This window comes from Lycorma delicatula, chromosome 1 (genome assembly GCF_047948215.1).
Source record: "Lycorma delicatula isolate Av1 chromosome 1, ASM4794821v1, whole genome shotgun sequence".
In the NCBI taxonomy this organism is placed as follows: Eukaryota; Metazoa; Arthropoda; class Insecta; order Hemiptera; family Fulgoridae; genus Lycorma; species Lycorma delicatula.
In genome coordinates, this window is record NC_134455.1 from 307,322,722 (window position 1) to 307,611,079 (window position 288,358).

A 288,358-nucleotide genomic window follows, 5' to 3' on the forward strand; every position below is an offset into this window, starting at 1 on the left:
TTCATATTCCGCTGACAATCTCTCGCCATACCTCACGGTCATCAGCCATTCGAATCAACTTGCCTAATGTTTCTCCAGTCGCCTCTTCTATTTGGTCCAGCAATCTTTTCGGCAGTCTTCCGCGTGATCTACTGATCTCAATTTTTCTCTGACTAGCTTCTCAAGATCTTCGATTTTAGTCCTACGGACTATATGTCCGAAAAAGCGGAGGATGCGCTGGAAGCATATAGCGGACAACCTCCTATGTATACCCAGCTCGTTTATAATCTAGCTGTTCGTCTTTTTTCCGACCATGCAACGTGGAGCATTCTTCTTTAGGCCTACATTTCCAATGCATTAATTTTCTTGCCTTTCACCTTGATGGTTCAGGTCTCAACGCCGTACATGACTACTGGGAAGACTAATACTTGAAGCAGTCTCAGCTTTGTATTCTTCGTGATTGTCATATCCTTCCAAATAGCAGTCAACTTCGTAAGCGCCTCCTTCTCCAAGATAATTCTTCTTCGCATTTGAGCCGAAGAGCCCCCATCTTTATCTATTATAGATTCTAAATATACGAAACGGTCCACCTTTTCGAAATCACAAAGCTTATCTCTGACTGGAAAATCATTGGCTCTTTCTCTGATCATAACTTTTGTTTTTAATGTTTAATTTCAGTTCTAGTGCTTCACTTTCTTGCAGAACTCAGTCGAAAATTTCCTTCATTTAACTTCAGAGCCTGCGAATAGGGTCGTATCGTCAGCAAACCTTAATTTGGTTATACGCTGTCCTCCTATTCGAACACCGCCATGCCGGTTTTTCAGGCTATTCCTCATGATATATTCGCTGTAAAAATTGAATAAGATCGGAGATATAATACATTCCTGTCGTACTTCTCTCGGCGAATAAAAGGACTCCGTTGTGCTATTTTTCAGTCTAACCACCGCGCTGTTGTTTACATATAAATTTTGAATGAGGGTAACAAGATGGCCCATATCCTTCAATTCTCGCCTCAGATCTTTCAACCTGACTGAGTCGAAGGTCTTGGCGTAATCTAGGAAGCATGTTACAAGAGGAGTGTTAAACTCTCTGGCTTTTTCTAACAGGTGCCTAATATTAGAATTTGCTTGCCTGTACAATTTTTTTTGATGAATCCGACTTGCTCTGCAGGAATTTCTTTGTCCAGATACTATCGTAGACGTTCATGGAGTAAATACAACAAACTTTTATTCTCATGTGAAATCAGAGAAATAGTTCTATAATTTTTGCAGCGCTGTGTGTAGCCTTTTTATGTACGGGTATGAACACCGAGGTTGCTCACTCATCAGGCCATTTGCTGGTTAACCATATGAACTGGAAGATGTGGTGCATAGCGTAACACCCAATTAATCCGTTGCTTTCATCATTTTCGCTGTATCGCTAACTGGGTCTGGTGACTGACTTGTCTCTCAATTTCTTTATTGCTTTCCGATCCTCCTCTTTGAAAATTTCTGTTTCTCTCTCGGACATTAAATCTACCTTTATGAACTTTGCTTGATCGACACAATATAGGTTGCTGTAGTACTCTTTCCATCTTCCTCCAATCTCCCGATAGTCGGTAAGAAGTTTATCGAGATTTTGGTTTGAAGATGTTCGTAAGTTACCTTATTTCTTTGAGCGCGGATCGTATTTCATTATTCCCGAGCAGTTCCTCAATTTCTTTTAGGTTTCTTTGATCTATGAATTTTTATCACTACGCCTATCATGGATTTCAGCTGATAATCTCTGGTAATGTACTGAGGATTGATCGGTGGTACCTTTCACTCTTCTTCTTTCCTCTACAAGTTGGACATTTTCATAGGACAATCAGTTTCGTTTGCTTCTAGACTGCCGTACTTCTTTATCTATCTTCCCTGTGGCTTCCAGGAGTGTGTTTTTATATTCTTTCCATGTGGAACCACTTCTCTACTTTCGAACCACCGTCACTAAGGACGACGGTTCTGTTGCTGAAATTGCTCGAGAGAGTCTCAATCTCATTTTGCGTGCAACCACGCTGTTACAATTGAAACAAGACAGAGGGCTATCACAAGTTATTCAAGGCCCCGGATATGTCCAAAAAGACGCCGAGTCCATATTTGCAAATACAAAGGTACAGCCATAATTCTAAATAATCAGAGAAGGGGTTAACAATTTTTGGCTAATTTTTTTCCAAGAAATACGAGTACTAAAAAGTAAGGACTACCGAAAAATTAAATTTTTACATTTCAAATGCAACGGGTGACTTACAATTTGAATTTAAATCTAAAACAATTTAAAAAAATATATTTTTTGTTACCACAGACCACTGGAGTGGGACGAACAAAAAGGTTTTGTAAAGTGGTTTGAAGGCCTATCGATGTAGAAAATGTAGATACAAAAAACTCTCATTAACTCATTTTCTGAAGCAAGTTATAGCTAAAAAAAAATAATATAAAGTCAGTTTTTGGAGAATTTATTAATTAAATAAATTGTTTTGTAATTTGTGATCTCGATAAAAACCTCACCTTTTCTAAGAAAAACTTCATGCTGAAGTACCATAGTAAAGATTTGAGATATTATTTCGACTATAACACCTTCATCCTTTTTTCTACTTTTGGCAAAAATTTTAAATATTCTGCCTAAAATATTTTTCCTGCCAAGTTAGTTTGTCTACTAAGTTTGAAGAAAATCAATCATAGGGGTTCAGAGTTATAAGACCAAACACTACGCACAATCTCCGTATTTACTAATGCTCATGTAAATAAAACATTTTTATTGATTATTTTATGAGTTGAATACCGGGGAGCCTGTGCCCTGTGATTTCATCTTTTGAATAATTAGATCATATTAAATTGAATTGAGAAGTTTGGAATCTTGATTATTTAAATAGGATGCATTGAAAGTTTACTTGTTGAGTGAATATATTTGATTAAACAATCAGTATAGAACAATATGTTAACTGAAGAAAAAGAAATTACAGGGTCGCAAAAGCTCTTACAAAATAAAGACGTTGATTTGATTTCATAACTTTAACTTAACAGAAGCATTGGAATAAAAAAAATTCGCAGATTATTTACAATTTATTTAAATATATATTTTTAAACATTTTTTAAGAAACAGAATTTAAAAAAACTCATTTTTAAATTTTTTTTATCGATTTATACGGAGTGAACACAGGGATGTATTCGCCAAACTTCAAGAACTGATTCAGGACACCAAAATGTATAAAAAATTCATAATAAAATAAGTTCTAGTTTGCTTTGTTTTCCTTGTGGACGCCATTTTGTGATTTTCAGCAAAAAAACTTATTTCTCATGAACGGGTAAATCTACTTTAATTAAATTTGACAAATATAAGACTAGTTCCTTATTCTAAAAAAAATAAAAAATTTGAAAACGTCACCTTCAAAAATTTCAAAATGGCTGCCATCTTAATTTTTTAATTTTCAATATCTCTTTAATTATTTGTTTAATCAAATTTTTACATCTACAAAATTTATTAAGTAATTTATTTTGAACTAAATGACACCTCATGTGTAAAAAAAATCCATTGACAAACAATCGAGTTATTGCAAACAATTAACCCGGCAGTACGCTTCCGCACTGTATTGCTGATAATTTTTTGCCTGTATTTATTTTCTCCACTAAATGTAATAAAAATTATTAATAATAAATAATAATAGTAAATTAATAAAAATTATCACCTTGCATTACGGTACGCAAGCGTACTGTCAGGTTAGCTGTCTGTGGCACGCGGAGAAGTTAGATAAGATCAAGCAGCAGGTGCAGGGCAAGTTGGCAGGTGTGAATGTTACCCCCGTAGTAAGGGGTAAACCAGCATATGTCCTTATTAAGGATACAGAGAAGCATACGACGGAGACTGAAATTGTTGCTGCGGTTAAGAAGGAGATAGAAGACCTGATGTAGAGCCGAAGTAACATCATGTTTGTAAAATGCTTGCGACTGTAGGTAATAGTCGCAAACATCTTACAAACATAACGCTACTGTCTTATTGATGTACGAATTAATTTTATTCTTTACGACCGACTGTTATGATCATAACGGTTTAATTAAAACCCACGATTATTGATTTAAATTTAAATTAACATCTTTTAGAAAATCCCTGAAGATGGAGTAACAGCTCCGAAAATACTAGAATTTACACTTTTTAAATTATTGGTAAGTGGAAATTTAATTTATACAATTGTATTAATACCAACGGTGCCAAACGCTTAATAAATTAAATCTAAATAATTATAACTCACCCTGAATTCTTGAAAAGAATTTATAAATATTCTGCGCGCGTGTGCATGAGTTTCCCGTGTGTATAGGCTTACCTTACGCCTGGGATTAGCCCAGACAGTCTTGGTTTTTTAGAGCTGATCGGGGTTGCAAAAAAGTCCGGGGTTTGAGAATTTTATGACTGGCGAAGATTTTTTTTTAATTTTAGACCTATATGTTCGACATCGCGTTTCTAAACATTCTCTTACGGCCGTGCATCTCTCAGCCGACCTTGGAGCATGGGCTGACGTCGATTTTCATGGAGACGTGGCTACCGGTCTCGCCACAACTTTTTACTTAATCATTTGGCAACACAACAGGAGCAATGTGTTTATGTTGTTTTCGTGTTTGAAATAACTCGTCTACACGTTTTTGATCATTTTATCTCTATTCGTGTTTTGTCTCATCGTTTAGCAATGGATGAAAGAAAATGTTTGTTTAATGTTAACCTGCAACAGAAATACAAATTTTTGAAGTTGTGTAATGACAGTAACAATGAACGTGTTTATGCACACTATGTACTGGAACAGAACAGCAACAGAAGCATTTCAGACATATTCTGAATTAATTTGTAAACTTCAAAAAACAAATTTACACCAAATTTATACCATCTTAAGCCAAAGAATTTCTATGCACTCTAAAAGAAAATAATGATGTGCAGGAACAAAAATTCTTCTCAAGTGTAGACAATTTTTTTAATTCTCGTATCCAATACTTAGAATTGTGGAGAACCAGTTTTGATCAAGTTAGTAAGTTTCAGTGGATAAATTTACTTATGAAATTGCCTGGTCTGATTTAGAAGACAGTGCACAAGTTGTTAATGAAATTATAAAATATTTCATAAATATTGATGACCTATTTGATGAACGTACATTGTTGAACCAGGTAATTCAGAACCAAAGGGTAGGTTGTGGTTCAAGTACTGAAAAAGTACCAGATACTATTGAAGAGAAGCGAAAAGCAATTTTTAAGGTGTTTCAAAAGACTGATATTTCATGTTAAAATATTTCTAAAATGATTCAGTTTGCGTTGTCTTTGACTGGGACATCTGCTTCAGTTGAGAAAGTTTTTTCAATTACAGAGAAATTTGGTCTGCAGAAAGGGGTAGACTTTAAGTATTTACTGTTAGACATCTGCTAAATGTTAAAATTAATTAAAACTTTCTTGTTGTGAATTTTATGATGTAATTAAAACAAACAAACCGTTTCTGAAAAAAGTTATGTCTAGTGAAAAATACAACTGAATAAATAAAGTTTAATGTTTCAGTAAACTATTAAGACTTTAAGGTAATTTCAAAAATATGTCCTGGGTTGGATCTCAAAAAATATGGTAAGCCTACCTGTGTACCATTATTGAAATGTTTATCAGAATTTACACCAATAATTTACCTAAAATAAAATAATTACCCAAATAATTGAATGATTTATACCAGTAATATAATAAAAGGTTCTAGTGATAATAGGATAACAGATTTGCTGTGCGAATGGTAGGCTGTTCACTAATTAATTTGACTGGAAGACAAAATGCCTGCATTAACAAGTGTGAATAAGGATTTGATTGTAAGGCTTCATTATTATTTCTGTTTTATTACTATTGTAACCTTTGTTTATTATTATGCCATTTTATTGTTGTTTTTTTTTAATATTGTATTTGTTAAGGTTTAAATTAAAGTACAGTTAATATAGATAATGATTTTGAGTAACATTTATCATGTAATTAATTAATGTATAAAATTTATGTAGTGTAGAGTAATAATTATAATTGTGTATTTAGATAATGTATGTTTTTCTAGCTTCTTCTTCCTTATAATTCTTTTTATACAGTTTTTGAAGATGTTTGTTTCTACTTGGGAAATTGGTTTTGACACATTATTTATGGGTATGTCCTATTTTTTTGTGGTTGGAGTTTTATGTTACTATTACCATTTGTTTTGATGATGTACGAACAATTTACATATATGATCTATGCGGTAATCTTTTTTCTGCAATTCCAAAAAATTTCTACTTTTCAGCTCAACAGAATTTAACCAAAAAGCTCAGTAGGAAAACACTTTCTACTTTGTGTATTTTTTTTTTTATTCACTTATAATTTTTTTATTCACATAATTTACAAATGAGAAGTTTATAGTCTGCTGTTAGAATGTTTATTATAAACCATTTTATTATACGCCTTTTAAAAGAGATAGAATTTGGCAGCTTTTGTAGCAGAACGTCGTGGTACGATGTATAGTACAATGACCGATCGAGGTGGCAGTTTGAAATACACTTCTCCCTAACCATTTCGTGTACTTTTCGGAATCCATCGAGTCCTGTGATAATCTCCTTTCTTATTTGACTCATACATAAGTAAAGCATTGTTAAAGAATCAATCGTTCATTACAGCCTGCATGAACAATTATTAATAGTGAACCCTTGAATTCTGGTGTTTTAAGTCCCTGATGGAGGTTTGTTGTATCTGCTTACGATTTTGGAGTCGCATGACTACTATGAATGTAGGTTTCATCTGTGTAAACAATCGGTCTTCATTCTTCATGAAACAAGGAAATTTGTCGTAGAAATTTCATTCTTTATATTTTAATGTCATGCCGTTCTATCGGTATTTTCCGGTTCTGCCATGAAAATCCAATTTTACGTAATATTATCCTCAAAGATCTTTCACTCCCTATGAAATTAATTTAACTTTCGTGGGCTTTTTGCATAATTCTCTTCTCACTAGGAACGCATTTTCAGTTACATAAAATTTCTTTATTAAACGCCTCAAAGCATCCGTGTCAAACGAATCTAAATTGCACACAGTATTGGGGCGATTTACATGTTTTCTCGGCGAAACGGATGGCTTCTCAGTTTCATTTGATTTTCTTTCTGCTATAATTATTTCCACCGTTCGTTTTGATACTTTTGTCGCTTTAACAACCATACTCAGCACTTAAATTTTTCTCACTATTCCGGTTCCGGCATTATTTTATAAAAAAAAAAACTGTAAACATTGAATACAATGTCCCATGCCCGACTATGAATTACTGTAACTTTTCCTCCTAACTTGGGCATTTTAAAATAAAACAAGTGTATTGAAATATTAAAAATTTAAATGACTGAAATTATGACAGTATTAAATGAAAACAACACAACAAATAGTAAAAATAAACCACTAACAACTACTCACTTCATTAAGTAAATGTTTCTATGATAAACACTTAAAGAAAATAATTACAAGCGATGTGTGGCATTATTCTTCACAGCGTAATGATTAAAAATAAGTAAATGACATTCTTAGAATTGCGTGCTGTGTTTACCACAATTCATAAATAGCACATAGTCATGCATGTATGATTCGCGAATGATTCTACTATTATTAGTTGCTATACAATAAGAAGTAGACCTAGATCACATCAATATGTAATTTAGAATAAAACTCAACAATTATATACGCTACTGCAAGTTTATGAAACCTGTTTTTTATGTGTTACCATATCACAAAAGACATAGAAAATGACAATGTTTTTAGTTTGCTTATAACAGAGGCCAATGTATGCAAAATACTTTTACATATGATTTCAGTCACAGTTACATATGCAGTGGAAACACCCTGAATTGCCTGTCCGTAAGAAATTCAAAACGCGACCATCGGCTGGTAAAGTCATGTTAACCATCTTTTGGAGTGCCCATGGTCTGATTTTCTGTGATTATTTGGAGGAGCAACCCCCACCATCAACAGAATACACTCTACTCATCCATAATTAAGAACAAAGTCAAGCTCGCGTTGAAAAGGAAATTTCCGGGATGGCAGAGGAAAGGCATGCTTCTTCTTCAAGACAACGCTCGACCTCATACAGCATTACTGACGCTGGAAACTATTGGCAAAGTGAGTTGGGAGCTCCTACATCATCCTCCTTACACCACTGAACGTGCCCCTTCGAATTTTTTTATCATTTTATTTCGATGAAAGAAGCTTTACCTGGCATCAAGTACAATGACAACGAAGAGGTAAAGAAAAAAGTACAAAAGTGGCTTCGAGATCAAGGTAAAGAATTCTTAAGACTCGTAAAAAGATGGGACAAGTGTAGAAACGTTGGTGGGGGTTACGTGGAAAAATAGACAAAAATACTGTATTTATTTAATAAACCATTTTTGTTGTGTAGCTATATGTCTGTTTAATTACTGAACGACCCTCGTATATCACACTTATCAGCTAATTAACGTTTATTGCATAATTAAGTATATTGACCATGTAGTTAATAAATCAATTCGATTATTGGGCTGTCCTTTGATAATTTGCTCAGTGTCTAAGGATGAGGAAATTCTGCTTTATTTATTTCTTTGGGAACTTTATACTTAAAATGCACAAATACGTGTGATCTTTTGATTCCCTTTCGTAGGAGATCAAAGTGTTTTACGTATGCGCTGATACGTAATTTTATCCCAAAATTACGTATCTTCCAGGCAAACGTCAACTGAAGGGTAAAATCATAAATTTGTAGTCTTTTTGTAACGTGTTTGTAGCAACTGAATAACTTCGTTGAAGAAATAAAAAGTTTTGTTGTAAGAAGTTTTTTCATTTGTTATTTTTAGTTCTGGAATATTTACTTTAAAACATTAATGAAAAATGACTGCTTTGTAGCATAAATAGGTTCTCATATTTTGTCGATAAATATGCGAATTTTATTATTTTTTTAAATATAATTTTCCTAAGTAGTATTCATATGTATGCTTGACACTTGTTAAATATAGCAAAAACAAAATTTGTACTTCATATTATTTAAACTACTTGAAAAATAATAGAGAAAAACCGATGTTTAAAATGTAAAAACTTAAGCAATTTCTAGATTAGGATTAATTCTATACAATAGTACTTGTAAAAAGTATCACATGTCCAAAATAATCTCTGCTAAGAATTATAACATTACATCGGTGATGAAAACTTATTTATCAAAGTGTTATTTTATGTCATTTCAAATTATTGTTTTAACTTAAGTAAAATTACTGATAATTTTACTCAATTACTTTAGTCTGTAACACTCATCTATCAGGGTTAAAACACGTGTAAAAATATATTCACTCTTAATTTTTCAATTGCACGATAATTGTTAAACGTTTGTGCTTATTGAAATCGACCTCATGCATAAACTTAAATATTTATGATACAACTGTTGGCAACAAAAGAAGAATTACTTTTTTTCATTTTAAATTTTATTTATTTTTTAATAACTTTCCACAATTCTAAGAATGAAACGCAAGGATAGCGGGAGTTTGTTTTCTCCCTACTAATTGCAGAACCTTGTTGCTGTGTCTTTCTATTATATCTGGCGGATTATTATTTGTTTAGTGGCGGTTATAGATTTTATTTGTTTTATTTCATTAATGGACGGATATGGTATTTGCGTTCCGGTCCTTTAAACCAATGAGAAATAATTGACTAGGGCTGATACGAGGAGACTAAGCGTGTATATGCTTTGTGCTTCCGGCAATATTCCCCTTCAGTACGTTCTCTAAAGTCCTTTCGGTCTAACAGGAATTTGCCTTCCGCGGAGGCCCTAGTGTTTGGTGAAAGCTTCCAGACACGTGTGTCCGGGAAGGTTTGGAGGGATCGCGTGGCCACCGTCTTTGTGTTGATTCACCTAAAACAGACATAAAAAGGAGGCTTGTTCTATATTGCAAGAAAGATATCATACACCTCGTTAAGGACAATATGACAAACCTCTCATGTTTTATTGAACATTATAAATAAAAATTCTATAAATTTTTATAGAATTTATTTATTTTTTTTTTTAGGAAGTGTGGAAAAATCGCTCTTAACGTTCCCGCTCGCGCGCGCGCGCAAAAAAACCCTAATAATATTGAAAAATATTAATTAGGATAGTATGGGCTTAGATCCAGATGTTTTCAATAAAAGTTGAAAGTTAACAATTTATTTAATTCGTCATTTAGAAAAATTAAGTGGTTGGCTATTAGTAGTTAACCTTAGTCAGGTAAGATATATTTCCGTTAGTAATACTGAATATTAAATTAGGGTGGGGTCAACATAATACCAAGTCAATGGATAAGGATAAAAGGTTTAAAATACATTTTTATTTTCTTTCTTTAACCGAAGACTTCACTAACTTGACCGTAGACAATAAAAAGAGTCCGGCCAGGTAGCAGCGTCTTTTCTATGTCCTGTTGAGGACGCCTGCTGAGGAGCATAATAAAACAAAAACATATGTTCAGTTATTATTAAGCACTCCTTAGGACATTAGATTTTATCTATATCTATACTATTGTAGGATATTATAATAGGGTAGATTAAATTAACATTGGTTCAAGTACGTATTTATTTTATTTTATGTTTAATTTGAACACGATACAACACAAATAAATGTTCAATTCATTGTTAAGCACTAGTTAAGGTGTTATATTATATTTTCTATTCCTGTAGTATTATATAGTACTGAAATGGGATAAATAAAATTGATTTAATTTTGGCGAAAAAAAAACAACTGTATGAACTGTAACAACTTTACGCGCACATCTCTTATCAATGATGTTTTTTTAAAGGCCCGCAATCATTTCTGGGAGTTCCTATTGGCTCACCCTATGTATGGCAAGCTCGATTAAGCACTGGGTATAGGGAAGCCCTGGCGGCCTTTGCCCTGTAAGTCACATATTTTACATGTTCCCTTGAGGTAAGCCGTTTATTCAGGACCACTCCCAGATACTTAACTTTTGTCTCAAAGGGTTTTTTCCCCTGAGATTTCCAGCTGTCTGGTCGGAGCGCGTCGCTTGCATGTGAATAGCACGGCCACACACTTTTCCACGTTGACCCTGATCCACATATCAAGTCACGGCTCCACTAAATCCAGCTGCCGTTGGAGTCTCTCGACTGCGTAATCCATATTTCGGGATGTGCAGTAATATCATCGGCGTATAAAGCGGTGTTGACGCCTTCTGACAACGGCACATCATTTGTTCGTGCAGTGTACAAAATCGGCGAGGGACTGTTCCCTGGGAAACCCCGGCGGTTGTCGCCTGGTAGTTGATAAGGTTTCCCCAACGCGTATTGCGAATTGTCTTCCCAGTAGGTAAGAGCTTATTAGCTCGATATGGCGGCCAGTGACCGTCTGTGAGCGAGTTTATATAGTAGACCGTCATGCCAAACTTTATAGAAGGTTTTAGCCACATCCAAGAAAACGGCCGCGGTCACCGCTTTTCTGTTCTAGCCTCTGACAAGGCAATCCACCAATCGAACTAGTTCGAGGGTCGTCGAGTGGCCCTTTCTGAAACTGAACTGCTCAGGCCGATTTCTGGCCCCAAAAATCGCCGAAGTCGCTCGAGGAAAATTCTTTCGAACAACTTTGACAATGCAGGCAGTAAGGAGATCGGTCTGTAATTCCAGGGGGAATATAGATTTTTTCCCCGGTTTGAGCAGGCATACCTCTTTCGAAGTTTCACATCATTCCGGAAAATACCCTTCGTACAAATTGCACGTGAATAGGGTGGCCATGGTCGCTATAAGAGCAGGGAGAACGTTCCGGTGTGCTCGGGTTTTGATCCCGTCCATCCCTGGGAACTTATCGGGGCTTGTGGCCTTGATAGCCACGGTCACTTCTGCTTCAGTGACGCGGTCTATCCTCGGGCAGAATACCGCCCGCGGATAGACCAGGAAAAACTGGCCTTGTAAAATAATAATTTCTTTGTGCAGATCATTACACAGAATTAAAGGCTTTAATTTTAAAATATAACTTCTATTATTATTTTTTTGTTTTCTTTTTTTATTTTGTTTCATTTTTGGAGTTACTTTATTTTCACTTTATTTATATATCTGCTTCTTATATTCTTAAACATGAAATTCACTCACCACACAATTCTCTATACTTTGTTTGATTAAACATTTTGTATTACAAACTTGAAAAACTTACTAACAGGACAAAGAATATTTCAACAATATCAATAAAAATATGTTCTCTAACATTTGTCAAATGTAACAAAAATTGATTTAAACAAGCAATTACTACTTAGAATTATAATGACATTTCAACTACGAAAAATCATAGTGCATTCAAAGAATGATAACCACATCTACACATACGCAACCATCTATCCATTCGCAACCTATAGTAATACTCATTACTTAAACATTAAAAAGAAAATTTCCAACTACAATATTGATAATATATTGAAAACTCTGTTTTTAAAAAATAAAATTAACTTATACTATTCAGTATCAACAAAATCAAACCTAAATAACTTATTTTTAACAATAATCTTAAATCTAACGGTTTACTATTCTAGATGAAGGGAGTGGTTCTGTTAAAAATCTTTCTAAAAATTAAAATGAGTTTCTATTCAAAAGTTGCAGAGACAAGGGGTCGGTCCTGATTGTTCAAGTAACTAGTTAGAGCTCTATTATAATCTATGTTAACAATATGCTCTTGATTTTCATTCATTATGAAAAAAATGATAAGCACTTTAAAGACTAAGAAGTATGCAAGACTAACATATAATGCAAGTATTTTAAGATGCTTAAAAACCGAAACGGTGGTTCAAATACTGATCTTAATTAAACGAATTCCTTTTGAATAGTAATCAAAGGCTTAACATGATAATCATAGGTACTACCTCAGTATTTAATCCCACAGTTCAGCATTGAGTAAGGAAATGGTTAATATAAGCCCCTAAGTATTTTGGCAAAAACTTTAGATGATAAAATATCCACAAACATTTCTGAAAATAATTTTTTAATAAGTTACAAGATTTTTACATAGCAACCTGTCATCAATAATTAAACCCAGATATTTGATGTAGTTTGACTGCTCAATCACAGCCATCTTTGTTGCAGTCAATGGTGTGCAACTTCAGGTCAGAGTTAGGAAAAATTCAAATAATTGATTTCAGAAGTATTTAAAGCCACCTTATTATGACTGAATCATAAATTCATAATAAATCAGCCTGAATATAATTACACAAGTTAGATACATTTGAAACTCCATATGCCAAGGTAGAATCATCAGCAAATGCTACAATAGAACCATAAAGACAGTCAGAGTATAAATCATTAATAAAAATAAGCATCAAAATGGAACCTAAAACCAATTTTGTGGGACACCATGATTAATTAATGTAGTATCACTATTCATGCCATCTAAATAAAAAATTGCTTATCATCACACATATGTGACTTAAGCCAATTCAAAGAAAATCCTCTGATCCCAGCTGATTCAAAAATTTTTATTAATATATTATAATCTAGTGTCAAAGGCTTTTTTAAAATAAAGAACAGCCCCGATATTTTATTATGAAAAAGTGTCGATTCTGAGTCATATAAACAATTCAGAAGTGTGAAAATTATAATGCAAATATGATGTATCGATATAATCATATTTCAGTTGAACATACATTAGGAAAAACATATTGAATAGTGTAAAATAACCTATTACATTCTAAATCCAAAAAAATTTGGATTTTGGACTTTTCTTAACTGCAGTAATAAGACTTCACTGAGAGGTTTTCAATAATGTATCATAAGTAGTACTTATTTTCATTGGTTCCAGAGTTATAGTCAAATAAAATTTTAATTAATGAAATATTTGGATCTTACAAGGGAAGGCACATCAGTTGGAATCTGACTTCATTTCCTTTTTTTAACTTTTTTTTTAATTTAAATATATTAATTTACTAATAATTAGTAAATTAATATATTAACCTCTGATTGAAAAAAAAATTACAATAAATAATAATTCAATAATAACAATAAGCAAAAACATATATGAAAAAAATCACAAGTTATTAGTGAAATAAAATTTTATATACTTTTAAAAATGTGTTTATGTAATTTAATAGGAATAAAAGGAAGTCATGTAGTGTCCACATCAAATTTTTTCATTGTCTACTCTACATTCAGAATTCACTTGTTTCTTACAAGATGCACCTATAATTTGGTTTACAATTTTCCACTGCGCCTATGTATTACCAAAGCTGTCTCTAAAAAGCTGAGAATAATATCTAACACTCTTTACCATATTTTTCCCATTTAATAATTTTTTTTAACTTATCTTTAAACTCATATTACTGAGATTTTTTTTGCATAATTTACCATGCAATTTCATTGAATTAATTAATCCAGAAGATAACCAAAAATGAATCATCCCCTCTCTGAATTACTCCGACTTATCTAGATAGCATAAAACAATTTGATAATTCAGAAATAATAACTCACATAAGTTATTTACATCACTTTCTTCATAAAAAACTTCCAGTCCATCACAATTTTTTTTTTGTTAAATCTTCATAATCTATCATAACCTTTTTAACATTTTCTGATTTTTTACTTATATTAGTATCTCTTAATATCACACATGATGCACCATAATCAGTAAAGCTATTTTAATAATAAATAATCCTCTAAATAATCCTCCTCTATGAATCATGAGACCTTGCCGTTGGTGAGGGGGCTTGAGTGCTCAGGGATACAGAGTAGCTGGACCGAAGGTGCAACCATATCGGAGAGGTATCTGTTGAGAGCCAGACTAAGGAATGATTCCTGAAAGAGGGCAGCAGCTCTTTCAGTAGTTGTTAGGGGCGTGAGTCAGAATGACTTAAACGGCCATATCAACATCACTCAGTCCTCTGAGTACTGCGCAGCTGAAAGCAATGGAAAACTACAGCTGCTTTTTTTTCCAAGAAAATGTAGCTCTCTGCATTTTCAAATAGCAATGATGGAGGCGCCTTACTTGGTAAAATATTCCGGAGGTAAACTAGTCCCCTGTTCGGATCTCCGGGGGAGGACTACTAAGGAAGGGGTCACCAGAAAATTAAAAAATAGCATTCTACGAGTCGGAGCGTGGAATGTTAGAAGTTTAAAAAAGGTTGGTAGGCTAGAAAATTTAAAAAGGGAAATGGATAGGATAAATGTGGATGTAGTAGGAATTAGTGAGGTTCGGTGGGAAGAGGAAGGCGACTTTTGGTCAGATAATTATAGAATAATTAACTCAGCTTCAAATAATGGGCAGGCAGGAGTAGGTTTCATAATGAACAAGAAGATAGGGAAGAGAGTAGAGTATTTCAAAACGCATAGCGATAGAATCATTGTAATAAGGATAAAATCAAAACCTAAACCGACAACGATTGTTAACGTCTATATGCATACAAGCGCCCATGATGATGATGAGGTAGAGTATGTATACGAAGAGATTGATGAAGCAATTAAACACGTAAAAGGAGATGAAAATTTAATAATAGTTGGAGATTGGAATGCAAGCATTGGAAAACGCAAGGAAGGAAATAAAGTGGGTGAATACAGGCTGGGCAAAAGGAATGAAAGAGGGGACCGACTTATAGAGTTTTGCACGAAGTATAATTTAGTAATTGCCAACACCCAATTTAAAAATCATAATAGAAGAATATACACTTGGAAAAAGCCAGGCGATACTGCAAGGTATCAGATAGATTATATCATGGTTAAGCAAAGATTTAGAAATCAACTCGTTGACTGCAAAACTTACCCTGGAGCAGACATTGATAGCGACCATAATTTGGTGTTAATGAAATGTAGACTGGGGTTTAAAAACCTGAAGAAAAGGTGTCAGATGAATCGGTGGAATTTAGAGAAGCTTGAGGAAGAGGAGGTAAAGAAGATTTTTGAGGAGGACATCGCAAGAGGTCTGAGTAAAAAAGATAAGGTAGAAAATGTAGAAGAAGAATGGGAGAATGTTAAAAAGGAAATTCTTAAATCAGCAGAAGCAAACTTAGGCGGAGTAAAGAGAACTTGTAGAAAACCTTGGGTTTCAGACGATATATTGCAGCTGATGGATGAACGTAGGAAATATAAGAATGCTAGTGATGAAGAAAGTAAAAGGAACTATCGGCAATTAAGAAATGCTATAAACAGGAAGTGCAAACTGGCGAAAGAAGAGTGGATTAAAGAAAAGTGTTCAGAAGTGGAAAGAGAAATGAACATTGGTAAAATAGACGGAGCATACAGGAAAGTTAAGGAAAATTTTGGGGTACATAAATTAAAATCTAATAATGTATTAAACAAAGATGGTACACCAATATATAATACGAAAGGTAGAGTCGATAGATGGGTGGAATATATTGAAGAGTTATACGGAGGAAATGAATTAGAAAATGGTGTTATAGAGGAAGAAGAGGAAGTTGAGGAGGATGAAATGGGAGAAACAATACTGAGATCTGAATTTAAGACAGCATTAAAAGATTTAAATGGCAGAAAGGCTCCTGGAATAGACAGAATACCTGTAGAATTACTGCGCAATGTAGGTGAGGAAGCGATTGATAGATTATACAAACTGGTGTGTAATATTTATGAAAAAGAGGAATTTCCGTCAGACTTCAAAAAAAGTGTTATAGTCATGATACCAAAGAAAGCAGGGGCAGATAAATGTGAAGAATACAGAACAATTAGTTTAACTAGTCATGCATCAAAAATCTTAACTAGAATTCTATACAGAAGAATTAAGAGGAGAGTGGAAAAAGTGTTAGGACCAATTTGGTTTCAGGAAAAGTATAGGGACAAGGGAAGCAACTTTAGGCCTCAGATTAATAGTAGAAGGAAGATTAAAGAAAAACAAACCAACATACTTGGCGTTTATAGACCTAGAAAAGGCATTCGATAACGTAGACTGGAATAAAATGTACAGCATTTTAAAAAAATTAGGGCTCAAATACAGAGATAGAAGAACAATTGCTAACACGTACAGGAACCAAACAGCAACAGTAATAATTGAAGAACATAAGAAAGAAGCCGTAATAAGAAAGGGAGTCCGACAAGGATGTTCCCTATCTCAGTTACTTTTTAATCTTTACATGGAACTGGCGGTTGATGATGTTAAGGAACAATTTAGATTCGGAGTAACAGTACAAGGTGAAAAGATAAAGATGCTACGATTTGCTGATGATATAGTAATTCTAGCCGAGAGTAAAAAGGATTTAGAAGAATCAATGAACGGCATAGATGAAGTCCTACGCAAGAACTATCGCATGAAAATAAACAAGAACAAAACAAAAGTAATGAAATGTAGTAGAAATAACAAAGATGGACCGCTGAATGTGAAAATAGGAGGAGAAAAGATTATGGAGGTAGAAGAATTTTGTTATTTGGGAAGTAGAATTACTAAAGATGGATGAAGCAGGAAAACGCCAAATAGCACAAGCTAAACGAGCCTTCAGCAAGAAATATAATTTGTTTACATCAATAATTAATTTAAATGTCAGGAAAAGATTTTTGAAAGTATATGTTTGGAGTGTCGCTTTATATGGAAGTGAAACTTGGACAATCGGAGTATCTGAGAAGAAAAGATTAGAAGCTTTTGAAATGTGGTGCTATAGGAGAATGTTAAAAATCAGATGGGTGGATAAAGTGACAAATGAAGAGGTATTGCGGCAAATAGATGAAGAAAGAAGCATTTGGAAAAATATAGTTAAAAGAAGAGACAGACTTATAGGCCACATACTAAGGCATCCTGGAATAGTCGCTTTAATATTGGAAGGACAGGTAGAAGGAAAAAATTGTGTAGGCAGGCCACGTTTGGAATATGTAAAACAAATTGTTAGGGATGTTGGATGTAGAGGGTATACTGAAATGAAACGACTAGCACTAGAAAGGGGAATCTTGGAGAGCTGCATCAAACCAGTCAAATGACTGAAGACAAAAAAAAAAAATTATTTATTACAACCCCAACAGTATCCTTCCTTCTCCTGTAAAGAATATCAGTACAAGTGTTTGAACTATCAGTTAATCTAGTGTATTTGTCTATCAAATTCTCCTACCCCAACTCAGATATCCAATCAATATTTGCATTAGTTAACTTAATATCCTCACTTATATTAATATGAAAATGCCTACACAAAAAACAGTGCAAGATTTGATTTTATCAAGCAAATCCCATAATGATCCAATTAATACATTTACATAATGCAATGAATCCTACCTGTAGATTCCCAACAGAACAAAAGTTACATTCTTAACCTCATACATAACTAATGAAAAATCTGCTCCCTCCACAAATCCAGGGAATTTTATTACAGCTAATTTTGTATTCTATTATCCAGATTGATTGACAATACAAGAAACTTGGATTCAATAACCATCAATTTAATAAAAATTGACATTTTCACAATCACAAATCCGTGCTTCACTAAGAGTTAATCTAACTTAATGTATAAATGATTCACATACGGCAAAAAATAGTCAAAATGAATATTTACTAGTCTTGTAGTTTGTTTAATGTATTTTTTCCTTCTCAGTATCATTTTATTTATAAATCAGTACTTCTAAGAACTAGTGGATGAAAAAATTAAGTATTAAAACAATTACTTATAAGAAAATCACTACTTAGTATAAATATAAAAAATAAAAAAAAATAATGTGAAACAAAATCTAGTGGAAAAATTATAAAAAGAAATGTAACTACTTTCTCAGAAATAGAGAATAACATGACTGTGCCATTCTCAGTCACTAAAAATAAACATAATGTAAGAGAAATTGCATTAAAACTTTATCATTGTTTAACGTGAATATCTCCTTTGATAGAAGATATCAAATACTGTACATTTATACCAATCATTAAGCTATATAAATGTGTTGAGTTATGGATAAATGGATTATCAAGTGTCAATGAACCAAACATCACCTATTATCTATAACTGAATTTAAAGAATTTATGGAAAAAGGGAGATTTTTTATAAAATGTAGAAGTAGTTGATAGTGAGTCATCAACATTTACATAATAATTAAATTATTCATTGTGAAAACTATTTTCTAAATATTTCTAATATATGTCAGAAAAAAACTATTAAGTAAGCAGTACATGTGCACACACACACACCAAATACATAAATTGACACATTTATTTATTTTATAATATTAATTTACATACATATGAATATGTATTGATAGTATAAATTACGCAGATAACAACAAAGTGAAACACAGAAAAAATATGTAGTAGTGTATAATAAAGAAAAGTGTATCTCAAGAAAACATATTTCACAAAATGGGGGGAAACATTATAAATAATTAACTAGAACTTGAAAAAGTTTCAGAGCTTCATAGAACTTAATTACAGAAACTTTTCCAACAACAACTTTTCAAATTTTCATTCTTCCTATGTGATTGCACCAAGAAAATTTTACATTTTCTTCCCTGAATTTGGTTGCACTCCCTAATAACCTATAAAGTGTGTTGGTTAGATTGGTTGATGTAGATTCTGTCACTACCTCCTATATATTGCTTGCAGTTAAATTATTTGCTTCCATAGCATGGTTGGAAAAAATGATCCTTGTCAGTCCTTCTCAAAAATTGAACAGTTATACCTGAAGTTTTCTAACCTAGTAGCTTCTTCAGTTAATGTGAACAGTCAATGATATCGCTTTTTAAATCTGAGGATAACTTCACAATATTAGTGATAATGTTTGAAATATCTTCAAGTTCTAATAATAATTTATATAAATTATTATAATTATAATATTTTGTATAAATAATAATTTATTATTATAATTCATAAGTTCTCTTTATTATTCTAATAATCTTAGATTTTCTTCTATTTTTTTTTTCAAAAACTGGATCTGGTGAATATTTTATTTTAGTTGAAATATCATTTTTTCAAATTATCAAGGAGATTTTTTACGGCATACAAATTTATTTACATTTTGTTTTTGCCAGAATCAATTCTTTTATCTTTCAAGTAACATGAATAACTCCAAGTTTATCTGCTTGATTTCAGATTGGTAATTTTATTTGACAATTAAAGAAGTAATTTTATTTTTTAGTTTTATAACTGAATATTTCTCACAAATATTATGATTACAGGTTAACAACCTAATATGCCACATAAATACAGTTTATGATATTAATGACAAGTGTACTTAAAAAGTAAATAAATTGTTTAAATTATTTTACAAGTTCACTATAAATTTAAAACATAAATACCTGAAATCTTATAAAAAAAACAGAGATAAAGCATTCATTAAAATCCACTCGCCATGACAGGTGACATATAATTGAAATAAATGTGTTGGCTTTGTGTAGCAAATCAAAGGTATTATTTCATTTTGTCAATTATCAAAACATTATTCTTTTGATTGATCTATTAACTTGATAGATTCCCCCTTGATTGATTCAACTGGATTCCCCCTCCATGAATCATGAGACCATGCTGATAGTGAGGAGGCTTGAGTGCTCAGTGGTACAGAGTAGCTGGACCAAAGCTGCAGCCATATCAGAGTGGTATCTATTGAGAGCCAGACTAACGAATGATTCCTGAAAGAGGGCAGTAGCTCTTTCAGCAGCTGTTAAGGGCATAGGTCAAAAAGGCTTAAATGGCCGTATCAACATCACTCACAGCTGAAGGTAATGGAAAACTACAGCTGTTTTTTTTCCAAGAAAATGTAGCTCTCTGCATTTTTATTTAACAAAGATGGAGGCCCCTTCCTTGGAAAAATATTCTAGAGTAAACTAGTACTATGTTTGGATCTCCAGGTGGGAACTGCTAAGGAAGGGGTCACCAGAAAATTAAAAAATAACATTCTATGAGTTGGAGTGTGGAATGTTAAAAGTTTAAAAAAGGCTGGTAGGTTAGAAAATTTAAAGAGGGAAATGGGTAGGTTAAATGTAGATGTAGTAGGAATTAGCGTGGTTCAGTGGGAAGAGGAAAATTACTTTTGGTCAGGTGATTTTAACATTAACACAGCATCAATTAAAGGGAAGATAGGAGTAGGTTTCGTAATGAACAAGAGGGAAGAGAGTAGAGTATTTCAAAAAGTTTAGCGATATAATCATTGTAATCAGGATAAAATCAAAACCTATGCCAACAATGATAGTTAATGTCAACAATTATGCCTACAAGTGCCCATGATGACAATGAGGTAGTGTGAATATGAAGAAATTGACAAAACAATTAAACACATAAAAGGTGATTAAAATTTAATAATAGTTAGAGATTGGAATGCAAGCATCGGAAAAGGCAAGGAAGGAAATATTGTGGGTGAATATGGGCTGGGTAAAAGAATGATAGGACCGACTTATTGAGTTTTCATGATGAGTTTTCATGAATGAGTTTTCATTTAGTAATTGCCAACACCCAGTTTAAAAATCATAATAGTAGAATATACAAATGAAAAAAGCCAGGCAATACTGCAAGGTATAGACATATCATGGTTAAGGAAAGATTTAGAAATCAACTCATCTACTGCAAAGCATATCCAGGAGAAGACATCGATAGCGACCATAATTTAGTGATAATGAAATGTAGATTGGGGTTTAAAAACCTAAAGAAAAAGTGTCAGTGAATCAGTGAAATTTACAGAAGTTTGAGAAAGAGGAGGTAAAAAAGATTTTTGAGAAGGACATTGCAAGAGATCTGAGTAAAAAAAATAAGGTAGAAAATATAGAAGAAGAATGGAAGAACATTAAAAAGGAAATTCTTAAAACAGTAGGTGGAACAAAGAGAACAGGTAGAAAACCTTGGATATCAGAGGATATATTGCAGCTGCTGGATGAACGTACAAAGTATAAGAGTGCTAGTGATGAAGAAGGTAAAAAGAACTATTGACAATTAAGAAATATTCTAAACAAGAAGTGCAAATTAGCGAAAGAAGTGTAGATTAAAGAAAAGTGTTTAGAAGTGGAAAGATCATTGGTAAAATAGACAGGTCATACAGGAAAGTTAAGAAGAATTTTGCGGTACATAAGTTAAAATCTAATAATGTATTAAATAAAGACGGTACACCCATTTATAATACGAAAAAAAGGTTGACACGTTGATGGAATATATTGAGGAGTTATACAAAGGAAATGGATTAGAAGTTGGTGTTATAGAGTAAGTTGAAGAGGATGAAAAGAGAAATACAGTACTGAGATCTGAATTTAATATCGCATTAAAGGATTTGAATGGGAGAAAGGCTCCTCTAATCAAATGGAGAAGATCCATTTGATTTCAGGAAAAGTATAGGGATAAGGAAAGCAATTTTAGTGCTGAGATTAGTAGTAGAAGGAAGACTAAAGAAGAACAAACCAAAATGTATGGTATTATATGGAATAAAATGTTCAGGATTTTAAAATATTTAGGGTTCAAGTATAGAGATAGAAGAATAACTGCTAACATTTACAGGAACCAAACTGCAACAGTAGTAATCAAAGAGCATACGAAAGAAGCAGTAATAAAAAAGGTAGTTCAACAAGGATGTTCCCTATCCTCATTACTTTTTAATCTTTACATAAAACTAGCAGTTAATGATGTTAAAGAACAATTTAGATCCAGAGTAACAGTGCAAGGTGAAAAGATGTAGATACTATAGTTTGCTGATGATACTGTAATTCTACCTGAGAGTAAAAAAGATTTAGAAGAAATAATGAATAGCATAGATGAAGTCCTACCCAAGAACTACTGCATGAAATAAGAACAAAACAAAAGAAATGAAATGTAGTAGAAATAAAGTAGATGAACCACTGAATATAAAAATAGTATGAGAAAAGAGTATGGAGGTAGAAAGAAGAATTTTGTTATTTGGGAAGTAGAATTATTAAAAATAGAACGATATAAAACACCAAATAGGCACAGGCGAAATGAGCTTTCAGTCAGAAATACAATTTGGACATCAATAATTAATTTAAACATCAGGAAATCATTTTTGAAAGTATATGTTTGGAGTGTAGCTTTATATGGTAGTAAAATTTTAATAATTGGAGTACCTGAGAAGAAAAGATTAAAAGCCTTTGAAATATGGTGTTAGAGGAGAATGTTAAAAATCAGATGGGTGGATAAAGTGACAAAAGGAAGAGGTGTTCTGGCAAATTGATGAAGAAAGAAGCATTTAAAAAAATATACTAAATGAAGAGACAGACTTACAGGCCATTATAGGACACATCTTAAAGCATCCTGGAATAGTTGCTTTGATGTTGGAGGGACAGGTAGATTGGAAAAATTGTGTAGACAGGCAATGTTTGCTATATGGAAAACAAATTTTTTGGGATGTAGGATGCAGGGGGTATATTGAAATGAAATGACTGGTACTAAATAGGGAATTTTGGAGAACTGCATCAAACCAGTTAAATGACTGAAAACAAAAAAAAAGAAACATACATTTACATATATATATATGTGTGTAAGTCTTCAGTATATATATATTTATACTGAAGAATATATTGTTAATTTTGATACACTCTACTGTTGTTATAATGTTATGTCATTGAACAGTATTGCACATTTATATACAAATATTACATTCTGTTTCATGGATATCCAATTAATTCATATTTTCTTATTATATAAGAATTATAATGTGATGAGTTTTATTTCTATGTTCATGTTTATGCTATTACTGTGAAAGAATTATTAATTCTTGTTATTTTGATTTATTAATAAGTAAAATATCTTATAAGAATCATCATTAGTATGAAAAATGATAGCCGACTCAGTAAATAATACTATCATCTCTAAGTTTCATCTAGTAGGTTCTGGTTTGATTCTTGGTCAAACTTAGAATTTTGAAAAACTAGGCACAAAAATTTAATATGGTAGTTACTTAAAACTTCAAGAGAAACCTTAATTAAAACTTATGCAGAGAATTACATCATATTAGATTATAGAGGTGCTTCATTATAATTTACTACAATTAAAAGTAAAATAATAATAAATAATCAGTTATTTAATTGTATTGTATTGTTGCTCAACTGTGTTGAGACATGTTGAATGAACAGAAAATAATTATATTTTGTTATATCATTTTTCCACAAGTTTAACTAAATTACCAAATATTTGTAAAACCTTAGTTTCAAATGAAGTGTATCTTAATGAAAAACTGTAAGAATAAAAAATACAATAAAGAATAATAAAATTAAGTATCAATAAACCGAGTTCGTCGTAATTGCTTAACTCGCGCCATTTACTGAGTTATTGCATGTCCGACTACAGCGCTACAGTGGCGCAGGCGCAGAATTCTTTTCTACTGCTTTCCATAGCTCTATAAAGTCTTTTAGCAATAGCAATTTGGCTCAGTCTTTAGTAGTCCATCGTTGGGGTAGATGTATTTTTCGGGGTAGCTCTCTGCGGTTTGATGATGGCTGAAACGGAAATCAGTAATAATTCTCAGTACTTCGAAGGTGTAGAAAAGTTACTAGAGATCTGGTTTACTCGATCAGACGGAAACGTAAAACAGTGTGATCTTCGTAAAATCCCCAGGTAAGAATTATGTTTTCTTTTTTAAAAATAAGTTATCGAATATGGAATTATAGCGGTTCCCAATTTAACAGGTGCACTTAAAGAAATGATTGAACATTGAATGCTACCTTTTCCAAAATTTTATTTTAATCTTTATCTTTGATTGCAAATTTGTAAGCAGAAGCTTGTATTTTGCCGGCTTTGGCCAAGTCCATGGTCAGTACTGAATACTTTCAAGGTTACGCCTTGGCTTTGGTTTATGTTGTTGAAATATACAGAAGTTTTGCAGTAATTTAACTCCTGGTTTAATTAAATCTTTTGCCTGTTATCCGGAATTATCTACTTATAGTTCTGACACGTGTGTTTATTTACATTTTGTTGTATATAGTGTTATTTTGAAGTTCAGCTACGTTGTTCGTAATGATCTTTGCTTTTAAAATTATTTGAATCTGACTGGTTACAATAGGATTTTAGTATTGTTGACAGTTTTAAAATATTGATTTTTGTAATTAAAATATAATACTAACGGATGGGTTTCTTTTGTATGTATTTTTTTAATACAACATTTGAGGTTAAAAAGTGTGTATCTTAATGTCGATTTTCAGCTCGTTACTTAATTGTTTCAAATTGTTGTACAGTGTTTTCTAAACATTTATTGCTTTGAATCGACTTTTTGTCTGGCCTCTATATATATATATATATATATATATATATGTGTGTGTGTGTGTGTGTGTGTGTATGTGCGCGCGAGGTTTTTTATGAGTATGAATTGCATTCAAATTTGTAATTTGTAAATTCGCTGTTAATAAATTACAGTATTTCTTAATTGATTATTTTAACTGTCCCTTTTAATCTTGTTAGATAACTAAAGTAGTAGTTTAAATAACATAAATGCTAGAATCTGTTGTATTTAAAAACTTAGATTTAGCTATCAACAGCTTAGGTAAGACAGTTAGATACAAAACATGTTAATCAATCCAATTAGGTCACTGAGATAGAGTTTTAAGTAAAAATTTTCCAGTACTATAGATTTGTTGCACTTGCTGCAGTGAAGCTTATTTTGTGGGGTTACTTGTTTTATTTCTGGATTATTCAGTGCGTTGATTAATTTTTTTTGTTGAATTTTTCAATTGTATTCATTGAACGTACTGAATACATAATTATTCTTCTTAAATAAAGATCTTTGAATCATCTATTTTATTTTATTATCTGTAATCTGATGTTGGAAAAAATAAGCAAGTAATGAAGAGTATATTATAAAAACCTAATGGTGTGGAAAAAATTTTGTGAGTTGTGACTAAAGTTATTATGAAGGTCCACCAGCTGATTCAGAATTTGTTTTTATTTTATATGTTCATGTTTTCTTAATTTATTTAGTTTTTATCCTTCATCAAAACATTTTTAAACTGACTTGTGTGAGAAAAGCACAAATGACTGGTTCATTTTTATCTTAATGCAAATATTTTTGCTGGGATGAGCTAGATGATTTACACACAGTTTATGATATTGTTTATATTATTAACTGAATTTAAGACCTTTGCAAGCCATTATACTTACCAGGGACTATTAGCGTGAGTAAATTTGTCTGTTTTTTGTTTTATACTATTCTATTTTTTTGAAGAGGCTAAATAAAAGCATTAGCTTGAGAATGTAATCTTTGTGTCATTATTTAAAAATAATTTTTCATATGTGCTGTACATAGTTTTCTAAGTAAGATATTAGTGTTAGATATCAGATTACACATCTGAAAAATATGAATACTTCTTAACACATTTTTATTAAAAAATAATTTTTTTGAGTAAATCTGTTTAAAGAATAATGTAAATTATAGACTGACAAACAATTGCATTATTTCTTCTTGTTAGTTTGTTGTACAGATACTTGTATTTTGTATTATTTGTGCAGCCTAATGATAGTTAAATATAACTAGTATATTTATACTGATTATAAATTATGGTAATTAAAAATCTGTGTTTGTATTTGATTAACTTTATTTATTAAATTAAATAAATTAGCTAAATGAACTTGTATTTGTTAAGATAAACAGGTTGGTTGAAGTTAATATTGTTCAAATTCACTGATGTTATTTGTTGTGTAAATACTGTATGTAATAAGATTAACTACCAGGTTTAAAAACCATTAAGAACATTTACCAGCATAACATATTACTTGTTATATATTGTGTATCCATCAGTTTGTAAAAGGCAGCTTGTTTTTTGAAAATCTGATGGAAAGATTGTATTGTTTGTTGGAAGAAGAGGTATATCAGAAAGAGGTATTTTACACTATGCTTTGGTCTTTCCTTTAGCTGTGAAGTATGAGCAGGAGGTGCTTTACAGCAGGAGGAGGTAGTTTTTGTTACTTTGTAGGGACAAGAGGGGAAAATGGTACAGCTGAAATGTTGATAATTTATGTTGCTTTCATGAATTTTGAAAGGCTTGGCATACTGATATGTAGGAATTCATTCAGTTAATTGTGTAAGATGTTATGAATCAAGGAGTCTTATTTGTTAAATATTTTAACAATATAGTGTAATGTGTTTTTTTAGTTTACAAGGTAAGGATGTTACACTTTGGAGCAATATTTTATAAATTTAAAAAAATCTAATTTAAGACCTTAGTTAAATGCTTGTTAGGCATTTGCCTACTATGCATTTAACTAAGGTTACATCAGATAGGTTCTGATACCATCATTTATCTAGCTGTATGTATGACGATTTCATGATGGAAAGGATTTTAATTATACTTATTATTTGTTTTGACTTATCTTCAAATTAAAAAAAAATTATACAACTATTTATTGTCATACTTTTCTAATAAGCTAAAATTTATGTAAATGTTTCAAAAAATTCTTCATTAATAACATGTTTTGATTTTTATTTTTTTAAATATCGAGTCATAGTGATTGCAGTTTTGGGATTATAAGTAGTTATTTTATAATTTTAGTAATTTAATACTTAGGTTGAAAAGGTCATTTCAATTATAAATTGAGTTTGTGATATTGTTAACTGCATTTTCTCATCAAATTTAGTTAAAATGAGTCAGAGAAATATTTAAGTATTCAGCTAATGATAAATTATTCATTCTTGTAAAACTTTTGCCACACATTAAAATGTCACTATATAAGTAAGTAATTACTGAAGGAGTTACTGAGAATATTATTATTAATTAGAAAAATTAGAAGTGAAGTAATTTTTCTTAGTTATATTTTTTATTTTACTGAATACATCTTATCAGAACTCAAAATCTAATCTCAGATCACATTGGTATTGGCTGTGTAATGTACATAATTATCTTCGGTGAAAGTAGTGCTACTAGTGCACATGTGTACCACATGTGCTTAACATACACTATAATCAAAAGGTAAAAAAATCAAATAGTATGAAGAACAGATTAATGTTCCTCTTTTGTATGGGGAAATACTGCCTCCACGTAGTAGAACAGAATCTTTTTCTACCATATAAATGATAGTAAAATTTTGGTATATTATAGTATAGCAGTTATAAAGTTTTTAACTTTCAGCAGTTTTCAATGTTTTGGCTAACAGGATACATTGTTACAGATTATATCACTAGCAAGAGTTAAGTCCAACCCATCTGACTTTCATGTTACCATTGTTCACAGATGCTGTAAGTGTTATTTCCTGAAAAAATTTGTAAGACCAAGTAGATACAAAATGTATATTTTTTAACTTTTATTACTTGAGACAGGGTCATTTGAAAATTATTAGGAAAGAGGCTTTGTATAACAATTTCATCTTACAAAATATACTTCTGTTATGTTTTATGATATTTTTAATGCAGATTTTATTTAACACTATTGCTGTTATTTTTTTTTTTTTTTTTTTTTGTCTTCAGTCATTTGACTGGTTTGATGCAGCTCTCCAAGATTCCCTATCTAGTGCTAGTCGTTTCATTTCAGTATACCCTCTACATCCTACATCCCCAACAATTTGTTTTACATACTCCAAACGTGGCCTGCCTACACAATTTTTCCCTTCTACCTGTCCTTCCAATATTAAAGCGACTATTCCAGGATGCCTTAGTATGTGGCCTATAAGTCTGTCTCTTCTTTTAACTATATTCTTCCAAATGCTTCTTTCTTCATCTATTTGCCGCAATACCTCTTCATTTGTCACTTTATCCACCCATCTGATTTTTAACATTCTCCTATAGCACCACATTTCAAAAGCTTCTAATCTTTTCTTCTCAGATACTCCGATTGTCCAAGTTTCACTTCCATATAAAGCGACACTCCAAACATACACTTTCAAAAATCTTTTCCTGACATTTAAATTAATTTTTGATGTAAACAAATTATATTTCTTACTGAAGGCTCGTTTAGCTTGTGCTATTCGGCATTTTATATCGCTCCTGCTTCGTCCATCTTTAGTAATTTTACTTCCCAAATAACAAAATTCTTCTACCTCCATAATCTTTTCTCCTCCTATTTTCACATTCAGTGGTCCATCTTTGTTATTTCTACTACATTTCATTACTTTTGTTTTGTTCTTGTTTATTTTCATGCGATAGTTCTTGCGTAGGACTTCATCTATGCCGTTCATTGTTTCTTCTAAATCCTTTTTACTCTCGGCTAGAATTACTATATCATCAGCAAATCGTAGCATCTTTATCTTTTCACCTTGTACTGTTACTCCGAATCTAAATTGTTCTTTAACATCATTAACTGCTAGTTCCATGTAAAGATTAAAAAGTAACGGAGATAGGGAACATCCTTGTCGGACTCCCTTTCTTATTACGGCTTCTTTCTTATGTTCTTCAATTGTTATTGTTGCTGTTTGGTTCCTGTACATGTTAGCAATTGTTCTTCTATCTCTGTATTTGAACCCTAATTTTTTTAAAATGCTGAACATTTTATTCCAATCTACGTTATCGAAAGCCTTTTCTAGGTCTATAAACGCCAAGTATGTTGGTTTGTTTTTCTTTAATCTTCCTTCTACTATTAATCTGAGGCCTAAAATTGCTTCCCTTGTCCCTATACTTTTCCTGAAACCAAATTGATCTTCTCCTAACACTTCTTCCACTCTCCTCTCAATTCTTCTGTATAAAATTCTAGTTAAGATTTTTGATGCATGACTAGTTAAACTAATTGTTCTGTATTCTTCACATTTATCTGCCCCTGCTTTCTTTGGTATCATAACTATAACACTTTTTTTGAAGTCTGACGGAAATTCCCCTTTCTCATAAATATTACACACCAGTTTGTATAATCTATCAATCGCTTCCTCACCTGCACTGCGCAGTAATTCTACAGGTATTCCGTCTATTCCAGGAGCCTTTCTGCCATTTAAATCTTTTAATGCTCTCTTAAATTCAGATCTCAGTATTGTTTCTCCCATTTCATCCTCCTCAACTTCTTCTTCTTCCTCTATAACACCATTTTCTAATTCATTTCCTCCGTATAACTCTTCAATATATTCCACCCATCTATCGACTTTACCTTTCGTATTATATATTGGTATACCATCTTTGTTTAACACATTATTAGATTTTAATTTATGTACCCCAAAATTTTCCTTAACTTTCCTGTATGCTCCGTCAATTTTACCAATGTTCATTTCTCTTTCCACTTCTGAACACTTTTCTTTAATCCACTCTTCTTTCGCCAGTTTGCATTTCCTATTTATAGCATTTCTTAATTGCTGATAGTTCTTTTTACTTTCTTCATCATTAGCATTCTTATATTTTCTACGTTCATCCATCAGCTGCAATATATCGTCTGAAACCCAAGGTTTTCTACCAGTTCTCTTTATTCCGCCTAAGTTTGCTTCTGCTGATTTAAGAATTTCCTTTTTAACATTCTCCCATTCTTCTTCTACATTTTCTACCATATCTTTTTTACTCAGACCTCTTGCGATGTCCTCCTCAAAAATCTTCTTTACCTCCTCTTCCTCAAGCTTCTCTAAATTCCACCGATTCATCTGACAACTTTTCTTCAGGTTTTTAAACCCCAATCTACATTTCATTATCACCAAATTATGGTCGCTATCAATGTCTGCTCCAGGGTAAGTTTTGCAGTCAACGAGTTGATTTCTAAATCTTTGCTTAACCATGATATAATCTATCTGATACCTTCCAGTATCGCCTGGCTTTTTCCAAGTGTATATTCTTCTATTATGATTTTTAAATTGGGTGTTGGCAATTACTAAATTATACTTCGTGCAAAACTCTATAAGTCGGTCCCCTCTTTCATTCCTTTTGCCCAGCCCGTATTCACCCACTATATTTCCTTCCTTGCCTTTTCCAATGCTTGCATTCCAATCTCCAACTATTATTAAATTTTCATCTCCTTTTACGTGTTTAATTGCTTCATCAATCTCTTCGTATACACACTCTACCTCATCATCATCATGGGCGCTTGTAGGCATATAAACGTTAACAATCGTTGTCGGTTTAGGTTTTGATTTTATCCTTATTACAATGATTCTATCGCTATGCGTTTTGAAATACTCCACTCTCCTCCCTATCTTCTTGTTCATCACGAAACCTACTCCTGCCTGCCCATTATTTGACGCTGAGTTAATTACTCTAAAATCACCTGACCAAAAGTCGCCTTCCTCTTCCCACCGAACCTCACTAATTCCTACTATATCCACATTCACCCTATCCATTTCCCTTTTTAAATTTTCTAGCCTACCAACCTTTTTTAAGCTTCTAACATTCCACGCTCCGACTCGTAGAATGTTATTTTTTAATTTTCTGGTGACCCCTTCCTTAGTAGTCCCCACCCGGAGATCCGAACGGGGGACTATTTTACCTCCGGAATATTTTACCAAGGAAGGCGCCTCCATTGTTGCTATGTGAAAATGCAGAGAGCCACATTTTCTTGGAAAAAAAAGCAGCTGTAGTTTTCCATTGCTTTCAGCTGCGCAGTACTCAGAGGACTGAGTGATGTTGATACGGCCGTTTAAGTCATTGTGACTCACGCCCCTAACAACTACTGAAAGAGCTGCTGCCCTCTTTCAGGAATCATTCCTTAGTCTGGCTCTCAACAGATACCTCTCCGATATGGTTGCACCTTCGGTCCAGCTACTCTGTATCCCTGAGCACTCAAGCCCCCTCACCAACGGCAAGGTCTCATGATTCATAGAGGAGGATTGCTGTTATATAATAATAATAAAAAATTAATTGCATGAATGGTAGAAAATGAGGTTTTCTACAATATTATTTATCAATTTTCTTCTTTTTTTTTAACAGTAAGACAAGAAAAGTCATATTGATAGAACACAAAAATCTAAATTTATATGTATATATTTATCAGCAATTAATTTTCCAAATTATTAATCTTATAGCAATAGCAAAACTCATTATGTAAGGGTTAGAGGCAGGAAGGGTTTGTTGTCCTGATTGAATTTTTTTGAGAATTTTTACTTTTTCCAAAAGTAGGATTTTCAAAAAAGAATCGATTGAAGATCAATCTATTCTTTATTTCATAATTTAACAGGGAGAAATAATTAATTAAAGTTTTTATTATTCAGGACATTTCTAAATTAGTTTCACAAAAGCAACATTAATAATGAAAAAAAGTAAATAACTTATAGAAATATTTGATACAACATTGAATACAATAGCAGTTGGCAAGTTTCATTTACAAATGTTCAATATGGCTACCTTTTGTAACATGACAGATGTCCCATCTTTTATCAGTTTATTTAGTTTGTGTTATCCAGTGTTGCAGCTCATCAACATTTCCTGGAACCAGAGGAACAAACACTGTTTCTTTAACTTTACTTCCATACAGAGACGTCCATTGATGTTATATCAAGCAGTCGTGCTCCATCACTTATAATCCAAGTCTGCACTTTGTTATTGAGATACGTGACAACTGTGTGATGACAATGTGGTGGTGTGCCATCTTGCTGGAAAATGAATTCTGTGCTTATATCCTGTTGTGGTAGTAGATAATGTTCTAGCATGTCCAGGTACAATATGCCAGTTACAGTTCACTCATCAAAAAAGAAAGAACTGTAAATTTTCTGACAGCTTATATCATAAAAAACATTACCTCTGGCAAGTCCCATGCATGTTCGATTGTGTGACGTGTGGATTCCACTCACTCCATATCTGCACATTATATCGACTCACTTTACTGCCGGTAATGGAAGGTTGCTTCATCACTGAACATAATTTTAGTAAGATAATTAATTATCTTTAGTCTCAATTTTGTTAACATGTTTACACAAAACTCTGTTCGTTTATTACATTCACCGAAGCTTGTATCGGTTTTAATTTGTAGGGTTTAAATGACAGTTGATTATGCAATAACCCTCCATACTGTAACCCTAGGATTATACAATTCTAAGCTGACACGTTCTGTTGATTTATCTGGACTACAGATGAATGTCTACCACACTTGTTTGATTGCTGCTTTGGAAACAGATGGATGTCTACCACACTTGTTTGATTGCTGCTTCAGAAACAGATGGTCAATCCTGACCAGGCGTTCTATGTGATAGACAATCTGTTTCAGTGAAAGTTTCGTATAGTTTCGTATACTGTGCAGTAACAGGTCTTTGAGGTGGTTGCTTGCAATATTTAGCCGTGAATTGTCTTTGAACAGTAGTGGTCGATATGGATTTATGAAATCATAAACAACGCTGAGCACGCTCTGCACCGGTATACGATGACTGATGGAATTACTCATTTGTGCGTGCTATCTTGTAAAAATGTTGGGAGCTTAACAGTGTTTGTTGACGGGAATGAAACTTGAAGAGATACTGTGTTGAGTGCTGTATTAAAAATTTCTGTAAGTTATTTACTTTTTTCATTTTAAAGGTTACTTTTGTATATCTAATTTAGAAATATCCTTCTTAAAAGGTCCTCAATATCTTTGATATAATTGTGATTTTTATGTGTTTTATGAGCGCTTAAAATAAAAAGGTCTGAGTATCATTTGCTGGAAGTTTTGTTAATCAAGGGGGCCAGGAAGGCATCGACTTCTTGTTTTCTTATATTAATGTTAATTCTTATTTTTTGAAGGGATATATTTTGAAAAAGAAGAGTTTAAATATTGCAATACTTTTGTTTTTATCGGTTTCAGAGGGCTGGGGTTCATGTGTATAGGGAAGCATGAACAATTCTAAAGTTCTGTGGACATTAATTAATGGGTCTTGCACTGATACTTTTTTACATTTGTATTATTAATTTTTATTACCATAAATGTTAATACTACACACCAAATAATCAGAATTGGGATTATATGGGGAGGTTATAACATTACTGCATATGCTATAACACTAGGTTAAGGAGTAAGTTTCAAGACAGTGTAGGAATTAATATTTTTATCCTAAATATTGATTTACCCGGGATATATAAACTTTTTTATATATAAACTATATAAGTATAGTATAACTATAAGTATATATAGGTATATATATATATATATATATATATATAAGTATATAGTATAACTATATAAGTAACCTATATATAAACTTACAAACTCTACATCATTTAATAGTGTTGATACATTTAATCCTGATTACAAAACAGAACTATGTATAACTCATTTGCACAAGTTGATTGTCACATTATTCCTGATGTATAATAATGTATGTGTTTATTTATATTTAATAAATTACTAATTTGGATTTGTTCAAAAGCTAATCTCTTATGAGGATGTTGTTTTATTTTGTAGTTTATTGCTTTTATTCTCATTATAGCTATGTGAATTTTTTTTAAAGCAATGCTGTTTGTAAAATGTTAATTCATTTACTAGCTACAGTAAATAACTGCACATTTTTTTTTTTTTTTGTTAATAATAACTATTTTATGTATATGTATTAAAAGGTTTTCAGTTTGAAAGAAATAACCTACTTTATACTCGTATACTCTCAAATGCGTTATTTTTTTATAAAAAGAGTAATCAGTTCGTTGCTTTACACTAGTTGCACGCAAGCCACTTTATTCACAAAAAGATTTCTTTTAATAGTTTTCTTTGTTAGTAGTTCACGACTCATCCAGCAACTACATTATTTACTTTTTGAAGTTCACGTCTATATGTCCACCAACTATTATGTTAAGTCTATTCTTGAGTGAATTTTGATGATGAGCAATAATTATAAAAAAATCACTTCACTATAATATCTTTCTATTATATGACATGGAATGCTTATTATGAAAAATTTATGTACAGTTTTCAAAATTGATTGTTTAACATCAAGATGCCCAAAAATATTAAAAATTGTTGCACTTTATAGACAGGCAAGTTCAAAGTAACGCACTGAATTACTTGGAAATATTCAGAATTTTGTAATTAATTTAAGTCTACTGCTGATAACTAGGCACCGTATTTTATATTAAATTTTTCATAAATTATATTTTTTACATCATTGAAATAAAAAAAAATTAAATTGGGATGATTGAACGTTTTGTTATGCAGTAACAGCCATCTTTTCAATTAAATTAACATTTATCATAATCATTGACACACTTTGAATGTAAATAAAAATGTATTTTTGTTTTCTTATAATTTGATTGGCTACTTTAGATTGATGAGCTTGCGTTGTTTGTGTAAGGAGGCCTTTTCTTATGATTGTTTTCTTTGTACTTTTGTTTAGCGATTGAAAATGAAATTTTATAAATAAAAAGATATAGTTATCGTATGAGTTGGTATAAATTGAAATATACTAACAGAATCTTTTTGCAGCTCTTGTACTGTTCCTTGTTAGTAGTGTTAAAACACCAGGAAAGTTATGTCGTATTTGGAAAGCGAGTTGTTTTTTCAATGAATGGCCACTGTATGATCATTTTAGGCTTGTCTTAATCACATCTATCTTTGTTTTGCCATTAGTCCCAACATAGATATTTTTTCCCTTGAGAAAGTGCCTTCATTTTACAAGAAAAAGTTTTAATGGAATACAGAAAATTTATTCTGCCTGATCATTACAGCTTTTTATGCATAAACAAAATAAGGCAATCATTTTGTTACATCAATAAAAAGTCCAATAATAAAAACAAGTTCATTAATTAAAATTATTGTAAAGTTTTATGAATCTAAAACGTGAAAAAAAATGTTTGTTTCTGGAACTAAATTATTTTTTTATGCTCAATAAACGGGGACTAATAATTAAATTTGAACAATTCATTAAATTAAAAGTATTTTATGTATCGTGCAGACAATAAAGTACTGATTTCATTATTTAATTACTTTTTTTACGCGCGTGATTTTTTACGCGCTTTTGAATAAAGATAAATAAATTCAAAATATTAAAACTGATTAACTTTTTAAATTATAAGAAAAATTCTAGTAACTTTTGTTATAAAATTTAGAATCTGTATTTCATTAAAGGAATTACAATCTAATTTCTGATTCTTCTCTGAGGTGTTGAAATTTAATAAAAATACTAATTAAAGCTAAAGAAATTTCTACTTTAGAAAGTTGAAATGTAATAGTAAATTTAATACAACAGACAGTTGAGGCCTAAAATTACAGTAAGATAATAAAATATGCAAAAAAAGTAATAAATGAAGCTTTGTTGAACTATTATTAAGTTGATTTTAATCATTTTAATTATAAATGACAGTTATCACGTTTTAATACTAAAATAATTATAATTACTAATAATAATCCCGGTCAGGCATGGCATTTTTCACACACGTTACAAATCATTCATCTCATCATCCTCTGTGCAGTAATGCTTAACTGCGGACCCGGAGGTTAAACAGAAAAAAAAATACTAAAATAATTACAACTTGAAGTCTACTTGCTGCATATTCGAGATAAGTTACTGGTCAAAACCACTCTAAAAATAAGAAAATTCTTTATCAAAAATTGTTTAAGATTTTTTTTTTAATTTTACAGATGCATTACTCTTTTAAGATATAATTTGACATAAACGTCATGTATGAGAAAATTCGTTGACTGCCGTCTCACTAGTAAAAGCTTGGTTTTCGGCCCAGGGGTGCATTTTATCAAAATATTAAAAATTAATACAAAAAAACTCTTAACTTTATTATTTATTTTTCTCATATTTTAAACAGTTTACAAGAAAATTGTAATGGAACGTTTTGACTAAAACACGCCCTTATCTAGTAAAAAATGGTGATTGCAATTTTCAGATCAGGAGAGAATAAAAAAAAAACAAATGTGTGTATAATAATCCCAATTCCCAATTCTGAATATAATAAATACGTAAATTTATGTTACGAAATTACTACCTTATGATTTTGAACCCGGGCCATTCTACTACATTGTTTTAAAGAAGCAGTCGTACTATGTTTGTCATAAGTGTAAAGTTCTACATATAATTTTAAAGTTTATATCAAACTATTATGTTACTTTAAAAATACAGTTGTGCTATGGTTACACTATAGCGTGTATCTGAGGAGTTTTTTTTTTATATGCCCCTACTATTATTAATAACCATGTCTCATTCAAGTGTTTCGGATGCATCTTTTGACTCATTGCTTAGTTTTTGTTTTAGAATTTGATTCCATGCTCTATTGAAAAAGTTAAAAATATAGACTACATTTAGAAAGAGGAACCAGTAGTACAAGGTATCTTAATTCATTTGCTGATATCAAATTTCTAATGATTAATTCATTGGCTTTTTTTTGTCTTCAGTCATTTGACTGGTTTGATGCAGCTCTCCAAGATTCCCTTTCTAGTGCTAGTCGTTTCATTTCAGTATACCCTCTACATCCCTAACAATTTGTTTTACATATTCCAAACGTGGCCTGCCTACACAATTTTTTCCTTCTACCTGTCCTTCCAATATTAAAGCGACTATTCCAGGATGCCTTATTATGTGGCCTATAAGTCTGTCTCTTCTTTTAACTATATTTTTCCAAATGCTTCTTTCTTCATCTATTTGCCGCAATACCTCTTCATTTGTCACTTTATCCACCCATCTGATTTTTAACATTCTTCTATAGGACCACATTTCAAAAGCTTCTAATCATTTCTTCTCAGATACTCCGATCGTCCAAGTTTCACTTCCATATAAAGCTACACTCCAAACATACACTTTCAAAAATCTGTTCCTGACATTTAAATTAATTTTTGATGTAAACAAATTATATTTCTTACTGAAGGCTCGTTTAGCTTGTGCTATTCGGCATTTTATATCGCTCCTGCTTCGTCCATCTTTAGTAATTTTACTTCCCAAATAACAAAATTCTTCTACCTCCATAATCTTTTCTCCTCCTATTTTCACATTCAGCGGTCCATCTTTGTTATTTCTACTACATTTCATTACTTTTGTTTTGTTCTTGTTTATTTTCATGCGATAGTTCTTGCGTAGGACTTCATCTATGTCGTTCATTGTTTCTTCTAAATCCTTTTTACTCTCGGCTAGAATTACTATATCATCAGCAAATCGTAGCATCTTTATCTTTTCACCTTGTACTGTTACTCCGAATCTAAATTGTTTTTAACATCATTAACTAGTTCCATGTAAAGATTAAAAAGTAACGGAGATAGGGGACATCCTTGTCGGACTCCCTTTCTTATTACGGCTTCTTTCTGTTCTTCAATTGTTACTGTTGCTGTTTGGTTTCTGTAAATGTTAGCAAATGTTCTTCTATCTCTGTATTTGAACCCTAATTTTTTTAAAATGCTGAACATTTTATTCCAGTCCAGGATATTCCCCTTTTTCATAAATATTACACACCAGTTTGTATAATCTATCAATCGCTTCCTCAGCTGCACTGCGCAGTAATTCTACAGGTATTCCGTCTATTCCAGGAGCCTTTCTGCCATTTAAATCTTTTAATGCTCTCTTAAATTCAGATCTCAAATCGGTGTATCGTCTTTATTTAACACATTATTAAATTTTAACTTATGTATCACAAAATTCTGCATAATGATCCTATATGCTCCGTCTATTTTCAATGATCATTTCTCTTTTCACTTCTGGACACTTTTCTGTAATCCACTTTTCTTTCGCTAATTTGCACTCTCTGTATATAGTATTTCTTAATTTTCGATAGTTTCTTTTACCTTCTTCATCACTAGCATTCTTATACTTTCTATGTTCATCCAGCATCTGCAATATATCCTCTGATATACAAGGTTTTCTATCAGTTCTCTTTGTTCCGCCTAAGTTCACTTCTACTGTTTTAAGAATTTCCTTTTAGCATTCTCCCAATTTTCTTTTATATTTTCTACCTTAGCTTTTTTACTCACACCTCTTGCAATGTCCTCCTCAGAAATCTTTACCTCCCCATCCCCAAGCGTCCCTGAATTGCACTGATTAATCTCACACCTTTTCTTTAAGTTTTTACACCCATCTACATTTCATTATCACTAAATTATGGTTTCTGTCAATGTGTGCTGCTGGATATGCTTTGCAGTCGACAAGTTAATTTCTTAATCTTTGCTTAACCAGATATAATCTATCTGATACATTGCAGTATCGCCCAGCTTTTGCCACATTATATTCTTCTATTATGATTTTTAAACTGGATGTTTGCGGTTAGTAAATTAATCTTTGTGCAAAACTCAATAAGTTGGTCCCCTCTTTCATTCGATTTGCCCAGCTCGTATTCACCCACAATATTCCTTCCTTGCCTTTTCCAATGATTGCATTGCAATCTCCAAATATTGTTAAATTATAATCCCCTTTTATGTGTTTTATTGCTTCATCAGTTTTTTCGTATACCTACCTCATCATCATCATCATGCGCACTTTTAGGCACACAGACGTTAACAATCGCTGGCCTCCGTGGCACAAGTGGTAGCGTCTTGGCCTTTCATCCAGAGGTCCCGGGTTCGGATCCCGGTCAGGCATGGCATTTTCACACACGCTACAAATCATTAATCTCATCCTCTGAAGCAATACCTAACGATAGACCCGGAGGTTAAAAAAAAAGAAAAAAGATGTTAACAATCGTTGTCGGGTTAGGTTTTGATCTTTTCTTTATAAACATGATTCTATCGCTAAGCTTTTTGAAATACTCTACTCTCTTTTCTATATTCTTGTTCATTACGAAAACTACTCCCGCTTGCCCTTTATTTGACGCAGAGTTTCTAAAATCACCTGACCAAAAGTTGTTTTCCTCTTCCCACCAAATCTCGCTAACTTCTACTATATCTATATTTCACCTACCCATTTCTCTCTTTAAATTTTCTAACCTACCAACCTTTTTTAGACTTCTAACATTCATTCCATGCTTCGACTCTTGAATGTTATTTTTTAATTTTCTGGTGATAGTAGTCACCATTTTTTTCTTCTTTAGTAGTCCCCACCCGGAGATCCGAATGGGGGACTAGTTTATCTGTGGAATATTTTATCACGGAAGAAAAATCAATTTTGGAATACAAAGAATTGATGAAAATGTAGCAGAACATCTATGAAACACAACACACAGTACAGACAAGTGAAGAATGAATAAGATTATAGGCAACTATAGGTGTCTATATGATGTCGGGATGCAAAAATAGCGGGAGGTTGTTTTCTCCGTGCAAATGCAAAACCTGGACAAATGTCCCTTGCTGCTGTGTCTTTCTATTTATCTGGCAGATTATTATTTGTTTAGTGGCGGTTATAGATTTGTTTTATTTTATTTATGGACGGATTTGGTATTTGGGTTCCGGTCCTTTATACCAATGAGAAATAATTGACTAGGGCTGATATGGGAAAGCAGCATATATGTGCTTTGTATTCCCCTTCAGTTCGTCTTCTGAGTCCGAAAGGACTCTCGTTATGTAATCGAGCTAACCGTTTTAAGTTGATTTTTAAATATGTATAATGCTATATAAAGTAATGTTTACAGATGTCGCTGTGATTGCATCATGGTATTTGTACTAGGTGTGGGCTGAGGGATTGTTTGCCGATTAATCAACGTGTTAATATCTCCATATTAATAACTGTCCTCTTCAGATTAAGCTTAAACTGATAAGATATATTTTCTCTTTTAGTTATTAGCTGTTTGTTGTTTTGAGGCGTTTGCTTATTTATTTTTTTAAATACAAAAGATTCATTTATCTTGTTAATTTTTTTTTTAATTGCACTTTTATTTTATTGCTAATTATGTAAAAAAAAATGAATGATTTTATGGTAAAATATTTTGAATAAGTTTTTCCGTCTTTATTAATGATCATTTTTCCTAATTTATGGACGAGTTAGAAAAACCCAAATAAAATATGTACGTTTAACCTTTTCCCATCACAATGCTCCGCGCTTCTTAGCGCTCCGCAAAAATAGTTGGTATCTGATTGCCTCTCTTCATAGTCTTATGCTACCCTCTTGTGAAAAATTTTCAAAAAATTACAGTATATTAACGAGATTTAACAGATTCTGACAAAAAAAAAACCTTACGATTGGATATTTTTTATGCCTGTAACAACAAAAAAATTGAAACCGTACAAAAATTACGATAATTTAATTGCAGAATTTTTTTTGCGCATTTCTACCGCGTTTTTTATTAGCGAAATTTTTTTTTTTTTGATTTGTGTTTATGAAACATAGTTTGCTGATTAAAAAAAAAATACTTTCAAGCAAATCGGTTGAAAGTTGGGCAAAATATGATGAAAAACCCGTGTCATAAATTACAGATTAATTAGCATATCAGTTTCGAGAAATTTTTATAGTTATTTATTTTTTCTTAGCGTTACATATAATGTAAAATTTATTTTAAAAATTATAAGACTTCCTTAGAGCATTTATTACGTAAAAAAACTTTTTTTACAACAGAGTATTGCTGTTACACGCCCCGGGGGGGGGGGGCAATAGAGTTCATGAAACGCATAATAATTACCCCAGTAATTACAAGCTATTCGGTACAAACAACAGTTATTTTTTATGTTACTATGTATATAAAATCGTAATATATATTATATATATATATAATATATAAAATAAGAAATTACGAGCGCGCACTAGTTTTTACACCAACATATAAATCGCAATATGGGAGATTCCCCAAAAAAACAAAAGAATGAAATAGATGAAAAATAATAAATAAACTAAACAAATAAAATGAAGTAATAAATTTATAAATAAAAAGCTCTTACCCCTAGTTGGTGATATTTTGGCGTGTGTGATACACGAGAAAGCATCCATCTAAACAGAGTGGTACCTCACAAGCCACACACCTCCAGACTGATCTTACGCGAATGCCGTTTGCCGAGCACACAACGCATTGTCTAAAACTGTTTGTTCCCTCACGTTTAGGAAAATGTCTTGCTTCACAACTTTCAAGACGTAAAAATTCACGATTTCTTACATAAGATCCTCGTGCAGAAAATCTCGTAGGAGATGATGAAACAAGCCCTTTCAAAACCTCATTTCGAAACCATCAGAAGGATTGGTTCTTCTCCATCTTATTGCCGTATTATTTATTATTTATTGTAAGCCGTATAAGCATTGACAAGAAGCATATCAAAAATGTGGAAAAAGAGCATGTCAAAAATGTGGAAAAAAAGTTTTTTCGTCCATTTTGTCATGCGCCTATGTAAGTAATAGCTTGAAGACAGAAGATAAGATTGATCAACAGCCCCCATATAATTATTGTAATCTACAATCATTACAGGTCTCACGACATTTTCTGTACCGTGAATTGTTACACTGTATTTACCCTCTTCAGCAGGCCCATGAATAGAAGACAGAAGTGTTACCATTCGCTTGTCATTGAATAGAATACAAGATATTCCATCCAGTGTCGTACAACAGGCTAACCGGTGTCTGGTCAAACCTAATTGTTTACGTCTGTTTCGTGTGAATTCAGCTGGCATTCCAGCACGATTGGATCGAGCTGTTCCACAAGCTAGAATTCCCACATCTTTCAGTCGTCGATATAATTGCAGGGATGAAAAAAATTTTCCATATACAAATGATATCCACAATTTTCATAACCTGCAATTAGATCGATAACTGTACGTTCAGTAATTTTTTCGTTTACATTTTGTTCCTCTCGTTGTCTCCCGAGATATACATTCATATCGAATGTGTACCCAGAATTATCGAAAAGTCTGTAAACCTTTATCCCAAAGCGCTTTCGTTTACTAGGTATATACTGCCGAAACAAGACTCTACCCTTGTAGGCGCATAAAACCTCATCAACTACAATTTGTTGTCGTGGATTACAGAGTTCACGAGATTTCTGACGAGCAATTTAAAATATTTCGCGTACTCTCCAGAGACGGTCATAGTTACCAGTTTGCATTTCTGATTCTATCGGTGGATCCTGGTTAGTGAAGTGTAAATACTTCAAAATATGAAGAAAGACAGTTCTCGGTAATGTATTCCCAAACCAAGCGAAATGGGAAACCTCGTCAGTCGACCAGTATTCTTGTAAAGTGTGTCTTACAGTATGACCCATTTCCAGGATGATTGCAAAGAAACGTTTCATCTGGGCAAGACTAACGTCACCTTGAATTCTGTCCTTAGGTAATGGCTTATCAGGTCTACGGCTTTGAAAATACAAATTAGTTTGTGTTGTTACTTTTTCAAGGATAGCCCCAAAAAACAACATAGATACGGCAAACGGCGTCTGCCCATGAATAAGGGGATCAGGAATATATTCAGGCACATTGTGTAAATTCCTACGACGCTTCTTAGGCCGACCTCTCTTATGAGGAGCGGATTTAGCCAAAAGGTCGGGATTCTTTACAAATGCACCTGGTTCCGGACCCGTAAAAGACAAACTGTTTAGTGTATCATATTTACACCTATCAGTACAAACTAACCAGGGATTTCCAAGAACTGGCAGACGACCTTCCAACTCGTAACCTTCGTCATCTGTAACTGTTTCGTCATTTTGGGCCCGGTCAGTTGGATTTTCTTGTAACTCCACCGTGTCAAGTTCCTCATCTTGGAGAGGAAATTCAACAGCTGGTTGCATTTCAACATCCAACTGCACTGGAGAACGATAATGGATTTCATGAAATATATTACCGTTTCCTTCAGCATGTGGATGTAGAACTGAACCGGCTACATTTATTTTCTGTTCCGTGTCAGTATCACTAATCGAATGACCTGGATCATCATCGTCGCTACTAAAATTCAGGAGATGCGGTTCCGAAAAATCGTTACTCCTAATTTCAGTATTTTTGATGTCATCCAAGCCCTCAAGGTCGTCACTGTCATTTTCGTCATAATCTGAAAGTTCTTCGTCAAGAGCAAACCTAATCTGTTCGTCATTCATTGTCTCGATAAAAAAAAAATTACGGCAAATAAAAGAAAATCACAAATTTAAAAAAACGCTCAATATGTGAAAAAAATCGCACTGAATAAAAAAAAACCGATGTAATTTTGAAAAAAATAATGAAATAATATATTACCAACGGAACGCCGGTTTGCGATAGTAAGTTACTTACTGCAGTTCACTCGTACTCACTCACACAATAAAGTAACATATGTTAGTATAAAGAAAGAGATTCAGTAAAAACTACGTTTTATAAAAATCCCCTCCACTTAAAAGGCTATTCGGATTGACAAAAAACTATTTTTACTGTATACTGTTATTCATTACGAATCGGTATGCGTTTCATTGATGCCGATATCTTTTGTCAGAAAAGATTTATTAGGCCTCAAATAAAAGTGACACATTTATGACCACAAATTCCTTTTTTTTTTGTGTGTGCCGTATAACATAACTTATTATGTGTTTCAATACATCGTTATGTTGCTGATATAATAAGCTAGTTTTGTAAATAATAAATAAATCCGTAACCCTCATAGCAATTATAATACACCAGTCACACACACACACACAAGCACATTTCTGAGAAAAAAATGGTCATATTCTTTCTTGTCCAAATAAAACATTTTAATTCGTATAACTATAGTTCAAATTGTATAATAAAACTGATTTCTTTGTGAATATAAAAAAATATAACCGACTTAGATCCCGTATAAAATGTTTTTGTAACAGCGTTTTAAAACTGTCACCGCACAGAGCCACTTTACTGGCTTCCTGATCTGAAAAGGTTAAATTACATTGAATAAGTAGGCTGTAATCATCGTAGAAGTATAACATTTTTGTTAAATAGATGATTCATCACACCGTATTCATTGTAGTGTAAAATTTTCTATACGAATTTCTTGTCAAAATCAGTTTGAGTTCAGTAGTTGTATTCATGTTGAACACAGTTCACTACAGAAAAATATGATAATCCTGTTATTTTTATTGAAAACCTGTATTCCTGACGTTTTCATAGTGCTGCAGCTTTCACCCCTGAAATTATATGTTGTATGTTGAAAATATCAGTGAGTCAGTAGGTTAAACGATCAAGAATCGACTTCTGCCGTTGAAGGCTAATTATGAGAGTATTAATATTTTGTAAGAGTTTTTTTAATCGCCTTCTTGTAATCTTATGCACATTGGGTTACATTTATCAACTTATAACTGAAAATTAATTATTCTTGTGAATAATAATCGGTTATTAAAATAATTAGTTTAATTAATCACTTTAAAGCAGTTGATTTTAGTTGATGTAATCTCTAAACTATTTATATCAGAAGCAAAGTTCTAGAATATTATTCTTTTTTGTGGGTACATGAGAACGACTAAATGTTGATAAATTTGGTTAATTTAATTTTGCGAATTGAGTCTCGATTATAATTAATAGCAGATTACAATTCCTTCAGAGGCTGTTCACGAGTCATTGACGTTAACTGAAGTTCAGCAATTTATGTAAACCAGTAATACGACAAATTAAAAGTAAATTTCTTTAACTGGATTAACACTGCAGTCTGCAGGTAGATATATTATTAAATCGGTTCTTTATTTGTAGCAACATCAAACAGATGATCGGCGACGAAGCTAACCATTGGTAACGGTTTGTTATTAAGTATTTGCTGAGTATTGGAAAATTAATTTTTTTGTTAAACTAACGTGCTTCTGTATATTAATGTTGACTCTGAATATGGGAAATTTAAAAAATACTTAAACACCACAGACAAATTTGGTCTGTGGTGTTAAAATAACTAACTGTTATGGGTTGTTAAATCCGGTTTTGCGAATTGAAAATAAAATATTAATAACCAATAATACAAGCAGATACTATCTTATATATTGTATCGATTGTGGTCATCGATGAGCAAATGCTTTCTATAATTTGTCCCACGAAAGCGTGTAGCAAACCAAAACATAACAGTATGATGATTCTAATTAAATTTAATTTAGCACAATCCATACGAGAAAACACTTCTCTTTTCTTTTAACATATAAATGAAGTAAAAATTAAAAATAGCTTGTAATAAAAAAAAGTGATAAAATTGTATGATTATCTTAAAAATAACAATTTTAAGAAAGTACGTTACCTCTATATTAAAATTTCATTAAGTAAATCCGAAAAAAAATATTTGTTACCTCAATATATTTCTTCAGGACCGGATAAACTACTGTGTGTTGAACTATTGTCATCGTTTCCCAAATTTATCACTATATCTTCAATAACATTTTCACACAAACTGTCTGCTCGCTTCCCATATTCTTTTTCTTCTTCAATTCCAAGCATTTACATCTACTTTATTATCACCTATCGATAAATTATTTACATTGTTGGGTAAAGTTAACAAAAAACACACAGCTAGTATTTGCCAAAAGAAATTGGACTTTAATTGAAAATAAAACAAATGAACGTATGTTAGAATCATAATCTTAAAACATAAAAAGGAATTATGAAATTAACATAACTTAATGATACTTAAAATATCAGCTGAATCAACATATGAACAATAATATTAAATGAAAAAATACATGAATATACATTTTTTAAATACACAATATAACAAAGGCCTGAAAACAAGAGAACATAAAACACCTTATTTTCAAATTAGATACTTAAAACATAACATCGATAGAAAGTGGAACTGGAAAACAGTTGCACTACTAACATATACTGTAATATGAAAATTAGCAATGAACAGATGTCATTAACTTAGAAAAATAAATTACAATAATTTCAGTTTAAAAAGGCGTTTATTACAATATAATCACATTAAAATAAGTAATAATATAAATAGAGTTCATTTTAGTAAATAAGCATTCTTGAAAATAGAAAAATTACAAAGTCCTAAAACGTACCTGCACATAAGGAGTAATTTGCTTTAGGTTAATTTATGAGAAGTATTATGAATACAGTGCATAAGTAGCAAAGAATTAATCTCGGCGATTAACAAGTTACAAAAATAAATTATAGAGTTAATTACAATAACAAATCGTAATAATTGAACATGTAAAATAGGTAAGCCACCTATATCATGATTGCACTTAAGTGAATAAATGGTTTTTTAAACTAAACTTGAAATCGAAAGGCATAAGGTATGATGAACTGAATGTTCCACAAATTTTAATGATAAAATAACTGTTTAACGTAATAAATGATGAAAATTGAACTTGCCTGTAGCACACAAATATTAGCAAGAGACGAACGCGTGAATGAAGGTAAATGAATACATACAGTAATCCTGGGCGTAGTCCGCACTGGTGTATCAGGAATACAGGGGTGTGACGTGGTTTAGTGATAGAATAATACATAGCATCTCAGATATGTAGCGACGAGTTTGGAGATTCTGTATTGATGAAAATAATCCGCAGCTCGAGAAGATTCGGCGTCGATAGAATGGGCAGCTTGTAGTGATTGAAACACTTTCCACAGAGACGTAATGTAGAATTTGAAGAATAACTCAACGAAGAAACGAGGCAAAACAAAACATTGAGATCGGTGAAATTACGAGACACTGCCGAGTAGAGCTAGAAAATATTTCGACAGAGAAATACCGCAACGTTTATGCGGGTATGAATGCGATGAAAATATTATCACAAAGTTTGAGAGAGAATGGCCATAGGCGACTGTACGGGAGGAATGTTGGATCTACTCTGCCGAAAAGATGGCGTGAAAGAAAAGAGGGGGAAACTAAACCCAGGTAATGGACAGGAGAGGGTGTATGTAAAAAACAAGAGATGTGTGCATGCATTAGTATGGGAACGAATGAATAACGGGTGTGTGCAAAGGGTAGCCATAAATAATTCGAGAAATGAATACACGCGGTCACTAAGGATGACAGAGAAGCATACAGTCTGGCCGGCGCTAGAAGTGTCGAGCACGAGAACAAATAATCAGACAGGTACAAATGACAAGCCCAAAATACGAGACATTGTAAAATTTACCATGCCTGTAACAAACAATAGGACCCAACCTTAGCTTTGAATTCATTGAAAATAACGGAACTTTTCGCATGGCGTAAACATACGTCATTTAACTTAATGTTCTGTTATTACTCCCAATCTAGCCGTTGAGTTGTGCCCGTATTCATGTCTCTCTGGTTAAATTGCATTATTATGGAGGAAGAAACACGACACAATTTTTTTATTTATTTTGGACTTCATGTACTTGATAATGAATTTATTCTTGTTTAACTGATTTTACCGTTTTTAAAAGTCCTACTTTTAACGTGTTGTCGCTGTACGCAATTTTAATCATTCGGCAATTTCCAATTTTCGGGTCGACGCGTTTGGAACTTATTCGATTTAAGGCAATGGTACGGCGCATTACTGTAACGGATCCTTCAACAACAATTTCGTCGACTTTTTTAAACCGCTGCAAAAAACTGCCCCCATTCATTTCATCGTGATACTTTTGGAAAGATCTGAATTCAAATACTCATAAACACCTTTCAAAAACCTATTTTCAAGTCGTACATGTGTTATTATTATTCGTTTACCTTTTCCAGCCGGGGTTGTCATCCCAGTTGACAAACCTTTCATAAAAGCGTCTTTTGTGCTCTTTATTTCTTTATCCACCCATACCTTTTCTTGTACATGTCCCGCATTAACTCGGGTTTCATTTAAGCAATAAATTATCTTATCCTCTCCACGAAATCGCTTAAGTTTTCTTAAATAATTCTCTATCATTAAACAATATGTTCGCGTTCAATCGGTAAAGAATTATTTTTTCTGGATATGGAAAGAAAATTCATTGATTTGTATTAATTATTCTCATTAATTCATTAATGTATTAATATTAATTTTCATTAATTGTATCTATTCATCAACACGATGTAATTTACTTCTAGAAAAATTCGGCAGTTCGGAATCTGTATTCACGGAATTTAATATTTTGTTCAAATTAGGAAGTTCGTTATTGAAATAAAACGAATGAACTTTTTTTCGGATAGGGTTTTAGGTAAAATCGTTCAACTTTTCAATTGTTTTCACACGCTTTCTAGTCTTGAGGGCTAACATGTTTATCCTTAATTTTGTTTTTGTTTATTATATTAAAAATTGCCCTTTCGCTAACGACTGCTGCACTATTTGCTTTTCGAGTGGTTACTGACTGCATTTTCAGGTTATATTGTTTTAAGATTATATATAACGTTGCTGATAATTTTTTTTCGTTACTTAAGGATTTTCGCGATTTATGTTTCACTCATTATTAAAACCCGATTGGCCCTTAAACACAGGGTAAATTAAAATGAATGAAAATAACTGAATAAAAATGAAGTATAAAACTATCGTACCGTACAGAGTAACACGGTTATACAGACTGAAATATTTTCTTTCACTGAACTGAATAATGGTGTGAAGCATTACAAATGATGTTATCGTTATTAAACATACAAAAAAGACAAAAAAATGTTTAATTGCTTATCATCGGCATGCCACGCCGCCAGGCAAGTGATAACTTAACAGTTCATTATTATAAGAATAAAACAATTTCACTTGCACGTGTGACTGATAGAATGATTCAGCTTAAATTATTGAGTTATTTCTGATACGCGCTGAATTCCTGTTTATATCTGTTCCACAGTTTCACGAGACAATATAGATATCCAAGGAACGGCGAAGTCAGTTGCCGGAGGAGTATTCTAATCCTTTTTGAGCAAATTAAAATTTTATTCATATTTAAACAAGATGTTATAATTAACTTATAACCTATATACATTTTTGTAAATGTTATTACTTTCTTTTATGTAGTATTAATTTTATAAATACTTACTATTTTAAAAAGCTTTAGTGTGAGGTTACGATTCATTTTACGTGTTCACAAAAATATAAAAAAATCAAAAAAATTAAAAATTCAGTAATTATAAAGCGTGTACAGGCTAAACTGTTTATCATTTTTATTATTATTTAATGAGATACAGAATACTAAAATTGTTATAAAACCTTGTTAAATAATAAATGGTTAAGATTAGAATTAAAGCTTGTTTAATTTAATTTTTTTTCAGTTTTTTTGTTTTTGTATTTATAAGGTAGACATTTAGTGCATGTTTATAAAAGTGCTACGAGTGAGTTAGATAAGGCCATCGTAATGTACATTTTTTAATAATGGGAGTAACTTTAAGCTCGCAGAAAATGAATTAACCCATTCTCTCAGCAAGTGATATTTTTTTATCGTAGTTATATGTTATATTTCCGTATGGTATCAGTCATCTACGCCGATTATTTCGATCGAAGTTGATAAATGAACTTCTTAATTTTTAATGTATTACAGACCATTTTTTGTGTTTGAATTTGGTACTCTAACAATTCTCTTATCAATTGTGTGTATTATATTTTGGATTCTACGAGCATTTTTGAAATTCATTAGATGAAAGATCAGAGGCAATTTGCAGGTGGACCAAAGTCAGATTACCTTTCATGTGGATATAAATTTTGTTACATTGTTATATATGGAAATTTTTTGTTTTATAGTCATAGTAGTCAACCGATATAATAATTGTTTAACTTTTGTTTAGTTTGTTTCGTTGTTTGTTAAAAAAGCCGACAATAAAGTTGTAAATACTTTACTGGAATATCTTATTTATTCTTTTGTAGTGGAAAAAATCGTACATGAAAGTAAGCCAAAAAAGCTTTAAAAATCGATATTTTTAAATTTCGGCTCCCCTACTTTCAGTATTGCCCCCAAAGTATTTTTTTTTTGGGTCACTTGGACTACTACTGTGCCTATGATGACATATTACGTTAAAAAATAATGGAGTAAATAAAAAGATAGATTTTTCCTATTTTTGGGGTAAAATTATTTTTAAAGTGGTAAGATAAGCATGCACGCCTATACTCAGCTTAATATAAAGTGGGGTAACGTTCCCAAAATTTTGAGAAACTGGACCCAAAAAAACTATACTCCACCCCCTGGAAATATTAACTCCAAAACCTTACCAACGAATTGCCGCATGTACACGAATCTGTTACATCAAAATCGGTTTATCCAGTTAAAAGTTATTAAGTTTCAAATACGCCAACATACATACATTCTTTCTTTTTTTCCTGTTTAGCCTCCGGTAATTACCTTTCAGATAATACTTCAGAGGATGATATGTTTGAGTGCAAATGAAGTATAGTCTTGTACAATCTCAGTTCGACCAGAGATGTGTAGTTAATTGAAACCCAACCACCAAAGAACACCGGTATCTAGAATTCAAATCCGTGTAAAAGTAACTGACTTTATTTGGACTTGAACGCTGAAACTCTCGACTTCCAAATTAGCTGATTTGGGAAGACGCGTTCACCACCAGACCAACCCGGTGGGTTAACTCACGTACCTACGTACGTACGAACATAACCCCTACTTTTTATTTTATTTTTGGGGTTCCTGGATCATGAAACATCGATAAATGCAAAAAAACCTCATACCCCAGTTTTTATTTGATTGCCATACTTTTTCTTACAGCATAGCTCTCTAGAGCTGTAATGCCAGGAAAGTAAAAATAATGAGATTACTGCTTAACGTCTGCATTAGTTGAACAGGAAATTTTAAAATAATGGAGTTGTTTCACGATCAGCTAGGCGTAACAAGTCGCACTACGGAAAGCAACCGTCCTGTTGGAATGACTTTAATAAAATTTACAACCAGAACATCAACCAGAAAAGCTTCCGTTATACTGGAAATAACAGAAAAAGTTTACGTACTTCTAGAAAGTTAACTTTCTTAGTTTAATTGCTTGTAAACCAATTTTATTGGCCAAGATCACTTCGTGAAGATGATTTTGACAGACTGATGGAATCTTGTATATTATTTATTGTAAAATAGAGCCTCATTTCTCTAGCTTAGTTATACGGTCAGTTGAACCTTGCTTCAAATTTAATGGTCTAATACTGTTTATTGGTTTGATGAAAATACCCGCGTAGTTATGGAGAAGGAACTTAAGTACTCTGAGTTCACGTTCGATGTGGGGGTTAAAAAAAAATTTGGCACCTTATTTCTTCGAAGAAAGTGTAACAAGCGATTCATATCTTGAAACGTCAGGAGTTAGTTTTTCTAGAGCTATTAAACAACTCTACACGTTTGACTTAGGCTACTTCTTTATTTACAAGCAGTGGTTGCTACATTATACTCTTAAAATTAAAAAAAATATTTCATTGAAACTTTCTCGAATGGAGGGGACATCGACGAATAACCGAATGGCCACTAAGTTTACCTGATTGTCGCCTTGCGATGTTTCTTTCCGGGGAATCCTCAATTTTATGGTACCTTCAATCTCCAATGAATCGCTTCGAGCTAATCCATTGAAAACTTGATTGATTTTATAATTGGGAAACGTTTTATTGAAAAAAAATGTATAGTTTAATGATTAGACGCTGCGGCAAATGCTTAAGCGGCAGAAGGACGACCCTTGGAGCAGTTTTCTCATGCGCATTAAACCTGTTTATGTTTAATAATGGAAATTTTTTTTCTATTTTTATACTTTGTTAAATTTCAGTTTTGGTTGTTTTGTATGTGTATTAATACTAGGGATTTAAACTTGCTTTTTTCAATAAACAAAACAGGAATATCAAAACATAACAAACGAAACGCTTAACATTATAAAAACAAATAGAATCAAATTATGCGTATAAGTTTGTACCGTGAATTATCACAGAAAATCAATTTTAGTGCGACTATATGATTTAGATTCGAATTGTAATAACCTGATGCAATCAGCATGCGTAATAAATTTAAAACAAACTAATAGAAAAAAAGGCTATAATATTGGCTAATATTAAGGCTATAATATTGTTTCGGATAAGTAACTTGTCAAATAGAATTGTTATAAAAGCGGTTGTGTTTTTTTTTAGTTTGGCATTCGGTAATGATTACATACGAGTTGTTGGTTAATAACGGTTACTTTCCTTATAATAATTATTTTTTATTGCCGACTCATTACACTAAGTGACCTGAAGGGTTTGCCTCTGCCTTTGTCAACCAAACCGTCGGCTGGCTTTGGTGGGACGGGCGAGCAGAGTTTGTTGTACTACCAACCAGATGACATCATCCGATTACTTAATGACATATTTGTATATAAAATGCGAAACACAACTGAATGTACAAAACAATAACTAATATATTAGACAGCAGTTGGTGAGGGGCAAAACTTTCAGCTCACGTATTGTAATTATGATGGATCTCATTTAAATATCATGAGCTCTTTCGCATCGTATCAAAAAAATGATTTAGATACAGCGGTAAAATGATACGGTTTTGATGTTTACAAAAACTGTAGATGCGCTCTATCACAATGTAAGGAGTTAATCGGCTTTTATTTTATATGTGTGGTAGGACTCGCATTATTTGATTATATTTGTAATGCTTCAGCTTAATTGTTCCGTTTGGCGTGTAAAGCTGCTTATTTAAATTATCCTTTTTGTCCAACAGAAAGTATGTAGACTAATTTAATTCGTCCCAGAAATAAAATAAAAGCTGCAACGAAGTAATTGAGTCCTGATTTAATTAGTTTGTCTTTTTTGTGGCATAATTTTATACATAGTTTTCTCTGATCTTTCATTTTTGTAACTTTGATATGTGTATAAGAATTTAAATGTCTTCTACTTTCAGTAGTTTGTAAATTCTTAATCTAGTAATTAAGGCTATTTGTGGATCTAAGTTTTGATTTTTGATTTTACTTTTGACAGATATGATTGATTTATTTTTCATTTTATTACAGATTTAAATTCGAAGTACGCTTTTGAAGTTTATTACCGGTGATAAAAAAAGTTTTGTCGGTAGGAATAAACTTAAAGCTATAAAATATAATGTTTAGAGTCTCTCTGTAATGGTATTGCTGTGAAATAAATTCGTTTCACAGATAATTGTAAATATACGAACATATTGATGAACAGTACTATATTAGGTACTTCATAACATAACCCACCGGGTTGATCTAGTGGTGAACGCGTCTTCCTAAATCAGCTGATTAGGAAGTCGAGAGTTTCAGCGTTCAAGTCCTAGTAAAGTCCCTTTTTTACGCGGATTTGAATACTAGATCGCGGATACCGGTGTTCTTTGCCGGTTGGGTTTCAATTAACCACACATCTCAGGAATGGTCGAACTGAGACTGTACAAGACTATACTTCATTTACACTCACACATATCATCCTCTAAAGTATTATTTGAAAGGTAATTACCGGAGTCTAAACAGGAAAAAAGCTTTAGCCTAGCTAGATTTAAGGTGTTAATTTTTAAAGGGCGCTGATTAAAAGTAAAATAATAACCGAACGATGTGTCATTCTAAACATTCAAATGAAACATTAAATCTCTAATTATTCAAACCGTTTCTAATTCATTCAGAGACTAACTTGTTTTTGTAAATGATTCTGCTCTAAGTTATACTGTATTTACAGTTAAAAATTGTTCAATTAATTGCGTGTGTCCAAAAAGTATAAGGTTATCGTCCGATTATAGCGTTCTTGAGTTTCAATTTTTGAAAGTAGTTGAAGTGAAATTTTAAAAGTAATTTATTCGCGTTAAATTAGTAAATCTTTGTCAGCTCAATTCTTATGGTAGTGAATTGATTTTGTTATTTTGTATATTATGTCTAATTTACGTCGAAAAAACATTCACCGCCAAGGAAAGAAACTATACACAACGTTTTTTAATTACATGGCCGGAGAAGCTGCAGTTGGAATGTTTGTTAGCGACACCAAAAAAGTTGTAGAACGTGTTGCGTCTGCCACAGTAGGTTCAAAAAGAAAAGTTCAACGAATTACTGGTGAAATTGCTTGGGAAAAAATTCAGTTCTCCTCGCAAAGGACTAAAACGCAAAAAGGAAGTAACAAACCCAGACAGTTTTGATCGGAATGCCATACGACGTAAAGTGTTAAAATTTTACTTAAACGAGGGCTGCTTGGCTTCTCTAAGGAAACTTACCGCAAAACTAACGTGGTATTTAGCGGGCAAAAGTGTAGCTTATGGTCATTTTTGTTAAGCATGGACTTCAAATGGAAGAGATTCAGATATAACAGGGCAATTCTTATTGAAAAACATGATATTCGGTAGAAACGGTTTGTGTATTTGAATAAAGTTGAAGAGGATCAAGAAGACGTAGATCGAGTTAAAGGAAGACCAATCGTCTACGTTGATGAGACTTATATTAAGTTTTTATTGCCAACAGAAATGTTGACAGCCTTCAAATGCGCCTGAGTGTTTTGCTGTGCCAATTTCAAAAGGAGAAAGGATAATAATTTTCTTCGCCGGTAGTGAAATGGGATTCGTTTCCAACTGCTTAACGGTATTTCAATAGCGATAAAAAAATATCCGTTGATAAAACATCGAAAGAACTAGAAAGTAGTTAGTTCTTCAAATTATAATATTACCAAGGAATCAGGTTACAATAATTGAAAAAAAAAAAAATGACAGCAAAAAGACACAAACACCACTAGTAATAAAACATGTTACCAAAGAAAATTCAACATCTGCTCTGACAGTAGCAATTTAAAAGAGAAACAAATCACTGTCTATATAATACAGAAAATTTTAATTGATAATTATAAACTTTGTAAAGAAAATGATAAATCTTCAACAATTTATGATAATGTCGTAACAACGGATCAAAAAGTTAATAGTTTTGGGAAAATACTTTTAGTACTTTTTAACCGGATCCGAATTTTCTGATGAAAATCGGAAATATCTCGAAAACTGTAGGTTCTAGCGCTCTGAAAAATCTTTTCGAGCCCCCCGACGATTCCCCATCCGCTTGCAGTTGTACCCGTCGGATGATAGTATTTTCAAGTGCCCCCTGGCGCCGTTCGGAAATTGGTGAGGTGGTGCTATGGGGCGCCACCGTAATATCTCTGCAACCGCTCGTCCGATTTTCACGATTCAAACGGCTTGCCACCGTAATATCTCTGCAACCGCTCGTCCGATTTTCACGATTCAAACGGCTTATGTGCTAGCAGGTAGAGCGCTAACTGTTTAACGCATCGGGTACACCTTTGATCGACCGGATCTTAGTTAATCCGGAAATTAAATTGTTTAGCCTTATGTTTTGATTGCACTCACCCCCACCGTAAAACGTACAGATTCGATTTTTCGCTAAGTTCGCTCAAAACTGTGCGTCAGCGCAGTTGTAAAGTATAAACTTATGAAAACTAAAAAGTAGAAAAATAGTATTAAAAAACCTTTTTAAAAACCACTTTAATTAAACGCACTAAAAGGTAAAAAATTATTTTAGGACGGTTTCTCAGAATGAATTTGACAACAAGCTTTGATGTTGATATGTAAGATTATGTGAAAATTATAGCTTCAAATTAAACGTTTGATGTTTTTGCCATTTTTTTCATATGCGTGATGAATGGTCTAATGAGGGGTCCTCGTGTTTGCACCCTACTCTAATTGCCATAGTCCTTCAAATTATTTTATTCTTATAAATTTTATTGGCCGAATTCTTGAAGGATTTCACCGAGCGAGTAAATCTCGCGATGGGGATTTTTTTGAACAAAAATTTCTTTGATGTTCGCAGTTTTTTTTGGAGCAGAAGTTTTTGTGGAAACGAGGGAAACTCCCTTTGTTTGTTACGCATATTATACGCTTCCTGCCAGTTTTAATTTTAACTTTTTCGTATCTTTATTGGTTGTTTTATGTGATCTCCTATGAACGTTTTTCTGTTGCTGGTCTTTTAGTGTAGTTTACGATCAGCGATCGTTATTACTGTTAGCCTCTACTTATTAACAACTTAATCGTGTTGAGTAATATACGGTGTTTTTTACTGGAGAGAAATGATTTGTTGCTGTATACTAGTACATTTGGACAAATCAATGCAAAAATCATTAGTTCTATAAATGTACTGTTTTTATCATGAATAAAGATTCTCTGGTTTTTTATCGAGAGATTGTAGGTAACATTCCCTCTCAAAGACTTCTTCACGGCCTCTTCTTTTATTCTCTAGAGGGGGAGGAGGAGAAGGTTTTAAACTTGAGTCACTTCTGTAAGAGTTTGTGTTCATAAAAAAAGTCTTGATTTAACCGAGATGACATTTTTTATTTCGTTCTAAATCTTTTGAAGTTTACCGCGAAATTTTTTACGTTAGTTACGAAATTAATTTGGTCCTTATTGCAACTCTTTGTAACCTTTAACCGTTAATCGGTTGAAGGACTGATAATGATTTTACTGAACATTAGCTTATCATTCTCTCTCTCTCTCTCTCTCTCTCTCTCTCTCTCTCTCTCTCTCTCTCTCTATAGTTATAGTTATTAGTTTGATGAACTCTGTTCTGGGGAACTATATATATTTTTTAAAACCTCGTGACATTGGGTGTATTCTACTATTTAAAAGTTCTTTGCCCGGTCAGAAATTTAATAATTTTTTGTGGCATTAATTAGCGCAATGTCAATTTCTAATAAGCTCATTTATTATTACAGTTCTTAAAAATTGTATTATGTAATAAACATTTATTTTATATCTGTTGTATTCTAACCAAGCGTATCGATTGATAAACGTTATACGGTGTTATTTTTTGTTATTACATTAATTGTTTTGAAATAAAATCTTTGTGTTGGAAATGTTTGAAAGGCCAGGGCACTTCCGCTTCATATTTCACTGTCTGATGTCAACTGATCTTTTTTCTTCTATTTTAAGGCATCTAGTTTATATTTGCTAATGACATTGTTGGGTTTTGCATGTAGAATAGTGTTATCTTTGATGTGGCTCTAAGATAATTACTATTGATCGATTAGAAATAACTGTGATCGTTATTTTAATTTGGTTTTCAATTGCAAACTGCCATAATTTTATTTTTATTTTCAATATTTGCATGTAATTTTATTCCTCCGTACAATCCATTATTATGAGTCATTTTTTAAACTGTAATTGGGAACTACACTTGCAATTAGGAAATTATACGTGCACGATAAATTGTCTTGTAATCGTGTCTAATTATAAAGTTTGTGACAATCTTAGTTTTACAAGTTAGCGGTTTTCGAGAACTACAAGCATGAAGTTTATTTTTATTATCATTATAATAATAAAAATAGCCCTTTTGATGGCTTTCTTTTCTGACAATAAGTTCTATTCATCTTTTGTGTGACTGTACTTGCGACATTTTCTCGTTGTACTCGACGTAAGATTTTGATTCTTTTATTTCCTTTGTTCGTATTTATAGATCTAAGCTCGTCAGAAAGTATTGTAATACTGAAGAAAGGGTTGAAGTCTATAAAACATGCTGCATTTGATAACTTCAGTTAAAAATATTTAGTTAATATTTTGTGTTTATATGCATCATGAAATGTTAAGAAAATATAAAATAAATATAATCTAAACAAATTATATACTTGCTTATGTACGGAATCTTTCAGATAAAAAAAAAAAACCTTTCGGCACGCCGGAAGGCAGAGGTAGATTTCACCGATGCTACGTATAAATAATATTTCCACTTTAAGAAAAACTTCAAATTTACTCAATACGGCAATGGTTGCATGTAAAAAAGTTACCCATGTTTAGCATACGACAAGCCCCGTCTTCTTACAATTCCAGTAGTATTTTGGTCATCCCTTGCCGTAAGGGTTGGTCATATAAAAAATTGTTTCAGACAAAAGTTTTAGGTAATATTTACAGGACTAACGACCAGTTTAAACCGATTCGATACTGTGCCTATTAAGGGAGGTATGGTTTTTTTGTGCTCGAAACCCCATTTTTTCCACCCCCTGGGCCAATGGTTGGAGATATCAAAAAACTTTACTAGATAAGTTTTAGGCCCTTATGCAAAAAATGAACTGTAAATGAATTCGATATTTTACTTAATAAGAAAGTTATAGCGATATTTTGTTTTTTCGAAAAAGGCTTCTCCCATTTCCACCCTCAAGGTCCGATTTTGGCCGTTAACGAACTCTACTGAGATTTTGGGACGAGTTATTTTTAACGATTAATTTGTAAGTGATGGAGCAAAATTACGGCAGATATCGTGTCCACAAGAAAGTGAAATATATATTTTTTTTTTGTCTTCAGTCATTTGACTGGTTTGATGCAGCTCTCCAAGATTCCCTTTCTAGTGCTAGTCGTTTCATTTCAGTATACCCTCTACATCCTACATCCCTAACAATTTGTTTTACATATTCCAAACGTGGCCTGCCTACACAATTTTTTCCTTCTGCCTGTCCTTTCAATATTAAAGCGACTATTCCAGGATGCCTTAGTATGTGGCCTATAAGTCTGTCTCTTCTTTTAACTATATTTTTCCAAATGCTTCTTTCTTCATCTATTTGCCGCAATACCTCTTCATTTGCCACTTTATCCACCCATCTGATTTTTAACATTCTCCTATAGCACCACATTTCAAAAGCTTCTAATCTTTTCTTCTCAGATACTCCGATTGTCCAAGTTTCACTTCCATAAAAAGCTACACTCCAAACATACACTTTCAAAAATCTGTTCCTGACATTTAAATTAATTTTTGATGTAAACAAATTATATTTCTTACTGAAGGCTCGTTTAGCTTGTGCTATTCAGCATTTTATATCGCTCCTGCTTCGTCCATCTTTAGTAATTCTACTTCCCAAATAACAAAATTCTTCTACCTCCATAATCTTTTCTCCTCCTATTTTCACATTCAGTGGTCCATCTTTGTTAGTTCTACTACATTTCATTACTTTTGTTTTGTTCTTGTTTATTTTCATGCGATAGTTCTTGCGTAGGACTTCATTTATGCCGTTCATTGTTTCTTCTAAATCCTTTTTACTCTCGGCTAGAATTACTATATCATCAGCAAATCGTAGCATCTTTATCTTTTCACCTTGTACTGTTACTCCGAATCTAAATTGTTTTTAACATCATTAACTAGTTCCATGTAAAGATTAAAAAGTAACGGAGATAGGGGACATCCTTGTCGGACTCCCTTTCTTATTACGGCTTCTTTCTTATGTTCTTAAATTGTTACTGTTGCTGTTTGGTTCCTGTACATGTTAGCAATTGTTCTTCTATCTCTGTATTTGAACCCTAATTTTTTTAAAATGCTGAACATTTTATTCCAGTCTATGTTATCGAATGCCTTTTCTAGGTCTATAAACGCCAAGTATGTTGGTTTGTTTTTCTTTAATCTTCTTTCTACTATTAATCTGAGGCCTAAAATTGCTTCCCTTGTCCCTATACTTTTCCTGAAACCAAATTGGTCTTCTCCTAACACTTCCTCCACTCTCCTCTCAATTCTTCTGTATAGAATTCTAGTTAAGATTTTTGATGCATGACTAGTTAAACTAATTGTTCTGTATTCTTCACATTTATCTGCCCCTGCTTTCTTTGGTATCATTACTATAACACTTTTTTTGAAGTCTGACGGAAATTCCCCTTTTTCATAAATATTACACACCAGTTTGTATAATCTATCAATCGCTTCCTCACCTGCACTGCGCAGTAAATATATAATATATACATACAATATATATACTTTTGAACTGACGCTGGTTTTGGGGTCTGGGGGATGTGAAATACAAAGCTACAGTCGAAATTTTCCGGAAGTCGGTTGGTTTGTCTAAAAGTTGGTTGAATTATCGTTAAGTAAAAGTATGCACGCTTAAAATCGAAAACGAGTCAATTCTATATGTTTTAGCTATTACGGTCCGTCAAACCTCATCTTGCGGACTAAAAAAACTACGCAAAACGGATTTAAAAATATTGTATTTGCAATTGAAAAAAAAAAAAAAAAAAAATATATATATATATATATTGAGTGTATTCGCCTAATTTATTTACACTATACTAGAAGTTATTTGGCTAAAATGAATTATTTTATTTTTCTTGAATAGGCTTTATACTTCATTTTCACTAGTAGTAATTTTTTGTTATTATTAATTTCTTTCAGTTTATTTGCATCTGTGTCGTTATTGCATAACATTAGGTAATAATTGTATTATATATGTGTACATAATGTAATATTGTTTTAGTCATATTCTTAAGCAGTTTTAGATTTTTACATAATATGTAGTAAGCAATTTATTCATTTTACTCGCATAGAAATTACATCATCGAGTCATTACGAAAAAAATTGATTTTTACTATTTATCTGCATTTATTTATGAGTTGTTTTTTCAGAATTGAAAGATGTTTTTTTTTTATAAACATAAATAAATATTTAACGTTTACTATGCACATATCCTATAAAGTAACAACTTGTAAAACTGATAATTTAAAATTAAGAGCGGGTTTGAATATAGACGCCACAAATTAAAAACATATTTGGCTTTTATTTTAATAAAGGTTTTTTTCATTAGAAAATTTGTTTAATGCTTTGAGCAGTTAAAATAAAATTTGCAATATTCTCAGCAACGTTTTTTTTAGATCATTTGTTTAATTTTTAATGAATATCAGATTAATCTAAGCTAGGAATACCAGTAGTAGTAACCAAGGTTTTTAGTGTCGTGTAACAAAAAGGCCATTTATTTCACAGCGTTTGCTTAGCGATGTTGTACAGGGTGAGCAACTTAAAACCGGCCCGCTGCAGAAAACCCGCCTGAACACCCAATCATAATTTTATGAATAAATTAAACGAAAACGCAAAATAAAACTTATATACTTATATTTAATATTGGAAGTTAACATATATGTTTTTACAGAACATGTTTTATGCGGCCGCCCTGGTCAGCGATGCGTTTTTTTACTCTGGTAAAATGCGTCGGTATCTTGAAAGACACGACGCAAAATGTTACTGTTAATGGATTCGAAACGCGTTAATATTTGCATTAGGTTTATTTTTGGAGAATAAATTTTATCTTTCGAGTAGCTTGCAGATGAAATCACAAGTAGACAAATCTGGGTTAAGATGTCTGCTTGTTGAGATGTCCACGTACCTGTTGGTTCTTCGGTAAAGTCATCTGAACGGGCCAGTGAAGCGCTAGCCGTGTGACTTGTTATTCAGTCTTGAAAGAAGCAGCAGTCGAGTTCACCAGCAGTCAGCTGAGCATAATTCTTCGAAAATTGTGAGGTGCAGAGGTGCACTTCTGTATTGATTGTCGTATCAAAAGATATTTGATGTAGATCCATGCGATTGCCAAATCGTACACCGATTTTATCATCGCGAAGTTCTTTTTCAGATAGTTGGAAAGTGTTATTTGTTGAATAATTGCTGGTGTTTTGTAAATTGATATACCGAGAAAATTGAACCGTGCTTCATTAATCACAAAATATAGCGTTGGGTCTAATTCATCATTAGCAATTTTATAGAGAAGCTAGTTAAAGTAATTAAGATGTTTCGGTTTGTCTATTTCCTTAAGTTGCTGAATGTTATGTGATATCTAAATTAAAAAAAAAAATTGGGTCCTTTTTGATTTTCCTCCACAATGTTTTTTTTTACGTTACGTATTATGTAGCATATTTTCATGTTAAAAATTTTTAAATCTCATCGAATTTATTCAAACACGGGTCTTTCAAATGTACCTGAGAGGTTCAATATAAGCATTATGTTTATAATTATAAATATAATCTAACCAAATTTAACTCACGTTCGCTTCGCTCCCTAACCAACCTTGACTAGCGAGCGTAGTTTGGTTAGATTATATTTTTAATTTCTCTGCAAATACCACTAAATACCCACTGATTTGGAAGAAAAAATATAAAATGTAATACGTAACTTAAAAAAAAACCATTGTGGGGAAAACAGAAATGACCAAAACATTTAGCACGGTATATTTTATTTTATACCAAATTTGATGTAATAATTTTCATACAGACTTTTTAGAACTTGTGGAAATTCTTCATTAATTTCGGTTACAGTTCTATTGTCATAAAAAAGCCTATTTTAGCCTATTGTCATAAGATAGCTTATCTTCCGTTATTGTCATAAGGGAAGATAGCCTATTTCGTTAACATTTGTGACCGGTCCTGTTGTACGCCATTTTTCTTTTTAACCAAGTCTTGTTTTCTACTCTTTTCTGGGATGCCGGCATTAGGAAACGTTTCAATAAATATTTCTACGCAAGTAAGCTTCGATTATAATAATACTCCTTCCTGCACAGGTTAAGGCGTCTTGGAGAAAAATTAACTTCGAGACATAAACATATTGTACTTATGCATGACAGTGTTCTACTGACAGCAATAGGAGATTTTAGTAACTGAATCAACTGTTAGTAACGCCTGTAGTCGCGATATTGTAGTATCCTGCCTGCAGGCGGCAGTCACCTGAGTAACAGTTGGGCCAGTTTTATGAAGCTTGCTTTGTGAAAGTAGTTTATATAAATATACCCTTTTTCGTTAGCTTTTTTTAAATAACGTTGTTCGTATATTTATTTGCCTGAGGTTTTTGCCACTGAAATATCAGTAATAAAAACATAATTAAAAAAAAAAAAAACAAAATAGATACGTTTGAAAACTTAAGTTATAATAAAATTTATCTAAATCTGAAATATTTGGGAAACGATAACTTTTTTTTTATATTGGTGATAACTTATTTTTATCGAGTACCAGTAGTGTTTCGGTGGGTGGTATGCACCCGAAACTTCAGATCTTGGCTGATATTTGTTCAAAAGATTTTTGTCAGTATAGATTTTGTTAAACAATAAGCGAAAGTAATTTCGAAGCGAAAGTTTGAAATGATTTCGGATGAAATATATCGAATAAATGTTAAAAAAAAAAGGCTAATTGGATATTATGTATCTTTTTTACCTGTTGTAAAATTATAATACCTCAAATTCAGGAATTAACTTTCTTTGAAAATATTATTGTTAATATTAACGAAGATTATCATACCAAGACATTATCTACGTCTTGGGCAGACATTTGTGTCATGAACGCCCCCCCACACAAACACACACACACACATGTGTGTGTAAATCCTACTTTGATTTATTTTAAATTATTAATTTATGGAACCTAAGTTTCAACCGAATATTGATTCGTTTCGATATTTTGTTAGTAATTATTTGCTAATAGTTCTCACCAGTATGTGTTCTTCAAATTTGCAAGTATCTTATACCAGTTTTACGTTGGAAAGTGAGAAGTAAAGTGGTTTCCCGTTGCCCTTTTTCACCGTTCTAAATGTACTGCTTTACACATCAGCTTGCCGAGAACCCCGAATGCAGGCAAGTTCAACCGTACACTTAAAATTCTGTTCGCAAACGAAAATTTTATTATTATACCGCCATTATATCATTATATTTTTATTATAATTGACAAATATCCGGTAAACTACATTTTTATCCTGGTACAAATATTAGAATAAGTTATTTTTAGCCGTTATGAAGAGCTGAACGAGCCTACACAAACATAGCGCACTGTAAACTAATGAACGTACTCATACTGAAACTTAACTCATTAAATCTGACTAATGAATCTGTATTATGGTGTTATTTGCAAGGTCGGAATTATTTGCAATTCAAAACTGAAAATACTGATATTATTTAATTTTTGTTAAGTTTGTTTTTTATAACCTGGTCTCTTCGACTTGTATTTTATATTTGTTCTGTGATTTGCCTCATCGCAACAGTTAATTTCAACTATTAAATTTTTTTATAATTACCACTGCATTTTGACATAATAACGATAACTTTTAATTATTGAAATTCATAGTTTTTTATTCAGCTGATTATAAAACGAAAAATACTTGTTTTATCTCAAAATGATTTCCTGACTAAAATATCTGTTACCTATCTAACTGGAAAAAAGTTCCATCAAAGGACATCCAAATTAAGCAAGTACAATTACTCTTAAAAAAGTAACCAAACGGCTATTTAACTGTATTTTTTGCGCGTTTTCCAGTTGCTTAAAGTAGGGTTATGTAACAGTATAACAGTATTTAAAAAGGTTTTTTTTTATCCTTTAGTTTTATTTTTTCCATTAGAGATTAGTTCTGATAATCAAAGAAATGTTATATATGAAAGAAGCATGAGTGCTTTTTTTAGTGGTTAGCATATACCGACTTGATAAGCTTGTTTCTTGTTCTACTCTAGACCAGATGTAGAATTTTATCATTTCTTTATCTTTATAAAGCACGTCTGAGAAGTAACAAAAACGATAAAGTTTTGCTTTATATTAACATTTTTCTTTTTTTATATGCCAGAGAAAATTGTAAAATCAGCTTAATTTCATTGTGTTTATTTCAAAATTTTTAATTAGTATTTTTATTCACGAAAACCGGGGGGAAATTTGAGACACTCCAAGTCATCGATTTGGTATACACACCCATAGCGTCTACCGTAATAAACAAATTATTATACACTATATTGAATACATTTTTTCTCGACCGGTGTAATTCAAGTAATAGTATTTCATATTTCATCATATTGAATTTTATATAGTGTAAATAAAAATAAATGTTTATGTTTAAAAAGTAATAAGCTTTATCTGTAATGTATTTAAATAATTATTGGGTCTATACGTTTTGCGGTTTTCTTCATACGACGTTTTTCCATACCGCAGTTTTGTGAAATGTTGTATCTAGTGGTAAAATCTAAGTATGCATGATTAGCTTGGATTACTGGTTGTTGGGTTATTACTTCATAAATATAATTTATTCTAAAATAAAATTAAATTTTTTCTGATGAATATTTTGTATATATTTCTGATCTCGAATGAATTCGATGTCGATGGGTTGATGATAGAACGAATTTGTTTTCTGTTTTGAATTTTGGTTTTTGATTATTTATTTATTTTATTGTTAATCTTGAGTTTAATCCAAGTAGTGTGTAATTTTCGAACCGGAATATTACGTATAAGACAACGTAAATAATTAATTGTTTGCGTTACAGTTCATAATAATTTGTAGAGTATCAGTATTGCTCTAAAGAAGTATTGAAAATTTTTGTCCTAAATTTACCGTTCAATTTAGCTTCGATGGTTTTTATGATAATGGCTGTAATTTATTTTCGTAAGCATTGCCTTGCAGCCATCGATGCGGTAACCGGTTCTATTGAATCTGTTATTAATATTGAACTCGCGATAACATATTACCGGTTACTCCAGTTCGAGAAGATATGTGTGTAAATTACGTTTGTTATGACTGGACTTGCTACATGTTAACGGTATGCTTCTAATTGTTAAATGCGAATTGTTACGTTATAGCACGTAATAATGATAGAACTGCAGTTATAGATAAGCTTCACTTTAAACGTATTTTTTTTTCACAAATATTATTATTATATATGGAATTATCTGTATTGCACATGTTTTTATGGGGTACGCATAATTTTTAATTAATGAAATGTTGTCAGTATCTCATCTGCTCCGTGCTTTGAAGCGAGTCATGTTCCAAATAAGTAGCAACAACTTAAAAACATAGTCTTTATTTCCGTCCCCGAGACTTATTTGAAGTAATTCAATTATTCCTGTTGACTTGTGTTAGTAAGGGTTTAAAAAGAATGAAATCTTTGGGCTGCGAGTATAATAAATCGAGAGAAATACACAAATAGGCGGTAAGACTTCGGGTAGTTTGGTTTCGGATTGTGTTAACTTAGGTCAAGTTAGAACGGTTCAGATATGGCAAAGTTGACCCACCGGGTTGGTCTAGTGGTTAACGCGTCTTCCCAAATCAGCTGATTTGGAAGTCGAGAGTTACAGCGTTCAAGTCCTAGGAAAGCCAGTTATTTTTACATGGATTTTAATACTAGATCGTGGATACCGGTGTTCTTTGGTGGTTGGGTTGCAATTAATCACACATTTCAGGAATAGTCGAACTGAGATCGTACAAGACTACACTTCATTTACACTCATACATATCATCCTCATTCATCCTCTGAAGAATTATCTAAACGGTAGTTAACGGAGGCTAAACAGGAAAAAGAAAGAAAGAAAGATATGGCAAAGTTGTTACGCAGTAGTAATAGCCTTTCTTTCTTTTTCCTGTTTAGCCTCTGGTAACTACCGTTTAGATAATTCTTCAGAGGATGATATATGTATGAGTGTAAATGAAGTGTAGTCTTGTACATTCTCAGTTCGACCATTCCTGAGATGTGTGGTTAATTGAAACCCAACCACCAAAGAACACCGGTATCCACGATCTAGTATTCAAATCCGTGTAAAAATAACTGGCTTTACTAGGACTTGAACGCTGTAACTCTCGCCTTCCAAATCAGCTGATTTGGGAAGACGCGTTATCCACTAGACCAACCCGGTGGGTTAGTAGTAATAGCCTAAATAAGTTACTTTTCTTATTCAAATTCTAACACATGATAGCCTCGGTTGGTAAATTCATTAATACTCGTAATATTTAAAAATACTCGTATAAAGTATATATTAATTTTAACGCGTATAAGTACAGTATTCAAAATTTCATGTAAGTCATCAGTATTGGAATAATTTTATTTTTATTTTTCTGTTTATCCTCTGGAATCACCGTAAGATATTACTTCAGAGGATGATATTTATGAATGTAATTGAACTGTATTCTTGTACAATCTCAGGTCGACCAATCCTGAGACGTGTGATTACTTTTAACTCATCCACCAAAGAACACCGGTATTGTTATTCTTAACAAAAAGTATAATAGCAAAAACAATAACGCTCGATGTAAAAAGGTATTATAATGAAAATTTTTTTTACGTTTTGATTTTCTACAACAGATGCTGGTGCAGTAACATGATTAATCTGCGTTACAATAAAAGTGATATTAATAAAAAAAAAAAAAATTATTCCAAGTAAAAGAGTTTGAAATAAAGTATTAAGATTTAATTAAAAATATTGTTATTCCAGGAGCCATATCTGAATCGTTCCATTGAATACGGAGCGGTATCGAGCAGTTAGCATTCTAAACCTTTTTAAAACAAAAACTTTTGTTGAGGTTAAAAGTCGTTTTTCTCAGCTCATGAACTTCTCTCGGCATGTTGTATGTTTGGACAGTGCGGCCCAGTTGTAAATTAATAATTTTATAAATGAATGGTCTATTTTGCTTAAAGCCAGTCCATTTAAACGTACTTTGTAATTTTATTTACCATAATGGTTCCTACGGCGGCCTAGGCCAATAGACGGACCCATCATAAGCAGTCAGTCCGCTGATCTTAGCGTACCTGGAGCCGTCATGACTGCTGCTTCAGGGGGATCGTCTGTGGAATGCAGACGGAGGCCTGGTAAGAAGTGGAGGTCCTCTGACCTAAGTGTGCTGCGCGCAAGGGTTAGATCCGCGAGGAATAGATACCAGTGACGCCCCCTAACGGGGATTATCGTTTACGACTTGCGCGCTGAGCGCCTTCGGATGTACCGGCGTGCCCGTAACGAATACGTTCACGCTATCAAGGAAGCCAAACTCAAGTTTTGGCAAGACTCCATGCGCGAGTTGTGCAGAGCAATCCTGGGCAGCTCGCAAAGACATGTTACAGGCCGAAATCATTGCACGTACTGTCCAGTGTTCGGTGCGGGTTTGGTGGTTGGGACCACACTTTATTACCTGTGGCGACTTACCAAGCGTTCCTGGATACTCTGTTTCCAGATGCTCGGGAGGGTGAGGCAGAGATCGGCGTTAGGGCGGGTGAAACACCATTCCCTGACGTGCGGAACGTGGAACCTGAAGATATAGACCGAGTGGTTTCTCGAATGGCATTGAAGAAGGCACCGGGGATTGACCAGCTTGACCCGGATATATTTTACCATCTGCTGCCTGTCATGAGAGCCGCTTGGCAAACTGTTCTCGGGGTGTCTAAGCTGGGGCTGCTTTCCGGCTTACTGGAAGGTGGCTTTGGTGAGAGAGTTCTTAAAATCTGGAAAGGATTCTGGTGAGGTCAGTTGTTATCGACCCATCAGTCTCTTGCTGGTTATCGGTAAGTTGCTAGAAAGGCTGGTTGTGGAACGGCTCTGCGAAAACATTGATATGAATTGTTTTCTAAATCGGGGCCAATACGGCTTCATGAAAGGGGTTGGCACCGAGGATTGCATCTTAAATGCTCTTGCCGAGGTCTAAAGCGCCGACTGCAAATACGTTTTGGCAATTTTTATTGACGTAGAGGCAGCATTTCCTTCCTTGTGTTGGAGTTTTGTTCTCTATGAGTTGGAACGCCGCAATGTTCCCGTAGCCTTGCAGGCCCACAGGGTTCCGTTCTCGGTCCTCTGCTGTGGAACCTGGTTTTCGATGGATTTCTGGGATTGACATTCCCAGAAGGGGTCACGGCTCAGGCTTTCGCCGATGACTGTCTCCTTTTGGTTCGTGGTAACTCATGACCACAAGTGGAAAATAGAGCGCAGACAGCTTTGTCAACTGTAGAAGGCTGGATGGACATACAAAATTTAAAGATTTCTGTGCCCAAGACGAAGTATATGCTTCTCAAGGGTGCAGACAAATTATCATGGAGTCGTAACTCCCACATTAAATATAAAGGCTGTGTAATCAGCCGAGTGAGGGTTCATAAGTACCTAGGTGTTTTTTGATGAGAAGTTGCTTTTTAGTAACCACATTAGGCAAGTAGCGGTGAACTCCGGTTCAGTGATGCACAAACTTAGAAGGATTGCTCGGAAAGACTCAGGGTTGTCGGGCCGTCAAATGTACATGGTGTACCAAGGCGTCTTTGAGAGTATGACCACATACGCGGCGCCAGTCTGGGCGCATAGGAAAGGAATAGAGCACTGCTTCAAAATTTAAAGTGTGCTCAGCGCAGAGCCTTAATAGTACGCACTGGTGTTTTTAAAATAACCTCCTATGAGGCTACCACCGTATTGGGAAAGGCTCTCCCAATCGATTTAGTGGTGAAAGTTTGGGCAGCCATGTGGAAGTTGCGAAGAGGTCGGGAGGCCGAGGCATTTGGGATGCGGTTTCGAGCCGGACCAGTACCGTAGCGGAACGGTGATCTCAATGCACCGGAGCTAAGTTTCGTTCAGTTGCCCATCTCCCGTCTGCGGAAGAGGCTATGGAGCCTCGCGATGGAGGCATTGCAGCTTGAATGGCACACCACGACTAAGGGAAGATCCTTGTATAGGTTTATACAGGATTTGGGGGAGATTGTACGCCTCAAGTTTATTTTTAAGGGCAACGGGTGCCCAGGTGCTCACCAACCATGTGGATTTAAAACAATATCTGATTTGGTTCCTCCTGGCGGCTGATGAGTTCTGCGTCTGCGGGGAGGTCCAGTCGAATGAGCATATGATGTTTGACTGCCCCGCTCTTGGAGGGGCCAGAGATCGAGCCACCCTGGAACTTAGAGGTCAGGGGAAAACTGGCCGCTCAAAAACGGCGAGTCAGTGTGGCGAGAGCCGCATTGTTGGACCGTGTGGGAGTTCCTCGATGAGGTTGCGATGTTCAACCGTCATCGGTAGAATTAAGGGTGAAATCTATATGATTCCTACAGTGCGGCTGTGGGAAACTTATCCTGAGATTATGGCTGGCCACCAGCCAGATATAAGCTCCAAGCGCTTTAAATGGTGGACAGGTACTAGCTGGCATGCAGCGACCGAGGCGGGACAGATAAATTGCTGTCTTTTAACATAAGGGGTGCGCCTCCCCGATTTAGTTTTATTGTTGACAAGTGAGCGGCTGGGACACGTAAGCGGGTGGTGTATAGCACCTCGCTTAGTCCGCTCACGCTGATAGGTAGCTCATTAGGAGCATTCAGGTTTCAGGTCGCTAAACCGTTTTTCGAGGCACAGTAGCCGTTTTTGGCACGGACATTTGGTAATATGCTCTAGGGCGAGCGAATGGGGTGGTGGCGAGAGAAATGCCAGTTAACCAACTTAACCATAATTCGGCGGAATTCCAACAAATTTTGAAATTAAAAAAATGGGCCCTGCAGATATGCTGGGTTTTTATTAACAGTCCTCAGTGCTCTGATTGATTTAAGTTGAAAATTAAAATAATCACTTCTGGTTTTTATGTATACGTCTTGGTTTTATTCATGTTGCATAATAATAAAAAATATTATCTTAATTGATAAACCGCTTTCCCCGTGGTCCTAATTTATATAAATGAACCAGCATCCAGGCATTCTTATTTCACACGACTTAATTTCAGAAAAAATCAGTAGTGATCCGTTTGGTACATTTTTAACAAATCCGCAACGACCTTAATATGACTCATAAATTTAGACAAAATGTACTTTTTTAAAACCAGACTTTTATCAACACATTTTTTATACTCTTATATTAGTTTTGATGAAGTCGTGATTCAGAACCGTAATTATTAATTTAAGTAGTAACGAAAAATTACATATACTCGTTATTCGTTATATCCAATATAACGTTTTTCTTTTCTTTTAGTTCACTGATAATCGGAAAACCTACACGCACGCGCGCGCACATACCCACATGCACTCATACACACATTCACATATTGATGCAGTACGGTTATGACAGTGCTTCATGTACAGAAGGCCGTAAACTTATTGATTTTGTGTCAAGAGAATATTGTCTTGCAACTTAATTTTCATCTGATGTTATCAGAAATAATTTTTCATACGGTTAGAATTTAAGCACATGTGAATTTATTTTAAGAATTGAATCTTCTCTTTTTTGTTTACTGATAGTTCTTATATTTCTTTATTTTGCAGTTTAAAAATTACTATCTGTAAAACTGTTGTACAGCTAACTGGCTTGCTGTTTTTTTTTATTATAGATTATACTCATTTTGTGTTGAAGTTTATCCGTCAGTGCTAATTGTATTATCCAACTTAGATTACGGCGAGGTTGATAAGTTTGAAGGTGTTTTATTATCCTATTCATCATTATTTCTGCAAAGCGCTCGCGATTCCACACGTTTACAGATTTTCCGTTCTTGAGCCATCTTCTTTTTCATTGTGATCATTCTCTATTTATTTTCCCATAGTTCCTTCCACATACTCGTGTGTATCATTTTATGCGCGGTCTACCATTTCCTGCCCTTTGCCCTCTTAACTTTTTTTACTACTTCATCCACATGATTTAAGATATTTAAAATAAATCTGCTTCTTATAATATAATACGTATAATATAAACTTATATTTTGTCATTACCGAATTCCTGCCTCTTTTTATTTATTGCATATCGCTTGCTGATTAGAAGATTGCATCAGATAATTTAGCTTAAATCACTGCAACAACCGAACTACATTGGTTGTTGTAGTGTCTTGAGGAAGCAATACTGTTTTTCAGCATTCGCTCCTAGCGTTTGATTTTCCCGAAATCTGTTATGGTACCGATCTACCGTATGGGCAGTCGCAGTCAACTTTTTTCGATAATAACCGGTAGGTGACTTTCACAGTTACCGGTGAAAGTTTTGAAGAATATAAAGTTATTTTGAGATTTGTTTGGCTGGTTTTCATCATCCAGAATCTTTGTAAGAAATGTAATTTTTTATTTGTAATGTATATTATTTCGAGTCGTTTTGCTGCAGTTAGGTATTTCCTTTTAATACAGGTATTATCTCTTGTTTTGGGTCTTTAAATTTGGTAGCCGGTAAATAAGCGGTTTAATCCTTATTACGGAATTATTGTATGAAATATTTTGGTTTATTTTTACTGAAATATTAAATCAGATATGCCTGTTAATCGTGACTGTCATTTTTGGTTTACTATTAAAATCGTTGAATTTATTTATTATTTGCTACTTTTTTATTTTTTGACATCTAACATCACGCGATTGTTTCAACTTAATGTGATTTTTTTTTTGTTTCAGACAAAAATGGGATAACTTGCTGAAAATTGTGCATTGTGAAATAATCAGTTTCGTTAGTAACGACAAAATCGATGCGTATCTTTTAAGGTAAACATTTTATTTTTTATACAAGTATTATAGAAAATTTTATTTGGAGTTTGACTTATCGTTTATAACATTTTTTTAATTTAAAAAGATCTGTGTTTTTTAATTTCCAATTTAACCAAGATTATACAGTTACACTACGTGATCCTGTTCGGTTATGAATACGTTACTAGCTTATATAATTCCAATTGGAATAACCTTGGAGTGTACAAAATTATCCACTTCTAGAAACTTGTAGGTTTGTGGAATCTGTATGTAAAGAACACAATAGAGCTTTTTTACCCGTTGAGAGGAATACGACAGGAATGTACTCTTTCTCGAAATATGGGTCTGCAGAAGATGCTCCGCGTCGCATGGAGGGAAAACAGGACAAACAACTCGATTATAAACGAGCTGGGTGTGCAGAGGAGGTTGTCTGCAGTATGCTTCCAGCGCATCATTGGCTTTTTCGGCAATATAATACGTAGGCACGATGAAAACTTGAGAAGGTAGTCGTACACGGAAAAATTGAGGAAAGTAGATCATGCGGAAGACCGCCGAAAAGGTGGCTGGACCAAATTGAATAGGCGATAGAAGAAACGTTAGGCGTATTGTGATTCGAATGGCAGAAAATTATTAGCTATGGCGGGAAATTGTCAGCGGGATACGAGTCGGGTCACCAGCTCTCAGACACGAGATGAGGTTTCACTGATGATGATGATAAGGATATGCAAATTTTAAAATTATGAATACTTTTTTGGTGCCGCTCATTTACTTCTTAAGTGTAATCCAAGTAAGCGAATACATAAAAATCAGATTTGTCTTTTATTCTGAAATGCTAATTAATTACTTGATGTCCTTTTTTAATAATGTGAAAAAGTGACTTGTAACAAAATTTTCCGATGTTATACCTTTGTACGTGTAAAGAATATAAGAAAGCATAATCTCTGCTGCGATTATGCAGAGATTATGCTTTCTGTTATTGTTATCTTGTTCTTGCATACTCCTTGCATACTCGCTTCATTCATATTGGAGCACAGTATTTTTATAACTTATCTTTTACTAGTTTACCGCTGGGTTTGCAGGAATACTTCTATCAAAATAACGTTTTCTTTACACAAACACATGTTAAATATTTTTTAATTCGTTCATTTACATTGCTTTTTATTTATATCTTATCCATATTTTTAAATAATATCCATTTAAATTCATCAGCTAACAGTACAAGAACGTGTTAGTTACGGTTTGTCGTTGATTCCATTACGATTAGTGAAAATCTCTTATTCAAAACAAGTGTGTGTTTTGGTGATTGTTTACATGAAATCTTGTTTTTACATACGAAAACGAAGCAATTTAGTTGTCTGTTTGCTTACATTTCTTGGAGAGATGGGGTCTTGCAGTGTCAATTTAGGTAAACCCCGTTTTGAATTTTAGATTTTTTTTACTTATGAATAATAATAAAAATTATATCGTATTCACGTGAGATTATTTCGTACTCCTCGACGAGAAAGTAATAATTAAATTGGAGGTTTACTTACTCAGGATGCAGCACGTTCTCTTAATTTTTTTCGAATTAAAAGAACGTGATATTTTTACTTACTTGTACGAAGTAAAGGAAGTATTGTGATCGCGAAAAATTACGGTTTTCAGATTTCAACGGAAATATCCATTTTGACCATCCCTGAATCCATTTTGGCTAGTTTCGGCGTGACGTCTGTACGTACTTGCATATATATAAACGACTAGCAGTAGGATATTGAAATTTTAGATTTAGAATTATTGTCCTAAGTGGTATTTATTTTCAATAAAGAAAGTGGTGTTATTTTTATCTGTTCCAAAGTTATAGTAATTAGAGTAAAATTTTAATTAATGAAATATTTGGATCTAACAAGGAGAAGGTACATCGGTTCAAATCAGACTTCATCTCTTTTTAAATTAAAATATATTGATTTATTAATAATTATTAACCTCTGATTGTAAAAAAAAATATAATAAATAATAATTCAGTAATAACAATAAGAATATCAGAAGCTATTAATGAAGTAAAATGTTAGGTACTTTTAATTTAAAAGAAAAGTGTATATATAATTTAATAAGCGTACAAGGAAAGAGTCATGTGGTGTCACATCAGATGTTTTTGTTTCAGACAAAAAAAATTTCATTTAGAAGTTGTTAATTTAATTTTAAAAATGGCTTAAAACCTTCTTACATATAATATTATATTCTGCTACCTCCCGTCTTTGTTGCATAGGTAGACACACCCGTCATATGTTCCAGGGAACTTCGATTAATTAGAATTAGTTAGTGACTATTTACAAAAATTAAAACTATCAAGCCTTACTTTAGCGTGGATCCACCGTTCTCACCGTAACTAAATCTTGCCCTTAGGTAAGTTAATGAACAAAAAACTCGAGAGTGGATTTCCCTCTTTTACGCTTCGGTCAAGTCGTATAAACTCAAAACAGTACTGTAACTTGCTTGATCGCTTCATGGAACCTGTATATCTTTGTAGTTGTCAAAATAATTTTGATCGTGACTAGGTCCTCCTTTCTGACAGGAATTCCGGACTGTTATCGAAGGCGGTGAACGTCAAAACTTTATCTGAAATTCCCACTCGTTCTGGCCAATCGGTTCCGACGTTGAGTACGTAGTTTTCCCTGTGATCTTGAATTTCAAGGTGATACGACTCTTGACTTTCCCTCCTTAAAGTAAGGCAGTCTAAGATAACATAATGTCCGACTGGACCATTCCCCTACAAGACTTATCAGCCGCTAGGCCAAAAATCTTTAAATATCGAAACATAATAGAACCCGATATATTTGGATAGAGCTTGTGGAACCGTTGTTATTACGTGATTTTTTTTTTTATATGCATACAACTTTTTAAAGTACGTAGACCGTCCTTTATGTGAAGAGTTCCATTCGTTCTAACGTGTTTTCCAGTGGCGATGTTTTTCGTTAAGAAAATTTACTGATGGCCGCTTAGAACCGTATAAATTTGGTAAAGTGGGAAGGGAATTCCTTTCTTCCTCGTCTCGCAGAACCTGCGATGCGGTTCCTGGCTAAGAATTTTTATACAGAAAACCGTAAAAGAAGGAAGAGTATTTTCAGTGTTGGCTATTTTAGAAGAAAATAAGAATGTTTGTCACAATTGTTAAGATAGAGTAGGAGGCTAAACAGTAAAGAAAGAAAGATGATATAATTAAAAAATCTTACATGGACATCACATGGACTTCCTTGTACGTCTATTAAATTACATATACACATTATTTTAAAATGAAAAGTACATTTTTTATTTCATTAATACTTCTGATATTTTTCTTCTTTTTTGAATTATTATTTATCGTAAAACTTTATTTACAATTAAAGGTTAATGTATTAATAATAAATCAATATATTTAAATTAGAAAAAAAACATGGAAGTGTGATTCGATCCGATGTGCCTTCTCCTTTTAGTATGCAAATATTTCATTAATTAAAATTTCATTTGGCTATAACCCCTGGAACCAATGAAAATAAGTACAACTTATGATATATCATTGAAAAGCTCTCAATGAGAGCTTATTACTACAGTTAAGAAAAATTCAAAATGCAGACTTCTTTGTATTTTTGACGGTTTTGGAAACTTTTGGTTCAGTCGATTGCAATCAAAAGGGGAGGTGCACAACTAGATGTTACAACAGTCCTAAATCCAAAACTTCAACATCCTTCGGCTAATAGTTTTTGAGTAATGCGAGATACATACGCACAGACGTCACGCCGAAACTAGTCAAAATGGATTCAGGGATGGTCAAAATGAATATTTTCGTAGAAATCTGAAAACCGAATTTTTTCGTGATCACAATAATTCCTTTATTTTGTACAATTATTAAAACTATTACTGAAAACACACTTCTGACGTTATTGTATCCAGATGTGTCTACCATTAATTTTGCTGTTCTATCTTTCTGAAACTTAAATAAAATTTCATTTGAAAACTAATTCAGGATTAATTTTAGTTCTCGTTATTAATATTATGATTTTTGTAGATATTTGTTAGCATAATTTTAATGTATTTGATTTGAAACCAAACCTGCCTTATGTTATTGAAGTAATTATTACTTAAATTAAATAATACCTATAATAAAACTTTATATCTTAAAGAAACTATTTCATTTCACTCTAATATTATATTATAAAACATCTACCGAAAGGTGTAAGATTTTAAAGATTTAATTAATAAAGTATAAAAAAAGTGACTGTACTTTTTCCATTTTTTCAATATTCCAAATTTGAGTGCGCATATTATGTGGATGGATACGCGTGGTACATTGGTATATACGGTTTCTTTCCGTTTGAGTTTTGAAAAAAAACTTGTTGATATTTTACAAAATATATTTGTAATTAAGTCTGTGTACAGAATAGAATATATTACATTGGAGTATAGAGTAATCTTAGTCTTTATTGAAATAAAAGGGACAGCTGTAATGCTAGAGAGTAAAGATTATCTTTTGGACTGACATCTAATTATTTATTGATAATTTAAGTATAATTATTGGGTTATCTTTTTTACTAGAAAGCATCTTAATTACTAGAAATATTTTTAAATTGTACTAAAAAAAAACGAATTTTTTGATAACAAGTGCTGTTGAATAAACTGATTCATTCATTATTTTATCAACATTCTCATTTTTATCAATGATTGTTGTACTTGCGATTATTAAAATTATTATCGTCTATACATTTGATTATATAGTTACATGATAACATGTGTTATCATGTGATTATGTAGTTATCATGTTGTATGTTGTTATCTGGATAGATTTGAATAAAAACTCCTCTGCAGTTCTGTGCAAGAAGACAGACTTTTTCGCAGTCAGAATGCACTAATTTTCAGAGTACAATGCGCTACATACATCGATTAACCAGTAGACTACATACAAACATAAAATTTCAACTACCTCATCACTGACAAAATGTGTGTTAAAATTATTTTTTACCTTAAATTTTCTAATCCAAAAACAACACAATCAATCTTCATCAAATTTTGACATGCACCACTTCAGATAAACTACTACAGCTTATTTAAATTTCAGTGAAATTGATCTAGTAGTGTTGGAGATTTTCTAGCCATAAAATTTTATTTTATTCTTAGGCCTGTATATATATATCAGGCCTAATAGGGCCTATATCAGGGCTATATATATACACATACACACACACACACACACACACACACACACACACACGAGGTGCGACAATAAAGTAATGAGACTGATTTTTCTTTGCAAGATGTGGCAACTCTGCAGCTTGCGTAGGCACACCATCTTTGACCTTGGTCTATAAGCTACTTCAGTCCTAGCGGCACATTGATTCAACTGCTCAGTCGTGGGTTGTGTTGTAATAAGTGAATACGTGTTTGTGTCTCTCGTCACAGAAATGAAACCGCAAAATATTGCGCAACGGTATCCCATTTCTTTTTGCGTTAAATTGGGTGAAAACGCGACGACAACTTATGGTAAGTTTCAGAAGGCTTTTGGAGAGGAGGTTATCTCAAGAGCTCAAGTTTTTCGGTGGCATAAAATTTTTAGTGAAGGCAGAACGAATGTTGAAGATGAAGACCGCAGTGGACGACCACCAACCTCACGGACAGATGTCAACTTGACCAGGGTGCCTGAAATCGTACGATCTGATCGAAGATTATCCGTGAAAATTGCAGAAGAACTCAACATCAATCGAGAAATGGTTCGTCTAATATTAACTGAAGATCATGGTACGAGAAAGATTTGTGCAAAAATGGTCCCCAAAAACAACAACAGCGAGAAACACGGAAAAATGTGGCAGCCGATCTGTTAGAGCAAACGGAAATCAATCCAGATTTGTTGAGCCGTGTTATCACTGGTGATGAAGGTTGGTTTTTTCAATACGATCCAGAGACAAAACGCCCAAAGTTCGCAATGGTGTTCAAAGGGATCAGCCACACCAAAAAAAGCTCGCATGTCAAAGTCAAAAGTGAAATGCATGCTTATGTGCTTCTTCGATTCCAAGGGAATTGTTCATAAAGAGTGGTGCCTCCTGGACAAACAGTTAACCAATATTTCTACAAAGAAATTTTACAAAGACTTCGTAAACGAGTTCTTCGTGTCCGTGCCAACATTGCTGATAATTGGATTCTGCATCACGATAATGCGCCATCCCATACTGCTCTGTCAGTACAGCAATTTTTAACCTCAAAACAAATTTCAGTACTACCACAGTCACCTTATTCACCAGATATCGCTGCGTGCGACGTTTTTCTATTTCCAAGAGTCAAAATGGCGGTCAAGGGACACCATTTTCAAACAACACAAGATGTCCAAAAAGCTGTAACGAGGGTCTTGGAGGATATTACAGAAGATGAGTTCCAGAAATGTTACCATCAATGGCAGAAGCGCTGGAATAAGTGTGTGCAATCAGAGGGGAACTACTTTGAAGGAGACAACACTATTCATGACTAAAACTGTAAATATAACTCCTAAATAAAACCTCAGTTTAAGTGAATGATATTTCCTGACTCCTCATACATCAAAACGTAATGAAAATTCATTTTCACCCCCCATCCCATGAGACAAAAGTAATACCGTACTTTTCTTTGAAAAGTAGATATAAAATTAATTAAATTAAAGATTGATTAATTTGTTGCAAACAACAGCTTATATTTAATTAAATTAATTCTTCTTTTTTAAATTGTGCTTAAATAAGAATCTATATTTAATATCTAGTTGGCACGAATGTATGGATCGATTATAAAAATGAAATTTGTCCTTCTACATTTATTATTGCTTTCGATAAGAACTCTGTAAAGTAAGTTACGTCACTAGTATATTTCTTACTTAGTATGAGAAATAAAAAAATGCATCTTTTTTAAAATATTATATCCTGGAAATAAATGAATAAATGCGATATAACATTTCCTGACTGTATTAAAATTCCTTCTTAATTACTTCCTTTGTATTACATGTAAAGTTTTACTCTATGGTATTGCGTTATTGGAGAATTATAGCAACCCTTGATACAGCCAAAGTTTGGAGTAGTTACAGAGATATACTTGACAGTTATTTTAATAAAAAATGTACTTGCGTAGTGAAGCTTGGCACTGGGCAACTAGACTAATGACTCATGTTCAAGATTTGGTTATTGTTTTTTGCTTTTCGTTCTTGTCGCTAAAAATACTCGATTTAACAGCATTTGGTTTAATTCCTAGCCAAGTTTCTCTCAAGTAATGTTTTTATGCTGTTAAGTGATTTACTCTTACTTTATTTTATTATTTACATTGCATTACTAATATATGTAGTCCTAGAAAACTGAATTGTCATTGTTAGTTACCAACTATCAAAGCTTAATTACTGTTGAAAATTTTTACTAACGACTGAGTCCACCTTTATCTTTGTTATTCTGCTGTATTGTAATTTAGTTGGTATTTCTTTTCTTTGAAAATGCGAATAACGTTTAAATAATTACATTTATAAAAATTATTATGATTATTGTTTATTTAACTGCAATAATTTCTTAGTGCTCCTTTTAATAGTTTTTTTGATAAAGAAATCCAAAATTATTATAATTTTAGTCTAATGCTGAATCTATGCTGTCAAGTTGCATTTTAAAGATAAATTTCGTTATAATGCTTAGTTTATATATGTATTAGAATTGGAAAATTTTTATGAGTTTTATTTAATCCTTTTTGTCCTGTAACATTTATTCTTATACTGTATATTATTGCTTCTATTAGAACTTTATTACTTACGTAGTGAAAAAAAATTAATTTTTTTCTTTATTTTTCAATGTAAGAATTAAACTTTTAAATTTCTCGGCCTAAAGTTGGATGGGAGTCGCTCGTTTTTACTCGAAGGTTTATTTTTATTTCCGTAAAACCTAATATTTGCCTTATGCCACAGTAATTGTAGCATAAACAATCGCTACCAACCAGTCGTCATTTTCAGTTCGGAATAAGGCAACACTGTTTACAGTACTAATTTTTAGAAGCGAGTTCAAATGTTTTTGAATTTAATTTTGAATTAGTTGTAATCAACGTTTATTGCCTACATAGGTGGCTTATAAGTTTTGATTTACTAACTTAAAAATGTCAGCATATAAGTTGTTAACAACTTTACTCTACTTATTTGTAAGATTAGCCTTGTTCTCCGTGCGCGTTTGAGTACATGTAATTGCGTTTATGTTTGCAGATTTTAACTAATAAATGATTGGGATATGTCAGAAATACTATATAGTCAACTACTTTTATGGATTGAACTTTGAAAGTCATTTTCAAAGGTTGGGCATCACTTATTCGACTCTTCATCAAAAAATTTCGCCGATAGGAAGTGGTCCGCTGCCGATTGCGGTTAGGACATACCAGAGCTACTCACGGGTATTTGATATCAGCAAAAAACGCACCACTATGCGTACGATGCTACTGCCGCTTGACTGTGCGCCATTTTGTGGATTGCATATGTTATGCGGCCTTATGTCGCAAATTTAAATTGCCAAGAAACATTCGCCGAATCCGGGCAATGATAGGAAGTTTTAGACCGGGTGTGGTTATTTCTACGACATATTAGTATTCTCCATAGAATTTAATATTGTTTTTTGTTATATGCCTGTTTTTGTTATATATTTAATCCGGGCGATGATAACGCAACAGCGTTTTTCATTAAAAAAAAATCTTATTCAAATTTCATTTTTTCATAGTGGCTTTCATCAAATTCATCTTGGAATGAAAATAATTCGTAGATAAATGAAAAATAATTTCAGAGCTATGACAAAAGTACCCGAATTCACCTTTTCTTTCTTTTTCCTGTTTAGCCTCCGGTAACTACCGTTTAGATAATTCTTCAGAGGATGAATGAGGATGATATGTATGAGTGTAAATGAAGTGTTAGTCTTGTACATTCTCAGTTCGACCATTCCTGAGATGTGTGGTTAATTGAAACCCAACCACCAAAGAACACCGGTATCCACGATCTAGTATTCAAATCCGTGTAAAAATATCTGGCTTTACTAGGACTTGAACACTGTAACTCTCGACTTCCAAATCAGCTGATTTGGGAAGACGCGTTAACCACTAGACCAACCCGGGTCTACCCGAATGGGTTACCCGAATTCACCTATATAAACTTTACTGAATTATCTCCTTCAAGGTAGTCTCCCTCTGCATAGATACTGCAGTCCTACCATTTTTCAATGATTGGAAACAGACGGAGTGGTAGCGTTTCATTCATTCAGAGGTCAGAGGAGGCCGGGTTCGAATCCCGGTCAGACATTGCTATTTTTCATACGTTAAAAAATTCCATTTTATATTTCCATGCATAAGCTTCATTATACAAAAAATTCTGATATTCATCTTTCAGCATGATGTTCTTCATACCTCCTGCGATTTGGTCTGGATCTTTTCAGTGTCTCCATAATAGCCCTTAAGATTCTCTCTCAACTTCATCTTCGGAAACGAAGTCGCGTGAGGAGAGGTCTAGGGAGTAGACAAGGTATGGGTGTCATAGCTAGTGATACGTTAGGTAATATATGTAGCGAAAATTGGTGCGCTACAGATGTGTGGGCGGGCCTATTATCAAGGTGCAGGAGCTAATCTTTGTCCTCCGAGCTCTGGTTCTACAGTCTCGTAGATGTTGTATTTTTTCCTTCGACCTGGCAGGATGGTTTCGTTACTTTTTGATGCATTTGGAAGCATTTTCTTGGTCAAAGGGTGTCCAGAACGCTCATCATCATCAGACGATTGTTTTCCTTTTTTAAGACGCTTCAATCAATCCTTTATTTCTTTTGCCTAAGAATGCCTAAAGCTTGCATGTCGATTTGGGGAGTTTCCTCGGCCGTCTTATTTAGGGTGAAGCAAAGATTGATGAAAATTCGTTCCATTTTTAACATCATTAATTTTTACACTACTGCAGAGGTGTAAACCGCACAAAAACACTGTAAGAAAGTGAGAAAAACACTCAGATCCGGAAGTGGAGATACGAATTGACCGACTGCTTGACAAGAAGTTCAGTTTGCACTACCTAGTCAAATCATGATACTACGACTGTAGTCGTATTGTCATGGCGTCAAATAGCTGTAATATAAATGGTTCACGCATCATATTTAAATTTCAGGAGCATTTTTTGTTTCATTGATGTACTTGTGATTGAGTGCAAGGTCTCATTTCTTATGGTGTATTATTTTTTTTTTGTTAATCTGACGTACAGTTATATCACAAAACATAATTTATGGTTGTACCTAAGATTTTTTCAATATGTTAGATGTATTTTGGCATTCGTGGTTTTGGAATTAAGTTTAATAATTTGACAAGTAACTTTCATCTAGCCTTATCGGTCAACAAACACTTTGCAACAATTCATCAAGGAATAATAATTGCTTATGATTATATATATAATTTATTTTGAATAATATTGTTTTACTCCTAATATCCGATTTTAATTCATTAAATAATTTAATGAACACATTTGATGAAGGTTGCAATATTTGTTTGTAATTTTCCCTATTCTCTTTGAAGTGTGGAATGTAGAACGATATTTATATGTGAGGATTATTAATACCGATTTGTTATTTATATTTTTTAACACAGGAAACCGATTAATAATAATAATTGTTTAAAAATATTTTTATTGTTTTCAGAATTTTTTTTGTAAACTATTTTTTAACTTGAACTAGTTTCGGCTGCTATTTCTGTTAACTATTAAAAAAGAAATTTGAAGCCTGATTAATTCTCCTTTTTGAATGTTAGGATATCGTATTACTGCACGTATTGCTTTCAGTTTTTTCCAAAAGTACTTGTTGCGTTTTACAACAATCTAGAATATGGTTTTATTTACTCTTAATTGATTTTATTTCAGATAGGAACATCTTACATCCTCTTAAAATGGATAAAAAATTATCAGCTTTGTTTTTCCCGACAAAAGTTTTAATACACTTTATTGAAAATTGAAAGAAAATATGTTTGAGCGTACATATATTTTAGCAGTTCCAATTAAGTTTATTTTTACTGTATGGAATGTGTGTTTATGGTAGCAGGTATTTCAGGTACTTGTTATAATTACGAGTAAATGTATTTAAATATTTTTTCGACTTATCGTTTTATCTGTATTTTTATTTTTGTCTGTAAAATGAAGGGTGAAAGCAGATATTGGTAATTAACTGAAACAGGATAATCGCCATTTTCTAGTGTGGCCAAACGATTTTATTAATTTACTCTTTCATGCAGATTTTCTATTGCGGTTCATTGAAAGATTTTTTTTTTTTATATTTCCTTCTGGATTCGTTCGGTCCTTCTATAGTTGTCGGAGAAAACAAAGAAACTAGTCGATAAGACGAATTGACAAAGTCATTAGTAGCACCTCATTGGTGCCTGTCGAACTCTGGAACGTTTCATGTGGTACACTAAAAGTAGTTGAGTTTTATCTTATGAAAATGTTTTACCTACGTATTATAATAAATAACGAAATGCTTAAATATATCAGATATTTTAAAATTAATTGCCGATTGCGTAAGTAATACACTTCATATTAATTACTCGGTAAATTTGTAAGATACTTAAAAATATAAAGATAACTTACTCTTTATACTATATAAAGATTATAACTCTTAGCCCTTAGTATGTAACTTATTTTAATAAAAAAATGATAACTAGCGATAATATTAAAATGAATAAAGAGGCACATCGTTAACAACCGTTATTGTGCATGACGTTCACAATTTGATCTCTAGACATAACTTTTACTTTCTCTTGTAATACTGTTATATGTTGTATAACTGTTATACTGAATTTAGAAAGCTTGTAGCCTCTTAAAATTAGATTTTGATGTTTAAGTGAATTTATATTGATGTATTGTGAACGCTTTCTTCTACAGAGTGTTTCTTCAAAATGTTGATCTATCGTTTGAAATTGGTGTACTTACGCGTACAATTTAAACTAAAAAACAATCTTTTTTGAAATTTTATGGTCATTGATCTTCGTTTGTTTTCCCGTTTGCCAAAAAATACGAGTTTCAAAAAGAATGAAGCTTCATTTTTTAATATTTGTGTTGTGTACTTCATTATTTTTTTTAGAACTACTACTCCTTGATATAAGATTTGTCTCGAAACAGAGAACCAGCATTTGGTAAAATTATTTTATTTCTTAAATTAGAAGACTCAGGTTCGTTGTATGCGGATTTTTTTTAACGTGGAAAAAATAGGAAACGCTTCCGTAATTTTTGTTTTAATATGATTGATTAACTGGTTGATTGTGGACATTTTTAGGTTGGTTTTTTTTTTAAGGGACTATTACATTTGCCTTGCACATGTAATATCCATCACTCTAGATATCAATCACAGCTTTATTAAGCCCGGATCCGTTGTCGACTGTGCCTCGTGTTCACTTGAGTGTGTCTGTAGGTTGTTACATCTTTGAATCGCTAGGCCAAGATGGGTTGTTAATTGGAACCCTACAAATTCCTAATTTTAGCCGACAGGTGTGTGTGTGTGTGTGTGTGTGTGTGTGTGTGTGTGTGTGTGTGTGTGTGTGTGTGTTCTAGCAAAACTTATTTATAATTTAGAATGTAATTATTTATAAAAATTAAAATTTCAATTTACTTATGTTTAACATTACGTTTTCCCTTTCTGTTAAGTGCTTTTGCAGAAGTCTGTTTCGTCAAAACACAAAAATTAAATTTACAATAAAAAAAGCAGTTAAAAAGTTGAAATATTGAGAGGTGTATTATGACATATATCTTTATATATGGCAAAATGTTATTTTATTTTAATTTTGATAAGTAATTTTGTTATATACACCTCCTGCATCTTATACTAAACAATGTTAGGGTTTTGAATTTTTTTTTTAATTCTAGATTTAATTTCATCTGATCTAACGAAAAAGAATTCTGTGAACATGTTTTAACACAAAGAAGAAAATTAAGCAGCATGCAAATTGAGTTTTATATCTATTTACATACCGAAATAATTTAGATTTTTAATTAACCGAGCTATTATTGACATATTGTTTAAAAAGTAGGTTGTTAAAAATATTTTTTAATTAGATTAGTTTGGATGAAAAGAATTTTGTTCATTTACTTATTATTTTGTGTTTGTTAATAGGAATAATAGGTCATTTAATTTTGATAATTAGGCTATCTTCATAGTATTGTTATTACTTAGTCTAGGAGTAGGGAGCGCCATTTTAAAGCTGATAATGTGATTATGTTATTGTTTAGAAGCCGTTAATTATATAATTTATTTTCTGTTGCATAAGAGAACTATTTACACAGATTTGATTTAATAGTTTGTAAGAATTTGCTTAGCTTGCGATTGTATATTATTGGATTAATGTTAAATTTTAAAAAAAATGTTGAAAATACAGTAACTTTCTGTGGACTTGTGACGGAACCTAATTATTAATGAGAAATTATACGTGTGGGTGGTAAAAAATATATACTTTAAGTGGGATAAATTCTGTTATCTCTTCAAAATAGATGAATGTTGATTAGTAATTAGGTTTCGAAGAGTATACATTAACATTAACCCATCGTTTCTCAACCTTTCAGTATTTGCGACCCAATTTTCAATCATAATTTTAACTGTGCCCCCTGTCTCGTACAATAATAATGTATTTTGACGCTAAAGCTACACTACGACCTTAATTACAAACCTTACAAATTACCAAGAATAAGTAAATTTATTGATATTTGACAACACCAACCCGCTGCATTGGCAAAACCAGAATCGATGCCTCTGTATTGCTCTCTATCTTACGTCTTCATATTGGACATTTTCGCGAGAAGTTCCGATTTGTCTCAAACATTCTGGAACGTCTGCACAAACTTGTATAAATGCTGCACCTCATTCAATTTCAGCCGATCTCGGTCAAGTCGATCCTTCTTTCGTTATCGAATCTATCGTGAATGTGTATGTTGTAATTTGTGTGTTAATTGCAATTCTCGGTATTAAATATTTACGACAGTAAATTTATACAGAATCATTGATATATTTTTAAGTGGTTGTAAGAGAGCATTAGAGGATAGTAAAGCATCAAGAAGTGCACAGACGAGCGTGGTTCTGAAAATAAAATTAAAAAAATATTTTTTTTTAGACTACTTAAATTTTGGGTTTACCAGTACTGAAGTAAATGAAGAAGAAAGGGGGCCCTGTGTGTCATTTGCTCAAAACCTTTGGCAGGAGACAGCATGGAACCTAATATACTTAAACGACGATTGGAGACGTTTCATAGTGAGTACGTTAACAAACTTGGAGGATTCTTCGAATTAAAATTAAAATCATACGAAAAGCAAACATCATTTTAAAAAAAAACTTCGTCTGAAGTTACTAATTTCAAGATTCTACCTTTGCGAATCCGGGTTTTCTGCGGTGGTTGCTTTGAAGACAAAATATGGATCTCGGCTAAATATAGTTCAGAGTGTCTATTTATAAATATATAAACCTTCCTTTGAAAAACTTTGCTCTACAAGACAGGTCAAAGGAAGTCACTAATAATTATTAAACTTATTAATACATTAATAAATTATTAAATACATTGTGAATTACCGATGCAGTCCTATCTACAGGGTCATTCACGGGAACCGGATGTTTTTAAAATAATCATAAAAAATTGAATATAAAGTTTTATTGGTACTGAAACAATTGTTAAATCAAAGCATTTGTTACTTACTCATGAACGAAAAATTACGTCCGGCAAGTGATATCCATTTTGGGCAATACATTGTTGTAGCCTTTCACGGTAACTGGCCTCAATTATTTGCAGCTACATCAATCTGGATGACGTGATGACGAATTGGGATCTTTAGGTCCTCCAATGTATGCGGTTTATTGCCGTACACACGCAATTTCAGAAACCCCCACAGAAAAAATTCACAACTACTCAAGTCGGGGGACCGAGGGGGCCAAGGAATTTCGCCGAATCTGGAAACGATCCGTCCCGGAACAAGTTACGGAGAACAGCCATCGTTGCCCTCGCTGTGTACGCTGTAGCTCCATCCTGCTGGAATAACACATTTTGAAAATCGATTCCCCGGTTTCGTAACTCAGGGATGAAAAACGTATTCAACATCGCAATGTAACGATCAGCTGTTACAGTTACGGCAACGTCATTTTCTTCAAAAAATATGGTCCAATAACACCGACCTTTCTTATTGCACACCAGACAGTCACCTTTGGGCTATGAAGTGGTCTCTCGTGAAGCTGATGTGGGTTTCTTTCCGCCCAATACCGGCAATTCTGTTTGTTGACGAAGCCATTCAGATGAAAATGGGCTTCGTCACTCATTAACAATTTTCATTTTCTTCAAAAATGGTGAGCATTTGTCGACAAAATTGTAATCGCTGCGTGAAATCTTGCTCGTTTAACTGCTGCACGACGGCTATCGTGTAAGGATGGAAATGCAGGTCTGTATGCAGAATTCGTCTTACCGTACTTGTGCTCATTTGAAGCGCTGCTGAATGCCTCTGAATAGAGCGGCGTGGGCTTCGGACAATGGCTTCCCTTACTCGTTCGATGTTCTCCGGAGTGCTAGCAGTTCGTCGGGGACCCGGTGGTTTTTTCTTCAATTTTGAACCACTTGGTCGAAGGTTGTTTACCCATCGCAATATTGTGTTACGAGAAGGGACACTTTCATTACGATGGATATTAAACTGACTGCGGAAATCTCGCTGAACAGCAGTTACGGATTCGTCATTTCGCACAAAACTGTCATACGCGTACAGGCGTTGGTCTAGCGTCCACGGCTCCATCCCAACGATTATAATGTAAATGCTATGAACAAAGGAAATGTCAGACACCAGCCACGTGCCCCTCCCACCACGAACGCCCGAGTACAACCCACTTCAAAAACATCCGGTTCCCGTGAATGACTCTGTATAAGTATATTATATCAGTGTAAATGTGTATTTTATTATTTATTATGTCGGAATATATTTTGTTTTGCTTTCCTTTCAGTAAATTAATAAATTTGTAACAATATTTTCTTTTCGATATGCTCCCACCCTATTAGGGGTATGCACCCCACAGGTTGAGAAACACTACATTAACCTGTTATGTTAGAACTGTTAACTTATTTTGAATGTTGTGTGTAGAGAATCTATTACTGACTTTTCAGAAAGTTCAGTATGTCAGTATTAAATTCATAATCTAGTATTAAATTCATAATCTAGTATTAAATTCATAATCTAGTATTAAATTCATGAATTCATGAGCTTTAATGTCTCTTTATGCATGCCTAATGTAAATGTACTGCTGTACAAAAGGCTTTTTCTATCGTATTTGTGAATACAAAGCTTATACTAGTATCACTTTATCGATGACGAAGCTTAATCATAAACTTCATGATCACAGTTTTGTTAAAAAAAAAAGCAAAGGGATTATTTTATTCACTAATCACTGTTATATAAACATTACTAATTTCATATCATACTGGTGTTTATCCTGAAGACGGCATCAGTCTTCACGCATAAATCGTAATTTTAGAGGTGAATTTTTTATGAACTGAATACATATCAAAACACTCTTTGGCTGAAATTTGGAAATCGGCCACGTAATTTAGTTTTGAATGGATATTTAACTGCTATTTTAGCTGATCCGCAAAGCGGGCAGGCCAGTGGTGGTGTGCCGGGCGGCTGCGCGCAGCGCACGAACGATTCATTCTTTCGAGTAACTTATACTTCTCGAACGATTCATTCGTTGAAACGATATATACTTCTTGATACGAAAGATTTAAAAAAATACTAAAAGATTAAGGTACTAAGATTTAAAGATCTAAAATTATAATTGTATTTGTCTTTTGCGGATAAAAAAGGAAAACGTTGGGGTTAGAGCTGTGTTAAACGTTATTTATTTACAATTGGCAAAAACTAACAAAATCATGTGTACGAGGTTAGTAGATAAAGTAATGAGACTGGTTCAGAAAAACCTTTTATTTACAATCCAATTATGCATGAACTCTCACCTTCGAAATAGTTCCCTTGGAAAGCCACGCAACGTTTCAAACTGTTTTCCCACTCTTCACAGCAGTGTTGGAACGCAGAAACCGGATTATACTTCAGTTGGTCGTATACATTTTTTTAAATGTTTTCTGGTGTTCCAAAATGGTGTCCTTTGAGGTGTTTTTTTTTTTTTTAAAGTCGGGAACAGGAAAAGTCACAGGAACTCGTCAGGTGAATAAGATGGTTGAGGAACTACAGGAATGCTTTTCTTTGCCAAAAACTCATTAATTGAGAGTACAGTGTGACAAGGTGCATTGTAATGATGCAGCATCCAGTTGTCTTTGACGGCTGGTCTGACGCGGGCAACTCTTTTCCGCAGTCTTTCAAAAATTTCTCGGTAAACATATTGATTTAAAGTCTGCCGTGTATGCAAAAACTCCTAATGGACAATGCCATTACTATCGAAGAAAAATTAGCATCGTTTTGATTTTTGATCTGCATTTCTGCTTTTTTGGGACGTGGTGAGTTTGAAGTGTGCCACTCCTTGCTCTGGCGTTTTGTTTCAGGGTCTTACTCAAATATCAAAGATTCATCACCAGTAATAGCATTTTTTAGAAAATCAGGATCAGTTTCAATTCGCCCTAGAAAATCGTGATACACCTCCACACTGTTGTTTTTCTGTTCAACAGTGAGGTTTTTGCGACCAATTTTTGCACGTACTTTTTTCATGTCTAATTCGTTTGTCAAAATTTGGTGGACTATGGTAAGGTTTAATTAAATTCAGTTGTTCTGCAATCATTCTGACAGTTAATCGTCGCCGGTCGTACCGTATCAAGTGTCTGATTCGCTTAACATTGTCACGTTTTGACGTTAACGGTCTTCCAGAGCGTGGATCGTCCGCAACTGGTTCTCGGCCATCTGAAAATGCTTTAAACTACCTAAAACCTTGAGCTCTTGACAGAGCGTCATCTTCATACGTTATAATTTTGAAAAAAGTTTCAGTAGCATTCTCATCGAGTTTAACACAAAACCTGATTGCACAACGTTGCTCATAATTAGTATCACTCATATTTGTAACGCCCAACAAAAACTAGTTTCACGAAAAGTTTGTTTGCGTCTCACGTGTCAACAATAGATTAAAAATGTTAATATCTAATAACTTTACAGTATTGCCACTTTGGCTGCCAAAAAAAGCTAGTCTCATTTCTTTATTTAGAGACCTCGTAATAAAACATAAACCATGTAACATTTGGCGAGCCATAGGTCCGCCTCTTTCCTAGTATTTATAAAGATACATTTATATTAGTATTTTTCCAGGTCCCTTTTTTCATAAAAAAAAAAAGATGCGCTCCTTACAGAATACAGATATGAAATACGTTACCCGAGATTAGGTGGTTACACGAACAATTAAGGTATTATTTAGAATGATGAATGAATTAAATATAATATTTAAATTTTTTTTAGATTATTCGTTGTATTCTTTGTTTTTGTTACTTTTAAATTAAATAATACATATTTTATTATCAGATTACCGTATTTGCCCGAACATAAGCTTAGATATTTTCCTACATTTTCTCCCATAAAATCGGAGGTCGACCTACTCATATATGCGGGACCGATATACTTTTGGATTCGACCGGGCTTTTAAGTTGTTTTGTAGTTTATTTTCGTTTCTATATTCGCGATTGTATATTCTGTATTTGTGAGGGACTTAGGTTTATATTTATAACTTCCTTCAGTTATTATTATTACCTATTATTAGTAATGAAAGTACCTAATTAAGAATTTGTTATTTTCTAAAAATATTGACTTTTTACATTAGAATATAGCAAATTTAAAACATAGAATTAAATTTTCAAACTTTTTAAAGAAAAGGGATGATTAAATGTGTTCTGTGAAACCAGTGAATATTTTTAATTTTACCATTTCTGTGAAACCCTTTTTTTATTTCATTAATTTTTCTTCAAATAATTGTTAATTAAGCGATTAACGGTTGCATTGAAATCCTCCTATACTTAGAGTCTGATAATATTGAAACTGTCCTTTACATAGAGGTATCAGTTAAACATTGTCACTTAATTTATAACCTTTTCTATTGTTTTGCTTGTGTATAAATTTAGTATTCGTTCTCAGTTTAAAGATTTTTGGCTTGAAAATATCATCCCGTTTTAAAAGAATTATGTATTGTAATTTTTTCCCCTAGAGATGGGTGAAAGTTTAAAAGGTTTTCGCCGAAACTTTGACGTTAACGTTAAATTAAAAGTAATAATTGTAGTAAACATAAACATAAACCAGTATCATTTTCGGACGTTTCTTTCTTCCATTACATTATCACCGTACACAACAACCAACTGTCTATGAATTTCAGCCGGCTTAACGTTTTGATGGTTTAAAAAACGTATGACCACGTATTTCACATTCGGCGGCAACATTGATTCTGCTTTCATTTTATAACGTAATGACTCACACGTAATCAAAGATACTACAATGTTGACAGCTTACCCAGAAAATATGTTTTGAATGAAAAAAAAACATATGTTGTTGGAGGAAGTAGAACGACTCCTTATTGACCACAATATCTTCCCGGAAATCTTTCATAGTACCACAAGTAGGCCGTTTTCAAGAAATAGATGATTTAGTTGTCAAATTCATAAGAAAAAAAAAAGTAAAGGTATTTGTATTTCAAGAGACACAATCATGGTTAAAGGCCGGGAAATTGCTGTAGAAAAAGTGTACAAAATTTTAAAAGAATTTCAGTTTGGTGTAGGCAGGCGCATGATGAAAAGGAGTGTGCTAGCCTTAAAACGTCGTACATTAGCTCAATGATTACTAGTGGATTATGAAGAAACATTACTGCTTTCCAGAAGCACTTTATTAATACAATTATTATCCGCTTGATAGAATTGGTAATTCTGATCAAACTCCCGTTGTTGTTTTTTTTATATGCTTGCAATCACAACAGTCAACCCAAAAAATGAAAAACTTTTGCTAATTAAAACAATTGGAAATGAAAACGCACGGATAACTGTTACGCTGTGTGTGTGTGCGCGCGCGCGCGCTAGCTGATGGATCAATATTGCCACCATTTCTGATTTTAATGAGAAAAATGTCAAAAGAAACACCACAAAAAAAATTATTGTACAAGTAAATGAAAATTGTTGGATGGATGACTCTGTGGTCAACGATTAGCTTAAACCGGTCTGATACAAAAACTTAGATCTTAGAAGACAGCGGTGCATGTTAATATTAGATGCCTTCAGGGGTCATTTGATCTGAGAATGTAAAATCAGAAGTAAAAAAAAAATAAACCAAACTCTGATTTTAAGGAATACCTGGTTGTTATGACTTTGCAGTAGAGGGTTTGGATGTACTTGTGAACAAGTCCTTGAAAGGTAATCCTAAAAAAAATTATACTTGTTGGATGTGAAGCAACAACCATTAGCTAACTCCTGGAACAATAAAAAATACCTTCCGTAGCTTATTATGTGAGGGGATTATTAAGTCGTGGAACTCTTTAACACTTTTTAGCATTAGACAAAGATTTAAAAAATGTTGTATTAGCAATACATTAGTTGGAACTGAAGATTATACGAGAGGTTGTCTCTAAATTATAGACCGTTTTCATTGTAAAAAAAATTATTCTGACACTATAAATATATTTTATTTCTATTAAATTAAATACCTTACCTACTTCTTTATATAAGCGTCACATGAATTAAGATATTTATCGAGAGATACACCAGCTTCAATATACCCTCGTCGTATTCTTCTACCGTCAGTCCATTTAGCCGCTGCTTAAGAGCATTTTAAGTTCATCGTCACCCACAATTGCTTACTACTAAAAAATTCGTTCAATTTCTGAAACAAATGGTAATCAGGAGCTAAGTCCGGACTATATGGTGGGTGATTGTAAATTTCGCATCCAAATGTTCTTAGTAAATCACGTATCGGATCCGCAACATGTGGACGTGCATTATCGTGCAGCAGGACGACGGCCGTCGGTCAGCCGCCCACGTCGCCGATTTTGAATGGCGTGCCGTAACTTACGTAGAGTTTCGCAGTGGGCGTCTGTCTACATTTATAGTCGTTCCATGTGGCATGAAATCAATCAGCAGTATGCCAAACCCATCCCAGAAGACTGTGGCCATCAGTATGCGTCCAAATTGCTGTGGCTTGACCTTTTTTGGTGTGGTTAGTGATTGGGGATGACACACTTGACTGCCGTTTTCTCTCTGGCGTGTAATACGAAATCCATGTTTAATCGCCTGTAACAATTGAATTAAGAAACATCACCTTCTTCTGTGCAGCGCATCAAAAATTCCAAAGCAGATCTCATTCGGATTTTTTTGTGACATTCCGTTAAGATGTACGGCGCCCAACGTGCACAAATCTTTCTGAAGCCTAAACGGTCATGAACAGTACGACCGATAACCGCTCTTGAAAAACTAGGAAGAAGAAGGGTCAGATCGGAAATCCTTGAGCAACGATCTTTCTGATTTCATCATCGACGCATTTCATTAAGTCCTCTGTCATTATTGAGGGCCTCCCCGAACGTTCTTCATCATGCACATTAATTCTGTTATTCCTAAACCTTTCACATCATTTTCGGACGTTTCTTTCATCTATTACATTATCACCGTACACAACAACCAACTGCCTATGAATTTTAGCCGGCTTAACGTTTTGTTGATCGTTTAAAAAACGTATGATCACGTATTTCACATTCTGCGGCAACATTGATTTTCCTTTCATTTTATAACGGAATGACTCACACGTAATCAGATACTACAACGCGACAACTTACAGGCAACAATACAGCGTGTCCAATACTAGCGGCCATGAACAAACAGGTTCGCCAACCTTAAGGAGAGAAATTTCCCAGCGTTCTTTACTTTAATGATATCCCTTGTATTTTGTGGGAAGGAGAATCATGTAATGAAAAAAATGTTATTTTTACATGGGAGTAATGATGAAGGCAGTGTGTCAGTTCAAGTGTTCATGTGTTGTGAGTGAATTTTTTAATGCAGTTTTTTTTCATGAAAGTATCGAAAAACAATTTAAATAAAAATTAAAATATTTCAGTCTATTGCTTTTAAAGTATTTATTTCTTACTAAAAATCTTGAACACAATTTTATCTTTTGTTGTTATTATGTTGCTGTTACGATATAAAATTTAAGAAAGCATGTTTAATATTAAAAAATGATTGATAAAAAGTATGTATATTATTATGTAATCATGTGTATAAATTTCGAAATTAATTTTTTTTGGTGGTAAAATTTTATTTGTTGGAAAATAAAATCCTACCTACTTTTTTCTTGGAAATTAAACTCCAAAATGGGGGTCGATCAGTATTCCAGCAAATAGGTGTTTAAGATATGAGTTTAAAAAAAAGTCTGTACTTAATAAAGAGATTTGTATCTGCAGAATTACAATACGGCCAAAAAATATTTATATCATTATCTCTTACTATGTGCGGATGTTCCATTTGATATCGCTGCCGTTTGCCAGTCTTTATAGTTATTAAATATTATTCACCTTTAATTTAGCGATCTTTTGTAATATTTAATCGGCTTTAAGTAACAAGAGAAATTAGTTTTAAATCTTTTTACTGGAAGACAAATTTAATTTGCTTTTATGATCATTTGATTGACTGAGCAAACAGTGTCTTACTTAATTCAATCTTTTGAGATTTCATTTGATTGCATGTGATAAATAACGCTTAAACACTTTTTCGATTTTTATTAAATTTTGGGATAAAATTCGTTGCTGTTAGGCTGAACGACGTATGTGTAACGATTTTTCATTAAAAAAAATTGTTTCAAAATGACGGTTACGTCATCTCTACAAAAGAACGTCAATTTATAGTCATCATAGCCTTTCTTTCTTTTCCTGTTTAGCCTCCGGTAACTACCGTTTAGATAATACTTCAGAGAATGAATGAGGATGATATGTATGAGTGTGAATGAAGTGTAGTCTTGTTCATTCTCAGTTCGACCATACCTGAGATGTGTGGTTAATTGAAACCCAACCACCAAAGAACACCGGTATCCACGATCTAGTATTCAAGTCCGTGTAAAAATAGCTGGCTTTACTAGGACTCGAACGCTGGAACTCTCGACTTCCAAATGAGCTGATTTGGGAAGACGCGTTCACCACTAGACCAACCCGGTGGGTAGTCATCATAGCCTGGCTGGTGCTCTTCGTACGTGCTACTTCGTAAAATTTGTTGTGTAGTAAATTTATTTTATTTATTGTAGTCGATAAGCTAGTAGCGGGAGCAACTACTCGGCAGTATTCAGTCACTAGCGTCCGGTATCTGGAAGCAATGGTAATAAAGTAAAATTGTGTAGGGTAACACTTTCGTAATCAATTTCATTGATATTTTCTTTTTTTTATTCCAATTTTGTTGAAGATCTCGATTTGGGAAACTCATTATAAAGTTATTGAGGAATTACTGTTCATATAATTAATATACTACAACAATCATTAGATTATCAGGTAGTTAATTTCAGCGGAAGTTAATACACCTTTTAAAGGCGTTTTATTTACAGTTAACGTATTTATTGAACTATTTAATTTAGTTGTGCCTGCATGTGTATGTTGTTTGCTTGATTTTCTCTCTGAAATGTTATAAATATATTATAAGTAGAAAGTATAACGATATCATAATATTATATATAGATATATGTATTATACAGGATGATAAATTATTAAATACGAAGTTATATTTCTTTACAAATATAGATAATATTTCGATAAAAATATCAGTAGTGTAAATTTTGTTTAAAAGGACGTAAATCTCGAGTCCATCTCGGCAGCAGTGTTTTATCGACTCCGGTATTTCCCCGCAACTTCTACCTTGTTGGGGTGGGTTGGGAGCTGCGCTCGCTGACGTCACATAGAGCTCTTCTCTTACCCTGAAATTGCAGAATGTAAACTGCGTAGTTGCATCAAATATAGATATGAACCGTTTCGTAACTTAATTTGTTTTTTTTTTTGGGAGGGCATTACCTTAATAATGCGATTGAAAATGATAATAAATAAGATTTTATCATCCAAGGTCTAGTTTAACGTTCATTATTGTTTTTATTATTATCATCATCATTATTATTTTATCCGTGATTGTTAATGTACTTAATTTTTTATGCAAAATAAACCGATTAGATAAAATATGAATTCGTGATATTACTACAGTTTGAGCGTATTTATGACTTAATTTTTATTTTATCCAAAATAAATAAACTTCTAAAACGTGAAATAATTATGAGTTGAAATTTACGTAGTGGGTTGAGGCAGTGTGTATAATACATTAATGTCGGTAGAAGGCGTAGCTTCATTTCCTTAAAATTCTTTATCTTATTTGATACAGTATAAATTGACTAAGAGAATTTGAAGCGGCTGAGTGATACAACCATCAGTTAGAGCAGCTTTATTTAAAAGTAATAATTTTCACTACAGTCAGTTCCTTTGGTGAAAAACAAATTAGAATGTCACTAGTATAGGGTGCTGAAATCAACTGAAGTTTGGTGGAATTAGCACGTGTTGCGCAACAATATATTGAGGTCAATAAATAAGTTGACGGCCTCCTTCCCATCCCGTGAAAGCCTTTCCTATTTAAAAGTCTAACTTGGCATATTTCATATTTTCGTGAACAGCTACACTATTTTCGGTAGTTACTTGTATTTCGTGATTTGTGTTCTTCTACTACCTTTATGGCTATTAGATAGATCTAACATACGTACGAGGTTGAAATACCATCTCGGCATTCACATTAACGTGTAACACCGCGTTTTTTGTGTGTAACAATTTTGAGGTGCACTTATTGATTTAAATTTTATTATTTTTTTAATAAACCTTTAAGAAATTAAATTTTCTAAATAAAAACACACCACCTTGAAAAAAAAAATGGCGGTCCAACTTTTGGCTCTGTCACTTTTTTCGTGGAGTTATTCCTTTCTTATAACGAATTGTCCCAAGTAATTTCATATAAGTGCGCGTGCGTGCGTAAGACAAGTTATTGTGAAAAAATAATCGGTGAATTTTATTTATAAACATGCTTGTATTATAGTAAGCATTTATTTATTGATAAAATATAAACCACTATCCTAATAATTAGGGAAAGGAATAATTGTAGGTAAATAAATAATGTTTATGCAAATACATATATAGAAACATTTATTTAGTTAGAAAATATTTTTGAAATTTTTATTAATAGTATATAATTTAACATTTTCAAGTAAAACGCTACGGTCCGAGCCGTAGGAGGAAAATAAAATTAAAATAATAAGAATGGAGCGATTGATATACTGCCTATTCTATTTTATGAAAACCCAGATATCTATCGAAACTTGACCTCGCTTTCCTTTTACACTTATCACGCGATGAAGTCCAAAGATTTTATTCGATATTAAGGAAGGGAGGAATTTATTCTTGCGGCATTATTTAATCATTTGTTATATCAACGAGCATTGTATTTTACATACGTACAATGATCAGATTTTTTAATATCGCTCAGAAGGCTGAAAATAAAAATGTGAGATCTCGTTTTCAGATATAGGCATCGTATGTTATGTATATGTTAGCAATATAACACTTTTCAAGTATGCTGAACCCACTTTTTTAATGTAGAACGATTTTTTTTTCAATATCGAGCTTTATTTCGATTTAGATATTGAAAACAGATACTTGCTATAGGATACCTGGAAGTTGCTTCGGTTGTTGTGCATAACAGCAACTGACTGATTTCTCAACTAATGACGGGATGGAACAGTATCCGTTTATATTAAAGAGCTAGACTAGAAGTTATTTAAAATATTTTTAACTTTTTAGTAAACAGATTTCCATTTTTTATAATAGTTTATCGGAAATAAATCTCTAAACAAATATTTGCGTATAATTTATGTCGCGTTATTAGTTTTACTTTATGCTTTTGTTAAAAACTGTCTTATTTTTGTCACGATTACGTTATATACTTATTCCTGTTATTGAAAAAAAATGTTGTAAGGAAAACTAATATATCCTAATGTATTATAAAACCTAATATCGATAAATACTCGTTACTTCATTTAAAGAGAAGACATTTTTTGAAACTTGTGGACTTTTCGTAGCCTTTTTAGATGTGATGATGCAAAGTTAGCTTATCAGAACTTTAAAGTTGTCGAAAAATTTTTTTATTTATTATGAATTCGCTTTTATGTGTACTATAGATAGATTTCTTTGTTTTCCCACTAGTCCGAGTTATCGATATATTCATAATTCAGTATGATGTATAAAGATCTGTCGATTTTAAAAAGTTCAGGTAGGTGAATTCATCCACCTTTCTCACAGTTTGGAGGCTTTAAAATAAATTTAACATTGCGAGTAAATAAATGATTTAATTTATTTTCAACGTTTTGTTCGTTATTTTAAGTAAATAATATCGAGTTCAGCCTGTACTTTTTTCACGCTTTTAATTGTATTTTCTAATAAAATTATTTTGAAAAACAGTTTTAAAAAATTTTTTTTAGAATAAGATGTGTTATAATAAATCGGGATAGAAATCATTAACTCTATCACTAATTCCGGATGAGGAGTAATGTAATAGTAATTTGATGTGGTGTCATTAATTTCATAATCAGCATTCTTCGGTCGAATTATGTATGTTTTTTCACTATTTGGTTGAATACAACCTAATTTTTATGCCAAGGTTTGCGGCATCAGACCGGCAGTTACTAAGGCAATGTCGTGACATTGGCCTTAATTTTTTAATTCAGAAATTATTTCTCAAAATTAATAAAGATTTATTTCTCTACCTCCTCTCTTTTTCGCTCGGTTTTATCCTGAATATTTTCCTGTTTTTCCACGGTAGATTGTATCGTAAGTGATCGATCGATTGTTGCAAGAGTAACGGGAAATACAGAATTTCGATACCGATCTCGACTTTTTTAGACCTATTCTGTAAATTTATAGTTATTGTTTATTAATGATAACGATTATCATAATTTACGTAAAAACAGATTAGTCGAATTAAAAATTAACGGTACGACTAAACATATTCGTACGTTCCTTTGTTGCATCCGGTAATATATAGATTTTAAGTTTTTTCCAGGATATGCTGACTTTGCTGAAACGTTTTGAAATTTTGTTATGAAGTATATTGAACGTAAATTATTTAGAATATAAATAGTTTTAAGAGCCTTTTTCACGCAAACCCTTCTGTTTATTAAGTGTACTTCATACACGTTTGTCTTCCGATGATAATAATCTAGTCTTCGGCCCAGAAAATTTTCTTTTAATTAAGAAGCAATATTTTATTCACGGTGTTCCGAGTGTATGATTGAAAGTCGAACCAGAAAAAATATATATGTTTTAATTAAATCAGTCTATGTTAAATGATTGTTTGATTTTTAGCAGACTGCGCACTAAGCGGAATGTAATGAACGTGTTTAGTATTATTATAATTTTTGTTTGTGAACCCTCCATAACTACTACAGTACACCGTATTTCATGTAACAGTTATAAAGCGATTCCATCTAAGCTGTACTGACGATTAAACAAGAAATTTGAAGATGGCGGATATTGGGTTATCCTGTTTTCCTGAACCGAAAAAATCAGAAAAAGTTGTTTGGAAAGGTGTGCGCGCGCGCGTGTTTATATACATTTAAATGTTACGTAAAAAAAAAAAAATAAACTAAATTAAAAAAATAAATAAATTAATAATTAATTAAGTAAATTTGAAAAGTAAATTAATTTCGTACATGAGCCTGAAACTTATGCGTTGTAATAAGGTAACGTATAAAAATTGTTAAGCCTGATTGCGAATTCGAACCGGAGATCTTCCGAACGCTGATCCTCGCCACCTTGTCCCGAAGGTCGGTCGTGAAAAATATTGACATATATTATTTATTTAGAAGATACAGATCAAAAATAATTCAAATCGTTTTAAAACTCATTTTCATAAATAGATACGAAGAAGTAAATTGAAATAAATTTAAATCGATTTAACTGTGAATTCTTCAAAAGAGTAAGTTGTACTTTACACTGAAGTAAAGCAAAAGAAGGAAAAAGTCATCTTAAAAATTAAATTAATAAATACGGTTTGACTTTAACGTCGACAAAAAAAGAAAAACATTTGCAAGAAAAACTTTAGAAACATTATTAAGTGTTTATAAAGCTGTTATGCAATTTTTAGGGTTTTCCCTATTTAAGATTTCTTTTCTTTGGAAAATATTTTGTGGGGCGTGTTTAATTTTTAGAATTGTGAATTTATTATAGAAGATTCAACCTTTCCTTTCTTTTTCAGTAACCAAAAATCGTGTTATTTGCTGTATTGGTCTTTTCTGATTGTTTATATTATTTGCTTGTTCTCGTTTATCGGCTGTTACATTTCATTAAGTTTTGTTGTTAGTTCGTTATTAGTCGTGTTTGTATTCAGACATTTTTAACTTTTGACCGTTATGGCAGACCGTAAAGTTTCAAAGAAGGCACAGTTGAAAAAGGCTATTAAGGGCGTTGAGTAGGATGATGATGATGATGGTTCTGACGGCGATGCCGTCAGTGCGGTTAGTGTCCAGTCGGACACAGAAGCAATCGAAATATGAGTGGGAGCGATTAAGGAAGGAGAAAGGGAGTAGGTCGATGATGGTGCTTGAGACTACTGTGTGGACGGCCAGCACGGCAGTATAGGAAGAACTTGATGTTTCTGGCTCAGACACAAGACTTGTAGAAGAGGTGTTGGTTCTGCCACACCTGAAGGTCAAGAAGGCTGAAGGTGCTGTTTTAAGAGAATTGGTGACGCGGTTGGCATCAACAGTCTTAGTCTCCCATGCGGTTGTTACCGAATTGGTTGAAGTCGGCGTTACTCAATTGTAGATCGGATGAATCTCCCGCGTGCGCGGGATATGTTGCGTAGTGAAATTTGTCACGGGCTGGGGGCTTCTGGGGTTGTTTTTTGTTTGGGTTCGTTGTTTTACGACTGTTTTTTTTCTATCGGTTTCTGTTCTGTATTGTTTTTGTTGTGGATTTTGTGTTTTTATTGTTATTGTATCGTTCTGTTTTCTATAGGGTTACCGTTATTGGTTGTTTTGGTGATTGTTGTTTAGTTATTAGATTTTAGTGTTTTATTTTCTTGGTTTATGCTGTTTGTGTCGATGTTATTAATAAGTTTTTTGTTTGTTTTCTAATTTTTTTATCTGTGCGTTTTTTTTACTTACTGGTGTTAGTGTTCGGTTAGTTGTTTTGTTGGGTTTATGTTTTGAAGTTTTTCTTTATTCTTAGGTCTTTATTTTATTGATATTGGTTTTGTTGAGTTATTATACTGCTCGTTGGCACTACGTGTTGGGCTTGCTCTACCGTAGGGCGGGTTTCGCGAATCAGCTTAATCGATAAGGTCTTGTTTAAGACTTGTGTCAATAGTAGGATCTGATGCAGGCATTTTACACCGACGGGAATGTCGCGTGTGGCATTCGCATCGGTGGCATCCTGACCGATTCAAGATGTAACACGTCTTGAGGCCTTTGAAGATGACTTCCTGTAAAGCCCCTCAGAACTAGGTACAGAGGGAGTGATGCGGTGTTTAGATTCATCACATGGCGGATTCTTCCCCTTCGGGGTCGGGATGTATTTTGGAAACAAAACAAAATCCAATATTAAGGTTATAATCGGGATTAATAGAAAATGGTGGATATTATTTCTTTATTTTACATTTACGCTTTCATTAATCTAAAATCTAAATAATAGCATTAGAAGTTGCAATAATCTAAAGAAAAACAGAAAATACTTATCTTTAATACAAAACAAGAACTCAGAAAAGTTGTAATCGCCTATCAACCTTTCAGGTTATTAAGGTAAATAATTTTAAAAATAAAATTGCCATATTTTATTTGTCTTATTTATATATTTAATTTGGATTAAATGTTAAAATAAGTATTTACCTGTATTTGCGTGATCGTAATATCAACGCTTAATGAAAGTTCATAATTTGAGCGTTGTCACAGTTTTTTTTATTGTAAACCGCATTCTTTCGTGTCTACTGTAATTTTTAAAAATTTAATTTTATACGTTTGCAACCGGTCCGCTCCAAGCTTTTTTTATAGTGTATATTTGCGCATTCTTTCAAGTCTATATATATGTATATTAATTATGAACTTATAATTTATATGTGTATAACTGCTATTATTATTAATTCAGTAATATAATCTATATTTCCGAAAATAGAGTGATGCCAGCTTTCTAATATTAAATTCCAAACTAATTAGTGTGTTTTTCTGTTAGTTCTACATTATTTATTAACATTAATAACATCACGTTATCTATCTATACAAATATTTTGTATAATGACATCATTTACTGCAGTACCTAGGTTATCTATTATGAATTTGCTATGATTTCTGTGTAACAGTCAAATAACACGCGTACAGAAGTAACTAACGTAAAATTTGAAATAATTTAATATAAAATTCCCATAACTAACCGAATTACTCCATTAATTTTTTAAATTTTCCTTTCTAGTGGGTAAATTGATTCCATACCATAATCCGTTAACTTAAATACCAGGTTATCTAACGTGTATGTGTATATACTCACACACACAAAACACAATATACAATATATTGACACTTTTTTTTTGACTTCTTTCGATTTCGAAGATTATTTTTTTATATTCTATAGGAAGTTCTCTGGTTACTCCGTTGTAAGTCTTCAACAATAAACGAAATTGTATTCATTGACTGTTTGAAGATATTTCTATTATTTTTCTTTATTTATGCCTTAATATTGAATATTATAACGTTGTGTTGTAAATAGACTGATGCTGTTGTAATAATAAAAATATTTTCACATGAAAATTTAAGAAAGTTTTTATGAAAAATTACGTAAACAGTGGTTAAATAAGTTAAAAAATATGTATTTTCATATTGCAGAGAACCGTAGTTCATTTTCTGAAGCAGTTTGTTTTTATAATCTCTGCACACTTCTCTTTTATGCAGATTTCACATCTTTGCGTTTATTACTAATGCCTTTTGTTTAAACAGACGTAATTATTTTTATTAGCTTACCTATATTTAAAATAAAATCTAAATTAAATTTGTCTAATTTTTTTTTGTAATAAAAAGATTGCCTTTAAAATTAAAAATATATTTCCTATAAATAAACAATATTACTGTTTCAGCAACAATTTAAATTTAAATTTTTTTGAAGTCTGTACTAAATTAGGGGTTATTTAGTTGATAGTTTTTAATTTGACCGACTTCAAAAGATGAAATTTAAAGAATTGAAACAATATTATTAATTTATTAGTTATATTATTAATTTGTTAGGATGTTTTTTGAAAAGTTCTTTATGAAATATGAAGCAATATTATTAAATTGAGTTGCATCGTGGTTAAGTAGGCTTTTGCAAAAATACAAACGGCACTAGGAAAGCTTTGCAGTACGACAGAAGGATCATGTTACAAGTTAGCGTGTGTTTAGATATGTCCCAAACTTACTGTAGCTGCTTTAGTCACAGTATCAGTGCTATTTGCTGTTTAGCTTTGTCAGTGAAAAGAGGTGTGGTGTCGTGGTCAAAAACTGAATATCGGGCAATTTTGCGCTACAATTTTGCACGTGGGTTAAGTGTTGATTAGTGTTTAGAGGAAATGACTCCTTGATTGGAGCGGATTGTACAACAATATTTAGGTGGTACTTAGAGTTTTAAAGAGGAGATTTTGGCCTTTCAGGTTAACCATCTTCGTCTGCGACGTAAGGGAAACATTGCTGCAGTACGAGAAATGCTTGAGACAGACAGACATGTGACCTCTCAACAATTAGAGGTGTCGTTGGGCATTAATGCTTCAACAATTCGTGCTATTATGCGAAATCGCCTTCAAGTTAGAAAACTTTGTAGACTCTGAATGCCGCATAATTTGACTAGGATCAAATGCATGTCGTCTTTTCATGATGCCATGAAATGATGAAAAAGTTTGAAAATGGGGAATCTCATTTCCCATTTCATCTCATCTCCCTGTGTATTGTGACAGGTGATGAAACTTGGCTGTACTATTATGACATAATGCCCTGGCCTAGACTTAGAACAAAGTGTGTGTGTTCGAAAATCCAGATCAGTGAAGAAGAAAATTGTGGTGGTAATTTTTATTGTGGGAGGAGTTTTAGAGCGATTTGTGTTGAAAACTTAATAATAGAGAGTTACAGGGAAGTGATATGCTAGAATACCTGCTTAAAGTTGACTATGCCCAGACTGAGGGATGGACACATGGTTTTTTCACCATGATAACTCCAGCGCACTGCTCCAAAGTTTGCTCCGAGTATTTGACCAGCACAGGAGTAAAACTGTTAAGCATCCTCCCTAAAGTACTGACCTCATTCCATATAAATTTATGCTGTTTCACAAGTCAAGAACGACTGAAAGAGAGCGATGACTTCCGACATAACATGTTAGGATTTCTTTGAAGACTGGTTTCAAGAAGAAGTGTGTACTATGTGATGAAAGTTATTTGGAAAAATTATAAAAAAATAGTCATATTGCAAAACTTTCCCAATGTCCTTTGTGCTATATTTTATTAGATGGAAGTGGAGAAACATAATTATTAAAGATGTCCAACACATGAGTTAGAAGTATTGATTAGTTGATTTTTCTTTTAATGTAAATTTACAATAAACAAAAATATAAAGTTAAAATAATCAAAATGTTTAAGCTTTTAAAATTTAAACAGCATTTTTAAAGAATGTAATAGTTATTTTTAAGACAATTTGGTGTGGATTCTATCTGCTTTAGCAGAAATTGTCCATCTTGTACGTTAAAATTAAGATGAGAAACCCCAGTATTGAGCTACAATATCTATACGTGGTTTGAGTATAATGATGTTACGGTATATGGTTTCACATAATTCATTATTACAGGTTTACTTGCTGTTGTAATGTTCTTGCTGTTACTTTAAATAAAAAATTACATCCAAAATATTTTTTGAGTATATTAAAAATCTGCAGGATGAAGTTCAATTTTTTACATGATTAATTATGCTTTATGAAATATCAGTTAAGAACAGCAGCCCGGCAAGATTAGCTGTTAGTCATTAAAAAGCTGTTGCACATTAAAGACTGCATTGCTGTGGAAATTGTTGTGCGAGACAATAACTATGAACAAGTCTTCATTTAAAGACATATCAAATTAATACATAGATTACTCATGAAATTGATTTTGCGCCAGTCTGACCAGTAGATAATTATCATGCAATCATTTGCCATATTTTTCCTGATTATGCACGTTACATACGAGAGGTTATCTCTAAAGTAAAGACAGTTTCATTGTAAAAAACTTTATTCTGAAAACTTTTTAAATATTTTTTTTATTTCTCTTAAAGTATATACCTTATACTATTTATCTATATAATCGCCACATGAGTAAAAACATTTATCGTAGCTATACACCAGCTTCATATATTGTCGTCGTATTCTTCTGCCGTCAATCCATTTAGCCACTGATTAACAGCATTTTTAAGTTCATTGTCACCCGCGAATTGCTTATCACTCAAAACTTCTTTCAATTTCCGAAACAAATGGTAATCAGAAGGAGCTAAGTCCGGACTATATGGTGGGTGATGGTAAATTTCCCATCAAAATGTTCTCAGTAAATCGTGTGTCTGACCCGCAGCGTGTGAACGTGCATTATCGTTTAGCAGGATGACACTGTCAGTCAGCCGTCCACGTCGCCGATTTTGAATGGCGTGCCGTAACTTACATATTTAATATAATTATTTATAAGTATTTCGCAATAGGCTTCTACATTTATAGTCGTTCCACGTGGCATGAAATCAATCAGCAGTATATCAAACCGATCCCAAAAGACTGACAATCAGTATGCCTCCAAATGGCTGTGACTTGATCTTTGTCGGTCTGGTTGGCGATTGAGGATGACGCCATTCACTTGAATGCTGTTTTCTCTCTGCGTGTAATACGAAATCAATGTTTCATCGCCGGTAACGGTTGAATTAAGGAACTCGTCATCTTTTTTTGTGTAGCGCATTAAAAATTCAAAGCAGTTCCTATTCGGATTTTTTTGTGACGTTCCGTTAAGAGGTATGGCATCCAACGTGGACAAACCTTTCTGAAGCCTAAACGGTCATGAACAGTATGACCGATAACGGCTCTTGAAACATCAGGAAAAAGAAAGGCCAGATCGGAAATCGTTGAGCGACGGTCTTTTCTGATTTCGTCATCGACGCGTTTCAGCAAGTCCTCGGTGATTATCGAGGGCCTCCCCGAACGTTCTTCATCATGCGCATTAATTCTGTTATTCCTAAACCTTTCACACCAATTTCGGACGTGTCTTTCATCCATTACATTATCACCGTACACAGCAACCATCTGCCTATGAATTTTAGCCGGCTAAACGTTTTTATGGTTTTAATAAACGTATGACTCCACGTATTCTCAGTCAGCGGCAACATCGATTTTCCTAATCATTTTATAACGTAATGACTCACACGTAATCAAAGATACTACAACGCGACAACTTGCAGACAACAATGCAGCGTGTACATTACTAGCGTGGCCATCAAAGACACAGGTTCGCCAACCGTAACGAGAGAAATTTTCCAGCGATCTTTACTTTAAAGGTATCCCTCGTAGTTTATGGAAGATATTCAAGTCACCTTGTAGATTTTGTTTCAGGTATGGCGGCCGAAATAGGCATAATGTTAAAATATAATGTCATAATTTTAGTTTTTTTATAATATTTTTCTCAGTTGCGGTGGAAGCTCTCTCTACACCCCATCTTGATTTCATGCATACTCCGTAGATACTTTATAGTTAATTTATTTTAAAAATTTTCTTGCATTTAAATTTACTTTTTTTGTCTTATTAATAATTTAGTTAAAAATTGACTTTATTAAATTGTATTATCAGATGGATTGATTTATTTGCATCCTTCTTGTTCTGTTTTTGTGGGATCTTTTATAAAATTTTCTGTCATTTTCTTTCTGATTGTATATGCCATTGCCTAAAAGCTTTTTTTATCTTTATTGCTGTTTTTTTCTTTTTTCTCAATAATTTAATAATATTTGTATTTGTTTATTGTGGTTGTGGCAGTATTATGTTTTGATGTCAAGACTATTAATAAATAAATTTTTTTCATGACAAAAAAAAAATTACTATAAAATGAACATTATTAATTTTTACAGGTCTTCACAACTTTTGATGTGTCCTACAGATGATGAATACTTGCTTTGGTGAATTAAACAAAGAGCAGTTTTTTCAGTATGTTTGTCCACATTCCTTTTTTATTACTGTTTTGAAGCCAATACTGTCGCATAATATTTCAGCACCTTGTTTTACGCGATGTTTGTCTAACTTATTTGTCTTCACTGAATCTAAATTCCTTACCCAGTGTTAGTTTATTATTAACAGTCATGTTTTACGCTTTAATTTCATACACTGCAATTTCTTTTACCATATACCCAATGAAACACTGTCTTTTTTTTGTCATAATTGGTCAAACGACATTTTTAAAACTAACAGCTTATTATCTTTTCTTTAATCATGTCAAATTCTAATAACTGACTATTCTCGCCAACATACCTACTGGAGCTGAGATGTATAGTTCCAGTTTAGAAGAAGTGTTATTTGGTAACATCACTGAAGTGACTCATCATCATCTGTTTGTGATTAAATCTGTTTTAAGTCTTTCATTGCATATTATTGTTCCATATTTTTTGAATTGTTTTGTACTTTAAAATAACAGCTTGTAATATCTATAAGAAAATACATTAATGTTTCTGCAGGTAGGAATTGTTCTCGTAAACTTATTGGTCATACGTATAACAGTTTCTGTCATACAAAATGAGGAGTGCGAAAATACTATTCACTTAAATCGGGGTTTCTTTACATATTTATAGGCCTGTGTAAATTTTGTGGCTCAAAAATCTCCAAAATTACTCTATCAGTCTCATTGAAATTTAGATATGCTCTAGTAGTGTATCTGAAGTTGTTATGTGAAAATTTTATGAAGATTAGTCGAGTCATTCTCGACTTAGGTTCAGTTTAAGGTCAAAAAAAATTTGAGTGGAGCAAGTTAGAAGTGCGGTTCTTTATGATGCTGGGAATTGGAACGTGGAAACAAATAAATAACGAAAAGTCTTTCCTGTTATGCAGAGTTTGCACAAGTTTTATTTTTTTTTAATAACGTGTTTATAGGTCAAGTTGAAGAGAAACTGTCGAAAATCCAAATTTTTAGTGTCAGGTTTTTAAAAAAATTCCTGTGTTTTTTTATGTTAAGTCTACTTACCTTCATATACGTTTTAGCTTAGAATCGTTTATATGTTGATATTTATCTATAATATTAATTTATCATTATACTATTTCTTGTAACGTATTTCATAATTTTTGCCTTAATTGTATTTATTCATTAAATAATTTGGTATCAATAGAGGTCACACGTACATTCATGATAATGAAGGTCATTTGATAAATATATGTCATTACACTTTAATGCAATTTATTCAACGAGTTAAGTTCTAAAATTAAATTCATTATCGTTAATGCTTCATATTATTTTGCGATATAAATTTTTATCCACTTAATTATAAAAAAGTGAACAAAATTAGATTACTGTTATGTAATTTTGTAGATCAAATGTAATAGCCTTTTTTTTCTCTATGAATTTTTTTTTATTTTACCTTGATAACAACATAATTATTTTATTAGAATAATTTTGTAATCGTGTCTACAAACTGATCCAAAGAAGTGTTGTAGATTATTGTTATTACAATCAATATGAGAACATTTCTGTAACTGCAAATTATATATATTTTATTTTTCAAGTTTTTAATTTTTCTTTTATGTTCTCGGTACTCAAGAAAATATAATAAAAAAGTGTAAAAGTTGTACTCATAGTGCAACTTTTTATTCCTTTCATCTCTTGTTAATCAGAGCACTCTTGCTTGATAAAACCGAGTAACAATGACTACTTGTTATAGGTATAATGATATGAAAGCTTCATTTGCGTAGACATTCAAAGTAATAATATTTCATATATAAAAATGTGTTGCTGACTTTTACTACATAATGTTTATATATCAGTATATTGCCGTTCATGTCTTAGTCCTCTGAAATGTTCTCACAATGTTTGCAAGTATTTTAAGCTTATTTTTTGTCCTTTCATCTTTACAAATAAAAATGTAAATGTTCTTTTGTTCAAAATCTTAAATCTCTGAAAGTTCTTCACCCATTGCTTTGAGATTTTGACCCAACATTACATTCGAATACGCGCGCGTTTTTATATACCTACTATTTATATACCTAAGACGTCACATCTGTGACAGGTAGGACGTAAAAGCAACACACGCTATATTAAATATTTTACGATTCCATTTCAGTGTTTCCGATTTGTGTCTCCGCTATAGACTAAAAAACTACTGGATCGATTTACGCGCGGGGAAAAGGGAGAAAGGGAAAAATCCGAAAGGGGAAATAGGGAAAAAATCGTAAAAGGAAAAATCGAAGAAGGTAAAAAGAGAGGAAGGGGAAAATGGCATAAATGAAATGGGGAAAGGAAAAAAAGAAAGGGGAAAGGAAATATGGGAAAAGAGAAAGGGAGAAATGTTGAAAAGGAAAGGGAATATGGTAAAAATGAAAATGGGGAAATGGAAAGGTTAAATTTTGTTAAGTTCCGTAATTTTTCATTTTGTTAATTTTTTATCAAACTTTCAATTGTGCTCATTTAATGTATACATATATACTCAAATCTATCAATAGCGAAGCATTGCTGGGTCTGCTAGTTGATGCATAAAAATCATACATCCATTGTTACATATTATTATTACATTACATGTGTTTTTTATTTTTTTACACGTATGTAACACATCCAACAGAAAAAAAGATATTTAAATTAAGTCCTTATTGTAACCTGATGGTTATGTTATGCTTCCTGCATTACGTTCAAGTATATTTTAACTCTGTTCATCGCATGCGTCTCTCTGATAAGACTAGTAACTATCCTGTTTAATGCTTTCATTAAATGATTTATAATGAAATTAGCTATAAAGATCAGATACAAGCAATGCTTTCTGCCAGATACAATTCTAATATTACTCAAAATAGAACTGTTGCATTAATCTAGATTAAGATGTTATGTTAACACCATTAAATATCATGTAGTGGGGCCTGCAGCCCTGCTATTTGTTGAATATGCCAATTTGTTGTATGACTTCCTGTTGATCTCTGTGAAGTTAGTGGCCTTATTAGTGTTGACCTCTATGATATGATATATTGATAAAATCAAAATGTCCACCGTTTTTTTTATTTATTTATTATTGAAGTTTGGACTCTTGAAGGCACTGTTATCCGTTATCAAGAAGGCGAAGAAGAACGAGTTAACTTCATTCCCTCCCCAGGTCGTCTTATTTTATTTGAACTGTAAAGAATGTCTTCTCTGTCTCTTGTTGCCTCGATTCAAATCTTAGCTCTTTCCGCGCAGAAGTGAGAAGACTGAAGCGACTTGATGTTGCTACCTTGATATGCTGCTCGCATTGAGATAGCTGAGGCCAAATACGGTTTGTGTGGTTAAGTTGGCCATGTCTGATACAGGCACTTTGTCCTAATCTATCCCCCCCCCCCCAACAATGTGTTTTCATTATGGTGCTGCAAAATTCAGGAATGGCTAATGGCTGACTAGCATGGTGCTCATGATTATGTTTGCTAACACCTTAAATCTGGAATGTCAATTCTGTTGCTATGTTTTGAAGTACACCATGACGCGGGTAGCAAGGGGATGGTCTGTATCGGGAAGCTAACTTGTGCTGTATGAATTAGGTATTAATACAAGCATTTATGCGGAGTCACATTCCTGATTGTACGATTTTACCTTGCACCCAAAAGGTAGGGAGTGCGGTTAGCTTATTAATCACAATTGTGTATTGTACTGGAAAGCACCGATATGCTTACAATTATGTTATTTTTACAAAATTGTTTCGTCCATTGTTATTTTTAGATGAAATAAGTTTTGACGAAAACATTTCTCTAAAATGCATTTCATGTTATCTGAATACTTCTTGATCATTAATTTGGTATTCATTTTATAAAATAGTAATAATTTTTGCTGTTAACTGCCCTGTTTTCTTGTATAAAATGTTATGTTCAATTAACTAAACAATTTCTACCTAAAACGTTAATGCCTATGTGCGCGTGTGTGTATGCATGCACGCGTGGGTTGTGTATGCGCTTGCGAAATCTTATTAAATGGAAATTTTTTACATATTAACTAATTTATTTTATTCCTATTAAATAACTGTTTTAAACTTTGTTATTTGTGTCATATTACTAAGTTACTTTAATATACAGGCACATAGTCATTGTAGGTAATTATTAATTACAATGTAAACAAAGTAATGATATTTATTAGAAATGAATGATTAGATAAAATTAAATTTCATTCATATTGATTACTTGATTGCTTTATGTATTAATATATATATATATATATATATATATATATATATATATATATATATATATGACACAATTCCATTCTGTATTAGTTACAAAATTGTAATCCTAAGAAAATACTTTAAAATAATTGTCTTTTCCTGTTTGTTTTTTCCGTCTATTCTCTTAATCCTTTCTTTAAATCTCTACCCAGCTTATTCAGAAAGTTCTATGTAGGGGGGAAGAGTGATATTTAATTTGCATTTGCATTTTTTTCTGTCTTGCTGCAAGCCATACTTTCTGTAGAAAAATTCCACGTTTACTGTTGTAGTGTGTGTTTCATTTACATCAGTACAACTGAAAAGCAGAACTTATTTTTTAAATAAAAATCCTGCAATTTCATTACTAAAAAAAAAAATCTTTTATCACTAATATGCTTCATGTAATTTTATAGTACAGTAGTCTATTATTATAAACCCTAATGTTAATAATTATTAATAATATTATAAAAATAGTAGGATAATTTAGAATTTTTCTAAAGTGATTGGATGATTTAAAAAAGTAGCTAGTGCGATGTTATTTATACTTATGTACGGTGCATAATTTACCTTTCTTGTTACTTCTGATTTTTATTATTTACAAGTGTATAATTTATTAGAAGGCTCGGAAGGTTTCTTTATGGTTTGTAGTTGTTTGTAAAAGATTAACGTTAAAACAGATTTATAATAATTATATATAGAAAGTCTGTTTTCGTGTAAGTGTCCAAAATAGTATAGCTTGTCATTAGTTTTTATAGATGGTGTCTTTTATACATCATACAGATTTCAGTGTTATTTTCCCTAAAATGTATCTGTAATGGTTTGCCTTTACTTGTTAACAAATTAATATCCGGGTTTGTCTAGTGGTGAACGCGTCTTCCCGAATCAGCTGGTTTGGAAGTCGAGAGTTCCAGCGTTCAAGTCCGAGTTGTTACTTTTATACGGATTTGAATGGTAGATCTTGGAATATTCTTTGGTGGTTGGGTTTCAATTAACATCACATCTCAGGATTGGTCGAACTTAGACTGTACAAGACTACGCTTCGTTTACACTCATACGTATCATCTTTATTCATCCTCTGAAGTAATACCTGAACGGTAATTCCCGGAGGCTACACAGAAAAAAGAAAGAAAAGTTGTTAAATTAAAATTATGCTGGTTATATGTAAGCGAAACAAAATAGTTAACACGTAAAATGAAATTGCATCGTTATTAAAATATAATGTTTAGTGGAATATTTGTTATATTTTTCTTAAAGATTTAAATGCAACGTAGTTTGTAAGCAGCTTTATAAAACTTGGATGCATTTTAAAACAGAGCTAAATCAATTTATGTTGTTTGTTTGCTTATATATGGTAAACAGTAGAAATATTTTTTTATAGTTTTTTTCCATTATCATTTTGATCGTTATGTAATGTTATTTTTTTACTTCCTTGTACGAACTAAAGGAAGTATTGTGATCCCGAAACATTTCTGTTTTCATATTTCGACGGAAATATCCCTTTTGACCATCCGTGAATCTATTTTGACTACTTTCGGCTTGACGTCTGTACGTGTTGTATGTATGTGTGTATATATCTCGCATAACTAAAAACCTATTAGCCGTAGGATGTTGAAATTTTGGATTTAGCACTGTTGTAACATCTAGTTGTGCGTTTCCCTTTTTGACTGCAATCGAAATTAAAATTTTAATTATTGAAATATTTAGATCTTGAAAGGAAGCCACATGGCTCGAACCGGACTTCATCTACCTTTTGTTTTTAACTTTTTTTTATTTATTTTTTTAATTTTAATATATTGATTTAATAATCATTAACCCGTGATAATAAAAAATTACAATAAAACATATTCAATAACAATAAATAAAATAATATTCAATGAAAAATCAGAAGTTATTAGTGAAATAAAATTTTATGTACTTTTAAAAGTGTGTATATGTAATTAACTAGGCGTACAAGGATGTCATATGGTGTGCACATCAGATTCGGTGAAACATTTGATTCTTTAATATTAATTGAATATTATAGTTTAGAATCTGTTGATTTGAAGTATCGTTTCGTTTTTAGTTATTTTTAAAAGTTAATTTAAGATGAGTGATCCTTTCTCCGATCGAAGTAAGGCAGATTAATGCAGTGTTTTCTCATTTCAGAAGATATGAAACCAGAAGGGATTGGTAAATTAGTTTTAACCATATGAAGAATTTTTTGAGTGGAACAAAGATCCTTGAATGGACTGATCGGTTAAAAATATTAGAATTTTTGCGTGCGATGAACAACTGAAAGTTAGGCCATCTGTTTGAAAGTTAATTATGACAGTATTCTGCGGTATGTAAGATCAATTTTTATTTATTTCACGTCTAAAGGTGAAACCATGAACAGTGAAAACTACTGTCACTGATATAACTGAAGGCAAAAGCAAGTCCGAAAGATGCGTAAATTTTCAAAAGGTTTGATTTTGTTTCATGGCAACGATTGTCCTCGTACACCCACAATAACAAATTTCTGCCTTCAAGATTTTAGTTTTGAACTGCAGGATTATCTGTCGTACAATCCTGATTTGGCTCTTAAGAAGGAATTAAATGCTTGTTGAAAAATCGATGAAGTGTATAGAAGGAGAGAGGATTATATTAAAAGATAAGAATAATTTTTTTAAGTGGACAAAAGTATACGGGTTTTCTATATTTTCCTTTAATCTTTCTTTAAAGATTTTGCGTTTGTATTACTTTCCCGGCGAATATCGCTATAATAGCTTTATTGAAAAAGGAGAAACGTATGATCGTATCAAAAATAGGGTAACTGGTATTTCAGATCTTACGTTTTAGGGTCCGTCTAGTTCATCTACATTAAAAAAAATGTACGCATGTAGGATTTTGTGTCGCACGCTTTTGGCCTTATGTCTCAGATTGACCGAACCCATTTTCTTCAAATTTTTGCTCAAGAAATTCTAAATGTGGGGTATTGATCATTTTAATTTTTTCTCAAAATTCTTATATTGCAAAAACATAGATTTTCTTTACAGGTACTTCAGAAAAACGTTCTGTATTCGCGGCATTTTAACGGTTTCTAACCTTCGCGAATAAGGAGATTTTACTGTACCTAGATATATGTTTGTTCATTACAGTATTTTGCAAATAGAGAATAAAATTATGGAAAATGTTTTTGGATTTTGATGCAGGAAATATCTGAAACTAGAACTAGTAAATTAATTAGAATATTTAATGGAGGTGACAAATTATTTATTAAAAATTAACCGAAAGCTTTATGAATCAATACTTTATATTTTAATTGCCCATAAAAAGCAAAAAAAAAAAAATTTGCTTGTTAAATTTTGATAGGTTTTTTTGTTTTTAGCTCTGGAAACTGAATTTTAAGATTAAGATAACAGTATTGTTTAGAGTTGTTGGGAGTAAAGCATTTGCATGTTTTGAGATTACAATCAACTATTTATAAAAATGTATTTGGCTTATGATTAAATGCATGGAGTAATATCTATTGGTAGTAATGAATGTTTGAACATTATTAATATTTTTATTGTTATTATTATTATTAAATACCAAGAATTATATTTCCTGGTATTTAAAAATCTCTTCACTTAATTTAATAACAGATGTCAGAAGCGTATGTCGTGATAATTTTAATTAGCGGGAAAATAAAATGATAATTCGCTGCTATTATTTAACCTTAATCATAACTTTTTACAATCCATTTGGACAGATATTCAATATCATGATCTTGAAGGCCTTCATAATGAAAAAATAAAATTGGTTTGATTTGGTGGTTGTTTTTTTCCTTATCTATTCTTGCAACTATTTATGTTCTTGGAAGTATTTGTTTTTATTAGTACATTTTCTTGGAAATATATATTCTTGGGCATCTATTCTAGGAAGTAGTACTAGTTTATTAGCAATGTATGTATTAATTAGCAGTGTTTTGATATGCTAGTGATAAAATTAGAGAAAATTTCAATCACGAGCACGAATATAAATACTGTAATTATAATTGTAAATAACATATTAATTACTATTTCACCTCCATTTTGGAAATCTAATATGTTGCCAAAGTGACCAATCCTTATAATTTTTAGGTAAGTTGATATGAAAGTAATTTCTGAATAAATTACGAGAACGTAGCCTATGTGATCGGCTTTAGCTTAATTTCTGTAATAAATTGTTTTCATTTAAAGGTAGCATCACATATTCGTTCATTTTTCTTAACGTTTTGGCATTTTACATCAACAAAAGAAAGATTTTCAGATATACACTGGTAGCTTTTCATCAATTAAATAAATTACTTGCGTTTTCATTATTGCTACTTGTGATTCCATTGAAGGATTATTGTTAGAATATTTCTTTTTGGAAAGATACATTTGGAATGTCATAATCGATGCACTTAAATTGAATTCACAGTGTGTTCACTTCAAACATACTGAAACACTTTTTTTCATTGATGTTCTTATATATTTATATAGTTATGCGTATAGTTATATATATCCTTTTACTTTACCGGCATCATCGCTCTAGAGCTATGCTGCAAGAAGGAATGTATGGTAATCGGTCAAAAAAGGAGGTATGGGTTTTTTTCGTTTCTCAACGTTACATGACCCAGAGCCAAAAAGATAAAAAAGTACATACATATGAATGTACTTACGTTAGTGTATTTTGACTGCGTAAACTGATTTTGATGAAATTTTTTCCTACGACTCATGTATATGTTGTACTTTTGTGGGTAAAATTCCAAGTTGAATAACTCTAATGAGTATGGGGGTTAAATTTCTCAAAATTTTGCTTACACAACCCCAATTTACATTAAGCTCAGTACATGTGTGCATGCTTATCTTACCATTTTTGGAAAGAATTTGCCCCAAAATTCCCCCTTTCCCAAAAATCGATTAAAGTTATATTTTTATTGTACTAGCTGCAGGGCGTGCATATGGCACGAACTCCGCAGCTAGATCATCCGGACGGGTTGAATTGGCGGGCGGCGTCTCGGAATGGGATGATAGATATCCAAAATTGATTTCCTCTTGTATAAATTTTTTTTTTGACATAAGTATTGATCAAGTAAAAACGAAAAAATATCATCAAGTCTTTCCAATCAAATTTGATTTAGACCGGTTTAGGCATCTTTAAAAACTGCATTCAACATTTTAATCAAGATCCATGTGCAAATTCACTCAATGCGGGAGATGGAAACTTAAATATAAATTAAACTAATTAATTTATTATTTGTATATTATATTCAATTTGCGAAATAAATGATCGAAAACCTAACTAACCTTCCTTGACACAATAACAAAAGAAAAGTTGGCTTCAAAATCAATAAATCGCCAACTAGGATATATAAGATTCAAAATTCCTCTAATTTTGATCTTTATTGTTTACCATTTGATTTGTCCCACGTGTTTTGCCTTTATGTATGTTTAATTGTAACTAAAGGCCCCCAAAAAATCAAATATACGATTCTAAATGGATAATCAATATAGTATTTTCAGTATCGATTTATTTGTATCTAAAGTAGTTTTGTTTTAAAATCTGCTACGATATTTAATGAATGAAATACGTTACTAAAATTTATTAAATTTTATAATTATTATTACTGTTGTTATTTATTGTTTATAAGCATTAAAAAAAAAAATTATGAATTTTTCAGGCAATATGTTCAATCATGTAAGCATGTTGTCACCTTGGGGGACGCACACACATATAAATGCCTTTTAGTAGGGTAGGATATTTTATAATGAATTTTTTTTAATGTCCTCCTAGGAGTTATGTCTCTTTTTAAATAATCACGCGCGTTTTCAAATTATAGAACAATATTTATTTATTGAAATACAATGAATAATTACGATAGGAACATTGAAAAAGAACCTTGATAAAACTATCCACACCATCACTCTAACCCTCGATTCGATAGTCGGCTTGCACCGATATCTCGAACGTTGGTATACAACACTAGGCGTAGCAGTAATAGGTAGCTGATCAAAGTTTAAAAATATCGATTTTTGGAGTTTTTCAAAACTTTTATGAGTATTTAACAAACGTTTAGTAATAATACAATAAAATTTCATTATAACTCATAATCTTCTTCCCAAGAAAAGAAATCTTATGTAAATTTTTATTAGTTGTACATTCTTTATTCGATTGTTTTTTTAGTTTCTTCATGTCCATTAACATAGTAAATGTAGGAAAATAAAAAAAAAATATTTGAAAGTGATTTTGGAGCTGGGGAAGTAGAAAAAAATAATGATTTTATAATTTTTAAAACAGATTGAGATGTTCTGTATGATGCAAGCGATTTAGAAATAAAATTTTTCTTTCGTCGCCTCAGTACCATACTAATTTGCAGGGCATCTGTTCTTAATCACACTGTTGATAGTTTATTAATAGCGGCGATTAATTTCAAACGCTAACAAATATTTTTAAAATGATTCATGACTTTCTTTAATTAATGGAATTATTCCTTAGAGGCGTGATTTAAGCTAATTATGAGCAGCACCTTTCTCGGTTGAGTACTGTTAGCAGAAACTCTACTGGGGAAGGTGCTGATAATTAGTTCTGAAGTCCTTTGAAAGAAACTTTTACAATTTAAAAGCTTATCATTTATAATTTTTGTTTTACAGTGTTATCAGATTTCATTATGCTGTTAAGCAAAGAATTTTAATGACAACAACGTTGTTTTTAACATTTAAATTCTTTCTGAGTAAAGCTATTTATATGTAAAAAATAAAAATTATCAAGTAAAAAATCCTTTGTTGTATGTGTATGTATTATTCATTCCATCTTAGGAAAATAATTTTAATTGTTGAAAACATTATTTTTCAAACAATTTTTAAAGGTGTATTTTAGATTAAAACTCATAATGTCCCGAAAATTTTGTATCTTTCTTAATACCAAGAATAAGAATTTATTCCCTATTTTACTTATAAGGAAGTAAAGATGCAAATCAAGTGAACTCTTGATCAATCAAATAGCGCTGCAGTAAACTTTTAACTTCAATATATATATATTATTATTAATAATTGATTAAGTTCAAGGCAATGATAATTGTCTTGTAGACAGACTGTCTTGTATCTGTTGAAACACATTTATATAAGTCTATATTTAAGCATAGTTAATAGTAATGGTCATTGCCATCAATTAATTCTGTTTAACTGATATAATTTATTGTAGACCCTTCTAAACAAAATAGAATTAAATCAAATGGTGAATGATGTCAGTTACATAATATAATTATTAAGTTAAAAATAAATTTATTACCAAATAAATTTTGGTAATTTTTTTGTCGAAATATTTATTGTAATCGATTATGAAATATGTGTTATAAATTAAATGTAAATAAGTGGATTGATAGCTCTACGTTTTGAAATTATTGATAGTTTACTACAGTTAATTAATATATATTTAAAAACCATATGAAGATGTTAACCGATTGAATTTATATCTTAATTACTAGCATAATTTACGTAAGATTATGATTTTTATGTTAAAGAAAAAAATAAGTTTTTCGTGATTATTACTTTTTACTGAGAATCTACATAGAATATTCATAATATAAAATTTTGTGAATAAAAAGATGGTTTTCTGTTTATGTGATTTCTTGACAATCACAGATTTCCAAGATTTCCATCTTGACAATCACAGATTTCCATTTAACTCTTATTATTATTATTATTGGTCATGAAAAGCATGGTCATGCAGACTAACAAATCCACCAATTTCTTTAATCCATTTTGAATAGACTTGTTCATTTCAGTAAAATCTTACATCAGCGACTGATATTTAATTACTTTTATTTTTTATTTATTTTTTTTTGTTGATGAAATTACGCAGGAGCTTTGAAGCTTGTATGTGGAATATGGAAAAGGAATTTTTTTAGAGTATAAAAAATGTCATGCTTGATTGGGATTCGAACCCGGTGTTTAGTTATTCGAATTTATTAAAATATCTTTTTTAATTATTTATTCATCTTTTTATTTTTGTAATTATTGTTTTGTTCTTTATTATTCCTCATTAAGGTATTTTGTTTGATTTATTGTTATTATTTTTTTATTACAAAATTAAATTAAACAACATTAATGTTACTATAAAATTGAAATATATTAAGTGAATGCTTACTATTTACAGATAGCACAATGTAAAATGTTTACTGGTAAATATAATTTTATTTGGAATGAGTTGATTTAACCATTATTTGTACCTCCTCATAATCATAAAAAATGCCTTCTGTTAACATTTTTCCAATAAATGTCTTTTAAATTCTTGAAAAATGGATACTTAGTATTTATTTTCAAACGTCAAGACCTCTTGCTTTCCTGGAACATACTGAGTGAATTAATTTTTAGAATTGATTATTGACGTGTATTATTAAAGGTTTTGAATTTATATTAATTAAATATTAATGTGTATTTATGTTAAAAAAATAGTTGAATAAGATAATCTTCCTTCGTAATGAAAGAGAAGTGTAGGGTTTGTCATTATTATTTTAAGGATTTTTTTGAAGGTTAAATCTGTTATGTGCATCAGTATGTATCAGTGTATGTGCATCAGTTATATACACGAGGGTTATTTTTTTCAAGGTCACGAAATTAAAACCACAGTGAAAATAAAAAATGTTTTATTTGTAACAAGTACTTATATAGTCGCCACTCCGATTTAGACATTTGTCGTAGCGTGGTACCAACTTTCCAATACCCTCGTCATAGAACGGAGCCGCCTGTGTTTTCAGCCATTTTTCTATGAAGTGTTGATCATGGTGGTGATCAAACACTTCCCAACGAAAACGCTGCAGGAGCTTCTTTGTTGCTGCAGTGTGCGGCCGAGCATCGTCATAGAGAAAGACAATGCCTTATGACAACATTCCTCTCCGCTTATTCTGAATTGCCCTTCGTAGGCGTTGAAGAGTCACGCAGTATGAGGCTGCAGTGATTGTCGTGCCACGTTCCATGAATTCCACCAAGAGAACTCCATTCTGGTCCCAGAACACAGTAGCCATACGCTTTCTGTTGGAGAAGGTTCGCTTGAACTTGTTTGGCTTACTGGGAGAATGAGAATGCATGCACTGTTTTTTGTTTCTTCAGTTTCGAAATGTACCCGTGTCTCGTCCCCTGTGACAATTTTGTTCAAACAAGTTTCTCTTTTATTGTGGTAGCGCTGGGAGAAACGTTAGGAAGGCGTCCATTGTCATTGTTTTGTGATGGTCGGACAGCATCTAGGAAACCCATCTCGCTCACATTTTGCTGTTTGAAGACTTTTACTCACAATGGTGTAGAGAGCTGACCTTGAAATTTCAGGAAACGAATCACTCAATACAGAAATTGTGAACCGACGATTTTCTCGAATTGCCTCATCCACTCGCTCAACGAGATCATCGGTTGACACTCGCTTCCTTCCCTGACCGCCTGCATCATGAATATCTGTACGTCCTGCTTTAAAGTTCCTACACCATTGTCGCAGTTTGCTATCGCTCATTGAAGTTTCACCGTACACATTACTTATTCGTCGATGAATTTCAGCTGCATTATACCCCTTAGCCTGAAGAAATCGAATTACCGCACGCACTTCACACTTGGCAAGAATTGTTATTGTTGTAGACATGTTTACGTGCTAGCTGCGTGTTCAGAACTAAACGAAGTGACGCGGCGTGATTGAAGACCATACTAGAGACGCTGCGCAAAGGTTCATCCGATTTTTGCGCGGGTTTTTATTTCGCGACCGATCGGACCTTGAAAAAAATAACCCTCGTGTATATATATATATATATATATTCATATACATATCCATATAAAGATGATTCCCAATTGCACGGCAATCTCTCGGGAGATGATTCCATGACCAAAAATAAGAAAAAGGTTACAAAAACATAGGTCAGAAAACGGTTGGTTAGCGAGTGTCGGCTCGCGAAATAAACCCTGCTTTCTGCCCCCTCTGTGAAATTAAACCGTACTAAAATTCTTGGGGTACAAATCGAGGGTAAATTTGGCGTTTCCTTATGGTTTTCTATCTAAGAAATTGAATAAACGTGTGCCCAAACCTCTGTCTCACGTAGGTGTTAAGAAAAACTGGGTAATACACGAAAACGTTATTTCGGAAAATACACTTTTAGGTGTAGAATAAAATAACTTTTTTTAATTTGCCAATAAATCAAAAATCTAGTTAATTTTTTAGAGACTTCATTCTGAGAAAATTTATGTAAATAAGTCTGTTGCGAACGAGTTGTGGCAGAAGCAAGAGTTGTGGCATTTAGAAGTACTGGATCTATGATGAAGAAAAAACTACCTGGCACTTCCCGTTCAGTCACAACTCCGGAAAACGTAGACAAAGTGAGAAGGGCAGTTCTTGCTAGACCGAAATAGTCCGCTTGGCGACAGCCTGTAGCGCTAGGTATGTCACGTCGTTCGCTTCATCGCATCCTACACGGTAAACTCAAACTTCACCCGTACAAAATAATGATCGTCCAACAGCTAACTGAAAGGGAATTTGTTCAACACAAAGAATGTGGTATGAACGCCATTCTTACGGAAGTTGCAAATTCCCTAATAATGATGAGTGACAAAGCCCATTTCCAAGTGGGGATGGCTATGTTAATGTACAGAACTGTCTGTACTGGGTGTCGGAGAACCACGTGAACTACACCAAAAACCGCTCCACTGCTCAAAAGTAATAATGTGGTGCGGTGTCTCCGTGATAGGGATTGTTGGTCCTTACTTTTTTGAAGAGGGAGGAACCGAAGTTACAGTGACATCAGCGCGCGAGGCTGTCGCCAAGCGGACTGTTTCGGTTTAGCAAGAACTGCCCTTCTCACTTTGTCTACGTTTTCCGGAGTTGGGACTGAACGGGGAGTGCCAGGTGGCTTTTTCTTCATCATAGATACAGTACTTCTAAATGTCATAACTCTTCAGAGTATAGTGTTTTGATCTGGGACTGCACCTCGTTTGACATAAAAATTCGACAGGAAAGACGTTGAACCGTGACCCCAGAATTATTATTTCTAAAAAATCTGCTTGACATAAAACACAACATTCTACGTTCCAACGCTTCATAACGACTGAAACTACGTAGTCTGAGCTGTCCGCCAGAGGTCACCGAAGGTCTGTGCCCCCATTCACCGCTGAGTAATAGCGGCTAAAAAACATGCTTTTCCTCTGCTCCACCCGTTAGATGGTATTTTGCTAAAATTAATTAGAAGGTTGTTTCACTCTCTGCCTTTTACTTCCTTGTACGAAGTAAAGGAAGTATTGTGATCGCGAAAAATTTCGGTTTAGATTTAAACGGAAATATCCATTTTGACCATCCCTGAATCCATTTTGACTAGTTTCAGCGTGACGTCTGTACGGACGTACGTATGTGTATCGCATAACCCAAGAACGCTTAGCTGTATTTTGTTGAAATTTTGGATTTAGGACTGTTGTAATATCTAGTTGCGCACCTCCCCTTTTGATTGCAATCCAAAAAAGCCCAAAATTCCCAAAAAATGGATTTTGGACTTTTTCTTAATTGCAGTAATAAGCCCGCATGATGAGAGCTTTTCAACGTTGTATCATAAGTGGTACTTATTTTCATTGGTTCCAGAGTTATAGCCAAATAAAATTTTAATAAATGAAATATTTGAATCCTACAAGGGAAGGGGCACATCGGTTCTAATACACTTCAAACCGATGTTCGAAGTCTTTTTTAACTGTTTTCTTTAATCTGTTTTTAATTGTTTTTAATCTATTAAATTTTTTTTTAATATTTTAAATATATTGATTTATTAATAATTATTAACTTGTGATTGTAAAAAAATGTTTACAAATATAATTATTCAGTAATAACAGTAAAAGAAAAAATTAAAAAATCAGAAGTTAGTGAAATAAAATTTTATGTTCTTTTAAAAATGTGTATGTAATTTAATTGGCATTATTACATATGTATCCATGTAATAAATTTGGTGAAACATCTGATTATTTAATATTAATTAAAAAATTTTGTTTAGAATCGTATTATTTTTGTATTTTCTAGTGTAATTCCTGTTTAATTTTATTTAATTATTCTGGAATTTCTGTTTAATTTTATCTACATTGAAGTTATCTATGAAGTGACTGAAAAATGGACCCTTACAGTAACTATATATACACCGAGGCATAAATGCTCGATCTTTGATAAATTGCAAAAAATTCGTGTCTTTTAGTTCATTACTTCTCTGATAAGGTCGGACAATATTCTCCCTAAGTCGGAATTCATCATTTCGTTTGTTTTTTGTTGCCAATCATTTAATCGTTCTTCGGTTTGAAATAATTCTTGTGATCTTAATTTGTATACACGTTCTGTAGTTTTAAAATTTTCTCTCTATATTCATCATCCTCTCTTAATCTTTTTATCTTTCTTTGGTTTTAACATTTTCTTCCTCTTTATGATTGTTTCTCTTTTCATTTTTGATTATTTACCAAATAATCCAGTAATAAAAACTGAATATTTTACGCCGTAAGGTCGAAACTAACATTTGTAACCAGTAAACAAGAGTTCACTAAACGGAATAGTTTAATTATTATTAACTTTTATTTATATGATACACCAGAAATCTAAAACTTAATCAGCAACTCACGAATAATACTGATCTAATAATACGAGTAATAAAGGGACTTTTACTCTATCCTATTATTTCATGCGGGATTGTTGAATTAATAATTGTATAAGTATTTGATGCTAATAAAAACTTATATTTCAGCAGTTGTGTAATCGTCCATTTTATTAAAGAATTGGAGGATCGTATCTCACTTTCAAATGAAATAAATTTAAATAAAGCGCAGCAAAAAATCTGTATGTGTAATTTAATTTAATAGGCGTACAAGGAAGTCATGTGGCGTCAACATCAGATTTTTATTTTTCATCTTCTCCATTGTACTTTTGCAGAGATCTGGGTCTCCTGAATATTTTTATTTGTATCAGATTAATCAAATATAATATTAATTTTAGTATTTAATTAAACTTTTATACCTCTGGTTTTTAAAATTTTATCATATTTTTAATTAATCTGTAGATTAGATTAGATTAGATAGATAGATCTATGTAGAGATCTTTGTGAAAGTACCCAAGAAATAAGAAAAAGAACTTAAAATTACTATGTTTAATTAATTTTAACAAAATAATTTTATTTTGTTTCTATAATGAAATTTATTATACAACATGAATTCATCCAGTTTTCTTACTAAAGTACAGAGAATGAAATATGCAGAGGTTAATTTACTAGCAATATGAAAACAAATTTGAATTGAAATAATAATAATTTGATTTTTCTTTTAACGTTATTTTCTTTCAATGCTTTTATTATAATACTATCAGCAGAGAGTGCCTTCGGCACGACTCCGCAGCTAGGCTTTCCGAGCGGGTTGCCCTGGCGGACGGCTTCTCGGAATGGGATTATTAGGTATCTAGAATTGATTACCTTATCTGTAAAAATGCTTCTTTTTTTTTAATGATGAAAATTGAAAAGTAAAAGTGAAACAATATCAGTAAATCTTCTGAATTAAATTTTGTTTAGATCGGTTTAGGCATCTTTTAAAGATTGCTGACTCAACATTTTCATCAAGATCCATATGGAATTCACTCAATACGAGAACTACAACCTTAAATATAAATTTAATTATTTATCTGTATATTCAGTTTACAAAACAAATTACAGTAATACAAAAATAACCTTTCTTGACACAATAACAAAAGAAAAGTTGGCTTCAAAATCAATAAATCACTAAGGAGGATAAATATGATTCAAAATTCTAATTTTGACCATTATTGTTTCTCTAATTTTGACCTTTATAGTTATCATTTGATTTGGCCTACGTGCTTTGCCTATATGTATGTTTAATTGTAACTACAAGGCCAAAAAAAAAATCATACATAAGATTCTAAATGGATAATCAATAGTATTTTCCGTATCGATTTATTTGCATCGAAAATAGTTTGTTTTAAGATCTGCTACGATATTGAATGAATGAATTACGGTAGTAAAATTTATTATTTTATAATTATTATTACTATTGTTATTTATTGTTCATAAACATATAAGAAAAAACTTATGATTTTTTTGTCGGGCAGTAAGTTTGATCATGTAAGCATGTTCTCAGCTAAGGGCATCTACAGACAGACACACATACAAATGCCTCTTTAGTAGGATAGGATTTATAGTTAAAAATTACACATGTAGTTAAAGCAAATGCATAACTACATTTTATTATATACTACTTAACATTATAATATGTTTTTTTTTTTACCATTGCAACTTTTCCCTTTGTAATTTATTTTTTTTTTATAAGTATGGATTTATAAGATAATCGTTTTATGATAAAACGTTAGCCCAAATTTATTGGGATTTAAGAAAAAACTGAATGCTATGTAACTGTATAGTTAAAAAACGTTTGCTTATTCTTTTTCACTATAAAATTTAAGTTGTTCAATTCAGCAAAATTATTTAAAATATTATTATATCAATTTTAATATTATATCATCAATGTTAATTTTAATTACTCCTATTTGTGTAACATAATTATATCAGGAATGTACATCATGGCTAGCTTTCCCTGATATTAGATGTTCCCTTTGGCTATAATGTCCAGTTTTAATTGTGTTTATGTTTGTTTGTTACAGTGAAAGCAGCATGTTTATCTCAAAGAGAAGATTCATCCTCAAGACTTGTGGAAATACTACACCGTTGCAGTGTTTAGAACCACTCCTTCTTCTTGTAAAACAGTATGCTGGCTTCAATGAAGTTGAGGTAATTTAAATTGTTTGTATTATTATTATTTTTTCCTTAAATTACTTTTCAGTGCAGTGTATTTAATTGATGTTGGAAATCCAATGTTATAATAAGCAAGATGTATTATATAGATTCTAGTGAATCGTGGTTGTAATTTCTCTTGTATAATAATTATTGATCTTTTTTAATTCTTATTATAAATTTTTTTATTTATAATTTTTATACATCTATATAATTTAATTTTCAGTTTTATTAAGTTTTTAATGAATAGTAAAAAAGTATTATTGGTTGCAGAAATGTTTATGATCTAAATACTTACTGGTTTTTCTGTATGTAATGTACAGGTGTGTAATGATAGGTTCAGATTTCCAATAAGTAATGCTATTCCATTCCACTGGAATGAATAGTCAGCAAGTGACTAGTTTAAACTGTATAGACTGGTTTGATATAACCTCATTTTATTACATGAAGTAAAAAGTCAATACTGGTTACTTCTGTCTCAATCTTTTATTTCTGTGTTCAATGTTTGAACTCTGAGGAAGAAAAAATTTAAATAATATAAAATGTTTCTGTATTTTTGCATGATTTTATTTGAAGTTTTGCAGTCTACGTAGTATACATGGGTGGCTGAGTTTGTGCTAAACTATTGTTCCAATAAGCTGGTCTATCAAGACTGTTTATTATATTATGAAAATCCAATGTCGCATCAGATGTTGTAATTAATTTCTTCAAAATAAGATTGTAGTCGCTATATAATATATTTTATTAGATTATAAATCATTATTTTACAAGTAAGCTCAATAGTTATTGTTTTGTATTTGGTTTTGTCTTTATCAATTTTCTTGAGTAGTCACTGCTTGTTTGAATTGAACATCTATCAGTCACACCTTCTCATCTTTATTCTTATTTATCCGAATGTTATTTTCCATGTAGCTTTTTGACAAGTCACAGACTAATTTTGATGTTCTTTATGTTATTAAAATAGAAGACTACCTGTACCACAAAATTTTTCAGTCTAAAACTTTTCTCCAATTTTCTTATAATTCAGGTTCACATTTTTTTTAAGTTATACTATTTTTACACTTCTTTTAAAAAAACCATTGATTCAGTTTTAATGAAACTATTAACTTTGGATTGCTTAGTGACTGAAGAGAAGATGAGCTTTGTAATATTTCAAAAATACCCCTGTGGAACGTGCCTAATTTCATTCATTAATAGATTTTAATGATCTCTTGCTTAGTTTGCATTTTGTCAGAAATTGCTTATGAACCACAATTTAAGTGCATACATTTAGAAACAACTTTTGTCAGTAATATTGTTTTTTTTTTTTTTGGACTGAGGCTTTTGCTCTTTTGATGAGAAGTTCCAGCATAAATTATACAAATAAAAATAAAGCCCTTACAATTTACAAAATATGCCTTATGTTCTTTAAATCTTGAGGCGTGGAGGCCTTCATCCCTCTCCTGCTTAATTACATTTTTTTTTGTATTCTCTTTCTGCATTCTACAACAGTCGCACAAGGAAAAGACACTTTGTGTAATATTCAGCATTACTGGTATAAAAAAAATGTTTATATAAAAGTATATATGTATAGATGTTTAATTTTAATCGCCCCATGCGATTTCTCATGAACTACACACAATACAAAAAAATTACCTGAACAAAAGTTATTCAGATTGGAGGGAACATCTCAGGTGATCATGGATTTGACCTTCAACTTGACCTTGACCCTTAGGTCATAGGGCTTACCATTAGTGATGGTGTTCTATGGGTGATAGTCATTTTTATGCTCTTTCCCACAAATGGCCTAGAATGTAAATATTCCAAGAATATTGTATGAGCTTCAAAAACATGTAACTGGTATAACACTATAGTGTTTTGAGAATATTCTCATTGTCAACTTATAAATAATTATAGCATATATACATTTACGTGCAAGATCATGTGCAGACAATTTTTTTTTAATTTTTAATTTAAAATGCCAATTAGGTAGGTTGACTGCCAATGATTGTGAAGTTCTATCTTTATCAAGGAAGAAGTGAGCATTTTTTTGTAGTGTACCTGGTGTTTTATTATTTGTTTGTCAAACAAAATTGTATAGATATTTAATACTTTATATTTTATGTGGATGAAAAATACAAAATCTAAATTCAAAATATTTACAATATTTATGTTTCATACAAGTTATAAAAATTCTGAACAATAAATTGTGTAATTCTGTTTAATTTCCATAACTATTCTTTAAAATCTTTGAGTTGTACCAGGTAGTGAAAAAAATAACACAGTCCAACACTGAAAAAAAATTTTGAATGAATTTACCTTATTGTGATTTTTACTGTGTCACCCGCCATCTTTTCACATTTCAGCACTCGATATTTAAAGAAATATCTGAAATAAAGCAAAAGCTGTTTGTTTTGTTTCAGTTAACCTAATGTCACTTTTCTACCTTTTGGCTAGTCATGGTTGTGAAAACTTTCTGTTGTGAAAGTTCTGGATGCCGCATAAGGTATATTATGTATTTGTTGAAAATCTCAGAAAACTGTCAAGAAAGGAGAAACAAGACTTTAGATTTGCTGTTCCAGTGTTGTGGAGGGAGCCAAGAAAACATTATAATAATTCTTACCTTTGTAGCATTGATGTTACTGGTTTAAACTCAAAAAATAAAGAAGTGATAAGCTTCTTTAACCTTTAGTCTGCCATTCAGCCCGTAGGCCATGGTCCAGATTTTCTTGTCCCTAAACCACAAGAGATTTATTTTTGATGACGTTATTCTGGATATGTCTAGTGATGCCCAGTCTGCTGCAAATGAACAAGGTGATAGTGAATTTCAAGTACTACGAAAGATTTAGTACCTAAGTTGTTAACTTAAACCAAACTAAATGATTTGTTTAGGAATTTGGGTTTAGCAAAGGAGAAACCTAAACTGTTTGCTCCAGACTAAAAAAAAAGAAAAGAATTTGTTGGCAGTAGGAACAAACATTTATGTATACAGGAGAAGAGATCAGAAATTTTCTCAATTTTTCAAAGAAAAAGTTGATTTAGTAAACATCTCAGATATTGCCGATTTGATGCATGAATTCAGAATTGAATATAAAAAGGAGGAATGGAGGCTGTTTTATAATATTCTTGTAGAACTAGTTTAAAAACTACTCTGTTACATAATAGTAACATTTATGCATCCAATACCTGTTGCTCATTCTGTGCATATGAAGAAGGAAAGCTATGAAAATTTTGATGTAATTTTATTTAAAATTACATCAAAATATTCCACTCAAAATTCCTATTCCACTCATCAACCATGAGTTGAATAGGTTATTCCACTCATGGTTGATCATATCTGGTGATTTGAGAATGTCATGTGTACTTCTTAGCTAGCAAAGTGGCTTTACTAAATTTCCGTTTTTCTTATGTGAATGGGATAGTAGGGCAAGGGATCTACACCAGAGTGAGAGCGGCGTTAATCAGGAGTCCGAGTCGATCTACACGCAGACATGCATGAGAACTAAACATTAGCTGTGATTGTGCGGGGAAGATTTTATGACTTGATTTGAATTTCCATTCGTATAAAATGTAGGAGGTCCAGTAACTCAAAATGGGGGACTATGAACAAATAAAACACTTTGCAGTGTGTATTCAAGTGTTGTTTAATGATAATCTTAATGCAATACTGTTAATGAGCGACCAAGCTCATTTTCACCTAAACAGCTCTATAAACAAACAAAACTTTCATTATTGGGCCCTTCAAAATCCCTGTAATGTTCATGAAAAACCTCTTCACTCCACGAAAGTTACTGTTTGGTGTGCGGTTGCTCGTTTTGGAGTAATCGGGCTGTATTTTTTCAAGAAAAAAGGCGTCACGGTGACAGTCAACTCACAACACTTATGTTCACCTTTTGAATACATTTTTCAACATGATGGTGCCACAGTGCACAATGCCCGCACATCGATGGCAGTTGTGAGAAACATGTTTCCTGGTCAGTTGATTTTGTGTTTTGGTGACGTACTGTGGCCGCCAAGGTCATCGCATTTGTCCTCCTGTGGAGATATTTGAAAAAACATGTTTATGGTCACAAACTACAGAGTTTGTGACCATAAACAAGTCTATTAAATTACAGAATTTAATAGACTTGAAAGATGCAGTTACAGAAGAGGTGCATTTGACACTGAACAAGACATGTTGAACCGAGTTGAGGATGGTTTTCTAAAGAGGCTGGAAACCTGTATTGAAATGGATGGCCACCACATGAGTGACGTAGTTTTTAAAAAATGACTATTTTTAATCAAATAATATTTTTTGACCTTTATTTGTGCAACAATAAAATAATATTATTTTGTAAATTAACTTTGTACTGCCCATTTGAAAACCGTCCATTTCCTGTAAGTCAACCTTGTATTTCTGTTGTAACCAACATGCTGGGAAAGTTAAAAATTTTGGAAGTTTGATGAGCCTGAAGATTCACTTTTGAACAGTTACTTTGATTTTTTACCAGACAATTGGGTGATCTCAGTGAGAAGCAAGGTGAGTGTTTTCATTAAGATATCAAAGTTTTGGAAAGATTGTACCAGGGTTGCTGGAATACCAATATGATGGGAGACTACTCTTGGTCACTTCTCCGAGAAGTTAAACAAGTGATTCCCAAAGAAATTGTCATATCAGAAGCTTTAAGGAGAAGAAGGAAAGGAAATGTATGCCAATGGACACACAAAGCTTGTATAATAAAAAGGTATTTTCATGTTTGACAATACCGTGAATAAAATGTAACTATCTATTTTTCATTCCTATTCTATGTTCTGGTAATTTTCTGGTTTATAACAAAGTTACATTGTGATGATAGAAAAGAATGACAGAAAAAATGAGGTAAAATATGGATCCAGTATTGAAAAACCCATAAAAATTAACCATTACCGTTATAAAATCTTTTCAAAAGTTTTTGTTGGCATGTATAATTTAAAAATTTTTTTAGAAGTATTTTTTCATTCAATTTTAAAGGGAAAAGTCCTGAAATTAACATCATGATATATCAGAAGGGAGTAGATATAACATTTATAAATATTTACATCTAACAATAAATGATTGGACCCTGTATTGTGCACGCATGTGGTATATTAACTAAACTTTTACTTTTCTACTAGATTTTTTCATTATTAAAATTTATTAAATAATTAAGTATAAAAGCATTATTATAGAACCTTTTTTTTGTTTTTAGGATGTTTTCTACTCGCACAAAAATTTCAAGAGACCTGATCTCCAGAAGAATCCGTACAGAAGTTTTGAACAAGAAGTAACTTTTCTTGACAATTTTTTTGAAGGTTAGTAGTGGCTTTCTTATTTGCTTTAACAGTATGGTGTGTGTTAGTTCTTGACTGTGCATGCACACAAACAAATTCCTATGTGTATTCTATGCCTTGGGAAACAACTTAATGGAAAATATCATTTTATAATTTGTCCGATAATTTGGTAATTGTTTTTTCTTTTTATTCTAAAAAACTTTTAATGCTGAAATTGCTAGGATGTAATTAGATTATATCACAGAACAGTTAATATTATAGTTATATAAATATACGAATTATGAAGTATTACATTTTAGTTTAACAAATTTTCAAAAATTTTATTGTGTTACTATTTTGGATTTTGATGATATTTGGTACATAACTACCTACCTTGTAGTGGCCAAAAAATATTTTTTTTAATATTTAAAACAAAATTTTTCTTCACTAGTAGACTTAGACTATTTTCTAACTTGCCAACAGATAAAAACAGCCATTTTTGTCCCTTTTTCCATGAGCTGTAGTATTATTATTTTACATCATACAGAAGTCAAAAAGAGCATTAGTTGTAGCAAAGTTATCTTCACGGAGGAAATGGTTCAAATTGTAGTAACTTGTAGTTTTTAAAAAAAAATACTCATATGTCATATCAAGCATAACTACATAAGGGTACAACATAAGCAATGAGAATATGTATGGAATAATTAATGATCTCCAAAACTCATTAGGAGTCTGTGCTGGTGGATTTACATGATGTTTCTGCTGATTATGACTCGCGGCATATTGAAATCTGTTCCAAGATGCATGGCGATTGTTTCAGCCTCTGCTATAACACTTTCACTTTCAACAACTGTATTTGCACAGTGTTTTCTCATGACGTCTGTAATTTTTTTTATGTGATTTGCATATTGATGTAAGTGCACACTTGTTGACTGAGGAGCACTTACCACTGTTGCAGGATTGCTGAATATTTTGCTATGAGACAAACACTAACAATGAATCCTGTTTTTGTAGTAGTGCAATGCATTTGAAAAGCAGTTTTTCTTGTTATATTGTAACAGTCTATTGATAGTTCAAGCACCGTAACGATTTGCATATAATAATTCTTGAATGTGGCAAAACTTTTATATTTTTGAGACCACTGGGTTTCACAGAGCATTGGTATATTTGATATGCATTTTCGATGAAGGGCAGGGCTGATTCTGGGCAAAATCTTATTTTTTTATTGTAGAGACCTTATTTCATATCACTGCTATTTCATTTAAGTCATTTACAACTAACATCAGTTTATGATTCGCACAGTGAAAGTATAATGCACTTTTCTAGATCAAGGCCGTCCTGTCTACAAAATTGTTAATTGCTAATGCTACAGATTTTGCATCCATGTCAGTCAACTCTACAAAAACTAGAAATTCCTAACGAACCATCATCTTTTCTTCATCAATAAATCTAACCCCAATGGAAAGGTTCTCTGATATGTCACTGCTCTTGTCTGCCAGGATACTGTAAGCACATACTTTCTTTACATCAGTTGCGATGTCATCTTCTAATGACAGTGCCACATAGGCTGATTATTTCATTTTGAATACGTGGTGACTAGTAAGTGGCAGTTTTTGCGTCCTTTTCTATGTGCTCTTTTGAGCACATAGAAAAAAATTGAGTTTGATCAAGTCTTCAAAAACACTTTCATGATTTTCTTTGTCCCTCAAAGGTGTAGGTCATGTGTACCATAAAACATCACAGTCGAAATTATTGATGCAACAATTTTCTTGTTGGTTTCTATTTCTTGCTGGTGGACAGACATCAGCTGTACATCAACGGGTATATTTACAACAAAACATTTTGCTGATGTGGCCACTGATTTGTGCCAATGAGATGACATGTGGATTTCGCGAAATCCACAAACAAGTAAAGGGCCTCACTATGAAGGAACCCAAAACACCATGCACATTAGTTGGTGGAAACAACATACAGTAAATGCACAACGTGCCCGTTAATTTCTTGGAATACGCCAGTCATGGAGCATAATCCGCCTACCAGCTGTATTTGAATTTTCTTTTTAATTCCACAGCATCCTCAACAAAGTCTAACTTGGAGTTGGTGACCAACAGTTTTTTAAAACTACCATTTTTGAGATGAGGTCATACGAAACGAACATCCAAGCCAGTGACCCACATCATTATCAAAGTATGTTTGTACCTGTACACCAGAACCAGATGGTAGTGAAGATCCATTTGATTTTTCACCAACATTCTGCTTCGATTTTTCTTCTGCACCTTCACTTTTGCTACTACTTTTATCTGGTTATTTCCTCTTTTGTCTCCTTAAAAGAAAATAAATAACTACTACTACACTTCCCCAAAAAATTAAAGCAATTCTCTACTAGAAACTTCGTTGTAAAAGAAACGTCTTTTCTTTTCTTTGTCTTTTTTAGAAATGAAAAAGTAAATATTTTTCATTTCTACAAAAGTTTACTAGTGGAATAAGTGGAATAAAAATGCAAAGAAACTGATGGAATAGTCAAATCTAACAGGCTGTGGCTGTGTACAGAATGAAATTAATGTCAACCAACATGGTTCTGATTTTAGGTTAGAAAATCAACAAAAATTGGACTCTTATGATTTTGAACCATTCGCTGTTTAATAGCTAACTTTTATTGTTTTTTGTTATTGAATGATGACATTTTTTTATAAACCTTCAATATTTTGTACAAGTTAGTTTTAATATTTGCAACTAATAGCTCATTGCAAAATTAACTATTTCAAAACTCAAAACCATCTAATTAACCAAAACTGCTGCAAAAGTAGCTAATTACAATTTTCAATCTTTATTCAAAATTATTGGAATGTGATATATTTATTATTACTTCCTTATTTAGTGTAATTATACAACACTAAATAAATCATACAAACATCCTGGCCCCCTGGCTGGTGGTGGGACAGGGTGGGGCGCTTGCCCCACCCTGTTCCACCGTGATTACACCTATGATACTATTACATAATATCCATACCTTAATAAACCTGAGAACATACGATTGTATAAAATTAGCCATACATATTGTATTTTAACTACAAATAAAATTTTTTCCTCAAAGAACTGCCATAAATCACCATTTATATCAGTTATTTTAAGAACAAAATTAAGTACTCTAATGTAACAGAAAAAAATTGTGTATTGACTAATGATAAAACTTTAATCTCCATAAATGTAAAAAGAAAATTACTTTAAAAACATGCTGGCAGTAAGTTATGAATTTTTGTCTTTGATTGTAACTAAGCAATAAGGAAACATCAGCTAACTTTTTCTCTCAGTGATAGTAATGTAATATACATTCTTGATGAATATTACTATAGTACCCAAAGAATTGTTTCTCTGCACAAGCTGTGAATCAACAATCTTGTTTACATGTGTCAGAAAGATTATATAATAGTGTGTGAAGAAAACTAAATGCATCAACAGTAATTAGATCTTTCATCATAGCAATGCGTTCCTGCTTACATAACTTAGAATGCGCAGAAGTTAATTCGCATAAAGCGATATGTAAGTTCTTCCTACACACTCTTTTTTTTTGTTTAGCCTCCAGAACCACCATAAGGTATTGCTTCAGAAGATGAATGAGGATGATATGTATGAATGTAAATGAAGTATAGTCTTGCACAATCTCAGGTTGACAGATTCCTGAGATGTGTGGTTAATTGAAACCCAACCACCAAAGAACATCGGTAGTCACAATCTAGTATTCAGATCCATTTAAAAGTAACTGCCTTTACTAGGTTTTAAACGCCAAATGAAAGAGATGTCAACTGAACAAAATACTGGAAGCCATAAACTACATCAACACTGATAATTTTTTAAGATTTTTTCAAAGGTGGATGTAAGTGTATGAGGTCAAAAAAAGTACACTTGTACAATATAAGAAAGATAAATCATATAAAACTCCTAATGAACCATTTAAAAGAGTTATTTTTTGGCCTCCCCCACATGTAAAGAATTTACATGTGGGGGCTTTATTTAACACCTTTGCCCTATTGGTTTTTTATTTTTACAACCACAAAAAAGAAACAGTTCCATAGGTAGAGCAACCTAACCTAATCATACAAATACCAGTAACATGGTAACTATTAAAGTCCTCCATGTCTTTACCTTTGATAAAGTGGGTATCCCAATAAAAGCCTCTTAAGTTAATTTGGAAAGAAGAGCTCAAGGGTTACTTTTATTCTTCAAATACTGAAAAGCAACTTGAGAACAACTCCTTAAGGCTCCTTAAGAAAAAAAACCTTTTCCCATTCCTAGAATTGTGACAATGAAGTTTCCAACAAAATTGTTCAGCTTGATGCTTTGTGTAAAGGAAATTAATTGGCATAATTGGTCAATTTAATTTTTTTTTTGTTCTTGAGCATAATTAAGCTATAATGTATCGATGAAAGCTGTTGTTTTTAACTGTTTTAAAAATCCATGTCTGTTTAAGAGGTTTTTGATGCTATTGCCAAAGCCTTAATGTACAACTTATTAATAATAATATGTATGTTATATGACATAATATAATAATATGTATGTCTTCAACTTAGACATGTAATGTTTAAAGAACAGAACCTTCTGTTATGTTTGAGCAATTCTTTTGTGATTTTTGTTAAATTTTATTACTAGACAGAGGATTTGTATACATCTTTATATTAATTTTGTCTAACAACAAAATGGTATTTATTTTCATTATTACATGTTGAGCGTTCAGCTGTGTTAATTATTCCATTATCCAGTGGTAGTTCTGTATTAAACGAAATATTTTTTATGATTTCAAAAAAACTTGTTTGTTTTCGAAAGTTGTACTTCAGGTAGTGATTTTATTTGAAATTATTTTGCTGTAGTGATGAATTGTCTGATTTGTGTTAACAGGCTTATTTTTAATCTCTACTTCCAAGCTTTATTTATATTTGTATTATTTTTTTATTTCTTTGTCCTTTGGAAAACTGTATTCTTTTTCATTCTGCTCCGATTCTGATACGAGATAGCTTACCTAAGTTAAAGAATACACATCAGTTCACAGAATGAAGATTGACCTTAATTTTAGGATTTATTGCACAAATGCTACATTATAATAAAATATTAAAATCAGATTATATGCTATGAGGTGTGTGAGAAAAATTATGAGGCTGACTTTTTACTTACCAAAGTTTTTATTTTTTTCAAACAACAATATTATCCCCTTCAAAATAGTTTCCTTTGGCAGCTATACACCGGCAGATTCGTACCCACTCCTGGTAGCAGCACTGTAAGGCTTCAGCTGGTAGGGCTTTTCAACTGGTCGGTCACAGTCTTTTGAATCTTCTTCTGAGTTGCAAAATGATGTCCTTTTAAGACATGTTTCAATTTTGGGAAAAGGAAAAAGTCACAAGGACTCAAATCAGGTGAACAGGGGGTTTGAGAAACCATAGGAATGTGTTTTGAAGTTAAAAATTCCCTGATGGAAATGGCCTTGTGACACGGGGCATTGTCATGATAACGCATCCACTTGTCTGTAATGTCTGGTCTCACGCGAATCACTCTTTTCCTGAGCCTTTCAAGGACACCTTTGTAAAACACTTGGTTGAAAGTTTGTCCTGGAGAAACAAATTCTTTATGCATGATACCTCTATTGTCAAAAAAGCAAATCGGCATGGTTTTGTTCTTTGATTTGCTCATTTGACATTTTTTTGGTCGAGGAGATGACAGAGTGTGCCACTCTTCGCTTTGCTGCTTTGTTTCGGGATCATACTCAAATATCCAGGATTCATCACCCATGATCACACTATTGAAAAGATTTCTTGGTCATTGTCAAGCCTCTCAAAAAGATCAACACATACGTTTCTTTGATTTTCCTTCTGTTCTGTTGTGAGGTTTTTCGCCACCAATTTTGCACACTTTTCACATGTCCAAATCGTCTGTAAAAATTTGATGTACGGTGAAGTATTTAAATTTAACTGTTCACTCATCATTCTTATTGTTAAACGACGGTCTGATCTCACAAGAACCCTCACACACTCAATGTTGAAGTTGAACACTCGCGGATTCCCCAAGTTTAACACAAAACTTGATTGCACAACTCTAAATTCCAATTCTCCATTTTGGTAACAACAAAAACACAACTTCACTGATGGCGCTGTCAAAAATATTGTGTTGGCTAAACAGAGTTGAAACTCGTACTGAGCATGTGGAAGGGATGAACAAACCGGTCTAGCACAGACTGGTAGACACAGCGTTGCCAGATCACTCGCAGTGCTAACCAATCTTATTACTTTTCTTACAACCTCGTATATTAGTTTTTAAATAGTAAAATTTATGTAATAGTTAAATTTGTAATAAATTTGTTTGTATCTCATAAAGTTATTAATGGCAATTTTTTTTTATAAAAAAATGTTTAAAAATTATAATCTTTATGTAAAAAATATGGCTGCTAAAAATATACAGATATGATCATATATTTTTATTGCTGTTTCATTGATACTGTATATTTTAACAGTTGTACTTGTTTCTTTATTACATGAGTTTATTACATGTTTAAAATGTATGTTTAATAGATGGTATTGCATATTGTATGGGTGGTGCCACCAAAGACAGTTGGTACTTATACACCATTAATCCAGCAACAAAAAACAACAAGAACCATTGTCGACTGTTAAATAATCCTGTTGATCCGGACCAAACATTGGAAGTCCTGATGACTGATCTTGATCCAAAAATCATGCAGATTTTCACACGAGTTGAATCCTCTTCAGCCGCAGAAGCTACCCAGGTACTTCACTGTTATAATTAGCATTAATTAATATTGAAGGATCTAAATTTTAACTTACCTGTATTATTTAGGAATTTTTTTAACTTTGTTTGGTAAAAAAATTAATTTTAGTTGAAATGATGAATTTCAGTAAAGTATTATAAATATTCTATTATTAAATTATTACTGATACAGTTTTGTAGACTAGTTAGAATTTTATATAATTTGCTACCTTTTTGTCCAGCAATATGTCTAAAGGCTTTTAATATTTTATTAATCAAAAATAAGTATTTTCTATTCATATGTTAATGAATAACCTGTTAGAATAATAAAGTATTACCCTTTTATGGTTTGATTGATCCAATTAATGAGTGAATAAGCAATTATAACATCATCAGTAATTTTTAAAAATATATTAAACTTGCCAGTGATAGTTAAAAGTCAGTGCAGCCTGAATATGTAATTAAGTAAAAATTTTGATTTACTATTCTGCAGAAACTAATTTTAACATTTTACACTTCCTAAGCTTCTAAAAGGCAGAATACGAAAATAAAATAATCTAAATTGCTTGCATTTAGACATCTTCACTGCACAAAGTATTTCCTGTGAATTTAGTATTAACCAACCAATTCCAAATATATCATAACATGTATAAAATAGTAGCAACTTTTTATTATTTCATTTATATGGGTACTTTAATTTTGTGATTATTTTTATACTCCATGCAAGTTAAATACTATAGAAGATGATTGTTGTGATATTTTTCTGTCAAACCATCAGTTAATTTTAGTTTTTAATTTGATTATATTCATTTTTAGAGTGACTTGATTACTAATACATTGCTAGTACAATTTAACAGTTTGTTCGGATTAGCACAGGCTACTCTTGATTAGACTAGTAGCTGCTTTTTAAAAAATGAAACCTTAGTAAATGATTAATAGATTCATTTTAGTAATTAAACTGAATAATCAACTCTTTCATCTTAAAAAATACATTTGTTTCTGAAAGTTACTACTGAGAAATTAGTCTTACGTGTAACCACCTAAAAATTGAAAAAATATTCATCTTAAAATATCTCTTTGGGATTATTATAGTATTGTTGAACCATTTATTTTTTCATTTTTTGTAGTTTTTATTCATAAGTACTCTGTAAAAAAAAAAAAAATACATTAGGCATCAAAGTGATGTGTTTTTCTTAGTACTTTATATTGTAACTTAGAAATCCATAGTTATTAATTTAAAACAGTCTTAAAATTTGTATATTTTTGTTTGTTATAAATTAATGTATTATAATGATAGTGGTTGTCTCTCATTAATGCTTATATATTTATGTATAATATATGTTATTATATATTTATATATTACATACATACATACGAGATCTGTAAATAAAGTAATGAGACTTGAGTTTTTTTTTTGGCAGCCAAAGTAGCAACACTGTAAAGTTACTAGTAAACATATGGTTATATGAACAGCTGATTTATATTAGGTATTAATAAATAGTCAGTTGTTACCATCTGAGACATAAACAGGCTTTTTGTGAAACGAGTTTTTGTTGTGCATTACAAAAAAATAGTGATACTAATTATGAGCAGCATTGTGCAATCAAGTTTTGTGTTAAACTCTCTGAGAATACTACTGAAACTTTGTCAAAATTGGAAAGGGCTTTTGAAGATGACGCTGAAGTTTTGAAGTTTTTGGATAGTTAAAAGCATATTCAGATGGCCGGAAATCAGTTGCGGATGATCCACGCTCTGGAAGACCATTCAAAAAGTGATGTCAATGTTGAGCGAATCAGAGACTTGATACGGTATGACCAGCGACTAACTGTCAGAATAATTGCAGAACAATTGAATTTGAACCGTACTATAGTCCATCAAATTTTTACAAACGAATTGGACATGAAAAAAGTTTGTGTAAAATTGGTCCCAAAAACCTCACTGAATGGAAAACTACAGTGTGGAAGTGTGCCGCGATCATCTAGGGCAAATTGAACTGATTTTCTAAAAAATGTTGTTACTGGTGATGAATCTTGGATATTTGAGTACGACCCAGAAACAAAATGCCAGAGCAAGGAGTGGCACACACTTCAAACTCTCAGTGTCCTAAAAAAGCATAAATGAGCAAATCAAACACCAAAACTATACTAATTTGTTTCTTCAATAGTAATGGTATTATCCATGAGGAGTTTTTGTCTACAGGACAGACTGTAAATCAATATATTCACCAAGAAATTCTAGAAAGACTGCAGAAAAAAATTGCCCGCATGAGACTAGCCATCAAAGATACTGGATACTGCATCATGGTAATGCACCTTGTCACGCTGCACTCTCAATGAGTGCTTGGCAAAAAAAGACACTCCTGTAGTTCCTCAATCACCTTATTATTCACTTGACTTCAGTCCTGCAACTTTTTCCTGTTCCCGACTTTTAACACCTCAAAGGACACCGTTTTGGAACAGTAGAAAACATTTAAAAAAATGTAACCAACCATCTGAAGGATATTCTGGTTTCCGAAATTCAACACTGCTATGAGGAGTTGGAAAACCATTTGATGCATTGCGTGGCTTCCCAAGGGAACTATTTTAAAGGTGATGAGTCAATGTATAATTGGATAATTGGATTGTAAATAGAAGTTTTTCTGAATCAGTCTCATAACTTTATTTACAGACCTCGTGTTACATCAGAATAAATATAACTAGAAAAATACAAATAGATACAAATTGATTGGCTCAATTCAAACTTAAACCAGTTTGGTACTTTGTAAATTCCAGCATAATATACACTTTCATATAAATATGGTGTTCTTTCCTCCCACTTGAATCTTCTTTATTCCTAGAATGACTTGAATTAGTAGCTGTAGAACCAATAGAATTCTACATTATTCTGATTGGTAATCTATTAATTCTAATTTTGGATATGTGTAGGGAAATTAATTTACAAAGAGTTGATTATATGGATCATACATTATTGTTCTTAGATTCACAGTTTTAAACTACATTATTATGGTATTCACAATGCTGAACCTTATTTATATCGCGGACTTTTGTTTTCAGCAGCCAAATGTTCAAGACACATCCACGTGGAAGTGTTATTTGTTACTTTATATCAGTGTCATTTTTATTTTTGACTTTATGATTTTTAACCACATACAGCATAAAATTTAACATATTTTCATAAGCTTTTGGTGGAATAACTAAAACATTTTGTCACTAAAGGAAATCCATTTGAAGTAATTATATTTAAACAGAATTTTACTACGTATTTAGTAGGTAGTGTACAAACTGCTACCACTAGGATACCCTCTTGATGATGAAAGTAAATAAATGTTAAATCATCTTGATACCATAACATTCTGATTTTATTATAGATGTTTGTGTACTAATATGTTAATTCAGCACTGTTAATTCATAACTTGTATTTTTAACTATGCTAATAACTAGCCGGCTCAAGAGATTGTAATTTAGATTTGAGGATTGAATTGAATATTAATGTTGAAGAGAGTTGTAGTAGTAGTGAATTTTCCAAACTTCTTTGAAAAAATGCCTCTTCTAGAAACTGTCCATGCAACAGAGACTGAATGATTTGTTATGCTTTAAATAAGAATTTCAATAAGACACAACATCTTATGAAATCAGAAAAGATTAAAGTTATCATTATTCAGCTACTTTTAAGATTTGGAGTTTTTACAGATAAATATTTAAAGAATCTTGTATAAAAATAAATTTTAAATTTGGTGATAATTGTATTTTGTGTTGAAGTGATGTGTACATTTTGTTGTGCATTTAATGTCTTGAAATCCAGGATTACTTCCTATGATTCAGAAGTGACTTGTTTAACAGACTGAGAAAATAAAGCAAATTTGATAAGAAAAAATTCTGTATTCCGTTCACTTTGGTTTCAGTTTTTCTCTTAGAATAATAATATTCATGTATGGGTTTCATGCTTAAAAAAGCATTACAGATGCGATAATTTTATGGAAATGAATTTTCTTTATTTGTAAATTCGTTTATAAAAATTAATTTTTCCACTTTCCGCATTATTTTTCTCTCTACATTTAGAACTTTCCCATGGATCAATCCATCTATTATTAGAACATGTATATAGAAATTGAGGTTAAAAACAATATGCTAAAAGAATTTTAACTGTTGAAAGGTTGTAAAAATGGCATTCAAAAATTTCTCTTTACTTGTGGAATATCCTGATTATGCTCATGTAACTTTTTTGATTAAACTTGTTTTTAATATTTTAATTTGGAAATTTGCAATACTTTACAATTTTGTGGTACAACATTTTTAATTAACTTAATGATACAATAAAAGTAACAATTTTTACAATTAACTTTGTATACAGAATGGAATGTATTTTATTGATAAATCTCTGTGCAATTGAAGATGAATTCGGTAAATAAATTGCATTTATTAAAAAAAATAGTGTCCACAAACAAATTCTTTCCTTTGATGTTAGTATTTTATCACTGCAAAAATTCACTGAAATTTCTCATATGACATGGAACTTATCCCACCAATTTTTTCAATCTAAATATGTCATTACCCTTACTTAAACTAATCTTAATTTTTATTTCTAATTATAGTAATGTTGAGCTGATGCTATGAAACCTAATGAAGCATTCTGTATAATTTATGTAAAATTACTTTTGCTAGTAGGAATACAGTTATTTCTTTTTTATTTATGACAATTTCAGCACATTTGACAATTTTCAGTACATTACCCTTTGTTTTTTGGAACATTACTTCTTAAGATTGGGAGTTGGGAAAGTATACAATATTTTTTATTGGGTATATTCTTCTTTTTAAGGATGTGTTGTTAATTTTCAGTTCATTTGATTAAAAGAAAAATATATTAGAAGTTTAGATGTGGTACATACATCATTTTTAACAAAGGATGATGTGGATGAAGGATCAATGAAACAGATTCAACACACTTGGCTGGAATTGAAATATCGGGTTAGCAAGTCACCTCACCATGCTTACCACTAAACTAACTGACTAGGTGTTAGTTAACCATTCACTGTATTGGATAAAGCACTTATCCACAATTAAAATTATCTTTTATCTGTCATGGGTGTGTGGACAGGCATCTTTGTTTAAACTTCAGTTCTGTGTAATATGATAATATTTGCATCAGCCCCTTTCATATAACACATCAGTTCTAAACAATTTTTTCCCTAATTTTTTAACCTATGGTATTTGAATAGCAATGCTCCTTTTCAAACATATTAATAAAACAGAGAGAATCATGAGTTTGTGTTTGTAGTTTTTAAGTAACAGTGGTACATTTGCTTCACGTAGTCTTGAGAAAAACATTAAATGAATAAAATAACCTGAAAAACTTGCTTAATTTAATTTGTAAATATTTATTTTCACTAGTTGTAACTGTAAAATAGAAGTTTTGCTATTATAGCATTTTCTAAATCTGTAAACATATTCAATACTGTATAATATATTCTTAAATTTTTTCATTTTTTCCCCAAAAACGTTTCAAAAAGATGATCAAAAAATAATTAAATCAGTCTCAATGATTAGCGTGAAGTATATTCTGTTATTTGAAACATTTAAAACTATATAAATTTCCTTAATATTCATTTTGGCCAATTGTTTTTATTCCCTTTATCTTTCTAGTACTCATTAGAGAAACTCTGCTTCTCCAGAACTCTCATTATTATTTGCTGATTCGTCCTTAAAAATTATACAGTAAAGTTCAAGTTTTCGATTTTGTTAACTTTAAAAATGATTGCTGTTCGTTCATCTTATAATTTCCTTTAATGCATTGTATTAGTTTTATTGTAGCTGCCAAAACTAATATCAGACAGATTTTTTTAAAATAAATAAATCCTGTATTTGTAACAAAAGACTTGTTTCTGTACTTTACACATTCTTAAATTAAAAATTATTACTGTTTCAACAAGAGAAGCCAATAGAACATGATACAAATGGCAATTGAAATGCATCATTTTTTCTAAGTAATAAGTACTAAAGCGTATTGATTGTGTGAAGACTAAGCCGATAGTTTTCAAAATAATAAAAAAAGTAAAACTAAACAAATTTATTACTGTATTCACCAGTTACCAAAAATCAGTCATCTTTAGACTGTTTATTATTTTAAATTTTTTGTACTTTTAGTATTTAATGTTTTGTTTATCATACTGAATTTTATATGTAATTAACTCTTCTTAACTAGTTAAGTTTCTGTGTAAGAAACTGCATTTTTAATTTGATATAATATTAATTAAAACTGTTGACTATTTTCTGTTGTTGGCTTAAAGTGCGATTTTGGGCAGTCATTAATGTCTAAAAAAATTTATATTTAAATTTTTTTTATTAGTAATTCTTTAGTAACTTTTATTATAGAAACATTTTTTATGTAAAAATGGGTGTATTAAACAAACTCAATCGCACATTAATTTCAGCTAACCACCCAAAAGGGTGAAAATGAATTTTTGACGAGTGCTCAGTCAAGGTAGGTGTTTCAGAAAATATTTAATAAAAGTATAATGTAGAAAAAATATAAATATAAAGTAAATTTTTTCATTTCTTTTATTGATTATTATAATAGGCAAGACAGAAGAATTAGTTGCCTAAAAACTGGATTTAATATTAGTATTAAACTATTTAATGAATAATTAAAATTATTTTATAATAATTTGATGATAAAAGTCAGTGAAATAAATTTGATAAAATTCTTTTTTTTTAAATTCCAAAACGTGTTTAAATTGACAAAATTTTGAAGTTTGTCATAAGAAAATGAAATATTTAAAAATAGACCAAACATATTATAGGAATTAGTTAGCAATTTCAAATGCAGACTTACATGTTAAACTAATCCAAATGACTGCACTGAGTAAAACTTTTGTCCTGTGATGTCTTATTTAAAACTAAATAGTGTTCATATCATATGGGACATTTCATGGTAAACTTTTTTCGTTATTAATTTTTTTAAATATTTTTCTTACATTTTTCTTCTTCTAAGTACTGTTTCTTTAAGCTAATAAATATACAAAATATATAATTATATATATAATTATATATAAACAAAACATACCCTTTTACATTATTTTAAAATCATATTGCTACGAGTGGATTTATTTTATTGAGGAATTAACTGTGGTTGTCATATCTAGTTATTTTACTGAGGTCATGAGTTCTCCTTGTCTAAATGAAAATCTCTACCTTCCATTTCTAAAAAGGGCTATCTGTCAATTTTTCACTTCATCCTGCACTTATCGCAGGATATTAAAGTTAGCCTAATGTTTTATCTTGCATATGAATGGACAACACATATACTCACAAATTATGTGCTCATATGACATTTCAATTTCTTTTGTTAAAACAGTCCTGCTTGCTAAATAAACATTTATAATTGGAGATCGTAGAAAATTGTTTTTATTAATTTTAAAGATTGTAGTTTCTTCCTACTGCATGTACATTTAATTTGTAGAATCATGAGTTTCATTTGTTTATTCATTGAGTTGAAAATTGAAATTAACTTAATTTTTAAGACTAATTTTTTATTAATCTTTTTAACATTATCTTTACTTAACATTTTTGTGCCATTTTAAAAATTGTTAATTTTGTATTAAGAGTTTCCTTTTTGTTTATCTTATAAGTAATTATTTTTGAAGTACGTTCCATCAGTTAATTTTAATTTAAACATTATGATTTATTTTTCACTCCTGTTATGTTTTGTTTATTATTTCATATCACTAAATTTTATTTTTTGTTATTTACATAACCTAAAAAGTATTGTTATTATTGTTGTTAATAAATTTTATTTATTAACAGCATTCACTTGGAAAGTGAACCAAATGTTATTATGGTGTGCTAGTTATGTTTCCACCTAGTGCAGGGATGCTCAGCTGGATGGCCTTTCATTGTTGCTGACGACTAGACAGTGACCACCTTCGTGGTAATTTATATGTAAGGTGTTTACTGTTTTTGCCTGTTAATGTAGTAAATTTTCATTTTTATAAATTAATTTGCCTCTTGTCATATATAACATTTTTACTTACATAAACTTTAGATTGTATTCAACCAAATTATGACTTGAGTATTAATTTTGATCTTTAATAATCAGTATTATTTATTTTCTTTAAATCAATAGTATTTAAGTATGTAAACTGGTTTTATCATTTAATTATCATGTGAAAAATCCACTGTTTATCTTCTTGTTTATTGTACAATATAAAAATCAAATTCTGCTACTGCGGAATTTCAGTTAATTTATGAGAAAAACTTCCCAGAATGATAAAAAGCACTATTGTATAACGACAGCTATATATATTTAATAAAATTTCAAGAAATTACTTTTGTATTGTTTAAAACATCATTAGTAATCGCTTCGCTTGCCATCTTAGTTTTAAGAAGCATGTTAATTTATTTTTAGACTGAACTGAAAAATTGTTAATTTTTCTACTGTTAAATTCTTTAAGTTCCAAGGCATTTTAACTGGTGACAACATTGTGTCTTAAAGCTAATGAAAATATTGTAAGGTTTTTTTCTAATGCTGTATTGTAGTGCAATCATATATTTTGTTAATTTTTATAAAATGTTAAATTTTCTCCATGAATTGTATTTATTCGCTTAATATTAAAAATGCATGTAAATATATTCTTTTTTTTTTCTTCATTGAAATTTGAAATTTTATTTTTTAATAAATTTGTTGCATTTGATTTGCATCACCAAGATCAACATTTGTAATTAGAAGTAGAGACATCTTTAAAAATGTTTTGTACAAGATTTAATTAAATAAGGTGATATCAATTACTGATACAATCATCTAAATTTTAAATTACTACAAAAAGCACTCTACCCCTCTTAACACATTCATTGTGGTTTGGTTTCTGGATAATGGCATTATATCATTTGTGAACCGATGGATGTGATTTCAGAACAAAGTTGCTGATCTTGTACTTCAATTGATTATAACCAAAAATGTGGCAGTTACCTTAATTATGGGCAGATTTTGTTTTTAAAGAAGCCTATATATTTAGTTTGATATTAATGTACTTATATATTTTGAGGACAAAAAAGAATTTTTTTTGTGGGTCTTGAACTACACACCCTTCAGTGGGATTGGATTCAGTTATGCAATTAATACCCACAAATATATGCGGTTAGTTGTCTTTTAATGTTTTTCAAGCCTACTGTATTTTCATTTCTCTATATTCTTTCTCACTGAAATGATAAGATTCTTACATTTAATGTGCAATGTAAACATTGCAGATTGTTTTATTTTTAATTCACAGTACTTTTAAATTGTACAAAGTGAAATACAAACATCTTAATGTTAATATTTTTTTTAACATTTATTTCAGACTAAATTTTTCTTTTAATTTTTTAAAATTTTATTGAAGGTTAAAAATATTTCACTTTTAAAATTAAAAAAAAATTACACGTAAAAAGCAACCCTAACTATAAAAATAACTAGGAAATATTTATAGATTGGTAGACAATTTGTAACCACATCAGATTAAAATAACCTCTTTGGTAATAGTGAAGAGGTTTTTTGCTTTGAAAAAAAAGATAATTTGATTAATTTTGAATATGTCATATAAAAATCAGTTGCAAAATTATGAACAAACTTTGTAAAGATTAGAAGCTTTAAAACTATTAAGGCAGGATGTCCTCTAGAATATAATTGTATGATACAAATTTTAATAAAATTGTCGTAAAATTACAAAAACTCATGCCTAAGTAAATCTGTTGAAATGAGTTAATGAGTTTTTCAGCAAAGAAGATGTTTCTTAAAGAAAAGGAGAAATAGAAGTTTTTTTTTTAATTCACCCGTATTCTTAGTTGATGCATACCATAGCTCATCTGTTATATGTAAAGAATTAGAAGTGCACAAAGATAAATCCATGAAGATGTATTCTAATATCTATCTAATATCTAAATGAATTCTAATATTTCTAATGTTTTGCTAAAATTGAATTTGCCTGAGAGATATTCGTTAATTGACAATTACTGCAAGATTGTGTTATTAACTACATTCTTTCTAATTATATTATTCAATGAAATAGAGCCCACAATTGATTAATTAAAGGAAGTAAAATGAATTAAAACAATAGAAATATTAAAAACAGTTAATTGAATCGTGAATTATTTTCACAGTACCTTTCTTTTCATGCTCTCTCATTGAGATTTCCTGCTATACACCTTCGATTGATAGTTAGTAGTATTGAGATATTATTTGATTGGTTTACAAAATGAATCATAAACACCAGGTCAACAGTTTTAGTGTATAATATGGAATGTATTATGATTCTAATTGCAAGAAATGCACCAAAATTATTTTTGGCTATCAGTAACATAGATAGATGCCACTGTACTGTTACTCATTTGTGGCAAGTTTTCTCTATTAATGTTTTATTTATTAAAACAGTTGTTGGTCACATAAGATTGCATAATGCACATATATCTTTCACATATTTTTACTTAGGTGCCTGTAGTATTAAACTAATACAGATAAAAAAATTAAAAAATATAAAAACATCAGAAGTGTTTCAAAAAATGTAAATGTGTGCAAAAAGTATTTAATGATGTTTAAGTTAACCAAATGCTGTAGTTTTTTTTTTAAAGGCCCACCACAGCCGTAATATTAAACAAAATGACCTGAAACTTGATGAGTGTCAAGATATTGATGCCTATTTTAACATTTGTAAACCACACAATATACAAAAATTTCTCGCCTTTGTTTTTGAGTATAAATAGCAAATAAAAAAGGCCATCAAAATTGTATTCCTCTGTTTTCATCAAGAATTTCTTTTTTTTATGATGGTTTTAGAAATTATTGCTGTGTAAGTTTAGGTGCATTAATTGTTCGTTAATAGAGTTGTTAACTGTGTATACTGTTGTACAGAACAAGCAATATTGTTTGTACAAAGGAAAGATATTAACAATTTACTATGAATTTTCATTGTATAACCATGGAAGTAGTTATATAACCACAAATTGTTATAACTATCGATCTAAGATAATAAGCATTTGAACCTTTAGTTAGTTCACATCTCTCTTCATCATTTATCGTATTTTGTTATTAATAAAATATTGATGAAATCTGATCAACAAAGAAATTATTACTTCGCTTTCTTGTTCCATGCTAAAATAATTCCTGAGTTTTAGAGAATTATTTTACTTAAGTTACTTAGCATAATTTAACAGTTTTTATTGTAAATGTGTATTTTTAAAATGTAATTCAAGGAAGATTTTTATTGTTATGATGAAATTTAAGTTTTAGGTATAATGGAAATTCTATTACTGGTTTGCAAGCTACTTTTCAAAAATTAAAAAAAATGACTGTACAAATCCCAATCTAACTTATAAATTACAAGCAGTTTAAACATAACGTTCCAACGATAGTAAGCTTGGTTAGACCATGTATAAATAAACTTTGATCGCAAAAACCATAACTTCAATTGTTTACTTAATTAACGTAAATAATTTTACAACATAAAGAAATTGTACATTGAATTATTTCGTACAGATTTTTAAAAGAGCGAAAAAGCTAACTTTTGTAATTGATAAAGTTTCATTTTTTTTTAATACTCATTAATTTATCTTTAGTTGTTTGATAATAATTTTTTAAAGGCTAGTAAAATAAAAACTACAAATTTATTCTTTATTATTTTGTAATATTAGTTTTCAGTCCCAGTTTGTGATTGTAAGATAATAAAATTAACTTGAGGAAAATTAAGATGACTGCCGTTTATGAATTTGCATACATAGAATTCCAATATTCATTTATTTTATAGAAAGTATTAACTTAAAAAGGTTTTTCAAATTTAATAGCTTATTCTATTCTGGAAATAAAAATTTATGTTTAAAAAACGCAAAATGACAGATAGGCAGATAGAAATGTGTTTCTGGATGTATATTTTGGAAACCGTGTTGACTATACTGAAGTTCGAAACTCATACTCAAACATTGGATGACCTTATTTATACGTATCTCTTTTATTACAAAATGTTTCTGGGGAACAACCTTGAATTCATTAATTTTGGTTTGGAATGAAATCTCATTTTTTGTTCTACTCAGCATTAAAAAGAGTTGTGACTAACCAAATAAATTATCTTCTTCAAATTATTTTTATAATATTTTCTTTTTAGTGTTTATTTACTTCACTAAGTGATTCTGTTTGCTTTCTTTTTTATTTTTAAATAGCTGTTTCTGAAGTATTTTTAACAGCATAATACAATATTCATTAATGCTGTTAGAATATTTCTTTCTATTATTACTTTCCCAGTAATAAGGCCTCCATATTTTTTTAATTTTTAAAAGCTTCTTTAATATAAATGGTCTTACACTTTTAAGCAGCATCTTTATGCAAATATGAGACTATAAGAAATTATTCATTTCATGAAATACAGATTTAGTTGATAGCATTTGTTAACAAGAGAATACAAAGTATAGTTTAAAACAGATTTCTTTGGTAATGGGAAAACAGAAAAAGCTATTAGTTAAAAAAAGAGGTTGCAAAAGACTAATGATGAATAAACTGTAAGTTTCTAACTGTCTTTAAATAACAGAAGAGATGTGTGTTTAAAGGTTCATTTTGGATTTGTTGCCACTTATATGCACAATGTAAACTGATGACACTTGTTTATTTCAATCAATGCTGTTGGCAACAATAATTCAATCATTTTGTTGTTAGTTCCTTGTATTCATCCATTTATAATGAATTATAATTCATGATCCCACCTAATGTGAAATACAAGAAGTAATTAAATTTTTGATTGCAAAAACAAATTCTGCAGCTGAAATTTACCAACAAATTTTTGTGGCATTGTCAGGCCAAATATTATGAGAGTTGCTAAAGTAAGACAGTGGTTCAGTTTGAAAAGGGCGAATGAACATTAATGATGAGGAACATAGTGCCTGGCCAGAGGTGATAATAGATGGATTTAATTGAAAAGTTGAAAGTTTGATCTTATTTTGAAACCTCTTCTTACATTGTTATTATTAAAGGGTGCTATATTACATTAATAAATGGATTTATTGTTTCCAGTACAAAATACCTTGCTACATTCCTACTGCTTATATTTTTGTTGTTAATGAAGAAAGGGAATTTGATCAAAAAAGAAGTCTTTTCTTTTGCCATGTGGAAAAAGTTCATATTCTATGTAGAACCAAATTTTAATGGATAGTCTATCAAGTTAATTGTAAATTATAGAATAGGACACATCTGATCATTGTTAAAATTGACTACTGAAATAAGTTATTTGGTGATAGTACAAAATATTTATATTTAATTATAAAATATATATGTAGCACTCTCATTGCTATATTATTCACTCCTATTGTCCCATTATCTTATTGTTTCTATAAATTTTAAATTTATAAATAGAATTTTTTCTGCAATACTCTATTTTTCTGTTTTGAGTATTTTTAACTGTACTATCATTTGTGAACAGTATGAAGATTTGATTGTCACTTGGCTGAAATATAAGTGATCTGTCACTAGTATGTTGAACAAGTATGATGAATTATTGTAATGACTTTTTTGGTATACATGTAATGTAACTTTGAATCTGCTGAAGAGAAGTGTATTCAGGAAAAGGGTTATTTATAATCCTTCTAAACTCAGGTTTTCTCAGTTTTTTACTTTTACAGGTCCCTTTTGCCATGAAGTATAAAAAGTTAAGTCAAAAATTTATAGACTATGTATGCGAGTATCATTGGAGTTACATAAGTCCTTTACTCAATTCAGAATATACTTTTTGAAGAACCATCCCTTGCCAACTATTTATTCAGAGTTTATTATTAAACATAAGTGATCTGTAGTAGTTCATTATTCTTTAGAATATAATTTTGATTTCAGTTTATTTTAGGTTAATAGAGCCTTGTTTAATCTTGAATTTTCCTTCAAAAAAATTAAAATTATGTATTACATGCAGTATCTTGAATATTCTGACTTTTTAAAATTCAGACATATAGTTGAAAAATTCATTTCCATTGTTTGTTGTTAATTCATCTCCTCTTCCTTCCTAAATTGTTTTGTTGTTTATTATTGTACGGTTTAGTTTTTTATGTTGCTTCATTTTTTCTAATTTCAGAATTCTGGTATCGCAAAAATAATTCCAAATATGGTTATTGATGATTACCTTTTTGAACCTTGTGGATATTCCATGAATGGAATTTCCAAAAATGTAAGTTTTTTTTTAAAATCATATGTAGTTGAATTATTTTGCTTTTATACGATATATTTTAACAATTAATTATGTTGCTACTTAATCATTTAATTTTTTTATATAGTAAATTAGTAATTATATTAAAAATGAATTGATTAAATGTGTTATTTTTAATAATCTGCAGTATTCTGTTTTTATTATGTAAATTTGTAAATTAAAAAAAAAAACAAATTGTGTGTCCTGTGACAACGTAATTACAGATTGATTGCAGTTACAAGGGCTTGCAATTCAAATTAAAAAATAATGAAATTGTTGATACTTTTTCTGAGGTTTGAACCAGTCAGACAACAAAAAAATTATAACAGCATGTTATGTAATAATGATAACTAACCGATTGCTGAATACATTACATTAATTTTGTTTTGTGGTAAACTTATTTAGGAAATTCTAAATAATATCTAAATTTAGAGTATTGCAATTTGTTTATTATCAAATTACAATGTTAATTAATCATTTTTTCGGATTTGTCAATATATTGGTATTTTTGTGAAAAAAAAAATAATAAAATGATAATTGCATAGAATTTTACACTGATGTCATCTTAGCTGCATTTTGAGAATTTTAGAACTTAAAAGAAAATTAGAAAGTTTGAAGATTAAGATGTATATCCTCTTTGTTGGTCATTTGCAGGTTGGTAAAATCATACAAACTGGGTACCTTATAAACTCTGATAGTTAAGAAAATTCTTACAGCTTAAATTTATAAAAACTAATTACAAATAAAGATTATCTTCTCTTAAATTTTTTTCTGAATAATTAGTTTTGCAATTATTTGGTTGTAAGATTTAGAATTTTGGAAATAAACAGTGGAAATTTTGAGGATTGTAACCTGCACTACTGTATAATTTATTTGTAATTCGTGTATGTGTATATTGCTGTGTATATTTTAATTTCTTGTTTTTTTATTGTATCTGTTGTGCATTATTTTTAATTTTTTAATTTAATTTAATTTTAAGTAGAATGTGTAGTTACAAGCTTTTAAGAAAAATTTCATTATTTTACCTATAAATTAAGAATAAATATTTTGATAAATGTAATTTTTTTTCAATGGTGAGTTTAAGTGCTAAGATAAAAAATAGAGCAGAAGTAATTATAAAATTAGTTTTATTTATTAAATAAACCCTTTCAACGGGTTTCTCAACCCTGTATGCTAAAACTTACTATTTTCTCAATCTGTTGTCAGGGTGAACCTGAGCCCCCTTCTGTAAGTATAACTCTGCAAACTACTTTTTTTCAGTCATTTTCATATAAATATAAAATATCATTATTATATTACTATCATCTTCATTCTTAATTCATTTAATAAATTATGTTTTTTGGGTTGTAAATATTTGTTCACACTCATATTTTTTTATTGGTATCTAAATATTTCAAAATATTAATCTCATCATTTATCATTATTTGCATGCTTAGTTAAGTTTAAATTGTGTTAATTTAATTTATATGACCTGTGTAGTATATCTGAGTTTCTAATTTGAGACGGTATATCTTGAGTTTCTAATGCTACAAATCATTTGGGACCACTGTAAGAGATTCTGAATTAAAATCATGATTAATAATTTCCATTTTTAATATAAAATTTGCTATGGGATCTATGCATCATTTATTTATAATGTTTACTTGTAAGAAATCTACTGAAGTAGAATTTTAAAATGTATGTGAGTTCACAACCAACAAATTTACTTATAAAAAATTTCATATTATTTAACACACTGCAAATGAAGTATCCGAGTGACAGGCATATGGAGGAAATCTGAGTAAATATATTGTTAACTTGTTCTTCAGTCTGTTGCATTATTTTACAATTATTTTTAGTGAGATTATAGTCTGTGGTCAGCTTTAGTGAACTGTATTATCATAATTATTTTCTTTATTAATTCGTGCCCAAAGAAGTTCCATTCTGCTGATTTTATAATGAATTGTTCAGCTGAAAAATCAATAATTTTAACTTTATTAGTTTTTGATGATTTCCTGTCAATTTTGTGGTCAGTAGACAGGATCTACCTTTAATTCTTATGGAAAGTAATATTTTCCTTACATTTACATAAAAATACAATTTTTATTTTATTTTAAATTTAATAAAATGTTTTCCACTGATCTGGATGTTCATGTTAATCTATAACATGCATTACTTTGTACGATATGTTTCATCATTTTGATTTACAAATTTCTGACAGTCCTAAAATCTGTTTTCTTCCTAGAGTATGTAGTCTTAAGAATTAGATTTTTCCTAAAATAACATACGTTTGGATATGAATCTAAAAAGTTTAATCGTGTCAAATTTATTATCAGAATTTTAAATTAAATCACCTATAAGATTTTGTAGTCTTAAGCAGATTATTTTACTAAACAATATGAATTTCATTAATGAAAATTATTTTAGTTACTATTTTCTCATTTTTCTTTATTCTTTATGATAATGTGTTTGACTATTCTTTTTTTGTATGTAAAAATAAATGTTAATCAAACATTTTTAAACTTATTAAAAATAATAATTGTTTTTAAATGTGGCATATCCTATTTCCGAGTTGAAACGTACATTTTAAATGAGAGTATAAAACACATATTTAATCATATTTGGAAGTATTTTTATTAAAATTGCTTTCAAAAAAATTATAATTGTCTATCTAAATAATTATATTAACAACAATAGTGATAGCATATTCAATATAACAATACAGTAATTAAAACAAAGCTTTCAGTTGAAAAATTAACTTACATTAATGTGAAGATTGAATCTGATGTGCTTTAATAAGTTTGTTAATATCATGCTCAAATTTACTTAAAAACAGCCGTAAGTCACTGCGTTCAGTAACATGCAGCCGATTTCTCGTTTTGGTTAGAAATGTTACTACCAAAAAGAACGCCCCCAATTTTCTGTGGGACTTTGTCTGCCTCCCCCTCGAATGCCTCCAGTGCCCACAAGGGGGCATTACAGCCCCACTGAGAAGGAATGATGTAGACTGATCAAATTTTATTGTTATGTTTATGTACATCAGTGTCACTTTATCAAATACTCTTAATTTTTGAGTCCCTCTCAGTAATTTTTTCCCTTGCCTGTCTTTACAAACTGATTTTTTTTTACAACCCACTTTTAAAAAAATAATGTTGATACATTCTAACTAAACTCCCCAGCATAGGTAAACAGAGCAGTTTGAATTCCTTAAGAATGGGTGTTTCAAATAGAATGCAGCCCTTAGGATGAAGGTTGTGTAACTTATGAACAGGTAAATTTTATGTGTGTCTTGTTGTACGACGGACTGATGTCTCCGGCCTGACAGAGAGATAGTGCTAGCAGGTCTAATATCTTACTGAAATTCTATGTTAATATACACTTCACTAGCTTTTATATGGATAATTTCAAATCCTTTGTTCAAGATTAGCTATGTGTACCAAATGAAATAGTCTTGTCATGGACTAGTAGCATTTCATTATGCATTCTTATTATGTTATTTTTTATTGTATTATGATATTGTTTTATTGTATAAGGATGAACATGTATTTATTATAGAAACTCTTTTGTATGTAGATCTTTCAAATGTGTGAAAGGTCAACAAATTTTAGTTGAAATTTCCTCATACTTCAGTTCTTAGTTAAACAACAATCACTTTTGATGTTAATTTTTTTGTGAGATTAGTAGTGCACAGAATCAGATAACACCAACTATGCTGACTAATTTCAATAGTTCTTGGGAGGTATTTTATTCACTCACCCATAAAATCTTTGATGTTACGTGTCAAATAGGCTACTCACAATTACTGCTTTCTAAAAAATAAAAAAATAAAAATAATAGTTTGGTTACAGTGCTAGCATTCATGAATTGAAAGACCCAGGCCATGAAAAGTTCTAACAGTATTGTCAGTGGTTTTGATCTTGTGTGAATTAAAATGGGATTGCAGTGTTAGTTCATGTTTTGTATTTTTGTAACTAGGCTTGGTTTCACCTTAATCACTTTGTGAACTGTAAAAGTATCCAAATGAAAATTCTGCTTGAGATATTATACATTTCGTTTACATATATATATATATTTTTTTTAAATTATAATAATTTATTTAATAACATATTGGTCATTGTGTTCATATAATTTAAATATAGACCACTAAAAAAAAGTTATTAAATTGTATAATGTTCTTAAATTAATATTTAGTTGTTATTAAATTCTATAATTATATTAAAATATATGTTATATAATTTTTCAACTTTGTTGAAATTTTATTTTTTAACAATTTTGAAATTATGAACAAATAGATAGATTCTACTATCCAGTACTGGATAAAAAATATTTGATAAATTATAAAATAAATATATTTTAATGTAATTATAGAATTTAATAACAACTGAAGAGGCGGTATTCGGTGGAAATCAATTCTTGGAATTAATAGGATAAGTTTAATATTAAAAAATATATATGTACATATATACACGTAAATTCATTGCAAACATGAAATTGGTGTTCATTTGGTCTTGTCTTTTATCTCTATATAATAGATCTGTTATTATTTCTTTGTATAAAAGCGTTTATGGTAAAGTTTATTGTTAATTAAAAAATTTATTACACTTTTAATACCCTCAATAAAATGAAATTTGTCAAAATAAATGGTTTTCTCAGTTTTGACCTCATGTTTCAAAGTGAACCTTCATCTATTAAGCCATCTCTTCAGGTTTACGAAAAATAATTATTGAAGCCAAATCCAACAAATGTAGCTCATTTGGAAGCATCTCAAAGCCATGTTCATGTAGTTTTGCTGCAACAACCTGAGATGTTTGTGGTACATTATGGTGAAGATCACTTCTGTTTTGTCCAGATGTGAACATTTAGCCTAGCCCTTCAGTTAATCTAGTGATGAAGCATAATATTCTCTGGTGATGAACTTTGCAGGTAATTTATGAGCACCAGGTCATGAGAATCCCGAAAAACCATAGCCATGGCTTTTCTTGCAGATGGAATTTTTTGGCGCACTTACACCTGCTTCCACCCACTGTTTGGTCTTTGGCATGTTATGGTGTACCCATGTTTCATCTGTTGTTACAAAACATCAAAGAAACTCAGCAGATTTCCGTTTAAATAAGTAAACATCATTTAGAAGTGTTCAGTCAGATGCATTTTAGTTGACTAACAAACACTTTATCTATCGAGCAGAAAATGTTTTCATATCCAAAACATCATATAAAATATAGTGGTCACAGACTATCAAGATGTTTTCAATGTCAGCAAGCAGATGTACCTTCAGTTGGCAATCATTTAATAGCGTTATGGATTTTGTGATAATTTCATTAGTTATAACAATGTTTAGGCATCCCAAGTGTTCTTCATTTTAAATGTATGTACATCCAATTTTGAATTTAGCAGCCCATGTTTTGACTATTAAATTAAAGGGAAAGAATCCTTTAAAGCAGAATCTCAATTATTGTTGTATATCTTTCGAACTACAATTTTTAAAACAAAGAATGTTTTAACAGCTTGAACTTCAATTTTTATACACTATTCAGAGAATGTCTAAACTTGTTTGCTGTACTCAATTTTCACAAATAAACATCTAAACATGAACATGTAAAATTTTGCAGCACGCCATCATCCAAAGGGTCAGAGTAATTTATCATACTTGCACCACCACTGTATCAGGCTGAAAATTTTTTGAACAACTCTTGTACATAGTTGAATTTTATGTTCTAATATCATAATCTCAAAACTTTTATAAGCCAAACATAGGAGCCTATAGGCAATGAGGGCCTTAGTTGGTCTAAATCAGTTATGATTACAATTGTTTTTATCCGATTTGTTTAACATTGTGTTTTTGTATACTATAAAATATATTTGGTTTTGATTATACTTTGTCTTTTCTATTATTGATTGTTTAACATATGAATTAATTTGGGAAACTAAACTTACATCTTCAATTACGTTTGTGTACTGCATGTTCTTTTATCTCTGTAGCTGTTCAAGGTTTTTTTTTTTAAGTAAATAATAGAAAGTGTTATTTTTGTTCATAGAATTTATCGATAATCAAAAGCAAAATATTTGCTTAATTCTAAAAAATGGTTCTTGCATTATGTATAAAATAGTATCAATAGTTGGCTCTCATGTTGTTTTGTTACTAATTCTGTTTGATAAACTGATTAGCTTTTTTCGTTTATGGCATGGCTTAAAAATGTTTAATTTTAAGCATGATTTTTTTTTTATATCAAGTATATATGTTGCTGTTTTAATATATATATTTATATATGGAGCTGGAGATGCATATGTTTTACCTAGTATTGCCTTTTTTTTGTATGTGTGTGTTGAATTTAATTACTTTCCTGGAGTTTTCAATATTCTCCACTTTTTTAACAATTTTTTCTCTTGTCTCTGCGACTAGCACTTTATAATGTTCTTGCCTAAAACATAATAATCACAATTAATCGGATACTGAGTTACTGAATTATTTAAGTTCTGAATAGTCAGTATATTTTGTTTATAAACTTTTGCTGATTCTTGAAGAGACTTGTAAGTACTATGAATTTATGTAGTTAGGTAACTTTTAATAGGCCAAACATCTGTGATGGATTACAAAATTTCACACCATAGAAAAATATATATTTTTTTCTATATTCTGAATAGACTTATAACAGCAATTTAGTAATGTAAAAAACACCCTGTTCTTAACTAATAAGCCAGTAAAACAATTTTCACCTTGCATTTTTTTTAAAAATTGGTAATGTGTAAGAAATTTAAAAAAGCAATGAGAACTTACACTTGATATGAAATCTTCAGAATATCATATCTTTATGTTTAGTGTGCATGCATATATATATATATATATAGATATATACATATACACACAGAACTAACTCTTAATGTGCCACCTCAAATTTAACTTAGATGTTAAGCATTTTCAGGCTAGAAACCCATACCACAAGGAAGAATTCATTACAGAAGTGAGAACTGGATAGTGAAAAAGGGATGATTAACCTTATAAGGGCTGCAAAATGAGACAAAAGTCTCGTTTAGAAGTATAGATTTCCTTTAAGTCATATATCATGCTCACAATGTGTAGTGTATTAGGAGATCAGAAGATGCCTTTTTTGCAGTGGGAAGAGCATAATAATGATCAGAGATTTGCATTGACAAATTTATTGTATGTTATCTTAATGCAGCTGTAGGGTATATAAAAGTTTGTTTGAAATTAGTAATCTGATTTTCTATATGACTACTACTAGTAATGTACATAATCTACTAATCTTCTATTGATTTTTTCCTCCTTTTTGTCACTCTTCATTTATAATTAACATGCACCTCTTGCAAATATGATTGAGATGTTAAGGGACTGTTATGATAAGATATGTTTAGTGATAATTTGCCTCTGATAGACTCTGAAGACTTTACCCTTTTTTCAAGTTAATGGTTATTCTTATGTATAACTTTATTTTTTTTTTTAATTGTGTATGATTAGATTTGTGGTATTTTATTTACAGGGTTATTACATGACAATTCATATAACACCCGAACCAGAATTCTCATATGTTAGCTTTGAAACTAACATACCTCAAGCTTCTTACAAGGACATTATTTCTCGTGTGATTGATACATTTCGCCCTGGCAATGTTGTGCTTACAGTATTTACTAACAAGGTAAGAAAATAATACTTTGTGTTAAACAAAATATTTTATTTAACTAGTTATTCATCTTTAATGTTTTTTTGTGTTTAAAATAAATCTTCAGTCATCAATTAAACAAATTAGACATATAATTCAATCAGTATATACTCTTTCGTTTTAAAGTATTCTGTCACTTGATAATATGGGAGTACTTGTGAAATTCCTAGTTTATAAAAAAAGTTAGTATTGCTAACTGTGCTATATAAACATTATTTTTCAAACTATTTGAAAACACTTGAAACTTTTGGTCAAATCTTTTAATGAACTATACATTTACATTTTTGAAATTATATTAGTTAATCATGTGGTGATACTGAACACTTAGTAGGTTTATACTTTTTTAATTTTCATATTAAATAAGTTAGTGTTTTGTAGTACATTGATTACGTATTTTTTGTAAATAGTCAATATATTACATATAATTTTAGGTTTTGGATAGATTTTGTAGAATGTTTATAAGCTATAGCCAGGCTTTTTATACTTCTACCAAACCTGGTGATAGCTTATAAACAGCTCAGCAACTATTGAACACCAGCTTGCGAATGAAATTGCTTCTTCATCTACTGTTAGTGAACAGTAGATATATATATATACATATATATATATATATATCAGGGTTCCCACAGACCTGGAAAGTCAGGGAAATTGGTTTAGGTCAACGAAAGTCAGAGAAGTTTTAAAAAATTGTGAAATGTCAGGGAATAGTTTACTAAAGACCCTTTTGGACGCACATATTATTCACAGAAGTTTGTATGTTTTTATGATATTTGTGAATTATTAAAAATCCATGATATGGAACTGAAGTAAGTAATACTTTTTAAAGTTTTAATTATTTTGAAGTAACTTTCCATAAATAATGTTCCTTGAATTTTTTAAATTGGTTACAGCTACAATGAGTGGTGTGATAAAAAAATACCAGCTTACTGTACTGTAGACAGTGTATGGCTTCTCTGTCTATCTGAGCCTACAGTGTTGTTATTTAATACAGATAATTTTTGAAGAATATTATTAAACAATGCTCTACGTTTGGCTTGAGAATGCCACTTGTATTGATAGAGCTCTAAAAATACTGGATGACATAACAAAGTTAAAAGTCAAATCAGAACCTGTACATAGACCATACAAGTCATTACAAAACCTTTGTGCAGGTAAGTTTCTGAAGGGCAAGTTATACTTTTTTAGGGTCATATCTGCTGAATGTGTTTTTTGAGAATGTTTCAAAGCTGTTTCCTTCTCTCACCTTAGCTTCACACTAGCTTGTTGGATTTGCTGAAACGTTTAATGGCATGTGTGAAACCAGATGTGTTGAATCTGCTAGTTCTGGAAGCAAGCTGTTGGCCAACGACCTAGAAAGTAGTGAAAACTTAATTAAAAATGTTGGTAATGGTTTCCAAATCGTAAAACACCTAAAAAATGTGAAATATGTGTCAGAGTTGGGCGTATTAAACTTAAGAAACCAGTGCAAGATTTATCTATTAAAAACAAACCAAAAACTTCAGCAGAGAAGTCCAGTGAAGTTCAAAGCTGTTGCTGGACTGTCTTCTCTAAACCCTGAAGTGATTATTTCACAACCTAATCTTGGAAAAAAACAGATAAATAATCTTCTTGAAGTTTTCTATGAAAAGAATAAAATCTCAGAAGGTACAGTTAAAAAAACTGAAACACAGAATGACTAAACTTTTTGCAATTTTTCCCCTACCTTTTTAATGAGGCAAAAAATGGTTTCAAAGGAAATTTTTTGTTACTTTTTAGATGCTTTTCATGATGCAGACAGAGAAGAAATATGACTAGATGATTTGTATGTTTTCATGTTGTGTAAGAACAATAAATATTCTAAGTTGTGGGAAGTTTTGAAACTAACACTAATTTTTTCACATGGTAATGCTAGTATGGAGTCAGGATTATTTATCAACAAATTTCTACTTTCTGAAAACCAAAATGAACAAAGTATTGTGGACCAAAGAATTGTTTATGATGTTCTCAAATTTTATGGAGGTTACAAAGTAGTTAAAATAGATTAGAAAATGTTGATCGCTGTTAGAGAGGCAAGAAAGCCGTATGACCTTTATTTTGAAAAAAATTGAGAAACAAAGATCAAAAATGAGGATTCAGCTGAAAAAGATACAAGAAGAAATAAAAATATCTAAAATTAAACAGCAGATTGAAGAAGAGGCAATTAACTTAAAAATTTAAAAGTTAAAGGATTTCTTTGAAGTGAACACTGGATGTATTGCAGTGTCAAACGAAATATTTCTGGCTTTTGCCTTATCCTAAGTTCAAATAATTTGTGTTTCTTTCCTAAGTGTTGTTATCAGAAAGAGAGTTTATTTTGTTCCTTTATTTTTTAATCAATATCAGGCTGTTAGTTTATGTTATCGTTTAGTTCCTATGCAAAGTCAACTAAAGTTAATTTGGTTTGCCATTAAGTTCCTATTTAAAGTTTATTAGGTTACCTTTTTACATATACTATTTATTTTAAAGTACATGTACAGAGTGAGTTGTGTATTGACCTAGTCAATGTATTAGGTTCTTTAATTCATGTGTAGAGCTATAGTTTGTGTGTGAAATCAGTAGTTACGTCCTTCATTTTATAGTGTGCACATATTACTTTTATACATTTTTTTTTATTTAACTGATTTCTTAGTTGTATTAATAAAAAGGAGGTGTATGGAAGATATAGCGGAAAAAACTATCTCTTCCATAGAGTTTTGGGGGTTAGTAGCTGTGAGGCTATGGTGATGGCTATATTAAATATGAAAATTTGTTCATTTTCCTTTCTGTGATGCACTGCAAGAAAGAGTTACGATTTGTTCGATATGTCGAGGGTCAGGGAAATTTTTGGAAACAGGAAAATTGAAAGTGAATTTTGATTAAAGTGAAAGACTTGATTATGTAGGGTACAGTCAAAAATCTATATAACTTTCCTTTTAAGTTTTTAAGTAAGGAATAAGTTGGTGCTTTTTTTGTTATGAATATTGCTTTTTTTAGTAAAAATATAACTTTTTTCATTGTTAAAATAGTTTAGGTTAATAAAATTACTGTACATGAAGCTTTTAGTGTTTGAATTTACTGTTTTACACTCCAAAAAAATTGGGTAAAGTTCAGTTTGCTTTTAAAAATTTTATATTATTTATATTATATTTTTTATCTTATTTCAATAAAATAACTTCTTTAAATCACAAAAAAGTGCACATTTTCTACGAAAGTTATTATTTTTTTTCAAGGTCCGATCGTTTGCGAAATAAAAACCTGCGCAAATTCGGATGAATCTATGCGCAGCATCTCTAGTATGGCCTTCAATCACGTTATGTCACTTCATTTAGTTCTGAACATGCAGCTAGCACGTTAATATGTCTGCAACAATAGCATCTCCTGCCAAGTGTGAAGTGCATGCAGTACTTTATTTCTTTAGGCTGACGGGTGTAATGCAGCTGAAATTCATCGACGTGTAAGTAATATGTACGGTGAAACTTCAATGAGTGACAGCAAAGTGCGACAATGGGGCGGGAACTTTAAAGCAGGACGTGCAGATGTGGATGTTCATGATGCAGGCGGTCAGGGAAGGAAGCGAGTGTCAACCGATGATCTCATCGAGCGAGTGGATGAGGCAATTCGAAAAAATCGTCGGTTTACAATTTCTGTATTGAGTGATTCCTTTCCTGAAATTTCAAGGTCAGCTCTCTATGCCATTGTTGAGTGAGAGACTTCAGTAACACAAACTGTGTGCGAGATGGTTTCGCAGGATGCTGTCCGACCATCACAAAACAATGAGAATGGACGCCTCCCTAACGTTTCTCCAGTGCTACCACAATGAAGAAGATTTTTTGAACAAAATTGTCACAGGGGACGAGACACAGGTCCATTTCGAAACTGAAGAAACAAAAGAACAATCCTAACAGCGGATGCATTCTCATTCTCCCTGTAAACCAAAGAAGTTCAAGCAAACCTTCTCCAACAGAAAGTGTATGGCTACTGTGTTCTGGGACCAGAATGGAGTTCTCTTGGAGGAATTCATGGAACGTGGTAAGACCATTACTGCAGCCTAATACTGCGTGACTTCAACGTCTACGAAGGGCAATTCAGAATTAGCAGAGAGGAATGTTGTCATCAGGCATTGTGTTTCTCCATGACAATGCTCGGCCTCACACTGCAGCAACAAAGAAACTCCTGCAGCGTTTTCATTGGGAAGTGTTTGATCACCCACCATACAGCCTGGACTTGGTTCCATCCGATTTTTACCTTTTTGCTCACATGAAACGTGAGGAATCCTAGGACAACATTTTGGCACAGACATCGAGCTGCAGACCATCATCGAAACATGGCTGAAAACACAGGCGGCCCCTTTCTATGAGGGTATTGGAAAGTTGGTATCACGCTATGACAAATGTCTAAATCGGAGTGGCGACTATGTAGAGAAATAGTGTAATTATGTAAGTACTTGTTACAAATAAAAAATTTTTATTTTCCCTGTGGTTTTAATTTCGTGACCGATCGGATCTTGAAAAAAAATATCCCTCATACAATATCTGAGAGCATATGGACTCGTTGATTTAGTATTTCCATCTAAAATTAAAATATTTAAAAAATATTAATGATCTTGATTACTAAAAAAATGTGATGTGGACAACACATGACTTCCTTGTACGCCTATTAAATTACATTTACACTTTTTTTTTTTTTTTAATGAATAAGTACATAAAATTTTAATTCATTTAAAACTTCTGATATCTTTTCATATGTTTGTTTTATTGTTATTGAATTAATATTCATTGTAAAACTATTTTTTCAATGAGAGGTTAATAATTATTAATAAATTAATATATTTAAATTTAAAAAAAAAAGTTATGAAATCTGATTCAAACCCATGTGCCTTCCCCTAAGATCTAATTATTTCATTAAATTTTATTTGGCTATAAGTCTGGAACCAATGAAAATAAATACCATTTACGATATATTATTGAAAAGCTCTCAATGAGTGCTTAAGTTAAGCACTCATTGAGTTTACTGCAGTTAAGAAAAAGTCCAAAATCCAAAGTCTTTTGGAATTTTGGGTTTTTTTTTGGACACTTTTGGTTCAGTCGTTTGCAATCAAAAGGGGAGGTGCACAAGTAGATGTTACTACAGTCTTAAATTCAGAATTTCAACATCCTACGACTAATTGTTTTTGAGTTGTGTGAGATATATAAAATTAACTGCCTTTACATTGAACCTTAGAACTCTCGACTTCAAAATCAGCTGATTTGTGATGACCAGTTCACCGCTAGACCAACCCAGTGGTTTTACTTCCAACCTGTAGACTACCATATTCGCTAGGACACTTTAGAATCATAATTACTTAAGACTAGCATTATAATTCATTTGCCAAGATTTTGTAGAAGCAGCATGATTTACTGATGCTGATGCTGCCGCTATGCATTGTGTAATTAATTTATATGCTAAAAATGTTTACTAAAATGGGAAATTTAACCCTAAAATTTTATGGACTGATATAATTATTGAAATGCACCTTTATTTATTGTCATTTTGCAGACATCGGCAACTGCAGCAGCTGGATGTACAAGAGAACTGGAAAAGATCGCTTCATTTGGAGAATTGCGTCGTCATGAAGTGCAGTATTGTCATTTGAAGAATTATGATCTTAGTTTCGCATTCTACTCCAAATTCCCAAGCTGAGGGTCTCGAGCGGCCCGAGGTCTATTGTTGACTCGGAGCCCCTTACCCTCCATCCACCAGCCAGTTATCTTGCACTCATTACCTTTATCCAGTCGTGACCTTTTCTTTGCTTGGTGGCGTTATAAAATTTCTTGAATAATGTCCAATAAAATTTGCATCTTAGATATTTGTTCACTTTAGGAGGTTTCAAGTGTAAAACTATTATTTTACCCTGAAATTAAATTTACCTGCTTTTATTTATTATATATATATATATATTTATTTTACATATTATATTTGATATTATGATTTATTCACCTATGAGGGTGGTCAGACAGATAGTTTTCTGTCCAGTGAAAATGGGTAAAGGGTTTCTTAAAAACAAAGCACTAACAGCAAAAAAAAAAAATTTAAGTTAATATTTTTTATTAATTTTCTAATAGAAATTAGTGGAAAATATTAATCCCTTTTAAATTTCCTTATACTTGAGATGTAAAAATATAAGCTTTTATTTATGTATCGTGTATCTAAAATATAATTACATTGGGTAAGAAAAAATTCAATGCCTAAGTTAATCACATTATCAGTTGAAATTAGGTGATACTAATGATGAAGATAATATTTTTATATTATTTTTTTCATATTAATAGCTTTGTTATTATTTATTGAAGACTGTTCTTTATATTATAAACTTAATAGGAAATTTTAGTTAACCCGATGACTTAATTTCCTTAATTAAATTCTAGTCATTTGTTCATTACTCTTCATCCTCACCTTCATTAATATTGTTGTCGGGAAATCTGATGTACAAATGATGTAGAGCACAAAATTAGAATAATTAATTTTTATTTTCTACTATTTTATAATTAAAAGAATAAAATTGATTTTTTTTTGTTATTTGAGAGAATTGATCAGAATGTGCCATAGTAAATGGAAAAGACTATAAGTGCGGTTTGTTTACATTTGTGTTTTGAATAATTTTCCCACAGTTATTTAATTGACAATATAAATTAAACATCAAGCATTATTTCAGTACAGGGTGGAATGTACAGATTGTCTTGTACATAATATTCTATGAACACTGTATTTTTTAATTTATCAGTGCTTTAATGATGTTTTAAGTAATACGTGAAATGTAGTGCAATTTGTGTTTTTGATTGAGTTGTTAAAAATTGTATTTTTTTTCTCTGAACATGCTGAATAAATTAAACATTTTTCACTCTTTAAGTAAAAAAATTTCATTTAATTTTCAGTGATTTATTTATCACAAAAGATTTTTAAAAAAAAGTATTTGATTGTGAAAGTGATTTATCCATATTTAAAATTTATATTCACATTATATTTCAAATTAGTATTTGAAATTATATTCACATTCCATTTAAAAGATATTTACTGACATTGAATTTTAAATCAGATTTTTTTAATTATAGAAATATATATTTTTTATTTTATCATATTTAAATATCACTGAAGTTTAATGACAAAGGTTTTAATATTTTAAATTATATAATTCTCTCTGTTTAAAAATGTTTAATAATTTTAGACTACATCCAATATTAGTATTTTGCCATTAGAATTATTTAATATATAATTTTAAGTAATAAATATTAAATTTAATAATTAACAATAAATAATTTATTTACATTTTCACTAAATATATTATAGAACTATTTAGTTGAAATAGTAAATAGTAAAATCTTTTTGTAATTATTTCTATATTTACTAAACATCAAGCACTGACAAATTATTGATGAAGTCAATGCCTCCTATTAAATGATCGTAGATGAACTGGAAAACTTAAAATAGAATTTGAAAAAAATTTGAAATATATTCATTTGAACATTTTATTGGAGTATTCTTTAGCATAATAGTTTTGATATGACTTTTGTTATGCTATAATATTTTAGATGTACCTCAACTTTTGTGTGCAATTGCTACAGTAAAAACTACTTATTCTTATAATTAATATTAATAAGCGGTTGGGGTAGACCAATAACATTCACAGTTATAGAAATTAGGCTAGAATATCATAAAGGAATAAAAATAGTTTAATTTGAATAGCACTGTGTTTTTAAATCACGTTAAAAAATTATTACTTTTAATTAAAATTTTTTATCTTTAAGATAAAAATGTTTATAATTACATAATGACTGTGGAGGGAGTTAGTAAATGGATTTTCCTGTATTTTTTTTGTTGGTTTGAAGGATTACAGTACATTTTACTCCACTACATTTAAAGTAGCTATTTTCCAACAAGCAATCCTCTTTTTATCTAGTATTATTTTGATAAAAATTGTTGGTTCATTAAATAACTTTGAATGGTGAAGCCATTCAACTTGATTGGTTTCACTGTAATTTTATTTGTTGTGAATATATATTTGGTTAATTGATTTAAAAATTTTTTACATGGCCTCTGAACATTTGATGACCTCATTAATATTTTTAAAATGAAAAATGTATACATAAGACATAAAATTCTTTTTTCAACTTTTAATATCCTACCTGACTTGTATTTGTTCATAAAAGTAAAAGTTTTAACTTAAATCATTCCATAGCAATAAACAATCCTGTGATTATTATTTCATTTATTAATAATTTCAAAATATTGCATTTTCAATTTTTTGTTAAAAGTTTATTTTAATTAATAATTTTAAGTTATCGTTATACAACTTACGTATAGGTATAATTTTTATTTAGTATCTGTATTATTATTAACATTAAATATTTATATTAATAATCATTTTAAGTAGTTTACATTCAAACAATATTGTTCCTTTAAGTCGGTCTTTCGTTATTGATAAGTAATAAAAATAATATTACTATTATTAGTCAATAAAATTGGCAGTATGTATTATAAATATTCATTCGTTATATATGTAGACTATAGATTTTAAAATATTTTTTATTATATGTATTGTTACTGAGAATTTTAGTGATTGACGTACGCCAAGCAAAGAAATGAGATTAATTATTCTGTTTTCAACTTTTTTCCTGATATGTAAATTATTGTTATAAGTTTTATTTGTATTTAAGACTTTTTTCAACAGTATTTGTGTTTATTATGTATTCATAGGTTTTTGATTTTTTATAATTGTTTATTTTATTTTACATTTGTATGATTATACATTTGTATTTTCTCCAGCTATTATTGAATATTGTATTAAAAATTATTTAAGTATTATATATTTCATTTTTTAAATTATTTTATGTTATATAGCAGTGAATTAATCTGTTACATTATTGTTAAGTTTTTGAAACGCTGGTGAATGTGGAGGATTATTTATATATATATTTTGTATTTGTAATGGTTTTACTTGAGTATACATTTATGTTTATTTGATTTTTTTGGTTTTTTCTCCTTCATTATGACTTTATTGTACGATTTTTCTAAAGTGAACTATCAATTATAATATTAGCCATTGTTTAGGTATTTTAGGGGTAGTTGAATAAATGCTTCCATTTAATTTTTATAAAATTTCTAATTAAAGTGTGGAGGTAGTAAGAATATTAATGTACTTGATGTACTTACAAAAATGTTGTGCATTTATATTACAAGAATAGGAAATAGAACTTTAGAAATAAATATGTCATTTGTAATTAAAATGTTTGACATAATTTATAAAAATTGTTAAAAAAATTCCAACAGAATAAATATTCACATTTCCTATTACGTCAAATGCCCTTACAGTGTTTGTTAAATTTCTGTAAATGATGAATAAATGTTTTAGAGAATTTTTTTTGTTGTTTTCTTCTTTATCTGGTAATAGTTTATTGTGAATGATCTGCTACTTTCCCTGAAAAGTCAGTTGTCTTTTTCATTTGTTAAAAAAAAAAAAAAATGGAAATCTGATCATGATATCTGGTAATAGTTTATTGTGAATGATCTGCTACTTTCCCTGAAAAGTCAGTTGTCTTTTTCATTTGTTAAAAAAAAAAAAAATGGAAATCTGATCATGATACTAGTACAGCTGTAATATAAATTGTACAGATTGTGCTTGTAGTAATACATTATCATCATCTCTACATAAGCCTTTACATAATATGCGAGTTAATTTTGTTATTAAAATTATTCTGAAGGAATGTTTATGTTTGGTGATATGTTTGTTATTTTCTGCTGTTTTCTCCTTATAATCATGATTTCAATTTAATTATTTTTATGTTTAACTTCCAATATTGTATTTTTCTGTTGTTCAGATTACCCTGTTATGGAAATACATCCATTTTCTGTGAATAAAATTATTTTTGATGATGAAATTACCCTTGATGCATGAGATGTTATGAGGTATATATATTTTATATAGTATAGTATAATATACAGCCTACATGTGCTTCTGCTCCTAATGTTAAATATTGCTATTATACTGGTGTGACTATGATGGTGTAAATGCATATTTACATGCATATGTCTAAAAAGTTTGACATAAGCATCTTATTTTATATGTGGGGGTGAGAGCATTCCCATATGAAAAATTTGGTCTGTGATCTGTTTCTTTAAGCCAATAACATTAAAATGGCTGAAATTCATCAAATTAATGTTTATGGAGAACGTTTATGAAATGAGAATGTTTATGAAATGTGTGACTTCAGTATGGAGATGAATGCGACTTCTTAATGAAGGATGTGAAAATGGGCATTATGATGAATACAGTAGGTGATGTCTTTAATGATTTGTGGTGTGTGCAGTAAAAGATGAGATTAGAGAGAGGGAACGAACAGTTCTCAAAAATGTTACTGTCCCTGTATTTTCCAGAAATTTGTCATTCTCTTAATGAAATTATGTCTAAGAAATTGAACTGTTAGAAATAGTGTACACACTGGTTGCAAAGATGTTTATGAAATAACAAAATGAAGTGGTGGGGCAGTGTGTTGGCTGTGGCATGACACAAGAGCAAGATTCCTTGAGCCATATAGTAGTCACCAGGAATAAGAAGTGAGTGCATGCAAAACCTGAATTGTGACAAACTTAACAAAAGTGAAATTTGAGCAGATTTTTTTTCTTCGGAAGATTATGTGCACAGTATTTTGGGACAGAAAAGGTATTTTCTTTTCCTTGTGAATTTAGCCTCAAGAAGTCCAAACAAATTGTAGAGTTCCACAATCAACACACTGAAGTGTGTTGAAATCCTTCTTTGGTAGCCAGTGACTTTGTAACAGCAATGAGGTCAAGTAAGTTATTAACAGGTTTATACCACAGACAGCACTTCTATGATTGAAGAATGCAATACCTGATAACCAGATTTGATAAATGTCTCAACAATAGTGGTAACTATGTAAAAAGTAGTATAATGTGTGTATACTTAAAGTAGCTGTAAAAATATTTTGTAAATGTAATATATATATATTTATATTTAATATCCCAACTTTATTTTTTTCCCTTTTACCACATATACAGTTACTAAATTACAGTTATAAATTATGAATAGGATGAAAATGTGTGCAGTAATAATAGTTTTTCTCTAGCAACAATTTAAAACTTCCAGTTGTTAGATGATTATGGTGATGAATGATGAATTTTGAAACAAATTAAAAACAAATCCTGATTGGGATTTGAATTCAGAACAAAGATAAAGCTACAAAGATGAGTTACTACTTTGTCATGGAGGCTGGCAATAATATTACTAATTATAAGAAATATATTTCTCTGAAATATAGGTATAGGTCTCAAATGTGCCTATGTAATTCCTCCTTTTGAAAATTTTAGTAATGTTAAAAACTAAACAGATAAAAAGGTTTCCCAAAGAAAGCAGAGATCCTTTCAAAACAATCCTAGTTTAACAAAACTATTATGTAAACTTTTCATTTGTGTTGCCTATAACAGTTTTAATTTTTTTACAATTAAATACAGACTGTCTACTATTTACTTATATGTTAATAATATTAATTGTAAATTATACATATGATTGCATAAATAAGTGCAAGGTGGTATCTGCGAGTTCCTAGACTAAGTAAAAAAATGGCCATCAACTTCTTCTAAAATAAACATAATGATACATACCCCTTGATCACAACACCTCAAAAGCATTTGAAAAGACCTTTTCTTGAAGAGTATCTAGTACTGCTTGTGGCAGTGCTTGGATGCCTTCTGTATAAAAAAATATATATATAGCCTTTCAGCTTCAGTTTCTTTTTGGGGGAACAAGGCAAAGTTGCATGGAGGTAAGCTAGGGAAGTGTGAAGGTATGGAATGACTATGAGTCATTCAAGTGTGAGTTGGTAAGTTGTCATGTGCAACAACCAATTTCTTGTATCTTACATGTTTTACAAAGTAATATGACTATTCAACGTTAAGCATCTACATTATATATGTTACACTTGATATAGTAGCATGTAGCATTGTCTGCTCTTGTCATAAACAACTAAACATCCAACAGCATACAGTGAACTGCACCTAGTATTCTTGACTTCTGTAATCCTCAGGAACTGATTAATTGATCATGACTGACTAATGGTATTTTACCTCGCCTCTTAAAAACTCCTACTTTCAGTATGTTACTTTAACATGTTATTAGCAGATTCAACTAATTTTAATTAATTGTAAAAAAAAATTACTAAAACAAAATCAATCTAGATACTTATTTGGAAAAATAAATTAATATCTTTTGAAGACGTTACCTGTTACATTATTGAAAGTTAAAAAAAAAATGTTTTCAGTTTGTTATAAACTTCTTTCTGTCAATGTCTCGCTGTACATCATATTGAAATGCTTACTGAAATTATTTTGAAAGGTATAAACAAAAAAATAATATAGTTCCAAGTAATGCAATAAAATTATATTAATCAAAAATCTCTAGCATTCTCTGGGAATTAATGCATGTAAATATAATTGCAACAGTAATGGTAACATTACAAAAAGCACCAGTGTTAACATTTGTATATACTAATATATTGGCCTTCCTGTCATGTAAAGTTTTGTAGATTTGTTTAATTTTTGTTTTTTATTGAGATTGCAAAATTAAAATACAATAATGTATGTATTCTTGTCCATATGAAAAATAACATTTTTTTATGAATGTCTTTTAGAACACTATATCTATCTTTCTCATGTGAACTGTCGTTGATTAGCATTGTAGTGCTAATGCACAACACCATTAAAAATGTTTGTGGAGTGATAGATATTGAGGCCCGTGAAACCTACATTATAAATAGGCTTTATATATAAGGAAAAGTATAAGTTCTATACTGTCACTATCATTTTCATTAATACAATTTCAGATGTATGTCCACATTGAATTTGATAATTTCATTCCACTTTTGTGAGGTTTTATTACTCAATGTTTATTTTTAAATTCATCTACTGTATTTGTCAAACATATTGTAGCATATAGATTTTTATCTCAAGAGAAGGAATCTGGCTTAAAAACTAAAAATTAATTTTGAAATATTACATTTTATTTATATAAAATTTTATAATAATTTATTTCTTTCTTTGATTTTTGTCCTGTATTACTGACAAATAAGCTGTCAAACCTGAAACAAGAGAAAATCTTTATTTAATTACTTGAGTTAATCCTTCGTTAAAATCTATAAAAAATGACATTATGACAGCCTTTGTTATTTTTCATAATTTATAATTTCTCGCTTAGACTTTTGGCCAATACACAATTACCTTTGATGACACTAGAGCTTAACTGTACCAATAATAATTGGAGCCATAATATATATATGTATCTCCTGTAGGTTTGTGATGTGTATAACTGGAAAGCTTCCATAGGTTGTAACTGTTAGATGAGTGGCATGCAACAATGTAAAGCTTCAAATTGTATATTTTTTAAATTGTTAAATGTGGTAAATAAGTTTGTAGCTATGATGTGATTGGTGCTTCTACTGGCCTTTGTAGCTACATAGTGTTGTATGCAAAGTTATACAGGTGTTTCTAAAATGGTAGACTGGCTATATTTTTTCTGGTTTTTGCTCGTAAAACTAAACAAAATATATTCTTAGGAAAAATGACAATTTCTCTTTCGTTTCCCCCTGCTCGCCCTTTTGTTATTTCTATATAAAAATTTATATTTCAAGTTCAGATAGATAAATCATATTAAAATTTGGTAAGCATATTTGTAATAAAGTTTTAAAATTAACAAAAAATCAGGACTTAAATACCTTTGCAAATTACAAAATGGCGGCCATGTTTATTTTTCAATCCATTATATCTGTATAAATATTAGTTTTATCAGAATTATGTTATTTACTAAAATATTAAGCCTTTTATTTTGAACAAAATGACGATTTTATTTTTGAAAATCTGTTAACAAATAGGAGAGTTATGGCAGAAAATTTAAATTATGTGTCTGTTTTCATGTCCTCCACTTTATGTTCAATTTGATGAAATATTGTTTTTTATTTCTTGTTAATTCCAGTATTGTAAATTAGTATCAAGTTAAGTAATAATTTCGAGTAGAATCCGAAAAAGTATAGCCAGCCCACCATTTTAGAAACACATCATGTTCAGTGATAATGACAAGAAGATAAGGAAATAAGGATTACACACCATTATTACAAAACATAAAAAACTTTCATATCCCAAATTTTTGCTATCTATTCAAATTGGCATCTGTGTAGAAAAGTATGAAACCAATTTGTATAAAAAATCTGTACTGTTTCAAATGTCTCCATATAATCTTAAACTTAATTGAATTCTCTAGCCCTTTAGCTCTAGTAAAGGTGATTGAAAAGGAAGTTTTAAGAAGCTGGAAGTCAAGGTTTGAATGAACTGTAGGTTAGTTGAATATAAAAGCATTACTTTAAACACTAACTTTTTCTCAACCAAGAAAAAACTTATCACAGAATTAAGATGTATTCTGTTTTCAGTATAAGGTTCAAGTGCTTGAAGTGAAGTACATTTCATATGTACACCTTAACCCTCCTAATCCTATGGATGTCATATTACAAATTGACGGACTAAGTCATTGAAGAAATTTTCTGTTATTTTATTTAAATGTATATTTATTGTAGATTCCTTTACTGTTTATAATGTTTAGTCAATGATAATTATTCTTTTTCATTTTCTATTATGATTTTTTATTTTATTTTGAATAACAAAAAGGTAATATGATTCGGTGGAGTTGATCTCCCATAATGTATCTTTTTATCTGTAGCAGCAAGTATTAAACAAAATGCCAATCTTTGTGGCATAGTGATAGTGTCTCAGCCAGAGGTCCCAGGTTCAGATCCTGGTAAGCCATGACCATTTTTCATATACTATAAAATTCCATTTCCATATCCCACACACAAGGTTCAAGCTTATGTGGTGATAAGTGGTCTGGAATTTTCATAGCTCCTCATAATGAATATAACAATTGATGTAAGTAAACGTCAACAAAATTAGTTATTAATTATTTGTAAAACTTAAAATGTTTGTATGTATTGCTCATTGTAACACAATGGTTTATATAATGCTGTTTTTCTGATATTCATCATAGGAAAACATCAGTTAATTAAATCAAAAAATAATATATCTACTTTATTCTAAAGAACATTAGCTCACACTCTCCCATTTACATTGTGTCTCTGCACTCTTGTATCATTCTTATCAAGATGCAGGTTTCGTAAAAGCAGTTTTTTTCATATGGAAAATATTTTTTGTTGGCTATTTTATATCTTAAGTAAAAAAAAATATACTAGAGAACATGAAATAAAATAATATTTTTCACTTTTTTAAGGGGGGATTGTACACCTCATATAATGATAATTTTAACCTCGTTCATGCACCTTTTCCACATCTATAACAAATAAAGAGCCATGGGTTTTTTTATTATTTTCATTGCACTTTTTTTATCTACTTACGTAGAATTATTAGTTTTAATAAAACCAAACTATTTTTACTATATTTTTGAAAATTTTCTAAAACAACCATTTTTTCCAGCACAAAATACTTTTTTAAATATTTCAATACATAGTTATATGCAAACATCTACTTATATATAATAAAATAGGGCTGTGAATACCTGGTAAAAATTTCAATTCTCTATCGTTTATGGTTTTTGAGAAAAAGGTACATGAAGAAAAATATTTTTTGAAAAATGTAGTTACCTGGAAACAGCATTTCAAATTAAGACTAACTATTCAGAAAGAAGTGCTGAGTAGTTGACTTACTTAAGATAATCCTGCACCATATGTTCTGTCATATTCATTTTGTTTTTCCTTTCTGTTGCCTTTTCTTTATTCTTTCTTCTGAAGAATGCATTTTAATTTCTGTGGCTATTCTTCTGCGATCAACATCTTTTAGGATAGCGACACCAACTTTTAACTTTATCTTTTCACTAACTTTTAATCGCTTAGCACATCAATTTTCCTAATGCCCCTTTATTAAATGCAATCACAGCATCATTAACACCAATCTACTGAGTCACTGTTCCTACATAAATAGTGTTTGCAATTCTCTTCCAAATCATTGAAAGACTCATTTGCATTCTGAGTTTTCCCATAATGCATTTCTACAACAAAACTTCATTAATTAGAGCTGCAAAAATTGGCTTTATTTTTTCCATGATTCCCTTGGAATGAATGCTTACATGAATAAAGCTCACCAGTTATTAGTGCTATACTGAATCCACACCATGAGGTAGGACCTTTGGGTGGAAAATAGTTTTGTAGATTTGAATCGGTTGAAACTTTATGTAAATATATAGCCCATATTGCTTTTCTCATTGCTGTGATATTGTCACAGTTTTCCCTAATGGCATTTCCATAATAACGCTGAAGGTTATCAACCTCACAATTACAGCGTACGTTTGCCACCCATTCCTGTACCATCTTAAAGTTTTACCCCTAGATTTCTTTTGCACTGTGCTCGCAGACAACTCCTCATACATGGCCTATCAGCTTTCTCTAGATTAACTGCTGGCCCATATGGCTGTGATTCTAATACTACATTGTTGTTTTAAAATCACCCTCTCCCAGATAAGTGAATACACTACTACAATTCATGTTAAGTGATTAAAAATAGCCTTTGCACCTTTAACTTCCATGTCACTAGATGAGCGCTTCATAATTTAATTTGCGGTACTGCTCATGTTTCAAGGTCAAAATATGATTATTATTTTGTTAAAATATGTTCTCTTGACCATATTTTGACAAGCAATGGACAACCACAACTTTTCTTGTTTGTACTAATGTTGCAGTAACATTACCATTTATAGAGGTATGGCCTCTTTTTTGCCAAGTACCACTGACACCTACTGCTATATCTATATGTCCAGTTTCGTCAGTTACTTCCTTCACGGCATCAACCATACAGTTCTCTGCTACATTATTAACTGAACCTGAAATTATCCTGTTAAATTTAGAGAACCTAGAAGACAGTCCTGGTTGTGTCAAGAACAAGCATAAGTTTGGCATCATTGTAACCTTTGCCTATACAACGAAGGCCATAAAATAATTTTGTGTTATTATCATGTCCATTGTTTATGCTTACTATTCATGAAAGCTTTTTCAGTAACAAAACTGCTACAAGAAATAACAATTGATGCACAGCCTCTCCTACAATTTAATTTTTCTATCAAACTAATTGTTCCTTTTTTACATTTAGCACAAATGATGAGTTCTTGACCAAGAATGCTGTTATGTACAGAGTGGCACATGAAATAATCCAACATGTGTTTTGGCAATAATTGTTAAAATTAATAATTATTAATGTCTTTTATGTTGGTAGAAAAGATAGAAGTTCATGAATATTAGTTTCTTCTCTTTCCAAGTGCACTGTTTGTGAATCATTCCAAGATGGCTGACAAAGGAAGACTGACTGTAAACAGCACGTAAAGGCTGTGTTATTTTTAATGAAAGGAAAAGTGTGGTGCTTACATAAAGACTGTTTCATGCACATTTTCAAACTCTGTGGTCACCCTCATTTAAAACAATATGTAGTCTTTATGAAAAATTTAATAGTGATGGTTCAGTATTTGAGAGTAAGTGCGAATGGTGGCCTACCAGTGTTCACGCTCCACAGAATGTTGAAGCTGTCAGAGCGTGTTGCTGAGAATGCCGGGAAAATCAACAAGAAAAGCAGCAGTACAATTTGGGATTTCTAGGCAATCTGTGCAGCGAATTTTAAAAACTGATTTGCATTTATATCCATACACAATAACAGTATTGCCAAAATTAACGGTTGATAACAAACATCAAAGAATGGCATTTGCTGAATGGGCTTTGAACCAAGACATATTGTTGAACAATGTTTGGTTTTCAGATGAGGCACATTTTCACTTAGATGGGGTTGTTAATAAAAAAATGTGCATTTTTGAGCTTCTGAAAATCTACACGTGCATCACAGTCCAAGAATTACGGTATGAGCTGCTACCTCAAGTCATGGGGTAATAGGGCCATTCTGTTTTAAACAAACAGTTAACAGTGAAAGTTTTCTAAACATGCTGCACAATAATTTTGTTCACAAAATTGGTTTCAATTAGAAAATGAGTGGCTCACGCAGGATGGAGCCAGACTAGACAGCTAATGTTGTTTTAGAGTTTCAGCGTGAAATCTTTAACGCAAATGTCATTTCAAACCATTTCCTAATCATTTTGCTGGTGGACAGAACTTGCCCCTGAACAGTTTTGATTTGAATCCTGATTATTTTCTTTGCGAATTTCTAAAGGAAAACTTTTCCCTAACCATCCTGATACAGTAATGGAACTGCGATTGCTGATCATTGTGGCAGGCAACGAAATAACTGAGAATATGTGTCATTAAGAACATAATCTCGAGGTATATAGTGAACACCTTGTATTTTACTATTCTCTATTGCGATTCAAGTAAATATTTTTTAACAAAACCAAATGTTGAATCATTTTGTGCGCCACTCTGTATAATAACATAAGTGGTAGAATAATGACAGTTATTACCTTCATTATTATAAGAAGAGTTTAGTTTAAAGTAAGATATAAAAAATTCCAGAACTATTCAGGTCAGTCACATTGTCACTTTAATTGCCAGTCAAATGCTTTTCTGTTGTAGCATTTGAAACTAATATTTTTTTGCTGCTTTCCAAGAAATTTCCTTTTCTTAAATAATTTTGAATGCCTACCCATCTTTTTATTTATAATTAGTTAAGTGGTACATGATATTAGCAAAAATATCTCACAAATACAATAACTCAGACCTATTAAACAATCATAAATCATAACCTTGTAATCAAAACAACTGTATCACTACCAACTAAAAAAAAAAATTCAATACAAAAACAAATTAATTTTTTCTACTAAATATGTAATAATAAATGTCAAAGCACATAAAAATAATTCTACAAACAAAAACTGAAATTTGGGAAAATGATCATTTTTTTTTAAAGTATCTGTAATAAAAATATTTCTACATGTACTTGACATGAAGACATAATTTTGGTGGCATTGGAAAAAGGAAATTTTAAACTATGTTATAAGGTTAAAACCCAAAATAATACTTTTTTTAGTTTGTCCATTGTAATCCCCCTTTACAGTTTGTGTTACTTAAGTAACGGTATATGGTTTTAAATTGGCATTGAATTCAAAAAATAAAAATTAAAGGTGTTGAAAAAATATTAATTGTTGAATTTTTTAAAATTTATTTTATATTTAAAAAAGGTTGATTACAAATTTGTAATACTTTCTGTGCATTGGTTATTTATTCTTATATAGTGGAAAAATAATACATGAAAAAAGTTGCCTAAGATTTATTTTTTGAGATGGTGTAATTTATAATGAAGTTTATTGTAAAATTGTCATTATATGTTTAAATAAACGAAAAAAGTTTTAAAAATGAAAAAAATAGTATTTTTAAATTTTTTTCTGCTCCTCATCTACAGAATTACCTTCCAAGAATTTTTTTTTATTTTACTATATTTAGTATGTTAAATGGGAGAAAATTTTTAAAAATCCACTAAAAAATGTACAACCAATAACATTTACCTAAAATTTCTTTTTTTGCCGTGAGGGGGAATTATGATGAAATATTACTGTAATATTATATCTTAAGTAAAACAAGTTTTGAAAAAATAAACAATATTTTTAAGTTTTGATTCGCTCCCCACCCCCAGTTCTGTATCCAAAGTATTTTTTGTTTCTGGGCCGTTTGCACTACTACTATACCTAGGAGACATTAAAAAAATTTGATTAAGAAATATTTAATAAATAAAAAAGTAGTTTTTAAATGATTTTTGTGGCAATTATTTTTTTTAAAATGGTAAGAGCATGCAAGCGTATACTGAACTTAATTTAAAATGGGGTTATGTTTGCAAAAGTTTGAGAAAATTATCCCTCAAAACCTCCCCATCTCCTAGAGATATTGACCCCAAAATGTTAACTATGAATTTCCCCTTATACACGAATATCTGTACAAAATCTTATCAAAATCGGTTTATCCAGTATCCAGTCGAATGTTATTAAGCTTCAAACATGTACATACATTCATGTGTACAATTATAACCCCTGTTTTTTTGTTTTTTTTTAATTTCTGGGTCATGAAACATCCAAACCCTGTCTCATTTTTGACTGATTACCATACTTTTCTTCTTGCAGCATAGCTCTAGAGCTATGATATCAGGAAATAACATATTTTGGATTCAATATTTTTAAATGAAAATGTGAGAAATTTTTATAAAAATTGATCTTAACAATTAGCCTTAGTTAAAAAAAAAAGAAAAATTAGTAATAACTAGTTATAAATCTTAATTTTTAATTAAAATAATGAATGACAATAGTAACCTTTAACCACCAAAGGACATAGAAGAAGATTGTGCAGATGATGATGATTGACTGTATGAGCCTGATGGAGGTCCACCGTAACCTCCTCCATAACCACCTCCTCCATAACCACCTCCACCACATGTATTGCATTGTGGATAGGAAGGTCGTTGATTTCCACATCCACCCTGGCATCTATGCAGTAAATATATGCTTTAGCAAGTTGAAGTGATTTTATATTTGTATAAAAATTTTATTTTGAAAAAAGTATCACAAAATTTAATTACTGTCTTACCAACAATGAGACAGATGGATAAAAGATTTCAGTTAACTGAAATTATTCAATTTGTTATTAGGGCAAGTTGTTTCAGTAAGAATTGTAGATTTTCCATTTGGAGTAATTGAGTGGTTTTCAGATTTTTAGAGAAACGTGTAAAAATATTTCCGAAACATACTCATAGAAGGAAGTAAAGTATTTTATTGGTAAACTGGCTGAGAAGTTGGCCACTGTTATGAAAAATGTCGGCTTAGCCTGCTCAATGATTTCTATTTTTGCTAACAACTTCTTTTACGTTGAAATATTAAATTATTTACATTTAATTATTTTTATTTTGCTATTTTTACATAAACGTATTTAAGAGCAAAACATAGAAACATAATATAGAGTGCATTTCTTTGATTTCGGTTGATAATATGATCCTGATATAACAAAAATTCACTACGTAATTTTTTCTCTTAAGAGAAAAGCTATTCATTATAGGGAAAAAATTGTATAGATAGAACATTTATAAATATTATTGAAACAATATTTGAATACTTAAGTTGTCAAGTTTGCATATCTTAACAATATGCTATTGACAGAAAATAACGTTTCTGAAATGTTGTTAGGTAACATTGTGTACTGCTGCTGCAAGCTCATATTAAAAATTTATCTCTACCAAATAAATATTTAATTTGAGTCGAATAGTGTGGTATTCAAAAAGTTATGGATGGTTATTGAAAACAATACTACATTTCAGTAAATTCAGATCTTACTCTACAAGAATTTTTCCCTGCAATTTTTAATTATTATTTATGAAATCTGTTTCTTTCACATCGAAAGAAGCTGAATTTTAATATGTAAATTTATATTAATAAAAAAATCATATTTAACTCAATGTTCATATGAGGGCATTGGTTAAATATAAATCTATTATCAGGATGTATATTTATAAAATAAAATTAAGATGACTGAAAGCTTATTTCTTTTAACTGGTGAATTCAAATGCACAGTATTCCTGATGAGTACTTTAAGGTTTCATAACACTCTAAATATCAAAGTTTATGTAAATGTCCTGTATATTAAAAGTCATAGTAGTTGGATTCATCTGATAATTTTGATTCTTATGAAAGATAAAAAAAACATGTTTTTAAATATATAGTTCATAAAAATATATAATAAAATAATTAAAATTTGATAGAAATAAGTAGATAAGAAAAGGCTGTAGGAGAATGTTAAAAATCAAATGGGTAGATAAAGTGTCAAATGAAGAGGTGTTGTGGAAAATAGATGAAGAAAGAAGCATTTGGAAAAATATAGCTAAAAAAAGAGACAGACTTATAGGCCCAATATTAAGGCATCGTGGAATAGTCGCTTTAATATTGGAGGGATAGGTAGAAGGAAAAAATTGTGTAGGCAGGCAACGTTTGGAATATATAAAACAAATTGTTAGGGATGTAGGATGTAGGAGGTGTACCGAAATGAAACTGCTAGCAATAGATAGGGAATCTTGGAGAGCTGCATCAAACCAGTCAAATGACTGAAGACAAATTAAAGAAATAAGTAAAAAATAATATATATAATAATATAAAAAACATCAAATTCATTAATTCTAATATTCACTACTTCTATTACTTTTTGTAATACTAGCAGTAAATAATCAGTTTTATTAAAAGAAAAATCAGAAAAATTGTTTCCTTCCTATATTTAAACATTTTTAATTTTAATGTATTAATCTGATGAAGTAGCTATTTCTATGAAAATGTTCATAAACATATTGTACTTGTACACTATGTTCAATTATACAACTTGTTTTCAATGGAACTGAAAAGCAGTTAGAAGTTTTTATTAGAATAACAAACAATTTTAATGTTATTCCATTGCTAGTATGTTTTACCATAAATTATTCATTAGTAATATTGCTTTTTGTATGTTCTAAACATTTTATGCTGTTTACTAAATAGGGAAAAAATAAATTTTTTTGTATACGTTACTATAAACACCCAAAATTTATTATATCTGAATCATACATTTAATTAAAAATTTAGTTTTTACAAACATAATATAATTAAGAAACTAGAATAATATAGTTATTTTTTGACAAAAAGCCATCTTTGCTGACTCAAATTATAACTAGATCTTGGAGCTATACTTCCTTGTAAGACTGGTGTTGTAATTTTTAGTATGGATTTATCAAAACTTTTTAATGTACAAAATAAAATTTACAATGTATTAGGTTTTAAGGCAGCTGAATTTTCTAAATTATGTAAACTAATATAGTATAATCTAGTTTATCAGTATTAATTGCAAAATCTTGAATATAATTTTTAGGATATCTGTTCCCCAAATAAATAATGTATGCTTTCAATTCTAGTAGAAAGTTGAAATTTGACATGTAGATTTGCCATTCAATTAATTTTTTTTCATCAGTGATAAAACTAACATTTTGTAAAGAGGTTTCCTAAAAAAAAGATTCTTTAAAGTTATATTTACTTTATCTTACAGATGATTAACATTTTACCAGCAGGGATATGTTTAATTCTGTTAGTATTCAACAGGTACACCCAAGTTGTCAGAATTTTTGTTGAAGTTTAAGTTAGAGGGAATAACCTAACTTCATTTCAAAGAACCTCTCATTTTGTGGTAATACACAAACAGTACTGAAAATGTTAGTAAAAAACTACAACTTTGTAATTATTTAAAGAGGTAGAAAAGCAACTATAATTTGTATTGCAAATACAGAGAATTTTAATTTCTGGAGCGTAGTAATTTTTTTCTTTGAGTTAATATATTGAGTGTAGAATAATCTCTATTGATTTTCTTCAACTATTTGAATTCATACAAACAAATCTATGATTCAGTGTGATGGTGAGTCATTTGACAAATGTTTTTAGTATTTGTGCTTCATTCAGACTATTAAACTTTATTATATAATTGGGTCACGTAGTAACAAAAAAAAAAAAACATGAAGAAGTGATGAAGAATTGTAACCTCTGGTGAATAGGTACAGGGTTCTGAGAAGTGCCTCTCAGTATTGGTGTTTTGACAGTGGTATTTTACAAAAGAGATGATCATCCTTTGCATGTTGTAATTTTAATTTGAATGTTTTTATAAGAGTGAACAGTTCAAATATTTGCTTTATACTACTTTAATAGACTTTCATTTTACAGTCAATAATATCATGAATCATCTGATAAATATACACATCAATCTTTTTCTATGCAAGAATAATACTAGAAGACCAATTCAGCATGACAGTGACCTCTTCTGTTGTTATTTATTACAATCCATCTAAAATTGCATCACCTTTTATGAGGGGCTAGAATTTTGAGTACTTTCACAAGAATCAATGTTTTTAACTTAAACTTACAAAAAAAAAAAAAATGAATAAAGAAATGGGTTGAATGACATTTTCAAGCATGTCCACATACACACAACTATCTATAACCCAGAACAAAGATAGTGCTTGGTACTTCAGAGATAGATCTTGATATTCAAGATCTTTTAAGTATTAAGAGCAAGTGACATTGCATAACATGAGTACTTCAGATTTTAGTGGATGATGAGCAAAATGGAAGATATGAAATGCTGTTTGTTGAAGCATGCTGTGTAGATTGATAAATTTAAAATGAATTGATATATAACTGAATTTTAAAGCAAAATCATGAAGCACCTCTGTCTTGATTGATGGGAATTATCATCAACTATAAATATATAAAATAATATTACTTCATGTTTAATTAGTTTAAAAAGAATATTTAGTAAATTATCCCTTACCCTCCTTGGCCATAATAAGAAGGTTTTACAAAAACTGGAATTGGCACAACAAATGATGATTGTCCATAACCTTGCTGGCATGAATTACAGTATGGCTGCTTTTTTTTAAAAGTACGTTTTACACGCTTTATTAGTGTACTGTTGTTGGAGTTATCTTTTTCTTCCTCTTCTTCCTGAAACAAAGAATAGTACTGTTACAAAAATGTATTTTAATTTTTTAATAATTGTAAAGTACTACTTTACAATGTAAGTACATAAAAAATCCCTTTCAGTATGCCGGAAGGTTGAGGTAGATTTCGTCGGTGCCAAATACGGGATAAAAAAGATTTCCACCTTTAAGTTAAACTTCAAATTTATTCAATATAACAATGGTTGAAAAAATTTTCACATAATTAGCATACGACAAGCTCCATCTTCTTACAATTCCAGCAATATTTTAGTTATCCTTTGCCGTAAGGGTTGCTCGTATCAAAAATTGTTTCAGTCAAAAGTTTTAGGTAATATTTAGAGGACTAATAATCACTTAAAACCGATTCGATACTGTGTCTATTAAGGAAGGTATGACTTTTTTTTTAATTTGAAACCCCCATGTTTTCCACCTCCTAGGCCAATGGTTGGTGATATCAAAAAAGTTTACTTAGATAAGTTTTAGACCCTTATTCAAAGAATAATAAGAACTTTAAATGAATTTGACATTTTACTTAATAAGAAAGTTATAGCGATATATTTTTTTTCTGTTTTTTTTTGGGGGGATGTGAAACGTGAAGATATGTCAAAATGTTCTAGAAGTCGAATCATGATACCCATTACAATCTACCTAAAAAGTATGTTTAGTAATGTGAAATTTTTTTATTATAAATTAATCAAAGCTAATTATTTTTATTTTAATGTTAATGAATGTGCTGTGTCCAAGTGTACTCCACTCACTCTCTTATGTACTTGAAATTACTATTTTTATTAAATGCATCCTTTTTATCAGAGCAGTATTAATATTTAGAAGTTTTAGCATTCAATTAATCCCATTAAGGATTAGACCTTGAACAGTTTTGATTGAAATTATTGTACACTAGTTTTCGAGATATTAATAAAAATTGTTCAGATTAGTGTAATATTAAGAAATTTATCCTAGATGATGTGATAATACTTTATATGATTACACTTATTAAAGAATATTTGCAGATTGCATTTTCATTTGTATGAAAAACATTTTTTGAATAAGTATTCATGGAAGTAGTTTTCAGTCCTTGCAACAAGATTGGCAGACCCCGCTTGTAAATCCCCCAATCTAATGTATTGTCATTTAAGGTATTTTTAAATATATTTTGTCATATCTTAGGACACAGTACCTTGAACAGGGTTGAATTTTAATTATTGATAATATTAAATCTGTGATTACCCTATACTGATTTATCAAATCATGTTAAACATTTTTTTCTAAATAATGAAATTTGACTGTGTAAATTCATTTATGAATTTACACAGTTAAATTTCATTTTCAACTTTAACTCTAATGAACAAGTTAAAATTAATAATCACTGTGGAAGTATGCATTTATCACTAAGGATCGTTCAGCATGACAGATTTTTAATTCATTTTGATATGGAAAATATATATATTTTTGTAACAGCCAATGTGTTACTTTGATGTAGATTATAACCATTATAAGATAATTTTAACCACTTAATTGATAAAATGATTAGTATCATGAGCAATCAGCTGTTATTGCTATTATGTAATGCTGAAGAACCACAAACGATAATTTAATGCCCATTATTACTATTTCACATTAGATGTTGAAGTTAAATTAAGCATTGTCAGAAATTATTAATTGATGTTAGACTAACCAAACTGCAATTGGGCTTGTAATGCATTCTACTACAATGTAATTTCAAGATAAATTTTCAATTTATTCGTAACAATGCTCTATAAATGTAAACAATAGCATTTAATTACCAGTGTTATATTTCTGTAGACTTCAAGAATCATGTTGTAATCATTTTTTAATCTTAGTAATACTTTTTCTAGGAAGTGTTTAAATTCATCTCTTGTCAGTTTATTTAGCTCTTCTTCAATTTCTGGTATAAGTTTGTAAACATCCTCTGTTATGCTAGCATTTGAATCTACTATACTCTTCAGTACTGGTGTTGAGTCATTTAAATTTCCTATGAAAAGTAAAAAACAAACGAAAATAAACTTATCTATCAATTGTAAACTTATTTGTTTAAAGAAAAATTATATATTTATAGATTTAAGTTGAATAATTAATTCATTGCATTGTCAGACCGCTCTCATTTCACCAAAAGATAACTTTACGTATTCACGTAAAAGTGTTATTTTTAAGGTAGGAATCATTTGCATATATTAACAATACAAATTGGTGCTTTGGAATCCAACATGGTTGTTGACATGACTTAACTTGTCAGTGATGCAGTCAGTTACTCTTAAGCTCTTAGAGTGTATCTGATATTAGTTTTTGTATTATTTCATTATAAATGTTGATAGTTAATCCTGGCAATTCCAAGTTGAGATCAGTGATTGTATATTAAAAGAAAAAAAAAATTTCCATCTTCTATTCACAGCTTCTTAAAGTGCGATTAGAAAATCTGGTGAATGAGGCAAGTGTGTGGAAATAGTATCACATTCTTTGATTAAATTAAAAAGTTCTATTGGGCAACATCACCTCGAAAGTTGTAATAATGCATTTTTTGAGAATGGAAAGGCATTCTTATGATTGATTATTTCCTTGCTGGAGGAGAAACCATCAATGCAGAAAGGTACTACAAAAATTTTAATGCTCATGATACAGAATTATTAGTATCAGCTTTTCATTAAGCTGATGTGTCTGCTTCACAATAAATCACATCCTCACATTGCCCAAAATGTGGCAGAAAAGTTTTATGTGAGGTAGTGGACTGTCGTCTATATAATTAGGATCTTGTGGCATTTGGCTTTTTATATTTTTCAGAAATTAGAAAAATTTTTGAACTAGAAATTCATACAGACTAATAAGATCTAGCAAACTGTCACCAACTAGATAAAAAAACAGGCGTTAGAGTTATTCTTCTGAAGATCATCTAGTTTATCTCCTGATTTTAAAAATTCTTCTCTGACTGCAGAATAGCTTCAAAGTCATATATATAATTTAGAAAATTAGTAGACTTTGAATTATGTAAAAAATAGGTTAATGGGGTGTTTATCTTTGTTTCTTTAGAATTATTATTTATGGACTTTTAAGTATTTATCATATTTATTTTTGGTGAAAAATGAGTGCGATAAATCCCAGATGACAATGTGGTCTGCACCAGAGTAAAATAAACTTCCTTCAGTAGTCTGATAAAAAAAAAAAATGTTACATAGGTATGAAAAAATGTAAACATTAAGCTTTTAGTTTCTTGGTGAGGTAGGGAATATGATTTCATGTATATTATAATGTAATAGTTATATATATGAAAATATTTTGCATTATATTTATATATTTAATTATATAATATATATTAAAAAATAAGTCAACAAATCATGATTATTATGGGTTTGAATCCACTAATAGGTATTTAGGTTCTGTGTTCAAATCCTGATTACTGGCATTTTCCTGATTAATCATAATCAGGATCTGGCATAATCCTGATTACTGTGATTAATCCTGATTAGCTGGCATTTTTTCATGCCCTGAATATTCACCTAACATCAAAAAATAAAATTCGATTTAATCTGTTGTTTCTGGGGTAAAGATTAAAAAGTTATTTATTTCTTTGGCTGATTTATTATCACTTATTATCAAACTTAACAATATTTAGACATTTTAACCAATTCAATATTTATAAAAATATGGAAACAAATATTTTTTTTATCTTTGAAGGAAATGAAAATTGGAAAAAATCATTTCTTTAAATTTCTCTCAAACTTGCTCCTTTGAAGTTGTATTTAAACATAAAGGTGTTTAAATAAAATAAATATTTTGTTCATCAGAAAAGGCTTAGAGGATTTTACACGATAAAAACATTCTTTGACAAAATTAATATTTAGACAAATATTAATGGCTGAATATTGTTGGGGTCATACTTTTATGAAATTTGAAATCATAATTCAGTCCATTCAGCTTATTTTCTAAAAATGAAAGTTCAAGAGCTTGAATATTATGTTTCATAAATACCTAAATCTACTTTTGGAATATGAAATTCTACTAAAATAGAAGTTTAACATAAATGCATTTACAAACTGTATATCATTACTGTTTTATATATTATATTTTGTTAGTTGATAAATCTATTTAAAATAATCAGTTTTATATAAGAGTTCATTCAGATCTCATTTTTATATTAATTTGTTATATATTAATATATTAACTGCATAATTTTTTTTGCTTTGATTTTAATCATTAATAAATTTATTACAGAAATATTTTATAATGATCTTACCTGTGTTTAAAGAGTTGTATTTTCTCTCTTGGCAATAAGATAAATTTATTATTATACATAAAACTCCGACAGTCAGAGATGTAAACTTTAAGCAATCCATCTTGAGTCTGAAAGGAGGATGGGAATTCATTTCCCATTTATACATTTTTTGTTTTAAAATTACAAAAAAGTGAAATAATAGGATAAGCCAGAAAATGCTTTGGTAATTATAGATTATACCTCAGAGCTAGTGGCGTATACTTTTCAAGGTCATAGATTATGAATCTCATTGGTTTAAAAATGCTCATTATGTTAGAGGAATCTGCAATGACAGGAGGATTATACTTTATTAAAACATTATCCAAAATTGTTATTACTTAAATATTATGTCGTGTCTTTTTTTTCTGTTGATTAATATTTTTTTATTATTCATTCCTCATTTCTGTTAAAAATTAAATTATTGTTATTATTATTTTTTGTATTAAAAAATGATATTTTCTAAACAAAAATTATTTTTAAAGATTGATGAAATACTGATTGAAAACTGTACGGTAATTCAAAGCATTCGGAAAGTTTCTATGTACTGGAATTATGGAAGTTCAATGAAAAAACTTTCTTAATTATTACTGTATTTTTATTTCATTATTTTACAGAAACTGATATTAGAATAACTGGAATAGTTTATTGAAGGTGTTAAAAATTTACCTTCTGCAACATCAATTCACCACTGCACCAGTTTCAATTTTTTTTCAAAAACCAGCTGATGTACTGGAATGTCTCGTTCGTATGCCGTTATTGCGGTTTTTATTTCGTCAATCGTGCGTGGTCTGTTGGAATGCACTGCTTGTTTCGCTGCCCCCATAGAAAGTAATCTGGGGAGTCAAATCGGGCGATCGTGTAGGCTTCAAACTCCTCGAAATGATTCGTTCACCAAAGAAAGACATTTCGTAAAAAGGTCATTAACCTGTTAGCTGCATGCGCTGTGGTGCCATCTTGTTGGAACCAACCGTGAATGAAATCCACTTCTGCAAACTGACTTATGAAGTTTGATAAAACAGCGCAATAATGATCACTAATAACTGTATTTTCTCAAAAAGGTTGAATCCACAATGCGCGTTATACTCACATCCACCCAGACTCCAATTTTCGTTTGGTGTAAAGATTGTTCGAATAATTCATGGGGGTTAATTGTCAACAACAGTCGTGTATTTTGTGGATTAATATACTCTCCCGGATGAAACCACGCTTCATCTGTAAAAAACCTAATGTCGAGGATACCTACGGAATTTTGTTCAATACAATGTTTTAATCATTGCTAATAATTTAGTCTTTCGGCACGATCTGTAGGTTTCAGTTCTTGAACAAACATTACTTTATAGGAGAAAAGTTTCAATTCTTTTCTTACAGCTTTATCTGCTGTAGCAAGTCGATATCTTGCTGCTGTGCCAACTTACGCATTGACTTTGATGGACTTTCGGCCATAGCATCCGAAATATTAAGCAGCTTCTGATCGTTTATTTTAAGTAGTCTTCCATTTTGATCAGCCTCTTCTATAGAGCCTGTTGCCCGACATTTTTCGATAACAGTTCAAACTGCATTGCGGTGAGGAACAAGAGTATTTGGAAACTTTTCTGAAAACTTAATAAATCAGTATACTTGTAATAAATCAGTATACTTGTAAAACGTAATAAATCAGTATACTTGTCACCTTCACAAAAGACGTGTTCAACAAGAAAAATGCGGTTCTCTACCAACATAACCATTATGCTTTTCGCAATTATTAATTCCGATAAACGAAACATCATGAGACGAAACGAAGCACTTTCAATCACAACTCAACATCTGACGTCTTGTTTATTACTGAGCAACGTCCAACGAATCCAAAGGACAACCAACCTAACGCCGAAAGAACAGAATACACCACATAATTCTAAAGAATACTGCACAGCGATTTTCCGAAGCTTTGTATTTAATATACTGTGGGTACATTATTAGCCTATGATACAAATTCCAGTAACAAAAAATCCCTTTCAGCACGCCGGAAGGCGGAGGTAGATTTCACCGGTGCTAAGTAGGGGATAAAAAAGATTTCCACCTTAAAGTTAAGAAAAACTTCAAATTTACTTAATACGACAATGGTTGCTTGTGAAAAAATGTTTCACATATTTAGCATACGACAAGCCCCATGTTCTTACAATTCCAGCAATATTTTGAGCATCCCTTGCTGTAAGGGTTAGTCATATCAAAAATTGCTTCAGACAAAACTTTTAGGTAATGTTTAGAAGACACACCTGAAACCGATTTTATACTGTGCCTATTAAGGAAGGTATGGTTTTTTTGTCTTCGAAACCCTATATTTTCCACTCCCTGGACCAATGGTTAGTGATATCAAAAAACTTTACTTAGATAAGTTTTAGGCCCTTATCCAAAGAATAAAAGGACTTTAAAAAAATTCGATATTTTTCTTAATAAAAAAGTTATAGCGATATTTTGTTTTTTCGAAAAAGGACCCTCCCATTTTCACCCCCATTGTTCGATTTTGCCCATTAACGAACTCGACGGAGATTTTGGGTTGTTATATTTTATGCATCAATTTGAAAGTGATTGGCGCAAAATTACGGCAGTTATCATGTCCACACAAAAGAGAAATATATATATATTTTATCACGAAATTTTATCATTTGTATGGTGGCAAACTGATGGTGGTTATGGGGTTTGGGGGATGTGAAACGCGAAGATATGTAAAAATTTTCGGGAAGTCGAATCATGGTACCCATTACAATAGGTCTTATGAAATCTACCTAAAAATGCTTGTAGTGTATGGATGTTGGTATATACCGAATATTTCAGTGGTCAGAAATTTGAAAATTTATGTAATTTTTATTTACTTCAGATTTATGTTTTTTTTTTTTTTTTTTTTAATATAATACCCAGCTGAGTATTATATTGTTGATATAATATCAACTTATATCTCTGGCTTTCATGCATAAAGTTTTGGGATCAAATCCTGATCAAGATAGGCATTTCTCATAATGTACAAAACTTATTTATCATTAAGAAACTATCTTAAAGCTTCATCCAATTTCTGAAGTAAATAAATTAATAAAGCTCAATTAACTTAAATCAATTTTTGTTTTAACACAAATTAAAAATTCTGTCTGAAATTAATTTTTTCAGTTTTGAAAGATACGAATCTTCGAAAAACTTTCTCATATAAATTTTACTCTAAGAAGGGATAAATTATTTAATTAATATTATGCTGGCTTCTACTTTATCTTTGGTTCGATTCCTGAAATGATCTGGTATTTTTCAAGCAATCATTTCATCCATTTTATTTATCTCTTTGTCAAAATACGTGTGTAACATATTCAAGGTTGTATTGCTAAAGGAAAAAATAAAATAAAAATTTTAGACGCTATTGTTTTCCGTCTTGCTAATTAATTTACGAATCTTTCATTAATGAAGTAGCTTCCGGTTTAATAAAGTTGTTATTCCTTAGTAAGAATGTTCTCAAATTTATTTGTAAATTTAACGGCCAATTTCATTGTTAATCATAGTTTATCAATGTGCGTGCAAGCGTGCACTCGCACGTGTGTATTTCATGAGCAGAAGTATGTTTGATAATTTTTTATTTATTAATTTTTTTGGTGAGTGATAAGACATGAGTATTTACTATTCTACTCATGTACTGTATAAACTAGATTTAACAATTTTTGTGTATTTTTATTTGTTTATATTTTAATATTCATACAATTAATAAATAAATAAATTATTACAACATATATATTCACACGCGCGCGCGCGCCCCATAGTAGTTATATTTTCACTCATTAGCAAGATACTATTCGGTGTATATCCTTTGTTTAAGTTATTCAACGAACAAAACACATTACGAGATACATTCTGTGACTGACGACTGCAAACCGCATCCAAAATATTTCACCCCGAAAATTATATTTAACAAAACGTTTTTCTCTACCATTTCTCCATAATTGAAACAATTCGTACACAACACGTATATAAAATTATTATAATTTTGTGTATGTGTGTGTATATATAAAATATTGAAAAAATATTTAAAGGTCATTACATAAGCTCTGAGATCATTTCCTGCTATTGGTTGACACCTTTAGGTATGATTCAAGCCAGTTTTTAATTAGTTATTCAGTAATTTGAAGATTTCATGAGTGAACTGATAGTAAAAGAAGCAAAGAATTTTCAAGAGATACGTTTAACCGGGGAAAATTATTTATAGGCATCAAAAGTTTTCTTCATTATAGGAAGACTTGTATTGTCTTTTTCCATTGAAACTCATACTAAAAAATCTTAAATTCTGAAATAATATCTGTCCAAAGAAAAACGTTGTCTTTTTTGACGAATATTATAATCATATTAAGTTAAAATCCCAGGCATTACAAAATTATATTTCTTATAAACCAAGATAATTGTAATGTAATGTTCTGTTCAATCTATCGCAATTGTTAGAACGGGTACAATCCTCACTTTCGTGAGGATTGTACCCGTGTGAGGTACTTACTGTCCTTAAGTGAAATTCTATTTCTTATTTGTTTTATAAAAAATCCCTCACCGACTCAAGTTCATAAAATTTAAATAAAATGTCTACAGTCTAATTTTTTTTTTAAATTCTAATTTTCGATTAGGCTTTTGTTTAATATAAGTAATTGTAAACCAAAATTCAATTGCTTCATCGATTTACGTTAAAATATATATATTCATTAAATAACAGGTATATGGATTACAATAAATCTAAAAAATTAAAATTTTTTGTATCTGTTTTTTTAATTATAAGTTTAAACATGATATTAAAGAAAATCTAAAAATGCGTTGCTTTATTTCCAAATTTGTGTTAGGCATAACACAAATTCAGTTTAACTGAATTACTTACTTCATTTATTCATGCTGAACTAGTTACAGATTTTTAAATGTTTTCTTGTTTTATCGCACGAATTTTTTTAACATTTTGTTTGAAAGATGCAATTTAATTGTTCAAGCACATAATTTATCTTTAGTAGTGCAGACTAGAATTTAAGAAACTAAATAAAATATTAACAATGAAACGGAAGTTTCCATTTGTAAAAGAAGTACGCATATTTGTGTTATGGTGTTGTATTGCTATATATTTTGAATTAAATAACCTTTTTACATGTTTTCGTGTAACTAAGATATTATTTCATGTAAAATTTTGTTTCATTAATTTCATAGATATTTATTTTGTTTTCCAGAAATATTTTATCCGACTGCGCTTTGCCAAGGAGAGTTACACTTTCAAATCTGTTTATTCTTTTCTTAATTACTATGGGCTGGAAGTGAACTGATTTTAATAGAAAGAATACAAAATGTTACGGTCGTTATAATTTGGAATGAAACAGATATTGTCGGTACACGAACGGCCAATCTACAACTGCTAAGAATTTTTCGCATTAACCATTTTATGGAAAATATTTTGATGCGATTTTTGGAATAATATTATGTAAAAACGATATTTCTAAAAATGTCCTACATAATGATGCAACTGGCAGCTGTAAATTTTTTTTTTGTAATGGAACGTTATTTTTCTGAATCGGACGAATTTCGTTAAAATTTATATTAATTTTTGAATACCATAAAATGATTAATACTCAAAATTCGTAGGAGTTGTAGATTGGCCGTTCGTGCACCGACAATATCTGTTTCATTCCAAATTATAAGGACCGAACATGGCAAACTTGATTAGTCACTATGGTCATAAGGAGTTACGGACACACAACTCTGAATCTGTAAAATAATTTAAAGTTTGGACTATGGGTAGGTAAAACTTGAAGAGAAGCCGTATTTATGCAAATATATGTGGCACAATTTTTTTTTTTACTACCGGAGCGGGAACACGTTTTTCGATTAGAAACTGCTTTCTTTTGTTCACAAAAACTATGAAACTAAACTTCAATTCATTTTGAATAAATTGGACATTTTTCAGTGCGGTTTTCTAAAAATAATTCAATATTTCTTAAGGAAGGTTTTTGTCTACTTTAATATCCGTAATTGATAACTGCTCTTGAATTAGTTTTTAGTTTGATTTAATTTTGATGAGAACTCCCAGTGCGAAAATGGCGGCCAACCATGTTGCTAATAAGCATTCTTTAGCGCATGCTAAAGAATGCTTATATGAATAAACATTTTTACCGTCGTAATATTTAATTCACTTTTTTTAATTTTTTCATATTACGGAAAAGCAATGTTAATAAAACATTTTCATGAAATACGCCCTGTTTCTGCAAAATACTCCAAAAGATATATCTGATTACAGAATTATTTTTGAAGGACTAAATAACATACTTATAAATAAATCTTAGCCAAATTTTGCATTCGAGGAATATACAAAAAGACTATATTAATCTAAAGAATCATTTTCAATAAGTTATTTTAAAACATCTAAGTATGATTTATAATCTTTTAATGAAGCACGTCTTAGATAACGACCGAAGATACAAATCTTCATTAAATAATGGGCATTATAAAAAATATAATCAAATTATGAGTAAATCGCGTGGTATCCGCGTTGAAATTACCTGAAATACGAACGAAATTTTTCATTAGCTCTAAATCGCAAACGAAGCATTTTAGGACATATGTTTATATGAACTTTTACTAATATTTTCACGAGTAGAATAGTTATGAAAGTCCCGAGAGAACTTCGTGATACACTCTGTATAAGCCGATAAGGGCTCGTTTCACTCGCCCGATCGTCTAGACAAAAGGCTTCACCCCCTGGACCCCCGACGCATTCGTTATCCTCATGGTTGTGAGAAACATTCACATTTATATGCTCGTTCAACCTCCAGGCGTTGATTTCTTTCCTCACTGGTTTCTTGTTCTCGTGAACCCGCCTACGCTTAGTGGCATTTGATGATCGTTCTAAATTTGATTTCTTCTTGAGAGCATAATGAAAAATACTAAAAAAAACTGTAAGAAAAGAGAAGAAGAAAAGACGAAAAAGGAATATACTGTCTTTACAAATACTTGAAAAAAACTAGATTACGAAAGACAGATATTAAATATTAAGACATATTAAATATTTTACAGATATTCATTAAAAAAAAAAAAAAATGAGTTAATCATTTTACTTCATTACAATGCTGTTGCCATATGATGACAGAAACATAATGAAGTAAAAGGATAAATTTTTGTTTCTTTAATGATTTTCTTTAATTCACAACTTCACACCCAAGGGTGATAGAGACTCGATTTATGGCTTAAAACCTTCCCTGGAATAACACAAATATATCCTAAAAATTTGAAAGCAAACGGTCGGTTGGTTTTCGCGATATGCAGTTGCAAACAAATAAACTTTCGCATTTTTATTTAAGATATGTGTATGTATATATATATATATATAAGTAAATAAGTAAGATAAAAGCGTAGCCTATTCAGTACAGCAACGTACTTAATACAAAAAAATTTTGTTTGGAAAAGAAGGAATATTGGCAAACGGTTTTGGTTCGAGTAGTGAAATAACTTACTAAATGAATTCTGTTGATAATTTAAGATACGCACCCAGCAGTATTCTTAAGTGATGAACTGAAAAAAAAAGCTTATAAAGTATAATGCCAAAAATTATAATAAAACAACTCGATCTCTGAAACTGTGATTTAATTTATTTTATATGAAATAAATATTTACTTATTTACGGTTAGTATAATTATAGATGTAAAACAAACATATTTTCTTATGATATACAGAATTTTAGATTATCTTGTACACTACTGTATAGGTTACTTCACAAAATCGGACAATCCTGATTATTGACATTTTATGTGTAACAGTAAAGTAATTTACACACCAGGGTTAATATGATTTCATATTAAACTTATTGAAGTGATTTATTAAGCAACTTTAAATCATCAAGTTTGTAAAAGTTTATACGTTTACACTTTTATGATCTTTTACTTCAGAAGGAGAAAGAAGCATTTGGAAAAATATAGTTAAAAGCAGAGACAGACTTATAGGCCACATATATAGGGTTTTGGATCACGTTGTAATAGGTAAGTAGAGGAAATTCAATTTTTTAATATTTTCATGTTTTTTATGGGATTTTTTTTCAAAACTATATACCAGCTTCTTAATTAGCCAAGGCATTCATTTGTTGTTTATTTTCGTTCTTATATTTAGTTTTATTTGAGAGAAATATAAGATTTAAATATGGTTGAAAATCTATATAGTCTGAAAACAAGAAAGAATCGTATGTTTTATCGAATAAAGGTAATTTTTTCTTATCGTAATGCACGACACAACATACAGTTGACTGATACATTATTATTTTTATATAAAAAAAACGGTTTTTTTATATAAATAAAATTTATAAGATTTATCTGAATCAATATCTTTCAGATAAATATATTTCTGGTTTTCTGTATGTAAATTACTTTATTTCTCATTTTATTAACATATGACGTTCTTTTGAACTCTCAGGACCTTCTCGAAGAAGAAAAGAACTTATTAAAAAAAAAGTTTCTTTAATCACACATAGTTATTTTTATGTTTAGAATTTGTAGTTACGCTTATGTACTAACACTTGTGATACTAAACTAAGATTTAAGATTTTTATTCTATAATTGCTTCCGAATATGTATTTCTGAATCCAATTCTGTTTTATTCCACATCAATCATCATATGTTAAAAGAATGACGTATTTTCCAATGAACGTACATATATGTTTTTGTCAGTTTCTTGGGTTAATAGATAATTATAATGGCAGTAAATGAAGATCCACGAATAACAACCGTGAATAAAACCTGACTCTATAGTTGGCGGTTAATGTCAAGGCCAAACAACAAATAATGCATTTACGTACAATAACAAAGAGATTTTTAATGTACATTGAATTATTCTAAGAAAATAACTATAGTAAAACGTAAATTACACTTTATTGTTGGTACGTTAATCTTGCCTTAACGATTTAAAACAAAAAACAGCATACCTTTCTCGTTCCGACTTACAAAACTAAATTAAGCTATCCCGGATTCAGCCACTCAGTCAACCGACCAACCAACTGTAATTCTTATATATTCAGTACATTAAAACTACGTAATCTTCTTCTACCATGGTAGTTTTATAGCAGTGCAATTTTCATTAAATATTCACGGTAAACCAGGAGATTTTTTTCTGCGAAACAACCGCTACAATAAATCACGTTTTTAAACTTCACCATGTTTTCCGCAATTTTGAGTATTATACAGAAATAAGATTTGTTATTAATAATATTATGTTAAATAAAGTCAATGCTCTTCTTTTAAGTTTAGATGATGTTCGTATTAAAAATTAATGGTCTTGTCAAATATTTTTAAGTTCTATAAATTTGTTTAACATTTGCTAATTAACATAATTAAATTTGATCTAAACTTTTAAAACGGCAATTAAATAACTTAAACATTTTCTTCCACGTATAGTTAATATCCGTGTATAAAATAAATTTGATTTGAAGCCACGTATAAGAATATTGTGAAATACAATCAAAAGTAGTTTTGATGTAGATTCTTTAGTAGAAAATACACTATGATTTCAAGATATAATTAGGTCATTAAATTACAAATAGTTTGTAACTAAATAATGCTATGCGTAATAGTTCTATAATGCGTATAAATTACGTATATTGTGGTTATGGATTTCAGCTCAGTCGCAGGTTGTATGTACCATATGAAAAGGTATGTGCTGAGGATACACACATCGCACCCTTAATGCAAGATTGCAAGTGTAAACAACTGAATTTTGAGAAAACAGAGATTGAAGTTTTTATCTCATAAGTTTAGCTTTGCATTGCTCATTTAGTAATTAAGCTAAGAAAACATAATCTTTCATCTGTATTTTTCAATGAATTTAAATGACTGTAGAGATATGTCGCTTTTGCAAAATGTACTGAGGAATGATTTGTAATAACATGAGAGAACCGAAGACCCAAATTTTTGTCTGATAGTCTTGCATTATGAGTGCGAATTTACCCTTTATTTATATTTATATCTTTGCTAAAAAAAAAACAACACTTTTATGTTTTGCCATCAAAATAAATCTTTGATCAAGAAAATAAACAACCAGAAAAATAATGCTTAGATTTATTTAGAGAAGGACTATTTTAAGTTGTGGGATAGGTATTCTTAATTGACTTGAAAAGGTAATAAGCTTATATACTTGTATAAAAAAAAACTAACCGATTAAATTCATAATATGGGGAAACGGGACGAAAATTCATTTAAAAATATAAATGTTTACAACGAAAAACCGAACTAGATTATAATAAAATATTTTGTAAAAACGTCACTTCAAAACGTTTTCAGTCATCCTCGTAACCATCTTTAGTTCTGCTACTTGTTTTTGTAATAGTTTTCACAGATGATGTTACTTCTCGATATATTTAGAATGTAGTCAAAAAGTGGATATGATTTGAATTGTAAGAGTTCATTTCCCTCATTTCTGTAGCAGAGTGGTAACCTGCCTGCCTTTCATTCTGAGGTTCCAAGTATGATTCCGGTCAAAGTGGCATTTTTTTCATACGCAAAAATTTCCTTGTAATTCATCGGCAGCTGTTGTAAGACGTCAGATTATTATTAAATAAGAAAATATATGAATTATATAATTCGTAAAGTTCAATTATGTTAACGTGTGTACGTTTTATGTGTAAGTGTAGAATATAAAAGTTGGACGATCTGAGATTTACGTTCATAAGAATGAAGTCAAATAATACCAACATTCTCAATATTCTACATAAACATTAAAGAGTCACATCTTCATAACTAACTTGAATATTATGAAATATATAATTATTCATACATAATTATACAGTAGATGAAAGACAAAATTTAAATCCAACATATTTTTCAACTAAATACTTACTGCCTAATTAAAAAAAAAAGCGCGACTAGTAATATTAACTGATGCCACTGGGAGAAGAGCAGAACCATTCACTGAAGATGGTCGTAAAGAAGATTAAACATTTTTTTAAAAGTATTAATGAAAACGTAATATTACAATATCTCAGTCGGTTTGTTTCATTGCCGTGCGCCATGTACAAACGCGTAGAAAAAACATTCTTATAGACGATTGTTTCTATATTAGTTAATGAAGATTCAATCTTTTTAAACGTTAATATTTTTTTGCAATGTAAAAATAATTTTAGATATTTCGGGATAAGGGTTTAACATTTTTAATAAAGATAGACCAGTTTATTTATCGATACTTTATTTATAAAGGTATTGTAATTTCACAAAAATATTTATTTCATTTTCCACATAAAATGATATATATTATTTGGTTAATCCATCTTTTCTTTTTCTTTTTATTAAGCCTATAAGTATAGTAAAACACTAAAAAATAGACTACATATTGTATACTCGTATTATACAAATAGATTACCTTAAAGCTTTGAAGAAAGTATTACAGAGAAGTACAGAACCATAACTTGAGCTTTGACTGAAAGATGAAGAATAGCTGCCGCCTCCGCCCCCACAACAACTATAACAGGGATTCTGACACGCAGAACACCCTCTCGGAACATAATGTACGGGCATGGAATAACGTATGGGTCGCATGTGCACTACTGGAATACCAAAATCACCACCACCACCGCCGCCGCATCATTTACACCTGAAAAAGAGGCACTTATTTAATAAAGTTCACATGATTAATGTAAAACAGCAGGTATAAAAAATAAATAAAATAAAGAATTTTTTAAATTCCTCTTCCGTTAAATAATAAATTATTTCTTAAAGTATATACATGTATCGAAAAACAAATTAATTAATATGTGTAAGAATTTTATTAAAAGGTTTACACAAAACATACACACACTAAAAAACCTTTAGAATCTCCTTTCATCTAACATTGTTATCGACTACCAAATATAAAAATGTAAGATTTCATGCAAATTTTGGTTGCTGAACAGTAATCATTATTATATAGAAATTGACAAAAAGTAAAAATAAATGTTATGTATAAAAAAAATAGAAACAAAACTTATTTTCAAAATTAATTAAAATAAAATAATACAAAAGAATCACGAAATACTTCAAAAAAGGTTATAATTGTCTTCGTTAACAAAAAATTTATTTATGTCTTTTTTTTGATAAAAAACATAAATTTAATAACATTTACTAAAGAATTATAAAATATCACAAGTCAAATGCGAAAAGTTTGCTTAAATACATTTTATATCAATTAAGTTCTATCCTTTATTATATAAAGCTGAACTGAAGCTAACAGCATAAAGTTAAACTTACACTTTCGACTTGGACTGGCCAAAATGATTACTTTTAATGAAAATTGATTTAAAACAATAAAAAATAAAAATGATAAAAACTTTCTTTCTGTAGTGCTTCGTAAGTTTTATTTTTTTTTATTAATTTTAATTTTTTATTTATTTTTGTACTTTTGAGTTATTTCTATAATACTTGTATGCAGTAAACCTCTGTATTTACTGATATTGATTTTAAAGAATCTAAATACGCATGTAGTTTAAAATTTTAGACACTTTTTACTCGGTTCATGAGCGTTTCCCTCTTTGCTAGTTTATTATTATACTGAAAATAAAATTACCCTCTTCACTCTCTTTTTCTTTATGTAAAAGTAAAATATATGTAAATATCACATTTATGTTAGTTGGAGTCAATTTTAGAATTTTATTAATGAAAACAGTGTTCTGAACAGAACTTACGAAAAACTTCTTGCAGGTCATTTGACATTATTTTCAATATAACATGAATCTTATTCCGTTTCTTTGATGAAATAGACATGTAACGAATGCGAAAATATAGTAGATGACAAAAAATGGGAACTTTTGAAATTCATAGTGGCAGTCATGTACAGTTGGCAGCACTGTTTTATACAAAGGCACCTTGCCACTCGGACATCACGGAGCAGTGGAACGGTCAGCGTGCTTTCACCATAAAAATATTTTCCAAAACCAATGATAGTTTGGAAGATGCACAGAGGAAGTTCAGGAGTTACCGTGTTTTTTGTGTCACCCGTACATACCCACACGCGCACGGATCTAATAAACTTAATAACGCACAAATATATGTTTATATACATTTATTAGAAACAATGATGAGAGTGAGTTGTTCATATAAAAACATATTTATATAAAACATATATTCTAGTATATTGTTATGTAAAGTACACGTCATAATTCATTTGTTTTTCTAAACTAACGGGTGTTTCAAGAAGGACGCAACCGTAAGATTAAGAAGGTAGAAGTCATGCTTAGGTAAATTTTATTTTTCCCTGCATGTCAGTTGGCAACACTGTACTTAAGTTAGCAGCTTGTTAACACATGAATTCCCTTTTTATGTACTAGTGCTATATCAGTATAAGTTCGTCTCTATTGTGTTAACTATGTCGTTTTCCAAGGACGAACGTGTGTTTATTATTGAGAATTATTGCGCGTATAAATCTTACGAACGAGTGAAAGACGAGATTCAGATAAAATTTCCTAATTCTTCAGTTCCTAATAAGTCGACAATATTGCGTTTGATTAATACATTTTGTGAGACTGGGAGTGTGCATGATCGGAAAAGCACAGCTCGACAGTCACTGTTAATAGTAAACGTTCTGAAGGATGTGAAAGAACGTTTGACTCGCTCACCCAGAAAATCTCTCAAAAGGTTATCTTTACAGGCTGGAATTTCACTGTCTACAGCTTTCAGGGCTACCAAAAAATTACAGTCTCATGCGATCGTATCGATGTCGTTCAAGAACTGAAAGAAGTGGACCACGAAAAACGTTTACAGTATTGTTGTAGGTTTCGTTTTCTTGTTGATGACAACGGTATTGAAATTTTGAATCGTGTTTATTTCAGCAATGAGGCATGGTTTCACTTGGATTGGTATATTAACAGCCAAAACTGCCGAGTATGAAGCGCTGAAAATCCTCACGCGTTTCATGAACGACCATTATACGCAGGTAAAATTTATGTTTGGTGTGCGATGTCCCGGCGTCGTGTAATAGTTCTTTTATTTTTTGACAAATCTGTAAACGGTGTGGTTTATCGCAACTTAATTGTACAGTTTATTACAATGTTAGATTTACACGAACTAGATTGTTGGTTCCAGCAAGATAACGCAACGTTTCATACTGCTAATGAAACGCTAGATACGTTACGGGAATATTGTGGCCATCAAAAGGAGTGTGGCCTACAAGTTCCCCAGATCTTACATCAGCAGACGTTTTCCTTTGGGGATATTTAAAAGTGTAGTTTTTGAAAACAATCCTTATAAGTTGAATTGAATGCTAACATTGAAAGTGAGATTTTAAACATTACGAAAAGTGGCTGCGAATGTTATGAAACATGTACGAATATGCATCGGGATCACAGGAAATCATTTTGAACATCTATTGTAAAGTTATTAAAGGTAATTTAAGTATTGTTGTATAAGTATTTTTTTATCATTAATATTTTTGTAAAAATTCATGTCGTCAAACAAAGGGGTTGCGTCCTTTTTGAAACACTCGTTATAAACTTTAGGAAATAAATTTACTGTTTAACGGAGGAGTAATTCTGTAAGTTTTTGCTAACATTTAATAACAGTATAGCATAGCAAGTTAACTATTTTTTTATTTTATTTTGCAATGTTAACTAGTTTTTTTTTTCAGTAATTGTTCAGTTTAGATTATTTTGTACAAAAAGATTCACTTTTTAAATATTTTACATTGATATATGTTTCCTGAAGATCTATTCAGAGCTATTGTGCAGGTCCAAAAGATCAAGATAACTCTGAAAAATCTTCTGGAAATATATTTTCAAGTACAGTATTTAGAAATAAATCGATTTTTTAAATTAAAATTCTTCATATTTAACGAAATTTTTATTTTTTCTGTAAAAGTAAAATTCCTTGATTATTTTTTGCTTATATATAATGTCAAATGTAATTTTGTACGTTATTAATAGGTAAATTTCTTCCAGAAATTTTTTTTTATATTTAAAAAATAATATTTGACGTACTTCAGAAGCGTTGAAGAATATGAAATAAAAACAAAAACGTCATGAATAAAAAAAAGCAATGAACAAAATTATTTAAGAAGAAATCACTATAAGTAGAAATTAATAAAAATATAAATTACAAACCCCATTGAAAAAAACACTTTCCACCTAATAATCTGTCCTAAATGATATCAATCAGGTACAATAATAAAATATGTATAATAATAATCGGATAATCTGTATCATAACCACCGATTTAAAGCCATTACTATTATTATTATTTTTATTAATTATAAATAATAATTTATTAATTATAAATGTGATTACGCCAAGGATAAACTGTATGTATTTATGTGTACTTTAATTTCACGAGATCATTTTTTACAAATATTATGTGTGATTAAGGCAAGTTCAAATTATTCATTATTTATTATATTAAACAGTAATGTTATTAGTTAAATTAGTGAAACACTCAGTTAATTGTATAATATGAATTTGAAATTCAAGTACGGTTTAAAAACCATTTTACTAATAACATGACTGTTTAATATAATAAATAATGAATAATTTGAACTTGCCTTAATCACACATAATATTTGTAAAAAATGATCTCGTGAAATTAAAGTACACACAAATACATACAGTTTATCCTTGGCGTAATCACAACGTTAATGACTGCACAAAGGCGACGAATGTAACGAGAGACACTGAGAGAGACGCTGTGGGAGAGACTGAGATAGACAAGCACGCAACGAGAGGCGGCCGAAGAAGTAGAAGTGAAGTAGAAGTAGAAGTGAAGAAGTGACCTGACATGGAATGGAATGCAAAGTTGGCGGGAGTTTATAGATTCTCCCTATGGATTGCAGAGCCTGGACAGTGTCCCTTGCTGCTGGATAATTCTATCGGGCGTGTTTTAAAAGGTTTATTTAATATGACGGGTCTAATTTTTCAATTTTTGTCTTATTTTATAATTTGATTTTAAGGACGGATTTAATTGCATTCCAATCCGTTGTTAAACCAGCGTTATCAAACCCATTTTATGGGCCGACCGCGGAAGGCTAGGCTTATGAAACCTGTCCTCCCGACGTAATTCCCCTTCAGACCGTCCACTGAAGTCATTTCGGTGCTAACGCTTCATAGGCTAGCAGGAATACGCCACAACGGGGCACTAGCTATATGGAGGGAGCAATGCGCCCCCTTCTCCGGAGGATTCGCAATTGCTGATTTAAGTTTGACCTGACACTAGTGGCGAGCCGGCTTATATAGGGTAGATGGAGCCGAGTGAACTGTACAGAGCCGAGTGATGTCGATAGAAGCCGAGTCCATCCGAAAGGAGCTGTGTGATTGGTGAGGAGCCGCTAAATCGTCAGGCGCCGAGTGCATCTGAAAGGAGCCGAGTGAACTGTGAGAGCCGCTAAATCGTCAGGCGCCGAGTGCATCCGAAAGGAGCCGAGTGAATGTAACATGTTTACTTTTAGTTCTTCTTCTTTATTTTATTTTTTTTTAACATTATACACATGAAATAATACAGAATTAAATTTTAATAAATAATCAAAAGTCATAAATAAAAATCAACTGAGCATATATTTACATGTATGTTGAATGGAAACATCCAGTGATGAAATTGATCAAATGATGAAAACAAATCAAATACCAAACCAGTTGAATTAACTTAAAAACAGCTTTACGCAATGGCGTAAACAGAGATGTGTGTATATATATATATACCCACACATATCTCTGTATATATATATATCTTTCACTAACACAGTGTTCTGTTTTCAATTAATCATCATTTCATTTTGTTATTGCTTTTCTTTTCAAAGTTAATATTTAATTTTCCATAATTCTATTTTGTGTGGTATTACTAATTTGACAGAAATTAAACATCTAATTCCAATATAATGTATCCCATTAAACTGCTCAACAAACGTTTTTCTGGTATTTGCATTAAAAATAAAATTAACCCATTTAACAAGAAGTTAGTTCATCGTTGATGAAATGATATTCTTATTTCCATTCGATACCAAAAAGTTAAAACTTTTTGGTATCTATTTTAAGTATTATTTTCTGGTATTATTTTAAGTACAATAAAAAGTAAATTTTCAATTGACTTTGATGAGATCTCCGACTTTGCTGTAAAAATTTATCCTATCTTTTACAAATCTGAATTACTTATCTGAAATCTTTTACAAATGAAGTTGTAACAGATTCCATTAAAATTTTAATTTCTTTCTTTCAATAAAATAAATTCTGTACTTTATTTTAAAAGTTGCTAACACCTTTCTTTGTTATTTGTATTTTCTAAATTGTTTGAAATATTATTCTTTAAATTAATTAATAAAGGTTAATTGTTTAAAATTAGACTAAAAAAAGATATACTGACAAATAATCAATAAGATTTTGGGAAAAATTGCCTTCTGAGAAGTTAATTTGTTATCTTTAAAATGTTTTTCATATAAAATAGGTAACAAAAATTTCACTTTTTTATTTTTTTACTCTCGCTAAATTTTTGGTTTAGTTCTCCATGTCTTACTAATGAAAAACTGGTCTCCATGATATCAGAGTTTCTACTTCCAACTGTTCGGTCATATATTATCTGTAAAAAGGTGGCTGAAAGTTAATATTTTGATAGGAAGGTTCATAAAAAAAATAGGTTATCCTAACAGTGTATAGAAAGCAGGTAGCTTTAGGGAATTGTTTTGGTCTCTATGCTCTTCTTAATTTGTGATCTTAAAAATTATTCAGTCAAAATGAAGTTAATCATTTAACTCATGACTTAAATCTGACAAAAGATGCCACCCATTTGCTTGGGTCAAGACTGAAAGTAAAAAATCTTGTACTACCTGGAGTTTCATTCTCTTGGTACAAGACAATAGAGAAGGAATTAATAATATTCTTTAAAGAAGAAGACTGGTTTCATGTTGTGATATTGAGGGTTTATTGAATTTCTTTAATGTCACTTATATTCCAAGTCAGTGGAGGTAATTTATAGACTCATCAAAACATAGCCTCAAAGGTGTATTTTACATAATGGACATTTTTTTGGCTCAATACCCACTGAACAATCAGTACATCTCAAGGAGGTATATGAAAATTTCAAAGCTCTGTTGAAGTACGTGAATTATGAAAAACTTCTTGAACAATCTGTGGGGATTTAAAAGTAGTTGGTATGTTACTTGGTCAACAATCCGGTTACACAAAAATGCAGTGTTTCATTTGTGAATGGGAGAGCTGAGTAAAAACAAGCATTGGAAGGTAACAGACTGGTCCAAAATAGAAACCCTCCAACTCGGTTCACAGAACATAACAAATGTACCACTTTTTCAACCAAGGAAGATACTATTCACCTCCTCTGCACATCAGGTTTGGGTTAATGAAACAGTTCGCTAAAGCCCTTCCAAAAGATGGTTACTTCGAGTACTTTGCAACAAAATTTCCAAAAGTATCTTATGAGAAACTTAAATAGAGATCTTTGTGGAGCCGCAGATTTAATGAAAGACAGTACAACAAATCCAATGTAAAAAAGGGCTTGGGTTTCATTTAAAGAAGCTGTGGCCAACTTTATGGGCAGCAGTAAACATCTAAAACACCAAACCATAGTTAAAACAATGTTGCAGAGTTTCATGAAATTAGGATGTAACATGAATGTGAAACTTCATTTCCTACATTCACATATTGACTTTTTCCCTGCGAACATCAGCGATGTCAGTGAAGAACAAGGAGAACGTTTTCACCAGGACATCAAGGACATGGAAAAGATATACCAGGGAAGATGGAATGCAAACATGATAGCTGACTACTGTTTTATGTTAAAAAGAAACGGCTCTGGTGAAGGGAGACAATCTAGGAAGAGAAGTTTCAACCCATTTCAAAAAGAACTTGAAGCGGTGAAATCAGCGAAGAAGAGGATTTAAATTCTCATATTAGTATTTTTTAAGTGAGTATATACCATTGTCTACTCTAATGCAGTGCGTTATAATTTTATACAGAATTATAAAACATACAATCTTTAAATCGAACTAAAATAATAATTTTCCCTGTTTAAAAAATGTTTTTAAAAACTTCAAAAGTGGTTTGGATAAAAACCTTTTGTAATGCAGAAAAACTAAAATCAGATTTTTACTCTATTTTGCTTATGTATTCGTATATTTGTAAGATTTAAACATCTCCTTCTGACTTTTCGAAGAAAATTGGGCTGTTTCTAATCTGTTGTTTAATGAATTGAAAGCTCTAATATTTCCTTGTTTTAGAGATGAGTACGAGTTTTTGAAGAGAGTGGTGGTGTTTTTCTGCGCTATCTGATGTTTTGTTATGTGGTAAGGGTTTACGGTATTTTTTACGGATAGTGGCACTGGAAACTGTTAGTTTGAGTTTTTTTTGGAAGTGAGTTTTATTTTTGGACGAGTTTTGGACGCTGACTAATTTTTATTAGATTTTTAGATATCAGCCTTATTGCAAATTGGCAATAGGGACAATAACTGACTGTTCATTAGTGCGGGTTAGTCGTCCGTGTGTTGGTAAGTTGTTTACTTTGCTGAATTTGTTATCTTTTGTTGATAACATTTTTGTTCGTAATAATTATTAATGTTTGTTATTAATAACACCGATATAAAAAAAAAATTAATATTTCTGTAAGTGTGATATCATTTCTTGAATTGCTTTTTTGCGTACATTACGGATCTGTAAATACAATTTTTCTGACACCTTTAGTTTTAAATAAATTACGCTTCAAAAACTTTTAAGGGAAAATAGAGTTAAGATCTGTAAAATTTATAATTTTATGTGGTCATACCTGCGTTAGAATGATTTCACTGTTGCTTTTTTTTTATAAATACTCTCAGGTATATCCCGATATAATTTGCAACAATAATCGGCTAGCATGTTACTATTCCATATTCCTTTATAGCGGCTTTCAATCACCGAAATGTCTTGGTGGAAACGCTCACCTTGTTTGTCATATACGATTCCGAGTTTGTCCGGGAAAAAAACCAAATATGAGTGAAGGAAATGTATTTTCAGACATATTACATCCCATAGCTCTGTATGAAGTATTTAATTCACCTTGTGATATAAGATGTGGCTTAACGGAAGATAATTCAAAGTCAAAATCATTGTTGTCTTCTTCAGTACTGGCTGATTCAACATCGCTGCTTTCGAAACATACATTCACAGGTGGCTCAGGAACTGGAATAATTTCACTGTGAGGTGTAGACCTGATTGCAGATTGCAATGAAGGACTTTTTACAGCATGTTTAGATTTTTTAAAAATCCCAGACACACTTGTTAAACAAAAGTAATAATCAGTTACATGATCCTTTGGTTCACACCAAACCATAGGTACACTAAATAGCAAAGCCTTCCGTGTACCTTTCAGCCATTCTCTTAAATATAGAGAAAAATTGGTGCATACTATACGAGGAGCCCACGTCTTATCCTGATCACCAATTTTACATTGAAAGTACAAATGATATGCATTTTTAATTAAAGGTGTAATGTTTTTTCTATTTGATTTTACGGTAAACTCACCACATACATAACTAAAGGCATCCACATCATTACACAATTTCGAGGCATTGTGACACTGCACTGTTAACAAACTTAAGACAGCAATAAGACTGAATAAAATTAATTCATTCATAAATCCAGTGCTTAAAACAAACAACACAGCTGTGTTTTCAGCTACATGTTTTGACCTGCACAGACATGATTAATCTTGTCCATGATGGCTCACTATTCAGTATTAGATATGATGTCATAATATGTGACTATGATATGATATGAATTCTTTGTGTGGTATTGTTTATTTATAGCTTACAAATTATGTTAACAAAGTTATTCAATAAAACATGAGCTAACAAAATACAATACAGGAGCTTAAAATGCGAACTATACGTTGAAAAATGAAAAAAACATCCATTAATTAAAATTTAAAAATTTTCCAAAAATGGTGAGCGATAGGAAATTCTGAGTTCATTTTTTTTTTTCAGCTTCAAAAAACAGATTAAAATCATCACTTGTTAGGAAATAAAAATTATGTTTATCGGTGTAATTATCAGTTTTGATAGCGAAGACTATTATACTCTACTGAGGGTAAACTTCTGATACTGAAATTAATTTTTAATTTTAATTTTGTTTCTTGTCAATGTTGATAATACAGCTTTACTTTTTAGCTTAAATAAACAAGCTACGTTTAACAAATCGAATTACCATTATGGAGGAAAAACCGGTTGAAGTGCTTAAGACAGCTGCGGAGCCTACAACGGTGAACCAGGTGGTTAAGGAGGTCACTCCTGTGAACGCTGCCCCTATTCCGGAGGTAGTCTCTATTCGAGAGGTTGCCCAGAACATAGGTGGCGAGTGTTCAGGTGTATGGGCTCCGCCTAGGCCTACTACAAGTGGCAAGAGGGGAGCTAAGAGAATAAAAGCCAGGCAATCCTCCACTGAGAAGGAAGAGGAGATTCCTCTCCATCTAGATAAAACTGTGAGTAAACTTAAGTACCTTGCTAAAGAGCTCAATAAAAACATCGATAAAAATGTGAAGAGGACCATTAGAATGTGAAGATATTGAGGTAGAATTGAACAACACGGTCAAAGACCGTGATTTTTCCATAAAAATTATGCTATTTTTTTATGTTTTATATTTTATTTTACATTTTATTGGAACTCTTTTGTAGAGATAATGGCTAAGGGGAGTTCTCCAGTTTGAACTTAGGATTTTCTTAGGCATATGCTTCCTAAAATATTAAAAAATTAGAAAAGCTAAAAAAAATACTTGTATTAATTTATGTAATATCTAATTATGATAGTCATCAATTAATATGAAGTTTCTTTAGAAATTAACTTTGATTTGAATTCCTTTCTAATTAAAATAATAACTGTAATCTTATTTCATTTGCAGAATTTGAAATTAATGCATATCTTTAACGTAAAAAAAATTAATCGGTTTGATAGTAGAATAGTTATAAATTTTTAGCATAATTATTAAAATTCAGGACTGAATTTTAAAATGATTTTAAATTTAATTTATTTTTAAATTCAGGATTGAATATATTGTTCATAATATATAAAGCGTCACTTTTGAGTCTTTTCTTCCGAATGTAATCATTCTTTTTTAATGATCCCGACCTGATTTCCAGGTCGGAATCATAAGTTATAATTTTTTATAATTTAACTTGTACAAATTACAATGTCGTTTAAATCTACTAAAACAGAAGCTCAGTTATCGATATATATATATATATATAGTGCATGTGCCCGGCGTCTGTGAACTGGTGCACAGGGCTCGACTAGCATCTTGTCCGTCAATCGCCGTCTTCTGATGCAGCAGCCTTAACGATCAGGATTGCTCTCCAGTAAGACTATTTCAGATATAAAAAATGTAACCCGTGCTAAACATCGGAGTTTATACATTATTACAAAACTTCTTGCACTGATTACAAAATCTTTTGAATTTTTTAAAACGCGTGTTCCATTATCGAAATATATAGAATTAAATTTATATTACTAATGCAAAGCACGAGTAGTTTAAGCAGTATCATACCTAAGCTGATTCATAATGAGAATTTGAATTTTCTAAATTGGTCGTAGCCTACCATTTCCGAGATATATAGAATAATGTTTTATATGACCCGTGTGAAGCATGGGTAGTTTTTTTGCAATTTTTTTATAATTTAAAAAAATTTTTCTATATAGTTCTTATTCATATGACGATGCTACAGTATGCAGCACAAAAATATTCTAGGACGCAACATTTTCGAGATATTTGCAATTTTTTTTAAATTTAATCAAGTGAATTCTCGATGCACAGACCTTGTCTGTCAATCGCCGATTCCGGTGAACCTGTGCACCAGCCACAACGATCAGGATTGTCCTCAGTGTACGTCTAATTTTAATTTCACGCACACAGAAACACACACGCACAAACAAACACAACGCGAGCGCGAAGCCGCGCATAATAAAATTATAATTTAAATAAATGTAATCGATTAATTTTATTTTAGAATTTTTCGTTGTTTATATAAAAAAAAATTTCGCTCTGATTTTCCGAAAGACGCTGTGGACGCGGACTAACGCAACTTTTTCCCCACTCACCGGCGAACAAGTTCGAGAAAAGCAGTAACTTTTTTACGCTTTACAGTTTAAATCTTTATTTATTTATTTAATTCTCCCGTCGACCTGTGACGTCACAGCATACTACATTACACCAACAGCTGTAGTCTAGTTTTATCAGCCTTTGAAACAATCGAATAATTAAATAATTGATATTCAGTGTATAAAAAATAATTAGATAGGCAACTGCAATAGAAAAGGGAATTTCCCTTAGTGAAAGAGTAAACCCCAAGTTGCCGGGTGTCACCTGTGCAGAATGTTGCATTCATATTGGTTCTCTATATCAAAGATGGTGGAAGGGCGAATCCGAAGGGATAAAGTGGGGCGGAGCTAAATTACTGTTATTCTATTCGCTCTGGTGGTGGGGAGGGGGAAATCTAAGATGCCCGACCTCACGTGACAAAAATGCTGCAATCCTATTGGTTCGTGACGCCTGAGCCACATTTCTGTACTTCATGAATATTTGTTAAACATCCTTGAGCTCCAACGATTGGTACCAGTGGCGGCTCGCGTATAAGCACTGCGGAACTGCAGCACCACTATTTCCAATTGACATTATCGATAACATTTAATATAATGATTCATTGTTTCCTTAATTCTTTCTTTATATATGTACAATATATAATCCTTAAGCTTAATGTCAGTAGCCATATCCCCAGTTTAAGAAAAATATACAAAAATCTTTGTATGGAATTGTGCGCTTCACAGTTTTAGCGGCGTGGTGTTTGGTTTTTTGTGCGCATGCGCGCACAGGAAGCTGCGAGGGAGAGAAAGCACTGTCACTCCCGCAGTGCCGACCTGGCGTGCTGGTGGAAGGTAGTTTCTTATTCCGGGTGTGTGTGGAACGTTCCTTCTTCGTTTCCTTTTCTAGTTTAGTCGGTGGAAAGAATATGAAAGTGGTTTAGTTGTTTTTTCGGTAGTGATCAGAAGATGGCGGAAAGCAAGGGCTCTTTGCCAAATCTGTCCAAAAACACGCTGGAAAGGCGAAAGAGAAGGTAATGAATAAAGACTAATTATGTATCTGTTTCTGTGTACGTAGAAATTTAAATTAAGAACCATTGGACTATAATGTTTTTAAGCGGACATTTTATTAAGTTATTATCTAATAATACTAAAAAAATATTATCTGTATTGACATTTTATTATTTATTCGGGTTTTAAGAGATTGTGCTTAAAAACCGTATTCTGAATCAGCTTTAAATATGTATATGCCTTATATATTCTAAAGTCAGGTTTAAATATGATACTCGGTTTTTAAACACAATGGGCTTAAAAACCATGTACCATATTCTTGAATATGATAAAGTGTAGAATTAGATTATTATCCTGCTTCCAGCTACTCTATTTGAATCATTTTTTTCGGCTCTTTTATTTTACAGAAAACTTTAACCATGGCCTTGAAAAGGCGCAGAAAAACTTTTCTGGAGCAGCACCCCCACTAATTTTAGTTACGAGCCGCCACTGATTGTACATGATATGGATCCTATTTGTATATGTCTGTAAGAAAATATTTTCGCCAAGATGTAAGTTTTAAATTAAGAAATTATAATATTTATTGGCGAGATCAATCACCAGATATAAAAGTTAAAGGTAGTGTAGCTATATATACTTCAACGAGAGCTATCACCAAAGCTGTTGGATTACATACAAAACTGCAAACGATAGCAATCAGAATGAAGTTTTCGTTACACATTACTATTTGAAGCATATACTTACCGAACTTTGATTGAAAGGAGTGACATATTGACATTAATTAGGGGTCTTTTGGATTGTGTGAATTAATGGGTGAGTTTAATACTCAATTTTGGGGTCGGATCAAATAGGTTCCCTGGGAAGAGAGCTGGAAAAGTTCTTTTTAAATTATGACTTACCTATATTAAATAATCGCTCAAAACTAAGCCAGAGGCGTACCGATCCTGAATAGTTTTATCATATAGAAGTGCATCGATAAAACGATGGTGATGCAATAATTGATTTTATATCTGACTGTATCAAGATATATTCCAAAAAAATTGCGGAAACATATCAAGAAACTAATCGTTCCATGATAGAATAGTAAAATTAATGAAGCGATAAAAAAGAAGAAAAAACGTCAACGCTTTAAAAACATCCAACATTAAAAAATCAAATTACCTTTAAAAACACAGGGAGATGAAAAAAGACTTACAATAATCTCAAAAAAAGATCCTGTCAAAAACACGTGTCATCCGTTAGCAGAAATACGACTGCGATAGACAATTGGAAGAAAGTGAAGGCTATCTACGGGCGTATAAATTTTACCCCCATGTCTTGCCTTTAATCATAATAAATTCATCAAACAAAATTGTTGAATTAATAACAATCAATTCGAAGGAGTCAGTAAAACAGTTAATTCTGATTATTGTAATAAGAATCGAAAAACAGAACTTGAAAATCACTTAAATTTTGGAACAGAAGAGAAACTTCAATTTACATATAATGTACCTTTTAAAATAGTTGAACTTGAAAAAGTGTTGGGGAAAATGGGAAATGTAACACCCGAACCATAAGAAATACGTTACGGAACTATTAGGCAATTAAATACCGCTATAAAACCTAGATCACTAGAATAGTACAATCAGATCTTGCGGAATGGAAGATAATCGACAGCTCTCAGATAATCATCATGTTGTCCGTGAGGATGTTAGGAACTTGTACCTGTATGTTGCAAGTTCATATTTTCAGAACAGAGACCCTGTTGATCGTCATCTTGAGGTCTGAGATAAAATCTTACGATTCTCTGGTACCAGTCCAATTATTATGGGTAATGATGTGAACGCGAAGTCATTATTGTGGCATAATGGTTTCACCGATAGCGGCTGTGAATTAATAGAAAGCTTTTTAGCTTAATATGGTCTACAGGTATTTAATGTACCTGGTGAGTTGCCTACCTACACGGTATGGTAGATGGTCGTCGGCTGTTGGTGGAACGAACATCGACGTTACCGTTGGTAGTTTATTCCTGTCAATGTTTGTAATTGGAAGGTGGTTGATAATTGCTTGGTGGACAACGATTTAAGAGCAAGAAGTTATTGATGTTCTAAATGGGTGTTTTAAGGAGCTCAATGAATCTCATTATAAAAATGGTATAACTAAATTAGGGCACCAGTATGAAAAATATGTTAGTCATTGTCGAGATACACTAAATAAAACCAAAGAAAATTTTGTTTTCTTTATCAGGCCGAAAACTTGTCAGTCCACCGTTGTATGTTGGCAATCCTCTGTTCAAGATTAGCTATGTGTACCAAATGAAATAAATTTGTCATGGACTAGTAGCATTTCAGTATGCATTCTTATTTATTATGTTATCTTTTATTGTATTATGATATTGTTTTATTGTACAAGGATGAACAAAAGATAGATTCTACTATCCAGTACTGGATAGAAAATTTGATAAATTATAAAATAAATATATTTTAATGTAATTATAGAATTTAATAACAACTGAAGATGCGGTATTTGGTGGAAATCAATTCTTGGAATTAATAGGATAAGTTTAACTTATTTATTTACTGTGTTTTGGTGGTTTATATTTCATTTAATATTAAAAAAAATATATAAACATACATACCCTCAATATAATGAAATTTGTCAAAATAAATGGTTTTCTCAGTTTTGACGTCATGTTTCAAAGTGAACCTTCATCTATTAAGCCATTTCTTCAGGTTTAAGAAAAATAATTGTTGGAAGCCAAATCCAACATATATAGCTCATTTGGAAGCATTTTAAAGCCATGTTCATGTAGTTTCGCTGCAACAACCTGAGACCTGTTTGTGGTACATATGGTGAAGATATCACTTCTGTTTTGTCCAGATGTGAACATTTAGCCTAACCCTTCAGTTAATCAAGTGATGAAGCATAATATTCTCTGGTGATGAACTTTGCAGGTAATTTATGAGCACCAGGTCATGAGAATCCCGAAAAACCATAGCCATGGCTTTTCTTGCAGATGGAATTTTTTGGTGCACTTACACCTGCTTCCACCCACTGTTTGGTCTTTGGCATGTTATGGTGTACCCATGTTTCATCTGTTGTTACAAAACATCAAAGAAACTCAGCAGATTTCTGTTTAAATAAGTAAACATCCTTTAGAAGTGTTCAGTCAGATGCATTTTAGTTGACTAACAAACACTTTATCTATCGAGCAGAAAATGCTTTCATATCCAAAACATCATATAAAATATAATGTTCGCAGACTAACAAGATGTTTTCAATGTCAGCAAGCAGATGTACCTTCAGTTGGCAATCATTTAATAGCGTTATGGATTTTTGTGATAATTTCATTAGTTGTAACAATGTTTAGGCATCCCAAGTGTTCTTCATTTTAAATGTATGTACATCCAATTTTGAATTTAGCAGCCCATGTTTTTACTGTTAAATTAAAGAGAAAGAATCCTTTAAAGCAGAATCTCAATTATTGTTGTATATCTTTTGAACTACAATTTTTAAAACAAAGAATGTTTTAACAGCTTGAACTTCAATTTTATACACTATTCAGAGAATGTCTAAACTTGCTTGCTGTATTCAATTTTCACAAATAAACAACTAAAGATGAGCATGTAAAATTGTGCAGCATGCCATCATCCAAAGGGTCAGAGTAATTTATCATACTTGCACCACCTCTGTATTAGGCTGAACATTTTTTGAACAACTCTTGTACATAGTTGAATTTTATGTTCTAATGTCATAATCTCAAAACTTTTATAAGCCAAACATAGGAGCCTATAGGCAATGAGGGCCTTAGTTGGACTAAATCAATTATGATTACAATTGTTTTTATCCGATTTGTTTAACATTGTGTTTTTGTATACTGTAAAATATATTTGGTTTTAATTACACTTTGTCTTTTCTATTATCGATTGTGTAACATATGAATTAATTTGGGAAACTAAACTTTACATCTTCAATTACGTTTGTGTACTACATGTTCTTTTATCTCTATAGCTGTTCAAGGTTTTTTTTTTTAAGTAAATAAAAAATGTTATTTTTGTTCATAGAATTTATAGATTATCAAAAGCAAAATATTTGCTTAATTCTAAAAAATGGTTCTTGCATTATTTATAAAATAGTATCAATAGTACTGAGTGGCTCTCATGCTGTTTTGTTACTAATTCTATTGGATAAACTGATTAGGTTTTTCTTTCTTTTGTTATGGCATGGCTTAAAAATGTTTAATTTTAAGCATGCTTTTTTTTAATATTAAGTATATATGTCGCTGTTTTATTATATATTTATATATGGAGCTGGAGATGCATAGGTTTTACCTAGTATTGCCATGTTTTTGTATATGTGTGTTGAATTTAATTACTTTCCTGGACTTTTCAATATTCTCCACTTTTTTAACAATTTTTTCTCTTGCCTCTGCGACTAGCACTTTATAATGTTCTTGCCTAAAACATGATAATCACAATTAATCAGATACTGAGTTACATATTTTATTATTTAAGTTCTGAATAGTCTTGATTACTTGAAGTTCTGAATAGATTCTTGAAGACACTTGTTAGTACTATGAATTTATGTAGTTAGGTAACTTTTAAAAGGTCAAACATCTGTGATGGACTACAAAATTTCACACCATAGAAAAATATTTTTTTTTTTATATTCTGAATAGACTTATAACAACAATTTAGTAACGTAAAAAACAGCCTGTTCGTAACTAATAAGCCAGTAAAACAATTTTCACCTTGCATTTTTTTTTAAATTGGTAATGTGTAAGAAATTTAAAAAAGCAATGAGAACTTGCACTTGATACATTGATTTATACATTTCGCCCTGGCAATGTTGTGCTTACAGTATTTACTAACAAGGTAAGAAAATAATATTTTGTGTTAAACAAAATATTTTATTTAACTAGTTATTCATCTTTAATGTTTTTTGTGTTTAAAATAAATCTTCAGTCATCAATTAAACAAATTAGACATGTAATTCAATCAGTATATACTCTTTTGTTTTAAAGTATTCTGTCACTTGATAATATGGGAGTACTTGTGAAATTTCTAGTTTATAAAAAAAGTTAGTATTGCTAACTGTGTTATGTAAACATTATTTTTCAAATTATTTGAAAACACTTGAAATTTTTGGTCAAATCTTTTAATGAACTATACATTTACATTTTTCAAATTATATTAGTTAATCATTTGGGGATACTGAATACTTAGTAGGTTTATACTTTTTTAATTTTCATATTAAGTAAGTTATTGTTGGAGTACATTGATTATGTATTTTTTGTAAATAGTCAATATATTACATATAATTTTAGGTTTTGGATAGATTTGGTAGACTGTTTATAAGCTATAGCCAGGCTTTATACTTCTACCAAACCTGGTGATAGCTTATAAACAGCTCAGCAACTATTGGACACCAGCTTGCGAATGAAATTGCTTCTTCATCTACTGTTAGTGAACAAAGTGATATTTGAATTCCCATGGTAGCAAACCTGGTAAGAGTTAAGGAAAAGGTTGATTTTTACTTAGAGAATGTTAGTATTCTAAAAGACCCTGAATAAGCAAATAATTAAGGGATTTTTGCTTTTATTTTCTTGACATGGTTACTTTTAATTCTGCAGTGTTGAGAGAGAGAGAAGCGACAAAAATATTTGATTTTAAAAAGAAATGTTTTTAGGATTTTCTATATCTATGTTTTATATATATATATATATATATATATATATATATTCTATATATATGTTTTAGTTTTTTCTATATCTGTACAATAAAATATGAATTATGACATATATATATATATATCAGGGTTCCCACAGACCTGGAAAGTCAGGGAAATTGGTTTAGGTCAACGAAAGTCAGAGAAGTTTTAAAACATTGTGAAAAGTCAGGGAATAGTTTACTAAAGACCCTTTTGGACGGACATATTATTCACAGAAGTTTGTATGTTTTTATGATATTTGTGAATTATTAAAAATCCATGATATGGAACTGAAGTAAGTAATTCTTTTTAAAGTTTTAATTATTTTGAAGTAACTTTCCATAAATATTGTACCTTGAATTTTTTAAATTGGTTACAGCTACAATGAGTGGTGTGATAAAAAAATACCAGCTTACTGTACTGTAGGCAGTGTATGGCTTCTCTGTCTATCTGAGCCTACATTGTTGTTATTTAATACAGATAATTTTTGAAGAATATTATTAAACAATGCTCTACATTTGGGTTGAGAATGTCACTTGTATTGATAGAGCTCTAAAAATACTGGATGGCATAACAAAGTTAATAATCAAATCAAAACCTGTACATAGTAGACCATACAAGTCATTACAAAACCTTTGTGCAGATAAGTTTCTGAAGTGCAAGTTATACTTTTTTAGGGTCATATCTGCTGAATGTGTTTTTTGAGAATGTTCAAAGCTGTTCCCTTCTCTCACTTAGCTTCACACTAGCTTGTTGGATTTGCTGAAACGTTTAATGGCATGTGTGAAACCAGATGTGTTGAATCTGCTAGTTCTGGAAGCAAGCTGTTGGCCAACGACCTAGAAAGTAGTGAAAACTTAATTAAAAATGTTGGTAATGGTTTCCAAATCGTAAAACACCTAAAAAATGTGAAATATGTGTCAGAGTTGGGCGTATTAAACTTAAAAAACCAGCGCAAGATTTTTCTATTAAAAACAAACCAAAAACTTCAGCAGAGAAGTCCAGTGAAGTTCAAAGCTGTTGCTGGACTGTCTTCTCTAAACCCTGAAGTGATTATTTTACAACCTAATCTTGGAAAAAAACAAATAAATAATCTTCTTGAAGTTTTCTATGAAAAGAATAAAATCTCAGAAGGTACAGCTGAAAAAACTGAAACACAGAATGACTAAATTTTTTGCAATTTTTCCCCTACCTTTTTAATGAGGCAAAAAATGGTTTCAAAGGAAATTTTTTGTTACTTTTTAGATGCTTTTCATGATGCAGACAGAGAAGAAATAAGACTAGATGATTTGTATGTTTCCATGTTTAAGTTATGGGAAATTTTGAAACTAACACTAATTTTTCACATGGTAATGCTAGTAGGGAGTCGGGATTGTTTGTCAACAAATTTCTACTTTCTGAAAACCAAAATGAACAAAGTATTGTGGACCAAAGAATTGTTTATGATGTTCTCAAATTTTATGGAGGTTACAAAGTAGTTAAAATAGATTAGAAAATGTTGACCGCTGTTAGAGAGGCGAGAAAGCAGTGACCTTGATTTTGAAAAAGTTAAGAAATAAAAATCAAAAATTAGTGTGATGTTCCTAACAGATCAAAAATGAGGATTCAGCTGAAAAAGATAAAAGAAGAAATAAAAATATCTAGAATTAAACAGCAGATTGAAGAAGAGGCAAGTAACTTAAAAATTTAAAAGTTAAAGGATTCTTTGAAGTGAACACTGGATGTATTGCAGTGTCAAACGAAATATTTCTGGTTTTTACCTTATCCTAAGTTCAAATAATTTGTGTTTCTTTCCTAAGTGTTGTTATCAGAAAGAGAGTTTATTTTGTTCCTTTATTTTTTAATCAGTATCAGGCTGTTAGTTTATGTTATCGTTTAGTTCCTATGCAAAGTCAACTAAAGTTAATTTGGTTTGTCCTTAAGTTCCTATTTAAAGTTTACATATACTGTTTACGCCGTTTAGCGTAAAGTTTCCGTTATTTTCAATGAATTCCAAGCTAGGGTGGGTCCCGTTGTTTTGTTACAGGAATGTTAAATTTCACTTTGTTTCGTATTTTTGGGCTTGTCTTTTATACCTGTTTTATTATTTGTTCTCGTGTTCGACACTCCCTCCGTCATCCTTAGTGACCGCGTCCATTCTTCTATCGAATTATTTTTGACTACCCTTTTCATACACCCGTTACTCTTTCGTTCCCTTACTAATACATGCACACATCTCTTGTTTTTTACACACACACTCTCCTGTCCACTACCTGGATCTGGTTTCCCCCTTTTTTCTTTCACGCCATCTTTTCGGCAGAGTAGATCCAACATTTCACCAGTGCAGTCGCCTATGGCCATACTCTCCTACAAACTTTGTGGTAATATTCTAATTCAAGCAGAATCTCAAAACTCGTCACTACACATCTGAGATTCTACGCATCATTCTACCACTAAACCACATCACACCTCTGTATTCCTGATACACCAGTGCGGACTACGCCCAGGATTACTGTATGTATTCATGTATCTGCATTCACGAGTTCGTCTCTGGATATTTTTTGTGTGCTACAGGCAAGTTCAATTTTCATTATTACGTTAAACAGTGATTTTATCATTGAAATTTGTGGAACATTCAATTCATCATACCTTATGCCTTACGATTTCAAGTTTAGTTAAAAGAAAACCATTTATTCACTTAATTGCATTCATGATAGGTGGCTTACCTATTTTACATGTTTAATTATTACGATTTGTTATTGTAATTAACTCTTAATTTATTTCTGCAACTTGTTGATCGCCGAGATCAGTTCTTTGCTACTTATGCACTGTATTCATCATACTTCTCGCAAATCAACCTAAAGCAAATTACTCCTGATGTGCTGGTATGTTTTAGGACTTTGTGATTTTTGTATTCTCAAGAATTCTCATCTACCAAAATAAACTCCATTTGTATTATTACTTATTTTAATGTGATTATATTGTGATTTAACGCCTTCTATACTGAAGTTATTGTAATTAATGTTTCCTAACCTAATGAAATCTGTTCATTGCTAATCTTCATAGTACAGTATATGTTAGTAGTGCAACTGTTTTCCAGTTCCACTTTCTATTGATGTTATGTCTTAAGTATCTAATTTGAATTTAAGGTGTTTTATGTTCTCTTATTTTCAGGCTCTGTTACATTGTGTATTTAAAAAAATGTTTATTCATGAATTTTTGTATTTAACATCATTATTCATTTGTTGATTCAGTTGCTATGCTAAGTATTATTAAGTTATGCTAATTTCATAATTTCCTGTTATGTTTTAAGATTATGATTATAACATAAGTTCATTGGTTACACTTTCAATAAAGTCCAATTTCTTTTGGCAAATACTAGCTGTGTGTTTTTGTTAACTTTATCCAACATATACTATTACATATACTATTTATTTTAAAGTACATGTACTGAGTGAGTTGTGTATTGACCTAGTCAATGTATTAGGTTCTTTAATTCATGTGTAGAACTAAGTTTGTGTGTAACTAGTTTGTGTGTGAAATCAGTAGTTACGTCCTTCATTTTATAGTGTGCACATACTACTTTTATACATTTTTTTTTATTTAACTGATTTCTTAGTTGTATTAATAAAAAGGAGGTGTATGGAAGATACAGCGGAAAAATCTATCTCTTCCATACAGTTTTGGGGGTTAGTAGCTGTGAGGCTATGGGGATGGTGGAGGCTATATTAAATATGAAAATTTGTTCATTTTCCTTTCTGTGATGCACTGCAAGAAAGAGTTACGATTTGTTTAATATGTCGAGGGTCAGGGAAATTTTTGGAAACGGGAAAACTGAAAGTGAATTATGATTAAAGTAAAAAACTTGATTATGTTGGGTACAGTCAAAAATCTATATAACTCTCCTTTTAATTTTTTAAGTAAGGAATAAATTGGTTCCTTTTTTTGTCATGAATATTGCTTTTTTTTAGTAAATTATAACATAATTTTTTTCATTGTTAAAATAGTTAAGGTTAATAAAATTACTGTACATGAAGCTTTTAGTGTTTGAATTTACTGTTTTGCACTCCAAAAAAATAGGGTAAAGTTTAGTTTGCTTTTAAAAATATTGTTTAGAAAACACTTGAATGGAAAAATCAGAAAATTTAATTTAGAATATTTTTTATCTTATTTCAATAAAATAACTTCTTTAAAACACAAAAAAGTACACATTTTCTACGAAGATTATTTTTTTCAAGGTCCGATCATTCGCGAAATAAAAAACCGCGCAAAAATCGGATGAACCTTTGCGCAGCGTCTCTAGTATGGCATTCAATCACGCCACGTCACTTCGTTTAGTTCTGAACACGCAGCTAATACGTAAACATGTCTACAACAATAGCATCTCCTGCCAAGTGTAAAGTGCATGCGGTACTTTGATTTCTTCAAGCTGAAGTTTGTAATGCAGCTGAAATTCATCGACCAATAAGTAATGTGTACGGTGAAACTTCAATGAGTGACAGCTAAGTGCGACAATGGTGCAGGAACTTTAAACCATGACGTGCAGATGTAGATGTTCATGATGCAGGCGGTCAGGGAAGGAAGCGATTGTCAACCGATGATCTCATCGAGCGAGTGGATGAGGCAATTCGAGAAAATCGTCAGTTCACAATTTCTATATTGGGTGATTAGTTTCCTGAAATTTCAAGGTCAGCTCTCTATGCCATTGTTGAGTGAGAGACTTCAGTACCACAAACTGTGTGCGAGATGGGTTCCCAAGATGCTGTCCGACCATCACAACACAATGAGAATGGACGCCTCCCTACCGTTTCTCCAGCGCTACCATAATGAAGAAGATTTTTTGAACAAAATTGTCACAGGGGACGAGACACAGGTCCATTTCGAAACTGAAGAAACAAAAGAACAATCCAAACAGCGGATGCATTCTCATTCTCCCAGTAAACCAAAGAAGTTCAAGCGAACCTTCTCCAACAGAAAGTGTTCTGTGAACTGTGTTCTGGGACCGGAATGGAGTTCTCTTGGTGGAATTCATGGAACGTGGCAAGACCATTACTGCAGCCTCTTACTGCGTGACTCTTCAACGTCTACGAAGGGCAATTCAGAATAAGCGGAGAGGAATGTTGTCATCAGGCATTGTCTTTCTCCATGACAATGTTCGGCCGCACACTGCAGCTGTAACAAAGAAGCTCCTGCAGCGTTTTCGTTGGGAAGTGTTTGATCACACACCATACAGCCCGGACTTGGCTCCATCCGATTTTCACCTCTTTGCTCACATGAAACGCTGGCTAGGAGGACAGCATTTTGGCACAGGCATCGAGCTGCAGACCAGCGTAGAAACAGGGCTGAAAACACAGGCGGCTCCTTTCTATGACAAGGGTATTGAAAAGTTGGTACCACCTACGACAAATGTCTAAATCGGAGTTGCGACTATGTAGAGAAATAGCGTAATTATGTAAGTACTTGTTACAAATAAAAAAAATTTTATTTTCACTGTGGTTTTAATTTCGTGACCGATCGGACCTTGAAAAAAAATTATCCCTCATACAATATCTGAGAGCATATGGACTCGTTGATTTAGTATTTTCCATCTAAAATTAAAATATTTAAAAAAAATTAATGATCTTGATTACTAAAAAAATGTGATGTGGACAACATACGACTTCCTTGTACGCCTATTAAATTACTTTTACACTTGTTTTTTTTTAAATGAAAAAGTACATAAAATTTTAATTCATTTAAAATTTCTGATATTTTTTCATATGTTTGTTTTTTTGTTATTGAATTAATATTCATCGTAAAACTATTTTTTCAATGAGAGGTTAATAATTATTAATAAATTAATATATTTAAATTTTTAAAAAAAGTTATGAAATCTGATTCAAACCAATAAATTTCCCTATATTTATATGATTCCCCTATATTTCATCAATAAAGATTTTATTTGGCTATAACTCTGGAACCAGTGAAAATAAATGCCACTTACGATATATCATTGAAAAGCTCTCAATGAGTGCTTATTACTGCAGTTAAGAAAAAGTCCAAAATCCAAATTCTTTTGGTTTTTTGGACACTTTTGGTTCGTTTATGTATCGTGTATCTAAAACATTGGGTAAGAAAAAATTCAATGGCTATAATCACATTATCAGTAAAAATTAGGTGATACTAATGATGAAGATAATATTTTAATATTATTATTTTTTTTATATTAGTAGCTTTGTTATTATTTATTGAAGACTGTTAGTTATATTAAAAATATTGTAGGAAATTTTAGTTAACCCGTTAACTTAATTTCCTTAATTAAATTCTAGTCATTTGTTCATTACTCTTCATCCTTACCTTCATTAATATTGTTGTCGGGAAATCTGATGTACAAATGATGTAGAGCACAAAATTAGAATAATTAATTTTTATTTTCTACTATTTTATAATTAAAAGAATAAAATTGATTTTTTTTTTGTTATTTGAGAGAATTGATCAGAATGTGCCATAGTAAATGGAAAAGACTATAAATAAGTGCGGTTCGTTTACATTTGTGTTTTGAATAATTTTCCCACAGTTATTTAATTGACAATATAAATTAAACATCAAGCATTATTTCAGTACAGGGTGGAATGTACAGATTGTCTTGTACATAATATTCTATGAACACTGTATTTTTTAATTTATCAGTGCTTTAAAGATGTTTTAAGTAATACGTGAAATGTAGTGCAATTTGTATTTTTGATTGAGTTGTTAAAAATTGTATTTTTTTCTCTGAACATGCTGAATAAATTAAACATTTTCCCTCTTAAAGTAAAAAAAAATTCATTTAATTTTCAGTGATTTATTTATCACACAAGATTTAAAAAAAAAGTATTTGATTGTGAAAGTGATTTATCCATATTTAAAAATTATATTCACATTATATTTCAAATTAATATTTGAAATTATATTCACATTCCATTTAAAAGATATTTACTGACATTGAATTTTAAATTAGATTTTATTAATTATAGAAATATATATTTTTTTATTTTATCATATTTAAATATCACTGAAGTTTAACGACAAAGGTTTTAGAACTTTACATAGAAATATTAAGTAAAATATTTAATAATTTAAATTTTATAATTCTCTCTGTTTAAAAATGTTTAATAATTATTAGACTACATCCAATATTAGTATTTTGCCATTAGAATTATTTAATATATTATTTTAAGCAATAAACATTAAATTTAATAATTAACAATACATAATTAATTTACATTTTCACTAAATAAATTATAGAACTATTTAGTTGAAATAGTAAATAGTAAAATCTTTTTTTAATTATTCCTATATTTACTAAACATCAAATTATTGACAAATTAATATGACAAATTATTGATAAAGCCAATGCCTTCTATTAAATGATTGTAGATGAACTGGAAAACTTTAAATAGAATTTGAAAAAATTCAAAATATATTCATTTGAACATTTTATTGAGTATTTTTTAGCATAATAGTTTTGATATGACTTTTGTTATGCTATAATATTTTAGATGTACCTCAACTTTTGTGTGCAATTGCTACAGTAAAAACTACTTATTCTTATAATTAATATTAATAAGCGGTTGGGGTAGACCAATAACATTCACAGTTATAGAAATTAGGCTAGAATATCATAAAGGAATAAAAATAGTTTAATTTGAATAGCACTGTGTTTTTAAATCACGTTAAAAAATTATTACTTTTAATTAAAATTTTTTATCTTTAAGATAAAAATGTTTATAATTACATAATGACTGTGGAGGGAGTTAGTAAATGGATTTTCCTGTATTTTTTTTGTTGGTTTGAAGGATTACAGTACATTTTACTCCACTACGTTTAAAGTAGCTATTTTCCAACAAGCAATCCTCTTTTTATCTAGTATTATTTTGATAAAAATTGTTGGTTTATTAAATAACTTTGAATGGTGAAGCCATTCAACTTGATTGGCTTCACTGTAATTTTATTTGTTGTGAATATATATTTGGTTAATTGATTTAAACATTTTTTACATGGCCTCTGAACATTTGATGACCTCATTAATATTTTTAAAATGAAAAATGTATACATAAGACATAAAATTCTTTTTTCAACTTTTAATATCCTACCTGACTTGTATTTGTTCATAAAAGTAAAAGTTTTAACTTAAATCATTCCATAGCAATAAACAATCCTGTGATTATTATTTCATTTATTAATAATTTCAAAATATTGCATTTTCAATTTTTTGTTAAAAGTTTATTTTAATTAATAATTTTAAGTTATCGTTATACAACTTACGTATAGGTATAATTTTTATTTAGTATCTGTATTATTATTAACATTAAATATTTATATTAATAATCATTTTAAGTAGTTTACATTCAAACAATATTGTTCCTTTAAGTCGGTCTTTCGTTATTGATAAGAAATAAAAATAATATTACTATTATTAGTCAATAAAATTGGCAGTATGTATTATAAATATTCATTCGTTATATATGTAGACTATAGATTTTAAAATATTTTTTATTATATTTATTGTTACTGAGAATTTTAGTAATTGACGTACGCCAAGCAAAGAAATGAGATTAATTATTCTGTTTTCAACTTTTTTCCTGATATGTAAATTATTGTTATAAGTTTTATTTATATTTAAGACTTTTTTCAACAGTATTTGTGTTTATTATGTATTCATAGGTTTTTGATTTTTTATAATTTTTATTTTTTTATTTTACATTTGTATGATTATACATTTGTATTTTCTCCAGCTTTTATTAAATATTGTATTAAAAATTATCTAAGTATTATACATTTCATTTTTGTAATTATTTTATGTTATATAGTAGTGAATTAATCTGTTACATTATTGTTAAGTTTTTGAAACGCTGGTGAATGCGGAGTATTATTTATATATATATTTTGTATTTGTAATGGTTTTACTTGAATATACATTTATGTTTATTTGATTTTTTTGGTTTTTTCTCCTTCATTATGACTTTGTTGTACGATTTTTCTAAAGTGAACTATCAATTATAATATTAGCTATTGTTTAGGTATTTTAGGGGTAGTTGAATAAATGCTTCCATTTAATTTTTATAAAATTCCTAATTAAAATGTGGAGGTAGTATGAATATTAATGTACTTGATGTACTTACAAAAATGTTGTGCATTTATATTACAAGAATAGGAAATAGAACTTTAGAAATAAATATGTCATTTGTAATTAAAATGTTTGACATAATTTATATAAACTGTTAAAAAAAATTCCAACAGAATAAATTTCCTATTACATCTTAAATGCCCTTACAGTGTTTGTTAAATTTCCGTAAATGATGAATAAATGTTTTAGAGATTTTTTTTCTGTTGTTTTCTTCTTTATCTGGTAATAGTTTATTGTGAATAATCTGCTACTTTCAAAGTCAGTTGTTTTTTCATTTGTTAAAAAATAAGAAGAAAAATGAAAATCTGATCATGATACTAGTACAGCTGTAATACAAATTGTACAGATTGGGCTTGGAGTAATACATTATCATCATCTTTACATAAGCCTTTACATAATATGCGAGTTAATTTTGTTATTAAAATTATTCTGAAGGAATGTTTATGTTTGGTGATATGTTTGTTATTTTCTGCTGTTTTCTCCTTATAATCATGATTTCAATTTAATTATTTTTATGTTTAACTTCCAATATTGTATTTTTCTGTTGTTCAGATTACCCTGTTATGGAAATACATCCATTTTCTGTGAATAAAATTATTTTTGATGATGAAATTACCCCTGATGCATGAGATGTTATGAGGAATATATATTTTATATAGTATAGTATAGTATAATATACAGCCTACATGTGCTACTGCTCCTAATGTTAAATATTCCCATTACACTGGTGTGACTATGATTGTGTAAAAGCATATTTTGTTTTTTTATACTGTTTTCCTAGATCCATGTATTGCCCACACTTCATGATATTTATGTCTAAAAAGTTTGACATAAGCATCTTATTTTATATGCGGGGGTGAGAGCATTCCCATATGAAAAATTTGGTCTGTGATCTGTTTCTTTAAGCCAGTAACATTAAAATGGCTGAAATTCATCAAATTAATGTTTTTTATGGAGAACATCTAATGTGTGACTTCAGTATGGAGATGAATGCGACTTCTTAATGAAGGATGTGAAAATGGGCATTATGATGAATACAGTAGGTGATGTCTTTAATGATTTGTGGTGTGTGCAGTAAAAGATGAGATTAGAGAGAGGGAACGAACAGTTCTCAAAAATGTTAACTGTCCCTGTATTTTCCAGAAATTTATCATTCTCTTAATGAAATTATGTCTAAGAAATTGAACTGTTAGAAATAGTGTACACACTGGTTGCAAAGATGTTTATGAAATAACAAAATGAAGTGGTGGGGCAGTGTGTTGGCTGTGGCATGACACAAGAGCAAGATTCCTTGAGCCATATAGTAGTCACCAGGAATAAGAAGTGAGTGCATGCAATCCCTGAATTGTGACAGACTTAACAAAAGTGAAATTTTGAGCAGATTTTTTTTTCAGAAGATTATGTGCACAGTATTTTGGGACAGAAAAGGTATTTTCTTTTCCTTGTGAATTTAGCCTCAAGAAGTCCAAACAAATTGTAGAGTTCCACAATCAACACACTGAAGTGTGTTGAAATCCTTCTTTGGTAGCCAGTGACTTTGTAACAGCAATGAGGTCAAGTAAGTTATTAACAGGTTTATACCACAGACAGCACTTCTATGATTGAAGAATGCAATACCTGATAACCAGATTTGATAAATGTCTCAACAATAGTGGTAACTATGTAAAAAGTAGTATAATGTGTGTATACTTAAAGTAGCTGTAAAAATATTTTGTAAATGTAATATATATATATATATTTATATTTAATATCCCAACTTTATTTTTTTCCCTTTTACCACATATACAGTTACTAAATTACAGTTATAAATTATGAATAGGATGAAAATGTGTGCAGTAATAATAGTTTTTCTCTAGCAACAATTTAAAACTTCCAGTTGTTAGATGATTATGGTGATGAATGATGAATTTTGAAACAAATTAAAAACAAATCCTGATTGGGATTTGAATTCAGAACAAAGATAAAGCTACAAAGATGAGTTACTACTTTGTCATGGAGGCTGGCAATAATATTACTAATTATAAGAAATATATTTCTCTGAAATACAGGTATAGGTCTCAAATGTGCCTATGTAATTCCTCCTTTTGAAAATTTTAGTAATGTTAAAAACTAAACAGATAAAAAGGTTTCCCAAAGAAAGCAGAGATCCTTTCAAAACAATCCTAGTTTAACAAAACTATTACGTAAACTTTTCATTTGTGTTGCCTATAACAGTTTTAATTTTTTTACAATTAAATACAGACTGTCTACTATTTACTTATATGTTAATAATATTAATTGTAAATTATACATATGATTGCATAAATAAGTGCAAGGTGGTATCTGCGAGTTCCTAGACTAAGTAAAAAAATGGCCATCAACTTCCTCTAAAATAAACATAATGATACATACCCCTTGATCACAACACCTCAAAAGCATTTGCAAAGACCTTTTCTTGAAGAGTATCTAGTACTGCTTGTGGCAGTGCTTGGATGCCTTCTGTATAAAAAAATATATATATAGCCTTTCAGCTTCAGTTTCTTTTTGGGGGAACAAGGCAAAGTTGCATGGAGGTAAGCTAGGGAAGTGTGAAGGTATTGAATGACTATGAGTCATTCAAGTGTGAGTTGGTAAGTTGTCATGTACAACAACCAATTTCTTGTATCTTACATGTTTTACAAAGTAATATGACTATTCAACGTTAAGCATCTACATTATATATGTAACACTTGATATAGTAGCATGTAGCATTGTCTGCTCTTGTCATAAACAACTAAAAATCCAACAGCATACAGTGAACTGCACCTAGTATTCTTAACTTCTGTAATCCTCAGGAACTGATTAATTGATCATGACTGACTAATAGTATTTTACCTCGCCTCTTAAAAACTCCTACTTTCAGTATGTTACTTTAACATGTTATTAGCAGATTCAACTAATTTCAATTAATTGTAAAAAAAATTACTAAAACAAAATCAATCTAGATACTTATTTGGAAAAATAAATTAATATCTTTTGAAGTCGTTACCTGTTACATTATTGAAAGTTAAAAAAAAAATGTTTTCAGTTTGTTATAAACTTCTTTCTGTCAATGTCTCGCTGTACATCATATTGAAATGCTTACTGAAATTATTTTGAAAGGTATAAACAAAAAAATAATATAGTTCCATGTAATGCAATAAAATTATATTAATCAAAAATCTCTAGCATTCTCTGGGAATTAATGCATGTAAATATAATTGCAGCAGTAATGGTAACATTACAAAAAGCACCAGTGTTAACATTTGTATATACTAATATATTGGCCTTCCTGTCATGTAAAGTTTTGTAGATTTGTTTAATTTTTGTTTTTTATTGAGATTGCAAAATTAAAATACAATAATGTATGTATTCTTGTCCATATGAAAAATAACATTTTTTTATGAATGTCTTTTAGAACACTATATCTATCTTTCTCATGTGAACTGTCGTTGATTAGCATTGTAGTGCTAATGCACAACACCATTAAAAATGTTTGTGGAGTGATAGATATTGAGGCCTGTGAAACCTACATAATAAATATATTAATATAAATAGTCTTTATATATAAGGAAAAGTATAAGTTCTATACTGTCACTATCATTTTCATTAATACAATTTCAGATGTATGTCCACATTGAATTTGATAATTTCATTCCACTTTTGTTAGGTTTTATTACTCAATGTCTATTTTTAAATTCATCTACTGTATTTGTCAAACATATTGTAGCATATAGATTTTTATCTCAAGAGAAGGAATCTGGCTTAAAAACTAAAAATTAATTTTGAAATATTACATTTTATTTATATAAAATTTTATAATAATTTATTTCTTTCTTTGATTTTTGTCCTGTATTACTGACAAATAAGCTGTCAAACCTGAAACAAGAGAAAATCTTTTTTTAATTACCTGAGTTAATTCTTCATTAAAGTATATAAAAAAGGACATTATGACAGCCTTTGAATTTTATTTTTGAAAATCTGTTAACAAATAGGTGAGTTATTGCAGAAAATTTGAAATTATGTGTCTGTTTTCATGTCCTCCACTTTATGTTCAATTTTATGAAATATTAATTGTTTTTTATTTCTTGTTAATTCTAGTGTTGTAAATTAGTATCAAATTCAGTATTAATTTCAAGTAGAATCCGAAAAAGTATAGCCAGCCCACCATTTTAAAAACACATCATGATCAGTAATAATGATAAGAGGATAAGGAAATAAGGATTATACACCATTATTACAAAACATAAAAAACTTTCATATCCCAAATTTTTGCTTTCTATTCAAATTGGCATCTGTGTAGAAAAGTATGAAACCAAATTGTATAAAAAATCTGTACTGTTTCAAATGTCTCCATATAATCTTAAACTTAATTGAATTCTCTAGCCCTTTAGCTCTAGTAAAGGTGATTGAAAAGGAAGTTTTAAGAAGCTGGAAGTCAAGGTTTGAATGAACTGTAGGTTAGTTGAATATAAAAGCATTACTTTAAACACTAACTTTTTCTCAACCGAGAAAAAACTTATCACAGAATTAAGATGTATTCTGTTTTCAGTATAAGGTTCAAGTGCTTGAAGTGAAGTACATTTCATATGTACACCTTAACCCTCCTAATCCTATGGATGTCATATTACAAATTGACGGACTAAGTCATTGAAGAAATTTTCTGTTATTTTATTTAAATGTATATTTATTGTAGATTCCTTTACTGTTTATAATGTTTAGTCAATGATAATTATTCTTTTTCATTTTCTATTATGATTTTTTATTTTATTTTGAATAACAAAAAGGTAATATGATTCGGTGGAGTTGATCTCCCATAATGTATCTTTTTATCTGTAGCAGCAAGTAATAAACAAAATGCCAATCTTTGTGGCATAGTGATAGTGTCTCAGCCAGAGGTACCAGGTTCAGATCCTGGTAAGCCATGACCATTTTTCATATACTATAAAACTCCATTTTCATATCCCACACACAAGGTTCAAGCTTATGTGGTTATAAGTGGTCTGGAATTTTCATAGCTCCTCATAATGAATATAACAATTGATGTAAGTAAACGTCAACAAAATTAGTTATTAATTATTTGTAAAACTTAAAATGTTTGTATGTATTGCTCATTGTAACACAATGGTTTATATAATGCTGTTTTTCTGATATTCATCATAGGAAAACATCAGTTAATTAAATCAAAAAATAATATATCTACTTTATTCTAAAGAACATTAGCTCACACTCTCCCATTTACATTGTGTCTCTGCACTCTTGTATCATTCTTATCAAGATGCAGGTTTTGTAAAAGCAGTTTTTTTCATACGGGAAATATTTTTTTGTTGGCTATTTTATATCTTAAGTAAAAAAAAATATACTAGAGAACATGAAATAAAAAAATATTTTTCATTTTTTTAAGGGGGGATTGTACACCTCACATAATGATAATTTTAACCTCGTTCATGCAACATTTTCACATAACAGATAAAGAGCCATGGGTTTTTTTTATTATTTTCATTGCACTTTTTTTATCTACTTACGTAGAATTATTAGTTTTAATAAAACCGAACTATTTTTACTATATTTTTGAAAATTTTCTAAAACAACCATTTTTTCCAGCACAAAATACTTTTTTTAATATTTCAATACATAGTTATATGCAAAAATCTACTTATATATGATAAAATAGGGTTGTGAATACCTGGTAAAAATTTCAATTCTCTATCGTTTATAGTTTTTTGAAAAATGTAGTTACCTGGAAACAGCATTTCAAATTAAGACTAACTATTCAGAAAGAAGTGCTGAGTAGTTGACTTACTTAAGATAATCCTGCACCATATGTTCTGTCATATTCATTTTGTTTTTCCTTTCTGTTGCCTTTTCTTTATTCTTTCTTCTGAAGAATGCATTTTAATTTCTGTGGCTATTCTTTTGCGATCAATATCTTTTAGGATAGCGACACCAACTTTTAACTTTATCTTTTCACTAACTTTTAATCGCTTAGCACATCAATTTTCCTAATGCCCCTTTATTAAATGCAATCACAGCATCATTAACACCAATCTACTTAGTCACTGTTCCTACATAAATAGTGTTTGCAATTCTCTTCCAAATCATTGAAAGACTCATTTGCATTCTGAGTTTTCCCATAATGCATTTCTACAACAAAACTTCATTAATTAGAGCTGCAAAAATTGGCTTTATTTTTTCCATGATTCCCTTGGAATGAATGCTTACATGAATAAAGCTCACCAGTTATTAGTGCTATACTGAATCCACACCATGAGGTAGGACCTTTGGGTGGAAAATAGTTTTGTAGATTTGAATTGGTTGAAACTTTATGTAAATATATAGCCCATATTGCTTTTCTCATTGCTGTGATATTGGTACAGTTTTCCCTAATAGAATTTCCATAATAATGCTGAAGGTTATCAACCTCACAATGACAGCGTACTTTTGCCACCCACTCCTGTACCATCTTAAAGTTTTACCCCTAGGTTTCTTTTGCACTGTGCTCGCAGACAACTCCTCATACATATTCTGTACATGGCCTATCAGCCTTCTCTAGATTAACTGCTGGCCCATATGACTGTGATTCTAATACTGTATTGTTACTTTAAAATCACCCTCTCCCAGATAAGTGAATACACTACTACAATTCATGTTAAGTGATTAAAAATAGCCTTTGCATCTTTAACTTCCATGTCACTAGAAGAGCGCATCATAATTTAATTCGCGGTACTGCTCATGTTTCAATGTCAAAATATGATTATTTTTGTTAAAACATGTTCTCTTGACCATATTTTGACAAGCAATGGACATCCACAACTTTTCTTGTTTGTATTAATGTTGTACAGAGTGGAACATGAAATAATCCAACATGTGTTTTGGCAATAATTGTTAATGTTAATAATTATTAATATGTTTTATGTTAGTAGAAATGACAGAAGTTCATGAATATTAGTTTCTTCTCTTTCCAAGTGCACTGTTTGTGAATCATTCCAAGAAGGCTGACAAAGGAAGACTGACTGTAAACAGCACGTAAAGGCTGTGTTATTTTTAATGAAAGGAAAAGTGTGGTGCTTACACAAAGACTGTTTCATGCACATTTTCAAACTCTGTGGTCACCCTCATTTAAAACAATAAGTAGTCTTAATGAAAAATTTAATAGTGATGGTTCAGTATTTGAGAGTAAGTGCGAATGGCGGCCTACCAGTGTTCATTCTCCACAGAATGTTGAAGCTTTCAGAGCGTGTTGCTGAGAATGCCAGGAAAATCAACAAGAAAAGCAGCAGTACAATTTGGGATTTCTAGGCAATCTGTGCAGCGAATTTTAAAAACTGATTTGCATTTATATCCATACACAATAACAGTGTTGCCAAAATTAACAGTTGATAACAAACATCAAAGAATGGCATTTGCTGAATGGGCTTTGAACCAAGACATATTGTTGAACAATGTTTGGTTTTCAGATGAGGCACATTTTCACTTAGATGGGGTTGTTAATAAAAAAGTGTGCCTTTTTGAGCTTCTGAAAATCCACACGTGCATCACAGTCCAAGAATTACTGTATGAGCTGCTACCTCAAGTCATGGGGTAATAGGGCCATTCTGTTTTAAACAAACAGTGAACAGTGAAAGTTTTCTAAACATGCTGCATAATAATTTTGTTCAGCTTCTTGCAAAAGGGTTTCAATTAGAAAATGAATGGCTCACGCAGGATGGAGCCAGACCAGACAGCTAATGTTGTTTTAGAGTTTTTGCCTAAATCTTTAAAGCAAATGTCATTTCAAACCAATTTCCTAATCATTTTACTGGTGGACAGAACTGGCCCCTGAACAGTTTTGATTTAAATCCTGATTATTTTCTTTGCGAATTTCTAAAGGAAAAATTTTCTCCAACCATCCTGTTACAGTAATGCGAGTGCTGATCATTGTGGCAGGCAACGAAATAACCGAGAATATGTGTCATTGAGATTATAATAACATAGGAATTCGTGTTAAAGAAGTTGCTAGATGGGATGGTGGTCATATTGAACACGTGATAGCAAGAACATAATCTCGAGGTATATAGTAAATACCTTGTATTTTACTATTCTCTATTGCGATGCAAGTAAATATTTTTTAACAAAACCAAATGTTGGATCATTTTGTGCGCCACTCTGTATAATAACATAAGTGGTAGAATAATGACAGTTATTACCTTCATTATTATAAGAAGAGTTTAGTTTAAAGTAAGATGACAAAATACCAGAACTATTCAGGTCAGTCACATTGTCACTTTAATTGCCGGTCAAATGTTGTTCTGTTGTAGCATTTGAAACTAATATTTTTTTGCTGCTTTCCAAGAAATTTCCTTTTCTTAAATAACTTTGAACTCCTAACCATCTTTTTATATAAAATTAGTTAAGTGGTACAAGATATTAGCAAAAATATCTCACAAATACCATAACTCAGACCTACTAAACAATCATAAATCACATAACCTTGTAATCAAAACAACTGTATCACTACCAACGAAAAAAAAATTCTCAATACAAAAACAAATTAATTTTTTCTATCAAATATGTAATAATAAATGTCAAAGCGTATAAAAATAATTCTACAAACAAAAACTGAAATTTGGGAAAATGATCATTTTTTTTTTAAAGTATCTGTAATAAAAATATTTCTACATGTAGTTGACATGAAGACATAATTTTGGTGGCATTGGAAAAAGGAAATTTTAAACTATGTTATAAGGTTAAAACCCAAAATAATATTTTTTTTAGTTTGTCCATTGCAATACCCCCTTACAGTTTGTGTTACTTAGTAACGGTATGTGATTTTAAATTTGCAGTAAATTCAAAAAATAAAAATTAAAGATGTTGAAAAAGTATTAATTGTTGAATTTTTTAAAATTTATTTTATTATTTAAAAAAAGTTGATTACAAATTTGTAATACTTTCTGTGCATTAGTTGTTTATTATTATATAGTGGAAAAATCATACATGAATAAAGTTGCCTAAGATTTATTTTTTGAGATGGGGTAATTTATAATGAAATTTATTGAAAAATTGTCATTATATCTTTAATTAAACCAAAAAAGTTTTAAAAATGAAAAAAAATAGTAGTTTTTAAATTTTTTTCTGCTCCTCATCTACAGAATTACCTTCCAAGAATTTTTTTAATTTTACTATATTTAGTATGTTAAATGGAAGAAAATAAAAAAAAAAATCCACTAAAAAATGTACAACCAATAATATTTACCTAAAATTTCTTTTTTTGCAGGGAGGGGGAATTACTGTAATATTATTACTTAAGTAAAACAAGTTTTGAAAAAATAAACAATATTTTTAAGTTTTGATTGGCTCCCCACCACCAGTTCTGCATCCAAAGTATTTTTTTTCTGGGCCATTTGCACTACTACTATACCTAGGAGAAATTAAAAAAAATTTGATTAAGAAATATTTAATAAATAAAAAAATAGTTTTTAAATGATTTTTGTGACAATTTTTAAAAAAAATGGTAAGAGCATGCAAGCATGTACTGCACTTAATTTAAAATGGGGTTATGTTTGCAAAGGTTTGAGAAAATTATCCCTCAAAACCTCCCCATCTCCTAGAGATATTGACCCCAAAATGTTAACTATGAATTTCCCCTTATACACGAGTAACTGTACAAAATCTTATCAAAATCGGTTTATCCAGTTAATTGTTATTAAGCTTCAAACACGTACATACATTCATGTGTACAACTATTACCCACGTTTTTTTGTTTTTTTTTTTAATTTCTGGGTAATGAAACATCAAAACCCTGCCCCATTTTTGACTGATTACCATACTTTTCTTCTTGCAGCATAGCTCTAGAGCTATGATATCAGGAAATAACATTTTGGATTCAATATTTTTAAATGAAAATGTGAGTAATTTTTATAGAAATTGATCTTAACAATTAGCCTTAGTTAAAAGAAAAATTAGTAATAACTAGTTATAAATCTTAATTTTTAATTAAAATAATGAATGACAATAGTAACCTTTAACGACCAAAGGACATAGAAGAAGATTGTGCAGATGATGATGATTGACTGTATGAGCCTGATGGAGATCCACCGTAACCACCACGTCCTCCTCCATAACCACCACGTCCTCCTCCACCACATGTATTGCATTGAGGATAGGAAGGTCGTTGATGTCCACATCCACTCTGGCATCTATGCAGTAAATATAGGCTTTAGCAAGTTGAAGTGATTTCATATTTATATAAAAATTTTATTTTGAAAGTAAGTATCATAAAATTTAATTTCAGTCTTACCAACAATAAGACAGATGGATAAAAGATTTCAGTTAACTGAAATTATTCAATTTGTTATTAGGGCAAGTTGTTTCAGTAAGAATTGTAGATTTTCCATTTGAAGTAATTGAGTGGTTTTCAGATTTTTAGAGAAACGTGTAAAAATATTTCCGAAACATACTCATAGAAGGAAGTAAAGTATTTTATTGGTAAACTGGCTGAGAAGTTGGCCACTGTTATGAAAAATGTCGGCTTAGCCTGCTCAATGATTTCTATTTTTACTAACAACTTCTTTTACGTTGAAATATTAAATTATTTACATTTTATTATTTTTATTTTGCAATTTTTACATAAATGTAATTAAGAGCAAAACATAGAAACATAATATAGAGTGCATTTCTTTGATTTCGGTTGATAATATGATCCTGATATAACAAAAATTCACTACGTAATTTTTTCTCTTAAGAGAAAAGCTATTCATTATAGTGAAAAAATTGTATAGATAGAACATTTATAAATATTATTGAAACAATATTTGAATACTTAAGTTGTCAAGTTTGCATATCTTAACAATATGCTTTAACTCAATGTTCATATGAAGGCAATGGTTAAATATAAATCTATTATCAGGATGTAACTTTATAAAATAATTAAGATAGACTGAAAGCTTATTTCTTTTAACTGGTGAATTCAAATGCACAGTATTCCTGATGAGTACTTTAAGGTTTCATAACACTAAATATCAAAGTTTATGTAAATGTCCTGTATATTAAAAGTCATAGTAGTTGGATTCATCTGATAATTTTGATTCTTATGAAAGATAAAAAAAAACATGTTTTTAATTATATAGTTCAAAAAAAATATATAATAAAATAATTAAAATTTGATAGAAATAAGTAGATAAGAAAAGATTAGAAGCTTTTGAAATGTGGTGCTATAGGAGAATGTTAAAAATCAAATGGGTGGATAAAGTGACAAATGAAGAGATGTTGCGGCAAATAGATGAAGAAAGAAGCATTTGGAAAAATATAGCTAAAAGAAGAGACAGACTTATAGGCCCAATATTAAGGCATCCTGGAATAGTCGCTTTAATATTGGGGGGTCAAGTAGAAGGAAAAAATTGTGTAGGCAGGCAACGTTTGGAATATGTAAAAAAAATAGTTAGGGGTGTAGGATGTAGGGGGTGTACCGAAATGAAACTGCTAGCAATACATAGGGAATCTTGGAGAGCTGCATCAAACCAGTCAAATGACTGAAGACAAAAAAAAAGAAATAAGAAAAAAAATATATATAATAATATAAAAAACATCAAATTCATTAATTCTAATATTCACTACTTCTATTACTTTTTCTAATACTAGCAGTAAATAATCAGTTTTATTAAAACAAAAATCAGAAAAATTGTTTCCTCCTATATTTAAACATTTTTAATTTTAATGTATTAATCTGATGAAGTAGCTATTTCTATGAAAATGTTCATAAACATATTGTACTTGTACACTATGTTCAATTATACTACTTGTTTTCAATGGAACTGAAAAGCAGTTAGAAGTTTTTATTAGAATAACAAACAATTTTAATGTTATTCCATTGCTAGTATGTTTTACCATAAATTATTCATTAGTAATAATGCTTTTTGTATGTTCTAAACATTTTATGCTGTTTACTAAATAGGGAAAAAATAAATTTTTTTGTATATGTTACTATATACACCCAAAATTTATTATATCTGAAACATACATTTAATTAAAGATTTAGTTTTTACAAACATAATATAATTAAGAAACTAGAATAATATAGTTATTTTTTGACAAAAAGCCATCTTTGCTGACTCAAATTATAACTAGATCTTGGAGCTATACTTCCTTGTAAGACTGGTGTTGTAATTTTTAGTATGGATTTATCAAAAATTTTTATCGTACAAAATAAAATTTACAATGTATTAGGTTTTAAGGCAGCTGAATTTTCTAAATTATGTAAATTAATAAAGTATAATCTAGTTATCAGTATTAATTGCATCATCTTGAATATAATTTTTAGGATATCTGTTCCCCAAATAAATAAATGAATGCTTCCAATTCTAGTAGAATGTTGAAATTTGACATATAGATTTGCCTTTCAATTAATTTTTTTCATCAGTGACAAAACTAACATTTTGTATAGAGGTTTCCTAAAAAAAAATTCTTTAAAGTTATGTTTACTTTATCTTACAGATGATTAAAATTTTACCAGCAGGGATATGTTTAATTCTGTTAGTATTCAACAGGTACACCCAAGTTGTCAGAATTTTTGTTGAAGTTTTATAAGTTATTTTTTTATCATTTACTTTTCCTGTCAATTATTTAAAAATAAATTTCTATTGCTATTAACTTGTAAGATCAGCTAACAAATGCAAACTGTGCAATGAAACTATCTTTAATGTTGTTTAACTACATTGATCAATGAGAACCAGTTTTTTAAAATGTAGGTTTTATCATTGGCATTTTATTTCACGCTCATCAATTTGCAGAATGTTACCTCTTGAGATATTCCAGGTATAGTGAAACCATCAGGTTGTATTTATACCATACCAAGACTTCAGGTATTTATTAATGTTAAACTTTATCTCCTCAAAGTAATCATTAATGTTTTTATATTTTCATACTCCAAAAAGATAAGTACAGTAACTGTAATATTTTTATTATGATTATAAATTACAAGTCCATTGAAATGCAGCTAATATTCAGCCCTACACAAATGGCACGTTTGTTTTGTTAACAATGGAATTGGTTATACAATGAACATTATTACTTTCAGTTAAAGAAACTTTGATTAGTGCTATGAGGTATGTGAGAAAAGTAATGAGACTGACTTTTTACTTACCAAAGTTTTTATTTTTTTCAAATAAACTATATTATTGCCTTCAAAGTAGTTCCCTTGGGCAGCTATACACCGGCAGAGTCGTCGTTCCCACTCCTGGTAGCAGTGCTGGAAGGCTTCAACTGTTAGGGCTTTTAACTGGTCAGTCAGACTTTTAACAGTCTTTTGAATGTTCTCCAGAGTTCCAAAATGACGTTTTTTTAAGACATGTTTCAATTTCGGGAAAAGGAAAAAGTCACAAGGACTCAAATCAGGTGAATAGGGGGCGTTGAGGAACCGTAGGAATGTGTTTTGAGGTCATTCCCTGATGGAAATGGCCGTGTGACACAGGGCATTGTCATGATGAAGCATCCACTTGTCTGCAATGTCTGGTCTCATGCGAATCACTCTTTTCCTGAGCCTTTCAAGGACACCTTTGTAAAACACTTTGTTGAAAGTTTGTCCTGTAGGAACAAATCCTTTATTCACGATACCCCTACTGTCAAAAAAGCTAATCAGCATTGTTTTGATCTTTGATTTGCTCATTCAACATTTTTTTTTGTCGAGGAGATGACATCACACACTCAACGTTTTTGTCAGAATTTGAAGTTGAAGGTCTCACTGAGCGAGGTTGATCTTCAACGTGTTCTCGGCCTTCCAAAAATAATTTGTGCCAGTGGAAAACTTATGCTCTTGATAAGCAATGTTCCCCATAGGCCTGTTTCAACTTTTCAAAGGTCACACTCATGGATTCCACAAGTTTAACACAAAAATTAATTGCACAACGTTGCTCTAAATTCCGATGCTCCATTTTCGTAACGCACAACTTCACTCACTGATGGCGCTGTCAAAAATAATGTGTTAGCTGAATGGAGTTGAAACTCGTACTGAGCATGTGGAAGGGATGAACAAACCAGTCTAGCATAGACCAGTAGACACAGCGTTGCCAGATCGCACGCAGTGTTACCAATCTCATTACTTTTCTAACACACCTCGTTCTTGTTCCTCAGATGTTTTTTGTAAAACGCAGTTATAAGAAAACTGTAAAAGATCATATAAAGTGCTACATTAATGTATCTGTTTCTAAGGGAAACAATGCATTATACACACTCAATAGAGGGAATGACCGAACTTCATTTCTAAAAACCTCTCTTTTTATGCTAATACACAAACAGTACTGAAAATGTTAATAAAAACTACAACTTTGTAATTATTTAAAGAGGTAGAAAAGCAACTATAATTTGTACTGCAAATACAGAGAATTTTAATTTCTGGAGCGTAGTAATTTTTTTCTTTGAGTTAATATATTGAGTGTAGAATAATCTCTATTGATTTTCTTCAACTATTTGAATTCATACAAACAAATCTATGATTCAGTATGATGGTGAATCATTTGACAAATGTTTTTAGTATTTGTGCTTCATTCAGACTATTAAACTTTATTATATAATTGGGTCATGTAGTAACAAAAAAAAACATGAAGTAGTGATGAAGAATTGTAACCTCGCCGGTGAATAGGTACAGGGTTCTGAGAAGTGCCTCTCAGTATTGGTGTTTTGGCAGTGGCATTTTACAAAAGAGATGATCATCCTTTGCATGTTGTAATTTTAATTTGAATGTTTTTATAGGAGTGAACAGTTCAAATATTTGCTTTATACTACTTTAATAGATTTTCATTTTACAGTCAATAATATCATGAATCATCTGATAAATAAAAACATCAATCTTTTCTATGCAATAATGATATTAGAAGACCAATTCAGCATGACAGTGACCTCATCTGTTGTTATTTACTACAATCCATCTAAAATTGCATCACCTTTTATGAGGGGCTAGAATTTTGAGTACTTTCACAAGAATCAATGTTTTTAACTTAAACTTAACAAAAAAAAAAAAATGAATAAAGAAATGGGTTGAATGACATTTTCAAGCATGTCCAGATACACACAACTATCTATAACCCAGAATAAAGATAGTGCTTGGTACTTCAGAGATAGATCTTGATATTCAAGATCTTTTAAGTATTAAGAGCAAGTGACATTGCATAACATGAGTATTTCAGATTTTAGTGGATGATGAGCAAAATGGAAGATATGAAATGCTGTTTGTTGAAGCATGCTGTTGTGTAGATTGATAAATTTAAAATGAATTGATATATAACTGAATTTTAAAGCAAAATCATGAAACACCTCGGTCTTGATTGATGGGAATTATCATCAACTATAAATATATAAAATAATATTACTTCATGTTTAATTAGTTTAAAAAGAATATATAGTAAATTATCCTTACCCTCCTTGGCCATAATAAGAAGGTTTTACCATAATTGGAATTGGCATAGCAATTGGTTGTGAATAACCTTGCTGGCATACATTACAGTATGGCTGCTTTTTTTTAAAAGTACGTTTAACACGCTTTATTAGTGTACTATTGTTGGAGTTATCTTTTTCTTCCTCTTCTTCCTGAAACAAAGAATAGTCCTGTTACAAAAAATTATTTTAATTTTTTAATAATTATATAGTACCACTTTACAAAATAAGTACATAAAAAATCCTGTTCGGCACGCAGGAAGGTGAAGGTAGATTTCGTCAAATAGGGGATAAAAAAGATTTCCACCTTAAAGTTAAGAAAAACTTCAAATTTATTCAATACAACAATGGCTGCATGAAAAAAGTTTCACATGATTAGCATACGACAAGCCCATCTTCTTACAATTCCAGCAATATTTTGGTCATCCCTTGCCGTAAGGGTTGATCGTATCAAAAATTGTTTCAGATAAAAGTTCTAGGTAATATTTAGAAGACTAATGATCACTTAAACCGATTCAATACTGTATCTATTAAGGGAGGTATGATTTTTTTTGTGTTTGAAACCCCATTTTTTCCAGCTCTTGGGCCAATAGTTAGTTGGTGATATCAAAAAAGTCTACTTATATAAGTTTTAGACCCTTATTCAAAGAATAATAAGAACTTTAAATGAATTCGACATTTTACTTAATAAGAAAGTTATAGCGATATATTTATTTTCTGTTTTTTTTGGGGGGATGTGAAACGTGAAGATATGTCAAAATGTTCTAGAAGTCGAATCATGATACCCATTACAACCTACCTAAAAAGTATGTTTAGTAATGTGAAATTTTTTTGTTATAAATTAATCAAAGCTAATTATTTTAATTTTAATGTTAATGAATGTGCTGTGTCCAAGTGTACTCCAGTCACTCTCTTATGTCCTTGAAATTACTATTTTTATTAAATGCATCCTTTTTATCAGAGCAGTATTAATATATAGAAGTTTTAGCATTCAATTAATCCCATTAAGGATTAGACCTTGAACAGTTTTGATTGAAATTATTGTACACTAGTTTTCGAGATATTAATAAAAATTGTTGAGATTGGTGTAATATTAAGAAATTTATCCTAGACGATGTGATAATACTTTATATGATTACACTTATTAGAGAATATTTGTAGATTGCATTTTCATTTGCATGAAAAACATTTTTTGAATAAGTATTCATGGAAGTAGTTTTAAGTCCTTGCAACAAGATTGGCAGACCCCGCTTGTAAATCCCCCAATCTAATGTATTGTCATTTGAGGTATATTTAAATATATTTTGTCATATCTTAGGACACAGTATCATAAAATGATTAGTATCATGAGCAATCAGCTGTTATTGCTATTCTGTAGTGCTTAAGAACCACAGACGATAATTTAATGCCCATTATTATTATTTCACATTAGATGTTGAGGTTAAATTAAGCATTGTCAGAAATTATTAATTGATGTTAGACTAACCAAAATGCAATTGGGCTTGTAATGTATTCTACTACAATGTAATTTCAAGATAAATTTTCAATTTATTAGTAACAATGCTCTATAAATGTAAACAATAGCATTTAATTACCAGTGTTACATTTCTGTAGACTTCAAGAATCATGTTGTAATCATTTTTTAATCTTAGTAATACTTTTTCTAGGAAGTGTTTAAATTCATCTCTTGTCAGTTTATTTAGCTCTTCTTCAATTTCTGGTATAAGTTTGTAAACATCCTCTGTTATGCTAGCATTTGGATCTACTATACTCTTCAGTACTGGTGTTGAGTCATTTAAATTTCCTATGAAAAGTAAAAAACAAACGAAAATAAACTTATCTATCAATTGTAAACTTATTTGTTTAAAGAAAAATTATATATTTATAGATTTAAGTTGAATAATTAATTCATTGCATTGTCAGACCGCTCTCATTTCACCAAAAGATAACTTTACGTATTCACGTAAAAGTGTTATTTTTAAGGTAGGAATCATTTGCAAATATTAACAATACAAATTGGTGCTTTGGAATCTAACATAGTTGGGGACATGTCTTAACTTGTCAGTGATGCAGTCAATTACCCTTAGGCTCTTAGAGTGCATCTGATATTATTTTTAGTATTATTTCATTAAAAATGAAATGAAAAATGAGATATATTTTCACTGTAATATTAAGGATTTGAGTAAAAATAAATTATCTGTTTATGGTAAAATGACTAACTTAAAAAACTGGCAAAGTATTTGCATGACTTTCCTGGCTATGCAGATCAAGTCATACAATACCTTGTCAAGCTTTCATCGCAAATTTTTTTTCTGCAATTTAGGTCTCCCCAGGATAATAATTAAAAAAAATTGTATTGACATTTCCTGATAGCTCGATATATGAAGTATAAACTTTAAAACAATTTTTGAAAAATATTTTAATCAAAGAGAGGTAGGCAAAAAAACAAAAAGACATATTTCAGTTTTAGTAGATGGGTAATTTTTTGAAATACCTTTTTTGTATTAATTAATTATATGTGGATTTTAAGGTAAAAAAATTGCTTTAATAAAATTTTTTTAAAAATGCTTCTGAAGAAAATCAGAATTGGTTTCTTTTGTAATATCCCCTCATCCCCTTACAGATTTTGAAAGAAATTAATATGATCAATGCCCCCCAAATATATATAGAAATATTTGAGCCAAATTTGAATCAGTTCAGTCAACCCTGAGAAGGTCAAAAGCAGTGCAACACATATGTATGCACATACATGTGTTTTTTTATCTAGATGAACTAGTTGGACCCTAAAACATAAAGATTTGAAAAAAAAAACAATACCCCAGTTTTGACATTATCACCATACTTTCCTCATTAATGCAACCAAAACAGAAATGTCTAATGACAATGTTGAAATGACTGTTGAGAGATTAAAATTTTATTTCACGTAAATTTTTATTATCAGTAATTAAACCTGCAAATGGTCAACAGAATTTTTTATTTTAAGCAGAAGACAAAATTCTATGAATGTAGGGTTTACACAAAGTAAAGAAGAATGAATCCTGTTTAGGCAAGTTTATTGCTGCAGTAAAGCTATCAAAAATTAAATACCCATCCCAACTGTTGAGTTTCCAATTCATACATGTAATATTATTTATTAGTTCTTACATCCTGTTTCTAATTCAGAGATATCTCAGCAGTGTATCAACCAATTTAAACAAAAAGATATATTTTGTTCACAATAAAAAATCTAACATTTTCTATAATAAAGGTATAATCCAATAAAACTAATATTTATGAAACCATTAATAATTTTAAAATGTTAATTTCACCATTTTGGAATCTTTAATTTGTAATATTCAAATAAATTTATTTTATAGATGTTGTTTGGTGCATGTACAATAAATTTCATTAGAGTATCTTAATCTGTTCTTAAGATATACACATTTTTATTGCTAAAACACAACGTAGCAGACAGAGGATAAATGAAGTAAGCTATGGCATTTTTCCAAATAAACTTTTTTGTTTATTTTGATGTCCTGAATTAGTCTCTAAAGTTTGGCCAATACCTCCTTGGACACTCTTTATAGCTTATAAGCTGTCATTTCTTCCAGTCAAAGATTACTCTTTAGTTTTGTGTTTTAATTTTTTGATGATTAATATTTATAATTTAAATAATTACTAGGACATTTTTGCTGCATCAACTACCAACAACTGTTAGCTACTTATCCTCTATACTTAAGATTATTGTTTAAACTTACAATTATTTATTAGTGTTAACTCAGCCAGCTGCAATAGGAATTTTGAAGTGGTACACTAATATTATTTAGAGAAGAGTTAAATATTAATGTATTTAACCCTATTATAATAATATTGTTATTTTATTAACTAAAATTAACATAATAATGCACTAAAAATATATTCAGTATGAATCAAAATTAGCTGAATATTTAAAATATACTATACTTTAAATCTTTGATGTTTACAACTCACAAAAACATGTAAGCAAGCAAAAACTAGTTAGATAATACTGAGTAATATTACTAATATAATGGTTAGTAATAGCTCTTTTTGCACTTTAAGTCATTAATTAATTTAATGCCTCTGAAAATACAGTTAACTGAACAAAATTATTATTAACCACTGGAATCATCAGCTAGGATTATCTCAGTTGTCTGGTATAGGTCTAAAGAATACCTGTTTTCACTGGTGTAATAATTTCTAAAATCCTTAAAAGACTGCAGAATAGCTTCAAGGTCATATAATTTAGAAAATTAGTAGACTTTGAATTATGTAAAAAATAGGTTAATGGGGTATTTATCTTTGTTTCTTTAGAATTATTTAAGTTATGGACTTTTAAGTATTTATCATATTTATTTTTGGTGAAAAATGAGTGCGATAAATCCCAGATGACAATGTGGTCTGCACCAGAGTAAAATAAACTTCCTTCAGTAGTCTGATAAAAAAAAAATGTTACATAGGTATGAAAAAATGTAAACATTAAGCTTTTAGTTTCTTGGTGAGGTAGGGAATATGATTTCATGTATATTATAATGTAATAGTTATATATATGAAAATATTTTGCATTATATTTATATATTTAATTATATAATATATATTAAAAAATAAGTCAACAAATCATGATTATTATGGGTTTGAATCCACTAATAGGTATTTAGGTTCTGTGTTCAAATCCTGATTACAGCTGGCATTTTTTCATGCCCTGAATATTGACCTAACATCAAAAAATAAAATTCGAATTAACCTGTTGTTTCTGGGGTAAAGATTAAAAAGTTATTTATTTCTTTGGCTGATTTATTATCACTTATTATCAAACTTAACAATATTTAGAAATTTTAACCAATTCAATATTTATAAAAATATGGAAACAAATATTTCTTTTTATCTTTAAAGGAAATGAAAATGGGAAAAAATCATTTCTTTAAATTTCTCTCAAACTTGCTCCTTTGAAGTTGTATTTAAACATAAAGGTGTTTAAATAAAATAAATATTTTGTTCATCAGAAAAGGCTTAGAGGATTTTACACGATAAAAACGTTCTTTGACAAAATTAATATTTAGACAAATATTAATGGCTGAATATTGTTGGGGACATACTTTTATGAAATTTGAAATCATAATTCAGTCCATTCAGCTTATTTTCTAAAAATGAAAGTTCAAGAGCTTGAATATTATGTTTCATAAATACCTAAATCTACTTTTGGAATATGAAATTCTACTAAAAAAGAAGTTTAACATAAATGCATTTACAAACTGTATATCATTACTGTTTTATATATTATATTTTGTTAGTTGATAAATCTATTTAAAATAATCAGTTTTATATGAGTTCATTCAGATCTCATTTTTATATTAATTTGTTATATATTAATATATTAACTGCATAATCATTTTTGCTTTGATTTTAATCATTAATAAATTTATTACAGAAATATTTTATAATGATCTTACCTATGTTTAAAGAGTTGTATTTTCTCTCTTGGCAATAAGATAAATTTATTATTATACATAAAACTCCGACAGTCAGAGATGTAAACTTTAAGCAATCCATCTTGTGTCTGAAAGGAGGATGGGAATTCATTTCCCATTTATACATTTTATGTTTTAAAATGACAGAAAAGTGAAATAATGGGATAAGCCAGAAAATGCTTTGGTAATTATAGATTATACCTCAGAGCTAGTGACGTATACTTTTCAAGGTGATAGATTATGAATCTCATTGGTTTGAAAATGCTCATTATGTTAAGAGGAATCTGCAATGACAGGAGGATTATACTTTATTAAAACATTATCCAAAATTGTTATTACTTAAATATTATGTCGTGTCTTTTTTTCTATTGATTAATTTTTTTTTTATTATTCATTCCACATTTCTGATTAAAAATTACTTTATTGTTATTATTACTTTTTTTATTAAAAAATGATATTTTCTAAACAAAAATTATTTTTAAAGATTGATGAAATACTGATTGAAAACTGTACGGTAATTCAAAGCATTCGGAAAGTTTCTATGTACTGGAATTATGGAAGTTCAATGAAAAAACTTTCTTAATTATTACTGTATTTTTATTTCATTATTTTACAGAAACTGATATTAGAATAACTGGAATAGTTTATTGAAGGTGTTAAAAATTTACCTTCTGCAACATCAATTCACCACTGCACCAGTTTCAATTTTTTTTCAAAAACCAGCTGATGTACTGGAATGTCTCGTTCGTATGCCGTTATTGCGGTTTTTATTTCGTCAATCGTGCGTGGTCTGTTGGAATGCACTGCTTGTTTCGCTGCCCCCATAGAAAGTAATCTGGGGAGTCAAATCGGGCGATCGTGTAGGCTTCAAACTCCTCGAAAAGATTCGTTCACCAAAGAAAGACATTTCGTAAAAAGGTCATTAACCTGTTAGCTGCATGCGCTGTGGCGCCATCTTGTTGGAACCAACCGTGAATGAAATCCACTTCTGTAAACTGACTAATGAAGTTTGATAAAATAGCGCAATAATGATCACTAATAACTGTATTTTCTCAAAAAGGTTGAATCCACAATGCGCGTTCTTTTCACACCCACCCAGACTCCAATTTTCGCTTGGTGTAAAGATTGTTCGTATAATTCATGGGGGTTAATTGTCGACACTCGTGTATTTTGTGGATTAATATACCCTACCGGATGAAACCACGCTTCATCTGTAAAAACGTAATCTCGAGGATACCTACGGAATTTTTGTCAACAAAACGTTTTAATCATTGCTAATAATTTAGTCTTTCGGCACGATCTGTAGATTTCAGTTGTTGAACAAACATTACTTTATAGGGGAAAAGTTTCAATTCTTTTCTTATATAATATAGGGATAAATTATTTAATTAATATTATGCTGGCTTCTCCTTTATCTTTGGTTCGATTCCTGGAAAAGATCTGGTATTTTTCAAGCAATCATTTCTCCATTTTACTTATCTTTTTGTCAAAATACGTTTGTCAAGGTTGTATTGCTAAAGGAAAAAATAAAATAAAAATTTTACACACTATTGTTTTCCGTCTTGCTAATTAATTTACGAATCTTTCATTAATGAAGTAGCTTCCAGTTTAATAAAGTTGTTATTCCTTAGTAAGAATGTTCTCAAATATATTTGTAAATTTAACGGCCAATTTCATTGGCCATAATCATAGTTTATCAATGTGCGTGCAAGCGTGCACTCGCACGTGTGTATTTCATGAGAAAACGTATGTTTGATAATTTTTTATTTATTAATTTTTTGTTGAGTGATAAGACATGAGTATTTACTATTCTACTCATATACTGTATAAACTAGATTTAACAATTTTTGTGTATTTTTATTTGTTTATATTTTAATATTCATACAATTAATAAATAAATAAATTATTACAACATATATATTCACACACGCGCGCGCGCCCCATAGTAATTATATTTTCACTCATTAGCAAGATACTATTCGGTGTATATCCTTTGTTTAAGTTATTCAACAAACAAAACATATTATGAGTTACATTCTGTGACTGACTACTGACAAACCGCATCCAAAATATTTCACTCCAAAAATTATATTCAACAAAAAGTTTTTCTCTACCATTTCTCCATAATTGAAACAATTCGTACACAACACGTATATAAAATTATTATAATTTTGTGTATGTGTGTGTATATATGAAATATTGAAAAAATATTTAAAAGTCATTACATAACCTCTGAGATCATTTCCTGCTATTGGTTGACACCTTTAGGTATGATTCAAGCCAGTTTTTAATTAGTTATTCAGTAATTTGAAGATTTCATGAGTGAACTGATGGTAAAAGAAGCAAAGAATTTTCAAGAGATACGTTTAACCGGGGAAAATTATTTATAGGCATCAAAAGTTTTCTTCATTATAGGAAGACTTGTATTGTCTTTTTCCATTGAAACTCATACTAAAAAATCTTAAATTCTGAAATAATATCTGTCCAAAGAAAAACGTTGTCTTTTTTGACGAATATTATAATCATATTAAGTTAAAATCCCAGGCATTACAAAATTATATTTCTTATAAACCAAGATAATTGTAATGTAATGTTCTGTTCAATCTATCGCAATTGTTAGAACGGGTACAATCCTCACTTTCGTGAGGATTGTACCCGTGTGAGGTACTAACTGTCCTTAAGTGAGGTTCTATTTCTTATTTGTTTTATAAAAATCCCTCACCGACACACGTTCATAAAATTTAAATAAAATGTCTACAGTCTAATTTTTTTTTTTAATTCTAATTTTCGATTAGGCTTTTGTTTAATATAAGTAATTGTAAACCAAAATTCAATTGCTTCATCGATTTACGTTAAAATATATATATTCATTAAATAACAGATATATGGATTACAATAAATCTAAAAAATTAAAATTTTTTGTATCTGTTTTTTTAATTATAAGTTTAAACATGATATTAAAGAAAATCTAAAAATGCGTTGCTTTATTTCCAAATTTGTGTTAGGCATAACACAAATTCAGTTTAATTGAATGTTACTTCATTTGTTCATGCTGAACTAGTTATAGATTGTGAAATGTTTTCTTGTTTTATCGCACGAATTTTTTAACATTTTGTTTGAAAGATGCAATTTAATTGTTCAAGCACATAATTTATCTTTAGTAGTGCAGACTAGAATTTAAGAAACTAAATAAAATATTAACAATGAAACGGAAGTTTCCATTTGTAAAAGAAGTACGCATATTTGTGTTATGGTGTTGTCTTGCTATATATTTTGAATTAAATAACCTTTTTACATGTTTTCGTGTAACTAAGATATTATTTCATGTAAAATTTTGTTTCATTAATTTCATAGATATTTATTTTGTTTTCCAGAAATATTTTATCCGACTGCGCTTTGCCAAGGAGAGTTACACTTTCAAATCTGTTTATTCTTTTCTTAATTACTATGGGCTGGAAGTGAACTGATTTTAATAGAAAGAATACAAAATGTTACGGTCGTTATAATTTGGAATGAAACAGATATTGTCGGTACACGAACGGCCAATCTACAACTGCTAAGAATTTTTCGTATTAACCATTTTATGGAAAATATTTTGATGCGATTTTTGGAATAATATTATGTAAAAACGATATTTCTAAAAATGTCCTACATAATGATGCCACTGGCAGCCGTAAATTTTTTTTGTAATGGAACGTTATTTTTCTGAATCGGACGAATTTCGTTAAAATTTATATTAACTTTTGAATACCATAAAATGATTAATACTCAAAATTCGTAGGAGTTGTAGATTGGCCGTTCGTGCACCGACAATATCTGTTTCATTCCAAATTATAAGGACCGAACATGGCAAACTTGAGTAGTCACTATGGTCATAAGGAGTTACGGACACACAACTCTGAATCTGTAAAATAATTTAAAGTTTGGAGTATGGGTAGGTAAAACTTGAAGAGAAGCCGTATTTATGCAAATATATGTGGCAAAATTTTTTTTTTTACTACCGGAGCGGGAACACGTTTTTCGATTAGAAACTGCTTTCTTTTGTTCACAAAAACTATGAAACTAAACTTCAATTCATTTTGAATAAATTGGACATTTTTCAGTGCGGTTTTCTAAAAATAATTCAATATTTCTTAAGGAAGGTTTTTGTCTACTTTAATATCCGTAATTGATAACTGCTCTTGAATTAGTTTTTAGTTTGATTTAATGTTGATGAGAACTCCCAGTGCGAAAATGGCGGCCAACCATGTTGCTAATAAGCATTCTTTAGCGCATGCTAAAGAATGCTTATATGAATAAACATTTTTACCGTCGTAATATTTAATTCACTTTTTTTAATTTTTTCATATTACGGAAAAGCAATGTTAATAAAACATTTTCATGAAATACGCCCTGTTTCTGCAAAATACTCCAAAAGATATATCTGATTACAGAATTATTTTTGAAGGACTAAATAACATACTTATAAATAAATCTTAGCCAAATTTTGCATTCGAGGAATATACAAAAAGACTATATTAATCTAAAGAATCATTTTCAATAAGTTATTTTAAAACATCTAAGTATGATTTATAATCTTTTAATGAAGCACGTCTTAGATAACGACCGAAGATACAAATCTTCATTAAATAATGGGCATTATAAAAAATATAATCAAATTATGAGTAAATCGCGTGGTATCCGCGTTGAAATTACCTGAAATACGAACGAAATTTTTCATTAGCTCTAAATCGCAAACGAAGCATTTTAGGACATATGTTTATATGAACTTTTACTAATATTTTCACGAGTAGAATAGTTATGAAAGTCCCGAGAGAACTTCGTGATACACTCTGTATAAGCCGATAAGGGCTCGTTTCACTCGCCCGATCGTCTAGACAAAAGGCTTCACCCCCTGGACCCCCGACGCATTCGTTATCCTCATGGTTGTGAGAAACATTCACATTTATATGCTCGTTCAACCTCCAGGCGTTGATTTCTTTCCTCACTGGTTTCTTGTTCTCGTGAACCCGCCTACGCTTAGTGGCATTTGATGATCGTTCTAAATTTGATTTCTTCTTGAGAGCATAATGAAAAATACTAAAAAAAACTGTAAGAAAAGAGAAGAAGAAAAGACGAAAAAGGAATATACTGTCTTTACAAATACTTGAAAAAAACTAGATTACGAAAGACAGATATTAAATATTAAGACATATCAGATATTTTACAGATATTCATTTTACTTCATTACGTTGCTGTTGCCATATGATGACAGAAACATAATGGAGTAAAATAATTAATTTTTGTTTCTTTAATTCACAATTTCACACCCAAGGGTGATGTAGACTCGATTTATGGCTTAAAACCTTCCCTGGAATAACACAAATATATCCTAAAAATTTGAAAGCAAACGGTCGGTAGGTTTTTGCGATATGCTGTTGCAAACAAATAAACTTTTGCATTTTTATTTAAGATACGTGTATATATATATATATATATATAAGTAAATAAGTAAGATAAAAGCGTAGCCTATTCAGTACAGCAACGTACTTAATACAAACAAATTTTGTTTGGAAAAGAAGGAATATTGGCAAGCGGTTTTGGTTCGATCCATGGAACTTTGTTGCATCGTCAATCTGGTTCTTGTAAATAAATGCAATGAGATTTATCAAAATGATTACTACTTATATTTTATCTCCACCGTTAGATACAACAGATCTATAAAAGTTTTAATTCATATGTGGATGAAAGTATTTTATTTTTATCCTAAATATTCTCTAAGAAGTAAGTATAGAAAATACCCTCGTTTATCTGGACCCTAATAATCCAGACTATTTTTTAAACTGGGCATCCACTTATGCGAGTTTAAAAAAAAATCTCTACTTTTGCAGTATTTTTAACAGTACGAAAGAGTACTTCAAGAAAATGTTTTTACAATATTCAAACTTTAGAGTAAACAAAAACAATAAGAAAAAATAAAGAATGAAATCCAATAGTGAAATAACTTACTAAATGAATTCTGTTGATAATTTAAGATACGCACCCAGCAGTATTCTTAAGTGATGAACTGAAAAAAAAAGTATAAAAAGTGTAATGACAAAAATGATAATAAAACAATCCGATCTTAGAAACTGTGATTCAATTTATTTTATATGAAATAAATATTTATTTATTTACGTTTATTATAATTATATTTAAAACAAACATATTTTCTTATGATATCTTATTATATCTTATGATTTCTTATTATATCTTCTTATATATTCTTTTTAGGTTATCTTGTACACTACTGTATAGCTTACTACATAAAATCGGACAATCCTGATTAACGACGTCTTATTTGTAACAATAAAGTGTTTTACACACCAGGGTTAATATGACTTATAATATAACTTATTAAAGTGAGTTATTAAGTAACTTTAAATCATCAAGTTTGTTAAAGCTTGTACGTTTACATTTTTATGATCATTTACTTCAGAAGGAGAAAGAAGCATTTGGAAAAATATAGTTAAAAGAAGAGACAAACTTATAGGCCACATATTAAGGCATCCTGGAATAGTCGCTTTAATATTGGAGGGACAGGTAGAAGGAAAAAAAAACAAAGGGACAGGCAACGTTTGTAATATGTAAAACAAATTGTTAGGGATGTAGGATGTAGGGGGTATACCGAAATAAAACTACTAGCATCAGATAGGGCTTGGAGAGCTGCATCAAACCAGTCAAATGACTGAAGACAAAAAAAAGAAACTTCAGAAGGGACGGAAAGAATTTTTATTGAGCTCAAAATAATGTTACTGTTGAAAAATTTATTTATATCTTGCCTATTTGAGAATCTATTTCTTCACACATGAATAAAGATCTAAATTTTTTCTAAGTTTAATATTCTGTGCATCAAATTATATAAAATAAGTAATAGAAATTTATTAAACATTTTTTCAGGTTTTTGAAGAAATACCTCTCTCTCTTTTTCCTATTTAGCTTCCGGGAATTAACGTTCAGGTATTACTTCAGTGGATGAATGTCAATGATATGTATGAGTGCAAATAAAATGTAGTCTTGTACAATCTCAGCTCGACCATTCCTGAGATGCGTGGTTAATTGAAACCCAACCATCAAAGAAAACCGGTATCACGATCTAGGATTCAAATCCGTATAAATGTACCTGCATTTACTAGGACTTGAACGCTGGAACTCTTGACTTCCAAATCAGCTGATTTGGGAAGACGCGTTCACGACTAGACCAACCCGGTGGGTTTTTTGAGGAAATACCTGAAAAAATCAAAATATACCTTTTTAATTAAGAAATGCATTAATTTTTTCTTATTCTTAATTGTGGTTGGGAAAAAATATATAGGATTTTGGATCACATTATAATAGGTAAGTAGAGGAAATTAAAATTTTTAATATTTTGTTTCATGTTTTTTATGGGAATTTTTTTCAAAACTATATACCAGCTTCTTAATTAGCCAAGGCATTCATTTGTTGTTTATTTTCGTTCTTATATTTAGTTTTATTTGAGAGAAATATAAGATTTAAATATGGTTGAAAATCTATATAGTCTAAAAACAAGAAGGAATCGTATGTTTTATCGAATAAAGGTAATTTTTTCTTATCGTAATGCACGACACAACATACAGTTGACTGATATATTAATATTTTTATATTAAAAAAAACGGTTTTTTAATATAAATAAATTTATATAAAATTTATAAGATTTATCTGAATCAATATCTTTCAGATAAATATCTTTCTGCTTTTCTGTATGCAAATTACTTTATTTCTCATTTTATTAACATATGACGTTCTTTTGAACTCTCAGGACCTTCTCAAGGAAGAAAAGAATTTATTAAAAAACCCGTTTCTTTAATCACACATAGTTATTTTTATGTATAGACTATGTAGTTACACTTATGTACTAACACTTGTGATACTAAACTAAGATTTAAGATTTTTATTCTATAATTGCTTCCGAATATGTATTTCTGAATCCAATTCTGTTTTATTCCACATAAATCATCAGATGTTAAAAGAATGACGTATTTTCCAATGAAGGTACATATATGTTTTTGTCAGTCTCTTTGGGTTAATGGCAGTAATGTGAAGATCCACGAATAACAACCGTGAATAAATCCTGTCTCTGTAGTTGGCGGTTAATATCAAGGCCAAACAACAAATAATGCATTTATGCACAATAACAAAGAGATTTTTAATGTACATTGAATTATTCTAAGAAAATAACTATATTAAAATGTAAATTACACTTTATTGTCGGTACGTTGTTCTTGCCTTAACGATTTAAAACAAAAAAAACAAAAAACAGTATACATTTCTCGTTCCGACTTATACAACTAAATTAAGCTATCCCGGATTCAGCCACTCAGTCAACCGACCAACCAACTGCAATTCTTATATATTCAGTACATTAAAACTACGTAGTCTTCTTCTACCATGGTAGTTTTATAGCAGTGCAATTTTCATTAAATATTCACGGTAAACCAGGAGATTTTTTTCTGAGAAACAACGGCTACAATAAATCACGTTTTTAAACTTCACAATGCTTTCCGGAATTTTGAGCATTGTACGGAAATAAGAGTTGTTATTAATAGTATTATGTTAAATAAAGTCAATGCTCTTCTCTTAAGTTTAGATGATGTTCATATTAAAAATAATGTTCTTGTTTAATACTTTAAATTCTATAAATTTGGTTAAAATTTGCTAATTAACATAATTAAATTTGATTTAAACTTTTAAAAAGGGGAATTAAATAATCCTTAAATAAACATTTTCTTCCACGTATATCCGTGTATAAAATGAATTTGATTTGAAGCCACGTACAAGAATACTGTGAACTACAAACAAAAGTGGTTTATATGTAGATTCTTTAGCAGAAAATACGCTATGATTTCAAAATAATAATTAGGTTATTAAACTACAAATAGTCTTTAACTAAATAATGCTACGCGTAATAGTTCTACAATGCGTATAAATTACGTATATTGTGATATGGATTTCAGCTCAGTCGCAGGTTGTATGTACCATACGAAAAGGTATGTGCTGAGGATACACACATCGCACCCTTAATGCAAGATAGCAAGTGTAAACAACTGAATTTTGAGAAAACAGAGATTGACGTTTTTATCTCATAAGTTTAGTTTTGCATTGCTCATTTAGTAATTAAGCTACGAAAACATAATCTTTCATCTGTATTTCTTAATGAATTTAAATGACTGTAGAAATATGGCGCTTTTGCAAAACATACTGAGGAATGATTTGTAATTACATGAGAGAACCGAAAGACGTAAATTTTTGTCATGGTAGTCTTGCATTATGAGTGCGATTTTACCCTTTATTTATGTTTATATATTTGCTAAAAAAAAATAACACTTTCATGCTTTGCCATCATAATAAGTCTTTGATCAAGAAAATAACTAGAAAAATAATGCTTAGATTTATTTAGAGAAGGACCATTTTAAGTTGTGGGATAGGAAATATTAAATGACTTGAAAAGGTAATAAACTTATATACTTGTATAAAAAAAAACTAACCGATTACATTCACAATAGGGAGGAAAAGGGACGAAAATTTATTTAAAAATATAAATGTTTACAACGAAAAACCGAACTAGATTACAATAAAATATTTTGTAAAAACTTCACTTCAATACGTTTTCAGTCCTCCTCGTAACCATCTTTAGTTCTGCTACTTTTTTTTTGTAATAGTTTTTACAGGTGATATTACTTCTCGCTATATTTAGAATGCAGTCAAAAAGTGGATATGATTTGAATTGTGAGTGTTCATTTCCCTCATTTCTGTGGCAGAGTGGTAACCTGCCTGCCATTCATTCTGAGGTTCCAAGTATGATTCCGGTCAAGGTGACATTTTTTTCATACGCAAAAAATTCATTCTAATTCATCGGCAGCTGTTGTAAGACGTCAGACTATTATTAAATAAGAAAATATATGAATTATATAATTCGTAAAGTTCAGTTATGTTAACGTGTGTACGTTTTATGAGTAGGAGACGGATTGTCACTATTGCTGTTTAATTGCGCATTGGAATACATCATGCGACATTGATACGAGTAAAATCCAGAGAAAGTAAAAATTGGAAGTAAATTTAACAACGTAAGCCTTAACTGCCTTGGCTTCGCAGACGATCTAGCGTCTACCTTGCAGAAACAGAGAAAGTGGCTGAACACCAGATAGAATCATTTGCCTCAACCGCAGCGAAAATTGGACTTCAGATCTCGTACGAGAAGACAGAAGCTATGTTCACTAGAAAGATACAGCGGAAACATTTGGAAATCAATGGTCGCAGAATTAAAATATATCAAAATTTAAATATTTGGGTGAATCCATCACATGGAATCTAAACGAGAAAATAGCCTAGCAAGAAAGAGGACACAGACTGGCAATGACACAAGTGGTCACACGAAACACCTATAACAAGAAATGCATCTCCAAACAAGCCAAAATAAGACACTATAATACGGTGATCAAACCGGTAGTAATGTATGGGAGTGAAACACTCGGTCAAATCAAGATGGCATCGAGAACTGAAAGATTAGCCAAAATAGAAAGAAGGATCGTAAGGCCCTGTATTGGCGGGGTAAACTTGGTGGAAGGAACGTGGAGATTACTCCCAAACCATAAAATCTATGAGGTCGTTACACCAATTACAGAAGAAATAAGAAAGAAGTGAATAAAATTCTTTGGCCACCTCTTGCGTTTGGAGAAATCAAGGAAAAGTAAACAACTCTTGGAAAGATTGCTAAAGCTAAAAATGCAACCAGTGTGGCTCACTGAGGTGCTTCAAGACATCAAAGAAGCAGGCATTGCACTGCAAGATCTCAGAACAGGATCTGGAAATTATAACAACTTGCCCGGTGTTAAATTTTCAGAAAAGCCTAAAAAGAAAACGGGGACGATTTGGACAGAGGAACGGAAAAGGGATTTTTTCAGGAAAATGAAAGAGTATTGGAAGATAAGAAAGACTAACAATAAATGACTAAATTGGTCCTTCCGGGGCGTAACAAAAAAAAAAAATTCAATAATTTATTAAAGAATTATAAAATATCACAAGTCAAATGCGAAAAGTTTGCTTAAATACATTTTATATCAATTAAGCTCTATCCTTTATTATATAAAGCTGAACTGAAGCTAACAGAATAAAGTTAAACTTACACTTTCGAAATGAATACTTTTAATGATTACATTTAATGAAAATTGATTAAAAAAAAAATAATAGTAAAAATGACAAAACTTTCTTTCTGTAGTGTTTCGTAAGTTTTATTTTTATTTATTAAGTTTAATCTTTTTATTGATTTTTGTACTTTTGAGTTATTTTTATAATACTTGTATGCAGTAAATCCTCTGAATTTACAGATATTGACTGTTTAAGAATCTAAATACGCATGTAGTTTAAAGTTGTAGACACTTTTTACTCGGTTCATGAGCATTTCCCTCTTTGCTAGTTCATTATTATATTGCAAATAAAATTACCCTCTTCACTCTCTTTTTCTTTATGTAAAACTAAAATATATGTAAATATCACATTTACGTTAGTTGGAGTCAATTTTAGAATTTTATTAATAAAATCAGTGTTCTGAACAGAACTTACCAAAAACTTCTTGCAGTTCATTTGACATTATTTTCAATATAACATGAATCTTACTCCGTTTCTTTGATGAAATAGACATGTAACGAATGTGAAAATATAGTAGATGACAAAAAATGGGAACTTTTGAAATTCATAGTGGCAGTCATGTACAGTTGGCAGCACTGTTTTATACAAAGGCACCTTGCCACTCGGTCATCACCGTGTTTTTTGTGTCACCCGTACATACTCACACGCACACGAATCTAATAAACTTAATGACACAAATATATGTTTATATACATTTATTAGAAACAATGATGAGAGTGAGTTGTTCATATAAAAACATATTTATATAAAACTTATGTTCTAATATATTGTTCGTAAAGTACACGTCATAATTCATTTGTTTTACTATACTAACGGGTGTTTCAAGAAGGACGCAACCGTAAGATTAAGAAAGTAGAAGTCATGCTTAGGTAAATTTTATTTTTACCTGCATGTCAGTTGGCAACACTATACTTAAGGAATGGAATGGAATGGAATGCAAAGTTGGCGGGAGTTTGTTTCTCCCTACAGATCGCAAAACCTGGACAGAGTCCCTTGCTGCTGGATGATTCTAATCGGGGTGTTTTTAAAAGGTTTATTTTAAATGACGGGTCTAATTTTTCAAGTTTTGTTTTGTTTATTATTTAGTATTTTAAGGACGGATTTAATTGCATTCCAATCCGTTGTTAAACCAGCGTTATCAAACCCATTTTATGGGCCGACCGCGGAAGGCTAGGCTTATGAAACCTGTCCTCCCGACGTAATTCCCCTTCAGACCGTCCACTGAAGTCCTTTAGGTGCTAACGCTTCATAGGCTAGCAGGAATACGCCACAGCGGGGCACTAACTATCAGGAGGGAGCAATGCGACCCCTACTCCGTAGGAGTCGCAATTGCTGGTTTATTTTAATTAACATGTAAGTGTTAAAGGAGAGGTTGGGTAGAAGTTCTTCATCCACTTCTGTTATGGCTGCCTTTCAGGACGCATCTCTGCTGGGCTCTGTTCCGGACTCCAGTCCGTGATGTTGGCACGAGTAGAGGGTCTTCCTTCTTCTTCATCTTCTTCTTCTCCCTCTTCTTCTTCCGATGACCTCTTCATTCTTCTTTGACCTGCACTTTCCGAGAATTGGTAGTAACCGAAGTTACATACCGTTAACCTTAATATTCCCGAGGCCCGAAGGGCTGAACGAGGGAAAGTGCAGGTTTCTTCCTTCTTCCATGCTGTCAGTGGCTGCTGGGCAGGTGACTGCTGGGCTGATGGCTGCTGGGCTCGTTCCCTCATTCTTCTTTCTTGAAAGGAAAGGGAATAGGGAACTTACAATTTGGTGGTACCTATTCGCGATCGCGGTTTTAGGATGGCGATTGCCTTTTCAGAGGCAAACAGAAGTTCTTTACTGTACATAATATTAATCTCCAGACACACGTGTGTCCGGGAAGGGGTTGGGTGACCGCGTGGCCGCAGTGAAGAAACCATTTGTTTATTGTGGTGGCTGTGGGTATCTGCAAGAAAAGAAACAGAACACACACACGAAAAAAAAAATTTGACTTTTTTATTTTAGGATGACAGGATTAAAGGAAGGAAGGCCGTTTCCCAAGACGGCACGACGAGTCGTTCCACACCCACGTCTCTCCCGTTTCTGAAACAAGAGAAACAAAACACACGCGGAAAAAAAAAGTGAGAACCGCGTTTTTATTTTAACCACGACTTACCGTATTTTGATGTCCTGAGACCGTATAACTCGCGAAAACCATTCACTTGCGACCCCGGAAACGTTTCTGACGGGTTTTTCCGTTTGTGGCTCATGCGATATGGAGGCCCCTAGGCCTGGTTTGTCGATTCTAGGCTCCCGCACCGCACCATCGCGGTGGTTCGTCCAGTACGGCGTGAGGACGCTTCCTTTCAACTGTCGGGGTTGGGTCCTCTCGGCAGATGTCCCGAAGATGACTGTGTTCGGACACAGCCGCTCTCCCGAACAATCTGCGCGCCTGCGCCACCCCCACCTCGGACACGGATTGCAATCTCGCATCGGATCGGAGAGTGGCTTAAGGTTATCAGCTTGTTAATAGTTGAAATTCCCTTCTTATATACTAGTGCTATACCAGTATAAATTCGTCTCTAAAACTATGTCGTTTTCCAAGGACGAACGTATGTTTATTATTGAGAATTATTGCGCGTATAAATCTTACGAACGAGTGAAAGACGAGTTTCAGATAAAATTTCAGTTCCTAATAAGTCGACAATATTGCGTTTGATTAATACATTTTGTGAGACTGGGAGTGTGCATGATCGGAAAAGCACAGGTCGACAGTCACTGTTAACATTAAACGTTCTGAAGGATGTGAAAGAACGTTTGACTCGCTCACCCAGAAAATCTCTCAAAAAGTTATCTTCACAGGCTGGAATTTCACTATTCCAGATTTAATACTCATGTTTCAGATTTTAATAGATTTAAATACTTTACATGTTTTCTTAAAAACAATAGATTTATTATTCTTTGATATATCCTACGGAAAATAGTCCTAGCAAAGATATTTATTTTATTATGCTTTAACAAAGATCTGATTACAAATAAGCATAAAAAAATTATGTGCACATACATAAAATATATTTAAATTTAAAAAAAATAGTGCTTTTTAATGAATAAGTTAATACAATGAATTCATATAAACAACTTTTCTTCTTTTTGCTTAATTTCCGTGTTCACCGTTAGGTATTGCTTCCAAGAATGAGATGAGTGATTTGTACCATGTGTGAAAATGCCATGCCTGATCTGAAAATATTTTTCTCAACTTTTTCCTTTAATTTTAAATTTTTTTCAGGAAGAATGCATTTTTGGCCTATATTATTTGTGGTTGTATCAACAAATATTTAAATTACATGAGAAAACATACACTGTTAACTAACAGTATACTGGATATTGTATAAAGGATTTTAGTTGTTTTAATATTATCATATTAAAACAATTATTATTAACAGTTTGAGAAATACAAAAAAACTGAAGATGGAGTTAAATTCCAAAAAGTAAAGGAAAAAATAAAACCTTTACTGTTAATTGTTTTGAAGGAATTTATGATATTAATTTAATATACAATGAAACCTCTGAGAACATATTGGAGCCAGAAAATTGTTTACTTCTTGGAGGTGTCAGTAGCCTAGATTACAGTTTTAGTTAATGATTGGTGACAAATATTGATCTTTATTAGATCATTCAAAAATATATTTAAGATAATTTTCAAAACAACTAGCTATAAATAATTATGGAAGCCATTCAAGAAAGACAGCTAAAATGCATCAATATAGATGACTGAAAATAAATTTTTATAAGGTTTAGGATTAAATTAAAATATTAAATTTTTAATAAAATAAACCATTATCGTTAATCAGTTATCAAATAAATATTAATCCCTTAGTAATAGAGAGGTGTTAGGCAAGATATAGAATTCACCATTTGCAGTAATGAGATACCAAAGCAATCAGTTGAAGGTTGTCATGGTGTTATAGCAGGAAGAAAGATTGTAAAATCTCTTAAATATGGAGGTGACTGTAATAAGTAAAGAACTGCAAATACTGAAGGACAGAATGATTAAGAAAGATTTGTTATGAATGAGATTAAAAAGTTAAAATATTAAAATTATGGTAATTTTAAAGTAATTATATTCTAAGGAAAAAACTAGATTGAAGGGAAAACAACTGGGACATGTTGAGAGTTTTAAGTATTTACATAACATTAATATTTACAGTAGACCATAGAAGAAGGGGTAAAAATCAGGATAGTATAAGGAGTATTGGAATTCTGGAAAGTAGGAATCTGGCAAAAAGTAGAATCATCAGTATGGAATTAAAGAAAAATTATTAAATTTTTCTATGGAATACAATATTACATTTTTCTGAAACATGGACTATAGGAATGAAAGAAGAGAAATATTTAAAAAGGTTTGAGGTGGTAGATAATGAGAAGGAAAACGGAAAGTAAAAAATAATCAGTATAGAGTTGTTTAATAAAATTAAACGATAAAATACATTTCTTACAATAAGGAAACAGAAAGCTGAATGGGTAAGTTACATACTTAAAAGAGGTAATTACAAAAAAAATCGATTAAAATAATGATAGGTGGAAAGAAAGAGATTGGTACCATTCAATATATGTTCGCACAACTGATTTGAAAAAAGAAGGAGATTTCAAGATTATGAGAAAAGAAGCTCAGAATAGAGAAAAATGGTGGAAAAGTTCCTATTTGCAGTCAGATTCAACATTGATGAAGATGATTATTCCAATTATTATTTTTATTATAAGTTTTAATTTATTAATTTTAATTTCTTACTTCTTGAACAATGTCCTTTTCCATCGTTTATGAAGTTTGATCAATTGACTCTGCTTTTTAAGATCAACATCCAATTTTTCATCATCTTTCTGAAAATAGTAAATATATTCAATATACTCATCGTATATAATGCTAAATAATTGATTTGTATAAACTAAAATTATAAATATATAATCAACTTAAAAACCGTCTTAAAAAGTATTTAAAATGCAATTATTAATAAAAATTAATTAATTACTTTTCTGTGATTCATATTTATTTTCTATTATTTTTGTTCCTTATAGAAAAAAAATCAGGCGTAAGCAATTAATACTCATGTCTAAGTGAGTACTCAAAAGATAAGACACACTTAATAAGTCTTTATGTCTTCACAACTAAAGAATGATTTTCTTGAACACATATTGCATCATTTTTTTTTTTTTAGTGGAAGTACCATAAATTGGTACATCAGGAGCTAAGCAGCAATGTCAACTGATCTTTAACTCTAAATATAGTTGTAGAAGTATAATTAAAGGATATTCAATCTTTATTTAATTGTTATTTGTGAGAACAGAGAGCTTTAAGAAAAACAGTGATACTGTATGTAATTTGGTAGTCTAAAATACTATAAGACATTATGGTAAACATTTAAATAATAATAATTACAGTTATTTTTATAATAGATAATTTTGTGAAATAACTGCATCTTGTTTATTCTTTTAAAATTGTTAAGTAACTCTTTAAAGAAGTATTGATATGTAAACACGACATGAAAAATTTTTATCTTCAAAGATTATTGCAGTAGTGAGTAAAGTAATATAGAAAGAGACTGTTGTTTTAGTGAAAAACTACTTTGAAAAAAATTATGGCAGCCATGCTATTTTCACAAGAATTTCCTGTTTTGATTTCTAGGAGTTTTGGTTTTAAGATATTATATATTTTGTCTTTACGATCGATCATTTACATTTAAATATTATACTTAGCGTGTCAGTCCAAAATATCAACTAAATAATATCAATAAATAATTAACAGGAATACTAATTATTTAATAGTTATTAATTAGTTTTTAATAGTTTTGATATTACACTTCATATTTCAACACAGTTTATTATATTTAATCAGATATTCAAACATACACGATCAGGGTTTCTATTGTATGAATTTGGAGGTTTGCTTAGGCTATTACGTTTTTTTAGTTTCTAAGACGTTTTCGATTGTGACAGTTTCACCATTTTTCATGAATTCTTGATTAAATAAATCAGATGATCTCCAAAGATTTTTATATTTGATTAATGAGCCATTTCACACATACACAAAAATTATAATTTTTTCAGGTGTGCATCTAAAACAAAAAAAAACATTTCTTTCTTTGGCTGATTTTTTTTTTTAATTTCTATATATTTTTTCTTGATGTCTGTAGAAAAATAAACAGTATGTGACTTGGGGCAAGGAACTACGGATATATATATATTTTTCATTAACACAGTGATATGTTTTTAATTAATCATCATTTCATTTTGTTATTGCTTTTCTTTTCAAAGTTAATATTTAATTTTCCATAATTCTATTTTGTGTGGTATTACTAATTTGACAGAAATTAATCACCTAATTCCAATATAATGTATCCCATTAAACTGCTCAACAAACTTTTTTCTGGTATTTGCATTAAAAATAAAATTAACCCATTTAACAAGAAGTTAGTTCATCGTTGATAAAATGATATTCTTATTTCCATTCGATACTAAAAAGTTAAAACTTTTTGGTATCTAAAAGTAATGGTAATAAAGTATGGTAATAAAAAGTAAATTTTCAATTGACTTTGATGAGATCTCCGACTTTGCTGTAAAAATTTATCCTATCTTTTACAAATCTGAATTACTTATCTGAAATCTTTTACAAATGAAGTTGTAACAGATTCCATTAAAATTTTAATTTCTTTCTTTCAATAAAATAAATTCTGTACTTTATTTTAAAAGTTGCTAACAGCTTTCTTTGTTATTTGTAATTTCTAAATTGTTTGAAATATTATTCTTTAAATTAATTAATAAAGTTAATTGTTTAAAATTAGACTAAAAAAAGATATACTGACAAATAATCAATAAGATTTTGGGAAAAATTGCCTTCTGAGAAGTTAATTTGTTATCTTTAAAATGTTTTTCATATAAAATAGGTAACAAAAATTTCCCTTTTTTTTTTACTTTCACTAAATCTTTAGTTTAGTTCTCCATGTCGTACTAATGAAAAACTGGTCTCCATGATATCAGAATTTCTACTTCCAACTGTTCGGTCATATATTATGACTGTTAAAGGTGGCTGAAAGCTAATATTTTGATAGGAAGGTTCATAAAAAAAATAGGTTATCCTAGCAGTGTATAGGAAGCAGGTAGCTTTAGGGAACTGTTTTGGTCTCTATGCTCTTCTTTTGTGATCTTAAAAATATGAAATTGTTCATGGTTACCTGTTTTGCAGGTAACACCACTATGAATGTTTACTGAAGGATAATTACTCAAATAAATAGGATGCACAGGTTTAAATTTGTATTAGGATATGTAATATGCAGTTATATGTAAGTATATATTTTTTTTGTTTCTTTTCTTATATATATATATATATATATTTTTTTTTTTTTTTTTTTTGTTTTTTTCCACTATTATGTTTCTTATGTAGCCGAATAATTTCTGATCTGTGAATATTATTTCAGTGAGTGACAGTAGCAATAATAATCACTATGCAACAACATGATTTTCTACATTTCTGTAATTTTACATGCTCCTAAAGTATTTTTTTACGCCGATTTCAGATCTATAATTATTTTTTCTATCACGTAAAGGTTTTTGCAAATCAAGGGAAATTATTTTTTATTAAAATGTAAATTCCACAAAGGGAATTTTTATTGGGAGGGAGGGAAATTTTATTTTGGTAAGAGGGATTACTCTTGTTACACCCAGCTGGCTGTTAGGCAGGAAACGTAGTTCATTGTTGACATGCTATAGTGCTTTGAGGTTATATTTGTGCTGTAATATGTAGTTTCTTTAGAAATAAGTTCCTGCAAGTGTTTGAATAACCTGAACGTGTTCTGTTATATTTGTGGTAGCTACATATTGCTAAGCAAAGACAGGACATTGGTTTCGTGAGAAATGTTTATTTCACATACTTTGGCATAAGGCTTGGTGATGAAGACAAAAACTGGCCACCGCACAAGGTATGCCATACATATGTTAAGAGGCTGAGACTGTGGAAAAATGGTACGAAAAAATCAATGCCTTTTGCAATCCCAATAGTTTGGAGGGAGCCACGAAATCATGTTAACGATTGTAATTTTTGTTTGGTTAACGTTCAAAGTCATAATGCAAAATGTAGGAAGGATATACAATATCTCAACTTTCCTTCGGCCTTACCACCAATTTGCATAGTGAATCTCTCCTATTCCAGTTCCACCTCCCATTCTTGAAGATGTGCCACAGGAGAGCAGCCCAGAAAATGAATGCGATAATGCTGATGACTACAAGTCGAGGAAGATTCTGCACCAAAATTATTCAGTCAAAATGAAGTTAATCATTTAACTCATGACTTAAATCTGACAAAAAATGCCACTCAATTGCTTGGGTGAAGAATGAAAGTAAAAAATCTTGTACTACCTGGAGTTTCATTCTCTTGGTACAAGACAATAGAGAAGGAATTAATAATATTCTTTAAAGAAGAAGACTGGTTTTATGTTGTGATATTGAGGGTTTATTGAATTTCTTTAATGTCACTTATAATCCAAGTCATTGGAGGTAATTTATAGACTCATCAAAACATAGCCTCAAAGGTGTCTTTTACATAATGGACATTTTTTTGGCTCAATACCCACTGAACAATCAGTACATCTCAAGGAGGTATATGAAAATTTCAAAGCTCGTACGTGAATTATGAAAAACTTCTTGAACAATCTGTGGGGATTTAAAAGTAGTTGGTATGTTACTTGGTCAACAATCCGGTTACCCAAAAATGCAGTGTTTCATTTGTGAATGGGAGAGCTGAGTCAAAAACAAGCATTGGAAGGTAACAGACTGGTCCAAAATAGAAACCCTCCAACTCGGTTCACAGAACATAACAAATGTACCACTTTTTCAACCAAGGAAGATACTATCACCTCCTCTGCACATCAGATTTGGGTTAATGAAACAGTTCGCTAAAGCCCTTCCAAAAGATGGTTACTTCGAGTACTTTGCAACAAAATTTCCAAAAGTATCTTATGAGAAACTTAAATAGAGATCTTTGTGGAGCCGCAGATTTAATGAAAGACAGTACAACAAATCCAATGTAAAAAAGGGCTTGGGTTTCATTTAAAGAAGCTGTGGCCAACTTTATGGGCAGCAGTAAACATCTAAAACACCAAACCATAGTTAAAACAATGTTGCAGAGTTTCATGAAATTAGGATGTAACATGAATGTGAAACTTCATTTCCTACATTCACATATTGACTTTTTCCCTGCGAACATCAGCGATGTCAGTGAAGAACAAGGAGAACGTTTTCACCAGGACATCAAGGACATGGAAAAGATATACCAGGGAAGATGGAATGCAAACATGATGACTGACTACTGTTTTATGTTAAAAAGAAACGGTTCTGGTGAAGGGAGACAATCTAGGAAGAGAAGTATCAACCCATTTCAAAAAGAACTTGAAGCGGTGAAATCAGTGAAGACGAGGATTTAAATTCTCATATTAGTATTTTTTAAGTGAGTATATACCATTGTCTACTCTAAAGCAGTGCGTTGTAATTTTATATAGAATTATAAACACACAATCTTTAAATCGAACTGAAATAATAATTTTCCCTGTTTAAAAAATGTTGTTTAAAAACTTCAAAAGTGATTTGGATAAAAACCTTTCGTGATGCAGAAAAACTAAAATCAGATTTGAAATCAGCATGAAAAATGCTTTTAAGATCACCTTACAGTTGTAAAACATTGTTCCAAAAGTTTTAAATTGTTGCATTGTCTTATATTTCCCACAAAGGGAATTTCTGGTGTCTTGTTAGATGATAAATTTTCGTGAGATTGTGGAATTAGCTTCTATTGCAATAATTATACTGTTTCACTCTGAATCGTCTTAATAAAACGCTAAACTTATCTATGGTAAAACTCTATTTTGCATATGTATTCATATATTTCCTTGTGAGATATAAACACCTCCTTCTGACATTTCGAAGAAAATTGGGCTGTTTCTAATCTGTTGTTTAATGAATTGAAAGCTCAAATATTTCCTTGTTTTAGAGATGAGTACGAGTCTTTGAAGAGTGGTGGTGTTTTTCTGCACTCTCTGATGTTTTGTTATGTGGCAAGGGATTACGGTATTTTTTACGGATACTGGGACTGGAAACTGTTGGTTTGAGTTTTTTGGAAGTGCTTTTTATTTTTTCTCGAGTTTTAGACGCTGACTAATTTTTATTAGATTTTTAGATATCAGCCTTATTGCTACTGGCAATAGGAATAATAATTGAATGTTCATTAGTGACACAAGTTAGTGCAGGTTCGTCGTCCGTGTGTTCGTAAGTTGTTTACTTTGCTGAATTTGTTATCTCTTGTTGATAACATTTTTGTTCGTAATAATTATTAATAACACCAATATAAAAAAAAATAATGTTTCTGTAAGTGTGATATCATTTCTTGAATTGCTTTTTTGCGTACATTACAGATCTGTAAATACAATTTTTCTGACACCTATAGTTTTAAATAAATTACGCTTCAAAAAATTTTAAGGAAAAATAGAGTTAAAATCTGTAAAATTTATAATTTTATGTGGTCATACCTGCGTTAGAATGATTTCACTGTTGCTTTTTTTTATAAATACTCTCAGGTATATCCCGATATAATTTGCAACAATAATCGGCTAGCATGTTACTATTCCATTTTCCTTTATAGCGGCTTTCAATCACCGAAATGTCTTGGTGGAAACGCTCACCTTGTTTGTCATATACGATTCCGAGTTTGTCCGGGAAAAAAGCAGATGTGAGTGAAGGAAATGTATTTTCAGACATATTACATCCCATAGCTCTGTATGAAGTAAGATGTTGATCAACAATATCGTGGTAATTGTCGGATTTTTGTTTGCCCAAGCTGCACATTCTACATTATTTAATATCTAGTTAAATACATCATCTTTGACCAACTCTCTTATTTGGGGACCAACAAATATTCCTTCTTTAATTTTTCCTTCACTTACATATGGAAATTTCTGCCTGACGCACAAAAATCCGGGATTACAAAATTTTTCATTAGTCCTAGCTTGATATGAAGAGGGGGTAAAAATATTTTTTGGATTACGGGCTCATGAATAATGTTTTCCCCATTTGGAGTTAAGTAGTCTCGTTTCTTCCACTCTTGTGCAACATAATGTTTATCCATAGCTCGGCTGTACCATTCGCAATGAATACACACGTACTTAGTATAGCCTAACTGCATGCCTAACAAAATAGTTATAACTTTCAAATCACCACATATGTTCCAACTATGTTTTTTATAATTTATTTTTTCAAGAACGTCTTTCATCACATCGTATTCGTATGTCTCTTTTAGATTAATACCATCAGCGGTTGGTATCGAAGGATATTTGTTACCGTTGTGTAGTAGAACCACATTTAAACTATACTTGGACTAATTTATGAAAAGACGTTAGTCCTCAGGTTTATGAACATGTCCTAAGTGCAACATAACCTCATCAATATTTGTGCAATAAACCAAATTATTTTCCTCAATAAAGTACTGATAAATAAAGTTTTTTGTCGGCTTCGAAAGCCTTTTTGTATTTTTTTTAAAGTAAATTCCAACCTTGTAGTCTTGATCCTAACGGTTCAGCTTGATTTTATGATAAATTTAAATCCCTAACCACGTCATTTAATTCATCTTGTGATATAAGATGTGGCTTATCGAAAGATAATTCAAAGTCAAAATCATTGTTGTCTTCTTCAGTAGTGGCTGATTCTTCATCGCTGCTTTCGAAACATACATTCATAGGTGGCTTAGGAACTGGAATAATTTCACTGTGAGGTGTAGACCTAATTGCAGATTGCAATGAAGGACATTTTACAGTATGTTTAGATTTTTAAAAAATCCCAGACACACTTGTTAAACAAAAGTAATAATCAGTTACATGATCCTTTGGTTCACACCTAACCATAGGTACACTAAATAGCAAAGCCTTTCGTGTACCTTTCAGCCATTCTCTTAAATATAGAGAAAAATTAGTGCATACTATACGAGGAGCCCACGTCTTATCCTGATCACCAATTTTACACTGAAAGTACAAATGATATGCATTTTTAATTAAAGGTGTAATGTTTTTTCTATTTGATTTTACGGTAAACTCACCACATACATCACAAAAGGCATCCACATCATTTACACAATTTCGAGGCATTGTGACACTGGACTGTTAACAAACTTAAGACAGCAATAAGACTGAACAAAATTAATTCATTCCTAAATCCAGTGCTTAATACAAACAACACAGTTGTGTTTTCAGCTACATATTTTGACCTGCAAAGACTCGTTTAATCTTGTCCATGAAGGCTCACTCTTCAGTATTATGATGTAATATGTGACTATGATATGATTTAATTCTTTGTGTAGTATTGTTTATTTATAGCTTACAAATTATGTTAACAAAGTTATACAAAAAAACATGGGCTAACAAAATACAGTATAGGAGCTTAAAATGCGAACTGTACGTTGAAAAATGAAAAAAAATCCTTTAATTAAAATTTAAAAATTTTCCAAAAATGGTGAGCGATAGAAAGATTCTGAGTTCATATTTGTTTTCAGCATCAAAAAACAGATTAAAATCATGTATCACTTGTTAGGAAACAAAAATTATTTTTATCAGTGTAATTATCAGTTTTGATAGCGAAGACTATTATACTCTACTGAGGGTAAACTTCTGATACTGAAATTAATTTTTAATTTTAATTTTGTTTCTTATCAATGTTGATAATACAGCTTTACTTTTTAGCTTAAATAAACAAGCTACGTTTAACAAATCAAACTACCATTATGGAGGAAAAGCCGGTTGAAGTGCTTAAGGCAGCTGCGGAGCCTACAACGGTGAGCCGGGAGGACAAGGAGGTCGCTCCTGTGAAGGCTGCCCCTATTCTGGAGGTAGTCTCTATTCTAGAGGTTGCCCAGACCATCGGTGGCGAGTGTTCAGGTGTATGGGCTTCTGCCTAGGTCTACTACAAGTGGCAGGAGGGGAGCTAAGAGAATAAAAGCCAGGCAATCCTCCACTGAGAAGGAAGAGGAGATTCCTCTCCATCTAGATAAAACTGTGAGTAAACTTAAGTACCTTGCTAAAGAGCTCAATAAAAACATCGATAAAAATGTGAAGAGGACCATTAGAATGTGAAGATATTGAGATAGAATTGGGCAACACGGTCAAAGACCTGAAAAAGATGGTTAAAGCTACTGTTGTCTCGCATGGGTTTAAAAATACATCGGAGACTGCATCACAGACGGTTGTTCTCACTGGATTTTCCATTTAGTACCGGCTATACAGTGGAGTCTCGCTTGAGCAAATGGCGGATTTCATTAAAACGACCTGGCTTAGGGAGGCCTATAAGAACACCAGTATTGGAGTGCCAGATAGAAGTGAAGGTGCCTTGAATACATTGGCGGTTGTAGACATCAAGGAGATCTTGGAGCTTAAACTTATCGATAGCCTGGCTGCATAATACACTCAGGAACGGATCTAGCCCAAAGTTTGGCTGACATCTTCATCGAGGTCCGTGGTAACAATGGAGAAGATCTTGGAGAAATTTACGGACAAGGCACGGCTACATACATACGTAGAATAATGGAATGTGAAGGTCAGAAGATGGGACGAACTTATTATTTGGTAGCGCCTGTGGGTAGACCTCCCGTTGCCTAGGGGGGCGACGTCCAGGAAGAAATCAAATATAAGACTGTGACTCTCGTTTTGAAGTTTAAAGCTACATATACTGAGTTGCTGAAGTCATTTAGGACTGATATTACGGTGCCTGCGTCGACGGAAATACTGTCAATACGCAAGACTGGAGAGTCGACGGAGATTAAAGTGAAAGAGGACAAGAGTAAGTCCGGGGACTTCAGGCAGGTTCTGGCAGCAGCAATGAAGGAGGAGACTATACAAACTAAGACTAGGATGGTGACCCTCCGTATTCGGGACCTAGAAAATGAAATAGAGAAGAAGGGTATAATTGGGGGGCGTTGGTGCACTGGCTGGACAGGCCCTACCGGATGAATTGCAGATGTCGATAAAGTCAGGCTTTGGAGAAACAAAGGTTGCGACTCGCCGACTTCATTCATTCTCTTAAGTATTATCTGAACGGTAGTTACCGGAGGCTAAACAGGAAAAATAAAGGTAAGGAAATTATGGCAGTCGAAAATATGGGATCATCGCTGCTAGTGAGGTGTCCAGGACTCTCCAACCCATCTAGAGAAGGCCTGCAGGAGAAACACCAGCCTGTGAGTTACGCTGCAAAGCCGGTATCTGGGATGCTGTAAAAAAGGGGGAGATGTTTTTAGTAGGTCCAAGCATTATGTGGGAAACTCCACACACCCAGTAGTGCACGGGCTACTGGGTATCTGGTTACAGATTTTCCCTCCTCCTACCAAAAAAAAAGGTGAGTAAAATATGTAAAACAATAAAAAAAAGTCAGAAAACAAACTGAAAGATCACACAGATATGTGAAGGCAACCTGTAAAAAATATCATAGTGCTCCATTTAAGAAAGTAAAAACTGACTTTGTAATCTGTAATTTATTAGATTATTTCATTGTCTACCCTTCTGAAGTCAGATGGCATATATAAGAATATGAAATGAAAATTGATATAGTTGAAAATTCCAGTCCTAAATAAAATTAAAACCTGAAGCTTTCTGGATGAAAGATTTTACCACTCAGACGTGGTGATTGGTAAATTATATTTGTCAGTGTTAACTGTTTATAAAATATATTATGATGTGTCTCCTTTATGAATATCTAGAAACTACCTCCATGTAGCATATGCATTAATAATCTTATAAGGGTAATATAATAATTCTTCCATGATGAGGAAGCCTTCTGCATATATTTGAAAATATTTTAACTAAAATATTTTTTATTATGGCTTAAACATGGTTCAGTTTATCATTAAAATCATCATTTCTAAATTAGTTCTTAAGATTTACTAACCACTTAATCCTTCACTATAAATATTGATTAGTGAATCTTACCAGAATCATGTTCCGTGATTTTAGCAACATCTTGGAAATAACATGATTGTATAAGAAGTAAAACACAGAACACAAGTAAATTTGAGTACTTCATTTTTACACTGAGACCGACAAAAGGACTTGATTTGATTTTTATAGAACCAGAAGTTGCTCAATAACCCAACAGAAAACAGAAAAACGAATTAATTATTTCATATTATACTTCTGTAAAATAAACGTATTCAAGGGCAAAATCAACTGAAAAACAGAATTTTAATAACGTAGAACTACTCTGCTGATCAATCCAAGTTTGTTTATTTTTAATAATTACACAATTATTTGTTATTGTATTTATATACTGCCGTATCTACTCATACTAATTTACAATTATGTATATATCTATTATTCAGTTTATAAGAAAATACTTGAAATGTTATAATCACACATACAATCATATGGAAATAGAGACAAATGACCACTCATTTGTTAGTTTAGCTAGTATTTTATTCTAGAGATGATTTCCTTATAGCTTAATAAAAATTTATAATAATACAAATGTATGGTATCCACTTAAACTTTGGAATTAGTGTTTTATTGTGCATTACCTTTAAACCGTTTTTATAAATTTATATTTCCTTACACATTATCAAAAGAAAGGAATATTATTTTTCCATAAAAATTATGATATTTTTTATGTTTTATATTTTAATTTCATTTTATATATTTTATTGGAACTATTTTGTAGAGATAATGGCTAAGGGGAGTTCTCCAGTTTGAACTTAGGATATTCTTAGGCATATGCTTACTAAAATATTAAAAAATTCGAAAAGCTAAAAAAAATACTTGTATTAATTTATGTAATATCTAATTATGATAGTCATCAATTAATATGAAGTTTTTTTTGAAATTAACTTTGATTTGAATTCTTTTCTAATTAAAATAATAACTGTAATCTTATTTCATTTGCAGAATTTGAAATTAATGCATATCTTTAACGTAAAAAAAATTAATCGGTTTGCTATTAGAATAGTTATAAATTTTTAGCATAATTATTAAAATTCAGGACTGAATTTTAAAATAATTTTTATTTTAATTTATTTTTAAATTCGGGATTATATTGTACATAATATATAAAGCGTCACTTTTGAGTCTTTTCTTCGGAATGTAATCATTCTTTTTTAATGATCCCGACCTGATTTCCAGGTCGGAATCATAAGTTATAAATTTTTATAATTTAACTTGTACAAATTACAATGACGTTTAAATCTACTAAAACAGAAGCTCAGTTATCGAGATATATATATATATAGTACATGTGCCCGGCGTCTGTGAACTGGTGCACAGGGCTCGACTAGCATCTTGTCCGTCAATCGCCGTCTTCCGGTGCAGCAACCTTAACGATGAGAATTGTCCTCCAGTAAGACTATTTTATTCATACGTTCTCGCACACAAACTTATTAATTGCATTATTTATCATAGTTTTTCAGATGTAAAAAATGTGACCCGTGCAAAACATCGTAGTTTATACATTATTACAAAATTGCTTGCACAGATTACAAAGCTTTTTAATTTTTTAAAACGCGTGTTCCTTATCGAAATATATAGAATTAAATTTATATTACTAATGCAAAGCACGAGTAGTTTAAGCAGTATCATACCTAAGCTGAATCATAATGAGAATTTTAATTTTCTGAATTGGTCGTAGCCTACCATTTCCGAGATATATAGTATTATGTTTTATATGACCCGTGTGAAGCATGGGTAGTTTTATAATTTAAAAAAAATTTGTCTGTATAGTTCTTATTCGTATGAGGATGCTACAGTATACAGCACAAAAATGTTCTAGGACGCAGCATTTTCGAGATAATTGCAATTTTTTTTAAATTTAATCAAGTGAATTATCGAGAATAATAAATTATTCTCGATGCACAGACCTTGTCTGTCAATCGCCGAATCCGGTGAACCTTTGTACCAGCCACAACGATCAGGATCGTCCTCAGTGTACGTCTACTTTTAATTACACGCACACACAAACACACACGCGCGCGCGCGAAGGCGCACGTAATAAAATTTTAATTTTACTAAAATGTAATCGATTAATTTTATTTTAGAATTTTACGTTGTTTATATAAAAAAAATGTCTCTTCATTTGTCCGGAAGACGCTGTAGAGACGCGGACTAACGCAATTTTTTCCCCACTCACCGGCGACCAAGTTCGAGACCATCAGTAACTTTTTTACACTTTACAGCTTAAATCTTTATATATTTATTTAATTCTCCCGCTGACCTGTGACGCCACAGCATAGTACATTACACCAACAGCTGTAGTCTAGTTCTACTGCCTTTGAAACATTCGAATAATTAAATAATTAATATTCAGTGTATAAAAAATAATTAGGTAGGCAACTGCGATGGTAAAGGGAATTTCCCTTAGTGAAAGAGTAAACTATAAGATGCCGGGTGTCACCTGTGCAGAATGTTTCATTCATATTGGTGAAAGAGGGGCGGAGCTAAATTACTATTATTCTATTCGCTCCTGGTGGGGGGAGGGGGAAATATAAGATGGCCGACGTCACGTGACAAAGATTCTGCAATCCTATTGGTTCGTGACGCCTGAGCCACATTTCTATACTCCAATGAATATTTGTTAAATATCCTTGAGCTCAAAAGATTGGTACCAGTGGCGGCTCGCGTATAGGCACTGTGGAACTGCAGCACCCCTATTTCCACCTGACATTATCGATAACATTTAATATAATGATTCATTTTTTCCTTAATACTTTCTTTATATATGTACAATATATAATCCTTAAGCTTAATGTCAGTAGCCATATCCCCAGTTTAAGAAAAATATACAAAAATCTTTGTATGGAATTGTGCGCTTTACAGTTTTAGCGGCGTGGTGTTTGGTTTTTTGTGCGCATGCGCCCATAGGAAGCTGCGAGCGAGAGAAAGCACTGTCACTCCCGCAGTGCCGACCCTGTCGTGCTGGTGGAAGGTAGTTTTTTACTCCGGGTGTGTGTGTGGAACGTTCCTTGTTCGTTCCCCTTTATAGTTTAGTCGGTGGAAGGAATATGAAAGTGGTTTAGTTGTTTTTTTCGGTAGTGATCAGAAGATGGCGGAAAGCTAAGGCTCTTTGTTTGCCAAATCTGTCCAAAAACACGCTGGAAAGGCGAAAGAGAAGGTAATGAATAAAGACTAATTATGTATCTGTTTCTGTGTACGTAGAAATTTAAATTAAGAACCATTGGACTATAATGTTTTTAAGCGGACATTTTATTAAGTTATTATCTAATAATACTAAAAAAATATTATCTGTATTGACATTTTATTATTTATTCGGGTTTTAAGAGATTGTGCTTAAAAACCGTATTCTGAATCAGCTTTAAATATGTATATGCCTTATATATTCTAAAGTCAGGTTTAAATATGATACTCGGTTTTTAAACACAATGGGCTTAAAAACCATGTACCATATTCTTGAATATGATAAAGTGTAGAATTAGATTATTATCCTGCTTCCAGCTACTCTATTTGAATCATTTTTTTCGGCTCTTTTATTTTACAGAAAACTTTAACCATGGCCTTGAAAAGGCGCAGAAAAACTTTTCTGGAGCAGCACCCCCACTAATTTTAGTTACGAGCCGCCACTGATTGTACATGATATGGATCCTATTTGTATATGTCTGTAAGAAAATATTTTCGCCAAGATGTAAGTTTTAAATTAAGAAATTATAATATTTATTGGCGAGATCAATCACCAGATATAAAAGTTAAAGGTAGTGTAGCTATATATACTTCAACGAGAGCTATCACCAAAGCTGTTGGATTACATACAAAACTGCAAACGATAGCAATCAGAATGAAGTTTTCGTTACACATTACTATTTGAAGCATATACTTACCGAACTTTGATTGAAAGGAGTGACATATTGACATTAATTAGGGGTCTTTTGGATTGTGTGAATTAATGGGTGAGTTTAATACTCAATTTTGGGGTCGGATCAAATAGGTTCCCTGGGAAGAGAGCTGGAAAAGTTCTTTTTAAATTATGACTTACCTATATTAAATAATCGCTCAAAACTAAGCCAGAGGCGTACCGATCCTGAATAGTTTTATCATATAGAAGTGCATCGATAAAACGATGGTGATGCAATAATTGATTTTATATCTGACTGTATCAAGATATATTCCAAAAAAATTGCGGAAACATATCAAGAAACTAATCGTTCCATGATAGAATAGTAAAATTAATGAAGCGATAAAAAAGAAGAAAAAACGTCAACGCTTTAAAAACATCCAACATTAAAAAATCAAATTACCTTTAAAAACACAGGGAGATGAAAAAAGACTTACAATGATCTCAAAAAAAGATCCTGTCAAAAACATGTGTCATCCGTTAGCAGAAATACGACTGCGATAGACATTTGAAAGAAAGTGAAGGCTATCTACGGGCGTATAAATTTTACCCCCATGTCTTGCCTTTAATCATAATAAATTGATCAACCGAAATTGTTGAATTAATAGCAATCAATTCGAAGGAGTCAGTAAAACGGTTAATTATGATTATTGTAATAAGAATCGAAAAACAGAACTTGAAAACCACTTAAATTTTGGAACAGAAGAGAAGCTTCAATTTACATATAATGTACCTTTTAAAATAGTTGAACTTGAAAAAGTGTTGGGGAAAATGGGAAATGTAACACCCGACCCATAAGAAATACGTTACGGCACTATCAGTCAATTAAATACCGCTATAAAACCTAGATCAATAGAATAGTACAATCAGATCTTGCGGAATGGAAGATAATCGGCAGCTCTCAGATAATCATCATGTTGTTGTCCGTGAGGATGTTAGGAACTTGTTGCAAGTTCATATTTTCAGAACAGAAACCCTGTTGATCGTCATCTTGAGGTCTGAGATAAAATCTTGACGTGAAATCTGATGTGAACGCTAAGTCATTATTGTGGCATAATGGTTTCACCGATAGCGGCTGTGAATTAATATAAAACCTTTTAGCTTAATATGGTCTACAGGTATTTAATGTACCTGGTGAGTTGCCTACCTACGCAGGTATGGTAGATGGGCGTCGGCTGTTGGTGGAACGAACATCGACGTTACCGTTGGTAGTTTATTCCTGTCAATGTTTGTAATTGGAAGGTGATTGATAATTGCTCGCGCGATCATCGATTGATTGTCTATGAAATTGTTGGTGGTTCTAGTGTGCCCTACCGATATAACGTTCCAGTTAAGCGGGGTCGTTTCCTGCACAGGCATGCGGTCTGGAAGTAATTTGTTGAATTTCTCTCGGCCAGACTTCGGCCCAGCGCCACCGAGCGGGTTCATTTTTTACAAAAATATTTCTTTTCACGTAACTAATATATATTCTGAATATTAGCAAAATAAATAATATTTTTAAATATTATTTATTATAATAGTAAATTTAATTCTGTTTTAATTAGGTATTTTATTTAGTTCTCTGTTTTATGTCAGAACCCTTTACATACTTTCATCTGACCCATCCTTTTGATGATTTTTCTTCGCTTTTGGGCTAATGACCTTAGAAGACGATGTTAATACATAAATAAAAAAAACAAATACAGTATTATTCTTTTTTTATACGGCAATTTTTTATGATTGGTCTAATCTCCAATTTCTAGGATAGCTGAAAAATTTAACTTTGGTATAATTATTCCTAAAATTATTTTTTTATTAACAATCCCTAAGAAATTAAATAAAAGTGAGGTTGAAAAAAAATTAAATATAGGTTTAATATTTATTTAAATGGAGATTTATTAAATAAAGCTGAATGAAATCTTTTTCAATTAAGCTAGAAAGTTTCTCAAAATATTTTAACTAATGGTAAAATCGATGCACATAAAATTTTCAATCACCTTTGTGTGGAACGTTTATTTAAACTTCAAACACGTTCTCTTTTTCGCTTAAAATCTTTTTTGGCTTTGTTAGCTCAGAATATGGAATCAGTTTTACTTGAATATAATTTAAGGATGTAAAATTTTAACTCATAATACATCTTATATAAAATTGTATTTAGTTATAAATGATCTTAAATAATAAATCTAACTGTCTTACAGATATATAAAGAGGAGCCAGTAGTACAGCAGCAAATATGGATACAGCCAAGGCCATTTTTTATTCTATAATTCAGTATCTCTGTTTATGATAAACAATTAAAAGGTCTATGATTTTTTATCTAAATCCTGGGACACATCATCTTATGATATGTTAGTATTTTATTTTGAAGATGATCACAACAAAACTAAGAGTATTAGACTGTAAATCCCCTTGTGTTGTGAATTCTACTAATATTTTAGTAATTATTTTTTAATTACTTATGTTGTTTGTATGTACAATAATTTCAAATAAATATTGTAAAAATGAATATTATAAATAAATAAATTATAAATATTATAAAAAATGAACTTATAAATTAGTTGCAAAGAAAAAAATATCTTGTACCTCATTAAAAAATTAGTTACAAAATAAACTCTTGTGATAGTTAAGTGATAAATAAAGTAATTACTTCACTGCCTTAACGTCATGGAATTACGAGCGTAATCACTTGCAATTGTTATTATACTTGTATCCGGTCGATGTAAACTATAATATTATAAAAACCACAATTGTGTAATATGTGCAGAAGAGCAGAATAACCTCACCAACTATTATTGTTTTCTCAGTTATTCACTGGAATAAACAGCAGCTTAATTAATAATAATAGTAAAAATAAATGTTTTTATATTGTTTCTTATGAAAATACTTCTCTTTTTTCGAAGAGAATTGCTATTTCTTTGCAAAAGTATAATTTCCAAGAATATATTAACTAATTATTGTTCACCTTTAACAGTAATATGATAAATATTAAATAAAATTTTCATTATTTAAAATTAAATTCTTGAGTTACTGGAATTGATAGGTAGTAATTTTGAGTTCTTTGAATAGTTGATTAAAATTTAGCGGCATTTAATGTAAAAGTTCTTGCTTAATAATTTCCTACTTTTCTGCTGAAAGAATTTGAATTTCAAAAAATTATCTTAAAAATTCTACCAACATTTTATATGGTAAAACTAGTAATGTGCCTATTTAGAGCCACTGGACATGCTCCATGTTTAATTTTGGAGACCTGCTCTTAGATCTCATCACCCTTGTAGCTATTGTAGCTTCTCATCTACTGTTAAAGACATTGAAAATTTGCTCTCAGCAATCATTTAATGAAAGTATTTAGTTGCCACATCACAATATCTTCAAAAGATTTATGACTTTTCTTGAGGATACTCCAATAAAATTCTATTAATCTTGTAAAGAAGGTCAGGGAGACTGCTAATTTGATTATGGTGTATTTACACCTAACCCTTATACCTAAGATTCATTTGCTATTCACCAGCTGCAACTCATCTAATGCTTGAGGTTCCCCCTATGATGATAGATTAGTGAATCAAAATGCACAGTAATATTATTAGGAAAAAAGAAGCTCTGGAAGATCTTTGAAAATGTAACTCTAAAACTGTTTTGAAGTTGGTACACCTTTATTCCTTCCTGGATTATAAGACGAAGAAGAAGTACTTATACTTTTTCTTAACATATTAAGACGTTCTTAAATCTACTATTATGATATAAAGAAATTTTTCATCAAATACTTGTCACCGAGTGTTTACTAGGATTTCTATTGAGCTTTGTAAAAAATTACAGAGTTAGTATTTTTATTTTATATTCATCAAAGCGGTATAGTTATTAAAATTCTGCGGGGGATGACTTCTGATAGCACTTTTTATTACACCTTGTGTGTTCCTCAGCGGTGATAATATCTGTTAGAAAGACTAAGTGAAAATGATAAGGTTTATTAAGGCTTATAAGTCAGGAGTTATTAATTATACCCGCTAGTTATTCCCTTAAAAGTCTACTCAGTAGATAATAAACCTGAATTTCATGTATATTCATTTAGTGTGAACTTAAATAAATATTAAATAGTCAAATATTTTTAAACCATTTATTTCATTCTACACCAATTTTTGCATAGTTGTATCTCTATAATTTTGCATAATCATACTTTTGTTTATTAGCTGGTTATATGGAGTACAATCACCTCCCTTTTTTGTTCATTAATTTTGATTTTTTGTGATGCTGCTTTGATAAAGGTTTCTCCACAGTTTTTCTTGATCTTTCCAGCCAAACTCAAGAGCACTGTTTTTATGATATCCATGGAGAGTATACCTACTAATTTTAATGTAATCTACGAGAATATAATGTATTTATCTAATCTAAGAACATCTTGCTTTAATAATTTATTTTTTAAACTGAATATTATCATATTTAAAAAAAGCAAATAATTAGTGTATTGTTATACTACATATATATTCATGTTAATTTTGTATTTATTTACAAATTTTTATCTCATTTATTACATTTTTATTGTTGCAAACAAAAAATTGTTTTCATATTTATTATGTGCTTACTATTCAAATAAAAGTCACATTCTGTTTATTTTTAAACAATTCCTTATGTTGCAAAATATTGCATAAAATGTAGAAAAGAGGATGAGGCTGCACTGAAGGACAGTTTATTCTGATACAGAAACTGATGAGTATGTGTGTGTGTGTGTGTGTGTGTGTGTGTGTGTGTGTGTGTGTGTGTGTGTGTGTGTGTGTGTGTGTGTACAGACTGCACATATGTGTGTAATGGTCTCAGATAATTAAAAATTTTAAAAAGTTTTAATAATGTATATGTAGTAAGATGATCTTTTCCTTGTTCTTTGGTTTTCCCAGTTAAAATAATTACTGAATTTTGCAGGAATATTATGTATGATATTCCAACATCAATTTACTTGTTTTTAATGTTACTTATGTTAGCCAATTATAAAAATTCAAGCTATTAAAAAGATTGCATCCATTAAGATGAATACAAATAGACTTGCAAGAGTTTCATTGGATTAAATTTTATTACTAATAATAATTTATTCTTGCATTTCCTATATTATATCATTTATATTATTGTCTTCATTGTCAGTATTGACACTAAAATGTATTTTTTTAAAACCCTTATTATTTCCTTCACAGTAATTATTCTATATGAAGCCCACTTTTTTTAGAATAAATTATAGATTTTATTAATTTAAAAGTAATTTTAGTTATTGACCTCTTAAATTAATTTAGGGGGTCAGAGAACCCTATCATCATAAAAGGCTGGGTAAAGCTTTTTAATAAATCTTCTGAGCATTAGAAGCAGGTGGTAGTTTGTTTTTTAGTACTACCCTCTTTTTTCGACTCAACTTCTCACATGAAGAGTTACAGATCAGTCTTGCAGAATTATTAAATAAAAAAGTACCAAATAAAGTACTAGACCAGATATGGTTCCTAATGAAATATTTAAAGATTTATCTGTGAACTGGGACCATTAATTATTGGATTTATTTAATAAAATCTTGCAGAATGAGTAAATACCAATCTCCTTGTCCAAAACTGAGTATGTTGCATTATTTATGTTAAACGAGAAGAGTGTCCCATAATTCTCCAATAATAATAGGCCAATTGCACTCTTAAAAAAAAGTATTTACTTGTATTAATGCACTTGTATTATATTAAATGCACTGATTTCTTCAAATATCATTGATAAAAAAGTATCTTTCAAAATCTTTATTGTTTGAATTATTCCTCCAATTCAATTAACTGGGATCAGCTACAGAAAAATTTATTCCAAATTGGTCTGTCAGGAAATTGCTAAGATTTTTCTGGCAGAAATTGTTAACTAATTTTCATTAAAACTCTATTTTGCAAATAAATGTAGACTTAGAGAATTATCTTCATATTATGTGCATACTATTAAAATAAAAATGGTAGTGTCTTGGCCTTTCAACTGGAGAACCTGGGTTCAAATCCCGATCAGACATGGCATTTTCCATGCTCTACAAATTTCTATTTTCACATTCTCACATAAAAGCTTCTTTGTAAGCTTCTGTAGTGAATTAATTCATCAGTAAAAAAAAACTGACATTCTGTTTGTTTTTAAACAATTCCTAGCATTGCAAAATACATTTCAAATTAGAATAAGAGGAGTGTTACATGATGAAATCTTCTTAAACTATTTATGAGAAATATAACAAATGTTTAAGATCGTATAGTTTGTTTGTATTGACATTCAAACATTAAATATTGTTCAACATTCTTTTAGACAGTTCAAAATGTCCACACCATTAACTTCATAATGGATTTTGTACAACTCTGTGGTGCTTTTCTGCAGTCTCTTCGTGGCTTTAATATGAGAATCAAATCAACAAGTGAACACCACTTCAATAATTAAGTTAATAAAAGCTACTTTTATATAGTTGCTGATAACTTTATTAGATGATATTATTGTCTGATTATGTGTTTATGATGCCAGAGAAAGCCTGATATTTTTAAGGAATGTTGTTTTATTTTAATTTTTTGACTTTGATCTCTGAACAAAACTAAAGTTGTCATGTTTCATGAATTTCCTAGGAAGAAAGATTTCAGGTATTTGTAATGGAGTGTCTCTCAGTTAGAGAAATGTAATGATTATTGTTGTTAGGAAGTATTACTTTTATTTTTAGGAAGTGCTGCAACAATAACTATAAGCAGAGCTCGGCTCAGCTTACTGATAATGTCTAATTATAACACTTGAATGTTATCCTTACAATATTCACAGTTATAATGTTTGCTATTATTTTATATACTGCAGAGTTTTGGGCTCTTCATTATTTATTATTTAGAAAACATTGAAATTATTCATTCACAATTAAAAAAAAAATTAGTTTTGCTTTAATGATGCATTCTAGTCATTTTATTAGAATTGACATGTAAAGATAATTGACAATGATGGTTTTAAATGGTTAATTGATTGGTGGAAGAAAGTACTAATGAGGTCAAATAATAGGTTGGGCTAACTAAGTTGGCAAATCTGCATTTAAAAGGTATTCATGAACATCTCAGAAATTAGCCAGCAGTTCTGCTAATTAAACTTTTAATTGGTTTTGCAACTCAATAATATGCTTATTGAAACTGATGCAGGGATGTTTGGGACAAGAAGGAATTGACTTCTGAAGAAATGAATTACCTTATCTTGTAGTGGTTAAATAAGGGTTTTAGCATTGAAACAAACAGGATATGTAACTGCATATTTAATTCTGATTTCATGACATATAGGGTCATTTTACAGTGAAGTTTATTTAAACTCTAATATAACTTTTGTGGAACACAGACTTCTACTGCAACTGAAACTTACCAGCCCTCACAAAACTTATAATACATAGTATTAATAAAGTATAGAACCCTTAAATAAATTTTCATCAGTTGAAAATAAAAATGAGTAGAAATATTGAAGCAATCTACTTTTCAGAATAAGGCCACCATACCCAAGTGCTCAACATCATAATTTAAAAAAAATGAATAATTTTTAATGTGTTAACAATGAATTTGAAAATTTGAAAAACACCAAGGATATCATCTATCTACCTTCTTCCTGGCTCTTGAAGAATATGCAGGAAATGATTTGGTTGTGGTAAATTATTTTAAAGGGTATTGAAAAACAAAAAGGTTGACATAAAAACACTTTGGGCTATGACAACCATACCAAAAATAGAGGCCATTTAATACTTTAGCTGGTTTCAAAAGTGGCTTAAATAACATGTTCAGCAATGAAAAATAAATATTCTATTTAATGACTCCTTAACTGAAAATGGAGACTTTTTTCCATTTTCACTTTATTATCAATTGTTTAAATTATAATCTAAAATTGATTTATTAATTTTCTAATTTGCAATAATATTTTTTTCAGTGAATTGCAGTTACACTTCCTGCAATAGGCTTATTTAAAAAAATATTCTTGCTGAGATGGGTGTCCTTTTTTCAGTTTGGTTTTAAATGAAACTCATTTTTAAGTATTTAGAGTATTTTATTTACAAAAAAGCTTTATTTTATTATTATTCTTACAATTATTACACAAATGCATATTAAATTGGGAAGTTTCATTTTTTTAGTTGTGATTGTAACTTATTTGTCGCACAAACCTGACTAGTTTATAACTCCCTACATTGTTAATTATTGTCAATTACTTTTGTAAAATTATTTCTGATAATTAATATTTGTCCCTTTTAAGCATTCTTTCAGATAATTCAAAATGTTTGTCATTAACTACGTAATGGATCATGTACAATTTTATGGTGTTTGGATGTTTCTCCTGCAACCTCTACATGGCTTTAATAACTGAATGACAACAACAAGTGAATGTCATTTCAGTGCAGCATTATTTGGTTTGTGTGTATTGGAGTGAAGGCAGTAGATTACTTTGTTGTTGTTTGACTATCACATCCTGGGTTATAGCAGGTAAATAATGCAACATCACAGAATATTGTTCTCTATTTTCTCTAAAAGATGTTTGGTGTCCTGTCTTGTTCATCTGCATCTTATGTAGCTTGTTCTGGATCCTGGTTGATTATGATCAACTCTTGTCAAAATTCAAATTCAGTTCTCTTATATTTGTTTTTTCAGTATACTGCTTAGAATCAAATCAAGATTAATTATGGAATCAAATTAGTTACAGTGAGGTTACATTTTTGCTTCAAAAGGGCCACCTCAAAAAGATGAGTCATAAAAAGTCATTAAATTAATCAGTCAGTAGTACATGTGCCTACTTGATTTAAGTCAAAATCACATTAAGATATATTAAATACAGAACTAAGAACATTTAAACTGATCAATTCTAATGGATATAAACTGGTTTATTAGTTTCCCGGATGCCAGCAATAAACTTGAAATGTAACATTAAAACACGTAAAGAGTGAACAGAAACATGATCAAGATCTACAATATCAAAATCATTGCTCACGTACAAAAAGAAAACCCATAAAAAATACCATTAGCTTTTAAATATGTAAATTTAGCAGGGCTGTCATTTGGATATCTTCCAGTGCAGATTTTCAAACCAATACTTTTTGTAAAATCCACTAATTTTCCCTCACTTACTAAAAATATGATCAAAAGTATTTCTCCAAACAGATTAGAGGCTTCCCACATTTTATCATAAAACGAGTTCAAATTGTCCAACCTTCCATTCCAAAACTAGTTGATGTATCACTAAAAAATTTATCTTTTCATTATTTAGATTATTTGAAATTAATTCAAAAACATTGAAGAAATTATTATTATTGTATTATGTAATGGAATTTTTTAACAATTATTATTAATTCAATCCTTGCTCTACCTATATTTAAGAATTTTCAAAAATTTTGTTGCTTTAACAGAAACCATTAAGAAAAGAAGATTTGCTGATTAAATCATAGTCATGCTTCATTAAAACAAAGAATATCAAATTTAGTAAGAGGATCAATATCATATAAAGTTAAATTATAATAGCAGTTAAAGGCGTTTAAATTCTGAAAAACTAAGCAAGACACTGGACTCTTATGCATAACTTTAAACTTTCTTATCTTGGAAACAAAAAAAAAATGATTGCTAGAATCCTATGTGATAAAATTTAATTTCCCTTTTTTTTAAAAAAGCTTTTCACGAATCAGAATTATCTATATCAATATCTTCATCTTTAAATTGCACAATATTTTCATTTGCTTGCATTTGTCTTTCAGAAGACTCAACTGCAGGTATCCTAACTTTACTGAAAATATCCTCTAGATCTCGTGATTATTGCAGCACAACAGTTCTCTGAAATTTTAATAAGCAACCTATA

The 288,358-nt window shown here is 30.9% G+C and overlaps 3 protein-coding genes across 5 annotated transcripts; 1 reads left to right on the forward strand and 2 right to left on the reverse strand.

Annotated features, from left to right (window-relative positions):
- The first annotated feature begins 24,229 nt into the window (after positions 1 to 24,229).
- SamDC (S-adenosylmethionine decarboxylase) lies at positions 24,230 to 169,439 on the forward strand. Of its 2 annotated transcripts, XM_075380895.1 has the most exons (9): positions 24,230 to 24,423; positions 72,047 to 72,133; positions 126,089 to 126,215; positions 131,405 to 131,507; positions 138,020 to 138,234; positions 152,284 to 152,376; positions 153,601 to 153,621; positions 159,870 to 160,025; positions 165,582 to 169,439. In XM_075380895.1, the coding sequence occupies exons 1-9, from the start codon at positions 24,299 to 24,301 to the stop codon at positions 165,723 to 165,725; spliced, it is 1,071 nt and encodes a 356-aa protein (XP_075237010.1). In that variant the 5' UTR covers positions 24,230 to 24,298; the 3' UTR covers positions 165,726 to 169,439. The 2 variants fall into 2 exon arrangements, with proteins under 2 accessions (XP_075237010.1, XP_075237019.1); XM_075380904.1 differs by lacking the exon at positions 153,601 to 153,621.
- A 3,631-nt stretch (positions 169,440 to 173,070) lies between these two features.
- On the reverse strand, positions 173,071 to 188,956 carry LOC142333591 (uncharacterized). The gene is made up of 5 exons (XM_075380916.1): positions 188,806 to 188,956; positions 186,344 to 186,552; positions 184,391 to 184,563; positions 180,376 to 180,549; positions 173,071 to 173,170 (listed from the first exon to the last, which is right to left on the reverse strand). The coding sequence occupies exons 1-4, from the start codon at positions 188,948 to 188,950 to the stop codon at positions 180,378 to 180,380; spliced, it is 699 nt and encodes a 232-aa protein (XP_075237031.1). The 5' UTR covers positions 188,951 to 188,956; the 3' UTR covers positions 173,071 to 173,170; positions 180,376 to 180,377.
- Positions 188,957 to 231,421: 42,465 nt separating this feature from the next.
- LOC142333601 (uncharacterized) lies at positions 231,422 to 248,649 on the reverse strand. 2 transcript variants are annotated; one of them, XM_075380925.1, is made up of 5 exons: positions 248,492 to 248,649; positions 244,640 to 244,848; positions 243,028 to 243,197; positions 237,641 to 237,817; positions 231,422 to 231,521 (listed from the first exon to the last, which is right to left on the reverse strand). In XM_075380925.1, the coding sequence occupies exons 1-4, from the start codon at positions 248,634 to 248,636 to the stop codon at positions 237,643 to 237,645; spliced, it is 699 nt and encodes a 232-aa protein (XP_075237040.1). In that variant the 5' UTR covers positions 248,637 to 248,649; the 3' UTR covers positions 231,422 to 231,521; positions 237,641 to 237,642. The 2 variants fall into 2 exon arrangements, with proteins under 2 accessions (XP_075237040.1, XP_075237048.1); XM_075380933.1 differs by lacking the exon at positions 231,422 to 231,521 and adding an exon at positions 236,851 to 237,039.
- Between the last annotated feature and the right edge of the window lie 39,709 nt (positions 248,650 to 288,358).

Coding starts and splice junctions, on each gene's coding strand:
- SamDC (XM_075380895.1), top strand. CDS start 24,299: ATGATGGCTGAAACGGAAATCAGTAATAATTCTCAGTACTTCGAAGGT. Junction 24,424..72,046: donor GATCTTCGTAAAATCCCCAG/GTAAGAATTATG, acceptor TTTTTGTTTCAG/ACAAAAATGGGATAACTTGC. Junction 160,026..165,581: donor TTACAGTATTTACTAACAAG/GTAAGAAAATAA, acceptor GTCATTTTGCAG/ACATCGGCAACTGCAGCAGC.
- LOC142333591 (XM_075380916.1), bottom strand. CDS start 188,950: ATGTATAAATGGGAAATGAATTCCCATCCTCCTTTCAGACTCAAGATG. Junction 186,553..188,805: donor ATACAACTCTTTAAACACAG/GTAAGATCATTA, acceptor TACTTTTCATAG/GAAATTTAAATGACTCAACA. Junction 180,550..184,390: donor TCTTATTATGGCCAAGGAGG/GTAAGGGATAAT, acceptor TTTACTGCATAG/ATGCCAGGGTGGATGTGGAA.
- LOC142333601 (XM_075380925.1), bottom strand. CDS start 248,636: ATGTATAAATGGGAAATGAATTCCCATCCTCCTTTCAGACACAAGATG. Junction 244,849..248,491: donor ATACAACTCTTTAAACATAG/GTAAGATCATTA, acceptor TACTTTTCATAG/GAAATTTAAATGACTCAACA. Junction 237,818..243,027: donor TCTTATTATGGCCAAGGAGG/GTAAGGATAATT, acceptor TTTACTGCATAG/ATGCCAGAGTGGATGTGGAC.